General features: G+C 37.4%; 2 protein-coding genes and 3 long non-coding RNA genes across 5 annotated transcripts in view; 2 read left to right on the top strand and 3 right to left on the bottom strand.

Annotated features, from left to right (window-relative positions):
* Positions 1–43,370: 43,370 nt before the first annotated feature.
* LOC117244317 lies at positions 43,371–58,862 on the bottom strand. The gene is made up of 3 exons (XR_004497145.1): positions 58,708–58,862; positions 46,583–46,701; positions 43,371–43,647 (listed from the first exon to the last, which is right to left on the bottom strand). It is a non-coding gene; the product is annotated as an uncharacterized LOC117244317 (long non-coding RNA).
* Positions 52,549–54,526, top strand: LOC117244318. Its single transcript, XR_004497146.1, has 2 exons — positions 52,549–53,310; positions 53,643–54,526. It is a non-coding gene; the product is annotated as an uncharacterized LOC117244318 (long non-coding RNA).
* A 3,476-nt stretch (positions 58,863–62,338) lies between the features above and the next one.
* LOC107203567 lies at positions 62,339–81,644 on the bottom strand. Its single transcript, XR_004497198.1, has 3 exons — positions 81,497–81,644; positions 62,859–62,910; positions 62,339–62,627 (listed from the first exon to the last, which is right to left on the bottom strand). It is a non-coding gene; the product is annotated as an uncharacterized LOC107203567 (long non-coding RNA).
* Positions 81,645–120,862: 39,218 nt separating this feature from the next.
* PDGFC (platelet derived growth factor C) lies at positions 120,863–242,778 on the bottom strand. The gene is made up of 6 exons (XM_015625867.3): positions 242,316–242,778; positions 172,552–172,747; positions 154,173–154,353; positions 128,687–128,894; positions 123,148–123,365; positions 120,863–122,515 (listed from the first exon to the last, which is right to left on the bottom strand). The coding sequence occupies exons 1-6, from the start codon at positions 242,431–242,433 to the stop codon at positions 122,399–122,401; spliced, it is 1,038 nt and encodes a 345-aa protein (XP_015481353.1). The 5' UTR covers positions 242,434–242,778; the 3' UTR covers positions 120,863–122,398.
* Positions 242,779–287,408: 44,630 nt separating this feature from the next.
* GLRB (glycine receptor beta) overlaps positions 287,409–287,452 on the top strand; it is a 48,785-nt gene continuing 48,741 nt past the window's right edge. Inside the window, exon 1 of the mRNA XM_015624338.3 lies at positions 287,409–287,432. The gene's annotated coding sequence lies outside the window, so the exon portion shown is untranslated. The remainder of the gene's footprint in view (positions 287,433–287,452) is intronic.

A 287,452-nucleotide genomic window follows, 5' to 3' on the forward strand; every position in this document is an offset into this window, starting at 1 on the left:
TAAGTAGCTGACAAGAGTTATTCTCCTCTGGAAAGTAACTCTGGCTCATTATGGCATACCACATGAAAAAAATGACACTTGTTTTTGTTTCTATGATGTGAAGATGAAGATTTGATTTGCAGATATTTGAGTCTAATCAGCAAACATAGGCCAGCTTAACAGACTTGTGAGCATGGGAAAAATAAAAACAATATGCACTTTTTTGTATACTAATGGTGTGCTTATCTATCTGTCAAAACTTCAATAAAGGCACAAGTCATGAAACAATTTTAACAAAACAGTTAATTCTAGACTGTGGCATTTTCCAGGATACAGTTGACACATCTAATATGTGAAGGTATGTGACTTGCAATGTTGCTGTCTTTGTACTTAAAAGAACAAATTGTTAAATTTCTATCTCTATACAATTATGGAGGGGAAGACTGCTTCTACAAATCTTTTGCTTCCTGCTAGCCTTCTAAATTCTGTATACAGCTCTTCTGCTGACATCCTGAGTATGACATGCTGCTCTTGCAAACAGGTATCAGAATACTAGCTTCAATATATTTGCCTTTTTTTAGTGAGTCCCTCTAATAGCAGTTTACATTTCCTTGTCCACTTTGATGTCCTATTTTGAGTCATGAGTTTAGAGTCTTCCACAGTTTTGTCCCAAAATGTATAGGTGCTAACATGTAAAAGAAAGATTGAAAGGGTCAGACCTGCAACTTTTTTGAGACTGAAAGGAAAATAAAACTTGAATTTATTGTATTAGCTTATTGTTTCACTATAGCCATACAATTAATCCTGTGATAAAAAGGAATAAATTGAATTGAGAATTGTGACTGTAACTAGATTTTCAATATTGAGAACATCCTGTGACAAAAATCTAATCTATTCACTTCCATGCTTGATATTACTTGTGATTTTCTCCTGTTCTTCTTTCCTACATATGTAGAGCTCCTTTCTTGCTTTCTTCATTTTCAGTTATTTCTGATTTTCTCACTTTTTCAATGTTTCCTGTAAATTTTTCTGTGAAAATCTTGTTCAGACTCTTAAGTTTTGTAACAATGACAGTATTTTATTTTCTATTGCAGTTTCATCCAGAATACTTCACTTCATAGGAATAAGACACTTTTCAAGAGCAGACATATTCTCTGCAAATGAGAACAGGGGGCAGCATAATGATAAAAATGAAAGACAGTAGCAAAGAACAAACCATTATTTTTAAAAAAGTTTTCAATGGACTGTTAATATTCATGCAAAAAATTACAAAAATAGATTTTTTGTATGATGCTTTTTTTTTATGATGCTGTCATTCTGCAAGATTTAGTCACAACTGCATGCACAACATTCAATTTATTCCCCTGATGAGTACTCAGAGTGGCTGAATCAGTGAGAGCATTTGAATCTGCGGTGCCAGAGAGTCTAAGCTTGCTGTATTAGGATAACCCTTTCCTGATTTCTTTTTGCTTTTAATGGAGTGCCTCTTTTTAGATTTACTTATAAATTCCTATCTTTCCTGCCAGGATGTTTGGCAACTACTGGGATGATTTACTTAGTTGAGAATTTACTATGTTGCTTTTAATCCCAGTGGAATGATCCACCTGCCTGATATTTACTTCCCTGTTGTTTTCTCTACTAAATCTCAAAAATAGGATTTGTGTACTGATTTGTGGGTTATGGTGAATTTTTTTCCCCTTAAGTCTGCTAATGTTGTGTATGTTTTTTTAGCTTCACAATCAAATTGGTTTTTTCAAATAATATGCAAAACCAGTCATGCTCTGGCACTGTAACTGTCACAGAGTATGAGATATCCATAGAGTGACAAAAAAACTCATATTATGTAGCAGAAAGTTAAACATCTAGTGAGTTAGTATTTAATCAGATAGGCATCAGCTCACATTTTTAGGAGGAGAGGTACCATGCTTCAAATCACAGAGCATGTGCCATGCTACAGCATTCCAAAGCAGTTAGAGCTCTGCTGATGGTCAGGGCATTGATGCATATCCATGCTTAGAGAGAAGAAAGATTCCCTGTTCAGAATGTCAGAGATAAAAAGTGAGTGTATCACTGTTCAAGGGTGAAGCAGAATACTTCAGAATGGAACATCAGCTCCGTAAGAATCTTGCCAGGGTCTCGTGTGTGTAGTAGCATTCATCTCAGGGTACAAGATTTTTTATAAAAATATTCCTTTGTGTATGTTTTTTTGTTATTTTCAAAAAAAATAGCATCCCAGATTAAGCAGAGTGCCTCAGAATGGTATTTGTAGCATCCAGTAAGTTGAATGGATGTAGTCTTGTAGCTAAACTGGAAGTAAGAAGAGATTTCTGCGCCCTGGTTGCTTGGTATGTAGCTGTTGACTTTGAAGGAAATGCCAATCTATTAGAGCACTTTGGAGCTATACACTTAGGTGAACAGATTTTTTTTCACAAAAGTTCAGCAGTGGAGATATTTACTAGAATGAAAGTGATGTTGTTTCAATTACCCTCTGTTTGACTTAGAATGGCTTAGAAGGGCTTGAAGTTATTTCAGTCATGTCTTAAGAAATGTCAGGTAAAGTGGGCAGTCTGAGAGCATTATTTCCCAGTGTCTCGGATTGGAATTGCTAGATTTTGTAGAAGTAAATGCTGATTTCAGGTGTCACTTAAACCTCTCTTTTCCTTGACATGATTTAGTGTTGTGGTTATGAAACTAAGGTGTGCTTATCTATTTCTCATATTTGATGGTGTGGGTGTTTCTATCTGTACATGTCTGTCTCCTGCCACCCTTCAATGACTATTTTAGTTTGGGCAGAAGAGTGACAGAAAGTGTTAGGTGAGCACTAAATACCTGAATTTTTGTGTAAAATAAGAAGCAAAGCCTCTCCTAAATCTGGTTTCATCCCAAGCCTTTTTATGGAGGTCTCACTAGTGAGTATGCTTTCAGAGCATCCTAAGGACTCCAAGAACAGATGATTACAAAATCTGTTGGGGGGATTCACACCAGCAGCATCAGAATTTGAGAATTTCAAATACGTGATAACATAGGGAGCAAATACTATGTTATTCAAATACACCTGTTTTGGATCACAGGGAACCAAAGTATTTATTCTCCAGAGTACCTGTGCTTCAAACCTTCTAACATGAATGCAATTTTTAAGTCAGGATAGCTTTTTCACTGCCTTCTTCACAGATGCACTGCTGTTAGTTTACTGGTAACTATTTTAATCCCAGTAGGTGGCTAACCTTGGACTATTTCATGTTGTGTTATTTTCTCCAGTATAACTGCATAAAGCAATAGAATATGGTATTTGGTAAGGAAAGTGAACCTGGCACCTGTATTATAGGAATGAGCACTTAAAATGCGAGACACAGTTTTCAAAATACTTAAAAAGTAACATTTTCACACTTTTTATTAACATCAGGGAGAATTTTCAGCCTATTCATTAGTATTTTTTTTTCTTTAAGTAGGTCTTATTATTGCAATTAATTTCAGTTATTCATGCATAGATATGGTTGTTAGTTGGTGTCCAGAGCAACTTAATGTGCAAACTAATGGGAGTAAAATGTGTTCTACCATGAGCACATACACAATCTAGTCAGATGATGACAGCAACACTTCTATCTGTAATCCAGATTTTCTGTGCTTTTATCTTTGTTTCTTTTACTTTTCTGTACTCACGACAAAGTTGTGGCGAGGTTTGTGTCTTCAAAGGAACCTCTTTGGTTTTGAAGTTCAGTCCACTTAGAATGGATGACGCATTACTGATTTAAAGGCAGAGTTTCAAACTTTATATAATGAGATTTTTTTTTTTCAAAATATAAGCTCTTTTGGTGTCTTCAGAGAATCAAACATCTCCAGGGAAACTGCCACTTTTTCTTTTATCCCTTTTCTTTTAGTGGTGCTTTTAGAGACACTAAATTATTTCAGTTCTTTCTGGAGGACTTTGTGTTGAAAAGCAGCCTTTGCTGAGGACAGTGTCATGCTTGCGTAACTGCATGCCATATTTTTCCAATTTGCACCACAAAAGAAGAAATAAAGTTTATAGCATTTATCAGGCTCTGGGTAGAGCGCCAGATCCCAGACAAGGTTTTTCTGAATTCTGCACGTGCCAGGGAGGTAATGGATAATGGATTGGTAGTAAGATGTTGATGCCAGGGGAAAATACTGGCCTGCCATGAAAGTCCCAAAAGGAAAAAGAAAAGCTGTAGCATAAGAAGTCTATTGCCAAAAAGCAATGAGATCAAGTAAAAGAGTGCAGCTGCCAAGCAGCAACAGGAGTGACATTTTTATGGTTGTGAGCCTGTTTTTCTAATTCTGACCTTCCCAACTGAATAAAAATGCACTAATGTTAATTTCTCCCATCAGGCCTGCTGAGGTGCTCTCTCCCAGTGGTACTGTGATCACTGAATAGGAGCCATCAGCAGTGGCCTGAAGATGAGACTTCCCTCAGCAGAGCCACTCACAGGCTGGATAAAACAAAGGAGTCCTATGGGGAAGACAAAAATCATTTTCCCTCCTTGAATAGTTCTATTGAAGAGATCTACATTCCTCTTCATGTTCACTCTTTACATGACACAATCACATTTCAGCTTTCATGTTTCAAGTATGTTTACCATACCACAGGGACACTGCTGAGACTCTGCTGGAAGGTTGGTGGTAGGTTGTTGTTCTGTGACTTAAAACAAATAATGGGTTTATGTCTGATCTGATCCATGCCACTTCATTAAAGAAAATTGGAAAGACAGAGACTCCTAAATGCTTCATAGGGCGGTAATTCCGTATTTTATTTTTAATTCTAGTTTGGTTCACTGTGATATGATAGTGTATAAGGTGTGAAATTCAGTAGTTTTCTTAACAGAACAGAGCCAGCATATCACACAGCAGGCTTTAAGCAGTACTAGGAGCCAAATTGATAAGAAATTGAAAAGCTGTGAAAACTGGGAGAAGTATTTTTGTCAAATAATACTTTATTTCTGTCCCTAATTTTGTATGTTTCCTAAAATAGTGTAAATCACTATTATTTTAGAAATTAATTAAAATTTAGTCTTTATTGCATTCTACACATGTTTCAAGCATGGAGGTAGTATGTTATTGGTTTTTTTGTTTGTTTATGTTTATTTGGGGTTTTTTTGGGGGGGGTGGTTGGTTTTTGGGTTTTTTTTTTCCTTTTGCTAAAGAGAGAATTAAAAAGATTACCCAGCATTTCACCAGTCAGAAAAATCAGAGAAGAAAATGCAAATTCCATGGGTAGGACTACATCTAGAATTCAAGACACAAACTAGATTTGCTGTGCTACCGAATATCATTCCAAGACATCCCTGAATACATTGCTTGGTTTCTGTTGCGCTCTGGCTTGGCTCAGCAGCACTCCTGCACCTTACAGGCCATTCTGAGGCAAAGCTGCAATGGAGGCTTTGGAGAGCTCAGCTCCACAGGCACAATGTAGACACCCTCTATAGCATCTTAAATCTAATGATGTGATAAGGAGAGACCTTGCTTAGGGAACAGATTACAGAAAAAGTGTGTCATAATCAGGTAGTGTGGGCTGCAGAGCTTCTAATACTCATTAATAGCATGCAAGCAGGAGCTCAGGGTTGATAAAAATGAGTTGCATTAATAAATGATGGTCTTTGTTGGTATCTCATTAGGTATCCCAGGTGCTGTTCAAGCTGGTGCTTGCAAAGGCCCCTGGATACACAAGTGTCTCCACAACCAGAAACCAAGTAAAGGAGGTGATTGTACATTGGTTTTAACAGTGAGGAGTAACAGAGTTCATAAATTATCATAGCAAATCATATTTTCTTAACATTTAGCAGATAATACAGTTATTATTTGCTGTAAGTGAATCTTGCATGTGCTCAAGATGCTGAGTTGAACTCTCCAGGACAAGATGTGCAGGGGTTATTTTACTTGTATCCATAGCAGCTGAAGGAGCTCAGCTTCACCAGCTCTCTCTCCCTGAAAGAAAGAAAGAAAGGAAGGTTTCTCGCTTGCATGCTGACCCTCCTTTGCATGCCTATGCAGATGACAACTTGAAAACTATGATTAGTTTACCAGATTAAACTCTTTCTTAAAATTCTTCTAGGAACTCATGCTAGTGTGCCTTGTTCTGAGATTTACAAATAATGGATATTCTAACTTGGCTCTCTGGAAAGTAATTTTTCTGTTGAAGGGAGTATGTTGTAATCACTTCTGTCATCTGCCTATATTTATTCCTTGATAATCCATAGTAGTAAAGATTTGCAGTGAATAGTTTTTTTCTCTAAATATCATGATTAAATTTCTGCTGTGTCTTCCTTCTCTTATTGCTGTTGTTTTTAATTACAATCTTGTTTCCTTTTCGCTTTTGGTAAATACGGCTATTATCTTGGATTTTTTGATGTGTACTAAAATAAAGAGAAAAATGAATATATGATTATAGTGCAGGGCAATGTATTGATAAAATATTAGTAATGTAATTTACTCTTAAGTAAGCAATAGTGGATCAAATTTTCTTTTAGAATATATGATACTGAATTGATATAAAAGAGAAATCCTGAATGTTAGTGATATATTTTTAGGATAATTTGGTAATCACCACAGCCTAACCATAGCATTAGCCTTACTTAAAGCTGTTGCATTTCTTTTGCTGTTTCCTTTGCCCAGACATCTGCTGTTTTCTATTCCATGTTTATTTTTAAACAAACAAAACACTCACTACAATCTCTCATTTTCTTATGAACCATATTCCTCACGAAAGTAAAATTGAAATATTTTTTTGTGTAAAGTCTCAGTGGGTATGTGAGAATTGTTTTTATCTCCCTGAAGCTGCTTAACTTCATTTTTAGTAATGGTTAGGAACCAGAAATTGTGTAGAAAAACTACCACAGTTTAAAAAGATGTGAAGGGTTGCAATATTTTTCATTTCTCATTCTCAGTCTAAGCTCAGGTGCCAGAAGTTAATGGTGATTACTGCTGATGAAAGCTACAGGCTGGGATAGTTTTTTCCAGCCTAGATATGGGAAAGGCTTTTCTTCTCAGTCTCCTCTTCTATGTTGTTGTTTGGATTAGCAGGAGCGAAGAGTTGCACTATCAAAACATTTGCCATTGGAAAGTCGTAAGTTTGATTTATGTACTTGTATTTGGTGGTGGTAGCTTGTGTTATTCCTAGTAAGCAATGGTAAAAAGAAAGTGTTGGAGAGACATCCTGAGACTCATAGTAAACATACCATAGGCAAGAAGAAAGGTGGATCTAGGTTATGGTCAGCAGGTATGTTCTGGAGGAGGGTAACTTTCTTTTTGGTGTGTGTAGTGCTCATGTGGAGGCAATACTGTAAAGTGCTGGAATGCAGAATTGTCTGGGAGAGAGGAATCCTGGCTTTTGTGTGTATCTTCTGGCTTGGAAAAACTTTCATATATGGAGTTGATCTGGTCCAAATACTGCTTTTATTTAACATTATTTAGGAATAATAGTAAAAGATGCAAATTGTGAAGGGCTATCCCCATATTAGGTACTCCTGGTTTTAGCACAGAACCATTTCTTTGTTCCTGTATAAGTTATGTCACTGCTTAGTAATAAGTGTGCTATAATTATATAATTAGTGAAGCTCTTGTCTTGTTTGTTCCAGAGCCAAATAATTTTACATAGTATAAATATTGATCTCCTCCTTTTCTTTATTGAATATTGAACTTTCATTCACTAATGGAACCGTACATGTGATCTTAGAAGTGAATTACACCACTTTTTTAAATTTTTTTTTTTATTTTCACTTGGGGAATCTAATTTAGAAAGGATGAAGCAATAGGTAAAGTTGCAGCTAAACAAAGTCTGTTAATACTGAGAACTCTACAGTAGAAAACCATTATTATTTTACTCTCCTTCTCCTCTCTTCTCAAGGATAAATTATGCTTCTTTGGGAATTTTGCTTCTTGGTAAGCCTTTAAATAAATCCTTGCCAATATTAAAAACCAGAGATGAAAAATACCCCTCCTAATTCATGAGCCTCTGAAATCAGCAAGTAGTTTGCTCCTTAGATTAGACTTTTTTTAATCTATAAAACATATAACTTCTTGCTTGGTACATCTAGCCAAAACCACTGCAAGATATAACAGTTTTCTTGAGCCTTCTGATATAAATAGATTTTCTTTTATGTCTTTTAAGAGGCATTAAAAATGGAATTTTCATATTCATGGGAAGTAATGCAAAGTTAAAAAGCGCTGGGAATGGTGTCTTGTAGCTTCTTTGTTTCTGTGTGCCATGGTGACCTGGCAGGATCTGAGTAGCTGGTAAGTGAAGGCACCTGCTACAAATTCCCTCCACAATGTAGTTTTTTTTTTCCAAAGCTGCTTTTTGGTTCTCTGCCAGGGAGCTCTCTCAGTCTGTTTTCATTCAGTGGAGCCCAGACGTGTTTATTTCACTTATTTTCCGTGTTGAGGTGATGTGGCTTCAGACTGCTCACTGAAAAGAGTGAGGCCCCAGTTATTAATGCTGGCTGAGGGGAGAGCACACTGTAGCCCAAGAATTTGGGATGGCGTTTGGAAGTAGTTTCAGGCATCCTTCATGATTTGGTGATTTTTGGTTTTGTAAAGTTATCTGAGGTTTCTGTGGTGAGTATACACTGTTCTTGGAGATGCTGTACCATTTGTGAGTGAAAATGCCCATGGTTTGGTGGTTTTTGCTTTTGGTGCCGGCTTGTTTCAGTTGTTTGTTTGTTTGTTTTACTCTAGACTGCCTGACTACTTGATGTGGGCACATGTTAAAAGACTGGACAATTGGGATTTGTTATCACTTTATGAGGCATTAAATAGTAATTAGGGTTGTTGCTTAAGTTTACAGAAGGAAAAAATCAATATCTGGTTGTGAAGAACAATAATGAAGTTTTGGACAGTAGGGAATATGTTTCGAGATCATGTTGGACTTAATTACTGTACTTTTTAATAGTAATGGGGGAAGCACATTATACTTGAAATAGCTCACCAAGGCTGCTTTGAGTTGTTTTAATTTAGAGAATTTAAGAAAAAAAATTAATGAGAAAGTAGCCTCTCAACAGACAGAAGAAATAGAAAGCAGTTAATTCTTTTGATTTTCTTTGTCTTGATAAAGTATGTTAAACTTCTAGAGAAGTATACTTTTGTGTGTGTATATCTGCATATCTATATCTACACACATGAATATGTAAATTTCATAATGAATTTTACCACTTTGTCAAGGGTTGGTGGTACTTTCTTTGGTCCTGATAAGTGGCAGAAGTACCACCCAAAATACAAGTTCACCATAGGGCTTATTGAGAAACTTCTAAGAACTTTCTCAAATGGCAATTTTTGGTCAGATGCTGCATGATTAGGCTTTGGTATGGAGCAGTCTTAAGAATTGTCATGCTGTTTAAATAATTGCAGCAGCATGTAAGGACCAACCAGTCACACATTTTCTTTTCAAGCTTCTAAAGGAATTTCAACAGCATGAATTGGAACTGTCACAACAGTGGTAGATGTTCTTATAAAATGAACTTTGCAATAATTTTCCCTTTGTACTGTTTTGACATTGGACATTGTGAACTTCAGCAGGCTCAGTGAGTGAAAATGGAACATCACGAAAACTAAATTCCAGAGCTGTCAAATCAAGACATAGAAATAAAATTAACTCTTGTATCACTCTGCATTATAAAACCCTTCTGAGTAACACTGAACATGGCAATCACAACTTTGGTGATTGCAAGAGGAACCGTGTCTTGGCTCATGCCTTAAAAAAGCAGTTTATGGCAATTAACATGAGCAGAGAGCTGAGTTTGGAGAACTGGATTACTTAATTTCAGAATTACTGGTTATTATGGCAGTGATAGCTGAGATGGCCATCAAAATAATGCAGAGGGCTTTCAAACTGAACTTATTTTGACCGGTCAAAGTGTCACGGGCATTGTGGCCTCTGTTTTCTTAGGAGTTACATAGCCTAATCAATTAGGAAAAAAATGAGAAAAAGTTAAATATGTCTCTGAGTAGAGGCTTCATTGATCTGCATCCTAATAATTTCTATGCAGAATTGAGAGAAGGTTTAATGTTGCAGGCTTTCAAATTTAATTTTTTAGGAAGAGGTTAGACTTCCAAACAGATTGACTGGTAGCCCACTCCAAGAGCAAGAAAAATTCCTGTTGTCCCTGGAGGTGATGTAAGAGGTCTCTAGATTTTGATTAAAATGCAGAGGGCAACAGGGTAGAAGAACCGTGAGGCAAAATAATAGCTTTCAGCTGAATATTCAGAGAAGCTCAAGTATCTTGTCCAGTAAGGCTTTTGACAGCCCTGTTATTCTGTTTGTCAGCTTTGAATCTGTGTTGTCAAAAATCTTGTAAATCACTTGCAAATGGACATAGTTTTCAGGCAGGGCTCTTTAAAGTTAAGTGTCTTCGAATTTTGTGATTGCAAACCAATCAACAAACACGGTTGCAGTTGCCATAAAAATTTATCTGAAGATTTAATATGGTAGAAAAGCCTTGACATAACTTTGGATTAAAAGAACATAATGAAAATTATTTGTCATGTACAATTTTAAAAGATAGACATAAGCAAAACCGATAGAAAAATCATATAAGCATTCATTTTCCTGTGGGCCATCTACAGTCTATATAAGATGCAAAGAAGCCAATGCAGGCCTGGCAAAATTCCATTGGCTAGACATTTATAAAGAGAAACCTTTTACTTTTAGATGAGGTATGCCCACAGTCTGGGGAGGATATCAGAAGAGTAACAAAACTTTCTGAAAGAAGACCAAGAAATTTGTTGCACTGCTTTAGTCATTGGCCTGCCTTATTTGAAAAGGTTTAGTTTCCACAGAGCCTATAAATTCTTTCTTGAAAGTTCAGTAAAATTATGTAGCCCTATAAACATCTGAGCTACAAATCAGACTTTGTTCAGAAGTTTGGGTCGGTGACAGGAAGAAAATAATTAAAATGATTCCCTGAGAAGAAAGGGCAGACTGAATATTTTGGCAGAACCTAAGGCACTTTCATTACTGGTATTGAGGGATGAAGGTTCCCCTTGTGGTAAGTATACCTTGAGTTCTCCAGCAAAAGTGACTGACAATTAAATTTATAAGGGAATGAGTCTGGCAAAAAAACCCCAACAAAATAAAAACCTAAAGAAAAGAAGGCAGTAGAGAACATTTGAAGTGCAACTGGATTTCCTTGTGGATGTTAAATGATAGTAGAGGAAGTAGGGTTTTCATTGCATATGAATCTATTTGCCTGAGAAAGGATGGCAAAAAACATTCTGCACGTTCCTCAGAGAGCTCTGATTGCTGTCACCCCACTCTCCTCACAGAGTCTAATGCTGTATTTCACATAACTTGATCTGGGACCTATGAAGTCCTTTGGAGAAAAGCGGTAAAATTACTTCTGTTGCTGGTTTTGGGTTTGCTAGTTTATTCTAAGTTTTGTAGAGTAGTGCTGCTACTGGGTGTAGACAATTTTAAGTGACCTAGTAGAATAAAAGATTGGAGCTGCTATTACATTATTGTTAGCAGTTAAAAGAGAGGGAAGTGCAAAGTAGCATCATTAGCCATCAAGGTGCATTCTAGCTTAGGAGACCTAATGTGATTTAAGATAAAAATGCTTTCTTTGGGAAGTGCTCTGCTTACTGTAATACTGAAGAAACATCCCCTTCAGTTCTGAGCTCATAAACAAAGAACATAAGCTCCATCACGCAGTACACTTAGATCACCTTTTATGAAGTAAGCAGAGCCAAATTGCTCTGAAAGAAAAATGGGAAGTACTGGCAGATCCTCTTGTAGAGCTACCAGTACTGGAGCCAGTAACTCTGTATTTGCTCTGACTCACACTAAGCTGTTGCCTTTCTACTCCTCCCCACTCCCTGCAAAGCCATGATTAAGTGCTAGAAAGAGAGTCTGTTTCAGACAGCCAAGGGATGGTGGGAAAGGAGTGATCTGTGATTTAATCCAAATGGCTTCCTAGGTGTGAATGGGTAATGCAGAGACTTCAAAAGTCTGTCTAGAGTAACACCTAAAAAGAGAAAAAGAGGAGCAACTGGTGGCTTTAAAATGATTTGATGCTTTTGCACACATCACAATTTGATAACAACTTTTTCTGAGTCTGGAATGTTCCATGTAGGAGAATGTGTGTCTTGAATAACTCAAGGCATAGCCTCAAGTGTAGTGTATTTATGCTCATGATATCTGGGCTAAGTATCAGTTGGAAGACATATGTATAAAATCTAACCCTTCATCTGATGCAGAAGAAAGTCCCATTAAGATGGGTTTTTTTTTCTAGATTAGCTGCTTTGGGCAATTGTATCACATCCAGGAGCCTGGAGAAACTGAAGAGATAGAGAAATATAGATTTTCCTTATTTGACAAGTTTGTTCCTTCCATTGTTAATAAAAGTTATTCCAGGGTCAACATTTGAGAATGTGATAGAGAAGTGCCTGGTGTGGATAACAAACTAGCCTGAGAGTAATAGTAGCACATCTCAATGCTGTGCTCTGTGGCTATGGTGATAAACATTAATTCCATGCTAAGGACACAGCATGCTAAATACCTTTTTCTTCCCCCCCTCCCCCCCTTTTTAAGTTGCTGGAAAACATGATGTTTTTCCTCCTATTTTTCGGTCAGGACACAAGTGAAGATCTGTTTGAAGGATATGTGAAAAAATGATCTTTGCATGTAAAAATATTTCAATAAATACTTTGGCTTTAAGATTAAAATTGGAACATGTTCCATCTCCACTCATGTTTTCTTCCCCCTCACTTCCTCCTCCTCTCTCTATTTTCTGAATTTGCTTATCTTCAGATGACCTGAATTATGATGCTATTCCATAGAGAACTTTTGGGCAAGGGTTGGGGTCACAGGCTGAGCTCCTTCAGTAAAATAATACCTGTCATTTTTTTTTTTTTTAGCCAAAAAAAAATCAGATCAAAGAAAAAAACAGATCAGAAAGTAGAACAGAGTATTTTTATTTTTTTTTTTTTGTGATTCATAATAAATCTAATATGTTTTTTTATTTTTTCTGCAGGTTTCATTTTCTCAGAATAGGTCTAATCTAGTCTCCACAAACACACCACCACCCAGCAACTGAAATGGTTTTAAAAGAACAAATAAGGTTATATCGGCAATGTTAGAATCTCTTGATGTGACTTCAGAAAAATTTACGTGACCCATAAGTACAAAATGATGAAGTCAATTTCCAGCTGGAAAAGGCAGTCTTTCCATGTGTGAGGTGGGAGAGGAAATGGCATTGAATGGTTTTTTGAGCATCATTTTCTTGAAATCCTTCAGCTGTAACATCCCCAGAGACCGTTTTGCTGAGAGGATCGAGTATTCAGTAACTTCCTAGGGGAAAAAAAATAAGCCAATGTGTCTGCCTTTGAGAAGTTATCCTGGAGTACATATGCCTTCCTTCTTTCTCCTGTGTTTTCAAACTGCCTCCCAGTGCAGTATTATGAAAATTTTAAAACATTTAAATATTTAAAATATTTTTATTCTGTCTTCAGTAAATATGATTGCCAAAGATATTAAACTCCAAAGGATGCTATTTATCCGTAGAAATGATACATTTAAGGCCAAAGAAAATTTGCTTTTCCTTTGTGTTCACATTTTTCTCATTTAAAATATGAGTTTTGTGGATCATATGGGACAAAACTATTTCCCACTTGAGGCCATTTAAATTAATTATCACAAAGCCATATTTCTGTAAATATTTTATTTTTTTCTTCACAGAAGGATAATTAGATAACAAAGTAAAATGGCACCAGATGCCAGAAGTGATCATCATTTCTGCAGTATTGCTAAAAGTCAAGGTGGTATATCCTGATTTTACCTACAGAAATAAGCATTTGTCTTTGGGCAAATATGTCTATAAGTTTACATTCACATGTGTTATCAGTCTCACCAGATTCCTGCACATCAGCCAAGGCATTGAGAGTCCGAGGGACACAGGGTGAAAAATTGAGAGCCAGCAGCTCCAGAGACTGGAGAAAAAGGGATCATGATACTTGTTAAGAAGCATTTTTTAGAGGGACTATTCCAAAGCCTTATTTTTTGTCTTGGTTTTGTTTTTTTTTGGTAGGGGTATTTTTTTATTATTTGTTATTTGGGAGACTCATTCTGTCAGACGAGGATCACCACCCAGTGAGGTGAAGCAGACTGGGTCAGCTGGTGAGAGGTTTGGTGAAGCCCTAGACTGTCCAGAGGCATCGTTCTCATGCTGCAGCTCTGTGGGAAGTGCACTGGTCTCTGACATGTTTGCAGTTGCTCCAAACAAGGTCTGGATTTCTTGCAAGGCTGTTCCAAGGGCTGCCCAGGGGTGTGTGTCTGTGATGGGCCTGTTGCTGTGGGATCTAAATGGAGTTCTAAAGACAGCAGTAAGATTTCTGTCTGCTTTGATTCCTTGGAGAGGATGGGCAAGTTCTTTTCAAAAGCAAATCTTCAGTGTGCAGCCTTAGTAGAAGGAATAAAGGTGGGAAGGAGAATAAATCTGTATTAAGCTTCAGGCATTTTCAAATTGCTTGGGCTAGTGGTGCCCTTTTTTAACCTTTTTTAACTTCTGCAGAGCATTACCTTGTGTAAGCTCTGCTATGCTAAAATCAGTCTGATGTTTGGGAGTGATTTTTCTTTTCTGTGTGCAGGAAGTTGGTGGTTTTGGTGGGAGTCTATATTCTCTCTGTGGCGATGGGGAAGTAGAAAGCTTCCTACTCCCCCAGAATGATCTTGTGCAGTTTTTGAACTTTTTGACCCTTTCCTGTAATGCACATTATGGGGTTTTCCTGTTTGTTGATTGGTTTTTATGTAGGGTTTTGGTTTTTTCCCCACAAGTAAATAGAAGCACAGGATGTGGCATGAAGAGAGGAATTCTGCCAGCTCTCTTCTAACTGGGCTCAGGGAGTTATCACTGTCCTTGTTCCTTCTTTTCCTCTGCCTGTGACAGCCCCCACCTTATGCTTTCATCATTGCCTAATGCTGGATTGCAGAGAATTAATTTTAGATTTCCTTTTTTGACTTGCAGAAATACTTTGTTCTGCAACTTGTCATCAGTGCTAAGCTACTAATTACAGAGTACATTCTTCCAACATTCCCAAGGTATTTATTTCCTCAAAAGCCTGCAAAGTGTTCAGCACCTTTCCTGCAAGGACGTGCAGAAGCCTATAATTTGGGAACCAAACTATGTTCAGTGGATGTTTAACCAAAAGTTGAAAATAAAAGGATGATTGTTGTTACTTGCAAAAAGATGTTGTCTGCTTGATGATTTGAAAGCTGCCTTCTCCCTGAAAGGCTGACAATTTACATGCTTTAGGAAAACTCTTAAGGGCTAGGTCAAGACTGCTGCTGCAGTTGGACAGAAAGTACTTCAAGTGTTGCTTCTGTGTTCCCTTAACCTGGGACTGACTTTCCAGTGCGTTCCTTTGAAACTTTAAAGGCTTTAAATCAGCCTTTAATATCTCCTTTTCTGCCACCAGTGCCACCCTGGGTCCTTGAGCTGGAATGATGGGATAGGGCAGGGACAAGTAAATGCAAAAGAGGGCCCTGTTGCTGGGAGGTGTGATACCACTGAGTGCTAGAGAATCCAGCCTGAGGGCAGACACAGTTCTGTGTCACCTCCCTGAATCACCAGAAACCTCTCTGAATCACCCAAAAAATGGCTTGGATCAGTTAAAGGAGGAACAAATATCATCTGTCTTGCAGATGAGGCGGTTTTGATGTAGCTGTTCAAATGATCAATGAATCAAAATACAAGTTCTCCTTACTCAGTAATTATTATCAAAGCTATTCAGCAGAATTAATTTGGGGGTATGTTAGGATTTCACTGCTGTAGCTTCATTGACATCCACAGCATGACTTCTGCTTCTCAGGGGAACAGAAAAGGTAGCTGGACTCATGTTTTCAAAGTTTCTTTTAATTCTAGTTACTAAGTAGGTCATGACTTTTGCTTACCATGTGTTTCCCATAAAAGCCCTGGCTGCCTTGAGTGCTATATGATAGGTTGTCTGGAAGCTGCAGACAAAGTGCATGCACTGTGCTAGAAAGACTTTCTGAAATATCTTGTGTACAGTAGCTGAGGCTGCCACATGCTGCTTGTGCTACAGTGTCTGCATGTGGTCACAGTTAGAGTGTTCACACACAGCATTCTCCAGGAAAATATCCAGTGATGAAAGGGCTTCAGTGCATACAGGATGATGTAAAAACAAGCTAAAAATAAATCTGTGCAACATCTAAGGTGAGGAAAAAGAGACCGTGTGGGACAATCCAAGCCCCTGTGCATTTGTGGACAGTGGCAGGGAAGGGAGAACTAAAAGCACATTTCAAAACAAATACATTGAAGGATATAAGAAATATTCTCTCTTTCAACATCTATCTTTTGTAACAGAAAGCAAGACTGAGAGTTAAAAGAAAACTAATCTCTGTGTTGTGTCAATGTAGAATAGCATGGTCTTCGGCTTGTAGAAGAGAGGTTAAAGGGTGATCACCCAAAGCCAGCACTTTACTGAGCTATTTTATTAAATGTACTGTTTATTTGGCAGGTGGCAATAAAAACTACCAGGATTTTCATGCTGGGGAAGGTGTGTGGGAAGGGTTGTTTTGAGGTTTATGTTGCCACTTTGCTAATGGTTATTAACTTTCAAGTCTGGAAAACTGGACCATTTGTGTGTAAAAATCAGCCTCATGAAAGAAGAAAATAACTTTACTAGTTTTTTTACCTTTATTCCTTTCTGGAAAAAGCTGTGTTTTTTCAACCTTGCTGAATTTGATGAAGAATCTTCCATTTTCAATTATCATAGGATATTATTCAATATTCACATCACCAACACAGGTGGTCTCGCAACAACTGCTGTGGTTTCCTTGCACGGGTCAGGTTGTGCTGCATACAAAGGATATATCCCTGGGACAGCATAGCTGTCTCCAGTGGAATTCCAGAAGGGACACTGATGACTTGGCCATATTTCTGGGAAGGGAAGGAGGTTTGCAGAAACGATTGCCCGCGGTGTAGTTGAGCTGCCGAGCAGACGGATGAGCTGCTGGTGTCTGGTGAGCTCCCCACCAGCCAAGGCTCAGCGCCAAGGTTTGACATCATGGACTGATGGATCAGGCTGGTGCTACTGCATCAGGGCTACTGCTTAAGGAAGAGTTTCCTGCAAAGGCCAGAGGTTAAACTTTGGTGAAGGATAAGGTCTAGGCAGACAGATTTTGGGCAGAATCATGCCATTCACTGCTTTTGCAAAGAGGCAACTGAATATCCACAGATTCCAAGCTTGACCCTATATTGGTTAAAATTTGTAGACTTTCTGCTGAAAAAAAAATAAATTGGAATTTCCAATGCTGTTGGAATTCTAAATGTCTTTGAAATACAAGGATTTAGAAACCAACATTCTTGTTATTAAAAAAAAAAATAAATTAAAACAGCAGAGCTAATTTCCCCTCTGTGATTGATCTCTTTTTGGTTAGTTCTGTACAAAGTTTTAATAAATTCCTCTTTAATTTAGGAGAAGGGGAAGAGAATAATCCCTGGCATGGAACAGAGAAATTCTGAGTCAAGATGATGACCATAAAATCTTTGTCTGTGCTCTAGTATGGCTTTTACCATCTGACACATAGATATGAAAACTGAGGAAACTATGTGATGGTTTAAGTGGTTTTTGGAACAGGGAGCCTTTCCTGAACAGACAGAACCTTGGATGGATGGATCAGGAAAAAGGCAAATGTCTTGCTGAAAAATCTGTCTTCTCTGCATCTAAATGAAGTTGGGACTGTAAGGCTTTTATGAGGAAAAGCTGATGATTAAGTCTTTTCAGAGCACATAAGCACATAATAAATCTGGATCTGAACTCTGCAGTGTGACTGACTGTACAGCAGGGTGTATCTGAAAAGCTATAACTTTGAAATCCGTGGAAAGATTTTGCAGTCCATTCTCCAGTTCTGCACCTTGAATTAATCAGTTGCAATTTATACTTCTGTTTTGATTATGGAGCACTCGAGTAACTTACATAGCAGTACAGGAGCTAGATTTATAGTGGAAATGTATTAATCCTTGTGAGATAAATATCTAAAATCCTCTTTGTAGCCTAAATAGAAGGAAAATGTGTGGGAAGGCGATAGGGATCTGTCTGTGTATTTAGTCTTCAGTATCTTTAGCAGGGGTGTTCATAGATGGATAGGAGCAGTCTTTGTTGCAAGGAAAATTCTCACTGCATTATATGAATTTCTTTGTTGTCCAGATTTGTTCTGTAGAGTTATTCGGATTTATTGATCATCATGTTTACCCTGATGAAATGAGATCCAGCTTATGTTTTCCGTAATACTGTGAATGCTAATAAATAGTCATGTTATGGACAGGTATATTTGATCTGAATTCATTATTTTAAACTTACTTAGCATCTATTATAAACATTAAAGTTATTCAGGAGTATAAATTGCATCCTATTTTTTAGGTGGCTAAATCTGAACTTTGGTTAAGTATCATAAAAAACTTTAAAGTTGAAGGAGCTCCTCTGGACACAGCAGGGCAGAAAAACACAGGAAATTTTGGAAGGTGGTTTAGTTTCTGCTTGGGATTTTGTTGTTGTTATTGTCTTTTTTATTATTTTTTATTTGTTTGTTGTCATTCTGGTTTTGCTTTGTTCTGTACTTCTATGTTAGAAGACTTAACTCAAAGGAGAGCTTGAATTTAAGACCCAAAAAAAGGAAGGATGCAATTCGCTAGAATTCTCTGTTGTTATGTAACTAGGAGAAGATAAATGGATATTTTTTCAAAGATGAAAGGGATTGTCTTGTTTTTCTTCTTCAAAGAGTTAGTTAGGCTCCTGTCATTGTCAACAAGTGAAAATAAAATATTTGGGTCTTACTTTGCTAAAGTGGGCCCAAGTATTTTATTTTTTTTTTTCCTGGATTGTTTGAACATTAATCAGGACTCTCTTCTGGAGCAGTGTTGAGAAACCTTGATGTATCTGTGGTAATGTTTTCTGACAGATATACATCATGATGTGAGGAATGATTTGGTTGTACCTTTCCCTGTACTAAATTCCTCTTTACTCCTCTGCTTATTACTCAGACATTTTACTATTTCTGTGTGGAAATGGAGGCCTATCCACATTTGTCAAAGTTCTTAAAACTGTCCCCAAGGCATTCTTCCATGTCATTAGTAAATGTGACAGATCTGGTGTGTAGAAAAAATGAGTGGAAGGAGACAGGAAAGGGTTTGTGTGTCTCTTCCCATCTAAATTACAGAAAAATCTACCAAAACAATAACTTTGTGGGCTAACACATTTATGCAAAGCAACTATTCACCTTGTGTACCCATCTCACTGGCTCTTTTCCCAAAAGGTACAAAACATTCCCTTTCCTGCAAATTGCTGTGTGGAACTGAGGGGCCACATGAGATGGAGCAGTGTGAGCTGATGTACAGCAAAATCATTAGTGACCTATAAATACTAGTCAGAATGTTCTGTGGCTGTTGCACTTACCTGAAGGTAACTGTGCAGCAAAGCTAAAATATTGCACTTTTTAAAATTATTTTTATTATTTTTTATTTTTTTTGTGAGTGAAGCATGCTTCTCTATCAGTCTTGATTGTACTTATTGGATTCTTGTGCATACATACATATACGGTTGATTATGCAGTTAGGATATATATGCTGCATCTTATTTATCTGTTAGGATCAATTCCTTATGGTTTTATTTATATTTTAATTTATAATTTGTTTTCATAACTTGACATCTGTCCCAAATAGATCTGTTAGCATTTTTGGGTTTGAATGTCCTTTAATTTGTTTTACTATCAAAAAAGGCTATACATAAGACAGAAATATTCATGTCTCATTATCTTTTATTTTCAGTTTAGGCTGCATCAGTTTTATTCCATTCACTCTTAGGAAGTCTAAGGGCCATTGTAGAGCTGTGAATACAAGTCTTTCAGGAAAAAAAAAAAAATTAGCCTGAATTTAACTCTCTTTATTTTTTGATAGAGGATTTTTTTGTGAAGCCACTCAGGAGTAGTCTATTTTTATCTTTCATAATGAATTTTGGAAAAAGCAGGTTGGGTGCTGGGAATACACTGACCTCCTTGCCCTCGCCACACAAGTTCAAAAGGATTTTTTCTCCCCAAAGTGTCTTGCTACATAAACAGATGACCTACCTGTTTACCAGACTCATTCCTGGATATGAAATAAATTTCAGTGACTCAGTGCTTCCTATGAAGCAATATTACTGGTATTCAGAGGAAGGTGGTGGAATTTTCCATGCTCTCTGTGGCAAATAGTTTATTTCCAGCACGTCTGAAAGACTTATTGCAGATGCCTTTCTGATATCACTTCCTTTTAGAAACCGAGGAGATATTTTTGGTATCTCAGGACCAGGTAATATATAAGTGTCTATACATGAGTAATATTACACCAGTAATCATTTCCCCAACTGTAAAATGAATGGAACATTTACAGATGGTTTTCAGACATGAGATAAGAAATGTGAACAATTTTCTACAGTAAGAGTATGAAAGGCTGCTGCTAACTGTGGACCATTCCATGGTACACTGTTATTTTATGTAATCATAACATTTGATCTCCTACAACACCATTTAGAAATTTTGGGTGGGGTCCTGCACTTATCTGTAAGGGATGGCTTTGTTACTGCATAGGTCCCCCATGTGATTGTTGTCATGGCTGTGTCTGTAGGTGGCAATTTACGTGACAAAAATGGATCTGGGCATATAGGGAATCTTCAGCCCATGTGTTTCTCATGAGTGCATTTTTGTTTCAAAGACTAATAAATGAGTAAGATCCAATTCTGCCCTTTTGTGTCTGCCTGGGTACTGCAGTTTCTTTTATCAACTTGAAAAAGAGGTCAAGAGCTCAGTAGGCAAGAGAGCTGAACTTTTAAGGTTTGTTTTCCAGGATAAAGGCAAGCAGGAGCATAATATTTCTCTGATCTCTGCTGGTGAAGATTCCTCTGTGAGCCTTTCCTAAGGTGTGTGCTAAACAGTTGGCAGGGAATGGGTTTGTATGTGTTTTTTAAGTGCGTACTTAAATGAATAGCAATGGATTTTGGGAGCTATTTGTAATATATTGTTTCTGTTTTGATAGAAATTGTACAGAGATCAACACTGGTTGGCTAGTTCCCATGGATGAAGTTTTCAGAGGCTTCATACCTGGCTGAATGTACTGTTGGTGTAGAAAAAGAAATGCTAAATTAACTCTTTGGTTAAAAGATCTTATATGGTAATCAAATTCCTTCTTATCAAATCAAACTACCTTTGCTTCAGGTGTGAGTTAGAACTTAGCAAACTTAGCTGGGAGCCAGGGAAGCTGAGTGAGTTTCCCCTAGCTAAGGCATCAGAACACCCCAGTTTGTATCACGTGTACCATCTCCCAGCAGAGTCAGTACTGGGATTGGTTTTGGTGGAAGTCATAGGTGTCCTGTTGTAACTGTCCTCCTCTCCTTCAGATTGTTTTCATAGCTCCACTGAAGTGTGAAAGACAGATCTCCTACAATCTCCTATCTTACATGGTCTGTAGTGTGACTTGGAATGATTTGCATGGTGGAGTCATTGATCTGACTTACAGTGACTCGAGGCTTGATATTTAGCAGTGAATGGAGAATAATTGAACTGAGGGCAGTGGCACTGGGTACAAAAAGGGATATGGAAGACTAATGAAGTCCTGGAAAGCAGAATGAATTGTTATCTTGAAAAAAAATTACAAAGCTGAACAAATTCTTTTGAAAAAAATTGGCTGAACTTGTTCTATAAAAGTCTTGTGTGGCCATAGCCAAAGAAGTGGTGATTCCTGTCTTGGCCATGAGTTTACAGTGCACTACTTTTAATACTAAATATAGAGAGATATATTTAGTATGTATATATAACAGTAGCTTTGAATAATATATTGTGCTATTATAGCTAAATGTATATATAAATGTATATAGCCCAAAAATGAATCCACAACAGATTTGGTTTTCCTTCTCTAAAGATTTTGATTGAGCATCAACTTTATAATGAGTAACAAACCACTTATTTGATAATTTAAAATCTGGAAAGTAGATCACGATTGTCAAACACTGATTTTAGTGAAGGGTGCAGTACTCTTAACAAATTTTCCCTTGTGTTTCCTTGTGTGTACACCTGATTTACTTGACCATCACCGTATCTTTAACCTGTAGTTTTAAATGCATTGTCTGTATTTCAATTAAGGGATTGGAGGACTACAAAAGACTGTCCTCTGGAATGTTCCCTAATTTTGTTTCATAAGTACTTAAGTATAATGTTTCCATATGTGTTGCAGCATTCTGCATCCTAAATAACCTGAATGATAGGCAGCCATTATCATTATTATCATTATCATTTCTTCATGACTCATTTCCTTAAAGTGAAGCTGTGACCAGTTGGTCATTTATTTAAGGAGAAATGCTGTTAATCTGTCAATTCCGTCATGCTCTGAGAATGCATGAAATTCATTCTCCTTGCATTTACCTACATACTTAGTATAATATATTTTTAAATCATGTTTGGGATGTTAGTGGATTTTTTTTTGTAGCTTACATTAAAAATTCACCAAAGCCATAGGCTTTTTAAGCCCCTAGTCTCTTTTAATCAGTGAGCTATATATATTTCAATTTATTGAGTAGTTTATTTTCTTTTCATTTATTTGAAAGGTCACCTTACCTATTTAAAAGCAAAAATAAAGTTAATTTTATTTTCCATTGAAGGGTTGCAATTTATTGTGAGCTGCTGCAATCCTTTTGCTCTGTTTCCAGGAAGACAACTTCAATAAATGTCAGATGCAGAATGCCATGACATGTAATGACATTGCTGCAGCAAAGCTTGTAGACTTGTCACATGTGCCTTAGACCTTTGTCACCAAAACTACCTGGGGAAAAAAAAAACCATCCACTGTGTTTTTCATGTCCTTTTTCTTTCTTTCCTCCCCAGAGTGATCCCTTCTAGACACTATGCCTATTTCTTCTCTCTAATATATTAAGGTAAAGGAAGACTGAAAAGATCAGTGTCATACCTGTAATAGTGCTGTCCTTGTTGAAGGAGAGAGACTTTTGCCTGGGAATTGTGATGATTCAGCATTGGGTACCCATTCTGGAAGTGTAATTTTTTTGTTGCTATGTGGGGTTTTTTGTTTGCTTGCTTTTTCATTTTCTTTGTTTTGCTTTTGTTTTGTGTGTGGTGGTGGTTTTATTGGTTTATTTGAATTTTTGCTGTACTGATACATCTAAGGTATGAATTCCTTCAATTTCTCTGTGTTATTTCAATGTGTTATTCCCTTTTGGGAATGAGAATATTGTGTCTTCTCAAAATTACATTAAAGTCTAACATCAGTCACTTGGAACAAATCTCAGTGATTTCTGTCTGGAGAAGTAGCACAGGTATGGATAACATTTACTCCAACCTGTTGTGTGTTTTGAAGTTAAATATAAAAGCCTTAAGGGTCAATTTTATCACTCATGAGGTTGTCAAAGGAACTTGAACAATAACAGCCACCATTTAAATATCATCAGGTGCCTCCAAACAGTTGCAGAGACATCCATCTAGTGCTGCTACTCATGAATTTCTGTGCCTTCATTGTGGCCTGCTAATAGGCAAGGGACAAAGTTTAAGTGACACCTTTGCCTCCTAGATTTGGGACAGGGAACTTTCACAGTGAGCTTGTGCCTCATACCTCAGCAGAGGTGAATGTTGCAGTGGGCAGGACAACCAATCCTTTGGATGGATTAAGAGAGAAAGGGAGAGTTTGACTTCCTGCAGAGCACCTGGCTGGAATATTTGCCAGTGTTTTAGGACATCAATGTCCCACCTTGGAGGCTTTCTAAAAATAAGGGTGTTGTCTATTCTAGGGGCAGGCTATGGAAAAGCATGAATGTAAGCATGTTTTAATTTTTGTATATCTGTATTGCTACCTTGGTGCCAGGATGGTGATCAGTCTCTTCACAGTGCATCTCCTCCAGATTTTATTTTTTGGTGGTGTGTATATATACATACCTCCCATGTTCTACATTAATTTTACAGGCAGCTGTAGCACTTCTTGTACTGTTGAAAAGCAAGCATAATGTAAAGCTGGGTTTCCTGACCTTTTTAATCATTACTTTACATGGTTTTTCCCTTCAGAGTCACTATGGTAACACTTGTCCTTTTCAAAGTGATAGTTGCATTTACTAATAGTAACTATTTATACAGTCATTGACCTGCTAGTAGAAGGAAAACAAGTGCCTTCACTAAGTAAAACCTTATTTGCACAATCTAGATGTTCAGTAAAGAAAAATTTTCTATATAACTAACATTCCTTGACTTTTGTAACTTTTTATTTGATTTATCCTACTAATTGTTTCAAACCTGGGGTTTTTTTTAACTTGTGCATCTTTGTTTCCAGAACACCAGCAATATAAATGACTGCAAGAAGAGTCTGTTCTGTTTTTGTCACACAAGAGGTTGTGTCTTTCGCCTTTTATATGTGCATTTTTAAGTGTGTATAACTTTAAAGTACTTGCTCGAAGTGCAGTGAAAACCACATGCTTACTCAATAGTAAATTTCTTTAGCTATTATTTTAATTGTAATATTTATTAAAATAAATATTAAGAGTTTTTTCATCAAGCAAAAGATATGATATTAATTTCTAGTTAGGGATGGGTGATGCTGGAAGATGATGTAGAAGAAGAATGTAGAATGCAGAATTAATATTCTTGTCATCTCCACAAATGAATGTGAGGTTTCCAAATTGCATATGCTGCCATGCTGGAGGGATTTTAATTCCTGATATCTATTTACTTGAGTTTATGCATTGTACAGCTTAGATGTCTTTTGTCCTTGGACTCTTCACGTGTATGTGTATAAATAGTTTCCCACAATGTTTAAAGAAACTTTGTATGGAAGCCACATTCATGTGGAGTAAGGGTGGCGTCTCTGCTGTGGATTTAATACAACTGTTTCTCAGTCCCTGAGAGCTTTGTTATCCCTACTTAACTCATTTATCTTTTCTTCTCTCCTCTCCCTGCCATTAAAAGAGTTTGTTTAGTTTAATTAAATATTATAAATGCAATGTCATCAGCTCAGCTTAGAATAAAAAGAAAAGCATATCCTGGTGGACAAAACAGAGGCAGATCTCCATTGGACATGATAAGTGATGGAGGGGGATTATATGTGGGTGGCTTTGAATTACAAATGAATGTATACATGTCTTTAATACAGTAAAGTATTTTAAAGAACAGGAGATAATGTACAAATCAAAAAAAAAAAAAAAGGTTTCCTAGCCAATGGTGAACCTGTAAGAAAAGATGGAAGTAAATATGAGAGGAGAACAAGAGAACTAAGTAGAGAAAATGTTGGATTTTTTAAATTTATAAATCTAAAGAACTCTTGCTGCCACAGAATATTTAGGATTAGAAGGGACCTCTGGAGCTTATCTAGTCCAAACCCCCTGCCAAGACAGTGTCATCTCAAGGAGGTGACACAGGAACTCTTCCAGTTGGGTTTTAAACACCTCTAGAGAGAGAGAGATTCCACAACCTCCCAGGCAGCCTGTTAAAGTGCTCTGCCACCCTCAAAGTAAAGTTCTTCCTCATGTTGAGGTGAGACTTCTTGTGGTCATTTCTCATTGTCCAGTCTCTAGGCACTGCTGAAAGGAGTGTGGCACCACTCTCTTGACACCCACCTTTGAGATATTTAAGTGCATTGAGTCCCCTCTCAGTCTTACTTTTTCAGAATGGGCCCAGCTCCTGCAGTCTCTCCTCATAAGAGATGTTTCAGACCTCCTCATCTTCCTTGAATTGCAGGGGCTAGAACTGGACACAGCACTCCAGATGTGGCCTCACTGGGGCTAAGTAGAGCGGCAGGATCGGTTCTCTCAACCTCTTTTCACACTCTTCCCGATGTACCTGAGGATCCCAATGGCCCTCCTGGCCCCAGAGGGCACTGCTGGCTCATGTGTTGGAGTCTGGAATACAGAGTGTGTGCCCTTGTTTCTGATACTTCATTATAAGATCCAGAAAAACACTGAATTTCATATAATATGAAATTCATGAGCATGTTTTCATGGTGATACATGAAAACAAATGTTAAAGTTAGATGGAAAAAGCTAGAAGTGTAAGTGTGTAGATTAGAAAGTTTTTTTAAATCACTGGGTGTAAAAGTTAGAGAACAGGAGACAAGATGGAGGATTTAGGGTGTTGTCTCTTGTCCCTTCTTCTTTCTTCTTCATGTTCTTCTCCTGGAGGTTTTTGGGTAGTAGCAAGTGATTGGACAGAAAATGCCGCAGTGCATCACAGAGGTGATGGGTCATTGGGTCATTAAGAAAAATAATATACGTGTCTATTGTTAATTGGGTAAAAATAGGTATAAAGATAAAAGAACTGCGTAGTTCGGGGCCATTTTGTGCATCAGACACGACGTGTGCCACAAGGCCTTGTTTGTACCATCAGAAGAAAGAAATGTGCCAAATTGCAAAGATTAACCCTGTGTAGCCAGCCTGGGGAGACCTGTTAAGTTTTGTGATGACCTTTTAATAAACACGAGAAACAAGATTCTAACGAGCTCAGGAGTTTTCTTCGACTCATAAGAACTGAGATAAGCAGGGCTCCCCACGAGGGAGGATCCCAAAAGAATTCAGTCCAAAGGAGGCTGAGAATCCAAGAATAAAAAGAAAAATACAGAAGAGATGCAGCAGAAACAGAAAAAGGATTTTTTAGAGAAAAGTTACATCATGGACAGCTTGTTGCACCCCAAGACTTGCAGAGCTGCTCTCTAGTAGGTCAGCCCCCAGTACGAGCCTGTGCTGGTACTTGGGGTTATTCCTCCCCAGGTGTGGGACCCTACACTTGCCTTTGTTGAACCTCATAAGGTTTCTCTCCATCCAACTCTCAAACCTAAGGTCCTGCTGAATGGCAGCACAGCCTTTGAGTGTATCAGCTTCTCCTACTCAGTTTCTATCATCTGCAAATTATTCTGAATTATCCTGTAAGGTATATATTGATCTTGTGCCTCTGTAAAAAAATATTTTGTATTTTGTCATGGAATGATAATTAAAAGCAAAATTGTGCTGAAATGGAACAGCCAGAGGGAACTCTTTAAAACAAAGTACACGAAGTAATATTTGAGCCAGAGTTGCACACCAGTGAGTGCCAAGACTAACTATTGCTGTGTCTGTCAAATTTGGGAATGTAAATGTCATGCCAAAAATGAAAGAAACCTTCACAAAGAAGTAAGAAATTTCACTGTTGCCAGAACTACACAGGAGTTCATTTAGATGCTTTGCAAAATCTCACCAGGGTAATTCATGGTGAGAATTTAGAAAATGTGAGAGTTGTAACTGTTCAAACTATTGGAGAAAAATGATTGTCTGAAGAGAATTCTTTCACTAAAGGAAATCTAATGACCAAGCAACTGAAGATCAGTAAAGATATTAGCTTGACTATTTGACATGAAGCAACTTTTTGTGGTTGATTTCCCAGATAGCTAGGAGTTATTAATGAGCTAGGAAGACAGCAGGGATGTGACTGATAGGAGTATTGCATTTGTCTGCCTCTTGTGAGTTTGGGGATGGTGCTTGCCTCCGCTTCTCTGCTTTTATATTCACACTTCTGGAACCTGGAAACCTATCTTAGGATTCAGAGAGAAGGGCAGGATGGTTGTGCATGGCTGTGTTTGATTTTTCTCCTCTTAAAGACAGATATGACTTTTGAAATTCACAGAGGAGAAGGGCAGGGAATTTGGAAAGTTAGAACTTGAAATAACATGCAGGTAGAATTTCTGTAACGCGGAACAAATTTTACTCCACAGCAGATTTAGTGTAATACATGAAAGAAACCACCATTGCAAAATGCTGTTCTTGAGATTGTTTTTGACTCTTTATGGGATTGCTCAGCCTCAAATCAAATTGTTGGTCCACAGTTATAGCTCCTTTGACCCTAATACAGTATATATGTGAAGCTGTATAAAGATGACAACGTGTGTGTAATGGTAGTTGGTCTGGGTGTAAATACAACAGTCTGAAATAGTGTGCTGTGCCTTTTGGGACCTTATTGCTGGTTTACACACATATTGTTAATTTGTTGTTTTCCCACACCTGATTCTAGTACACTTAGACTGTAATTTGGCGTTACATAGAAATCTAGTATGAGGGAGCAGGTGGAAGAGGGAGTACATTGGCAATTTCTTTATCTGCTTCCCAGCTAATAATGAGTTTTCATTCTTCAGTGAGCAGAGACGAAGTGAACTTAAAAACTTTTCAATTGTTGAAAAACATGGCTGTATCCACTGAAGAATAAGATCAAAGGAGATGCTTGAACAGCCTCTCTCTGAAGGCTGCTTAGTCACAGCCTTGCTTGTGGAGCACAGAGCTTTGAACCCCTGCTCAGTTCTGGCAGCTGGCAGCGGTTTATAAGTCTGTGTTTTAACCCTCCATCTGCCTTCCCAATGCTATCTTTGGTCTGGTTCCATGGTATCTCAAGGATTAGCTGTGTGCATACTCCAACAGCTTTGCATGTCTCTTGGCAATATCCGGCTTTAAACTTAATACAGTAGGAGGTCATTCTTCCCATTGCTATGCTTCTTATTTGTTTAGATTTCATGCAGTCACTGGATCTGCCACAAGCTTCAAATTCTTGAATGATTGGTTGGCCAGCGAGAGCACGTGTATAACATACTGATAAGTGACACATTTTTGTCATTGTTTCCAGACTGGTGTCCTTCGTTACGCCTGTCGTTTTGTGTTCAGTGGTAATCTCTCTCAGCTGTTGTATGCTGACGTGTCTTAGCAAACTATTGCTTCTGTCAAAGTACCTGAATAATTTCATTATGCTTATATAAACAATTATCTTTGTTGTTTTAACACTTATCTTTCTAAGTAGGGAGATGTTAAGGCACAGCTGAGATGAGAAAGCACTAACCCAGTTTTTAGGGCTCAGAGCTGTAGAGTGTGGGTATGTGCCCACCACCTGCCTCACACCCATGCCAAGTGAGGATAATGGCACAAGAGTCACCTAAGGAGGCTCAGAGTTGGCATTGTCTTAAAAATTTCCTTTGTGCAAGGATGTCTGTGAAATTTTATTTACTTGACTTTGTACTTACTAGAGAAAAAGCAGGTATTTGTCCAAAGGAAAAAGGGGAAAAAATCTCCTGTGATACCCCTAGCTGTTGGAAAGGGAGGTGTAAGAGCATCACCAGGAGTTTTGACTCTGATCTAAGAAATAAAATAAAATACATAAGAATTGACTGGTAATAAATATTCTGTTTCCGTTTCACTTTCCAGAGTCCTACAAATGTAACACTGTAAAAACTGTGCTGAATATTATAAAATAATTTTGAATAGACTCTTAAGAAAAGCTCTGCTCTGACTCATATGGTACTTAATCAGAATGAAATGTGTCAAGAAGTCCTTAACTCTTGCTGATGTTGCCAATTGTTTTTCTAGAGCATGATTCCTTGCTTTAAACTTGATGACTTCTTGAAACACTATTCAGTTTTATTTTGTTCAAATTTATTTTAAGCCTGACAATGTCTCCCTCTAATTTGGATTTCTTCTCCAACAACTTAACACTAAATAAATGCATTTCAGTCCTCTAATGTTTAAGAATAGATAAGTTAATCTTCCCTACCTTGGAATAGCAATTTTTGGTTTAATCCTGAACACTCACAGTCACACTTTGGAAATGCCACTCACCCACTGCTAGCTCTTTCCAGAATGAGACAAGAAATTTAATTCTGAGCTTTCTGAAACCATTAGCCATTAGACTCATGCAACTCTATAAAAAAAAGTAGAGGAAAAAAAAAGAGGGTGCATAATTAAGCTAAACAAAAATGTGTTACTCAAGATTTGCACGCGTCCCAATTTGAAATCCCCGCAGGGTTTCCCTGCGTTTTGCAGATTCCGTGGAGAATTCCCAGCTGATGCCTGGCTGTCACAGTGAGGGCTGGTGTCCCTGGGCACAGCAGGGAGGCTGGAGGGCAGGGATCACACCGTGCTGTTCGCTCTGGTGGCCACCGGGTGTCATTCTAGGAGCAGGCTTTGGCCAGCCCAGGAGCACCACTGTGGCAGCAGCACTGGAGGCTTCAAAATGTAAATTGCTTTGCACCAAATCAGCCCCTAAAGCAATGATTGTTTACCTTCTGTATCTCTCTCTATATATATATTCTAGTAATTGTTCTAAAGTATAAACGGTGTTGTTAACTTCCATCTCTGAATTCAGAATGTGAAACACTGGGGTGTAACAAAAAACACTGAGGCAATCAAAGACATTTGTGTTAAGATGTTCTGTAAATGCTACACATGCAGCCAGGGAAAATTCTGCATCTACACATCAAATTTGCATGAGCTTTTGCATACAGAATTTTTGAAGATGTTAATGTATTTTTTAATGACTATTTTGTGGGTAGCTGTTTTGAATCTATACATAACTGACATTTTACAATTAAAGTGCAGGAAGAACGAGGAGGAGGAGGAATGACTTTTGGACACACAAAAAAATCTCTTTATAGTTTTGGGGTTTTTTTTCCCCCAAGTCATGTCAAATAAAGAGGGAAATCCTAGAAAAGGTCCACAGCACCATGTAAGTCACCAATATGAGCTTAGGTGGGTGTTGCACTGAAAAAGAAAGTTGTATTCAGTGTTTAACATATTGTTGGGCTTCTTTTTAGTCATTTTTAGGAGGGGTTCATCTGGAAGAATGAGCAAGAAGGTGCACTGGATATTTCAAGAACAGAAATGGTAGCATGAAAAGAGCATAAGAAGAAAAGGAGATGAAAGGTTTAATGAAGTGGAGTAAGATCCATCGTTCGTCAGGCAATAGGGACAGATTTTGGTAGGCTAGAGGGTTACTTTAAAAGTGAAAATGTTAAATCTGAACTTAAAGCAGAAGTACACTGGAGGAAAACTGGGTTGGAAACAGGAGTAGGAGTTAGGATGTTAGAGAGCACTTTCAATGTACTGCAATGAGGAAAAAAAAAGGGATTGTTTTGTCCTCTCTGTTCCTGTTAATCTTCAGCTTAGCGTATTTGCTTCTTTAAGTGATAAAATACAGTGAAGTTGAAAGCATTGGAGTCAATCCTAATAAATAAACCTGGAGGCCCATGTAGAAGGCTACTAAATTGCTGGGAAGTTTTTCAGGAAAACTTGGAATGGACTCATTGCATATGATCCTTAAAAAAAACCCCAAAACCCTACTCCCCTCCATGAAATGTTAGTTCACATTTATTCTATATGGCATTTATCCCTCAACAAAGATACTAGGTTTGCTTGGTATTTATATACTAAGTACATTGGTATATAAGCATTTATATACCAGGTATATTTGATAGTTGGCTTAAATTTTAAATATATTTGCATAAAATTGTATAAAAAGTCACATATTTAAATGTTTTTTATCCTAGATGGCACAAAGAGGCCCGTCAAGTCCACCTTGACCTACAGAATTAAAACTGCTGCCCCTTGTCCTGTCACTATCTCCCCATATAAATTGCCTCTTCTTTTCATAAAACCCTTTTAGGTACTGGAAGGCTGCATTGTGAAAATGGCTTCAAATTGAAAGAGGACAGGTTTAGATGAGATATTAGGAAGAAAATCTTCATTGTGAAGGTGGTGAGACACTGGAACATGTTGCCCAGGGGAATTGTGCTTGCCCCATGCCTGGAAGAGTTCCAGGCCAGGCTGGGGCCCGAAAAAACCTGATCTAGTATATGGCATCCCTGCTTGTGGCTGGAAATAGGTGATCTTTAAAGGTCTTGTCCAACCCAAGCTATACTATGATTCTATGAATGCCCAGAGGCTGTCAGGGGGCAGATATTTTTCATCTTGATAAGTTAAGAGCAAGTTTTATGATGAGTTTATATGATGCAGGGGGGTTTGGGGAGTTGGTTGGAGAAGGGCAGGCACATTTGTCTTCCCTGTGGAGGCTGATGCTCCTCCTGCCATCTTTGAGATGAAATAGTTCTCAAACTTAGAATTCCAAAATGCAGCTGGTTTGATGTAGAGATTTTTTCTGAAGCAGCTGGATGACTTGTGATTGTTCAACAACTTGTGAGTTAAGTGAAATACAAAGTTTGGGTTTTGGTTGGATCAGACAGAGGAACATTAAATTTTTTGTCATTCCACTATGGTATTTCTAGTAATGTCAGATCTTGAAAGCTTGCCTCCTTTTTAACCAATAGCTGTTTTAAAGTCTGTCACATCTGCAGCCAGTAATTTTCCCTCTGAAGGTACTTCCACAAAGAATATGGAGTAAGTTTCTCAGAGAACTTGCTTTCATTTGAGCTGTTTTTACATCAGAAATCTGTGGTTTTTAAAACCCACATTTCAAAAAAATGCATGTGCCCCAATTCTTTGTGCTTTGCACCATTATTGTCTGTACCACGCTATCTGAGCTCATATTGGGTTTATCAGGATGACTGCTCTGTCATGTGGTGCTTTTCTTCTCTTCCCTCTTGCCTCCCAAATTTCTCTTCAGGAAGCAACTGCTGTCTGTTGTATTCTGTATGTATGTTTGAAAGGTCTTACATACAATTGCTACTGTGCTGATGTTTAGAGATGGCAAAGCCAAAGTGGTGTGTGAGTTTAATTCAGAAGAGACACTCCTTGCAATAGTTGCTGTTGTGAGGGAATGCTGATTTTAATTCAGGCCAGAATCTGCTTTCTGGGGATTTTGGACATCTTATGTGTCAGGCTTTTGATGGTTTGAAGGAAAAAGTCAGGAGACTCCAAACCAGCTGTATGGCAGCTGAAACAACTGTCATCTCTCAACAGCTGAAAGCAGCAAGAGTGATAAACACAGGAGCCAGGCAGGAGTGGAATGTCAGTGGAACCTGAGGGACAAGAGGGGGAACCAGCCAGGTGTGGCTGAGCAGTTTAAAACTCAGTGGCACAGCACTGTGCTACCAGCTGCTCCAGGACCTTTCCTGGGCATGATAGCATATTCCACTGCTTCAACTTGCTCGTTTTAATTAAGGTATGAAGCCATTTAAGTATTTCTTTGGCAAAAGCAATATGATCAGCGATTGTGAATGATCTTCTGCTGCTATTTTCCAAGTTTTAGTGCTCTATTAAAAATCACTTTGTGTCATTTCTAAATGCTGCTTTAAGGATTGTCACTTCCATTGCCAGTGAAGTTGCTTACTGGAATAATGCCATCAAGAAAATACAAGCCACATCCATTCAAAGGCTACAGATAAGAGATTGGAGGTGGATTTCAGGCTTTAAAACACATGCTGGTGTTCCTGTTCCTTACAGGATTTTTCACATTTTTAGTGTGTTCTGCTGGATGCATGCCACCTGTTTGGGAGTGAAAGCATTTGCCAGCTTCGTTTTGCCGGGGGTTATAATAGTACACGGTTCAGCCAGAACTCTTGGTGTGTCTCTCAACCACCTTTCCTTTGCAACAGAGTATTTATTGACTTGTACCTGCCTGAGGGAGCTTCTTCCCAGAAGCTGTCATGGGCAGTACAATTCCCACCTGGGCTCTTTGGAGGCTGATCCTTGACAGGAAACATTCCTTCTCTCCTGGATGCTGTTAAAAACTTCAGTTTTCTTCTTATCAATCTCTCATCTTCCTCCTTCTCCCCACCATAGCTCTAGACAGGCTCAGGAATAAAACAGAAGGATCTATATATCAAATGTTTACAAACAGGATTTTAGGTTACAGATTGAAAACAATTTATGAAAATCTTTAAACTAGAATTTTGGTTTATAGCTCAGATTCATAACTGCCTAGCTTGCTAAATCTTCCTTTTGCCCCAACATCAGTGCTAAGAATTCAGTGTGCTGTGACACCTTATTTCACAATGGTTGCAGTTGCTTCTGAATTTTCTTCCAGTGCCTGCTTCTGCCTTAGTGGTAAATTTTAGGAAATGGATGAATTGCCATGAAAAGAATCACAGTTAAAAGAGAAAAGCTGGATACTTTGCAGGGAATTCAGCTACCTCAGCTGATAGGCAGTTTACTGAACCTTAAGTGAAGCACTTTTGACCGGATGGTTACTAAAGAGCTACTCATTTTTAGCAGTTCAAAGGATGGCACAACAGCTGCTCACTTTGATTTAGTATTTTCATTTATATTAAATGTCACCACACACATAACACACATTCTATGAAGACTGTGATTTTTAAACAAGTACCAAATTTGTCTTGTGAGTACATAAGGTCTCATTGACACAGATAACTGATGTCACCACATATTGTTGGCTTAGATGTATCTATGAGAGCTGGGCTTGTTTTCAAGTGTGTTCCCAGGGTGTCTTCTCAGTCCTGTATTGAGAATCAGAATTCTCAATTCTGGGGATCTGTAGTCCCCAGAAAAAGGGTTTGTTTTTATTTTTATATATTTTATAACGAGTTATGCTAAACAGTTTGGGGGGTTGCAACAGATCTAATTATACTATTGTGTTCTTAACGAGACAGAAAAATGGTATGTTGCATACAAGTAGTAATTACTGGAAGACTTAGAAGATATATTTGAAAAAAGATCCACTGGTAACAGCTTAAAATATTGTAGCTGCTGCAGAGTTTGCTTTTAATGTTAGGTTGGGTGTATATTCATGCACAATACATCTAGTTACCAAGTCTGACTTAACTAGTAGTTGTCTTGCTTATGATGTTGAGCAAACAAAACAGAGGAAAAAATACCACAATTTTGAGGTTTGCTTTCAGTTCTGGTTTTGTTTGTTTGGTTGTTTTTTTTTCCTTCTTTTTAAAGGAAGGGTATTGTTGAAAATCTAAGAGCTGCAGGGTTTGAATGTGTTATCTTGAGCTGGGTACTGCTGAAGCTGAATTTCACCGTCCCTCTATTCACCTTCTTCAATGTGGAACACCTTTAGAAGACGGGAGAGGGGAAAACATCTCAATTTTACCAGAACAGAATATTCTCCGCAAATGTCTGCCTATATAGAGGCACAGAGAGAAACATCTGCTGCTTCCACAGTGATATCATCCTTTTCTTGAATAGTTGTAGACCACAAGGACCACAGAACAAGGGAGGGAGTTTAGGCAGGCCCTGTTAAGGCTTAATTGCCATGTTTAGGCACTGTTTTTCACTCAGGAGCTCTGGAAAGTGAGTCTCCTAACTCAAAAAAACCTTTCTTGTTTCTTTCTGGTAATATGATTCTAAATTGAGACCCCACATCTGTGCATGCATGGCCTGATCTCATCTTAAAAGACAGAAGTTTGTGGGGTTTCCTCAACAGGAGAAAGCTCTATTTGTAGTTGTTAATTGTTGCATGGATGGGATGTTCCTGATAATCCAGTGTGGTGCAGTGTTTTGAGATGCATTGTCCATCTTTAACTCTACTGAAATACATCTGAAAAAAAGAGTGTAAAATCACATGTAACTTGAAGTGTGAAAATGCTTGAATGCAATGATGACTGCCTGCCTCTATGGGAAAAATAATATTAAACACCAGAAAATTAGCTCTGTCCTTCTGCCTTGTTTTTTTAGTGTCAGGCAGGTTTTTTAGTGTCAAATGAGAACTGATAACTCTTACAGTAAGAGTTGGTGCTTGAAAGAAGCTAGAACAGAATTATTTCTCCTTCCTCTAATTCATAAGACAATACTCAGGTCATGTAACTGAAGACTTAAGCATGGAGGTTTGTGCTTGTTGGGAAAACAGTGTTTGGTGAAGTGTTTGTTTTCTCTCCCTTCATGTATAAATTAGCTAAAACTTAGCTAATGAACCTATGCAATAAAGTTCCATTCAGATCATATATAAAATTGCTGCATTTAGTAATAATTAATACTGTGTAAATATTCCCAACAATTAACTAAGATATGAAAATCTCTTTAGTTTAAATATTACTTTGTATGGTCTTAGTTTGCTTCAGCTCTCTCCAAGGCTTTCATTTCTATCTCTAGCAAACAGCCAGAATCAATATGCACTCTAATGTCATTGGATCTTCCAATGCAGAAATTTACTGCTGCTCTGATATGATTATAGCAATAATAAGAGATCCGTGTGCTTCATGGTTTTGCAATTCATGCCTTTCATGGCTGATTTTGCCCTAATCCCACTAAGTGCTGTGCAATATTTGTAGAGAGTTACTGAGTGACTGGAAGGCAACAAGTTAAGTTACATGTAGCTCCATTTTGGAATTGATTTAGTTCTCTGGAGATATTAAGTGAAGGTTTATTGAGGGTAGTACAGATTCCTTTGAGGGTTAATTGTCTAGCAACATAGAAATTCTGAGTGGCACTCATTTTATTTTTTCTTTTAGAAGATTACAGATTCCTAATAATTTTGTACCACCACATTTTTCTGTTTCTATTGGAACAATTTCTCTAGTTCATCATACTTACAAACATGGAGTTTCATATTAGTTTCACGGACTTTTCTCAAATATCTGTAAAAAAATCTTACAAATTCTCTCAGCTTTGACAGGTTTTGCAACAATCATGGCACATCCATAAGGTCAGCTATAATACTTTGGAAATGAGGCCTGGAACATTTCTTTAAATTGTGTTCTAGAAGTCTACAAAGAAATATCATGTGTTCTTACCAAATGTTTTAAGTAGATAAGACTTGATTTTAGAGGCTGTAGTGGCAAATCATCACAAATTGTGTGTCTGAGGTATGGAGGACCTAAATCTGATTCCAGAACCAGATGTTTTCTCCACACTGTTTTAGCAGACCACTGATTTTTAAATTTCAGGTACAACGCAGTAAGGCAATATGTATCAGACTGAGGGTGAGAAGGAGAACTTGACCAAAACCTTATGTAAAGAGCTAGCTGCAGTTTGTGACATTGAAAATAACAAACCAAATGCACAATTAAATAGGGTTTGTTTATTTATTAAATAAATAGATTTAGTTATTGAACCTGTTTGGTTTTTTTTAAAGTCACCACTGGAATAGTAGGGAAGAATTTGGGCCCAAAGATTTTAGTATGCACTGCCATTTTGGAAAGTTCTCTGAGACTTGAGCTGGAAAACACACATCTGACTTGTTTAGCTTTTGTTTGGGTTTTTTGTGTTTGTTTGTTTGTTTTCCTTGCTGTGATCACTTGTGGCTGAGACAACCATTCTTTAACATCACTGATTGTTTTATGAAAACAGTAATAAGCTAGGTATTGCTTTCTTCCATGGAATTGGCATCTGTGTATAACATGTTTTTCTGGGTAGATCATAGGGCTACTAAAATACTAAATCTTGCTAAGGAAATCCAGGAATCAATATTTTGGAAAAATAAGGATCAAGAAGTGGGCACACATAAAGATTCTTGTTGGGAGAGAGGGTAGGAGCAGTGAGGGAACAGAATTATTGCCCTATCTCTCTAGAAAGCTATTACATTTTCATGTAATAAATTAAATGCATGCATGCATTTGACTTCCTAGGTAGGTATTTTAGTAATATAGAATAGAAATTCACTTAGTTGTCTTTTGCCATTAATTTTTGTAACTTCATAATGAGGTCAAAATCTTATTTTGTTTCTTTGCCAGGAACTAAACTAAATAAATAATTCTGCAGATTAAACTTCTGTGAGTGTACTGGAATAAAAGCTGGTTTGATTTAGATGGACACTGAACCATGCATTCCCCCTAGTCAGTGGGGACTTGAACTTTTTCTATAGGCAACACAATTTGTATGACTGGTTGAAGAAATTTCTGATATGAAAATTTCAGATATAGGGAATTTGGAGTTCAGTGACTTCTGTCTCTCAAAATAAAATACAGCTTTATACAGGATTCCTCATTTCAAGGCACTAAACCAGATGTGGAACACTGAATTTGTCTATAGATATTGCAAACCTTTAATTGATGGGATGGGTAGCTTGTTCCTGCAGACCACGGCACCAGCTGGCACCTGCAGAGAATGGCATTGGCACTTGTGTAGGGACAGGTAATAACACTGATTACATTTTGCACACATGCTCAAATAACGTACTATGCATAAAAAATTAGAAAAGCTAAAACTCTCCCCAGGTCAAGTACCATTTTCTGTTAGTTCAGCTGTGTCCTTTTACAAGCTGTCTTTAGTACTTTCATTGGTTGTGTTCTTAAAAGGCAAACACTGCTCCCTTTGGAGGCAGTTTCATAATCAATAGACTTCATTACAGGCAATGTTTTCCCTCACTTTGTTCGTTTTATTAACCCTAGATGACTCTTGCAATCTCTCAGGAATCTAATCCCTAACTCTCTTTGGATCACTTCCATTCCTCAGCCCCCACCCTTATCCCACATAGTTTGGAGATACCACACAATGCCTCCTAGCAAAAACTTTCAGGAATTAACTTCTCTTTGCACTCTTGAACAAAGAGTGCACTTAATTATTCATCTGATATACTTGCCAAAACTATTGCTTTTTTTTTTTCCTTAATGACTTTGTTTCCCATTCTCTTTTACTACCTTGTCCCATTAGGAACAAAAAATAGCCTTTTTTTTTTATTTTTCCTCCCCCCCCAAATGTTTGGGAGAACAGAATTGTTTGCAGGACTAGGTTTGGAGGATACAATAAGCACACAGCTGTGAAGGATGTTAGATTTCCAGTTGCTTTCCTAACCAGCACTTAAAATCTCTTGTGATGAGAGAGATACAAAGGCTAAACTGTTGCAGTGTACTGGAACACTAATTAACCTTTTTCTTTTGTATTCTTTATTTGCATAATTTGATGAAATGTGTCCTTTTACAAGGACAAGATTAACAGGAAATGATACAATATTGATATGAAGTGAGAGATTTTGATTTTTTTTCCTCAGTAGTGTAGGAAATAGGGCATGTATGTGAGGATTAGCTCAACCCAGTATGCTTCAGTTTATGAAAGATCTTTAAAAGTTGAATCCTGAGGTAGTTGACCCAAAAGTGCTGTGAGGAAAGTGAACATTAAGAAATTAACTTTACAATTAGAATATATTTATTACTTACATGGGCCAAAATATTTGCAGGAACACGTTGAAACTCGTTCTTTCTCTAACTTGCTTTAAAAGCATATCTCAGTATAATCTTCTTCATGACTTCTGTTCTTTAATAGTACTTTTAAACCAGAAGCCAATATATGTTTTCAGATGGTAGGAAAGATGCTGTTTTCTATGGTGGAAAACAGCTAAAATTGGAAACTGAAATCCTTGAATGTTCACCAAGATGGAACAAATTATTGGCCTCTCTGTATTTTGTAATTAGAATGTAAACATTGAACCTTGTCAGAGATACAGTGTGGGAGAAAATGAAAAAGCAGATTTATTTCATTCCATTTGCTTCTGATCAGAAAATGGTGTAAGGTATTTGTGGCCTGGCAGAACCAGGGGAAAAAAAAACAGTAAATGAACATGAAAAATTATTGATGATGTCTGAAATATTGCATAGTTGCCACAGACCTATAATGACATATTTCAGAAGAGGGCGAGCAGCTGCCTTATTCACCACTGCCAGACAGGGCCACATCCCATAAACTCTGCTGCTTAAAATCAGATTCTACAGTTTTTGACATAAAGGCAGTAGTAATTTTTGATTCTTGTAACTCTTCATATCGTTTCAAAAGAAAAACTCAGTACTGCAGAGGAATTAAAATAAACTCTCCCTGCTCACTCAGTATTCTGAAGTACTCATGTCCTAGGACCTGAAGGGATGATCTGCACAGGATTCTGCCTGTACTGTTCAGTGCCTTGGGGTTATGAATATTTATTAAGAACCAAGCCTATTTCATAATTTACTGCTTTCTCAATGAACAGGTAAAAGTCTAGGAGCATAACTATAGTTAGTGTGATAAGGAGAATTATGGCTGCCAAGTTTCTACTATATTCCCAATTAACTCCCAATACTTCCTGCTAATTTCACTTTCCCTCTTGCTTAGAAATATGTGTAAGCCTTATCTTGCTCAGCTATTTTCTGATTTTTTTTTCAATGGGCAGCAAAGGGAAAAGGTTAAGATATGCCTTTATTGTGGGATTTAATGCTTAGACCATTATTCCACAAGTCACTTGTGACTTTTCCTTCAAAGACCAATCTGCCCCTCAGTGATTGAATTCAAAAGGTCACTCAAGATGCTGTAGTAACTAAGCTATGTGCACTGATCCAGTTCATAAACTTGTACAAAATATGATTCAGTGTGCATGCTCCTATGGAATACATGATTAATTGTGTGGAAATTCTTCACCCTGAAATTTGAACACTGCTGTGTGATGCAGGAAAGAACATTTTATCTCTCTGTGGACTAATAATTTATTTAGAACTTAGAGAAACATCTGTTTGAGGACAGCAGATGACCATGGCTCATCCAACCAGGGGACATTGGCATTTCTAAAAAAGTGAAAGCAGTTTATATTCCAAAAGAGAATATAAACTTACAAGCTGTTCGGTGAATAAAAACTGGTACCAGTTTTAGGTAGGTATCCCTCTTTCCTAATATAGTCTTGGGAAGAATTTGAACTTTTTAAATGGAGGGAAAAAAAAATAGAAATGGTGAGGTTGAGAGGAAGAAGTGTTTGTGCACAAACTTTGCTTCTCCTTGCTGATAGCAAAATTGAAGAAAAAGCTCTTGCAATACATGGAATTGAGTTACATGACTAAAAAACATCACAGCAGATTTACAGTTCAGTACACAAAGTGAGAGATCATGGGATGTGATCCAAAAAACAGCTTGATTTTTTTTATTTAATATCCTTGGTTTACCTGCCTTTGTAACATTTTGTGTATGTTTAGGATTGCTAATGAATATTTTATTATTTTCCTGGTCCCTTTATGTAAGGTTTCTTCAGAGTAAGAGTTGTACACACAATCCTATTTTACTCCATGAGATGATAAAAAAACCCCAAACCAACCAACCAACACCAAAGAAAACAAAACAAAAGAAAGGGGAAATAATGGGTAGTTGGATAATTTTTATAGAGATCTAAGAAGATTCTTGTTGATATGCAGAAGAGGTTCCTTTGTGAACCTGGAAATACAGGTATGGGTATTCATAGATAAATCTATGTCTGAGACATTGGTGGTGATCAGAAATATATTTGGCATAAAACCATAAATAGGAAGAACAATAAAATATTCTTTTCACATCTGAATTGAGGGAACAAATAAAGATTTTTTGAGAGTTTTTTTGTTTGTTTGTTTTCAACTCTCACCTTTAGCCTGACATTTTTCTAGACTATTGCATTACAGATAAGCCTGAGTTCCAGAAGGGACAATTATGATTTATTTCTTCTTGGCCCAGGCATTGGACAGTCACACAAGCCTTGTAGAGACTGCAGCTGATCACTTAACTAAAGTATATATCACTGCTCAGGCTGCATTTTTTCTAGTCCAGGGGGAGTAAGGCACTCATCTGCAAGCTACTTTTTTTAAAAAAACCTTCTCTAGACCATTTTGACAACTGTAGTATCAACTCTGTCCTTCTAGCCCACCATTATAATTGAATGCTTCACCCTTCACAGCCAGATGATAAATATGCTAGTTGTAATGTTACAGCACTTCTGATTGCCCTGCTTATTGGTAGCTTGTTCTATTCCACCTGATAGAAGAAGAGGGAAAAAAAAAATTTAAACAGGCATGTTTTCAATCAAGTCATATCAGATTAAATAAATCCTATTTTGAAGTTCATTTAATAGTCATCATCTCTGGTGGCACAAGAAATGCAAACAAGTACTCTGGCAAAGCTGATGAATGAGTCATGACTAGAAAGGTTTATTGGTTTGATGGGGTTTTTTGGTAAGTATCAAGTAATTGTACTACTAGGATTTTGTTTTGATATTTCTATGCAGTCTGAGTCTCTGGTAAACAGTCAGACTGAGTTTTCAAAATATGTATTAAAGAACAAAGTGGGCTACATGTAGGTATCTTACAGACCTAGATCTCATCTCTCTGCTCTTTCCATGTAACTCTCACTGTCTACACCTTGCTGCATCATGTGGTCAGTACATGTTGTCTATTTTCTTGGGGAAATAGCTGAAAATAATTCTATACTTGCAAGCTTAGAATGAGCCATCCACCCTCTGTCTTTGCTGTATGTGTGCATTATATTCCAATTTTCCCTTGACTGCCAGAGTAATTTCTGTTGTCACTATGAGCAATGCATTAATTTCCCCCTTTAGATGAATTACTAGAGCACTCCCACAGCAATGAGGGAAGGATATGAGTCTGTGCACCCACTAGGATTTGGGACCCCAGGATTTATATCACTAAAAGAGGGAAAAAGGTATGTGAGAGGGCAGAGGAGCAGGAGCTGCTCTAATAGTTAAAAAGAGGTATTCATAACAGTGCTAGGTATAAGAGTCAAGCCAATAAAAAGTTGAGCCCTGGCTCTGGATGCAGAGAACCTGCACCTGACACAGGAATTTCTGCCAGCAGCGCAATTTGGTTTTCCTCTGTAGTCAGGAAGTTCAAGCAGCTGCATAATGATTACCTTAAATGCACACACTCTAAGGTGGGGGCTACTGTTGGTTCTTTCTTTCAGGTGCATCCAAGCAGGAAAAGTCAGTATTTGGGTTTCTTTGTAGCCAAACTGTAGATCTTCCACAATTTACCGTACATTTTTCTGCTTTTAAGGTAAATGCTGAACCAAGAGTAGTGTACATACTTTGGAAAGTACTTGTTCAATAAGGTCAGTACTCCATAGTGAATATTTTGTAGGCCTATGCAGTACAGTGATTTTTCCTTTTTTCTGGTTTGTGGTGGATTTTTTAGTTTTGTTTAGTTTTCACACTCAAGAAATTATCCAGGCTAGTGGCTACTGCAGCTGCCAAACCCACTCTGCCCTGACAGAGAAGAATGCAGAGCTCTTGAACTTTACAGATCCAGCTGTATCAAAGGATCTCTCACTGTACACATTTGTGTAATATATGATTTTATATATGATGCATTAAAAGAAAGCAAAATTTCTCTCCTTCTTTTTTCTTACCATTACTAATTTTATCTGGTTTTATCAAGGATTAGCAAAACTTGAACCTGGAAAGGATTTTCTACTGCTTAGTTTTCAAAAGATTCCTCTTTAATAACTTAGAATTTTTTCACAGTCTGTAAAACCTACAGAAAATCATAAATTTTCTTTGGTAATCTTTTATTTGATCTGAAGGAAAGTAAAATAAAGATAATTTAAATGGAAATAAAAAAAGGAAGAAAATGGTGGTCTGATGGGGTTTAATGGGGAAAGCAGGTTTCTTTGGTTTAACTAAAATAGATTTCCTGAGTGTTCCTAAATAGTTGTCTACTTGTTTTTTTGAGAAATTTTTGCCTTCCAGATTGGATGTTGCATATTTAAATGACTGTTTTAAAAAATGGAGCTGATTCAGAAATTCTTACCTTGAACAAACAGTTGTAATTGGTTCCATTCTCTCTCGTGTACTTACCAGGTTCTTTTTCTCTTTTTTTAGCTCTTAGATGACTAAGCTGCCAAAACCATGCACATAACATGTCCTGATTCTGTTTTTTTGACAGTTGAATTACACTTAACTAATATTTAGGCAAATATTGGGTTTTAAAAGTTCTGCATGCATCACCCCAGCCTAATATCTAAGTTAATTCTACAATTGAAGAGAAATGGGGCACAGGGAGTAAAATCCTTCCTTTATTTTGTAAGGTTATTTCACGTATAAAAGCAATAAGCAAGTATTTGGACTTCTGGTCTAGAAATGAAGGCACATCTTTTATTTCAGCTTTTGCTAGATTTTTAGTACATAAGTACATTAGCATTTATATTAGATTTTGACTTGTATTTCTTCCTATCTTGCAGTTCTCTTCTTCATGGCATGCTTTGGGCATCAGATACAGCTCAGGATAAGAAACTGGTTTATTGTGAACATTCCTTATACAAATATATTCTGCAATGAAACTGTTAAATAAGACAACAGTTATGGAAAACAGATTGGGATAAAGATGGGTGTTAAAAACATTGCACAGCCATTTTTTGGGGGGTGATCATAAACCTTTTGTCAGATTAGGAAGATGACTTTAGAACTGTGTCTTTTTTGAAAGAGTGTGAGATCGCTGGGAAGAGAAATGTTTATAAATGCTTGAAATAAAACTAAATACACAAACAGCTAGGCTTTGCATCTTCCCTTGTTATTACACCACCATGGAAAGTAGACCTCACATCATCAAAATGAGCAGAAAAACCCCTCTGTCTAGGGGGACAGTGGGTTGTTAGTTTCTTGGTTTGTTTAAATTTTATTTTATTAAATGGAAGAGATAGAGCAAAAAGAAACTGAGTTTCTGGTAGATGATGAGGTAAGCTCTGTTGACCTGTTGCTGGCAAAGAACCAAGGAGTGCAAGAGGTGGTGGTGGTGTTTTTGCTTTTTAAATTGCCTTAAAACTAGGGCTGTCTGGGGAATTACTGCACCAGAATGGTTTGTCTTCACTCATCCTTAGTAAAGTTAGACCTTTTATGCAGAGGAGATCTGACCATCTGCATGGTTAAGTTTCTAGGAAACCTGAAAAAAGCTTTATAGACAAGTTGTTCCAAGCAGCCCAAATAAAAGACAGCCCTCGTGTCTTAGAGAGAAGCATGATCATTTCTGTGGTGAAAAATTTTTAATCTTGTAAGTTTGGAAAACAAATTTTGTAGAGATGTAGAACACTATGAACACTTATGTTCATGCAAAATCATTCTGATTTTGCTTCAATTATGTTCTCTCTGTATAAACGGTTTAATATAAAATGACAATGTGAGGGTCCACAGCTCAATTTCATGTGGAAAGAGTTGTGTCAACAGGATTTGGCAAACACTTTGATACATCCAAATATATGGTCTGTACTTGCTTTAGTCTGATAACTGATAAAAGAGGGTCAGCTCTGCTGTGGTATAGGTAAGTACAGCACTGAAATCCACACAGCCAGACTTCTGCAGCATTAAAAATGGACCACATGCCATAGGAACACTGTTGATAGCTCATCCTTCATATTGAGGGTACTGGCATATTTTGTAGGCAGTCTAAAGAATTGTTCTGTAAGGTTTGATGAGGATCCAGGATTTTTCTGCTTCAAGGACCCCACAGGGCCATGCACATACACAGAAAAAGGGATATTAATATCAGGTATTTTTGGATGTCAGGCACTCAGTTTTAAGCAATGAAAAAATTGAGACAGAGTGGGAAGAGAGAGGAACGAGTATTTACAACTGTATTTTTATATAAAAGGATATTGTTTACTGTTACATAAGAACATAGTCCTAAAGGGTCTTAAGGCCATGCTGCCATGTTCCATGTTCTCCATTGCTAACTTGGAGTAGAATCAGCAGCATGAGTGAAAATAACTGCTTCAAGGATCTTTAGTAAAGATATTGCTATATATCAGGACACTAGAGTTCAATTAGTGTTTATGATGTGGGATTTTGTAAGTTAGGTTTTGAACTACTGTGACTAGAGTGTCTTTCACCAGTAAACTGTATTTGAGATTTCACAAGAGTTTTGAGGTTGTTAAAATGTTTTTCAAAATGGAAAACCAGTTAGATTTTGTTTCAAAAAAGAAGTATAATAAAAAAGAACCTGTTTAAACAGGTATCTGAAATCTGTTAATTGGAGAGAATAAATGGATAAAATTAAGAATATGTGAAGGTAAGTGATTGCTGAAGCTTATAAATGTATAGGAAATGTCAAATGCTGTAAGAATTTCTCATGACTGTGAAGAGCTGTATAGACCCTGGAACTAAGAGAGGAAAAGAGTAAGCTTGAAAGGTGAAAGATTACAAGTCTCAAGTGGCTGGACCATATTTCAGGGTTCTGGGAATCACTGTAGTAGGAAGCCTGTTTGTGAAAAGGAGGATGAGGTATGGAAGAACACTGCAGGAAAATCAGTATCTTGTAAAAAAAATCTCTGCAATAAAGGGAGAACAACTGACATCAATATTGCACTTGGAAAAAGTCAACAAGCTTGGAGTCTATCATGTAAAGACTTTTAGAATTATGGTAAAAATGTGTTGCTCTTCACCTGATGGTCTTACTAAAGACAAAAAAAACCCTTTTAATGTGAATAATGTTTTTCAATACAAGGTAATTTTCTTTCCTCTGTTTTTAGTCCTGGGAAGGGTACTCCAGAATCCTGTTTATTGATCTGAAACTGAAAGGAGTAGAAAAGGAAGGGATCATCTTTTTGGTTTTTATGTCTCTAAAGGCAACTTTCAATCAATGAAGCTGATTATTTTTTAAATATCTTCTCTTATTATAAAAGTCTCATCCTTATTTATCAGAAAAAAATAATGAATTTGTGCCTAGTACAGGGAAAATTCTTTGTGGGGGGTAGGATTTAAATATTTTGAGTCCCATAAAATAATGTAAAGCACAAAATGTTAGTAATAATGAGAACTAGCAAAATCCTTACTTTGGGTTTCAGACTGTGTTCTGTGTTACCAAATGCAGTGGGCTACCTAAATCCTCACCCCGCCTTGCCAAGCCCCATGTTATTAAACTAGAAACGAAAGAGTCATTAAGGTTCTGCAAGGGTGAGAAATGCAGGCTGCATGCAGCAGCAGCTGCCAGCTGTTGCAGTTTTGTAGGACAGTGGTTGTAGAGGTGGTTTTGCAGATCAGATTTCTGATCAGGCTATCATTAGGAGAGGCTGTTATGGATGGATTTGAGTGTGCTATGTCATATCTTCAGATCTGCAGCATGACGATTTCTAAATGAAATATGGGTGCTATAGGAGACCTAATATTTTTTTGCATATCTTTCAAATGTACTGCAAGATTCCATTATTTTATCAGCAAAGATAACCCTAGTAGACCTAAAGATTGGGAACATGAGCAAAGAAAGTTAATGGGAACTTAATTTACCAGACGTTTGGAAAGCAGAAAAAAATGATGGTGAGTGATGTAGATTTCTTCAGGATGCTACAGCATAAGTCAAGCATTTTCCAAAAACCCAAATGCAGAAGCTTTCTTTGGTGTCCCTCCTGTTAAGAGATTTAAAGGAAGATTAAAACTGATGAGCTGCAGTACTTCTGCATAGTTAGCTCCAGCCATATGCTACAATTTCCTCAAGCCAATACACAAACCCACAGTTTTTAATCTTATACCTTTAGGCTTTGTATCAGAACAGGAGCTGGAAAATTCAGTTTTTCCAGGTCTGATTCAGCATCTTCATTTGTAAAGTCTGCCTTGCTCATAATCTGCATACATTATGGTTGCATCATATACTGTCCCAGTGTCTGTTTTTGTCAGCTCAGTAATATAAAGTACCAGCACTGATGTGTGTAGTTGAGGATGAGGATCCTCAGGCACGGCAGAGGCCTGAGAGGCAGGCTTTTTTTCCTGCATATTATTGCATATGGCACTCCATCTCCCACAGCATTCACAATTATATTTTTCTGTAAAGAAGGTGGTAGAAATCTGCATTTAAATTTACCATTGCATAGGAGAAGCATATATCAGAGATGTTTATTAGCAGTAACCAGTTCTTGCTCAGCTTGTTAAATCTAAGCTCTACAATCTCTGAAGTCAGTTTGTTCATGCCCCTGCTCCTCTCCCCGGAGCCTAGCTACCTGTCCCAGCCTTGCTTTGGGACAGGTTTCTCTGCTGGAGAACTTTAACCACTTCCACTAAATTTGCACATAGCAGGGAGTTGTTTTTTCTCAAATTCTACTGATTTCCATTCTGTAGAGTGTACTTGTCATCTGGAGTGAAACAGAAAAGCCATAGCAGTTGGCTGCTGGATGTGTCGCCAAAAGAAAAGAAATTTGTAAGTAACTATGTCTGAAATCTGTTAATTGGAGAGAATAAATGGATGAAATGAAGAATACGTGAAGGTGAGTTATTGCTGAAGCTTGTAAAGGTATAGGAAATGCCAAGTGATATAACATAGCACTGAAGGAGAAGCTGTATGAGCAAAGCTCATTTGAGAAGCTTTGTACCTTTAGCCACTCACAGAAATAAGAATAATTCTGTGTAGAGTACAAAGGTCTCCACTTATGCTGCACAGTTCAATCACACCTGAGTTCTGCTTGATGTGGCTCAACCTGGGAGACCTAATACTAGGTGTTTCTAAGTTCTGAAGCACATTGCAGAACAGCTATTTAGCAAAATGAAAAAGTCCAGAAAAGTATTTTATTCTATTCTTAATATTTGGGAGATCATCAGAAATAAAGGCTTTTTTGTCTGAGATGTTAGAGATTGTACTACTTTTATCTACTTAAAAATGGAGAGAAAATATAACAGAATAACCTATTGTTATGTAACATCATGCAAGTAAGTTAGAATTTGGCAAAACTAATTACTACTAAAGATGTGAATAAGCATGGTCTGTATGAGTCCTGTCCTGAGCTCTCTTAGCTGACTCATAAAACGCAAATTTAACTGTGGAATTAATTTTTTGCTGTACATTTAGGTAACATTTACATAATAATTTGTCATGAAAATTTCTTTTCCTAATGATTTTTATATCACTTGGTGTAGCTGTGTCTGTATATTACTATGTCTTGTGCTTTAGGACATCCTGGATGTACCAAAGAAATGCTGACAAATCAGATCACTCAACTGTAAAGTTCTCCTTGTGATCCCTGCTTCTCCATTATGGCTTACGTTACCACAGTACCTCTAATTCAAGCTCTCACATTTTTATAGAGGAGAGTGAGAAATATTGCTTAAATTATATAGCCCAAGGAAAGCAGGCAAGGAAAATTAGCATGGGATAAAACAGGATCTAAGACACACAAGCACAACTGCTAATTATTTCTATATAAATAACGGGTAGGCATGGGTTAAGATAGACCTCACAAGGCAACTGTAAGGACAGCTACTTAATTGTTGTTAAATGTGCCAAAAACTTTTAAAGTAAAAAATATTTGAAAAAGTCCAACACCTTTTTTTTTCCTCCTTCCCCTGCTCCAACCCCTTTCAGGTAAGAGGGGAAAGGAGAACACCATCCAAGTAAAATACTCCCATCATATCTGTAATGCAAGAGAGAAAAGAGGATTTTTATAATTTTCCATTTTAAAGTATTTTTATGGATTTGAGTTCCAGCGGATCTCTTTCTAGGTGTGTTTTGTGCCAAAAGCTTATACAGTCAGTACCAAATAACTAACAGAATATAATTTCTGTGTGTGCTATTAAATGTTAAGAAGTGTGCACTGAGGACAGCTCAAACTAAAATTTCACTTATTTTAGAAAGAGCTTATAAAAATAGAAACAACATTAGAAAAAGGAACATTTTTCTAGGAAAAGAAGGTTTGTAAGTAGACAATGCTGGAGATGCAGTATTTTCCTCTTCTCCTTTCATTGATCTGACAAAAGCATTGGATGTGGTAAGTGGCTGTGCTCTTTGCAGCCTCACAGAAAATCCTTATCTGTTAAAGTAATTTGCAGTGGACTTCAGAACTGCTTCATATGAGTACCAAATGAAGCTCAACAGATTGATACTTTTCATAGGATAACTCAGAGTCCATCTTGTAAGTAGTCTTGTTCATGCTGTTCAGTACAGTGAGGTACATGATTGCTGTGACCTTCAAATCAGCATTTGGATTTTTGAAATTCACGGGTGTCACTTATTCTCTTCAAATAGTCTAAAAAATAGTCTAAATGGACAATTTGAGAATTCTTGGTTATAGCCACACATGGGTTATCCACTCCAATTTCTGATTTACAAGTGCTGGAGCAGAAATTTATTCTTCTCCAGACAGCTTTTAATTTGGCTGCCAGATGGAAAATTAGGGCTGCTAGAAGTAACAGTAAAAAAGAGTGTCTGCTGGCCCTCTAAACTGAACTCCTTGTCTGCAAGATGCTTGTTTTTTGGTATTTGCTGAGTAATAATGAATGCCTACTGAGAAATGGACCCAGGAAAAAAAAAGTTATTACTGACAGGTACTTTCAAGAAAACAGCAGTCTGCCATTAGACTCTCCACCAGGTGTATTAAGGCTTTGAGCTCCATTTGTCATGTAGGAGAACTCTTTGGGAGCTGGACAGAAGATAAATCTGTGGACTGGAGTTCTGCTATGGAAACAAGAGCTTTCCCTTCTCTGGAGGACACTGTACAATGAATTGACCAGTGGCAATGTTCAGATTTCATGTTCACCAAGGTGTTACTGACTAAAGTCCAGCTGTGAGAGACCAGAGAAACTGTCCATTTGAACTAAATGTGAATTGCTCAGCTCCTGTGCAGGGAGGTTGAATGAGTCAACAGGAAGCACAGCTCCTGCCAGAGGGGCTTCTGGAGCTGGAAGTGTGCTCCTGACTGCTTGAGACACAGCACGAGACTCTTCAACATCCCAACCATGTGTAATGCTGCAAGCAGCCTGGCTTCTGGAGGGAACACACGAGTCTAGCCAAACTCTTTGACTGGAAAAATCACTCAAGTCAAAGGATGCACCCAGCAGCAGGAGTGCTTTGGCCAGCAGACTGAATAGCAGCATAGGTTATTTAACACCTGTGTACTCACCAACCCTTGATTCACCTATGCCTCAAAATGCTCTCAATCCTCAGCTTTGAGGATTTTCCTCTAGTGACATCAAGAATTATGTTAACTATTATATTGTCCCTAATTTTAAACTTGCATCAAATTGTAAATTATAAGCTTCAGGCTGCCTGAGTCAGAGGTGAACCTATCAAAACCACATTATTTTTTACAATCTAACTAGGATCAAAATTTTATTGTCCCTCATGGAATCTCCACAGAAATTTCAGGCTTGGGAGGGAAATGTGAAAATTGGATGTGAAATTATGCAAGGTTCTCTGGTAGATGTGTATGCAGATTTTTGTGAGAATTTAGTGACTTGAGTTATCTTATTTTTTTCCCTTCAGGACAACACTGCCCATGCTTATTTTAATATGGTAATTGGCAATGTAAATAACAGACTTAAACTGACAGTGAATTTAAATGTGTGCTAAGATTAAACTGTGCAAGACAGAAGTTTGTTTTTATGTGGGTGGTTGTCTGCAGCAAAGGGGCGGTATGAGGGGATTTAATAGCATCAGTGTTTTGAAGTGTTATAGCCAAATCTGCCAAAACAACTTCTGTCTAGGTCCCATAAATATTACTTTCTGTAACTCCTGAGATAGTACTTTTATACCTTAGACTTTTTTTTCCCCAGAGTTTACAGCTAAAAACAACTTAAGTTTTGCAGAGCTCTCTCTGTCTAAGCATGAGACTAAAATTCTCCAATTATGTGTTCATTAATATATTGTATTATGAAAGTGAAAGGTGCCACCATTGTTCAGGAAAAAGTTAGACACTCTCTTCAAGTGCTTACAATTTTTGGACCTTTCCCCTCCTGAAGCAGAGTTCTGCAGTTGCCTCTAAAAGGTGCAGGACTCAATTCTAAATCATCCTAAGAAACATTAAGGCTCTATTAAATAAATGTACTTTTGCTAAGAAGCTGAAGAAAAAGTCACCAGTCTAACTTATTCCATATAACCAAGAGGGTGATTAAATGTTCCAAATATGCAGAAGTCAAATGTCCCATTTCTGCTTTAAATCTTTTCCTTTTATAGGCTGTGGGTTATACTCCCTGCTTTGAAAACCTGTGCTGTTTAGGAACAAGAATTTATTTACAGTTTTAAAAACTTGCAACTAATCTTGGATGAATAGTCTGAATTAACCTTTGGCAGAGAAGTTGTAATTTCTAAGCCAACACATAACTGTATTTTGCATTAGTTTAGGAATATTGGGTACTTTGAGGGGTTAAGAATGAAATATTTTCCATGATTCATATCTCTTTTAACTTGAAAAGTCAACAACTCAATTCCAGTGTAGCCAAAAGGGGTTTTCAGTCCAAAATGTCTCATTGCTTGCAATTAATTTGGACTGTTGCAATTAGGGTTTTGTATCCCAATGCATTAATGCATGAAAACAGCTGCACAATGAGTATTGCCACATGTTTGAACTAAAAATAATCTGTGTATATTGTTGCTGTGCAAACAGTTGTACATTTTGGTCGCTGAAGATAATCTCTGTGTTAGAACAGCAGAGATGCAAATTGTACAACTGTGAGGGGGTACTTGTGTGTGCCTGCTTGTGCCACTTACCCACACCCTGTCCCTTTTTGTCTTAGCAAATATGCTGAATCCTGTTACTTAATCCATTAAAAGTACATCAGAACTTTTAGTGATAAACATACTTAGGCAAATGAAAATAACTTTATTTTCTGTGAAATAAGGGTTTTAGAGCTTAGACAACTGACATGATGCTTTAGGGAGGGGGGGAAAAGGCTGTGCTAGTTTCGAATGAATTTTGTCTTGCAGATGTATCTATGGGCCAGGGTAAAAAACCCTCTCAGCTGAAAATGGCATGCTTTCCAACTTTCTGAGCTCAGCCCTTCTTCCACTGTGCCGGTTTTGGCTGGGGTAGAGTTAAATTTCTTCACAGTGTCTAGTACAGGGCTGTGTTTTGGATTTGTGCTGAACACAGGGTTGATAATATAAAGATGGTTTTTGTTATGGCATTATTTTGTTATTTGTTATTCCTGTTTGTTGAGCAGGGCTTACACAGAGCCAAGGCCATTTCTGATTTTTGTACTGCCATGATGGTGAAGACGTTGGGGATGCATCAGAGATTCAGAGGGGACACAGCCAGGACAGGTGACCCCAACACACCAAAGATATTCTAGACCACATTACATCATGCTCAGTTATGTAAAGTGAAGGGAAGAAGGAGGAAGAGGAGGATATTTGGAGTGAAGGTGTTTGTCTGCCCAAGTAACCACTACATGTGGTTGGGCCCTGCTCTCCTGGAGATGGCTGAACATCTGCCTGCCCATGGGAAGCAGTGGATTAATTACTTTTTTTTTTTCTTTGCTTGTGTGTGCTGCTTTTGCTTTCCCTATGAAACTATCTTAACCCACTAGTTCTCTGGTTTTTACCCTTTAAATTCCCTCCCCAGTCCTGCTGGTTGGGGGGATGAGTGAGTGGCTGGGTGGAGCCAGATTGCTGTCTAGGGCTAAACCACAACATCCACTTACAGGTCGGTGTTTTGTGGCACTATTGAAGAGTCTCTGCCTTTCAAGAAACTCCAGAAAATTTATTCTGATCCCCATTCTGTTAACATTCATGAATGGCTTATCTATGGGTGACTCCTTTATCCAAACTTAGAGTAACTTTTGGGTCTCAAAAGCACTTGCTTCTACTTCCAGCCTTGCACCTTAAACTCTGCTCCCCTTTCCAAAGTCAATTATACAGAGGAAAAGATTATGTCTAAGTTTTTTTTCTTTTGTTTCAGTTTTGCAGCCTGTCTTATGCTATGTAGATGGTGGGTGTCCAGTGCAATACTGCCCTAAACCATAGCCTGGGTCTTCACATGTGCTGGGAACTGCTGGCAAAGTGTACCATAACAAATGAGACCATTCCATGTTCCATTAGAAGATAACAGGACTGCCAGCTATCACTGCTTTGTTGGTAATAACATCTTAGACATGTTGTCTTTGTTTTCCAAGCTTCAGTAGAGTGCAATGTGCTTGACTGCCAACAGCCATACTGACAGACTTTGGCTGCGGCCTCTCAGCATGGACCTCTGTCTCCAGTCAAACAGCTTGGATTATAAATGTCCAGTGGAAATTGTGAAACTCCATTCCTGCGAGTAAGTCATGATCTTATTTGATGGGATGCAATTGCAGGTGGCTTTGATCACCAAGCAAAACCTGAACAATCTGTGTGTGCCCTGTCTGAGCATAAAAGAATGGCAATATTGGTGAAAAAACATGCCCAGTTATAGTGTTAGCACATAATTTATACCAGACGATAAAACATAATTATGGTGTAAAAACTAGGTGCTTTTAACCATTTACCTGTCATTAGATAAATAGCTAACTGTTTTCAATAGTTCTCTTATGTCTGTTAAATTAGGTTAATGACAATATATTATCAAGCTGATATGTACACTTTCTGGTTGTCTTTTTTCCAAAAATGCAGCATCAATTGAACACTGACAGTGGAGACAGAGGGGCTGGGATCCTGCAGCTGAGCATGCAAGAAGTGCAGCATAGAGAAGTGTTCCATTTCCCATTAAGAAGGAGTCAAGAGAGGAAATTTTTAATACCAGAGTGTCAACTATAAAGAGACTTTGATTTGTGATTAAAGAAACTGATTGCTATTGCATCTGTTCCTGAGAGAATGGGAAACAAAAAGGGATATATTCTCTCTAATTAGGATTACAGCTAAACCTGGCTATTTCCTACTTGTAGAGGTGAAAAACTTGACTATTTGGGCCAGAAAGAATGATGGTATTTGAGTATGTCTTTCTCTTATTTCAGACATGGTCTCTACTTTTAACTCTATGTTCATTTGTTCGTTTAATTTTTATTTTTTTTTAATTTTCCCTTTTGAGAGTGAGACAACAGTAATGTATAACCATGGAAGAACTTGCATTGTACAAGGGTTCCCACTCCATGTTGGCAGACAAGCAGATGTGGTTCTGGCACCTCATTTGTGCTCATTTGGGTTTGTTTACTGACAGTAAACAAACAAAAATAAACAAAAAACTGTGAGATAAAATTTTTTTCTTTGTACTTTTGCCAAGATATTCTTGTGTACTCTCTCTGTGCCAGGATTTTCAGTAACGATGGCATTAAACTATACGCTCTTCTCCCTTTGGTTATAACATCTAGCTCATTTATTTTTATTTAAATTGGCAATTTTAGAAATGCTCTTATCAGTTAAACCAGCTTCTCATTTTTAGAATAACATGGTTGTGTGATTAAATCAAAAGTTCATACTGCAAAAAAGATCTTGTAATGCAGAGCTAGAGAAAATGAGGTATTAATTTCATAATGTATTAAAGATTTTTTGTGTTTCTCCCTCTCTTTACCATAGTAGTTTGTTTGGACAAATTTTAAGGTAGGTTTGGCTGTAGAAATTTCAAGGTTCTGAACTCTAGATTTATATTTTATTTTTGAGAGGCCTAGAGACCCTATACAACCAACATTCCTTTGCCTGAGTTTTGCTCTCAAATTTTAATTAATAGACCATTAAAAAAAGGAACTAAAATATTTGTAAATATAGAAGGGGAAAAAAAAATGGATTCTTCAACAATATCTAGAATTGCAGCTTTTGTGCCTTCTAAAAAAGTAAGTAGTAGCTTATTAAGCCATGAGAATTTCTCTGTTGATTTAGATAGAAATTTTGAGAACCATCCCTGGGCTTTAGAGCCTACCTTCAAGACCATGCACACTGCAGGGAGTACTTGGGAGATTTCGTGATGAAAATGGAATCCAAACATTTACAAATTCTTTGTTTCAAAACAGACACCTAAATGTGTCCAGTTGATAAAGTCAGCATTTTTTTTTTCTTCATCTAATTCTTCTCTTCACCTAGGTCTTGGTGTATTTTTTTCATCAGAATGCACATCCTTGAACCCTCTCTTTGTAGATTGGGGTAAGAATTGAAATTTCTTTGGAATATAAAAGCCTCGTTAACTAGGCTGCCCATCCAGCATGTCCAGCACATGGGGGAATTTCCTTCTCTGCTTGAAGAGATATAGATAGAGATGTAGAATCAGAAGGATGCAGGCTATCTTGGAAACTGGGCTCTCTGCCTCACTCCCCCCCTTTTTTTTTTCTTTTTTTCTCAGAAGATGTATTGAAGTGTGGGAATAAAACTCATCCAGTACATCAGAGGGTGATCATCAGAAGGTATGTGTCAATTTATTAGTTTATTGTTCATCACCTGCCTGGGATGGTGAATAGCCCAAGTATGTCAGTATTTAATATTAAGTATCTGCTAAAGAAATAATGTGTTTAGTTTTGGGAGCTGGAACTTAAAAGCAGTGCTCCTGTCACTGCCTTTCCTGGACCTCAGTTCATCTCTGTTTCCTTTGCTGACTGCTCCTCAGGCTGCGTGCATCTAACATTCACTGCTGCAGACACACTCTGTCTCAACAGCAGAAACAGAATGTCCTCCTTCCTCCTCATTTTTGTACAGCAATATCCATGGTCTGACCAAAGTCAAACTTTCAGGATTTTAAATCTGGTGAAAACTTGTTTGTGAATCCCAAGGCCCCTCACATGTGTTATAATCAAGAGAGTTTTCAGCCCAGTCCATGTATCAATGCTTTTGGCTATGCTGGGTTATGGAATATTTTTAGTCTTCATTTTAGCTTTGCTAGTAAATAAATAAAGGTAGAAGTTTAATCATACTTCCTTAAACATATGAGTTCCCGTTCTTACATCTCCACTGTTTGTACTGCCTTGTACTTCAGTGCCTATATGCTACCATCTGATTTGCTTATTTTTTATTTTCCTTCCCATATCCTCAGAAAATTCAGCCTTGAGGAAAATTAGATGCATCTGGAAACATTAAAAAGTCAAAATTCAGTCACAAAATTTGAAGAAGAGGCCTAAGTACTAAGGCATTTCAGGTTCCAGGATAAAACAAATAATACAGGGGTTTTGAAAATTTTAGTTTTGGATTCAAACACCTAAATTTCATTTAATGCCTACATTAGGAACCTAAGTCTTGCTTTTTCTAAACAAATAATAAGGAGTTTTTAACAAGTGTTCTTTATAGGTATAATCAAGTTCCTAGTATTGCAATTCGCTGCAAAACTGAACACAAAAATAAAGAAATGTTTTAGGTAAAATCCCTTTTTAGGAATACATCAGAAGGCCAAAACAAAATCTAGACTGCAAAAAAAAATCTTAATATCTGTAAATTTTGGTGCATGAAGAACTGGACCCACTTAACTACTGGTTCATTTAGACTTTCAGAAAGCTGTAGTGTTCTAATAAAAATACACATACTGCTCATAGTGGCTTGCACTGAAATGGTGTTCATGTAGCCCGACTGCTTTATGAGAGACATTGCTCTTCCCTACAAAAATGTGGATACCTAAATCCAGAACAAAGGATGAAGCTTGGCTGCTAAAGACTAGCACTTATTGCCCTCAGGGAAAGTATTAGCTAACTCCTAGCTTTCTGAAAATGAGCTGTGGCAAGAAGCAGAGGTGTGAGAAATCACAGGGCGACAGTGGAAGTCTTTGGCATAAACCCACAACAGAGGAGACTGAATGATCAAAGAGCAGTTCTCAGAAATCTGTGAGTACACTCCTGCATTCTGTGCTGAACAGGAACACTGAGGTGTTAGTGTGCTGCAACCTCCTGGTCAATTAGAAAAAGTGGTATTGGAACAAGGGACACAAACAATGAAGCAATTCTGCTGTGTACTGCACTATTAAAATACAATTCTAGTAATGGAAGACTGTTCAGGCCAGTGTATCAGGATCAGAAATTCCTGTACCTATCCCACTTCAAGAACATTGGAGAGAAAAGAATGGAAAACAGCAGATGTAAGGAAAGATTTAAAACGGAAGGTTAAAAATGCATACAGATATTAAAGTTGTTTTCTGTGTTGAAGAAGTTAAATAAACGAGACACTATCTGAACAACATGTAGTTGAAATGAAGCTCTTGTATTTTAGATAAGTCATGCTATCAAAAAAGGAAGTTAAAATACTTTGTGTGAACTACCTAACAATACTACTTAGAAGTATCAATTTGACTAAGAAGTAAGAAAATTAGTCTTCTAAAACATGAAGTCTCCCTAGGGGAAATAGGGCACTAAAGATCAGCCTTAATTTCCAATGGCAGATATCTGTTTGATGAATAGAATAGAAGGCTATTGATAGCCAATAGAAAAGAAAGAAATCTATTTTCTTGTATTTGTTCAAGGGAAGTTAATTAAATTAGAGGCAATAGAAATTAATTTATTTACAGGCAATAGTTCTGCAATAAAAAAATTTTTTTCTATGTAAATGTAAAAAGCAGTCATTGCAGCAACTCTGCAAAGATCATAGTTTGGTGGGGGTTGTTTTGCTTGTGGGTTGCTTTTTGGGGTTTTTTTTTGAGTAGGAATCCCAAAAGAATCTAAATATAGTGTGGATCTGAATAAAGAATTGTTTCCTTTCTGTTTGCTGAATTGACAAACTGCAAACAATTTATGAAAGAAAAAAGGCAGTTTAGCTGTAAAATGTGAACTAATTGATCCACCTGATTGAAGGAAGGCTGAAAAGAAGCACGGAGGTCCTTTAGTAACAGTAACACACATGATGGGGGAATCACCCTCCCTGGAAGAATTCAAGAAATGACTGCCTGTTGCACTTAGTGCTCTGGTTTAGTTGACACAGTGATTTTCTGTCAAAGGTCAGACTTGATCACCTTGTAGGTCTTTTCCAGCTTAATCATTCTTTGATGCAAAAATCAAAAAATAGAACCCTCTGTTCAGCTGGTAGCTGTCTTAGAGCTAATTCTTGGGCTTGAATATGTTTGGCAAGTCCCTGATGGTGCAATGGTTACCAGGGCTTATCGACAGAGCAGCGTTACACAGCTGCCCTTCCTCAAGATCACACTGGCATCAGTGATGTGTTTGGAATGACAACTGGGCACAAAAGAGATGTGGCACAGATGTAAAGATAACAAGTAGGAATGGAACAGAGCTTGCCCAGAGGACATCCTAAGCCTTCATCATAGGAAAAAAAGTTGTCCTGTGCTTTTTTATGGCCATATGTATAGTAGACAAGATGATGCCATTTCTGATACATCCAACAAATCATTTCTTAACAATGACATCTTTTTTTAATAACTTTGGAAATTACCTTAAACTTATTACAATGATTTAAATTAACATAATTACAATCCATTTGAGAGAATCTGTAGTTGATTTGGTTGGGTTTTTTTTTTCCCAAACAGAATTATTCCTCTTCCTCTTTTCTATTTCAATAATATGTAATAAAAACAGAAATCAAGAAAGTCAAATTTAACAACACTTCTACAATTACTAATGACCCAGTTTCATTGCAAGATGAAAAAGTATCTGGAAAATCTATTTTATGTTCAATATGGCTTTTGTCATTCTTAGAAGATGCAGCCATATCTGATAGAAGTATTGTACTTAAAATGTAAGTAGGCTTGTTCCAGTTCCATTAGTGGAGTCTGCAAAATATAGCAAAAAGTAAAAAGACCAGGTTAACATGAAAAATTACTTACCTGACAGAAATTAAGACTTTTTGTATTGTGTCAGGTTACCATTGCTTTGAGCCATTGGCAGTAACTGGTGTTTTCAAATATAACATAAATGAATCCGTCTCCAAATTTAGAAATTAATATAATGCTGGTCAGGTGCAGATTTCTTCTGTTTCCTCACTAACCTACAAAGAGAAGGGCAGGGGCTTGTAAAGTCTGTAAAGGCGATGTTTTAGTGGCCAGAACACTTCATTTGCTACCACGCATTGCTCCAGGTAACTGTACCTGAGAATTCAGTCACCTTTTTGGAAAAGGCATCTATTATGGAACTGCTACTGCCCATTTTTAAATTAATTTCTATTTTGTTTAGGAAAAAGTAGGTGGCTGAGAAATGCAGTTTTATTGTCAAAAACTAGGTGAGTACAGAATAATTCTTCATTGTAGGCACAGCCTTTCTGTGTATTACATTTTTAGTAAAATAAATGGTATCTAAACATTAAAATTCCAAATACTGTCTTGCTTACAAATTTAGGTCTGGTATATGGGTTTGGAAGTGACAAGGCAGCATATATCCACAGAACCAGTACAGACTGTTCCATCTGAGGCTTCACTGCCATCCCCTGTGGCATGGTAGGCTTGGCTGTGTAGATATTAATATTCTGTTTATCTGTCCATAAAGAGTACAAAGGAGCAGAATTCTTACACATTATTTTAAAGTCTCTTTTAGAAATACAGCCAATCAATTCCTAGTATTAATTATAGATATATGACTATACAATGAATATATGTATTATTTCATATCAACTCCATTCTCAATATCACACTTAACAATGTGAAAATGAAGGTAGGTCATAGCTCATTGAAAAGATAAAATAGGAGCAGTTTCAAGAGGGTAATTATTGTAACTAACAACAATTGCCTTTTTTTTTTTCTTTTTTAATATCCATGCTGATATGGAAATATAAAGCTCAGGTTATTCAAATGAGAGTAATGGGACTAAACATAGAGGACATTGACCCTTCAGGGATGGTAGTTAAAATGAAATACCAAAAGAAATTATCACATAAAGATTTGGTTTATAAGTCTTGCTACAGACTGATAGTTCAGTCCTTTGTGTGCTCCATCCTTTCGAACAGTATTTGTGTTGGCACTTCATTGTCCTTTCCCACACGGCCTCACTAGGCTTTTTGGGAACTGATGCTATTTGGGAAGATTTTTCTCTTTAAATATCTTCCTCTCTAACAAAGTTTTTAACATAAGGGAAGGCCAAGCCAAGAAAACTAATATAGTTAGGAAAGAAAGTAGGGTAGCCACAATCAGTAGACACTGACTTTGGTACGTGATCCACTTTTCCATTTGAGACATTTTGTGGATTTGAGCAGGTCAAGTGGAGCAAGTCTCTATTATGGGGCTGTGAAAAAATGTAGAAATCCATTCTCTTGCACCTTTCTCAACACTAGGTGCTTAACTATCAGAGGGAAAGTATAAACAAGAATTACAAAAGACTTTGGCTATACATGTTACACAGACAGGAGAATGTTATACTAAAGCAAACTCTGACCCCGCGGAAATCACTAAATAAATGTTTCCTTCACAGAGAAACATCTTATTGCTTTGAGCATTCCATCTCTTTTCAAATCAATTTATTCTGGTTGCAAAGGAAAAGATAATTAATATGGGAAGGTTTAAAAAACTGCCAGTGCTATCACTATTATTCTGTCATCCTCAACAGAATTATTTTCGTGATGTTCTTTGCAAGCATGGAAAACAAATTGTAAGAAGACCATCTGTTGGTGTGTAGTACTACACCTGCTTAGTTGTCTTCTGGTACACAATCTAAAAAATTAAATGTCTTCATTGGTATTGCAACTGCCATAACAAAAATCTGAAATGAAGGTTGTGATGAAGCTTTAATCTACAAGTAAAACACAAAGCTTCCTTCTGGAAACTTTGGATTGGGAATGTTTGGGAATGTTTCTCAGCTAGAGACCTCAGACCTTGCTTTAAAACCTCTAGCCATTCAACTAACTCCTGCTCTGGTGACCTGTGAGCTCTTTTGCTGTAATGCTACAGAGTAAATAATAATGGCTTCATTTTTGGGGTATTGTATAGTTTAAAACAGCATTTATAGGGAATTAAAAATGGAGTAGTAATGAACATCTGCTCTATCGAAGCACATCATATGAGTATCTCAGCATTGCTAACTTGCAGTGAGGTGCTCTCATAAACTGTAGCTTCCCCCACCCCAAACTTCATTAAAAATGTCTGAAAAGAGTCACTGTTCCTTCCAAATTCAGTCAGAAAGCCACACAATGAGAAAGGGCTGCTCCTTGTCACACTGAGAACCTCCTACATTGCATTAGTATGCCCCATGGCAAGGGAAGATCAGGGGACCATGCACATAGGAAAATGCTCTATGGGAAAAGAATGACCTTTCTGAGAAAGTACATGAAAACAGTAGAAATATCTATAATCTAGCAGAAATAAAAGAACATAATAATTTACACATATAATTTTCAGTCAGTTTTAATATGCCTTTTAGAAATGCAACACAAAATAATGCTTAGATGTGAGGTGTAAGAGCAAGATTTCATAACACATTTTGTCTAATATTGCCATTTATATGGATAATGCTTCTGTCATTAGAATACACATACACAGAGCTGTTTCACATGCTAGCAGATAGATTGAAAAAAATGTACCTACTCACTTCTAACAAGTGTTAATCATCTCTGTCTTTCATCTTAACAGACAGAAAAATACCTTTCCACTGTATGAACATGTGCCAGATAGGATTATAAATGTTCCATTCTTATTCTCATAGTAAAAGATTGCATTTAAAAAAAATAGCTTTTAACAATATTCCCTTTTCCCTGATCTTTCTTTGGCCATTTCCTACCTCATTTGTTGGTTTTGGCTAAGAAATGCAAACCCTGAACTTTTATTTCACCGCATACAACAGGACAAATTTTAGTGACAGAAGCCTCCTGAACACCCAAAACGAAATTAAAACTGCATTTGGCATGAAACTGTTAAGCCTTTGTTTTAGAGCTGGGTAATGCCACAACACCCAGGGAAGGATGTCAATTTAGTGTCCTCCTTCCCAGTCCACCTTGTTGGCAGAAAAGATTTGTTAGCAGCAGCTTTAGGGGTTTCCTCTTACAGAGCAACCTCTGGTCAGGCAGATGTGAGCAGGTAAGGAACGGTGACTGTCGGGGCTGGGAAGTGATTGAAGTGTGGCACAGTGAGTGCACTCAGTGCCAGGCACATCAAACAGAGCTTTGTACCTCACCCAAACAACCAGCTTTTGCTCAGATCCTTATGGCTTTGAATTACTGGATTCTTATTGAGCCTTTGAATTCACATATGATTTTCTGAGGGACAGAATAAGTTCCATGGAAGTCGTTCTTCTGGGAGGTGTAGGCATAGGCTGGAACAGACCAGTTCACTGCTCCTGAGGCACTAAGAATGCTCTGCATGCACATACAAATCCCAAGATCCATCTTCCTCATCACTGAAAAAGTACTGAAGTGGGGAAAGAAAGGTAAATAGTGCAGGGGAAGAAAAAAAAAAAAAAAGGGAAGAAGAAAAAAGGTAATGCAAAGGGTTTAATCTCTCACATCACAAATATGACAATGCCATTGTTTCCCTGATGTGAAAGGTTTTGAGAGGAGAGAAGCTGCATCTACCACATCTTACCTTTAGCATTGTGCCCCTTGGTGTAAGCAGAGGAGGCACAACAAGATTCACATTCAATACAGGTAAGATTTATTGCCAGATGCTTTTTCTAAAACCTAGAATGGCAAGTTAGAAGGTATATTTGGATTTTATGCTGATGCTGCCGAAATGCTTTGCTCTGAGTTGAGCTTCTTCACTCCCTTGTGGTTCCAGCCAAAAAGAACCTCTGGTTTTGCAGAAGTCTCGATTGTTGTATAATTTCTTTCCTATTAATAATCAGTCAAACAACAGAAAATTAGGTAAATCTACTGCATGATGATGAGACCCTCTGATCTACTGCTACAGTATGGGAGTGCTACAGCTCCATAGCCACAAACAGCCTTTACACCAAAAATGAAAAACAAATTATAGAACCCTTTGATATCCTTCCAATAAAGCCTCACCACATTCAAAGTCTCATAAATTCTGTTACTTGAAAAGCAACAGAACATACTCACACTGCTTTCAGTAGAGGAGCTGCTGGAAAGGGCTGTCTTGTTGCAAGAACCTCTGTAGAAAAAGTTATAAAAACAATGGTAAATCTCCCTTCACATCCCTTAAACACCAGAGCACAAACCACTCCTGATTTCTGTCCATGAAATGGTATTGAGTTTCCAGTGATTACAGTGAGAACAGCAAGGTAGTAGGGGAAAAAAAATAAAAATTACTCTCCTGAACAACCCTGAATGCAAAAACATGCAAGAACTGAGGTTTTACAGAATCACAGAATCATTAAGGTTGGATAAGACAACTGGACAGAAGACAGTCTTCCAGGGCTGGTGACTCCATCACTTCACTGACAGGGTGATCTCCTGGGAGGAGAGACTGCCCCACCTGGCTACAAGTTCCTTTCAGGCAGATGTTTAGTGTGATGAGGTCTCCTCTGAGCCTCCTTTTTACCAGGCTGATTCCAAACCAAGCATAATATGGGAAGCTATTCAGAATGCTGCTCTCATCGTGCTCCCCACTTTAGAAAGGGATTCTCATTCACTGTGCCCAAGCCCTTTTTTCATGTACACAAGTGAGAGCTTGGTATCCCTCTGCTACTACCTGGCAGCCTGTTGTTTCCTGTGGATAACCAGAAGTGGATCATAACATTATTTTCTAGTGTCTTTTATATTTAATGAGAAAACTGTTACAGCTTTTGGGGTATAGAAAACATTAAAGATAAGTGAACACCCCTACTTAAAGTAAGGTTTGAAAAACAACAATCCAAGCAACCAAAAAGCTTCACAAACACAGAAGCATATATTTCCTTATATAATTTTAATGTTATGTCTTTTGATACAGCTAATGCACAAAGCTGACTATTAAAATTCCTATAATAAACTTTTTTTTCTAACCATTGCTATTAGAGGCTTTTATAATTAGATACATGAGGTGAAAAGCAATTCAGAAAATGTCTTTTTCAGCTTTAAATATCAAACAAACTCCTAGGAAGGTAGATTTACCTTCTGAACAAAGACACAAGAGAAATAGATATAATAGAGAACTGAAAGCAGAAGGATCTGCAAGAAGTCATAAATAGAAATTTTTCTTTTCTCTGACTCTTTCACTGCTTTCTTTTGTGGACAGACCTGGGGGCTTGCTAGTGTATCACCCCTACACTTCAGGCAAATTGAAAGCTTTCATTCACAAAAAAAATTAATGCCTGACAATATGCATCAGCTCTTGCTAATGAACTTCATAAATCAAAGTTCACTACAAAAATAAATATCTTTCTAACATTACAGACATTACCTATACTTGATACATGTGTGCTCATCCACAGGTGCACATGACAAAAAGAAGTATAGTACTTCTACCAATTTTTAGTGTTGGAATAAAAATGAAGTGTTTCCATAATTTAGTTTGTAGAACATTATTAAATAGTAGCCAGTTAATTCTTTTCATTAGAGAACAGAAAGTTTTCTGAGATCTAATTTTGCATTCAATCTGCATAAGTTGGAGAGATATTTAATGATTTCTCATGTGATGACAAAAATATATATCAACAGGAATAAATATATATCATATATGAATGTACATATTATAATATACTAATTAAATATATATAATATATAAATGTACATATTAACATACCACACCTACAGCCGAGCACATCACCTACAGCTCAACAACAGCACCTATGATGTGTTTACAACCTATTCCTCATATAGTTTATAGCACTGGAGATCTAAGACAAGTCTTGAAAAAAGCATTTTTTAAATGCTTTATTAATAAATAATAAATGCAAGATGTATTAAAAAAAAACAGAAGGGAAGGGAACTTAAGGGAACTTAAGCCAGCTTCTCTTGCTGCCTGGGGTTACTTTACTCGATTGCAATATTCATGAGTGACATGGTAAAAGGGCAGTGGTTCTTAACATGGCAAAGACAAAAATAAAACCATTTGAATTTTTATCAGCTCAACCACCACTTGGGACTGCAGTGTACCAGAAACACAGACAGAATCCCAAGTTCCACTTCTGACACACAATTTCACCTGATTGATGGCACCCTGCCTGATAACTTGATGCTTGTCTGAAGTAAAAATCACTTTTCAGGCTTGCCTACTCTTTTGGTTCATATACCTCAAATGTCCCTGTAGACCATATTTTATACAGTGGGCATTTATGTGGTTTTGAGTAAAGTTCCAATGACATAGTTATAAGATTTTTTCTTCTTAAGTTTATTTTGGTCAGATTAATCTTTGAAGTTTACTTTGTTCCAAAGTGTCTGTAAGGATGAATGTTTGATAGCAATGTCTGAAAGCTCTTAACCATTTCTTTATTTGAACAGTAGAAGGAAAAAAAAAGGAAGAAAATTTATTTTAATGAGACCATTCCCCACAATGAGAATATTTTGAAGGGTTGCAGACATTACTGTTACAGTGGCCTAAGTCAAACCATACACCAAATGCTTCACAAATTGTAGTTTCCTTTGCTAAGCATAATACCTTATTCTGTCTGGGTTTCAAAACACTTTTCTAAGATGTTAAGCCACTTCCCACAAACTTCACTCTCAGGAAGTTTGAATTGGCTGCCTTTCCAAAGAGGTTTCAAGGATGCTAGTGTTCTCAGCTTTGTAAACTCAAAATGAACTTGTGTTCATGTTTCAGATCAAATGAATGGCTTGAGTTTTATGTTTTATTTTTTAATCACTGTGGTGGCACTTTGGAATCCAAATATGCAGTTCTCCTTTTCTTTTTTTTTTACTTTGTAAGCTGTCATATTTTGCCCAGTCTGACAGAACCATTAGCATCAGACTTTTCACAGCAAAAATACACAAAAAAAGATATTGTATTTCTAAGTTAGAAGCTGAGGGAGAACTCAAAAAGGCTCCATGACAATAAATAAAACCAATAATAATCTAATGAAATAGATAATACACAGTGGTCTCAACACACCTGAAAAGATCCACTGAAATGTGTCTCAAATTTATTTTCTTTTTTTAGATTATGCTTATTAAATTTATAAACCTTAGACATTTTGATTTAAATAACATATTAAGTAGCAGTGATAAAAGCACTAGCAGCAATATACTTTTCTAAGGTCTGGAGGAAAACAAACTGAACCAGCCAAAAAGAAAAAAATAAAACAACTCAGTAGTTATCCCTAGGACTTCAAGTGCAATATCAGGTCAGAAGCAAATTTTGAGGTACCCATGGATATAACACAAGAGAATTTTTACAATTATCCCACACACACAGTGAGCAAAAATTAAATTAATAATGAAAAAGAAAACACAGTTGAAAGTTCTAGGCATAAAAGTCTTGAGTCCAGATTCTAGCACAGCCTTAAGGACTAAGACTGTACATTTGAGGGAGGGCTGTTGCAAGGCCCAGCCAAGGACAATCTGTTCTGAAGGTATGTAGGCTTGACAGACAAGGGGGCATTGTCTGCACAGAAATAATGTGAAGCAGTCACAGTTCCTATTTTCAGCCATGAACTAGCTGAAGATGAGGGTGTTTAATGTCTCTAAACAGTCCCTGAATTGCATTGCACCAGTTTACTCTTCCACAAGAGCAGAGTCTTGAATTTCACCACCCTTTCAGACCCTCCTTTCATATCTTCTCTCCTACTTTATGAGTGTTCTGACATTTTGGAGCAAAAGCCAGAATGACTCAACTGTCATGTGTGGATTTAGGAGACTACAGCATTCCCATTCAGTCACTAGATAGGATTATTTAAAATTGGAGGTGGAAAATAGAATGAAAAAAGCACAGAGAAGCAATGCTGCTGCCTATTGATTGTCAATTAGTGCACACAGCCCATATTACACATTTGGAGACAGCCTAACAAACTCCCCTTAGTGACTGGATGTGCAGCTAAATTGAATATATTGCTTTTACCTTCATTCCTCATGTGCACCAGACACCACCTTGACACAGAGACTGGGTCTGTCTGAAACATACTTGGATTCAGCAAATTTATTACAGTTGATAGCAACACCTGTCAATATCTAGAAATTAAACAAAAAGCCTTCCAGAAGCTCAAAGTGTCTCCCCAAATTACTGGAAGATCTGTAGGGGTTAATGTTTTACACATTTTCCATGTTTATTCATTTGAAGGGCTGGCTGTTTGGGTGCTTAAAAAAAACAACTTTAGAAGAAATTAAAAGGAAACCTTAGAAGTCTTCAAAGAAACACAGCTACTACCAAACATAAACCAGCACTATAAAACAGTCACAGTCACATAATTTAAAAATTATTTTTCATGTAACTGAGCTGCACTACAATAAATATTCTGGACAGTAGATGTCCTAATTGTAACTTGGCAACACCTTTTGGCTGGACCAACATATTTAAATAAAGTGTCAGACAGTTATTGAGTAAAATCCACCTTATAAGGCAAAGAAAATACTTCAATTTGAGATGTGCAATAAGCAGCAAACACATACTCCTAGGTTTTTTATTTTGTTTTTTTAATCTCTTTATAAAATAAACAAACAAAATGTGAGTCTGATAGAAGTTCCACAGCTGTTGGGTTAAGGCTTTTTAAAAAATATTTGTGATGTTTTCCTTGTCTTAATGATATGGATATGTAGAAGAATCCCTGAACTGTGTTAAATGTGATGTTTCTAGACAGGGAATTTCTCAGTAAAACCAGTGAACTAATTCACAAGATAAAAATAACGAGATCAAAGATAACCTCCATCGCCAATCAGTGTTGGAAAGGCAGGTCCATCATACTATGTTAACACAAAGGTCAGATAAGCCTTGTTTTTATATAAACAACAGGCAAAAGTGCTCTGAGGCTGTGAGAGCCCATAAATCTGAGACAATGTATAAAAATGGATTCAGACTGTCTCCAGGTACCATCCAGCCAATCAATCCTACTCTCCAGACTCAAGATCTCTTGGCCAAATAAAGGTGAATAACTTTAGTTACTCTTCCTCTAAGGAAGGAAAAGGTAAAGCATGAAGAAATTCTACAAGTCACAGTATGAAGTATAAATAGCTTAAAGTTTTAGAAAATATAAGCCAGGGAACTGAGTATTTCTGGATAACAAATGCAAGGGCTCGTTTTAGACAAATGCATGCAGAAAGCCTTAAAATAACTGACAGTTTTACTTTGTTGTTCTACTTCACTGTTTTTCCAAGCTATTTTGTAATCTGTCTTTTCTGTGGAGAATAAATTCCAGTTGCAAGAAAAAGCTTTCTCTACCATTGCATAGGTTTTTTAATAGCAAGAGACAAGCTGCAGTGTTTTCAGAATACTAGCTTATCTTGTCTGCAATTATCCAATATATCCAAGAGAATTTAAGTGGTTTAAAAATATCACAGAACAATTGCTTAAAGTTTGAGGACTCCTTGCTTCTCAGAAATGCCTGAGATGCCAACACAACTTACACAGGTCAGAAGCAAAAATTCAACAAATATTTTCTTGATACAGACACTGTAACAAAGAAAGAGATAGATTTCTTGACTGATAGATTCCAGAAGTACAGGGAAATGAAAGGTATTTGAACACAGACCATCAAATTATATTAAAGAAATAAATTAAAATATATGACAGAGTTGGTACTAGAGTTCAGACAAAGATTTGAGGGTCAGGAAAACAGTGAGGGTAAGACATTTAACATGTTTATCTGCACCGACCATGCAAAGCAGATTCATGTCTGAGTAGATATTTCCAGCTACTAATATAACTGCAGTCTAAAGCTTACAGCAAATGCACTGTGGTCAGCACATCTTAAGTGAAAAAGTTTCTGCTCTGCACATTGAACTGACTACATCCCTTCACCCAAATATCTGCAAGTGTTGTTAACTAAAGCAAAGCCTGCCCTGAAAAAGGAAGTATTCCTAGATCTGAGCAAGGCCACTGGGATCTCTTGTTTTGAATCCAACCTGAATTAAATCATACAAGTGGACGACTATGATGTCCATTTCAAATACCTGCAGATTCTAGATATTAATACAGAATACAATCCATTATATAAGAAGATAGTAAAACATGCAGCTCTTGGCTGTACATGTTTTTATTGCCAGGTCATACTCAGTATTTCAAGCTATTAAGCCTTATCAGCTGAGATAAACAGGATCAGGGAGACTGGAGGTGGTGGGAAAAGGAAACTACCATGAGCTTTTCCCTTCCTATCCTTTCTGGTCATGTCTGCAGCTAAACAGTTCTCTCTTTCAGTAAGTCACATGGCAGATGTTAGCTGTTAACCCAATTTAAACTATTTTTCTTTCCTTTCCAGTACATTCCAATCAGCAGCATGAACCGCAAAGAGTGCCCAGCAATTTGTGAGTGGTTGATGCCCGAATACCATGTTTTTCCTCTCCTTTCAATATCCTTGACTCATGCATCCTGCCTGAGCTAATGTTAGTTTCCTGATTACAATGTGTCTGTACCCTTGGACTCTAAACAAGGGCCTGAACCATCCCAGAAAGCTCACTCTTTCTTGCTAGACTTCAGCTTCACTGTGCTTTGACTGTCTCTCAAAACTACCTTGTTTTGCTAATTCACATCTGGAATTTCTAGATTTACATTAATTTAGCACTCCATTTCTTTTCCTCTAATTTAAAGCAATTCTGGACCATCATATAAAAAAATAATTTTCAGTTCTGATTTTATTTGACATCTAAGAAGAAAATGACCTGCCACCACCAGGAGTTATACTCACCATACTCCTATTATCAAATTATCATATTCCTCCACCTGAATGAAATACCCCCAATACAGAGACAAACCAGAAAAAAAATATTCCTTGTTTGTAATGTACATTTCTTTGCACAAGACTCTGAAACAGAGTCTGAAACTCTCCAAGTTATTGTCATATTCTAGATACTGTAGCAGTGACTTCACACAATTTAATATTTTTTAGAATTGTGAGTAAAATCTATGAGTATGAAGTGCAGCGATGCCTAGTCCAAGAACCTGAGCTTGGATGCCTGTTAAAACAGAAGGCAAAAGTGGGGGAAAAAAAAAAAAGTAGCTTTTTTTTTTTAGCTCTGTTTCAGGAATATCATCCAGGAACAGAAAGAAAAGAACAGAGTTGCCAAATTTTCTTAAGTACCCTAGCTGTGATTAAAGTGCAAAGAGTTATAGCTCTGTAGCAAACTCATTAATAGCATTAACTAAAGACAAAAAACAGTTGTTTTTTTTTCATCCATTTATCCACAGTTAATACAAAACTCAAATTAGGGTCATTGCCTTTATTTTTACATGCTATAGCAGTGGGCCATATAAACTATGACAGAGTTGGACAAATGCTTTATTAAGTTACTAATCTTAAACTTCAGCTGCATGTATTTCCAAGTTGAGTTATTTACCATGGAGCCTTTTTTCTTTACCATCAGAACTTCTCACTATTTCCTTAATATTAAAAATATTTCCCCCAAACCTTGTGACAGGGAAATACTCTTACCTCTATTTTACAGAAGGAACCAAAATACAAGGTCCATACAGAAAGTGTATGGCCTAGCCAAGACTCCAGATTTCCTGTGACTCACTTCAACACTTTCTCCTCTGTAGCCTTTTGATCTGTTCTTTCTTTCATGAATGACTCATCTATAAAATATCTCTGTCTAAAGAATAGGCTTTAAGAACAAATACTCACTTTAGATTATTTACAAAAACTAATCAAACAAGCATTTTAAACAAGACTTGAGTCTTACCCAATTCCAACTAGGTATTCAACGTTAGGAAGCTTATATGAAACTATAGGCACCTAATGTTGTAAATCTGCTCACAAGTTTCAGTAAATCTCAACTCATAGTGAATGAATTGTGCTCAAAGAGCTCACATAAAAGCCCATAGACATCTTTAGTTTTCAGAAGATCAATGCATGTATGTTATTTGGGCAATGAGACAACATACAAGGTCAGAAGCCTAGAGAGTTCCAATTCAAATGTATTTACTCAAGTAACAACAGACTGTACATCTAAGCAATAATTGCCTCAATAATTAGCAGGTGGAGGACAGGGTCTCACCTTAAACTATGACAATGAAGCAAGAAATAGTAACAACAGCAGCACCTGCATAGTCTAGCACTTGGATCAGAAACTTTAGGCAACATATACAGCTTTGTTTCATCAGCTGTGTTTTTAAAATCAAGAATAATGCTATTACCTTGAGGTGCTGTCCACCCAAAAGAAACAAACTCAAAAGATGAGGAAAGTGAGGGCAGGAAGTGGCAAAGCATGTTTTGCAAGGTATAAAACCATACCTTACTTCCTCATAGACTTATGGTTGGGAAGGAAATTATCATATTTTCCTTTGTCCTTGGGCTATTTTCTGCTGATTACTCACAGTGCTTATTCTCCCTACCAAAGGGCTGTGAAGGCATTAGCTACTCTACCAGAGTAGTTTTACAGGCAGAGTGGTTGTACACAGAGCAGAATCACACTGTGGAGTTCTGGTTGAACAAGACTTCTTCAAAATAACCCAGTAGCAATGCTAATTTTGAGACATTTAAAATAATCTCCTATTGATGCTATGATGACCATGATAGGTAGCTTTTCCTCATTTCTGTTTTAAAGCACTGGGCAATCCTCTTTTACTTGTGGAAACAAACAAGCACACAACCAACCCAAGTGTCAAATAATGTCATTTTTTTCTGATTTAATTACCTTTATAAAATAATATAAAATTACTGATGACACAGTTCAATTTACAATAATGCAGTTCAACACTGATGAAAGGTTGAGCAGACTAAGATGCTAAGTATCACAATCCTGTTCATCCCAAGAAACTGTATAAATTGTGCAATGCACAGCAGTTTTCTATTGTGATTTTTCTTAAAAAGACAGTGAAAAAGCCCAAATGAGTGGGCATTCTGTATTCATTCTGATTTAAAATTGTTTAGAAAAGTCTATACTGGAATCCATCCTGTGAATCTGCATTTTTCAGACGGCACTTAATTGCTCGGTTTGTGGAAGGAAATGATAGCTTATAGCCCTCTTGATAGCTGCAAGGAAGCTACCAAAGATGTAAGAGAATGAACTCATTATATTCCTCACAGTATTTTTAAACTTTCCTATTCTTGAACCAAAGCATAGACTGCTCTTGATTATCTGTTCAGCCCATTTATAATGCATATTGTGCAGATTAAGACAAGAAATCTCTTCTTCCCGGCTGTGCAAGCATTGATTTCAATAGCAGTCCCTAAGACCCATAATTTTCAGCCTCATTCACAATTTTTTTCCAAGCTCTATTTACAGATCTCATAGTTATACAATTCAAAAGTTGATTCTCTCCCCTCTGAAAAGAGAACAGCATGGAAGTGGTGTGCACACAGGGAGGGAGTCTTCCTAAAATAAACATTAAAAAAAAAAAAAAAATGTATCTTTTATCAGCTGAGAAGTAACTATAAAGTTAACTTTATACAAAAAGTGCTTTGACATCGATATGTCTACCTAAATATCTTTATAGGTTCACCATGATAGGTGTGATACTGAAATGGATACAAACCTACAGAAGTGAAATATCTTCATGAAGTTTCAGAAGGTTTTTTGTTGGTTTTGGGTTTTTTTGGTATCAGTGTGTAGAGTTGGTTTGGTTGGTTCATTTTTGCCTCTGCTGATTGTAGTCATTGAAAACTATTGCTACACTACCTTGACAAATGTTTGCTGAAGATGTCCTTTGTGTATAGAAGTGTTTTGAAAGCTTCTGTAAGTAAGAACATCACAGTTTTAGTTCTTGGTCATATTTGGCAATCATATTTCTTCAAATCAAAGGTCAATAATTTCTTCTTGGAAGCTGTTTATAGTTCAGTGTAGAGTTTTCCAGCAACTGAGTCACTCAGATATTATAGATATTTCTCCATATACAATGCCTCCTACTAAGAACTTTATTGAAGTGTTCTCCTGTTGCAAGTGCAACAGAATGTGACAGAAGAGTGACATTTCACATAAGCTGAAATCACAACTGAAAATAGAGCACATCTGAAATTATGCTGAGATAGCCTGAATGCTAGAACTGACCACAGTTATTTGTATTACCACTAGCTTTTAAAGGTATATTTTATCAGAGAATGCAAATGTACAAAGATACATGTCGTGGTTTTAATGTTTAATGACAATACAGAATGCCCACATTCATGATATTAAAAGATCTTACAGTATATATTTCTGTGGGTGGTTATGAAATATTTGTACATTGCCACACACAGCTGATCTGATTGCTGTTAACACATTGTATTGATAAGATCGTGGGAGACTGGTGGCAGCAGCACATGTCAGACTGACAAAAGCTTACTGGAGATGTACTTACATCATACTGTATGCAGCACTAATTTAATCAGGAATAGCCCAAGCAGGCCTGAATATAAACTACAGTTTTCAACTTAGTCACAAGAATGTAAAGAATTTAATTTTTAAGATTTATACCTCACTCTTGTCCACAGGGAGCAGGAGCCTTAGCTGTCTATTGCTCTGGATTCCAAGACTCCTCTCATATCATCTTATTAATAAAACTGTCAGTCACAAGACTGATCTTACATTTTTGGTAGATTTCTTTATTTTACTATGGCAAGAAGCTCACAAAGACTATTAATTGCTTTTAATTGAATACCTACTTTATTCAAATTAAATTATATATGTCTAAGGGAAAAGTGCATTTAAATCAAGTTATATTTTAAAATGCTACTTGGAAAAAAAAATATGAAGTGGTTTGAGACAGTGAAAGTTTCTACCTCATAAAAGACTAATCTATGGGTGGTATCAGATATACATTCTTCACATGTGTGTATGCAGAGTTTCACAGCTCAAGACTCAACTGCTCTTTGTACACAACCCAGCTGAGGTTCATGACTTCAAGGATGTCATGAATAGTCCAAAATCCAGAAGTACATGCAATTGTCATTCAGCTACTGTGAGGAAGAGACAGAAGATTCAATTCACCATGATTTATGAGTTTTTCAAGACAGCATGATGAAGTTACATAGATATCTTGGACTGATTTTCATTGGGATGAATGGTGAACTTCCTTAGAAAGGGGTAGGCAAATGCTTAGGGATTGGGTATTGGCCCTATGCTTCTTTCAAGGAGAAAACTCTTTTATTTTATTTTTTTTCTTTTTTTTTTTTTTTTTTTTACTTTTTTTTTATGGGTGGATGAGCACAGAGATCTAAGCACATTTAGAAGCTTACGCCCAACAATTCAAGATTTGTTCTGAGTTACTGGTTATCTACTCTTTTAATTTCAATAAGAAATAGCATCATTACATATGATGAGGAGAGGAAATCTGCCCACCTTAAAAATAATTTTTAACCCAATAAGTATATGAAAATATTTTGTAAATGTAATTAGGAAACATATATCCTGACTTGTTATTTATATCTGCTGAGCTTGTCATACTTTTTCCTCTCAAGCCTTAAAGACAGTGTCAATGCCAATTTTTTTTTGTTGCTTAGGAAAGAATTAAACCATTTACTCCCTTGATAATACATTGCTACTATCCTGAAAAAACTGAATTTTAATTTTAAACCAACTGTGGATGCTAATTTTTTTTTTTCATTGCTGACACAAGCAACTAATCCATTCCTGTTATTTTTATTTTCATTCTCATAAAAACTCCCAATATCTTGACTATAGACTTGGAGTCATTTGTTATTGAAAGACTGCTTCTTATGTTGTTCCTGTGACTTCTGTGAGAAAGCCACATTAGGAGTTCCAGGGAAAGAACTGACCCTAAAAGCAGTGTCTATGCTAACTCTAAGTGGGCTGCACCAGCATTATCAGAATCTGTCCAACAACAAAGTCTAAACACACCTTCAAGGAAACAATATAATTATACCAAAAACATCTACAACATTTTCTGTGGAGCAGCCAAATTACTCTCTAGTGAGAGATGTCTATAACACTTGCTAAATCTTCTAATTATCATCATGTTGTGTATTTTTTTGTCTTGTGTACTTTTGCAACCATATGGGTTTTTTAATTTCCAGGGGAAACTGTAAAGACATATACATATAAAGTACAGATTATCAGCAAATAATAGAAACCATGAATTCCAATGAAGCAATATCCATTAGAAAGGATTTTGTCCTCTTACCTCAGCCTATGAACCGTAACTGAGATCAGAGTACAACACAATTTGAAGCAATGGAGGTTTTATATACTATCTTCTCTTAATATGTTACCAGCCTGAAAGATTCCTTATGAAAAATATGATGACTCCTATGCTATTCTTTTTTATATGCTTTAATTTTGAGCTCTAAACATCAATGTTTCCAGCCAGTCTGCAGTTCCTTGCAATTCTTTTTGCTGCACATAACTTTCATCTTTAAAATCTCAAGCCTTCAGCCACAACACATCATCAAAACTCGCAAGACTACTGTTGATCCCACACATCTGGAAGTCATAGCTTCAGGATAAAAACCAAAACACAACAAAACCCAAACTAAATGAAACAAACAAAAAACCACACAAAATATCACCCCACCAAAACCAACCAAAAATTCCCACTGCTAATTTTATTTAGTCATACATAACATATTTTTAAGTAGTTTTATGTGTCAGGATTGCACTGCTAACTTTGCAGTCCATTTCCATTTTTTATGTAGTATGCCTAATCCTAATTTAAACTGGCCCACTATTAAGCAAACAAAAAAACCTCAACTTTCTGTCAGAAAAACGTTGTTTTCTGCATCTAAAACAGACTTTAACTTATGGTAAGGATTATGATTTTTAATGGATTCTTTATAAACTAACTTTTTGTAAAACTAGGAATTTTCACCAAATTTATAAACAACAGATGAGAAATGAAATCAGACAGTTCCCATATTCTTTTTTTGTATTGTTTTGGAGTATGTTATAGTCCTAGACTCTAAGATCAGGATGGGAAGAACATTTTAATTTCCATTGGCAAATGCTATCGCTGAGGAGGAAGGACACTGACTGTCAGATGAAAGCCTTGCTCATACTCCTGCAGCATTCTGCATTTCATGTCCACACATCACTGGCCAAATGTCTGTAGCAGTTCAGATTCGATTAAGTATATTTCTGTGGAGTATTGTGATGTACCATGGAGAGAGGGATGCTTGAGAATGGTCTTGCATGTGCTGGCCCATAAATAACCCTACAACAGAGTTCCAATGGATGCTGTAATCTGATCTGTCTAGAAAATGTACACAAGCTGATATTTCTGTATCTTGTACTAAATAAAAAAGCAGTTGATTAGCTCCTGACACCCCAAAGTTTGCTGAAAATACAAGCAGAGGTAGTCTCTGCCACCAAAATAAATAAATATATATATATATATATATATGTAGGTTATTATGTGGGGCAGAAGCCAACCTTCAAGACTAGTCAACTTCCTCTGACTGTATTTATTCAGTAACATCAGCCCAGCATTTGAGCTGGGAGCCTCTGCTGTGGCAGCAACCATGAATCCTTAAATAAGTCAGGCAAGGTTAATTACCAGTGTGTTTATGTATAAAGACGATCTGTGAGAAGAAAGATTAAATACAGGTAAAACACCAGGTGTTTGTTTAAGGTTTTCATACTGTAGAAGTAATCTTCTATCTCATGATCACATCTATCACAGCACAGCTCTTTATTTTAAGAAGCCAATTCACTTCAGGTTACTTTATTTGATCAAAAATCAGCCTCCACACAGCACATATTTCCCCCTCATAGGCTATCTATGTTGCTAGGTTGGGCAGTAACTGAGCAGCTCTCACATGCATTGCAGACCTATAAAACATTACCACAATTTACTGAGCCTGGTGAGGATGCTTTTGTTACAGCTTTTTGTTTTAAATCCAGTACTCTGTCTGCCTCCTAGGGCCATGAAGTAAGTCTCTTTTAAAAGAGCTACAGATTTATTCTTCCACTTTGAATAAGTGAAAATGTGTTTTGTTGAAACCTCCTGAGAATAAATGGATTTCCTATAGAATCCCCTTTTGTTTATGGCTTTGATGAAAGCATTTGGCACTTGATGGTTCCCAGGCTATCCCCAGTTTAAAAAAGAAGAAATCAAGTGTGCTGAGTGTTAAAATGTTTTCAACTAACCTCAAAGCAAGTGTAATATAAAGACTTGCATCAGGTGTCAAATTAGTATGGGAGGGTAATGCTTCCTGACTTGCCTCTTCAACATTTACATTCAGTATACTGTCCCATTTTGTTCTTAAAGCAGAGCTAAGGGCTGAATTTATTCAGGCAGCCACCTGAAATCCAAACTTTTTCCTTTCTGTTTTATCATCCTACTACTTCATCCATTTCAACTTCTTCTCAAAACTATGCAGAAATTGTTGAGATTACAGGCAGGTGTTAACTCCCCACAACCAGCCCTTTAACAGAAAGAACTGCAGATTGAAAGTTATTTGCACACAATGAACTATCATTAGATTATTAAACTCCTCATAAGAGATTGTTTTATGTTCCACTAGCAAAGTGGTTCAGAATAAAATTTCTAACAGGGGGCTATTTACACTATAAATACACATAGGACACAATAAATTGACACTTCTAAAAGGATTTGTGTAGGATTGGTTAACAGCTGTCCCAGATATTGGTGAGCAAACTCTATTTACACAGAAGCATAAAAATATTAAACAAATCTATATCAACTTTTGGGACAATAATAATTTTTCATAATAAATTATCATGAATCAAACTGTTTAACACATAATACACCACGTGCAAATCTCAGAACTATCTATTCCCACAGGACTTTTCCTATTAACTATTTTGAGAAAACAAATACTTATAATTCTAATCTAATGCATTGTAATAATAACATTGAATTTAGCTTGCCACTTCATTGAAATTTTTATTACCATTCTTATAAATAGATATGATGCAGTCCGGGCAAATCCATCCTAGCTAGCAAACATCCACCTGATTGAATCAACTGGTCAAAACCTCATAGTTCAAAGTCATTGGTTTTACAGTCATTTGCAAAAGTGCCACAGGTTTATGACCTCTTGTTTGAGGCAAGTTTTTATACTTCAATTATCCCCTGCTCTATGTCTAAAATAACTTCACTTTTCATGTGCTTTGTGACACAGCAACACAGCTGAGCTCAAAATAACTTGTAAAATTCAATAAATAAGCAAATAAAGCATAATTTCTAGTTCATGTGATCTCATTTCACTCTCATATCTCCTATGATACAGTTTAAACCTGCTGCCCAGAGACCACTAGCAGCCCCCAACTTACATGTAAGAGATGTGAAAAAAAAATCATGGCTGCAGTTTTATGGGCCCAGTTGATAATCAAAGGATCCTTCCCTTCAGAGAGCTTGGGTTCCCATTGCTCCCTTCTGTGAATCACTTAGTCAGATATTGTGTAGAATAACTATTTCCTCAGCTTAATTTCCTGTGCTACCAAGTAAAATCAGCTCACAGGAAGGGTCTATATCCCAGTCCCAACACAAGCAAGATGAGTAATACTTCTTATTTACAGTGCACTGAAAATGGTCCCTAGTATAATTCTGTAAGATGCTGAAAGAGAAGAAAAACAAGCCAGCATCCTGAAGGTACAGTGAATAACCCTATAAAGACATCAGGTCAGTGTAAACATGCCTACATTTTCATTCTGAGGCACAACTCCAAGGGAAGCACAAGAGTCTGAAGAGAACAGTAGAATTGGTAAGTGATATGTGAATGAAAGTGATATATGAATGTAACAGGGATTTTCAGCCTTTGTTTCCACACAAGAAATGACTGAGTCAATTGTTTTTATCCTGGCAAGGACAACTTTGAAGGGTAATGTGGCAGAGGCTCATAAAACCCCTTGTACTGTGAAAAAATGAGGGGGGAAAAGATATTCACTGTCTGTTTTAAAATAAGGGTTAAGAAAGATGAGACTAGGGTCAGAGTAGTCAAAACAAACCAAAATGAAGCTTCTTCTTACAGTATAATGTATAGTTAAGCTTGATGCCACCAAACTGTAACTACTCACATGTACATTTATTGTTGTGCTTTATTGTTTGGTTTTTATTTGATCTTTTTTTCTGAGTTTCTGTGTGGGCACCACTTTGGGTTGGGTTTTTTCCTACAATGATCTGTGTAAAAAAATGAATTAAATCCTAAACCACTCCCTCTGTTTTGGTTGATTCCTGAACCATGTATTTACCTAATCTGTAAAAGTATTCAGAGAAATACCACCTCCACCACCACTATGCTCTTCTCTAATACTTTTCCATAGTAACATTATTAGGGAGAGCAGAAAAATCTTAGCACAGGTCTGGCTGGTCTGAAACATTGCTCATTGTTAGCAGACCTATGCAAAAAATAGTGCATCTTCACTGGAGGACATCCCCAAATCTGAAAATCAACAAGCTAAAAATAACTTCCTGAAACAAAGCTCTTATGGAACATTAATTATTTGCATCATCTTAACAAAAATTTATTAATAATGGCTCCTTTTTTCTTCTTTGCTTTCTATTACCATTTGCTCTTAATCATCAAAAAAAGATGGCTCTACCTACTGGAACTTGAAATAAGGGGCATACTAGATGCCCCTTATTGAAAAAGGAGCATACTGGATGCCTAGGTGACATTTCTCACTTTAATGTGTTTAGACTCTATTTTATATGCTTGCAGACCATTCCCTCTCCCAACCTTCCCCCCACCACTCCTCTGACCTTCCTTCCCCTATAATTTAATCCAAACTGGGGACAATCCAGAGATTTGCTTCAAAAGCACATCCCTGATTTGAAATGCTAGTGCAGTCCAATGTGCAAGCAATGCCAGGACCAGTATAAGATCAGACTGTTAAATAATAAGGAAAGAATTTAGAGAGTAAAAACCTGGATTTTTAAAATAATAATTGAACTTTAAATAAATATTGGACGTTTAAATAACAACTTAGATACTCAAGAAAACACTCTCACTTCTGTTCTGTTGCCTCGTTTTTACATTTTATGTTCAAACAGTGGTGACACAGAACTAGGAGCAGGTGTATTCTGGGGATGCACGAAAATATCTCAGCAAACAACATTAGGAATACAAGCACTGCCCTTTTAGGAATCCTCTTACCTGTGGTAGCAAAGGAATGCAAGTAGGCAGCTGCCTCTCTGTCACTCACTTGTCCCAAAGTAACAGAGAACACAGACAAGTGTAAATATATGGGGAATTTTTCAGTTTGTATATTCTTTTATGTTCTGCATTAAGGTTAATGTTTTAAAAAAAATTGAATAGGAATGCTTTTTTCTGTACTTTAAACCAATACTGGGTAATAGTTCAATCTGTGTACCAGCATAACCATGGTCTGAAAGTTTCTGTCAGTATAGCTTTAAACAATGTTTAACAAATATTGCCTTCATGAGTCAGGCTTGTAGCCAGAATATTTTATCTCCTGCTGACTAAAACTGGATATTTCTGAGGAAAGTACAGACTGGATACTTATAGAATAGTATATTCACAGACAACTTTCCCTAGGCCCCATTAACATTTCAGCACTTAAAATCTAATCCATTTCTGTTCTATGCCCCTTTGCCAAGTACCTCTGGCATTTTCATACTTGAGTGTGGGCTAAAGCAAAGCTACTGGCTACTTTCCGGATTGTGTTTCCAGTCTCTAAGGAAAAGGCTAGGGGAAAAAAAAATGCAAGAAATGCTTGCAAACAACTCTTAGCTTGTTGCACTAGCAACACATCTGCTTAGGGACCAGCAGCCGTCAGACCAAATTAGTCTTTTTTGGCTTCCCATTTCTGCTGCTTCCTTTTTGCTGCTGCTTTTTCCCACCTAAGGAGAGTGCCATATCAGCCTAACTTAAAAAATTAAATCCCATTATATTTTCTTGCCCTTCATACTGTTCCTATCTCCTCTTTCTCCATTTGGTTCTGGATACCAACATGACAAAGCACCAGCTGTATACATAAGCTGAAAACATTTCAGTTGTAATTGATCTAAGACATAATAACTATACTAATGTGCTCATTTGCAGTGCTCTCATCATAGCTTCAGACAGAAAAAAGTTTTTACAATTTTACAGATGAATTCCCTTCAATCTTGGTGTAACTTTCCAAGTGGCTTCTGAGAAGTCAGTCTTACATTCGCTGAGGTGAGTCCTAGTACATAGCAGCAGTCATATGGGAAGGAGAATTATCAGAACAAAGACAGGAGCAAAATAAACATGGATATCCCATATGGCAGGAATTCTCCTTTCCAATACAAAGACACAAAAAAAGCATGATAACCACAAGTTTTAACAGGCCCAGAATGCAAACTGCTGTTTGTAATTAACTTCCTGCCCACTGATATAAGGCTTTCCAGGCAGTTCTTAGGTTTTGATTGTCATCCTGGGCCTACTGCATGTATGAGACATAAAGCAATTTTCTTCTAAAATCACTCCAGTGACTTTAATACATTCTTTATTTTGTTACATTTGCCATTAAACACTGGTAATTCTCATCCTGTGTGGGCACTTGCCCTCTTAAAATATTATAGCTACAGGCTAATTACCAGACTACTTGTGTATCACTCAAGTCATTACACACAGCTGCCATGGCAGAACAAGTTCGAGACATTAAGTGTCTTGGTATTATGTTCACCTCAACCAGGATACAAAGTCCAGCCAACAGAAATGCCTGCAGCTTTGGGAAATTATAGAGAGTCAGTAGGAAAATCTTCCCTCATGCTCAAGAGTGGCAGCAAAGCCCCTATTTTTTCTATTTTGGAGGACTCCCACCTCTCCCTCTGTGCACATTCACAATCCTACCTGAAGGCACTGACAGGATGGCCAGGGACAGCCCCACTGATGAAGACATTCACTTCAGCAACACTGAATCAGTTCCACTGTCAAAGAAAATGGACTGGGTTCACTCTCAGAAAACCTACACCAGTGCCGAGGCCTCCTTGTCCAGACATGAAAGAGAAGTGCCACAGCTGGTTAAATAATTCTGCTCAGAAGATTAAGTACGTAAGGCAGGCTGTCATGCTTCCCGTAGTCCTGATAGCCATGCACTTTACAAAAGATGCCAAGTGCTATTGCAAACACAGTTTGTGCTTCCATGACAGTAAGTGCTTCTCTGTGTCTTTTCATTGCCACAGACCAGTGCTTTTGATCCATCAGCAGTTCTCAGGGCACATTCCCAAGGGAAATTCTTTGAAATGTACCTTCATTTTGATCACTGACCTCAAGCTGGTCTGCACCATAAGCACTAGTGCAAAGAGCTGCAGTTGCTTTGTGCAGAACTTTATCTGATTACCAGATTTCAAAGAAGCTAAACTCAGGCTAATCCACCACATAAAAGAGTCAAACTATTTTTAATGCACGTTTTCTCTTCTAAACCTAACAAGCGACCTAAAATTCAGACCACAGTTTAGCACAGCTTTTTTTTTGTCCCAGAGCCAGTCTGCTACAGTTTATCACAGAAGATTATGCTGTATTAAGAATATTATTCTAGAGATAATAGAGCATTAGAAATACTTAGGAAAATCAAACTTATATACAGATTCAAGAAATAAACTCCCAAAAAACATGTGTAGAAAATGAAAATGTAACAGTTTTATCTACTCATAAACAATTAGCTATTATTACTTTATTCTGATACTACTAATATATCTTGCAAAGACATCATGGTTCTATATTTTATTCAAATTAATGACTAAAAAAGACTTTATGTAAAGACTAATTCATTTGTCTACTACTTTTGACACAAGAGTAAGTTGTGTGAAATTTTTTACACATAACATCTGCAACACTTTAAAAAAATGCTTATAATATATTGAGAGCCCCAGCTGTTGTGGGAATGAAGAAATTCTAATGATATCAGAAAGCAGGAATTATATTTCATTCACCCTTTTTGCCATGGTTAAAAGTCAGTCAACATGGTCCAGATGTTTGTTCTGGGTGTTAGAGAATGTCTATGTGGTAATTATTGTGTGAGACATGAGCTTTTTCTTTATAGTGCTGAAATAATTGATTTAACCCAGAAGTAAAGAATTCAGAAATACAGCAGCCCTCTTCCATTATTTTTCAGAGTGGAGGAAATGTTTTAACATTTTTTTCATATTTTCATACTTAATGTGAAAGTCTCACGAAATTTTCCAGTGGCCAAAAAAATCAAAAGGATAATGATATAAGTAAATAATGAAGTATTAGAATGGCAAGTTAGGTTTCCTAACAAGTGGAATGAAATTGTCTTTTTTTGGTAATGTATGTCATTTGTAACTAAAGTTACAACAATCTTTTGCAATTGTTTTCAGTTCTATGTGAAAATCTTTCTACTTTTTTTAAAAGGGAGAAAAATTGAAGTTTAGAGTGCAAAGCATATTGCAACTACCCAAAATATTTTCTTTTTCTTTTAAACCTTTTCACTTACTTGCATCAAACCCACTATATCTGAGCTCATAAATTTCCCAATTCCAACTCCACAAGTGTTTATGAATATGGAGGAATAGAGCACCAAGAGAAGAGAGCTCTCTCACCACAGACCCAACACAGGACCTCAGAGGTGATGAGCTATGAAAGCTCCTCTAGACCAGCTGAGGCTTTTTTAAATACATCAGACAAAGTCAGAAATTTAAATCAGCCATCAGTATTGACATTTGGGCTGACAGAGCTTTAACACCACTACTCTCAGAAGCATCAGGTAGTGACAATTATTCCTGTGTACGAGAAAAGAGAGGAGCAATAAATAGCTATATTTGCACTTGCATACAAGTTTCCATCATTACATTTTAGTGGACTGACAGAGTGTATGCTTGCACTACATCCCCTTTCTTAATGTTTTACAGTATCAGCTGTGAGGAAAAAAAAATTTAAAAAAATCACATAACATTTTCCATTGATTTCACCAGTTGATTATCAATGTCTCTGTGACACAGACAACCATCACATTGCACAGCCCATGCAAAGTCCACAGCAGCATAAAAACAATTATACTTGCAAAATTATTTGAGCTCTTGGGGCAGGAGAAAATGCAGTATGACAGTAGGCCTGCTGCCTCTTGAACAGGCTTAGGATAAAGTGGAACTTATTCAACTGCAGGAGCCAGACAAATCTACTGAGAGAAGCACCCAGGCAATGCTCTGGCCTTGACTCTTTTTGCTTTAATCTCCTTGCTGTTGCCTTAACATCATGGGCACAAATTAAAAGCCTTTTTGTTATTATTTATTTAAATGAAAGTGGCAATGATGACTACAAAACTATCCCCCTTCTCCCCCCGTAGTGGACAATTGACTGTGATGTCTATAAAGTCTTCTCAACTCTATCATTGTGACAATACACTGCAAATAATTGACACAACCCACCAGGCTGCTGCCAATCTTATGTGCAACACCTGAATTCAAAGATTACACCAATGGGAGAAAAACAAAGTCTGCCATAAAATGAAGAAATTTATGACTGCAGTTAACTGAGTATTTATTGACAAATATTATTTTCTCCTTGTGCACCTGTATTATGCACCAGATAGCAAATAGTCAGAAATGCTGGTCTTTGGATGCTGCTTAAGTGAACGTTTGCATTGACTGTTCATTTTGTAATGCATAGTTTATTGCCAAATCTTCAGATCCAAAAAAGCTGCAATGGTGTTTGCTTATATCCAACTTACAGTATTGGAATTAATCACATTTCTGCAAAGCCAGACACTTACCTGGATTCCTCTGGAAAGAGGTAGCATACATAGCACAAAACTTAAAAGCCTCTCAAAGAGGGCCTGCTGCAACTTCCCTGAGGTGATCAGGAAAGTACAAACTACAGTGAAGCTTTAATCTCTATCACCCAGCACATTCATGTATTAGCAGTGAAAAGAGCTCTCCTAGGAAGACAGTCAATGTCTGACCTCTTTTTTGGTACCAAAAATCTGTAACACCACACTGAAGTTTGACTGGGGGCAGGGTAGGAAGGAACCCAAAACACTGACACCTCATTCAGGAAGGTGGCTGTAGGTTCACAACTCAGCTAAGATGCAGAACATTTCAGGAAAATAGCTAAAACATAGATGAAAGTCAAGCAACAAATTTCATTAAGAAGTTGGAACAACAATTTGATTTGCAAAGAACATTCTTGAATAAACTTCCAAAAGGGGAAGACAGGAAACAAAACACATCAGAGTTAAATACGATTTATTTTTGAGGTGTTCCCTGACTAATGATTTCTTCAGAGCTTCTTAGATGAGGAAAATTTTGGGTTAAATCTTTTGTTATTTATATATTAAAAAAAAAAATAATTAAAATCCAGTCTGTAACAGCCTGTGCATATATAGGTATAGGGTATAAGATAAAGAATGAAGGGAAAAAAAATTTAAAATATTGCAAACAAAACCCAATACCTAAAATTGCTTAAACTACTAAATTGCCCAGATTATTCTAAACATTTTTAATATTTTTATGGAGAAAAATATTAAAACAACATGAATATGGAAACAACAAGAATATGCCAGTTGTCTAGAAGAGTGAAATCTCTAAATAAATTATTTATGTAAACACTCTACTTCCAGTTGCAGCAGCTAACATATCAAGACAAATTTTTCTGCCATCAAAAAATACCAATTTTATATTTATTTATTTGTCTAAGTGTTAAAGTAGTAGTGAAGGACCCTGGGTGACTACAACTGTGTCAATAAATGTACCTAATTTTGAAATAATCTCTCTTTACAGACAATGGAAAGAAATATTTCTGGATAATTTTTTTTTTTGTTGCAATGAAGAAGGCATCTGAAACAGGTCAGAAGAATCACACCCTGAACTTTTCTTTTTCCTTTTAAAGATTTCTGCAAGAACTTGATGAGAAGCTAAGGGGCTAGCACCTATATCAGGAAACTCCTATGCCCAGTCTCTGACACAGCCTCTAGGGTCACAGTCACCCCATCTCTTAGGTGCAAGGTTCACACCATTATCATTTTGGGGTTTGTTTTCCTCAATATGTATACAAGCCATTTTAGTACCACTACAAATGTCTTGTATCCTGTTTCTCTCAACAGAAGTGGAAAAATAAAAAGCTCAAAAAGTAGAGCATGACAAGTTTGTTCAGAGTACTTTACAACAGAATGAAAGCTTCCCAGAAAAATAGGACTCATATTGTTTTCTCCCTGTTAAAAGATCCATAGTAACCTCCAACTATTTTGTCACAATAATTGTCTAGAAGTTTATAGAACTGTAAGTGTTGCAAAATGGAGATTCTCTTTCAGCACATAAAACCATCTCTGGAATGAAAGAGGTTAGCACCTACTTATGTTAATGAAATTCCCCAAACGAATATTTACACGAGTGAAGATAAGTCTTCATACATGTTTAGCTTTGCAAGAGCCTGGGGAAAAAGAGAAGCATGTTTTGTGCCAAACTAAAGACATCAGAAAGTGTTTTTGTGGAAATCTTCCCCCAGATTCCCCATTCTCACTGCCAATATAGGGACTACATATCTTGGCAGTCATAGAAGTCAAGAAAAGAAAATAAGTGACATTTGGGCTCAAAGTGCATCAAGTTCCTTTTTCATTTCATTGGAACTGAAATTCAACAGGATCATTATTCTTATGTCTCTCATTCTTGAGGCTACCAACAGACAAACCACATTTTCCTTGTTCAGTTTAATTATTCAGCATCTCCTATAGACCAGCAGGCACACAAGAAAGTCAGGGAAGCTACATGCTCACAGTGAGCTGAGTTTATGTGAATTCAGAGCTGTTATTATATTCAGCATAGTTGTGAAGGCCACTTACCACAGCCTGACAGTTTGGAGCATGGAAACCATCATCCTAGCCCCTAATTATAAATACCACAGTTATCAAATATAGCCAGAGCTGAAATTCACAACAAACCACAAAATGATAGCTTCTGCAAAAGCCATAGTGGTCCTCCACTTCCACTCACACCTGGTTTTGATCAAAATATTTGCATGGATTTTTGGCTACTTGAAGCCATGTACTGGACATGACACTATACACAGCTCACAATCCTGGAACAGGGGACCACAGAAGCAGCAGCCCTGCCAGCACTGCACTTCCCAACTTCTTTCCTGCACTCCTAGCTTTGTGCTGATACACAGGATATTTTCCTCCCATTATTCATATAGACAAAGACAAGGAATTCTGAATTTAAAAGTCCAAGGAATATATAGTCCAAGGTCATGATAATAGTCCAAGGTCATGATAACAGGTCAATTATCAAGGACAGTACCATGCAGGTTACTATTAAAAATCAAGCATCTGATTAACAGAGGAAGGGAAAGAAATAAATAAGTGAAAGAAATAAGAAATAATAAGAAAGAAATAAGAAAGTGAAATAAGCTGGGCTCAATTAAGTCAACTCACTAAAATCTAGAACATATTTGCTGCAAGTATGTTTTAACATCACTTTTGTGTCTCTATGTTTTTGCCATGCACAGACAGATCCTTCAGGGGGATTCATTCAAAAAAGGTGCATCTTAGTTCTTACAAAATGTGGTTGTAACACAGATGGTACCAGGGGTGGTGCAAGAGAAAGAGCAGAAGGAGAAAGGAGGGAGGCAATACTCTGAATTGTTACTAAAGTCAGGAGAAGTCTCCACTGACAGCATAACTTGGGTCAAACAGCAAAGGGTTCTTCAGTTGCTGATCCAGGAGAAACCTGAGGCCAAGGTGATATAAATGTCAAGGTTACCCCAGGCTTTTAAGCACTTTCTCAGGGCTGTTGACTAATTTCAGGACCTTGGCTACCTCTGTCCTGCCAAGGCACTGGTTCTTTTCCCACCTAATATCCTGGTTGGTCTAGAGGTTCATGGGTGACCTTAGGTCTTATTGAGACTTAGTCACACAGAAAAATAATCTGCAGTTTTACCTCTGTCCATCCACTGTTTGCATGTTGAGTGGGCAGTGCCAAATGCTTGCATTCAGGAGAGGACAGCATTAGACACATTAGTTGACCTCAACACTATTTTAAATGTTACAAGTTTAGTAGTGTTTTCTCTCATATGCATTTTGACACTTCCTAATTAAAGGAAGGTAAAAAATAAGTAAAAAGGAATTGAAACCACCTCTGGTGGTTTTCCAGCTGTGTGCTATTTTACTGTTGCAAAAGCTTCTGAAGTTTGATTGCCAATAACATACATCACTGCCTCCTGCAAGACTTTGTAAAACAAGACAATAAATTTCTATTTTCCAAGACTAATAAAAATTTTAAGTGTCACATAGGATTGCAGATGACTTTTCATACAAATTATTGGAAAGCTGATTTTGGTTCCACAGAACATATAGCCATATCATTATAGCTTACTAGAGCATGGAGGTGGAGGGCAAATCATATCCCACTTCATCACTCTGCTGCTTCAAAGGGTTAAACATTTTTTTTAAACCCCTTTGGTAGGAAAAGCAATAGAAGGCAAAAATATAAAAACATCTCTATGCAAGAGGGAAGATGCTTGCTTAGGAAGCAGATTAAACAAGTTTAGCTCATCTATTCTTCTAAGTTAAATACCCATATATGCACCTATTCTGCAGCTTATGTTAAAAACAGGAAAAAAAAAATAAATCCATAGGTCTGAACCTAACTAAACCATGTTAAAGGGGAATAACAATCCAGGCAATTACAATCTTACTAATATACAGGTTGGTTGAAGTGATAGTGAGAAGGACTAACTCAGCAAAATTCAGTGGTCTCTCAATTTACTTAGAAACAGATATTACCTTTATTGCCTGCCATTAAAAATGCCCCCAAAATGTCTTATTAATTGAGTCTTTGTAATTTGATTAAGTTTGAAGTGTTTTCTTCAAATATTTAAAATAAAATATTTTCCCAATTTTGATATTAAACAATCAGAACATTTTTTCAATAAAAAACATTTTTTGCCAAATTATTTGTGTCATTTAAATAGTATTGAAGTAATGCTTGTAAATAGTTTTTCTTGGTATCCTTGTCACATGGCTACAGTGTTCAAAACATAATGACATTTTTCAGCTTTAAAAGAGAGGAATTTCTTTTGCCTAGTATGTGAGTCAGTAGATAAATCTGAAGACAATGACTGAAATGACTGAACTTAATCAAGAAACCATTTGAAGTTTCAACTGTGATTTATTGCTTTCTTCTGAAATACTGTCGCACAAATCATTCCAAGTATCCAATGCTGTACATAGCATGGCACGTCAGATGTGTGGAGGTAGAAATCCTTTCTTTGTAGAACAGGAGTAGCTTAGAAATATCCATGCATTTAAGAGGCTCCAAACCATTATGCTTGTTCCTGTGTTTAACCAGTAACTCACACAAAAAAAATCCCTATTGAGCAGTAAAAGGCTCCTGGCAATAGTAAAGGAGAGAAGGTTTGCAGAAACAGTTTCACTCACCCACTTATTTGCATTTACCCCATTTTAAAAAAAGCCACAGTCAGTGGTACCAGTTTAGAAGTAGCATAAAGATATCCAGGCAGCTTGAGCCCACCAGTCTGAAGTTTCACACTCATAGATCTCATTTGGCTTCCACCTTAATCTGTGATACCTATATTTCTTGAACGGGTTAAAGAGGTGGCTGAAATTCTTTCTGCACAAAGGGAGAAATCTTCTGGGCTTGCCTGTAACTGCCCAAACTTTGGCAAGGCTAAACAAAGAGCACAGACCCAAGCCCTGCCAAGATCTCTGAAGGTGAGCCCTTTCCTTGCCAGGTTTTCTCAGCCTATGATTGCTCTTTTTTTCCTTATCATTCCCATTTGTTTTCTTCAAGTCCCCCCTCTCCCCCCCTCTCCTCAATTCTCTAAATCCCTCTAATCTGGAGAGAAGGGAGGGGCATTCTATACTCCAGAAGCACCCTCACTGGAACACCTGGCCAAGGAACAAAACATGGCTTTAAATTCCCACCTCTGCTGAAGGTGATGGAACAGGAAAAGTAAACTCTATGGGTTTACAGGGCTCTCTGGCATCTTTCTCCACTGAAGTAGCTCTTGTGTGGAAAAAGTACTTCATTGAAAGTGAAAAAGAAAGACATTGTAAGTCATTTTATACTCAATGACTCAATGTCAGAAAATTGGGTCCACAGAGAGCAAATGTACTGGCACTACCTAAGAATTAGAACATTTATTCGGGAGAGGGATTGCTGGCCAACCACACTTTGTATTTTATATTACATATGCCATTATTTAAATGGCTAATTGAACAATTCCACAAGCAAAACTGAGAGTGCTTTATCACAGAATACTTTTCCACTCCATGGCTTAAAGCATTCCCACTGGAGACAGTTAAGTAGGGGTCAAAGCTTGCCATTAAAGAAGGAATTTCAGCCTCAGCTTTCCAGAACCTGATAAAATATTTTAGCTTCTACCCAGAGTTTTAGTTTCTTTTTAAAGGAGTATTGTTCTAACAATGTTTTTTTTCTGCAAAGCTTATTAAGGGTACAAACTGCTGATGGATTGGATAGGCTGCTGTCACATTTTGTTGGAACAATTAGTTTGTTCTTTTCAAACAACCATCTGTGGTTCTTTTCTTGGGAACAGAACTGAATTTAAACACAGTGTAGTACCCCACTAAGTATCTGATTGGCTGTACTTGCCAAATTATCACATTCACTGACACTGGATTTATTAAATTTGATGAAATGAAATAAAGGAGATTGGAAGAGGAGTGCCAGAAAACAGTACCTATCTGTCTCTTAAAGTGCTTCTTCCTTAAGGGCAACCGGAGGTTGCTGTAGTTTCAAAACTGCCATTTAGAAACCCTCTGGATCTTGGCCACTGAGCATTCTTTCCAAAATTGCCACAGACACACATCACTCACATGTGGGACACACAGAGACAAAGCAAAAAGCCAGAGCCACACATGAGCAGCTGCTGACTTTTGATGCAGGGGACAGGTGGACTACTTATACACCTATTATCCTTGCCCCTCATCCCCCATTAGACATAGAAGCTATAAAAAAACATTAAATAATCTCTTAACTTTCTCAAATACTACTTTTAAATACTTTAAAACATTTGTATTCTACTGGGTTTTTTTTCCCTAGCTTTCTCAAACTCCAGATTTTCTTAAAGTGGACTCTTACCCTTTGTGACAATAAATATCTCAAGTCAGCAATTTGACTTCTTTGACTTCTTCAAAACAAGAATCCCTCAGTGCCACAGGAAAATAAAGGAGAGGAGGAATGTAAACTTCTCAGTGCTGCAACTGCTGGAAGATCTTTGGGCTGGTGCAAGGACAACAAAATGCAATGCCCAGGACTTTGCAGAAGCAGAAAGCGCAAACAGGCGTTTGCAATTTCTATCAGCTGAAGAGCAGCAGTAAAAATCACACCCAGCAGCTAATTAACAGCTCTAGCATCCATTTTGTTTAAAAACCAACAAAAGTAAGGGCATATATGTCCTCCTAAGGTGAGATTTTGTCAGTATTTGCAGGCACTCCCTGTGTGATGTGCAGCAAGTAAGCATGGTTGCTGGGTGCTGTGTAGTCAATGCCCAGATTTCAGAGAAGATGCCTTGCCAGAATCCTTCAGACAAGGTCACCTCAGCATAGAAATGAACTTCAGAGCCCTAAGAAACACCTGGGAGGAGCACACAGGTGTTGCAAATTCAAGTTTAAATGCCAAGAAAACGTGGATATTTTTAACATTTTGATAAATTTTTTTAACTTCTTAAGTCCTTCTAAGATCTTCTCTGGAGTGGACCACAATTAAAAAACTTGATGTCACTTTATTTGTTTTCCAGTTGATATAAGTAGGGGAAAATGTGGGCTGCAAAAAATAAATATACAAACATTCTTACCTTTCACAGATGTGACAGAAAACATCCTTGATGCTTTTTTACCACATGGACACAGAAAACTAAATACTTACAGTTTTTTTTTATCTTGCAAATCCTGATAATGTAACAAGCAATTCTTAAAATTAGATTTGAGAAAGGGGGAATTCTGCTTCACAAGCAAATTATTGACAGAAATACACAAATTTTGCATAATGCTGTTACATTCCATTTTGTAAACTTTTAGCAAAAAACATTACTATATCTGTCCTCCAATTTCAGACCATTTGCATGATCTTTATGTCTTTATGTGTGGTCACTAGGCATGCCTGTTCTAAGAATCTAATGAAATCTTGAGCCATCCACATATTGGAAAATGCCAGGCTGCCAGCTTTTAGGAAATTAACATATCTATGGCTTAGTATTACAGTACCTCAAACAATGAGGAGTTTCATATCCATCAAGTCTTAGATCATATATTAACCAGTAATTGTAAAGCAAATAGGTGGGTTTTCATCATAGAAGCCATGGAATTCATAACTATTAGTTTCACAAGTGCTTAGAAGTGCAGAAGATGCATATTTTTGCAATAAATTTTTGACATTGATTGATGGCTCTATGTTCCATTTGAAAAATATAGTTGCTGAAGTAAATATATACTATTCTGCACCTTCAAACTTTGGTAAATTAACTTACTTTGTTACCCTTATGAAATCTATAAACTTACACAATTTTGCTAACTTAAACATCTGATACAGGAAAATTTTACTTTGTCAAGATGAAACAGTAAAAGAAAACAATAAAGCTGATTTTCAATAATAATTAAAAAATAATTAGTTTGTATAAGCATCAGTTGTACTAACTTTTTAAAGTATTGATGAAAGAAGCAAAATCAAAACCCAGCCCTTTTATTGTACAGTATATGTCACATTGTTACTGCAGGTTGACAAAAAGAACAAGAGATTTATTTGGTTGATTTTTTTTCCCTTACAATCATTTCTGTGATTTTAAGAACATAGGAAGTTTTTAACTTTTACTTTAGATTTTCAATATTTTTTTTATTTTTTTTTTTTTATCTTACTCTAGTGATGAATTTCTCTTTAGCACAAATAAGCAGCATGACTTAGTTCTATTCACATGGTCTTGACCTTTTCTCAGCTCTTAATAAGCCAAAGTGGACACATAGGAAACTATGTGCTGAACACAATTATGCATTTCTGAAATCCTTCTTGTATAAACAAGTGGAGCAAACTCAGCCAGTAGTGTAATTATTTTCAAAGATGATAGGAAAAAATCTGGGGTCATTGGGTCAGTGGAAATACTTTTGCCTTTTTAGTAGGCCAGTAACCAAATTCAAAAAGACTTTTCAGAATCTGCAGGACCAAACAGAAGATCTGAGCATGGCTGTAAAGCATGACAACGGCAGTGTCAAGATTTATCAAGCAAAACTCAGAATACTTGATCCACAGCTCAGGGAGTGCTATTTTTGAGGAAAATGTTATTTTAAACATCTCTGTTGTCATCATAGCTCTCTGTAAGCCATAGAATTCGAAATTATTTTTACTAGTTGGGGTTGTAATATGTGTCCCTCTCTGCACAGGAGTGTGTCAACATAAACAAGTGGCTTTTTCATTCTCTGCTGCAAGAATGAGATATATTAATATTACTTTGAGACTGTGTATCTTTGCTGTCCAGTATCCAGAAAAATGAAGGCAAATTTATTTTTAGAGCAATCATAAGCTCACACCACTACATTTTAGAGAAATAATCAGTTTTCTGAAAAACAGCACAAAAAAATCAAGTCTATTTTTAGTTTTGTAATTTTTCATTTTTAAATTTGATGCTCTGTTTCAATCATCAAAACATTAGTAATGAGTAATTAGTAAGTGGAAAGCTTCTTTTCAGTCGTCCTTGCATTTGTCTGGGTTTTTTTGAATGGCATGCTGAAAGAGAAAACTTGTACCTCTGAAACACACAGAGCAAGATATGCACCATCCTTGCCTCTGAAAATTCTTGACTGGTTTCCTGGCAGATCAAAAATTCTACTCATTGAAATAATAGTTCACAAGATGTCCTGTAGGAGCCAGGGAAAAAAGCATGAAGCAGCAGAAAAAATATAAACTACAGTTTATGTGTTGATTCAAGAGAAAAATGGAGACGGATAAAAATAGAATGCCCATTTACATGTAAAAGAGTGGGAATATCTTACTCCAGAGACAGTGACTGGCAGTAGATGGAACAGTTCCAGAGAGTAAAACTGCTGGTGAAGTAAATTCAGACTATTTTGAGTGACAGACAAACCAATCCTGCAGGTTAGGGTAGCATAGGTGGAAGTGTGGTCTGACAGGATGACATGAGGGATGCAGTGTGTGACACATGGGCTCCTCCACCTTCGCTGTCGTCTCCTTCAGCTCTCTGCTGTGGTCAGCAGGGGCTGAGGAAGGAGCATGAGGACCACCCTTGCTGGCTCCTGTCTCAACACACACAGAGCGCTGCTTGTGCAAAGGCACAGGCAGTGGAGAGGAGAGACCTCTGCCTCTGCCTGGGATCATGTTACAGCCTAAAGCACCAAGTTCAGCTCCCCTTACCCAGACACGCATTTTATTTGCAGGACACTTTGTATGAAAGAATACAAAGGAGTAAACAGTGAAATACCCCCTCTGTGCCAAGAAGGTTTGGAATGAGTTCTCCTAACAGGAAATCTGTTACCTGACATGTCTTGCACAGCACTTGATTAAACTCAACACACTTGGGTGCAGATTCTTAGTTACAATGGGGCTGGGTTTTGCCACCCTGCACTGCTGCACTTCTCACCAATAACTGCAATCAAGGAGAATTTTAAACAAGCCTAAATCAGGGCAGTCCTCAGGTTGTTTTATGGCTTGTGGAAAGCAGCCCAGTCAGCAGGGGACCACACAGCTGGAGAAATACAGGAAGTGAAAAAATAGGCCAGTGTTAAAAAAATCGGCAATTCTGAGCATGTACGAGAGTAACTGCAAACTGCCTTAACCTGGAACCATCTATCTTCACTTATTCATTTGAAGAAATAAGGAATTTAAAGAGTATTTCAAAGTAAGGAAGAACTTGACTCTTTTCTCCCCAAGCCTTCACAGTGAGTAGCTCTGATGATGGGGAGTTCCATTCCTTCACACTTACGGTGGTACAAGTAAGGAAGCAATGGAGGCTGGCTTCCTGCCCCTTTTTATTTGTATTCCAGAAACCATTTTTGCACCATCTGTGATCCTGTTGCAATACCTACATGGGAATAAAGATTACCTTCAGACTTCATTGTAGATAAGACCACACATGGCAGAAGGCATGAAGAACGAGCTCCCTGAGGCCTTATTTACAGATGTGACTGAGTCTCCTCCTCTTACAGGTAACTAGCTGATCAGCTGCTGTAAGGGCAGCTCCCCCAATTCCTGCTCCCTATGTAAATGGGGACCACAGGGATGTGCTTGTTTTCCCTACTGAGAGAAGAGCTTTTTATGGTCAGCCCTCTGTAATACCTGAATAGCCTTCCACTCTCCCAGAAGGGAGATTAATTGGCTATGCAGCCATTTTGCTCCAGACCAGAACAACACAATATATCATAATGTTTTGTCAGGGATGGGGATGTGAACTATGGTGCCTGGTTCAGGTGTTTCTCAGCAGCTTTCAATATAATCTGCAAAGAAAATGCCTGACCGGAGCTGCCTCTACAAAACCATTCAGTTCATTGCCTATGGGAAGCACGTACTTCTCACATCACCCTTCTTCCCCTCACAGTGCTTTGATTTCAGTAGTATGGCAAAACACCAGACCTATCTATATTCAGGCACAGCCTTTGCATGGAAATCTCTGCATAGCGGGCAGCTTTCCGGCTTGCTTTCCATCACAAGACTTACAGGAGAGGAGCAGCAGTTTCAAAGACTTTTACAAGGAAGCCTCAGGGCTTCTTTGCCAGACTTCAATGGATATGTTTAGAGCATGGTATATGGAGGTTGAACTGCCTGACTCTCATTAACATTAACAGAGTCAGAAGGCTAAATGTCTGCACACCATTCTGGTGACGTACCCGCAGCATCTGGCAGGTAGCCTGCTGCCATTTCTAAGTCCTTTTGGATAAGATGTTTCCTTCTTCAGTATCAGGACAGCAAAGTTAAACAGAGGGATAGCCTACTTTCCTTCAGCTAAGACATTCTAAAAAGTAAAATAACTGTGAGGGCTCTGCCTGAATTTTAACACAGGACCTTCCACTTGCACATGAACTTACATAAACCAGAAGCCTTACAAAAACTAAATTCAAAACCCCAAATCAAACTGCTGTCAACCTATTTGTTTAAGATGAAAGAGTAGGGTAGAAGTTGCACAGGATTCATGGTCTCACGAAAATTCTAAGATGTCTGGATTATATGTGCTGTTTGAAAACTATAGATAAAGGAGGTACTTTTCAAACACAAAGCTGTTGCAACTGAAGCAAGTAGCTAATTTAAAATTTAACCTGTATTATTATAAAAAATCCTTCATTCCCTGTTTATGAACACCTGCAGTTTTTATCACACACATTTTCACTGGAAACAATCTGTTAAAACTGTAAAATTATTATAGTGTGGTCCCATAGTATGTCACACTGGCAGTACCTTTGATCTCAGCCCCTGGGAAACATTTTTTCATGTGGGCAGCAGCAGCAGCTGTAAATACAATGTTAATACTGTTGAAGTATTAAATTTCTCTTTCATTTTGCTGGCTGAAGTCTGAGTGCTTATGCAGTACTATACTTCCCATATAACTCACTTTCAAGTTTCTGAAGTTTCAAGATAATCGAGTGTCCGAGATAATGGACTGTCTTAGGTACTTTTATAATGGTGTTACAAGTTAAAAAAAAATGGACCTCTCAGTTTCTTTAAAACCTGTGAAAACATACTTTGGTGATAAATTGTAATCTCTCAACGTCTTGATCCCCTCCTTAGCTGCTGGACAATTCCCAGCTTTTCTGCTTTAACCTGATTAGAAACAACCTGTTGCGTAAATTACTTTGTTACAACCTACAGATTACTGTTTTTTCTCGCATATTTAGTCCTACTTTAACAAAAATTATCTCTTTTTAAAATGCTCTCCGCATCCCTGGTGATTGTCTGGTTGTCTTAACACTAGAATTCTAGATTGTGTACCGACTTTGCCATACACAAAGAGCACAAAGATCTGCCCTTAGCTTGGCATCACGCTGTGTAGCTACAGCCACCTCACACCCATCCCAACCATTCCTGAAGCCCATGGTGTAACACCTAGAAAATGCCCTGAGCAGTGTAAAAAAATAGCTTGAGATAGCTGAATGCTGCTCAAAACCCTACTATTTTGTCCTGATGGAGCTGCTTTGCAGTAATATCTTACTCATTCAAGTTTTATACGGGCAAAATTATTAAGATTGGGCAATTTTATTGTTCATGTACAGAGTACACATCTTCACTAAGAATATGTCTTTAACAATATTTTAATTAAAAAAAAAAAACAAAACAGGACACACATTCTGTTTAGTGGAAATTTACCTTTATGCACATATCAGTGTTTTAAGTGCTTTATGCCTTTGAAGGGCACTTGCACTAAAATGTCTTAGGAAAAGAGATTCTACCAAAAAAAGCACAATCTTAAGTGTCATAATTATCTTGATTTAGCTTCTTACATTCATTGCTTTTGATTATGAATGAAAACACAAGACACAAGGCCTTTTCTACTTTGTATGCTCTGTACACACTGCCATCAGAAGTGCATAATAATATGCATTTTTGTTCATTTTCAAATACCACTGTAATAGTCAGTTGTGTGCACACAAAGCTTTTTAAATGCATACGCTGTGGTTTTGTGCCTTAAGGCAAATCTCATTTCATGCTTCTTGGTATCAATATAGCTTGGGAATGCAAGGACTGAAGCCTATATTCAGGGTCTAAATCCAGAAAAGATATAAAAGACCTGTTAGAAGGAGGTGGGGATGGAGGGAGTGTGGGAGAAAGAGTGGCAAGCAGGAGAGTACACTTCCTACCAAAGCAAGTACATATCTTTTGTCTTCAACCTGGGAGTAGAATTAGACATCCATTTGAGACTTAGAAGAGCCAGGAGGCTAATGTTAATGGGTTTTTTTGTTAATCAGGCATCAGGTAAAGCTTTTAAATAACCACTTGCAAGGACTGGAAGTCAGCCTTCCACTTTTCCCAAGCAAGAGCAGTAACTGCCCCAGGACACCTAAATAACATGACTATTTTGGCACAAATTCTGTGCACACTCTCCTCCACGTCCTCCCACTAATGAAAATAAGTATTCCTTTCATTCCTGGATGTTTATTTTAAATGTAGAGGTTTTTGCAGAGGAAAGCCATATTAGAATAGCTTTTACATGGAAAATTGGGGTAAAAGATGGTCCTAAACCCCTTCTGCCAGGCAAAGATTGAACCCACACTGCATACTCCTGAATGAATGGAGACTCACATCACCTGCTGCTGCTGCTGTGCTTCATGCACAGCCTGTACCATTAGTCATGCTCAAAGGATGCCAGCTGGATATAGACCCTCAGGTGAAACAGACTGAGGAATGCCTTGCTTATGAATTCAAATTAGGCTTAAATGTAAATTATGGCTGGGTCACTCCACACTAAGCTGGTTTGAGGATGCCCAGGAAAAAAGAATTTAAAGCCTTCAGGAAATACAGGGATTTTGACATGAACGGGTGGCTAAAGACAGGTTCAGTCTGCACTCCCTGCAACCCAGCTCTAACTAAGCCTGCTCCATTGGAGAAGCTGAGCAGTCGGGTCAGTGCAAAGGCTCAGAAAAATGCATGGCAACTAAAGAATTCAGGTGGCTCCAAATTTATGCGACCCCTTTATGACATCAAGGAGTCACAAAGGCTGCAGTTTGGAACACAGAGCCTTAAAGCAAGTATTAGGCAGCTTTGCTCTTTCATATTCATCCTGTCTTGATTTTCTTCAGATTATTTATATAGTGAAAAATCCTAGTAAAAGAAATTCAAAATTTTAGGGAGGAAAATTTCACATGACTTTAGAGGGGTTGATGGAAAGATTTACACAACCACAGTGCAAAAGATGGTGGTTTGTTAAAGAACAACCTATCAGATGTGAGCTAAGAAAGGAAAAGAAGGACAACTTGACTTAGATATGCAGGTACCAGCCCTTGTTTGAGGGAGAGGGTTCCAATCACCTATTCTATAAAAAGCAAATGACATAAGGGACTTGGTATGACTGTATCACAGCCTCCAGTGGCCCAAATCTGTTTGTCTGCACTGACAAAGCTGCTTCTTGGGCCACTCTTGGCAGCCTCGTCCTGGGTCACAACTCCAAGTGCTTTTAACCATGGTGGCAAAGAAAATTGTGCAAGGATGGAGATGCTTCCTGAAATATAACAGGAACACACATCTGTGCATCCTTGACACCAAATCAGTTAGAGATCATCAAGGAGTTAGGGAGGAGAGATATCTCTTTATAGCTTGGAAAACCCATCTTGCCTCATATCAAATACTCTGAAACTCCTCAAAAACTTACTTACCTCAAAAACTGCTAAGGTATCTCCCAAGCAAAAACTCCCGTTCCCTGACCACTTTTGTTTTGCACATGCCTATACAGTTTCACAGACTGCTAGAGGAATGAAATAAATATATTTTAATAGAAATCATTCTCAAAAAACAGCTGTGATCAGTAACAGGTGCCTATACAGTTTCACAGACTGCTAGAGGAATGAAATAAATATATTTTAATAGAAATCATTCTCAAAAAACAGCTGTGATCAGTAACAGGATGATGCATTTGTTATGGTAGATTTAAACTATGATAAGAACCTGTTCTTTGAGTAGCTCTGACACTTCTCATTCCTGTCGCTATACTTTATAGAAAAAGAAGAAACTATTCTATTTACTGTATAGAAATCAGCACACTGTATTATGTACAATCTGCAAAAACATAAACTGCTTTTGTCAGAGTAAATATTTATAGAACTGTGACTTTAAGATATTGCAGTGTTTAATAAAGAACTTTTCTTGCAGTTTAGAAATATGAATTCTGGTCAAAAAAATATCAGGATGTACTTTTTCCTTTTCCACAGAATCCTGATATCTGAATTAGAGCATTCTGGGTGGTGGGTCTGGATGGGTGGCCTACTAGATGGGTGAAAACCTGCCTGGGCCCTGAGGCCAATAGTGTGGGTGGTTTAATGGCACACACTCTACCTGGAGGCCAGTTGTGATGTTTTCAAGATCTCTCTTGTCTAACACCTTTTACAGTGATCTGGAGTAGAGGTCAGAGCTCTTTTTCACTTCTGGGGGACACCTAGTTGGTGCAAGCAGCCAACCTGCTTGAAGCCATGGCCGCTTCCAGGAGCACCAGGCAGGCTGGAGGGATGGGCTGGCAGGAGCCCTAAGGAACAAAACAATGACAATTGCAAAGTTGTACCCCTTGAATGTCTGAAACCCAGGCAGTGGTAGAAGCTGTGGAGCAGCTCTGTAGAGAAGACAGTGGTGGACCATCATCTATGGATGAACATGCTCTGGCAGTGAGAGTGAGTTTGGGGCTGTATAATCAGGAACATGCCCAGTGGCAAGGGAGAAGCCTGTGCCCCTTAATTTCACCTGCTGACCCTATCTAGGAGACTGTGTCTGGTTTCAGGTCTCTTGAGCAGTAAAGGAAGGCATTGTTAATGCAGCAGGTTCCATAGAGGATTGACAAGATGGCTGGGACTGGAGCACAAGTGCAGACATCCTGTAAGGAGAGGTTGAGGCTCATCCATCTGTGAGAAGGAATGGTGATTCAGGGCACCCAATGGAGCCCCCAGTGCTTTTGGTAAATTTAGCATGAAGACAGGGTCACAAGAGTCCCTGGAGGGACCCTCAGGAGGGTGAGAGACAACAGACACAAACTGAAATGGGGGGCACCACTGAAAACAGGAGAATGCTCTTTTACTCTGATGGAAGTCCAGAAGTGAACAGGCTTCCGAAGAAGGCTGTGCAGCCTTCAGCCTTGGTGGCTTTCAAGACCTAACTGGATAAAACCCTGAGTAGCCTGAGCTGACCTCAGGACTGATTCTGCTTTGAGTGGCAAGTTGGACTAGAGATCTTCTGGGGCCTTTTCCAACCTGGATTAGTCTGTGATTCATTACATGTTTTAAGACCTTTCCTGGAGCTTTCTAATCACTGTCTTCTTTAACTTTCTTTGGATTTGGCATGAAAATCTCCTAAACTATTTCTAAAAGTACATCTAAAAGAACATCCCTCAAAATATCTGTTCTGTTTTAGGTGGGTACTGTCATTATATATATATATATATATATATATATATATATATATATATATATGTATATATATATATATTTAAGTTCTGAATACTGCAGCTTATTTTGAAAGGCTCTTCATGAAATAATAAAAGCAAGGGCAAGCTTTTAAAAATTTAATCTAGATGAGCTATGTAGGAATGAATTATGCCTAAGGATATGCTGCCATATTTAAATGTAGAAAGGTATAATTACAAGTGCTACAAGTACGAAACAGAGCTTCTTAGAGAAATTAAGGCTTCTTTAAGAAAAATAAAAGGAATTGCAAATGTCTGTGTGGCTTAAGTTTTCTTTTGTTACTATGGCTACAATAAAGAATTACCAAAAGAGAGAATTGGATTGGTACAGTATTAAAGATTTGAAGTGCTAATTAGTATTCTCCTTCTATTACTCTGATAGCCACATAATCCACAGCCATTTATTCTAAATCACTTAACTCTGAATGCTTCTTTAGCTTTGTTTTGAAAGTAAATGCTGACTTTATTTATTACATATTTGTCTGTATTTAAAAAAAGACTCAGTTCAATTAACATATTTTTGAAGTCTAGACTTCTTAATTTTTTAAATACTCCAGACAGCCATTTATTTTCAACTTTTTAGTGATACTATTTTCTTTTGCACAACTGTATTACACAGTGTATTTCCTTTGATGTATAATCATTCATGTGGTGCCTCTCTATTTCTGGCCACTCATAACTGTATGTGTATTTGAACCTAAGATTTCTCTGTCCCAAAAATAGCCCTTTTAAACTGAAATACCTTTAGGTTTTATACCATTTTAATTGCACATTCTTACATTTTTCTAAAATTATAGAAATATCTTTAAAGCCAAGCTGTCTATTGTGTACTGGAAAACTTCCACGCTGCTTTCTTAATCTGAGTACTTACATATCTGTCTCATTTTGTAATCTAAGTTTGCATGATGTACATATACAGATTGACCAAAAGCATATAAAACTGTTGCATATAAAAATAGAGAAAGAAATACGGTACTTTATGTGGACACAGTCAAAATATTAAACCACTTAGTGAAAAATACCACTAAATGGAAAAATTTCAAGAGTTTTTTCCTATATGTTAGGTACTGATTTTGATTCAGATTTTGATTCATTCTTGTCTCTGTCTCAGTCTTGGTAAGGGGCAAGCTATCTAACTTCCTGCCTGCCTGAGGTGGTGGATGCTGGAGCTGATCTGACTGCTGGCTGCTGCAGTCCTGCCATCCTCCCTGTCTCAGCTCTGACCCTGGCTAAGGCATTTCAGTATGAAAAGCAGTATGAAAGGGTTTTGTTCTCCCCTCCCTGCTTTCCCCTGCTTTTTATAGCTTTAAGGCACAGAAACAGAAAAAATCACGGCTGGACAAACATTAGAGTTAGTGTGAAGGGAGGATTGCTGGTTTGCCAGGAAAGACAAACTGCTCTAAGTGAGACTTAGCTGCACTGCATGGGATGCCAGCTTCAGTTTCTCTGGCTCTAACATTGGTTTAGTGTTGATTCCCTCTTTCTTTATTTATCCTAATTTGTTACCTGTAGCCTGTCCTATTTTAGCAGTAAGACATTTGGGAACACTTTACTAGCTATACATAAAGAACAAGAACATATGCATAAAAGTTCTGAAGGAAATATGCTGAAAGCAGCAAAAGGAAGCAACAAATGGATTTCTGCCAATAACATGTATAATAAATGGCTTCTTGGAAGGTGTTTCAGCAGATGTGTAAGAGAATGATAAGTATTTGAAAGCACTGGAAGACAGTAATACTCTTGCTCTTCATCATTACCAATAATAGGTATTTTAATAGATGCATTAGTAGCACAATTTGCAATAATAAGATCAAGCAAATCACGTGGCCTTCCTTGAAAATTTTACTGACCCAAAGACAGAACTACAGGTCACCAAAGTTTGGCTGCGTTTTCATCACAAAGTAATTTGTTCTGTCTGGTCTGGATAAAATATTCTGCTCCAGGCATGGTAAATTTGACAAGATTACCATTGCTATTTGAGCAGACAATGATTTTTGTCTGTCTAGGTGACAGTAATTTTTTTTCCAAGGCAAAATGAACAATTGCAGATTTGGCTGGAAGTAGGGCAAGACTGTCTTAGAATAAGTTAAGGGTTAGAAAAGTTATGGAGGGGAAAGAATTGGACAATATTTACATTTGAACAAAATCTCACCGATTCCTGAGAAATAATGAGAGAGAAGATACTCTTATTTTTCCTTTTTTCAAATAGTCTGGGAACTCCAGGTATGAGGGAGGACAGCGCTACCAATCATGTCTGTTAGTACAATGTTAGCTTTTTAATAAGGGTGGATAGGTGCAATTGCCTCAAAATCCCAAACCTATGGACATGGAAGTCCACAGCATGTGTGACCTGAGCACAGTTCTTAACAAAGCCTACCAGCCTTGCAGAGCTCACAGAGATATCTCAACAGCAAGGAGATATCACATCACTCATCTGCACGAGTGGACAAAACAAAGATCTGTGAGAAGGAGCACACAGATAACACAGGGCTCTGTGTACCTTCCAGGAAACAACATGAGCCAGATAATCTCCCCCACAGCAGCAGTCCAGGGAAAGTTCAATGTTGTGTATAAAAACACGTATATTTAAAGAATTTTTAAGTAACCTTCTTCAAAAGCTTATACAGGCACTTCATGAGCATTAAAGAGGTCTCATTGACTTTAGCAGGACTACTCTTGTGTTGAGCTGAGCCTATCTCTAAGCCTTTGTAGAAGAAAGCCCTTGGCAAGTGTGTGAAATGTGCCAGTGACAATGAGCTGCTGAGAGTGAAGTTCTCTAAGAAACTCAAATCAAAACCGAGCTTTAGTAGAAATTCCCTGGGGAAAGGACTGGATCAAATGCCACACCACCCAGCTGCTACCAACAGATGGGCAGCAGTCCTGGCACACTGAGCAGCTCTCACAACGGCATAGTGAGAACTGGGCAGGAAAGAGGGTACAAGAAGCAAAAACATGGAAACAGTGTGGCTGGGGAGGTTGCTATGATTTTTTTGCATGTACAGCAATGACCTCATATGAGAGATGTTTTTTCATTCCTTCACAATTTGCTAGAAACTAGCAGGCACAGAAAAAGTCAACACTTGGTACAAAAGACAGGTCTTTGGAAGCTGCTTCTGTAGGGTCAATTGCTTGGCATGCAGCCTGAAGTATCAAAAGAGAATGACACAGAGTAAATAACCCTATAAATATATTATTCCATTAATAAAGGCTTTGTACAGTTAACATAGCCGCAGGAAGTCTGCAATATAAAAAGGTTCACTTTTTATCAATACATAGTCCTTATAACGAACTTAAAACAGACTTGGGAAGTTTGATCTCAGGCAACTTTGAATCTCCTCCACCTCAGGATAAGCAGATACAGAATCTTTGAAGAAAACCAATAAATATATTAGTAAAACATTAGAAATAGAATCTTTGAAGAAAACCAATAAACATATTAGTGAAATATTAGAAATAGAATTTTTGAAGAAAGCCAATAAATATATTAGTTAAGTGCTAGAACTGAGATCCTTTGAGAGACTATTCAACAAAGCTAGGTGGATTCATTGTCATTAGCACCATTATCAATACTCTTGTGTGCAGGGGATGAGGCACAGCCTCCGTCAGAGGACAGCAAGCAGATCTAAACTTGACCTCTTTTGAAAACATTCCACAGCCTTCTTTGAACAAACCTTGTCAATATCAGTGATGCACACAACCATAGTACTGCATTTAATACCACCATATGGTGGCAACCCTGCCTCCCTGCCCTATGAAAAAAAAGAAAATGTAAAAAGTAACATTCTGGAACTGTCAAAATATTTGAATTATTTTAAGGTCCACATTAGACTTCCTTATTAATTTTGCATGCAGGATACTCGGGTGTTAGAGAGATTATCTACAATGAAAAACACAACTGTCACATATAAACTTGATTTTGGTGATTTACAAAAAACACAATACTGTCACCATCATAACACAAATAATACTGATAAATATCAAAGTAGAAAATAGATGTAAAAACACAAAGATGTTCTGACTCACTCAATGACGCATCACATCTTAAGGGACATGAATAATCATTATTTCAACAATCAAACATTCAATCTTAATTTAATGCTATTGTTGGGAATGAAATTAAACACAGGAAGAAACATAGTAATTGTTATGTGGCATTAATTATTTATACCATATATTGATGTTCTCTACAACAGAATTACAAGAATCTGCAGTGCAGGTCCCGTGCTTTCCATTCAATTTCCTCAAATCCATGTAAATCTGAAAATTCTTTGCTGCTGGTAAAATATTCACATCTAAGGTGAGCTGTTCATGGTTGTCAATGAGTCAGGAATTCTCCTAAGCCTTTGGTGTAGGTGGGATTATCAGTGCCTGGGTTGCATATTGAAACAATCTAGTGGGAAGAAATCTGTTGTCTCTGGTATAACCACTTGGATAGAAAAAAGGCATTGGCATGGCACTGATGTATCATGTAGGTGCAGCAGAATCTAATTATAACTCAGAATGATTAAAGCATTTTTTCACTCCTGAAGCTAGAAGCTTTTATAATTAGGATTTTCTGTTCTCTAAATGTGTTTTCTCCTAAGAAATGACAGAAAACAAGTGTCAGAAGAAAAGAAAAAGTTTCATCATAGATTCTTATCAAATTGGTGTTTGCAGATAGTTTTCATAATTCTAATCTCTTTACAACATAATTAAATGAATATTGACTAAACCCCCCCCCCAAAAAAAAACCCCACCATTTCCTCCATTTTCCTTAAGGCTTATTTCTGACTAACTTTTCCATTTTAAATAGAGACAAATGTTTTACATATATTAATAAGCAAATAAAAATTAAATGTAAATAAATATAAATATTAAAAGCTTTATTTCATGATCACAGTTACTACATTAATATGCATGATTTTCAGGACTGATCTATTCTGATATCTTACTATAGGAATTTCACTTTTTTTGACATATAATTTTATGAGTGACAGAAACTTCTACAGACCACATTCATATGCTATTAACTTCCACTCAGCTATTAACTTCCCGAATATCTCTTAAAAATTCCTCAGTATTCACTGATTACGTAAGTTATTAATATATAATATACATGCATAAAATTTGTCTTATATATTTTACTGTCATTTAACATTTCTCTCAGTTTCCCCGAGGTATCAATCTCCCCTGTCCCCCCAACTCATTATTTGCTGTTCCAAATAAGGCAAACATAAATAGAAAGAGAACCTGACATAAGCATTATTCAGTCAGCTTCCTGTGTTATTTTTCCCTTGAAGTGGTTCACTGAAATATGCTCCACAGGGCATATGAAAGTTATAGCACCTAGTCAAAGGAAATACATTTCAAAATAACTATTTCTTTCCTGAACTTCCCACTGAGACCTTTGTTCACCTGAAATAGTTTGTATTTCTAGATTCTATCTTTTTAGTCTGATTGCCTATAAATTTCCTGAAATACAGACAGATGAACAATCAGTTTTAAGACATGTGACAGTATAGCACCTGGACAGAGCACAGACACAAGACACCAGTGACAGCCTCTGAAGAAGCTGATCATCAGTACCTTGAAGGGTACAGTTACAACATCCCTGTATTTATTAACAAACTGCATACAACAATTGGAAACACTGTATGACCTTCAAGCTTTAGCACACGTTAAGCCAAGACTTAACATATTTTACTACTGCTCCCTGAAATGTCAGGACTACAATGTTAGCAACTGAAATAGCGAATGTGCACAAATGCCCACGGGAATATACTTTATATTCTGATGGTTATAATTTCTTCACAGTGCAATTATGTCATTCATGTTACTTATGGTGTACTTTCATTGTTCAGTTAATGTGCCTGTGCACATAAATGGGAAAGGGATGTGTACTATGGGATGGTGAAAAGGATACTCTACTTGCCAAGCTGAACGAATAAAAGAGCTACTCAGTGAGCTAAAGATGGCCTGCATGTACACTCATAAATTGTCAGCTGTCGCTTCCTAATTAAATACAGCCAGCTCTCACAGCTTGGAGTTGAAGGCTTGACCTGCTTCAGTATCAGACCAGACATTTAAACATCTACACCTTCTTCCCTCTTCTTCTATGCTAAATGTCAAAGAACATTATTTATAGCTCAGTACTTCCTAAGTCATTTCCTAGAATAACTGCTAAAAAGGAGATGCTAGAAAGCAAATGGAGCAAGCAGATTTCTCACTGAAGAGAGAAACTTATTATGGTCTTACTCAGGGTAGTAACTTGTTCCACTGTCACCTGGATTTAGCTGCATTTAGCATCACACCTTCCCTTGTCTCCTGATAGCGTTGTCACCACAGCCATAACATACTTTTAGGTCCATTAAACAACATCCAAACAGGTCCTTGGATTTAGTATCTTGTCTTGTCCTCCTGATATATCTGATGCCATGTAGATGTTTGAATAACTTCAAGGACACCCAATACTTCCAGAAGAAGAGTTGGAGATTTTGTGATCTATACATCTTAAATTCACAGCTTAACAGAAATTTCATATATAACTAAATACCCATACAAGAACATTAAAACCCATCTGCCTGAATCTTTCTGCTGGTATTTGTGAGATGCCTGAGGATTTTTCACATTTTTTGGTGAAGATTTAAGCTATTTTATAGAAATATATATATATATATATATATATATATATATATATATATATACACAATATGGCACAATGCAATACAACCTCTCCTCTAGCCTGCTCCAGTCTGACAACTAAAATGAAAAATTAATATACAGAAAAATTAAGGGTAATCAAAATATTTTGCTCAGTCTCTACTGTAGTGCAAAGTGTAGCATATTTTTTATATGTTAAATCGTTTCTCTGCAACTCTGGACAAGGTAAGAATTGGAAATAGTTACTTCTAGCAATGACTGATACAAAACACAAAGATTTAAAGCTGTACCTGGTGCTAACCTTTGGGAGTTGTTTTTGCACACAGTAAAATTCTCTGTGGGTGAAAATGCATGTGAACTCCACAACAAGGTGGTGCACCATGATGTATAGAAGAAAGACAGCTCACACATCTCACATATTGGATTCAGAAAATAATAAAATATTAGGAAAATCACACATTTGTGGGATGGATCAAAAGGTGCTATTCAGAGAAGGCTTTTGTACCTATTTTCCCGATAGCTAACAATAAGATTATATCAATTTTTATTTTTTTTCCGAAGACAACTCAAACAAATCAGGTTATACTGAAGTTCCCACTTCAGCCACTCTGGAGAAAAGGAAAATACTCCTGTAAAGAAAAAATAACACTCCAAATCATTTGCTACTTTTAAGTAATAACTGTGAGGCGTTTCTGTGATAGTCTATTAATTTTTGACTTCATTTGATTTCCAGAGACTCCATGGCCTATAAAAGAACTGGAAATTCTTATAATGAATTCTTATAATGACCACTATAATAGAATCTATTATGCCAGCAGAATGAAGCCTGTGTCAACACTTCCATTATAAAATTTTGATTTTAAGAGTTTTTAACTTATCTCTATGAATACCATAAGCCCTACTGTGTAAGTCAAACCATTGTTTTCCCACAGCATAAAATTATTGCGAGGATATTACTGATTTTAACTGAACAAAAGTCTTAATTAGAAAAGATGAAAAAGAGAAAATAATCTTATTGCTTTATCAATAAAGTGTTTATTGTTGCAACAGTGTGTCTGAATTTTAAAACACTGAACACTGCTTCATAATTGGGGTCATTAGACTGTGGATAGGAAGCAACTTTCCTGTCTTCACTGAGGGTGACAACAGCAGCACTGAAGACATTCCTTTCTCAGTGATTTTCATCTTTACCACTCATTCTTTTGTCAATATTATGGGGTTTTGTTTGCATGAAACTGCCAACATGACAGGAATGTCAGCACAGAAAAATAATAAATTAATACAAAAAATTATTAATTGTATTAATAAATTAATAAAAATACTTATATAACACAAGAATGCATGGTGGAATACAAAACTGCTTTCATATAAAAGGTAAGAGCTGAAACAGACAAACTTACAACGAGGGATGTTTTCACTCTGAATGTAGTCTAGCCTATGAATGCACAAATAAGGAAATACATATATATATATACACATATACATATATACATATACATATATATATATATATATATATATATATATATATACACACATATATATGAAGAAATAGCACTTTTAATTTTGAAACATTAATACCATACCACAGAGATTTTCAACAATCCAGTGCCAATCTGGAGCCACATGTTATATTTAAGCTCCATAGATTTGGGCCTTTTTTAAAAGCACATTAATTTAGATACTCAGCCTTAAATTTTATATTCTTCCTGATAAGTTTTTAACATTTGCAGCTGCCAAAAGAAGTATAAATTTGCATTTTTTTCAATCTCAATGAGTGAGAAAGAAGGAAAAGTTCTTCAGAAAATCATTTGAATACTGTATGGTGTTTTAGGTTAGAGAGAAGTATTTTCCATGTCTCTATAAAGAAGACTAAGAAGTGTAAAATTCTCTCAGCTACATCAAAAATGGTCCCTAAAAACTGGAATAAATACCATTAGCAAATTCATCCAGAAATTGACTGTTAGTGACATATTGAACATGGATTTCTGTTCAATCACGTACATGGTAAAGACATACGACCTGTGAAAACAAATTTATTTCAATTCCATTTCTGTTCACATGTCCAAATAACCCATAGAAAGTAAAATGGTTTCCATATTATCCTTCAAGCTTAAGGTGGTAAGAAAAAGGAGAAGGAAGACAGAACCAATGAAAAAACAACTATTCCTGAATTCCTGGCTTTTCAGGTAATTCACACTTATTAAATTTAATTTTCCAGGCTAGAGTGTATCTGAAGCAGTGCAGACACACACCAACCCACAAATTGTGGAATCCATTGCAACCTTTAATGGTGTACCACTAGTTCTAATGATTTGGGAAGAAAGTTGCACTAACAAAGATGTGCTAAAAAAATTCAATCAAAACAAAAAGGTACCACACTTCTGTTTTAATGCATGTCTGGGTTACTGTGAGAAAGTGGAAGTGTCCAAATTATGAATGCTGCATGCAGCATCTCAGCACCTCGTGAAAAAATTGCCTGGGGAAATCATTGCCATCCCCTCACACGGCAATTCAATTACATGACAAAAAACTTCTGCAGTTCCATTTCTTTTCATTCTGTAAATTCTGCCTGGATTAACCTACGTGGTGTTATTCCAAACCAATTTATAACAAATAAAGTTGGATTTAGCGTGGCAATTCTATATTCAGAATTAAAAGTGCCTTGTAAAAAGAAGGTACCATCACCTACATCCAACAAGGTAAATTAAGGAAGGGACAGGGACTTGCTGAGCAATTCACCAGGCATCAGTGGCAGCACCAAGAGCATAATGCTGATTTCCAGCCTGAAAGTTTACCAGCTTGAAGGTAGAGGAAAAGAAGATGATGTTATTACATTAAACCTGGAAGCACAATCTTTGCTTATAAAAGCACAGAATCTGTAGTTCATGATCACAGTCTCAATTTCTCTGTTTTCTTGTAGTTCAAGAAATGTTTTGTGTTCTGGTCTGGAAAAAAGAGACACTTTCCCTTGCAAACTGAAAGGGCAATTCATTACTATGCAATCTGCCAGTTCATTAAATGTGTTTATGGAATATTGCAAGAGAGATAATGGGCATACAGTTTAGAATGTGTCTTTGTCATTGAAGAAAATTTGATTTTAAAATCACTTGGAGCTGATAACAATCTAACTCCAACCTTGGCAGAGAGTACATTAAACAAAAATCAGCATTCATTTGGACATTTTTTCCTTTTTCATGCTAGTAAAAAAAAAAAGATTAAGAGGATCTCTCTGTAGCAAATGTTCAAACTGGTAGCCTTCCAGCATTTGTGCACATTCATTTGTGAAGGAGCTACAAAGGAGTACAGTGATCTGCTGTACACAACCTGTGTGTTTAGGTATTTACATGCATTCCTGCCTCAAAAGAGCCCTCCTGCTCTATACACTGTGCAGACAGAAGACCATGCAGAAAGCAGGGCAGTCTGTTTGATGGGCCCCTGTTCACTTCTTAAAAAAAACACCAAAATAAGATGGTTTCAGTATCTGCACATTAGGGAAAATGTCAATATAAAGAGACAGCAAAAGCATTAAAAAAAAAATGGAGAAAGGTCTCCAGCCCAGCTCTCCCCAGCTGAAGGAGTGCATGGTAATAGGACTAAAATTTCACTTTGTTTCAGAGGTGTCATGCACCAGAGGTGAGGAGGCTCTTAGGTCAGGCAGCTCTGTAAAACACACAGCCCTTCCCTCAGAGGCTCCCAAAAGTGTATTTGTGTCTGCCCAGAAGGAAAAAGGGTCTGTTTGTGCTTGTTATTGGGCAAATGAACCCATGGCCAGATGTCTGATACAACTAACTTGACAGCCACTAAACTGACAGGCAACAAATTTAGGAAATAGTTTTAAGCTCTCAGTTTCTTCCAAATGGACAAATGTATTAGGAAAAAAAAAGTTGTACATCAAAAAGTTTTCTAACTTTAGGTAGAAAGCTGAATATCCCACTACAAATAAAAAAAAACAAAACAAACTTTTGAAGATCTCTTGTAGAGTGAATGCATCATATTATTTTCCCATGCTTCCCACATGAACCAATTTATTTCACCCATGGGAAACTCAGGAAAACATATTTCACAGTATGTACCTCTGGTAAACAATTTTGCTGGAGCTCCAGTAAAAAGAAAAGTTTGAAACAGCAGAAAATTAAACATAATACCTCTGATTACTGAAAATACTGTACCTACAGTAAAAATGAAATCAAGCACAATAGGCTGAGGGAACATCAAGGAACTTCACACAGCAAACAGAAGACTAAACTTTCAAAGTAAAAAAAAAAATCTTGATTGCACAGTGGGAGGAAATTTCTAAGAGATGTATCCAAGCTAGTTTTTTAAAATGAATTTCCTACTTTCTAGACTTGAGTCTCAAAGTACTCATGTCACTTAAATAGAAATTGTAGCAACTCATTCCAGCTGCAAAGGTTTAGGATTTACTGAATTAAATGGTAATAGGCTGAATCCAAAGATTACATGCCCCAATAATTAGGAAAGAGCTAATACATTTAAACATTTATTTTTCTGTTTAGAACTAAATATTAGCCAGTTGCTCAGTCACAGTAGACTTAAATCATAGGCCTGATCCTAAGTTTTTATGAATATTGAATGTTTTAATCAAATTTCAGCCTCTTGAAATCTTCCTCAGCCATGTGCAACCACAATCTAGCTCTTGCCATTAGAGTCTTCAATGGCTTTTCAGTGAACAGCAGAAAACCTCTCCAAATCCCTGCTCCTTCCTCCTTGCAATGTTTCCACTGTCCTTTGCAGAAAATGGGCAGAGCACAACATGAAATAGGAACAGCTGAGCATTTGGCTCACCACTGGAAACTGCAGCTCAAAACAATGACGTACTCTTATGGCAGAATAGCAAAGAGAGCAAAGCATTCAATGAAAAGAAGAAAAGGACAGGAAAAGTTTCTGACAAAGCCTTTGTCATTTATGACTTGACAAAGTAATGACAACCAGACAGAACCTTGGGAGAGGTTTCCTTCTATGAGTTTCCTTCTACGGCCCGAAAGATGCCACACCTCACAACACATCCAAAGAAACATCACCCAGAACTGCACACTTGGTAGCATGGCAGATCTCTCCCAGACTAGCATTCCCTCTGCCTAGATGCTTTCTGTCCCTGAGGGCACACCCTTGCAAAACCAGTCAGGAGTGCTCCTGCCTTTGTGGCCTTGGAGAAGACTTTTACGTAGGCAGCAGTGACATCCCTTCAGCCTGCCAGTCAAGGTGCCCATTGACGGCTCTCTGATACTTGTTTTTGGCATCCTATGCTTCCAGGCAGGCTCAGAGCTGTGTAAAGTACAACTCATCTTTCTGTGATGGAGATACCCTATCCCTTCAGAGCTCCTCAAACAATGACCACCACCAGTTCCCAAACACCACCAGCTTCTTTTGCAAACACCACTGTTTGCCTTGTGCTTAGTTTCTTCAGTCTTCCTACATCCCAGTCCCTTTTCAAAGATTAGTTTCTGATGCCATTTTTCTTTTGCTTGAAGGGGAGATTTTCAAAGGCAGTAATACAATCAAACCCTACAGCCTGCTGGCTCTCAAGAGATGTTTATCTTCTATTTGTGTAAAGAGCTCCTCTGACTCTTCCGAGATACTGAGCTATAATTTTTTATTTATTTTTGGCATGTTCCAGCTGCTCTTCTCCACTTACAAATTCTATTGCTTAACTACACTGACACTGATCTCAAACATCCAAAAAAGACTGTTTCTACTTTCTGAGACCCATTAGCACAGCTTGTAGGCAGGAAGAATATGCACAGGCTCAGGCAGTCCTGATGCATTGCTTGCAATGCAGAAGGATGTACAAAAAGAATATATGAAAGCAAATAAAGTTAAATATTAGATCACAAGATTTCTATTTTAGTCTTGTTAACATTTTCCTATGAGAGGGAAGAAAATTTAATTTTTAAGAGACAAACCAATCCTAGCTCAGGAATTGGAGTTCCCTTTCTGCCAACAAGGAATGGTGTTTCAAGACATCTTCTTGAAACTTAATAATAAATCTGTACCTGACCTCTTCTCTTACATTTAAATAAGATTGCTGTCATGACCTCACTGTGTAAAACTGTCCCAAAGATCACAAAGAAGTTTTCACTGCAGCCATCACTCAGAGTGACCTCCGAGGATTCTGCAAGAGCAGCCAAAATTTTAAAATCCATTAAGGTTGCTTAAAAAATTGTGGTACCATATTTAGGGCAACAATTTTAACCCACCACACAAAGTGCTTTGACACGGTTGGTTGTGGTTAGTATAGCAGTGATATGTTAATTCAGGTACTTTTATAGGGTAAATTAGTTACATAGAGAACCTTGTTCACTGTTTTCACACTGGAAGAACACTGTCTTTACTAACCTAAATGCCACCTTGAGCATGGGCATGGGGAACTGCAGCATTGCTTCAAAGCTCTATTGTTTTTTCACATTCCCATGGGGCAAAAAGAATTTTTAAGTATTAGGAGAGTTTAACTAGCTCTTCATTTCTTTTTCCCTTCCAGGAAGGCTAGGATGATGTCATTTGCCCTTACATATTCTTAAGGAAAATCAAGGACAATTCAACCTTGAAGAAGTGCATCCTTTCCATGGTTGACTCCCAGGGGTACTGGTCCCCAGCCATGCATCCTGTGGGTATTTACATAGCGGCCTATCTGTGAGCTGATGGTTATCAGCATCCTGTGTGGCACCATTCCTGGCATTGCTGTTCCTGGACAACACACCATCAAATTGCTCTGATGTCATTTCCCAAATGACCAGAAACTCACAGTCTATTTGGTCCTGTGAGGTACCTTTTGCAAGTCCAAAGTACTGCTAGCAAGTATGAGGGAAAAATGTCTATGTTCTTATATGCTACCTTAAGCAAAACCAAAACACAGAGAAACTGTTAAGAAATTTGGTAAGAGTTCAAAGACTATTGCTTATACAAGAAACTTGATCTTACTTGAAAAATAAAGGTGTGATTTCACACAGGATATTGGCCTAGATATGGGCCATTTCCTATCACACAACGTACTATTATTTCACATCCTTATCTTCAGTTTTTATCTTGAAAGCAATGATTAACAAAGCAGATATAAACCCTTAGAAGCTTTTTCTGGGAGAAACTGAAGAATTTATCAGATCATAAACATTATGAAGCAATTTGATGCCTATGTATATCCTTTATAGCATAAGAAAATACTTGACTGCTTATTATTTTTTTTTTCTATGATGAGTTGAATTTCTCAGTGTTAAGATGAAGATTTAATGTTTGTGGAAATTATATGTGTGCTACTCACAGAAAGGCTGAGGCTGGAAGGGACCCCTGGAAATCATGTGGTTTTAGTCCTTTGCTCAAACTGGGCCCCCTGCAGCCAGCAGGCCACATACATGTCCAGGCGGCTTTTGAATATCTACAAGCAGGGAGATCCCAAAATCTCTTTGAAAACTCTGCCAGTGTTTTGTCACCCTCACAGTGAGCCTTTCCTGATGTTCAGAGGGCAACTCCTGCTTTTCAGTTTGTGTCCATTGCCTCTGGTCCTGTCAATCACTTGGCAACACTGAAGAGAACCTGGCTCCATTCTCTTTGCACTTTCCTTTCAGGTATTTGTACAAATCGATGAGATTCCCTTGGGCATTTTCCTCTTCAGGCTGCACATTCACACCTCTCTTAGCCTTTTTTCATACAAGAAGTTCTCCAGTCCCTTATTATCTTGGTGGACTTTTGCTGCACTCTCCCCAGCACATGCACGTCTCTCCCATACTGGGGAGCCCAGAACTGGACACAGCACTCCAGGTGTGCCCTCAGCAGTGCTCAGTAGAGGGAAAGGCTTGGCTCCCTCACCCTGCTGACAACACCCTTCCTAATGCAGCCCAGGACACCATCAGCCATTTTTTTTTCCACAGGTGCACATTGCTGGCTCATGTTCAGCTGGGTGTCCACCAGGAAGGACTTTCAGATCCTTTACTTCAAAGCAGTGTTCCAGCTGGGTGGCCCCGGCCTATATTGGTGCCTAGGGTTGTTCCTCTCCAGATGCAACACTTTGCTGAACTTCATGAGGTTCCTGTAATCCCTTTCTCCAGCCTGCAAAAGACACAGCAGCACAACTCTCTGGTGCATCAGTCACTCTTCCCAGTTAGGAGTCATCTACAAATTTGCTGAGGGTGCACTCAAGCTGCCCTGACATCCAGATCATTGATGAACACAGCTGGACCCACTGCTGACCCTGGGGGCACACATACTGCTCTCCTGCTAGAGTTTCTTCTGGCTTGACCAGTTGTTCAGTTTTCAATCCACCTCATTGCCAGCTCATCCAGGCCACACTTTATTAGCTTCTCTAATGCAGCTGTCTAATTTAGTTTCATTGATTGCATAAAATAAATCCTTATTTTTACAGGTAGGAGAAAAGCTACATTACTTCAGCATTAACATGCCACACTGCACAAAAACACAGGAAATGTACAATTGCCAAGGTGACTGAAAGGAATTCCTCACAGTCACTGATTGTGGTTTAGGCCACAATTTTGTCTCTTTTGTTTAAATTGTTAACACATATCTAGCAATGTTTAGGAATGGATATGCTTTTAAGTTTGCATCCAATACTTCTTGAATTATTGTTATTGTTATAATTAAATTGTTATATTGTTATATACATTGTTATATAGCAATAGTCAAAATTTCAGCACCATAAAAATGCTAATATTTTAATTTATCTGAAAGTTATGGGGGAAAAGAATGAATATACCAAATGTATGAGAAAAGACTGTTCAAGTCTGAGTGATGAAGTTCATGAAGTTCAAGTCAAGACTGAGTGATGTCTTGGGTACAATGAAATGTACAGTTGGAAATACATATATTAACAGTGCTTTGTAAAAGAACATTTAGTAACTTTTTTTATCCCTCCTGAAACTAATTATTCTGTATGACACTTTTATTGCTTTTATTGAAAACTTAACAATGCATGCAAGAAGTGTGCTGCATCTCCTGTGTAAAAGAGTTACTTCAAGATCCCGCTGCTTTTTTGGTAGTGAAACAGCTGATCTGTTCCTTTTGAACCTGTTCAGCTCAGGTGTGGCAAAGGAGATAAAGTTTAAGACACTTATGATAACCATTGTTCTGTGAGGCAGACCCTGTGCTGAATTTCAGCACTCTGTGATCACATAATGCAGAAGACACATCCATTTATTTAAATGGGCTGTGTTTTACAGCTGCTCCTGAGGATGTTATGGGCTGTAATTCAAACTCTGGCTAAAAGAATACTAAACTGCTGATTTATGGAATTTGGAAAGCATGGCATACATATGCTTTCATCAATGATCACCATGAGTAGAGAGACAAGAATGCTGAACTAGATGAGCACTTGGTCTAAAGCAACACATGCCTTTTGCCTATTTTCTTATTCATAGACTCCTAATTCTTCATAATCAGTGACCAGTTTTCTAAGTGGGAGCCAGCCTGTCACCAAGGACCACATGCAAACCATATCTCACATATATGTACAGACTGCTTCCTGAAGAGCCAGATGCCATAAAATTATCTGGAAAGGATGCCCTCTCACCCTGCTCCCCAGCCAAGAGGAGATTGTTTCCAACTGTATCAGAAATTTGTGCTTAAACTCCAAGATTTACCTACGCAGCATAAAACAGAGTAAGAATATTGTTATACTTTGTTGTTTAAGGCTCTGGATGGAAAAGCTTTTTATAGTTCAGATATACTTTGTCTTTCAACACTTCCCTTCAACATGAGACATGAAAAGTAATTAAAGTGAGTCACAGGTAAACAGATTTATTTTTGAGGCTTTGCATGTGGGGCATATCCTTCCTGGCACCTCCTCTCTGTAAGTATATCAAAAGTCTGCTTAGCCTTCAAGCACTGAGATGCTACATGGTACACAGGTCACTGATTTCTCCTCACTGAAAAGTATATTAGTCACAATAAAAGCGATGTCATCCTGAAGGCTGAAAGAATCAGGGGGTCCAGCCTGTTAAAACCTCAGGAAAGAGAGACTTTACTGTTTTTGAGGGTAATCACTCAACTTATGACAAAAGAATACAGATTAAAAAAAACTATTAATGAGGGTGAAAAGCAGCCTCTCTTCTGAAATTTTGGAAAACACTCTAACAGAGTGAAATCAAAGTTTAAACATTTTCTTCTCAGTCTCTAAATGAAGCCTTTTGAACAAAGTAGTGAAGTTAATTTTACTATATTTTGAGTCTCAAAGTTGCTAATTGTTCTGATCACTGTGTGATGCTCTTTTTCAAAAAATAACCCTAAACATTATGGCCTTCACTCTTAAATAAGTTTCAGGTACTGTCTGAGACAAGGCCCACCCAACAGGTATGTGTGAAGCAAAGACAGATACACAAATTTTCTTCCCCACCTTGCTAATTTACTGGGACTCTGCACAGTGAAAGGAAAGCCAGCCTACTGAAATGTGGTTTATCACTCATACTACACAGGAAAAACACTGGATCCAAGTTGGCTTGGGTCTGTCTTCAATGGAGAATCTGAAGGAAGCAATATGGGCTTGAGTCAAACTGGCACTTCTGTCTTTAGTTCATTAGGCAAAAAAAAGCTGGCCAAATCAGCTATATGGAAAGCCATTCCAGACTCAAAACTCCTTAAGACTCTTGGAGAAAGCAATGTTTTGTTCAGAAAACAGGCCTGTGTATGAAGTATTCCCACTGATGAACCTTATGCATCTAACAGAGCTGCCTCATCTGGGAGGGCCAGACTTTGCCTCTATACTTGATGAAGACAGACCAGCTCAATGAAGGCTGACACAAGATTCGGAGCAGGAATACAGATTATGTACTATCACTGCAAAAAAAGCTGGCATCTTTCTCCCATGACTGAGCTGTAAACGTATCCTTCTTTCAACAGTCTTGAAGAATGCCAGTGAGGCAACAGGCAAACTGTCTTCTCCAAAAACTTTGCCCAATTTATGCTGAAATAAGCAGCCATACTTTCACACTGTGGTATTGTCAGACAAACAAAGCCACTGTTCTTGGGTACAAAAGGTGCTGCTCTCATAAAAGGACTTCAAAGGCAAACTGATAAAGCATCCCATGCAAAAAGTGATATAAAGAGCAATCCTGCTGAATGCAATTTAAATAGCATATCACACAGAGTAGTCAGAAAAGCTGTTTTGCTCAGCTTCAGCACCTGTTTGAACAAGAATCTTGCAACTATGATTCTTTAGTATTTCTGCATGAGGCTTCGTGAGAGAGATCTGAATAGCAGCACTATTATTGTATTGTAAGAAGTCAAACAGAAAGTAAATGTTTAGAATTTTTATTTTCATAGTTTGAGTAGTCAAAATGAGACTATTTAAGCAGCTAGCACCTGAATTGCAAATTTTTAAGAGTTTCAACACAGTTCTCTGTTAGAAAGGAAATCAGGTAACAGCTTGCATTAGCTGATGCACTAGCTAAAAAAGCCAAATCTTTTGTGCTTCTATCTTTTTTCTCCACATACTTTGTTGCATCATCTGCATTTTTTTTTCTCCTCTTTTGCTGAAAAGAAGCTGTAAGCCTGTTCAACCAGGCACATATAGAGCAAAAACACTTAAGCTCTTTTAAGAGCCAAGAGATCTGCAGTTAATGCCCTTGGTGAGTAAAAATTTGGTGCTTCTCCACATGACTCCCATGCTGGCCACAACTGACAGGAGGGTCCCAGGAATGTGAATATCTACAAAATCCATAAAAACAAGGCTCAACATCAGTCGTCAGCTCCCCCACCTATTCCTCTGGGGGTAACAATTGTTTTTGACTGAAGACATTTATTTGGCATAGGATAAAACCTACAAAATCCAGACTATGCTATTTGGATTTTGTCTGTTTACAGGAGCAACTTTATTCCACTTGATTGTTTCCACTGTTAAGACCCGTTAGAAAAAGCCATTATTGCCAAACACTGGTGCTTGCATTAATGTAATTCAGGAATTCATGGCTTAAAATACACAACAACATTTAAAAAAAAAGATCTCCACAAAGATGTAAGATCAAAATTTGCAACTTTTATTCCACATTAGAAAATCACAGGCTTACTAGCCACTTTTGTCAGTCTTTTTCCACACATCCTTGGCCTTCAGCTGCCATTACCTGTAGCTGTGAAAGGCACCATTAGTTACTTTTTGGTAATTCATTATTAATATCTTCAATCAGATTTTACCACACCTTTTGCTTGGATGTCCCCAATGGCCAGGGGCAGCTGCTCTGCCTGGCAGGACCCGAGATGCAGCACCCAGCAGGAGAACCACACCCTTCACTGCTCCTCTCAGCTGGTGCCTTTCCCCCTCCTGTAGGAGAAATGAGCCTGTCCAGAATCTTTCAGCCAGGGAGGAGGTGGTGTGCCAAAACTCCTGAAGAATGTCTGAAGAAAGGTGGAAAAATGAAGTCCTGGCAGAGGTAGAGAAAAGACAAAGCCTGAGCATGGAGCTGAGGGGGAGGCACAGAGCTCAATGATGCTTGGCAAGAGGGTGGCAAACAGAAGCGGTGCTGATTTTGGGACAGAGGAGAGACAGCCCTGTGAAGGGGACACAAGGAGCAAAGGGGTAAGGAGCTCAGACACAGGTCCATAGCAAGCAGTTGGGAAGGAAACTGGTTCAAGAAATTGGCAAGGAAGAAAGTGAGCCAGAGGGGAGCAATAGAAAAAATCTACTTGTGATATTTGGAAAACATTACTCTCCCTATCACACATGGTTCCAGAAACTCCCCATTCCTCTGCTGCCACCAAATACCTACTCCAAAATTCATGACCAGCCTTCTTCTCCTAGCAAGTCTACAGAGAGGTTGAGACCTCCTGCTTTTCCTACAGCAGAATATTCTGTAATGTAATTATAGTTTTTTTTTCATTCTTCTGCTGAACTATGATGCCAGAGGCATGATTTCTCTGTTTAGCTTGACTTGCTGTTCAAAACCTCTTAAAATTAAAAAAAAAAGGGATAACGTTAATGCAAAACATCCCCGACATCCCTTCAAAACACTTCTGGTCAAAACTCAAGTAAGCCAGGTCTCTTGTGTGATCATAATCATTCTGTATACTGATACATGGTTAATAAATATTCAGACTGGACAATTATATATAATTACCAGATTTTTTTTCTTACTAAGTTGGAGTTTGAGGGTGGGGACAAAATAAGAAGCCACCTGAGTGTTTTCCAGAACTGGCATCAGAAAGTCATACCAACTTGCAAAAACCCCAAATTTTCATCAGAATCTGTTTTCACTATGGAAACAATAACATATGATGTTATTTCAGTCTGATGGCTTCATATCCACACAATTTTTAACATTTTGAATACTTATACAAATAGCATCACATTAATTCCTTTCCTTTTTCTTCTTACAGATTTACAGTAATGCAGAATTAATAAAGCAAGTGGAAGTCTTGGCAACAGAAGACTTTTGTTTTCAGAGCTGACTTTCAAAATGGTAAGGAGAAAATCACCATCCTAACTTTTCCCATTAAATTGTATATTGACAAGTACAAATATGCAACCACACTGAAACATTTATTCTCCAAAAATTAGCATTATTACTTTATTTTGTGATTCATTACAATCTGAAAAACCAATAGTCAAAAAAAAAAATAAACTAGGCATAATGTTAAAGCATTTTACAAGCAAAATACTTTACTGTTTCAGTTTCAATTTGCATAGGGTGGGATAAGTGTATTGGTTAAAGAATATAACATACAAAAGAAGGATACCATAGAGTTCATCAAACTGCACTGCAGGGTGTTACGTTCCTGTGAGTGAACAGTACTTAAACAGCTATTTCTGTCCGTGGAAAACCATACACTTCACCATTGACAAGGCTGCCTTCCCATGACCATGATGCATCATGATGGCTGCAAGCCACTGGTTTCTTTTCTTACACTGTAGGTCATTCTCCTTTAAAGAAATTAAAGAGTTTAACAAGCCAGAATGCATCTATCTATGCTCATTTCTTTTCTACCTGAACAAAGGCCAGTATGGAGAGAGGGAATTTTTAAAGTCAGCTTCTGAAACTGATTATAGTTACCTCTGTCTCTCATAGTTTTAGTCTCATGGAGCTAGCAAGCTTAGAGTTTCATCCACACATCTCTGTCTACTATTACTGTGCATCCAGGTAAAAAACTGTACTTTTCACTTTGTAGAAACAAACTGCAAAGAAATCACGCTTCTTTCCCACTGTAACCTCTGTTCCTCCAACTGTACCTGGCTTTAAACTCTCACAAAACTAAAAAATAGTTGATCTAGGTTGTAATAAAAAAAAAAAAAAAAAAAGAATATTAAATACCTTTGGTAAAAATAGATATATTTAACAAGTTTAGAAAAGCAAATAGTTATATTGTCAAAAGGAGAGTATAAAAATGTACACAATAAAAATAACAAACACACAAAAAAAATCATCAGCCATAGTAGTAAGAATAAAGGCGCTGTTCTTTTCAATGTTTGCTTCTTTAGCTCACTTTATTGTCCAGTCTTCCTTCTAAAAGGCAGGAGCTTTACTAGAGCATATGGAAAAATCCAGTCCTTCCTACCAGCATTAGACAAATTAAATTTAATTCAGAAAAAGACAGTCTGTTTTAACCCAAGTTTATACAACAGAGAACACTTTGATTTAGAGTACGTAGGAGTAGTTGAACACAGAAAGATTTCAGGTGTTTTCAACCAGAGGCCAGATGTACTTGAGCTGTAGAAATGAGACAGCCAGCAGGATCAAGTCTCCATGATGTCAGCCTTCTAAATCTATTATTTACTCCTAAATTATAAATCCATGTATTGCCAAGAAAATTGTGGGGAACAACAACAATACATATATTTTAAATCCCTCATTGATGCCTTTCTCCCATCCTTTCACTGGGCCTCCAAACAGAGCTGTCACACAACATATAATCCCAGTTTGGCTTCTCCTCTTTTTAGAGCTCACTGTAAATCTTCAAGATGGAAGATCCCCAAAGCAAACAACTGAGATTACAGAAGGAGATAATGCACAAGCCCCATAATAGAATCAGCCATTGATTGAATGTGCTTTGAAAGAAAACAGCACAAATAAATCATGTTTATCCTTCAGTATTCCCTTTGCACACACAGTCACACTCCTCGTGGTGTTCCAAGGGTACATCTGTCAATGATTTATGCAATCCTCGGACACCAATCCTTGGCTTCAGCTGAAGAACCTGAAGGAGAAAGACCCAAGCATCAAGAAACCAGTGTTTCATCACGTACCTATACTACGAGGTAAATTGCACTGGAAACCCGCTGCATTACAGGAAGCATATTAAAACTGAATTTCTTCATTAATTCCACCCACTCGTTACTATTTTTGCTTTTACCTCAAGCCATTTACAGAATTGATTAAATTATGTTGAACATGATTAAATCATGTTGTTTTACCAAAGAAGAATCTTGCAGTTTCAGATTTCCACCTAATTTTATTTAAGAGCAAACAGTAGAGTTAACCCAATTAGATAATTCTATAACAAATAATTTTAGCTATCAATTTATAGCAATGGAAATGAACAAACATTTCTTTCTTCATAAAGTTGATATCTACCACAAGAGAAAGAAGAACAAAAGATATGGTTGTGATGTGTCTGAACCGCACCAGTCAATATCTCAGAAACTAATTAATAGTTGCACAGGAAAGTATATTAACAAGGAACTTTTTTAAATGCAATACCTAATTAAAATGCTAAATAAAGGTGCAATACATAAAATATTAATATTGGTGCATTCATTTTATTATAAAATAAACACCTTAATTGGCTTCCAGTATTTCCAAACATGCAAATGTAAAGCCAGTGCATACCTCGTGGTATTTTTTGGTGACTTTTGTTGGCACACATTGGCACTCATTGCAGCTCTGCTGACAACAGGCACAGTTTCCACCACAACGTTTCACCAGCAGACACAGGGGCCAGAAGATGGTGTCTGTCCTCTTCAGCTCCTCCCTCAGCGACACCGAGAAGTTGCGCGGGGTGCAACTGTAGAGCCGCGCCTCCTCCTTCAGGAGGTTCAGATCCACCACTGCAAAGAGATGGAGAGAACGGCGCCTTCCTGATTTGCAATCCGAGTTCATTTGTGGCAAATCAACTTCAGCCGTGCAGAACCCATGGGGGAAGGTTCACTTTTGTGCAGGAGCAGCACAAAAGTATAATACTGCTGTTCCATGAATACCATGAAACTTAAATGGAGCGATCCCTGCATAGTGATATTCACCGACTATTTTGTAACTCTGGCAAAGTTGATTCCAATTAAAGCAAGATTTGGTTACTCTCTTCAAGTACATGCTTTATCAAATCAACCCTGATGCAAGTCACTTTGTTCACAGTAATACTCTGACCTCCAGTGTTGCTACTCTACAGTCATTTTGGATTGGAGAAACACGCACAGAGCAATTAAGACTCCTACAAAATTTCAAAGACATTTTTAATTCACTTGCAATAAAGCATTCAAACTTCTTCCTTGTTAAAATTTCAACTATTGCTTCTTTGCTAGGGCATTGTAATTATAAGAAAGATTGCAACTATTCATATCTAAGCAGAGGTCATTTTTAAGGAGTAAGAACTTCAAGAAGTTGTAATCATCAGGGAATTCTGCACAGAATAAATAAGTGCACAAGACTGTGTATCTATATAACTATTTTCTCCTCCTTCTTCATAGCAGCATATATATGAATTTCTGTTGTTTCTCTAGGTTTCCTTTTCTCCTGATGTGTCTTAAATAAAAGTTCCTCAAGTGCAAGTTGAAGATATTAATATTTGGCGCCAGTTTCCCTATAAACTGGTTCCACTGTATTGTACTATAATTTCACTATGCTAATAGTTGAACAGCAAGTTCATGAAGATATCTGAAAGAGGAAAAACTCCTTTATGTTCATCTTAGCTGCATAGTCAAGAGCTAATAAGCTTTGAAAGAAGCAGTTAAAACTGGGAAAAAAAAATTATTAAGACTGGGAAAAAAGAGTGAGAAGCAACGTAAATTACATTTACGTAAATTACATTACAGAAAAGTCAGACTATAATGATCATGATCTAGGATCTTTTGTCTGAACTGTTTTTCTCCACACCTACCATTAAGGAACAGACGTGATGTCTAATTCACAGGGATACTACTCTCTCTAGTAAGAAACAAAAAGATAAAGAGGGAAAAAAAACCCCTGTGATAATGTGGCTGTTGGAATGAGTGAAATAGAGGCCCTGAATAAAGTGGAAAAAAACTTTTAACCAATTGGTTTTAAGCTAAATCAAGAAAAAAATATGGGGGAAAAAAATCCCAGTGCACTTATATTGCTTAAAGAAATACTTTATTGTTATCCATTCATAAATAAAAAGATATACAATATAGCTAAAATAAGTTTATGATCTGAATCATCCTCTAGAGAAATACCTTTTTTTCCCTCTCTAATATGTAAAAAGCCTGGAAAGGTCATCCAGGAGAACTTCAGCCTATTAAGGCAAGATAATGCCCCTTAATTCTATCTAAACACATAAGACATAAAAAAATTTAGAAGCTCATTTCATTAGCGGAAATGCTCACTTGTACTCTCCCAGGAGCAGATCTTTGGGAAGGAATTTCAATCCATGTTCCTTCAAACATTTCTTTTGCAGGCCATATCTGTGTACTGGCATCCATAAGTAAGGATTTATTGTTGTGAAAGGTCAGTTAAACACACTGAAGCCTTTTCTTTGCTTGCACTCACAGCGAATGCCAAGCTGGGGCACTTCATTCCATCACTATCGGCTTAACACAGGCTCCTAAATAAACAAACTGAATTTTAAGAGGGAGGAGTGTGTAATAACTCCAATAAAGTTACTGATAGGACACCAGCCTGCCTCCCACATTGCAAGAGCATTCCTTGGAGAAAGCTGAGAAGGGAGCAGAGGAAAAGAGAGACAAAACTTCCAGGGGAGAGATTCACTGTGAGAAATCAGAAATTATTTAAGCTGTTCTGATCAGCTAATAGCTCTAGGCTGAGTCACTTAAAAGGTGGATGTGTCCACCTCCATTAATCAAGGACTGTGGACAGGAATGGAGTACTTCTTCCTTCTGTTACGTTTTCAAACATATCATAAGTGAGCTGTCTGAATGAGGATAAAATGCCTGAAGCACACAGTGAGAAGTGCTAGTTCTGCTAATACTTTCTGCTGGAAGATTGTTTCTGCAGAGACTGATATACTTGTTCCAGCAAATTTGAAGGAGCTAAGCTTATGTGCTGTTCAGCCCTTCAGCATGAGATATTGAAGGTGGAAACTGGGCACTGACACCTCTTCCAGCAGGCCCACGGAACAGTGGGAGAGATTCTTGTGTGGTGATGTCCTTCTCCATTGCCTCCTGCCTTCAGGCAGCAGCAGAAGAATGCATCAATTTCCATACCTACAGCTAGGTGTAGTTATAGAGAAAAGGGCAGTGCACTAAAATAAGCAGCATGTTACACATTTTGTCACAAAAAAGGAATTAATTTGATCTCAACCCCCCAGACCTGCAGACATTAATTTTAAAAGGGTTCTGTTGGAGAACACACAGTCAGCTCTTAGGAGATACCTTTCAGTGTGCTATACTTTTACAGCAGGCTTCAGGAGAGATGAACAAATGTCATGTTTGATTTCCATGCTTTAAAATGTACTTAGGTATATTGCTATGATACCTCACAATGAACCCTTGCCCTACCTTATGTAATTCAATTTCATTAAAAGGTCTGTGGCAAATTTATCTAGTGCTTATATAATCACTTCTTTGAAGTGTGTGAATGAAGCTGTTATTTTTTCAAAGAGTAGCTGTCTGTTCAAAATTTATTTTAACACACTGTGGGCATGAAGCTAGATGAGAGAATGTATATATTCCCTTAAAAGTGTTTACTTAACCACAATAAAAGGTTATGTGGATTTCCCAAGTGCACTGAGTTACAGTACCTGTTATAATGTGAACATTTAAACACTCCTTCAACTTGGCTTCCACTCATGTATCATGTTTGACACAACAGTCAAGGTTCTTTTGTCTAGCACTAGCTCCAGAGAACTGAAAGGCTCTGCAGTAGCACAGAAATGGGAAACACTAAAATAAAAATAAGTGAAGGAGAAAAAATGTAGACGCAGGTAGGCCTACAGTAAAGTGTATTTCAAGACACTGGCACACACAACTGAACTAATCCATGTTCACAGCAGCCTGAAATTAATTGCGTTATGCAACGGGCAATGCAATTTTCTGGCATCTTCTGGATGTGTATAGAGTACCACAGGGAAACTTCCTCCCCAGAACATTTTTCCAGCTGGATACCGCTCTCAAAGTCAATGAAACAAATTAAATTCTGGTTGGGGCACTTGTGTGTGAGCACAGATAGCAGCAGAACAGTTTTCATTCCTAAGCACTTTGGAGATGTTCCTGGGAATGTAAGTTTCTTACTGGCTTCTGCAATAGGAGCTGTAACAAAGTCTCAGGCAAGAAGTGGGGTATAAAAAAAAAAAGTCACATAACTGTACAAAAACCACAACTGCTAAGGACTATGCTTTGATTTTTTTTTTCTATCATTTAGAATATATTTTTTCCTCCTTAAGGAGATTTCAGAATATGATCTAATGATTATAACATATATTTCAGTGGGAAGGGATGGGATAATTTTCTTTGCACAGCAAAATATATTTTATTTTTAAGCATGTTTAATAGTATAAAGGAATTTAGGACTATATTTAGACATCAAAGCTTCTGAACTTGGTGTTTCTCCTTTCCTGACTAGAAGTTTTTGGAAACATTTCATCCAGAGAAAACATCAGAGAAAGAAGTTCTCTGGAATTTAGGTTGTCTAAATATAGTCTTTTTATACAAATTATGACGTAGGAGTACAGGACATTTATCTACATAAAGTGAGATACAGTTTTAGTAACTTGTTTATGAAAACAGGACAGTAATTTAGCTTTTACACTGAAACACTGCAAAAATGAAACTGATCAAAAAGTTTGAACAAAACCAAAAATTTTAGGATAGGCACTTCTGACAAACGTTTCTTAAAAAGGTTTCAAAAGACAGCAAACATGCTGCTTGAGAGAGTAACATGGGAAAAAAAAAAAAAAAAAAAGGATGAAAACAGTTTTGCTTTTCCTTCCTATTGAATAGTTGTATGTCATTTCAACTGGACATATTTTCCACCTCAGGCTATTATATTACAGACTCAGTAATACAGTCTGAGGGTGGTCTCTAAGTTAAATGTAGCAATACCATGATATGTTTATTCAGTGAAAAAAATCTATTTCAGCATCTAATTAGAAGTCTTTAAAAGATTTACTCTGATAGTTTCTTTCTAAGATGAGTCTTGCAGGGAATTTCTTTTGTCTATGTTGGTGTTATCCAGCACCTGCATTTTGTTTTTCTACCACTTACAGTGTGCTTATGGCATGCATTTGGCAAATACTAAATCTCTTTAATTAAGGAAGTGTTAAATGACTATTTGAGAGCTTTTAAAGATATTTCCTCCTCTTTGGCTTATAATTTAGCTTCTCTATGCACAGCCACAGCAACGTGATAGGGTACAAAGGTTGATTTCTGGGCTCTGATCTAAGAATTAACTGTCAAACCTTTAAATTTGAGCAATGAAAGGCTCTACTTCCTCCCTTTTCTTGCTGATCAGACGATAACCTTTTAGTTTACATTCACCAACGGAGAAGTCTGTTCAGTTATGCTCATATGTTTTCCTTTCCATGCTGTATGGTGGGCAAGGAAGGCGGTATTGCCTTCACACTATCCATCCACGTGTTATCCATAAACATGAAATAAGTGGGTAGCATCTGGATGGGATGTGGCAGGAAATTCATGAGTGTCAGATGGAGAAGGAAGAAAATGAGTTGCTGTTCAATAGATCTACAAATTTTGAAAACACAATCTACTTAACTTCTGATGAAGTTGACAACTGCATGATAACCCAGCCATGTATACATGGTATTTCCTAAGCTGTCATCAAACAGAAACGTTTGGGTAATTGCTCTCAATTCATTTCATGTAGAGACTGGAAAAATTCTAGGGAAATAAACAATCATTCACATGATACAGTAAGACATTACCTACCTACCTCAAATAAAAATAAAGTTTTTGCCCTCCAAAATAAAATAAACCCACAAATTTAAAATATTACCCCATCAAGATTTGCTGACCTATCCTGCTAAATTCCTTTACATTTGGAGTTTAGCTATTGTCCTTTTTCAAATACTGCAATGGTGAGACAGCTAACAACCACGGTATCTGCTCTCTCTTCGTATTCCTTTCTTGAAACCAAAAATCATGGTGAAGAACATTCTAAACCCTTTGTCAAGAAATCATACCCATAGAAAGCTGCAAGGCCAGAGAGAAGAGTAAATTACCTCTTGACTTCCTTCCATGAATGTATGCTTTCCCAAGAAGCTGCCACGTTGGCCTGTACAAATCTTCCAAATCCAGTTGCCACCGATCTGGTTCAAGATAGCGGATAAGGTCTTCCACAGTGCTAAATCCAGCAACGGCGTTGTTTAATACATCCAAGGGCAAGGCTGATGGGGGTAGCAGTGATGGGCTGGGGGCTTCTGTGTGGTGCTGCAATCAAACCCAAGAGAAGAGCACCAGTCAGAGGCTTAATGGATCTGCTTTGACAAAGTGCTGTGCTTTACCAAGTTACATAGCTGGGAAAGTTTATAAGTGGATAGCTTGTTTCCAAAGTACAGTTTATCTAATAAGACAAATGACAAGAGTCAAAAAGTACCTAATTATTCTTTAGCAGTGATTGTAAACAAACTCCCACTGCAGTTTGCCTACTTCTCACACTTACAGCCAGCATGCCACTACACCTGTCCTTTGAAGATGTTCACTGAGTGACAGATGGGACTTTAGAAATAGAACAAAGGGTGATTTTAAAATAAAGCCCCATTTAATGGCATTTCCCAAAGCCCTCTAGAAATATGAAACATTTCACTTTCTGTCTTTCCTCGGAAACTTAGCCATAATCTTTGTCTTCTTCTCCTTCAATGCAAAATATTAACACACCCCAGTACAAAGACAGCAAATATTCTTGCTCTCATCTATAGCTGAAAAACCCGATCAGTTGTGTTTAATACAGTAGTAAGAATTAGGTTTCTGGTTAAACAATAATGAACAGAGTAATAACAACATCTGGCATAACTAAAATTATTTCTCCCTTATGAAAAGAAAAAAATGTTCCAAATGAAACAAAAAGTATTTAAACGTTGAAATTGAGTCCTGAAAAAGTAATTTTCCACAATGCAAACTCAGTGGACAGAATTACTTAGTCAGACAACTCAAGCAAAGTGAGGCATCTGTTTTTGTTCACTCTACAATCTGTTTAAAAATTATGTATTTATTTATATTTTCAAAAAATAAAGGCAGGAAGGTAAGCCTAAGTAGGAAGCTGCTTCTGAAGTTTAGGATTTAGGCTTTTCTGTATGCAGACATTATCTCCACAGTACTGCACCAGAGCAATTCATCTGTATCATGAAAGGAAGATGAAGAAAAATTTGAACCTACTGCCGATTTAGGGGATGGAAAGGATAAGAATACGTGTTTATATAGATATTTATATTTAAAAATCTTCATACCACTTAGTGTCAAAATGGCGCTCTCTGTACTGTAATGTGAAGTGTGAATATACTGTAATTTTTTCCATCAATGGTAGGTAGTCATTTACCTTTTCAAAATGATCAGGGAAATTGATAAGAAATGCAACATTTATGCTGGAAAAGAAGATTTAATAAAACAATTCTTGCAACACTACTCACTCAGAAGAAGTTTTCAAAAATATATATTCCCGTGGTAGCTATATCCCATACCAATAATAATATTTTATTTTCTGTCCTCTAAACGCTGTTAAATATGCAGTTTTGGTTTCAGCTAAATATGTGGTTGAAAGAGCAGAAAATGGGAGTAACCACCATGGCCTTCCTATTTTTTGCTTCACGGCTTTCTCTCTCTACATCTTCAAGAAATGCAGCCACTAGAAGGATTTGTACTGCTTTTTAACTGGAAGTCTTGCAAAAATGTTACAAAACATAGATTAAGTGTTCTGCTACTGTTAATTTTATAATATTTTCATCTTGCTACTCATTTCCAATAGAGTTGGTGAAACAGTTGTTTCCCGTTCAGGATGAATGTGGTTTTCACAATATTAAAATATTTCTTTGCTCCATTGCCTGCATTAAAAATAGTAACATGTTGATCCATCTATTACATTTTGATAATAAATCAACAGATTCTGGTCTATAATTTAAATAGTTGCTCTTAGCAAAATACGCTTCTTAGCAAGGCTTGGACCAGTGCTGTGACTCTGTAATTCAGATGGTCAAAAAAATAAACATTCCAAAACTTTTCTTCCTGTTTTTCTCTACAGTGCTGTAACAGCCACATTTCTTGGTTTGCAGGTGCAGAGTTTTACTAATGTGAAAAACAAAATCAGTGGTAGAACTAATAAGTGAATTAAAAAAAAACCCAAAAGAAACTCCAACTATTTTGTTTCCAGCTCAAGAATTTACTTCAGTGTCTTACTTCTGCTGGGATTTTTGTTGCCAGAGAAACAGGTGTATTCATTCAGAAGAAAATGTATTGATCTAGAATCTATTCCCATAATTACAACTTATAACATGCACACTAAACAATACGTATGTAGCAAGTAATCCATCAGTTTATGGTATTCTGGATTCAATAAGCATTTCCTTAAGTCAAAATGTTGTGAGGATATGGTGAATGATTGCACTTAATGGTAACACAGAGTTGCCATCACTTCCTAGTCATTCTCACAGTGACCCAAAACAGAAAGGAAAAGTAATTGAAACAGCAACATTATACAACTTTGAATGTTTTAAAATGAAGTCATTAGGATCTCAGGATTAAGAATGATTTTTCCAATAATCTTTAATGTTAGTCAATTTATGTGACAGTTAAAATGTACCAAAGATTAAAGACAATTGATATCATAAAGCTATAAATGCTGTATATTGAATTTGTGACATAATAGCCTTTATGAAATCTCAATTCAATAAACTGTCCAAGATAAATGGTACTTCTAATTATACTTTACACTGTTTTTACTTGCTAGTGGATACTAATTATTTTATAATTTAAATCTTTTGGAAAGAACATCCAGGGCAGCATAAGTGGTACTCCTTCCAGTGACTAAAACTATATGTTGGAATTCTTTATATAAGATCTTTATATACAATTTACAATTTCACTTGACTTTCTCAAAGTTTGACATCTATAGGCAGAGTTTATACATGCAATAAGGTTTTACTCTCAGACCAGAAAGCAGAAATTACTTGAAATTAAAGCAAGAAATTGAAACTTGACTTCATTGATGGTACACACCTTTTAGAGCAAGCAAACGTGGAACTTCAGCATAACTCTGAAAAGTAACACCATAGCAGCAACTCAGAAATGCTGAAATGCTTCTTACCTGAAGCTTTCAGTCACTTTATAGTAAAGTCTATCACTCCTGCTGCAATTCAATGTGTATTTCTCTAGGCAGTCCTACTTGGGTGCCTCACCCCACCTGCACACCTGACGGTGTTCTCAAGGCACTCTCTGTGCAGAGCTATGATATCGGCATTCACTGGGTGTCAGGGAGAGATGCCATTGCACAGCAGAAGGGGGGTGGGAAAGCCTCCCAGGAGGACCACTGATAATCTCTAGCTGTTTTATCGCTCAACATTGATGGAGATAATGATCTGATAATGAAGCAGCCATCTGTAAACTGGACATTTATCCTATAGATGGCATCACTTAATTTACTCAACAGAAATCTCTCATGTCTTCTCTAACAGGTCAGCTAAAAACTAATCAACCTTTGATTAACATAGATTTATTTATCTGACAGGGGAGATACAAGCCAAGACCACTTTTGCTGTCCAAATACTGCAGCTATCCAAAATATCTTCCTTGATGGAAACCATTTTCTGGGAAGTGATGTTCTCCAAGCTCTGCTATAATAAATACTAATTGACAGTAAACACTTTTTCTGTCATAGCAACACATTCTCAACTCATACCAATGTTTTAGGTTTGAGATCACCTTTTTTATTTTTCTCCTGAACATGAATAATTTCTGTCAAGATAGAGTTGACAAATACATCAAGTTCTCTATGTGATTCCTCTAGTTTAAAAACAACAACTGTGGTTTGCTTCTGGAAACAATTTCTAATTACTTTAATAAGCATAAATATGCTTAGAACCAAGACAGAGACAAACAGTTGCATATTTACTGCTAGTTAAAATGATTCAGCATGAAAATCAGAGCAGAAAATATTGAACTTCTGCTGGCCTGCACAACAGCCAAGAATGACAATTAGTGTTGGATCAAACAGAAATTTCTTCAGGTTTGTTTACAATGTATTTCTGTACATGCACTTAGCTCTATCAAAACAAATAGCACACAGAAATCCCCTAAATTGTTTACAAACATACAGGACAGGACAATAGGCAAAATTTAGGCAACAGTTAAAGATATGGGCTTGGAAAAAAGGATGGAAATTATACAGACTAATGTCAAAAGACTATCTAGTCCAGAACATCCCACGTAACAGTGCCCCAGAAAAGATTTAGGGACTAAAATGTGTCTTATGGTGTTTACAATGTTAGTAATGCCCTATTAAGGAATCAAAACTACTCCATCTAGCCTCTTTTTCAAAGGGAAAAGAGTAGGACACTGTTGTAAGTGGAATAAGAAGCCAACCCTCACAGAAGCAGCAGATCTGAACAAAAATTTCAATAAACAAATTTAAAATCATCAAGTTGAAGTTCAAGCCTAAAGTATGATTTAGTATGTAGCCTAACTTGAAGATTTATGATTAATTTCTTGTTCTGACACACATTTCTTTTGTTATCCTGAGCACAGTATTTAGGCCAAACCTTCATAATGTAAGGCATCTGAAAGTAGTATCTCCTTGCTATGCCAGCATGACTGTGTATGTGGCTAAATAATAAACAAGAGGCAAACTTCTGAAAAAGAAGCATAGACCTGCAATAGCAAAGTCATCACAACTGAAAGCACAGCAGCTGCTAACACAAATACAGTTTTCGATTGACTCTGGCACCAGGAATTTCACAGCATACGGGTTTGTATCACAGCCTTATCAAATCTGTAAAATAAGCACAAAGGCAATTCCTTGATCTCACAAGTTCTGTGAGAGAATGAATACAACCAATTTTTTTAGATACTCATTACGGGTTTACCTGAAGAGCCCAGAAATGTGTTAGACAGATACCAGGTATAAAATTGGGTATGAGACTGGATGTTGTAACCTTTCCTGTTTGCCAGTATCTGTCTGTTCTTCCCTTGCACTGTACCTGCTCCAAGGCTAAATAATTCAGCACATAACAGCACTGATCTACAATCTACACAAGATCAGCTCTTAAGCACTATTATGATCTAAGAAAACCCTTTATTTTGTTCTTGTTTCTCAGGATAAGAGTCTCAAGGTACTAACACTACCCTCTTCCAGTTAAAGGAGAGGCAAAAAATAGTAACATAATGCCGCCAGGAGTAAGGAATTTAATGTTTAATAATGCAAGCACTAAGACTGGAAAAACAAAAACAAGTGAGTCAAGTACTTGGCATGACAGGACACTTACAAGTACTGAATACTATGTCTAAAATAATTACCTCCCCACAAAAGAAATCCCCACTTTTTTTCCCTTTCTTGTCTTGAAGAAAATATTGTCAAGCAGTTTCTGAGTTATGACCCATTCATCAGTTGGCACAGTTCAGAGAAGCTAATAAACATCAGTGTAGTTTAATCAAACTAGAAGGGACTCTATAAAAACCTCAAAGGAACCTAGTCTCCCCTGAAACCCAAGTAGGATCAGTCATTTGAAAGAAATAACATATTTCTTTTAATGAAATATCCTCAGAGTTTGTTGGAGTTTTTTTTAATTATTATATAGGAACACTCCAAGTCCTGCTTAGATTTAAAGATATGCTTTTGAAACTTATAGTACATGCACATTCTTGTAGCATGCACAATAAAGAGCCTGTTTTCTTCATTTACAATCACAGGTAACCCTCCTAGAAGCATCATTAGAAGCTATGAGAGAAAGCAGATATCCAACTCCTTCCAGTTTGCCCTGAGGACACAAATTTCTCTCCATAACAATGGCTCTTTGTTTTCTCCCACAAGTACACGCCAGCAATAGGTGTGAAAAGCCTCCAGGAATGCTGACCTAGCTGAAAAGGCACACACTTTTACTTGCTTGCATCTATGCAGTACAAAAGAAAAAGCACTTGTCAAAGTCTTCAAAGTCTCTCATTTTATGAAGACACTTTCTCTGTGCAACATTAATGAGCACTGCTAAGAAAGTGTTAATCCTTCCTGTTCAAGTTGCAAGGCAGAAGGAAGTGAGATGATCTGTAGCTGGGCCTGTGTGCAAACACTGGAGAAGTCAAGTTCCAGGATCTTCTTCTTACGCCTCAAGTAAAAAAACAGGGAAAAAAAAACAAAAAAAAACCAAAAAAAAAAAAGGAAAAAAAGAAAGAAGCCACAGAGGCAGATAATCAATTTAGGCTGCCAAAACCAGGAATAAGGCAAGAATGTTTATTGCACATGGCAGAGAAGGAAGTCAGGAAGGCTGCCACAGCTCCCATCCATTGCAGCACTTTTTACTGCTTTAGATGAAGTTACTATCACAGCAGCAAGGATGGCTACATGGGAGGCACATCACCCTGGGGCTCTGAGCCATAGGTTTGGTGAAATAAGCTCCAGCAGCACTGAATTAAACAGCCCACTCTTTCAGCTGGCCTCGCTTCAGGGATGCAGCCTCTGCCAGTCAAATGACACACAGATAGAGGGGTACCAGCCCTCCTCAATTTAATGCTTCTGCAAATGAGAACCAAACTGCAGGAGGACAGCACCCTCTTTCTTGGGCCTTCAGCTCTCTGCCTTCCACAGGCTCCCTAAATTCTCTGTTCCTAGAGTGTGCTGCAGCCTCTTATCAAAAGCTTGTTTAGGCTCTCCTTGTGTGTGTGCAGGGTTTTCCTTTCATTTCACTGAGAACCTCACTTGCTGATGAGTATCCATGCATGCCCTTGCACCAATTTACATCTTAAAGCCAGAGATGTCTTTCCAAGCTCTACATCCATATTTTGGTAACTGCATTTTGAGGATTGCCTTCTGAATAATAGGTAAACTCTACTCTCCATTATCACCAACAGGAGAAAGATCCCAGCGATCACAAGGGAAAATGAAAACATTTGCGCCTTTCTGGTTTTGCTGTCACAGGTGAAAATAAAAGAATAAAGACATGCAAAAGTCTTTAGCATTGGATGCTAGCATTGGATAACATAGCTTAACTAACATCATAACATTTCCTCAGGCTAAACGTGAGATAAAATGCTTTTTGAAAATGTTTAAATATTCCCCTAAAGAGAGTTTCTGTGCAGTTCACAGAGAAGGCCTGGAATTCTAATTGGGCTGGAAACAACTGCAAGATGCTCCCAAGGAAGCATGGAAATAGCACAGGATGTCACTAATCATCAGCATTCCTCTGGCAAATTGCAGCTTTTTGCTTGAAGTCTATGCACACTGACACCTTTTGAAATAGACAGTATAGGTGTGAGAGACACTCTGTGAAGACAGAGCTGACACAGTTAGAGCTAAGCTCATTAATTCTCAGATGATGCCATCAATAGGAATAATCTCTGGAAGCTATTTTCAAAAAACTTTAGTGATTGGTCACTCATCATAAATATCTATAATCATGTATGTGTACATAAATAGTTGTGTTTATATATGCATAAAATACACTGTGGTTTTTTTTTTCTGTGATTGCATGTATCAGTAATAAATCACAGTAATTCATTTTAAAGGCAAAAAGAAGAAAACTGATGCTCAGAACTGTATTGTATGTGAGATCTTATTATCAATACACTCCATCATGATAGTTTAGAGGTTTCCATTCCTAAGAAATATATACACAGACACAACTATCTTGGATGCAGATGCAGGTTATTCATTTTTTCAGTGCATCTGGTAAGTCTCACTGAAGCAGCATGTGCTACTTTATGAGTATTTCATTAAGCACTACCAAATTACCTTCCTCTCCTTTACTGGAAGTATTTGTTTTTTTTACAAAATGACCCAGTGATTCATGTATTCTTTTTGGTAAGAACTTTCATTCACTGATTTATTCTTCCAGCTGATTAAGGAAAGAAGAATTGTATAAACAACTCTTCTTGATCAAGCAAAGCTGTGTTGCCAGCATCTTTGGCAACTGCAGAGATCTCAAGCCATGAATCATGTAACCCCTGCAAACATCAGAATCCAGAAAGCTTGCAGATTTAATCAGATAATTGCAAGGGAAGTCAAATTCTGATGCCATTTTTCTACCTTTCTAATAGGTTTTTAATTGTATTTGCTTGCACTCGGAATTTGTGGACATGGTAGTGAATAGGATTCCAGATAGAAGACTCAAACAAATGTAAGACATCTCATGACTTGGTCACATTTTGACTCAGTAGGCAAAGACCCAGCCTGACTATTCTGAAACCAGGACCTGATGAAGTCGAAATTCACTGAGTTGAACAAAAAACATTTAAAAGCAAACACTTAGCCTGTGATAACAGTATAGAACAAGTTATGGCATAGATTATGTCCAAGACAAGAAACTTCAAAGTCAAGTCAGTATGTCAGTAATGTCATTAACTCAGTAATCTTGAGTTACTTCCTGAAATAATTTGTCTTTTTTAATAATTTTCAAATTACTGTAGATACACAATCTATATGTTTATTATCCCAGAGTCTGGGTTCCTATTAAATGTGGCAGAGTATCATTTAAACCATAACTACTTCCAAAATCTTAATTTTAGTGAGCACTCTCTTTTGATACATTTCTCTCTTCTAAATGAGACTTTAAAACAAAATTTAGAGTGAGCTCTCCCCACACCATATAACTATATATATATATATATATATATGCCATAAGAAAAAGTCTACCCTTTGTATCCTAGTAACGACTGCTAAATATTTTGATTTCTGAACTTCAGAGTAACTTTCATTATAACATTTTCAAACCAAATTTATGATATGCATTTAAAATTGGCTGTTCTTGTCTCATGCATGGGCACATGGGAGGGCTATACCTGCAACTTCAAAAAGCTATAGCCCATAGATAATGCTATGTCTTGGACAATTTAAATTCTTAATAAAAATATTTAGTCTAATTCAGACCATGGGCAATATTAACTTCTATATACAGATTTTAAAGGGTATAAAGTGTGTTTGTGTGTATATACAGATAAAATACCTGCTGAAAATGACTGAAAGTAGACTGTGTATAGGCAAAATGAAGTACCAAAATAATTTACTGAAGTCCAGTTTTTCTCATCACAATCTCACAAAATCTTTCTTTGGAGCAAGATCTTGTCATGTGCTTGCAGCAAGGTGCTAAAACAGGCAAATCCTCCAGTGTCTAAAAATCATAACCTTCATGTCTGATAGCATTTCCATTTTAATATTCACAGAACTGTCCTAAACAAATTAGCAGCTGCAGTGAATCCTTACAAGGTGTGGAACGTGTGAGGGTACATGCAGGACAGGTGGTCAGCTATTCACATCTCATGGGACTGCTGCTGATTGCTGCAGATTAAGCTTTGGAAACGGAAAATATTTTCCCAGGTAATAACTCCGTCCTCCCTGTCTTAGTGCCTTCCTTTCAACTCTCCCTTATTAAATACTCATCACAGTATTTAAGGACATTTAAAGTTTATTCCCTGCTTAATCTAGCTCATTGTTAAGAGGTCATTGCAGTCTTGTACCCATTTGCAGGGCAAAACTCTATTGGCTATTTGCTGACTTTCCCAAAAAATGTAGCATTTTCTCCTCATATAGCTCCCACTGAGGAGTAGGAACTCTACAGAGTTAAAGTCAAACTCTACAGAGACCCTTCTAAAACCACACCAATATTTCATTGCTTGATGACTTTCTGAATATACCCACAATTACATTTTTATGTTTCAACCCTAAGCTCTTAAGGGAGCTTCCTTTTTGTTTTGTGCTTGAACTGTCCTTGTGATTAAAGCGATAGGGTATTTAGTGACTGTTTTAAATAGTAGTGACATCATTTGCACTAAAATATTCCTTCATGGACATTCAAATGCATGAGTTGACAGCTAAATAAGAAGTGTTTTTTTCAAATGCTGCTATAAATAAACCCTTTACCTTCATTCTGTAAATATAAAGTTAAATGTAATTTTCTAGGTTGTCCTATCTTGATGAATGTTGTATTATACCTACAATTCCCTTCTAGAAGGGAAACTTTATAAAGATTTATATATCAAATACCGGGAGCAAGAAAGAGAATATCTCTTCTCAATATTTCTAATGATATATTTTTAGTCTTTTTAGAGTTTATATTTATTGTACAGAGACCCTGGATCCAAGGTTTAGCTGAATTTTAGCAGAATAGGATTCTACCACAGCTTAGGATCTTCCCCTGAAACTTTGATACTATGCAAGTCCAGTATACATACCTGAAGGCTGAATTGTAGAACACCTTTTCCTTCAGTCAGGAGAACAGGACAACCTGAGTTTTGCTTACAATATGAAATTATCATCAAAAAGGAGGAATAACATTGTAGCTGAGCTGACAGCAAATAAAGTGGCCAAATGAATCAATGCAAAAAGAGATTCCTGCAATCAGATGGCAGGGGACATGTAGATGTAATCTACATCTGATCTGTTTGCACACATCTTACTGCAAATAGGGTTACTGTGACTGTTAATCACTGCATGTATAGACACACCTAAAATTCAAGCAGGGAAAAGCTGTGTCTGCTATATTTATGACTTACAGAAGTCTTTCTTTTATATTCTGTACACAATGCTCTAGTTCTTAATTGACTGACAGCAGCTGACAAGGAATAAACAGTCAACATAAGTGCAGCTGTTCCGAACAGAAGTTTTTGTACACTCTTCCATATGATATGGCCGGCCATATATTAAAGGACACCATGTCTGCAAACTTTTTTTTAAATTACTCATTTTACTCAAAACACATACAACAGCTTAATCAAATTAAACAACAGTGTTTGGAGTCGGTGAATGAACCAGTCTTTAAGTTCCCTCTAGGAACTTCCCCACTGGAAATGGGTAGGTGATCTAAAGAAAATGTTTACTTATCCCAGTATGCTCCCAGGAGGTTCATCAAACATTAGATGGAATTGAAGGAATCAAACATTAAAGGAATGACCGTTTGTTACAACTGGAAAGTGTATTTGTGAATGTACAATGAAAATTACTTCTACAGTGAACGCTAATTTGACCCTTCAGTACACATGTTAAATTGCATTCCACAACAGCTTTCTTTTCATTTCATATCACAATAAAATGAACACACCCAACATTCCTGTACAGCAGACATTGCAAATCAGAGCTTGTCCTGCCTTAAGGTAAAAAAAGTCCTTGAACAAAGCATTACTTTGCAGAGAAAGAACCTCATCTCTATCTCAGTATACCCATTCTTAGTGACATCAGGCATTTCATGTTACTTCATTATACTTTGATATTTAATAAAAAGTATTTTGAAGTTCCTTGCATTTAGGAGTAAAATATTAAAAGAATAAATGCAAATTCATAAGTAGAGTCTGAAGCAGAATAAACGGTGTTACAGAGAAGACCAAAACCTGCATAAGAGAGGATGGGATCCATTCAGATATTTTCAGAACAACATAAAAACATATATCAAGCTGCTAGAGAGGTCTCAGTTGAAATACAGTGTTCAGATTTATCTCCAGCACTTGTGAGACACAGGCAGAGAGAAACAGGATATTCACATGAAAGAGCAAGATGAAAACAAAACCAATAAAAGATTAAGTGATACAACTTTCTTTCATCTTGACAAGACCAGGCTGACAGGAGACAACAAACATGCAAAAGAGCATCAGATGATCAGCTGTTCCCTAGTCCATCAATGGCAAGAATTATTTATGTTAAGTGCTTGAAAAAAAATTTTACACAATGTAAAAGTGTGCAACAGATGATATGGGGAATCTCTGAAATCTTCATCCCTGCTTGGAGCAGGACAATTGCTCAGAAAAGGTCCAGTCCCACTGAGTTCCCTTCCAGCCTTGCATCTCTGTGACTGTCTTGCAAAACATCTACCTGGTAACCTTCATCTTTCTAGAAGATCTGTAAAGTTATGCTGAGGGACATGCTGAATTTTAGAAAAAAATTAATGCTAAATAATTTTAAAATCTTTTTTCATTAACTATGCCAGAAGCTCTCCTGAATACATAACCAAATACTTTTTTTCCTCAGTAACTCTTCATCCATTTGAACATTTTAACCCTTTGGATTTAGTAAACTAATGGTACCTATAAAAATAAATAACTGCATACCAGTATAACTAAATATAGAATAACTGGTAGAAAAATACTTTTTTTTTTTTTTAGCTGAATGTCAAACCACAAGCCCTCAATTAAAATGAAAATGAAACTACTCCAATTTTGGACTTTAATTTAGCTACTTTCTCTTGAAGAAAATTAGGGAGTCACAGGCTTTTTAATAAAAGTTGTTTCCTTGGGAATAGCAGAAGCTCCTTTGGCAGTATCATTTACAATTCCTTTGAAACCTCAAAATAGTATGTAATATAACACACTTGAGAAGATAGTTTTAGTATCAGCTATAAAACAAAAGTAGATGCATTTCTGCCATGCTCTACTTTTTCAAAGCTATTTAAAATTGATCCTTCAAAGATGGTTTGAAAGCAGAATGCTTCATTCTATTTCTATTAGTCTCCCATGAAATTTGGTGCTGCTTACAGCATGAACAAATCCATTAAAATAGAACAGGGAATTTTAAGGCACCACTATAATCAACTGCCTCAACCTGATTTTTGGTGTTATTAAAAATGAAATAAATCTTTGAAACAGTCTAATTGCTTTCACTATAATGAATAAATATACGTTTTCCTTTGTATATGCAATTCCTTTTCAGCCCTTTCCTTGACAAAAAAAGAAGGAAAGAAGGCATCTGCCGAGTAATAAACCCACAGTATCAATAAATCCAGTATTTTTTAGAGAAAATATCATTCTCCTGATGATTGCTAGTTAATCAGTTGTCTTCCATTAAGCCTGAAATTATCTTCAGCTATAACAATGTCACTGTCCACAGATGTGACCAAATTCCCTAATAATATCTAATTAATTTCATGGTCAACTAGATGAAGTATCCTGACATAGATAGAGAGATAATTATATCCATTTGGGCTTGCTAACATAGTATGGGTGTGGTTACTCTTTCTAACAGAAATTATAAAAAATTATGCTGCTTCATGTTCTCAACCAGGCCCTTAATCCTGCTTGTAACATTATAAACGAGTCTATTCAGGCATCGATTGTGGCCCCAGTCCTGCCACCAGACTGTTTACAGCAGCCACACTGACTTAAAGGGATGTCCCCATGTGCACAGACCTTCATCTGGTTTCCTCCTTTCACACTATTCTGGTTTTGCACACTAACTCTGCTGGAAAGCTACAAAGTCAAAACACCTGCACAAGAAAGGAAGTGCTACACACTAACACTGCACTAATCAGAACCCATTTACAAATCACTGCTATCTGCTATACCTTACTGTCACTTTTGAAAGAGGTGAAGGTTTTCTTCAATTTAGTATTTCAATTGCAGAATTTTAAAAGAGTTGCAAAGCCTTTTAAAGAGGCACCTCTCATGGTATTCCCCTCATGTACCCATTTTAACATCCATTTGAAAAATTAATATTGATGCTTTGAATTGCATATATACTTAAAATATCCCCGTGTCTCTTATTTTCCCTTTCACTGATTCAGCAATACTGTCAGTTTCTGATGATTTAATGTAGAATATATGGAGCTAATTACAGAACACAAGACATCAAAAACTGTGGTTTTCTAAACATTATTTAATTGTCATTTCACAAGCTGCTATTCACTGTGATCTAGGAAGTGGTTAGATGTAGGGCTTATTATCAGTTTAAATAAAAAGCCAAAGTGTGAGGCACTGGTTGTACCTGAATTTTCCAGCTCGTAAGAAATATGACTTTGTGTAAACTGCAGACACTGGGTAAAGTGGGGTTCAACAGAAAGAAAACAAAGTGATTTGCTGCCTTACCCTACTGGACTGAAAGATACTGGCTAACCACAAGTTTATATTTTGACCAAGTCAGAAAATGCTCTTCTGCATCCCCAACAAAGCACTACCTCAGAAATAAACCAGATAAGAAGACAATTTAAGATGATATTAAAAAGGCATTATTTACAACCGATGATCACTGAATATATATTGTGGTATGGTTTTTCCAGGGCATGATGGACAGACACTGCAAGAAGAGGGCAAGAACAGGGGAGGCAGGGGAGAGGGAAGTGACTTTGCAAGGACACTCAGCCAAAGAGGTCTCTGCATGGCTAATTCTGGTGAGATTTCTCCCACCTGCTCCCACAGGGAAGCCCCATGAGATTTTATTTTGTCTAAATAAAAACACATTCTGAAGGTTATCAATAATAAAAATGAAACATAATTGAGATTTTCTGCATGAATTACACTTTGTTAAACAAGTTAAGTGACTGTGGTCACTTGCCATGCTTTGCAGAAGGAAGACTCAGTCTTGTATTTGGAGAAAATATTTTCTGTTTTTGTAAATGTTTATACATTTGAGATACCTAAATCCCAAGAAGATAGTATTATCATGTTCTTAGCCTTTATTTACTATTTACTTTATTTAGCATTATTTACTATTTAATTTGAAGCTACTTTGCATCTTTCAGATTATCTGTGCAGTCCCAGTGGACCAACAAGGATCTGAATGAACAAATTAGGATGCGTGAGCACTAATCACTTGGGGAATGGGAGGGAAGACAAATTGTCATTTCCAGTACATCACCATAAACTTAATGTAAATTGCCTGAATTTAGATGAGTATAAATTCCCTTTGTAAGGCTATATTTCAGTTAGGAAATTAGAAGAGGATATTTTGCTATTTAACAATTCAGGTTATATTCTCTTCTCAAACAATATACTAGTATTAGATACAGGTTACCTTAGCAACTATTATGTTCTTAAAGAGAATTCTGAGAAACCAGGATACTTTAGCAAGTAACTAAAACATTGACAACTCTTTTATTTTCTTATCTCCTACAATTCAACTTCTCCCACAGAAAATGAAACCAATTTTTTGGTATAACCACTGACTGTAATCTCAGAATGAGAGCATCAATACTGTTTTTAACCTCATTAGCATCAAAGCTTAATTCCTCCAAGCAATCTCTACTTCATTACTGAATCTGGTCCATGGTATATAGTTCACTTAATTAGGAGATTGGAGGCATACATAGATGCTGGGCAGAACAATAATTTCAGTGTAATAAATACGTATAGGGAAACAATTATTTGTCAATTAATTAGCTAAAATATTTTTTAAAAAACCCCAAAAAACTGAAAAAACCCCACCAAAATCTATTTAGGATTGAATAATGTGACCATTATTGTGATGGTATGGTGTTGTTTTTCAGACTCACAATACCTAATAGCTCCTGTTGAAGGCAATGGGAACAGCATGTTTAAAAATGTGTCACCAGTCACACTGTAAATGACAAAAATACTAGAATCAAAACTTTCGAAGATTTCAAGCCTATAAATTGGAAAGTATATGATTATTATTGAAATTTCTCTAACGTTGTAGATGACTAGAAATAGCATTAAAATGGCATGCAATAATAAGTTCAAGTTGGTGCATTGTTAAAATAAGTTTAAAATACAATTATTCATCCAGTAAAGCCCACAGGAACACCATTTGTAACCAAATGACCTAGCCATGACAGCTGGGTACTATAGCAACTGCCAGTTATCACCCCTTGGGTAACTTGACTATTATTTCTCTTTCTCCTCTGAACATCAATACTTGGCAGAAACAAACTGCCATCCTTTTCCTGCAGAAAGAAAAACAGTGGAAATTGCCACTCTGCAAGAAGCCATGGCTATGGCAGACTGTAACTGGGGACAGAACACTGTGCATGACAAAGCCAGAGCAGGGTATAAAAGATCTAAACCAAAAAATTCACATGCTGTACCCCATGCAAGATGTGTTCTTCCTTGCTCTCTTGGGGGATTCTCTAACTATCTCTAATTGATTAGTGACTCTCTAATTGCTCAATTAGGAGATTACCTTTTGTAAGTATTTAACTAAGGACAATGGAGAAGTCTTTCGAAAGTAATTGTACTCTCATAATTTATTAGGCAATCAAATTTAGAAAAAATAAGAAAATAATGATGTTATTAAAATCACTTTTTTCAGATTTTCATCATGACTACACCTTAATTTTTTGTTATTATTTCAAATATGAACCACAAAATTTAGGCCAGTTCTATCTATAAAGTATTCAATAGCACTTTTGTATAGCACTGATTTAGTAAATTGTGGCTTTGTATGACTTCTTTAATGATGCTCCTTAGAATGACCTAAGTGTATGAAAAATATCAACAACTTTTTCAAAAGGGTCTGCACAGAAAAGTTGGTCCTGTTCATACTTTGATACCTTTTAATTGATTGATTTTGCAAATTCCTTTGTAATTTGTAAGTTTCAGGTGATTAAATATCAAGAAATTTTAAGGGTTTCTTTTTTTTCTTCTTTAAAAGTAAGTCTCTTCTCCAATTTAAAGAATTGAAAAACTTCCTGAAAATTTTTAGTTGTCTTTATATTGTTAACTTGACTATGTATCTTTGATTTTTTGGTGAAGAAATGAGCTGTACTCTGAAATCCTTATACCAACAAACAATTCCAAAACACGGAATTTAACATTTCTAATGCACCTTAATTCCACATTAATTTTGCATTAAAGATATACTGCTATTTTAGGCACCTAACTGCAAAGGGTTTTTTTCCTCCATGAAAGGTGCCTGTGACTTTCTTAAGCAAAAAGGGAAATAAATAAAGTAAATATAATATTTAAAGTTATAGACATTGACAGAGTACAAACAATGACAGAACTTAAAACTAAAAGATAAGAATTCTAAACCAAAAAGGCATTACACAGTGGACTTAAGAACAGGAAGTATTTTATTACTAACTTTTGATTTCCCAGAACACCTAACATTGAAAAGCCCTACGACAAATATGCACACACAAATCTGAAGAGTTCAGCAGATCAGAGCAATTTTAGAAGATAAGCAAAGGCAACCCTATAAACAGATTACATCTTAAAAGCTTACATGTATGTGGCTAACTGTCCTTCCAGTTAGAAAGTTGGAATTTATTTGTAATTTGATCCTTTCCCCTCAAGAAATATAGATGATGACTGAGAGGGTTTGATAATTTGGCCCAGCTAAGTTATCTTACTCTCCTTGGCTACCTAGTCATTTTGGTTCTGTCAGTCAGCAGGGAAGTTCAGGGTTAGTAGCAAAAATTTGTTTTCAAATATATTTTAAATCTTAGGGGTTTTCAAGCTTCAAAGACAGTGGCCTTTTAAACACTCACATGCAGGCCCAGTAAGAAAAATAGTGAAAATAAAACACTTGAACATTCAAATTCAGGAATTGCATTTACTATGCCAACCATTCACCAAACTACGAAGATACTGATTTCTAACAAAATTTCCTTAGCACAGGATCTGTCTTTCTAAAGATAGGCATGATTTTTAGAGCGTGCTTGACATACCATTAGAAGAATATTTAGAATAAGAGATGTCCACCGACAAACTCAGAAGCTAAGTGCTATCAAAAGACACCAGAGCTAGATACTGAACAACAAATCACCATATTGATTTAATTATCTACACCACTACACTGAAAATCCCCAATCCTCCTAACACACTCAGATGAGACCAAGAACTGCTGTAAGGGATGTCACAGTAGAGTTATTACGGAGTTCCCCCAAGAAACCCTTTTGCAGCTGAAAGGGAAAGGCTATTAGAATCTACCAACCTCCACAGTGCCTGTAGGATTATACACAGAATTTCTTGGAAAGGCTGTGACATCTGCTTTTACACCTCCACCTTTCAAGTGCCTTTAAACTGTGTCTTTCATGCATTAAAACACACCCTTCAATATGAAGCCCAGCATTCTATTTCTCCTTGTAAATGATCATTGCTATTTTTCTCCTGTGATTTATTGCTCAGCTCAAAAGCAGAGTGAAATTAATAGCCAAGTCTCTGGAAATGTCTTTGGTCAAACAAACTGCCTTCCATTTCCACATGTAAGGTTTTTTAAATTTAGTTTTGTTTTTAAACAATTACAGTTCTTCAGCAACATCAGCCAGCTAGGAGCAAGCATGGAAGCAGCCTTCCTGAATTCCTTGTCTACCACCCCAGCCTGAGATAATTGCAGGAACAGATGTGACAGCTTTTGATTTTCTAGACATTCCCATGAAAACAAAACTGAATGCTTTTCAACAACAATCCTGGCTTCTTCAGAAGAACCTTTCATCATCATCATTAAAATGGTTTTGAGCACTTATAGAAGCTAACAAATGACAGCTCATAATCCCCATCTGTAACACCAGAGGCCAGGTACTGCAAAGACAAGACAGGTGCAAATTTTGGTATTCCCATAGCACTTATTATCTCTCCCTTTTTAGAAACAAAAGGATTTGTCTTAACACCACTACCAGTATCCCACATTAATCTTCCCACAAGCAAACTCTTACCCTGAAGCTACTATACAGTGTTATTACTCTGTCAAGAATTTTTCTCCTGAATTTAAAGAGGTGCTTCTATCAACCTGTGGAGCTAGATTCTGCAGTAAACCATCCACAGAAGCTGCTCCACAGCTGGGTTCATCTCAAATGTTTACAGCTGCCCCCATCAGAGCTCTACCATGTGAAAAATAAATTGAGAAGTTGCACTCTTCTATCTCAACTTCTTTCATTTCATTTCTGCCTTTTGCCTACCAGAATCATAGTAAGAAAATTCAGCACGGTACAAACCACTCTAATTAGTTACTGCTTGTTTTGTTGGGGTGAGGCAATGGATGGGATTGTGGCACGACTAAGACACTAATAATGCGTAGGGACAGAGCAGGAAAGCACCTAAATGGCATAACTGAAAACTGTGGGGGTGCCTGAAACCTAGTATCAAATGTACATTTACTTACCTTTTTTTTTTTTTAGTTAGCAACCTTGTCAGAGAAAACATCTCAGTATTCAAAAGAAAAAAAAAAAAAATCAGGACTATGCCAGTTACATGGGGATTACTTTGAGAATGGGATAGAATCACTTCACTTTGGAATTTGTAGAGAAGACATCATCATGCTTTCTCAAAAATGTCAATCCTGAAAATTGGAGAAGGGATAGTCAACTAGATTATTCTGTAGTATTTAGGTTATAAAAAATAAGGGGTTCCATAAAAAAAAATTGGGGAAGAGGAAAGTGGTGTTGGGAATTCTTTGGGTTTTTTGTTTGGATTTTTATGTGGGATTTTTGTGTGTGGACTTTTTATTGCCATTTTTTTGTTTAGTTGGGTTTTTTGGGGAGAGGATGGTTTGGGCTTTTTAAACCAAACATATTAAGTGAAAAGTAGCTCATAAGATATTTAGTGATTAAATAGAATTTACAAATAATTGGGACACTGCATTCTTTAGGATAGATATGATCAATTAGATTGAACAAATAAACTTGAAGCATGACTACAGAATAATCTTGAAATACTAAAGGAACATTTGAACATCACTGAATATTTCTGTTGAAGTAGCATCCAAAGCTCCATGACATCACTGAGTTTACATTTTTATATACATACAGATTTCTCTTAAGTCATAGCCTTGCTTGAAGTGTTTTTTTGTTTGAGGACCCTCATAGAAAACCTTTGAATTTTTGAAAACAGCAGAGCACACAACATTAAAATTTACACTAGAACACTACAAAAAAAGTAAATGACAGACCATGTAAAACTCATTCCAAGTTAACTATGCATACACAAACTTCTCTGCTGAAATGCTATGAGACACTAATAAAGTTTTCAAATACTAAAAAAGAGTCCCTGACAATATAAATATTCATTACTAAATGGAAAGGTTATTAAATCCTTTGGGTAATTTACAGAAAATGAAGAAAAGAGTATGTATGTATGAAAAGAAATGAGTATGTCTCATGTATTTGAACTACTTTTCCAACATGTTTTCTAAACTTTTTCACTTTTTAGGGCATTTAATTATTTCCATGGAATCATTCTATGGTCTGCTTTCATGTGGGAGGAGAGGGCTAATATGAGATCAAAGACCTTATTTGGTACAATGAGCAATAAATGTCGCCAGGTTATCCTGGACAGTTGCATTATCCCATCTCTTGTTTATGGTAATAATTTCTGCTTGAAACAAGTTGACAGAGAGTAATCTAGCTTGGACATAATGCTCTGGACAACTAAAAGGAGAGTAATTTTCACGTCCATGTCATTTGTTGTGATTGCCCCTCAATACCTTCTTTCAAAAAAAAAAAAACAAAACAACTCCCCAACTCAAAAATTGGAATTTTAAGATTTATCTCAATGTTCCATAAAAAAATCCCACTTTGATACTTGAACACTCCTGAATTTTTCAGAAAGAAAAATGTATAGAACTTGTAAATAAAAAACCACCAAATCATGACATTTGCATTTAATTTTGAAATTGCCGCTATTTATTTAGCAATAAGAAAATTAGCTGGTTTTTTTTATCTCTTGCCTCAGTGATACAGGACATAATACTCAATGAAGTTCCCAAATAAATGAGTTTAAATCTTAGTCAAATATATGATAAATCTGTAAAAATGTTTAATCCAAGGAAACTAAATTACTTTTTCCCACAAACAATGAAACAATTTGTGATTCTTTTCAGCCTGAGCCATTGCAAAACTAACATCACAGAAAAACACAAGGAACACAAAGGAAATGGCTTACACTACATGAGAAACTCCATTCAGATTTTGGCCAAAGGGAAAGGAACATTGTCCTTCAAAGTACAAAACTTGCTATCAGACAAGTATACTTACTCCTTTTAAGAACTAAATGACAGCACCAAAATGGTTCAAAATGTCATTCTTCCTTTCGGAGTCTCATAAAATCCTCACTGACACCTCAGCTTGTGAGAGGTTAAGGATACACCTCCATGGACTTCTGTGCAGGTCCAAAAGCTTACTAGATTCCTGTCTAACCTTGTCCCTCTGCAAGTCTGCTTCACACACAGAGATCTTTAAACTCTTCATGATGTCCCTGGGACAGCATGAGATACGGTCACAGGAAAAAAAGGCATTATGAATTAATTAGAAAGCATACTTCAGAGGTTCTTTTGCCTCAACGACTTTTACCCCCCCACCACTCATTTTAGTCCCACTCTCAGTTTGAACTTTCTGCATTTTTTTGCTTAACTGAAGCATTTCACTCCTATCTATGTATTTTGGGGTAATATTTAGTGTCTCATCTAAGAAATTATCTTATCTAAGACGTTAAGCAAATATTTAATGCAAAATGGAGTCTCTAAGGAAAGAATTAGTTCCAAAACATATTTGATTTACAGTGAATTTTTGCCACATAGAATAACACATGGAATTTGCACTGAAGCATCTTTAGTAGCCTCTTCAATTATCTAGACTAAGGTTTCACTGTACCTAATCAGTGGAAACCCTGAACACAGAGGTTTTGTTTTAAGAGTCCTTCCCAGGACATGAAGGGTTTTCACAGTTCTTTTTCACTTCATGTAGCATTGCAAAGTGCTACATAACACTCATCTGCTCTGCTGATTCTTTGTACCACCTGGGCTTAAACAACCCTGAAATAATTTTATTTCTGAAACCTTTTGACCACGTCTAAAGAGAGTGTAGAAAAATACTTGTTTAGGAAATCAATAATGTCCTTTATGATGTTTCCAGATGGATTTCCAGGTATTGCAGACGGAGTTAAGCATCTCTTGGGCTTCAGCACAAACATGTGAGAAACACACCTGATTGCTGTAAAATTGGTAGACTTGTGAGAGTTGTGAGAGGAAGTGCAAGCAGGGATGAGCTTTCCTCTCTGTTCTATTTTATGCACTTTTTCTATTAGTATTTTAATTTTATTTGCCTGTTTCAATCAAGAAGCTCAATTTAAAAGATTGCACTCAAAAAAAGTAACATGCTCAATCTTTAAAGAGCAAAGCTTAGCCAATTTGGATGAAATAAAGGAAGAATTATTAGATAGTTCTAAATGAATATTTATTTAATTTCCATTACTGTTAAAAAGCAAGAGCAATACTAACAAAACCTCTGCATCAAAAGAGGAAAAAGTAAAAGCAATTCAAACCAGACTACACTCTTGGATTGACACCCATGTAGCCAAACAGGTACTGCACCAAAATCCCAAACCACCTGCTAAGTCACTCTTAAACCAGGTCAGTCTTTAGACAGCTTCTTGAAGTTTCATCTTGCATAAAAGAGGGTTAAGTCTGTTCTTTTCAAAGATCTTTGGCATGATCTTTGATGACAAATGACATGCTCCCATATGCCAAAAAAGAAGGGGAATACAGTCACCCCCAGCTTCAACTTTAACTGGAGCTGCTTTGTTCTGAGTGCCCTGAATAATTAATAACTACTTTGGCAATCAGTCATGCATTCCTTAATGGCACCTCAGGCATCAAGTATCCCATTCACCCGCTCCCCAACTAACAATGGACTTTATTACATCAAGTTTTCTCTGCCAAACTTGTAACTGACATAGTTTAAACTAAACAAGTCACTAGGAAGACTGAGGCCCAAATGTGTAAGAGTTTGTAAGATTTCCCTCAATTTCATGTGGCTACTACAGGGGGCATGTGAAAAGAAGGGGGAAAGGAATGAAACATGGCTTGTTTTGCAATAGAGTTCTAGGAGGGTTTAGGTGGCACAGTGCTGCTGCCAAAATCATGAGTTTTAATAAATGGATAGCTGGTCAAAATTGAGAATCATCACCAGGCAGCCCTTACTGAATAAAGCAGCTCACCAGCAAGCACAGAGTAAGTGACGGGGCAGAGCATAAAAGAGTGACAGAATAACAGCTGTGCTGAAGGGAGCATAATAATTTTGGAATAACATAAACAATGTCTGCTTAATAGGAGTAAGATTTTTCAACACTTGCTTCCACTTCATGGTATTCCAGACAAAATTAAATTGTAAGTATTAAATGGAGGAATGAAACTGGGAGTAAGACCAGAATTACAGAAAGTTCCAGATGCAGTCACAGTACTCAATTTAAAATGGAAGAAATTAAAATTATTAAGCTCTGATAAGTTAGGATCTGAAGAAAAGTGTCATTTTTTTTCTCAGAGAACATTCTGCTTGTATACAGTATGTGCACTGCTTTTATGCAGCGCCTTCCAACCCCACATCAAACCTTTCTAGAGAATGATGTTGCATCCACTGACACTGGAATGGCTGTGGATCCTTTCTTTGGAGAAACTAAATCCTAGAAATAAAGTAGTCAGATCAACAGCCATTCTCCTACTACTTATCATGTGAAAAGTTGGTTTGAAATATAATATACAAAGTAAAAAAACAAACTAAAAAAAATTATATATATATACATATACACACACAATAAATTACAGCAGATCTAAACAAAGCCATTTCTCTTGCTCTTTAAAAGACCTGAAAATGTGTCCAGTGCCCCTCTCTGTGTGTGGCCTTCAAATACAGAAACAAGCTTGCACTGTTTTATTTCAGTTTTGCTTCATTTCTCCCCAAACAATCTCTCATTGCTAGTCTACCGGGCATCTCCCCCTCCCCACTACTTGTCAAAAAAAAAAAAAAGAGGAAAAAAAATTAACTGTTTAGGACCAATTCATTGAACTGAATCTCTTAGTGAGTCAGTTATGGTTTTGCAAGAATTATTTAAAATTTAAACTCATTCCCCTAGCTGACATATTTTTAGTGGGGGTGTGGGAGTGGGCCTGTAAATTTTATTTTCTCTTGAAAAGCTGGATGAGATAACTTTATAGTTGTAAAGAAATCTACTGTTTTTTGGCATTGGTTTTCAACTGCTTTGGGTACAAGAAGCAGATTTAATCTTGTAACTAAGCAATATCTATTTAATTTACAATCTGCTGTCTGAAATATGTAATTGTATTCTGCATGACTATTAGGACATATTTTTTGTTGAAAAAGATCACGGCTCTTTTTAGAGGGAGATTTAGAAATTAACTGATAAGCAGTTTTGGGGCTCATTCCAAATTCTTATGACAGCAAGTGGGCTGCTCTTGTCCCTTGCATGTGTTAGGTGTAACTATTTTGAACATTAAACCATTGCTTTGTGAGTGCTGGTAATTTAAATTTTCTAAGTTCTTTTCCTCATCAAATATTAAGGAATAAATTCAGTCCATTTGTACAGCATGACACAGAAATAATTATACATATAATACTATTTTCAGGTGCCTTTGTTTAAGCAGTTCCACAGAAGTGGGATCATACATAAGTGAGACACATCGCAGGTAGGGTGTGATACTAGAGCTATGACAACGGAATTTGGCACCAGCCCCACAAATACATGTATTTAGTGATTTTCTTTCACTGTTTTCTAAAAGTAAATATACTAATTACATCCTGCCCTCAGGTGTACTGAAGTTTAAGCCTGGCCTTATTTCAAGTTTGGAGACTGACATTTTATTTAATTTTAAAGTTTACCATTTTCAGGTCATAGTATTCTACTAGCAAAACTTATTCCAACTCATAAAAGAGTCAAATATGCAGATCAAACCTTTAGTACCTTTAGAAGTAGTTCTTCCTTAGGCATAAGTAGTTAAAAATATTTATAGGAAAACAACCCACATAAATATATATATATATACATATATATATACACAAACATCCCACTCCCAGTGCACTGACACCATCATCAGCATGCTAAATATATTCTTCTCAATAACTGAAATTTTGCCAATGGAGAGAAGGAACAAAAATAGCAGAACAATAAAGCCAGCCAAGTGCATTCTGAGTGAAGCACATGTCAGTGGAGTTACAACATGGATTCTTTTGATCAATTTTTCACCGACCTTCAAGATATTTTCCACCAACCAAATACCACAGACCACAAGACTACTTAAGAGATTCAAAGTGAATTATGAAGCATTTAACAAAAAAATACTCCTTACTCTCTTTAAATATGGAATATCTATTTTAAAACAAGTCAACTCCTATTTTCCTCCATTTTAATGTTTCAGGACATTATCTCATCCTTAAAATTTTGTAAACATTTTTTTGCTGTCACAGATCTTTCATTTCATGAAAATAGTAACAGAAAACTGTTGACAGTGAAATTAGTCACATTTTAGACAATGACTAGTTTAATATCTGTGATTTAAAGCTTTAAGCAACATCCAAGAGAAGCCTGAAGTACAGTTTACAAGGAAAATGTAGTGAAAAATGAACATTACGGATTGTTTTCTTTGTCTCTATAATAAAACTATCTAGAATCAGAAGAACTCTTCTGTTTGGGAACTAGGTATAATCATCTGGTTAGGTTTATCTAATAGCAGCTGACTAATGAAAACATTAATCTCTTCAGCTTATTTTCTGTAACTTCTCAAGTCCTCTTTCAACATCACACTGCTGATTCATAAACTTATCTGTCTTTTTCTCAAAGCTGGAATTCTTTCTTTTTTTCCACAGTATAGTATTAGGAATGCAAACATTTTACTGAATTTTCCACACAAACCACCAAGCCCACAACTTCCTAGTCTAAAGCCATCCAAAAAGAACCACAGGAACACTCAGTTAAAAAACAGAAACAAAATGTACAATTCAGGAAGACAGATTGCACACTGTTATTATTATTAAGGAATAAACAATAATTAATCTTACCCTATTAAAAGATTCTTTTGAGCCACCACTTCAAAGATTTTGTATCCTGAAATGTTTTGATCTGAAACATGTTACTTACTGGCATAAGAAGTGTATAATGGATGCAGAATCCAGGTTCAGAAGGAAAATATTCATCAGACACAAATCTTATTCTGATCTGGTTTCCTTTGGAGATTTGTCTGCTTGGCACACTACTGGAACCACACCAGCGCCCTAAAACAGTGCCATCACTGGGCTCTTCAACTTCTACAAAGTCATACCTGAACAGAAAATACAATAAAATGTTTATTTACTTACAGAAATTCCATAAAATTCCTAATTTAACCAATAAACTGACTCTGCAATTTTTTATTTTTTAAACGCTAAAAGTATGCAGCTAGAGGCAGCTATTTTAAACTTAGCTCCCAAGTTGCTACTGACTTACATACATAATAAAACCATGCAGTGAGGTTAAAAAAATAAAAGCAGAGTAAGCATTTTGAAGAGACCCAAGTGTATGGTTTTGCTTCTTGTACAGAAAGCAATTACCACATGTGTGACAGGGCAGAATAAAGTCAGAGGAAAAAAAAGACTGTAATTGCCTGAGTGGCACAGTACCTCGTACTGCAATTTCACCAGCAGTACACTGCATGCCCCCAGTGAAAGTCTGGGGGCTTTTTGGGATGGAAAATTCCCTCTCCTATAATGTCCAGGGTGAATAACCTCCTAAAGGTTAAGTTAAGGCTTATTATATCCCAACAAAACGTTTGTTGAGCAAAAACCTAGACCTCACCACATGTCAGAAAGAACCTGGTATTGTAGAAATATTGACAAGAGACATATGGGTAGGGAACTTTGAGAGAATGAAACATATGAAGTTTGATTTAGTTTCATTGCTTTTAACAAGTTGTCTGGAAATCCCTGGGGATCGGTGAACAACCAGATCCATGAAAGGTAACTAAGACATGCCAGTCAATCATCAATAAGCTTCAGCATGGCATACAAATGTCTTCATTTCCACTGGAAATATTTAGGGGGTTCCCAAGTCATAAAAACACGGAAAGCCACTGCTCTAGAAGGGACATCTGGTTTCAGTGCTTTAACCTGCTTCATGTCAGTTGCCCACTGACAGAATAAACACTAAGCCTTGCAGCTGCATTTTCCCTGCCCCAGCGTGAATCCCCCAGAGCCCCAGTGGCAGCAGAGCCCGGTGGTTTGGGAAGGTGAATGTGTGCAGGGCAAACCCTCGGCTGTTTTCAGCTGCAGCCTCCCGAGACAAGCTTTTACTTTTAAGCCGCAATTTGTATCCGAAGCATGAGCATAACAAACCCCTGAGAAAGTTTTGAGGTTTCTGATATTTTTATGTTCTCTTGAATGCGAAGTCATATATTAAATACATCTCACATAAATCTAAATTTGTAAATAGCAGAGTCCTTTTCAACGGTACAAACAGTCCTAACTCTGATGATAGCAAAGGCTCATATTTTAAAAAACATGCACACACACACACACTCTACCAAATATGCCAAACTATATTTAATGTGAAAATTATTACCTCATAAACATTTTCTACTAAAGCTTTCTCTGGATTTTTTTTTTCAGTAAATCTAATCTTTATAATGATTCCCAGTTCCCTAGTTAGACAGCAGGCAATAAATTCTTGTGTTGCGTGTTTGTGCAAGACTGACTTGCACATTTATTATCTCCATTTAAAGGACCACTATTTTTTCCACTTAATTAAAAATGAATGCAATGAATATGCTCATTAACTGTGCTCAAAATCCATTACTGCCATGTACCATAGTTTTAAATCTTTGTTGAACTTATGATACTAATTACTTTATCATTATCTTTTTTCCCCCAAACACAAACTAATTCCTTTAACAGATCCACCAGTGTTTTTACTTTATGATCGGGTATACAACTTATTACAAAGGCAATGTATACATTAATTGTACTAAGGCCTCAGGGCTCAACACATTTATCAAATTTATTTGGAGTGCTGAGCTTTTTTTTGCTTTTTAAGATCAGCTTATGAAATTTCTAAAGATAACTTTTTTTTTATTTTTCAGTTTAGGAGATGAAATCATTACCTACCTTTCTGATTTTTAAAGAGTGAGATAAACTAATATTTACATTTATTGACTTAGGTTTAAGATGTTGAGGGGACTCAGGGGACTTAGTTCCTCTACCTAACTTGCAGTACTTTTTATTGCACCCTTTGGTCTTCTGGTACACCTGAAGTAAAAGAGAAACTCAAATTCCACAGTTTAAATCCTAGACCTTTCAAATAAAAGCTGATTAATTCCATTAGTAGAGAGGTAAACTCGAGGGAAACAAGTATGCTGGAAAACCAAACAAAATTCAGCTTGAATAATGACGTTTTTAGCCAACAGCTTTATTTCAGTAAGTTATCTAGGCTAAATGTGCTACAAGAGCCTGCCAGAAAGCCTTCTGTGTGACTAAAATTCCTCTCATCACATATCTGGACTGATGTCTGAACTTTCTGTAAAAGTAACAAACCAAAGTTGTTCAAATGCTCTAGTATTTACATTATTGTGCTACGTAATTTTGCAGCTGATGTCACGGGGCTAAGGAGCAGCAGGGACAATAGCATGGCCATGGAAAACTATTTTCCAATGAAGAGAAGCTTGTACATGAAACACAAGAGAACTATGATGAATAACCAAGAACTGAGAATCCATTTTACAACTTCAATGGAGAAAAAACCCGTTGAAATGCATGTTGAACTTACCAACGCAGAAGCCTTATTTTCTTTGCAGTGTGCAAAGGAGCAAACAGAAGCCTCTTTGAAAATGACTAAAGAAATGCTCTGGTGCTGTATCTGTAATATTTTTTTAAATATTACTAAGTATAATTTATGCCAAAAAGGCAGTCCAATACCCTTTCCAGGGACTAAAGATGCTCTGGCCTTTAGGCACGATGCCCACAATACCTTCTGATATACCTGTTGCAGAAGATCTTCTCCCCCCAAAACCTGGGTGCCTGGGAACATGGATTGAATCAACAATCTGAACAAAGACAATTTACTGGAAAGGAGCAAGGAAGCAACATAAGCAGCTCAAAGCCTCAACATCATTCCAACCAGGAAATGTATTTTCCAAGGGTATATGTTTTCTTCTCCTTTCTATATGTTTTTCTGTGGTTTATACTGTCATTTCCTAAACATATTCTGACAGGCTGTTTACCTTGGCTTGAAGTTTTGTGACCTTTCTATGGCTTCCCTCTGCCTCCAGAATTCCACAAATATATCAAAAAATGTAAGAAGCAAAAATCCACAAGGCCTTTGTCATATTAGTGGTGTTGGACCTTTACATCTGTATACAGATGCATGCTAGACAAAAATCTAGAAAGCTCATTAAAACAGTTTGTGAGAGGTGAAATTTTTTCCTTCCCCTTTTGATAAAAACATGTTTCTTTTTTTTTTTAGTTAAGAAATAAGAAATTGTTAATGATCCCTACTGAATTTTTTTTACAGCATTTTGTGGGGCAATGTAATATTTCTATTCCAACTTGTTTTAAAGCACATACAGTTCAGAGGTTTTCCTGGTGTTGACATAGCACACCCACCTGCAGACCCAAAGCATCCAAGGTCCTCTGGCAGTTCACCAAACTTGTAAAATAGCACTGAAATGGTTTGGACAGCTTCAATTTTGGAAACACTGCAAATTACTAGAAACTGTCATCATGAAAATATAACTTTAATATTTTACTAACCAGAATTTTAACCATCATTCTAAAGGAAACTTTACTTCCCTCTTCTACCTCTATCTGAAATAATTTTAACTTCTGCCATTGAAATATTAATATTTCTTATGGAACAAAAGTCGTGGTTTCCATAATTTGACGTAACTGTGCTTTTGTAAAGACTAAAGTGTGAGGTACTGGTGATACCTTAGATAGTATTCACTTCTTAGATCACTGTCAAATCACATCTGTAAGTAATAATATTGCTCTTTGTAAAATAAACATATTTGCCTATAGATGAAGTTAAGGCCAAACATTTAGCTTGATGACATTTTTTTCCAAAGCTTGGCAGATTCAGATTTGTCTGAGTGGAAAAGGGAACACTGGAGCATGACAGAGCCACTCAAATCCATGGTACCTAATAGCAGCTCTGTTATTCCCTGCAGGCCAATATGCAGCAAAGATGTGTGCTAGGACAAGAGGATTGCAGTTTATGACAATGGGCAGAGGGAAAATGGGAGGACCCCAAGAAGGAAGAAAAGGACAGAGTGGCATGTTGGATTAGAGAAAAAAAAATGTATTTCAGGCAAGCAACAAGCCTACAGACATCCCAATACAGTTGTAAAAAGAAAAGCACACACCATCATTCATTCAACAGGTGGAAAACTTTCTTTTTTACTACCAATATCGCCCCTCTCTCTGAGACAAAATTAAGTTTTCCTCGAAGACAAAGGCACAGACACAAAAGATACATCATGTGTGATGAAAATCAAAATGACACAATATTCAAGTAATTGGTCATAATGAAACTGCAGTTCTTGGGCACTATTTTTTAGTTTATGTAAGACAAAATTTTAACTCGGGTATTACTTTTTACTTTATAATGTGACCAGGTCAGGCAGCACAACAACAACCTATTCCCCAAGTTTGCAAGCTTCAGGTGAGCTGTTTAATTAATTCCATTGCCTTTCAAATGTATTAATTTACACCATACTCTTCTGCATTAGTTGCCAGACAGAAATATTTTTATGTATGTCAGACTGGTCCCCCATTCAGTACAGTAGATACAATATTCCTGGAATTGAAACCCACTAGCAGTGCACATCAGTACAAGTTACCTATTAATAATGTCAATTATCAAATAGGCTGTAGAGAAAATAACACAGAAAGCAGATTTCCTGGAGGTACAGAAGGGAAATTGCACCTTGACTGAAATAGTGGCTCTGTGACAGCACCAGCAAATACTCCATACAGAATAAAAGTTCAGTAAAGATTATTCTGCTCAACATAGTCAGAAATATTTAACTGGGGCTACACTGAGTGACAGTAAACTCAGGATACTAGAAGAAAACATTTTTCAAAAACTAGCCAATATAAAATTTTAATTATTTAAAATATTCCCTCTGGATTTTGTCTTTTCAATATGAATTTCCAAACAAAGTTACCCAGAGTCATTTGACTGCAGTTCCTGAGGCTCACAACATGGGTAATTTACCTCTAAGACTCACTCTTTAGGAGGATTTGGCAGTGTCTTCTGCAAGAGGAAACTCCATTGGATATCATTACAGATCATGAAAAAGTTGAGAAAAGACTTATGTTCTGTGATTTCTGTCATGATATCATCATGCTTGATGTTTTAACATATAAACAGAGAAAAGATGATGGAACACCAGTGATTTGATGTGAAATAAATTTCCATAGTAGTTTCTGTATTTTCTGATCTTAAACACACTGTGTCATAACAGTCACTGGAAAGAAACAACAAACCTAGATATAATCCAAATAAATAACTCATGAGGTCAGTTTTTGTACTCAGAAAATTATGTTCAATTATATGCAAACATCACCTCTAGCAGTAGACATCACTTCCAGCCAACGAATGAGCATAAAACCCCCAAGTATCCTGCCATGTCTACATTTTCCATGAAATAAAGATACTCAAGGTATAAACAGAGAACATTTCTAACTGCCATTCCCCAAATATGGACTGTAGTTTCTGCGCCAACCTACTTTGAATACATGTATTTTAGAATATGCAGTTCTGCGCATTAGGAACTGCCTTATGGAAACACAGATTCATTCACAAATGTTACATGGTTGCCATGGTTCTGGTGTTTAATCTTTTCTCACACTGATTAATAACAGCCTGAGGCTTCTAATGCAACCACACAGCTCTCTGTATTTCTACCTTGTTATTTAGGATACATGGGGAAAGAAAGTTTAATCCTCAGATTTCATTATCTTCCCTTTCATTCACCGTAAGCCACTTTGATCATAACATAGCACTTACCACACTACAAGTGGAAAGGAAAAACAAGACAGAGATCAAACCCCCAAATTCTACTCTTCAAACATTGAAACCCTTTTCATGAAAATGATGCACTAGTTGTTTGATTTGGAAAAATTAACTGCTGCATTACCACACTACGGTCTACCAGAAAATATATTTCTATCTTCTGTGGATCAGTATCATGTGAAGGTGAGACATACACATTTTGAAAAGCATCTTTTGTCCCTTGGTGATTGCATTTTTGGTACTGCATGCAAAAATAAGAAGCCCAAAGAAATGTGTCTCTATTCCCCAAAACTCCCATTTGTATCAAAAGTTTACTTCAGTGCCAGTTAATAAACTGCGTACTGCTGAAAACATTTCCCTGATGACTAGGAAGTTGGCACACAACTTCGTCTAGTAAATAAATCCTCATGACTGGTATCTAGGTGCACTGATGAACACTTATATGTCTCAACCACAAGCAGATGGAAATCCCATAGCCTCTGAAATTGACATCTGCCTTGTGGGGATGAAGGGACAAGAATGAGAAATTGCAAACTAGATACATTGGTAAGTGTACTTCAGGCTCTGAAACAAAAACAATTCTATGTTCAGACAGCAAGCTTTCAACATTTAAGTGTACATTAAACTACAGATATAGACTAAGCACATAAGCAAGTAATTTCAGGAATACATAAGCACAGAATTCAGCCTCTGCTACCAACTAATTTATACCCATAGAACTCCTATTGATACAGCATTTCAAGCACTTGAATAAGAATCTTATAGGAAGAGACAGTATAATCCTGCAAGATTGGAACCGGAGGTTCTGAAGATGGTCTCCCAACTTTCTTAGAAGTTACCTATGCTTATCTTCACTGTATTACAGAATGACAGTATTCCCAATGATGGACAGAATAAGACATATGTTTAGCTTTTTTAAAATACAGATTAAATTTGGTCCAAAAATGGCATATTACGTGTAGAACAGACATATAAACCAAAAAGGCGCATGATATTTCATGCCATCACTACTATTACTATATATCAAAGAAGAATTTGGGAAAAAGGGTGAGCTTGGAAAAAATGTACACATACAAATAAGCCTGCAAATGATGCCCCAGTCCATGTACTAACTTTGGCCTTTATCTTTAAACACAAAGAATGAAGTACTGTGTAGACAAAGGTTCCAAAGATTTCCAACACTCACAGTTAATAAACTACACTTACTTTTTTCCTGTCTGACTACAGAATCTCCTGTATTCATATAAATAGAGTAAATAAACATTTTCCACAAAATAAGAAGTCACTTGGAAAGGTTATTTTTCAGGGGATTAAAAAATGAGTAACATCTAAAGGAAATTTTTTCCTGTTCTGTTTCACATCCAATTCTCTACTTCGTGCTATTCACTGTATATGTGGACCACAGATCTCTTTAGTATTCTGCACGAGTTATGAATTAAATAATAACATACACAACAAAAAATGGTAATAGGACAAAGCATTCTTACTGTTTTGTACAGTACTTCTATTACTTGTCCTTGTCTTCTGCCGTGCAAGGCATTACCTGAATTGTAATTCTTACTGTTGTTCTCTTACAATAGAACATCATGTGCAAATGACCACCAAAGTTCAGGGTGTTGCTGCAGTGGACATTACATTCTCCAAAGCACTTTTGCCTTCATAAAGATGCAGCTGCTGTCTCTCCTCACAGAATGAATCAGATTAATAAGTATCCCGCACTGTACAGGACTACACATTCCAGATTTTGGAGCACTAAATGCCTTACCAATTTTTTCCCAGGACTCCTCTCTACAGTCACCAGACTTTTATCTTGGGAATTACAGCCATCATAATAAATCTCATGTTCCTACTGTAAAGTTCAACATTTTGTAGAAAACCAAAAACTCTAATGGACCTTAGAGTTCACATTTACAGCTAAGGCTGTAAAGCACTATTCCTAATCCACTATAAAATATCTTCCTCTACTCACACTGTTCACAATGGTCAATGTATCTGTTCCAGCTTCTGTGAATCCACAAACACATTTTTTTGCCATTGTTTTTCAAGAAGCATTAGAAATATTTATCCTAGTATCCCAAAGAGTAATTTCTTCCTTGTGCACTCTCCAAGATATTCAAGGATATAAATCCTGGAATGCAGCAATGACTCCAGCCAATGATGTGCAAACTGCTGGTTAAGAAATTTCCTAACAATATTCAAAAGTATCGTTTTGGGCAAAAAAAAAAACGGAGCAAAAGGGGCATTTTTTAGCAATGTGAAGATTCTGCCAGGGCAGTGCAGGCTGCTGCCCTTCCCTTCAAGCAGCCTCTGATATTTGAACACCATTACATGCCTGGATAAGTTTCTCTTTTTCCCTCCACACCTCCTGCCTACTTCAGGGGAGGCTGAGACTCTATCTATGTTTATTTAAATGAAAACACCTTTATTTTCTTTAGCTCAGCAATACAGTAACATGTGGCCTTTTGGCAGCTACAGCTGCACGCAGGATTTACCAATCCAGGACAGACCAGTTGTCACAAACTGTATGATATTCTGCTTCAGGACAGGCTAGTAATCGCTACTCAAACAGAAGATGAAAAAGCCTGTAATGGAACAGAGCAGTCTGCATGAGCCAGAAAAAAAATGTATTCCCAATCCTAGCAGGAGATCACTTCTCACCTAAGGAGTGTAAGAACTTCAGTTTTACTAATTATAAATTGATGTCCATAAAATTATGCAAATCCATTTTTAGTCCAGCCACAGTGTATGAATCAAAGGCTAGTCTGAACAGATATGTCTTAATGATTGGTGCTACAGTGCTGGGCTCCCTCTTCACATGTTACTTTCAGAAAATGAGATGACCTAATAATTTTATCTTATTCTAATTATTTTACCTTAACCCCTATGACGCTCCCACATGACCTCCTAATATTTTTTTTATAATAATGCAGCTTTCTTTCTGCAGTTTCTGATGCATGTGCATCTTCTCAGATGTCTTGATGATCAGATTGATGTAAATTGCATTATATTTAACTTCCACTTTATCCTAATGAAGCAGCATTGAGTGCAAGACTGGATTGTTACTGACTTGTGTGACTGAAAATATTTGCTGGTAGTGCTGTCCGACTACAATTGCCCATGAGAAGCATACTTTGTTAAAATGCTGATGATACACTTAAAGATGCAAGGACAGGGTTTAGTGAGAGGGAGAGAAGAAAGGAAAGGACAAGTGGAGGAAGGTAAAAAGGAAAAGCTGCGCACCAGGTGAAGAAACACCTTCCATCTAGGAACAGGACACTGGAATGTCTGCTATTCCTGTTGAATCCTACTTATATATGCGATGGTGAGCCTAATATCGTAACTGCACTTAGACCTTCAGTACGCAGAAAACATCAGGAAGGGAGAGTATGCTACGCTTAAACTGGCATATTTAAACACTACACAGGGTAACTTTAGATTATGTTGCTGGGCCTGACTCTGCAGCTTGCATTTGTCTTTTGCCTAAACTGAGCCACAGCAGAAACTACAGGTGGCTACAGGGTCTGTCTGTGTCCCTGAGCTCAGGTGGTGATGGTTCACAGTATGTTTTTCTGCCCCTGAAAGTAGATATTTAATGCTGTATTTTACTGAGTGGTAGGGTGAGAGCAGAAGTCCATCAATAATAACTGTTTCCAGAGCACCCTAGAAAGAAGCAAGACCCAGCAGTTCCACATTCACATTCAAAGAAAATAACTTCAGTCTCCACCATTAGAAACACTGCCAACAACGGCAACATAAAACAATTTTAGAAGCAATAAATTAGGATTAGGACCATTTAAAAAAATATTTTGATAGAGGGGATACAGTTTACTTTATTCAAACAGTTTGCTTGAGATTGAGAGGACCAGGAAGAAATTTTAAGGAGTCTAAATTTTTTTTAAAGTCAGTAACTGTAGTCTCTGGTGTGAAAAAGGAGTAAGGGATTAAGTCAACTTCCCACTTATCAGCAATCACTCTCCTACACACTCATCTGGGCTGTGAAAACAGGTGTCAAATTACTTCCAAAATAATTCCTATTACAGTGTCCTCTAGCAAGAGTGGATGCTAAAAATGAATGCTGCATTTACTGAAATTGAGGGAAAAGTGAGTGGGCAGGAATGCAGTCGCTAGGTTTGTGCAGCGTGCCCTTCTGATCACATCACCTGTGCTCTGTTGTCCTCCCTGTCCGCTCAGAGAAGCATCTCCTTCACTTTTCCTTTCTTATGTTTCATTCTGATTTGCTCAGAGAATACAATCTTGCAGCTTTAAGACCTGTCTGTGCAATATTTACTCTTGAAGCCTAGGAAATGTGTGTTACAGAGTAGCTAGCCTAAGTTAGAATCATACTGAGCTTTGCTTTTCTGATTTGTTTTTATCGCCTTTTATTGCCTGTGATATCTGCTTTGTCACACTTATAAATCTCTTATTGTGAGAATGGTATTAAGCAACTTTTATAAGCAGTAGAGAACCCAAAAGAAAGGATATACTTCTGGACACACCTCTGCCATGTTGTGAACAGCAGACAGTAGCTAAACCAAAAGGATGCGACCACCTGAAAGATGACTTTATGTTTGAATTAGATGGAAATTTTTTTCTGGAATCATGCAATATCCAAAAGAAAGAGAATGCTAAAAAAAAATTCCAAAAAACCAAACCACCAAAACCCAACAACAAAACAAAACAAAAAATCCCACTATAGTTTTGTTCAATGGAATCAGAATAGAGAAGAAACAGATCCAAATATTTCTTGTTATGCAAAAAATTCACTCATTTTTTTCTTCAAAACACTAGGAAAGCAGGAAGCATAAGTCTGTTGGATTCTTCATTAGAATTCTATTCATTAAATTGAAATAATATGGTTACATTTCAACTCAGATAACAGAAATAACCTTTGTAATATAAAATTATTTTCTTATATATAAAAGGACAATTTTTAGATAATCAGAGGACTCTGCTCCTAAATCAATATAACTTCCTATAAATTTTCATCCCCATCCGCCACTCTCATCCTCCATTTAGCTATTTAGCATCCAAACCTCTCTTGTACTGGCACTACTTTTCAGTTGTCATGAAAATGGATTGAACAGTTAAAAATCAAAACCATAAAAAAAACACTCCACAAACATCAGAAGAAATTACTCCATCAGCCTGTATAAACACAAGTTTTATGTAATTTTCTACACACTGTTCCTAAAATGCCACCTTTCTGCCACTGATAAAACATCAATGCTGCTACAAAGGACTTTAGATTAAATTAGCTACTTCATACTAATTCTCTGCCATCAGTATTTCAATTAAACCAAGGCACTTGAATGCTAGAACTCATCCCAACCATTTAAATTATATGTCTCCCTTTCAGACTTTGAATAAAAATGATTAACAAGTTATTTAGTGTTGGGAAAAAATTAAATATTTTGTATTGAGGAATGAGAGTTATTATGCTTTTTATAATCCTGTGTATTAATGAATCATTCCTTTCTAAATAGATCTGAGTCACAGAACAGAGCTATAATAAATTTTAATTCAGTTATGGTTTCATTTTTTCATAAGTTACAGCCAATTATGAGACACTTCAATATCACTGATAAGTAGAGTCACCTAAGCAGAGCCCAGCCCACTCATGTGTCAAATCTCACAGAATTACCAAATATCCTGAGTTGGAAGGGTCCCACAAAGACCATTGAGTCTATCACCTAACCCTGCCTAAGACTGTTGCCCAAACGCTTCTTGAGCTCTGTCAGGCTTGGTGCTGTGACCACTGCCCTGGGCAGCCATTCCAGTGCCCAAACATCCTCTAGGTGAAGAGCCTTTTCCTGATATTCAACCTGAACCTGCCCTGACACAGCCTCAGCCATTCCCTCGGGTCCCATGGTTGGTCACCACAGAGAGATCAATACCCACACCTCCTCTGCCCATGAGGAAGTTGTGACTGCAGTGAGGTCTCCTCCAGGCTGAGGCAGACCAAGTGACCTCAGCTGCTCCTCACACAGCTTCCCCTCCAGAGCCTTTACCATCCTTGTAGCCCTCTTCTGACACTCACTAACAGCTTAGTTGTTTGGGTTTTTTTATATATATTGAGTCACCCAAAACTGCACACAATGTTCTAGGTGAGGTTGCCCCAGCTCATAGCAGAGCAGAGTGGAACAATCCCCTCCCTTGCCCAGCTGGCCATGCTGTGCCTGATGCCCCCAGGACAGGGTTGGCCCTCCTGGCTGCCAGGGCACAATGATTCATGTTCAACTTGCCACTGACCAGGACCCCCAGGTCCCTTTCCACAGCACTGCTCTCCAGCCTCTCATTCCTCAATCTGTCTGTACATCCAGAGTTGCCCCATCTCAGGTGCAGAATCCAGAACCTGCCCTTGTTGAACATCCTATCACTGGTGATTATCTCATAAAACACAGGTGGTTAAAATGGAACATGCTGAAATTCTAAGGCAACAGCTGTAAGAGTTTAAAGGATTAATCTTAACTATAACTTTCATCTCTGCTTTCAAGATTCTGTAGGATTTGGTACTCAGTGTTTTGGGGTTTTTCCCAGTTTGAAGGGAAAATTTCTGGGGACTCTTCTGAATTCTCAAATGAAGGTGGCAGCAGCAACCTCTTCATCTTCAGAAGTACGTGGGGAAGCAGTCAAAATCTCAGCAGCCCAGCTACTTAGCAACATGAGTCACCGTGAACATTGTCTGCACCAATTCCACTTTAAATACAGAGTTCACTTAAAGGTCCTTATCCAGCTATTCAAAGCCAACTTGAACTTTGTACTTGCTCAGGAGATAACTTCACCCTCCGTAACCACAGTCAAGGAGAAGAATTTTACACTGATAGTAAAGCCAGCCCATCAATTGTGTCCAGAAAACAATTTTCTTGGGAACTAGACCTTGATAAGGAACTTGTTGCCCTCAAAAGTCCCAGAAGTAATATTTATGTGAAGAGTTGTATTTCTTTCACAGATCTGTGCTTGATATTAGTGTGGTCTTCACATATATACCAACATTGACTTTGTAATGCACCCAAGGTAAAACAAGAAAAACAAACTTTTTTCTTCCCTAGGGAGCAGGGTGTGGGATGGAATTTCTTCTGAATAGCAGAAAATGATGCTGACATTATCCTTTCATGGATGCACTCTCTTGATGTTGAAGGTGCTTCCATAAAAAGGAGCAAAACAGAAGCAAAATTTATGTTGTCTTTTTTTACTGAGGCATTAGAGAGTCACAGTTATGCATCAGTATTTTACTCCACATAGCTCTACATGGTACAAATAACTCATTGTGTCTTGTACTACACAGAAAGGTCTCTGGAAAATTATGTAACAAAATGGTTAGTTTTTTTATCATGTTTACTATAAATTATCACTGTCTAGCATCCATTTGAAACAAATTATGCAAAAAAATAGAAAAAAAGACTGCTAAGTAAACAAGTCTGTATGTTTCCTCTTTAATACAGTTTTTTCAGTATTATCAGCCTAAGCCAAATCTTCTAATTCTTTAATTCTTATCAACAATTTCTTAACAATACATTCATTAGGAACACATATGACTGTAGAAGCAGTCTGGATTTCAGCTTATACCACAGAATCTTGGTGTTCCATGCATGGAAAGCAACAGTTTAGTCACAACAGATCTGCAGGGAAGGAAAGTAGCCTAAGGAAACACGGAAAGGGGAGGTAGTGAAGTTAATACATGTGACACTGAATAACAAAGCATCATCCTAAGAATCCTCAGAGGAAAAATATTCCCAGGATTAAAAATTAGGTATTTAAGAATTAAATATATAGAATAAATATAAAATTAATATAATAAATTTTAATAAATAATTATATTTATAATAAATATAAAAGTATAAAATTAAATATATAGATTAAATAATTAAGAATTTGACAGGAAGAGGATCCACAAGTTGCATAGATTTTACCCGATGTTAGCACTGATGGCTGCCTTCAGATGAATTTTTTGCAGGAAAAAGTTCTACATATTGCATGTATCAAGTAGAAACGCTTTTAAATTTCTTTCAAAACATAGATTAATGCTTTACTTATACATGTAAATGAACAGATTCACATCTGCAGCTGCTAAGAGCCTCCCTCCCCCCCAAAACAAACAAACTAACTAGAGCTGATAATTTAAATTATTAGGGGGCTAAAGAGAGTTGGAAATTAGTGTAACCATCCTAATATGAAGACGCTGGTAAAATGGTATTTATTATTCTACCATCAGTTTGTTCCACAGCCTTTTACTCATGTATTTTATCCTTATCACCTTATCTACAGTAATTGCACTTTGGATTTGTGACATATTTCTGTGTTTTATTATATACAATAAAAGTCAGACTGTAATCATCAGATGATTAGAAAGAACAGCTGCAACCACTACTCAGATGAGCAACTAGAACCACTCCAAGCACAGGGAGAGAGCAAGTTTAATACATGTTCTTGATGGGAATAAGATTCTTTGCTTTCCCTTTCCTATTTCAGCCTTGCACTGTAATGCTCCAATGTACAACCAACTCACATCATCAGAATTCCCTTCTAGGGCAATTGTAACATTTATGTTCTTGCTGGAAGAAAGCTAAATCTGTCTTCCTGTCACAGAGGAGTTCATCATAAAGCTGTTATCACTTTCTGTTCTTATTGACAGAAAGCAACAAACCTGAACAAGAAGCAAGAGCTGAGCAAAAGTCAGTTTCTGGTCAAGAAGAGTTACAGCAGCTCCCTGGCAACAGGAGCTGTCTGGCACACAAGTCTAAAGGCTCTATGATTAAAACAGGATTGAGGGGCTAGCATCATGAAAATAATTTGTCATATCAGCTACCATATCAACAGCAGAAAAACTGCATTTTTATTTTGGCAGAAAGGGCAGACATACAGTCCAAATTTGCAATGCCTCCGCTAGAAATTCACTGCCACTTCTATCATGTAAACAGCACTGCACAGAACACCCAAAAGTTGCATACTTCTCCTTTTTGTTTGGTTGGTTTGAAGGGGGATTTTTTTGCTTGTAACATTTTTCTTTTACAAGTCACAACTGAAATCAAACAAAGTGTACAAAACTGAAACTACCGTAATATTGCAGAGATTTATATATCCTGACTGTCAACCAAATAAGCTAAATCTTTTCTAGACTGGTGCTTGGATCTAGTTTTCAAATAAAGTGGACTTTGTGCTCACTTTAGAAAGGACACAGTGGGATTCTTAATATTTTGTTCAGAGGAAGGATGCAGTGCCATGAAGTAGAAGAATAAAAAAAAGGCAAAAAAACCCCAATTGACTGCTTTTAAAATAATGCAAACATGATGTGCATGAATTTCAAGTATGTCACAATTTTAAAACCAGGATAAAAATCACCTGGTTAAAAACAGGCAAAAACCCCAGAATTTTATTCTAAAAAGCCTGTAATTTAAACTTACATAGCACTCAATACTTAAGACTGTTGAGAATTAGCAGAACACGCACGTTAATACCATTACAGGTGAGGCTGAGTCAGAAGGTCTGGCCTTAAACATAGAATTTGTTGTAATGCAAATTTGCTACATTAGTAAATACTGTAAGTTGAATGGCAAGTAAAAAACAGAGAGGGAAAAAAAAAAGCCATGAAGGATCACTTTGATTTGCATTTGGGAAAATATTTGAAGGAGAGGGTAGGCCGGTACCTGCAAAATATCTGTAAAATGTGATATTTGCTCTAGATGAAAAGACTTCACTGAATAGCTTGAAATGTCAGAACTGACTCTGAAGAAATCTGAATGTGGAGGTCAGATACAGGAAAAAACTTGCCATAGCTTCAGGATACACCTGCGACATTTTTTAGGTACCACTACTATGTATTCCTGTTATAGAGCTATGTTAAACAAAAACACTTGTACAACTGGATATGTTTGAGTTTTATTTTTCTCCAAAGTATGAGCCATAGTTTGAATTACTATGAGATTTAAAAACTAAATCTAATTATATTATATTATTATAACTAAATCTAAAGCTAATTATCTTAAGCTGATATACTCCAGAATATTCTCTCATTAGCCCTAGGAGCTGCCATTGCAGGGCACCACAGTCTACAGAGATGATGGAGAAAGTTCTGGCATCACCCAGAATGAGCAGCTTAAGAAACAGGTAGAGAGGCTAAAAACTCTGACAGTGACCACAGCAGGTAACTCATGAGGTTCCCTCATACACTAGAGAAAGGAGAAAATGATATCCTGATACACACTGTACGCTGCAAAGAAAGTCTAATGCTTCCTGGCTGCAGTTTTTACTTAGTTTCGGTCATATTTCAGAGTTAAAGATAAAGAATTATAATAGATTAAACTTCATGTGATGTTTCATTCTGTCCTTTGTCATATAAACTTGGTTTTGGAGAAATCGTTGAGCCCCCTACATCAACAATACTGATTTGTGTGATTGAAGATGGCAGAAACACAGTATAGTAATAAATAGTGTGGGATGTAGTCAACAAAAAACCCCTTAATTTTTCTACAGAAAGTATTGGAAGAAGTATAAATAATTTTATTGGGAACTTTAAGAGGTAAGAAATGTGAGACATAACTCATAAACAGATATTATTCAGGTAACTGGTAACTTACTTGACCTGTGTAGAATTATTTTACATATTTAATCTGTGTTTTAGTTATTTCTTCAATTTATTAGTTGAACTTATTATTATACTTCCTTTACATCAAACAAGGTGCAATTTCTCTTCCTTTACTGAACTTACTACTGCAATTAAAGTTCAGAGAAAACCTAGAGGAATCCTGCTTAAAATCAAAAATATAAATCTTTTTCACAAAGACATATAACTCTCTTTTTAATCTCCCAAGACAAAAAGCCCAGTATTTTTTCAGTATGACATGTATAAGGAATTGCAGTCATACAACTTCCTGGTATCCCTGCACAAATATGAGCACGATAAGATTATAACTGAGTGAAGATTATGAGTGACTTATTACTGTTTCTTAATTTGTCAGTCCTCTTGTATTTAGCACACTGTTTACTTAAAATAAATGTACTCCAATTAAAATACTATTCTAGTTATAATATTATAAAATATTTTAACTTATCTTACTTCTCTTTTTGCAAGTGGTCGAATGAGTCACCCTACCTGGGTTTTCTTTCACTTGCCACTTCACTCTGCCATATGCAAAGAAAAGAAAAAGCAAGCTAAGTTTTTACTTAAAAAAAGACTTACTGTGCAAAGGGAGTGCACTCATTCAAGCAAACATACAGTTTTAGTGGTTAATACAGTACTGATATGGCCTTGGTAATTACTTCCTTTAGAATTATGAAAGAAAGGTATTTATCTGTCTGTTATGAACGCCTTCTCCCTAATCAAGGATAAGTGCAAAAATAACCCCTAAAAAATTCAAATTTGTTATCAAAAGTTGATACAAGATGTAAACCCAATGGAGTAATAGTTGATTAGAAAAACTGAAAACAAGAATCAAGTCAAGTGTGTATATGATGTACACAAAAATAAAAATCATACCGGAAAAGCAAAAAAAAAAACCCCAAAAAATTACTTTGAAACAATAATCTTTGTGAAGTACGTGTCCAGGAATGCATCAAAGGGAAAATATGCCATTTAAATGACATATTTTATCTGCTACCTAATTTACTGAAGAGTCCAGACAATGTAGCACTATTCACACATCAGGACTTTTTATGATGTGTTGCAGTGACGACAGACAGATACAGGATACAGGAGTTTAGGATCCCTCCTCTTTCACCCTCCCACAGGAAATGTACATGTCAGTCCCACTGCCTCACTAAACATCCAAAACTATCAACCACATGGCTTGGTTCAGAACTACATCTGTGCTGCTGCCTGTTATGTCACCACTGTTTCTCTCCCAGATTACAAAGCCTTCAGCTGACGAGCACGGAAGGAAACAGATTCCACAAATCCTACGGAAACCTTTGCCAGTGACTGTGCACACAGATACTTACTGGAGTGAGGGGGAAAACAGTACCATTGAAGAATGTCAATTAGCACAGTACTTTAAGTGCTGTTTCTCACAGATAACTTGACAATTTAAGGCCATTAAAATACTGTAGAGTGTGTGGGTGTCCTAAACAGCAGTGTAGTACTTTGTGTCATGACCTGAATTCTGCTTCAGGTAACTTGCTCACCAAAATTTACCCTGTAAAAATTAAACATTCATAATCCTAACATTCTGTCAAGAATATTTTCCCAGATGTCAAAAATTTTACTTGAAAGGGAAATTAAATATATCACATTTTTGTGTTGCAATGTATCTATGGCCTAGATACTGAAAGCAGAAGTAAAAATCAGAGCACCCCAGAGCTTTCAAGCATGAAAACCTCCTCTAGCACTATAAAAGAAAATCATAAACCAATACTTAAAAAGATGCATTTTATAAATAAATTAACATGCAAATGTTGATTTTTGCAAAACTCAAGCAATATTTTCCTTCATCTCAAATCACCTCCTTTCAGGATTTCCTAAGTGAAAGGGAAAGTAACTTACTTGCAAATATCATCTTCTGGGTCCTCAAGCCCAAATCTTTCATCGAAAGTAAGTTGTATCCACACGTTTTCATCAAGTGCCACTAATCTCCACACTAGCACAGTGTTGCGTGGGTACGTGTGTGGAAACTTGGGGCTGTGAATACTCCCATTAGTAGTCACAGTAATTATCTTCTCATGGTGAGGGTCCTGCACACCTACAGGAAAGACAGAAAAGAGAGGCATCAATACTCACTCCTCCTTTTCCCAGTGTTGGTATAGTATACACAGATAAAGAAGCTTTTGTTTTGTTTGCTTTTCTTCATCTGGCAAGAATTTCTGCTTGAAAAGTCCATATAATAACAGTAACACTAAAGTTTTTCTAAAACCTGTATACGGTCAGATTGATATTTTACTCAGTAAATTACAGGAATTCTCAGAGGTAGCTATTAATAAATTTTGTAACAAGGTGGTAGCTTTATAATGGAGGTTTTATGCTACTTTCTTTTCAGCTATTAATTGTTTTTTTCAGGTAGATATTTTACCTTCTTTTTATGACTTTATAAGCAGCATTCTCATGAACATTCATTTGAATTTATAAAAGACATGCATACTTCAGTCTACTATGAAAATACACACTACAACTGCACCTTAATATAGCCAGATATAAAGGTCAACAGCTAAATGAATGTAGTGCAAGAAAAGAAGGCCACAGACACTGCCCTGGTATTTTAAAAGAATCAATCTATATTTAAATATAATTTAAAGTCTGACAAACTTTTGCCTTCTCTTCTTCTGGACTTGTGCCTTCAACTTGCAGTATGAAAATGGTAAATGTTCTTTTAATTAGAATGGCTGCTTATATCAAACTAATGGAGTGTGGTCTTGCCAACATCCACACACACTTGCAAAGGACTGACTGCAGTAAGAGAGGACAGCATGCAGTAATAAGAAAAACAGGCACAAAACCAGAATTCCTAATTTAGATACTTCATTGGGTTTTTGTTAGCTGAGTCACAAACATTTTTCTATAATGTACAGTCTGTCAGCTGAGAGCTGCATGCTAAACATGGGAGCCAAAAATAATACAAATTACTTTCCCAGAGATTAGTGCACCAGAGTGTTATTTCCAAAGCATTCAAAGGACCACCATTTCAGATAAATATGTCAAAGTGTGGTATCTGATCACACTATACTTAGTGGTATGTTTTGTCTTTAAAAACACTAAAAGGATTACGAACCATGACATATTTCACAACATATTAAAAAGTGCTTTCTTTTGCATCATCAGGGCACTGATAATAGTAGCACTGCAAGTGCTATGCAAATAGTCCAGGCATATCAAATGAGAAGTCAATAAAAAGGGGAAAGGAATGAACTCACTACTTATTTACTGAACTGCATCTCCCGTACCTTCAAGTTCCCCCATTTTTAATGGAAAAATATCTATTTGCTTTACATACAACAGTGTTACATGAACATATCAAATTCCCACACAGACCACTCGCTCCATTTCAAATATTTGCTTTCACACAGTAGAATTTCATCTCTAACAAAAGAATTATTTTGTATGACTACAAAGGCAAGTTATGGCTGTCATTGGAGAATGAAGATTGTTATTTCTCTTCAGAAAAGCTGCAATATTCCTTTTTATCTGTTCTACAGAATTTGTACCAGTGTACCTCAAAATTCTAGCCTTTTTCTACTGAGCTCATGCATGATCTGAAAATTGCTTTTTTTTGAGTGACTGTATGAAAACCACAGCTACCTGTGAATGGCTAAGATGAGACCGTGGTTTTTGTTCTTTGTGAAATGACTTTACAATTCCTGGCTTTATTTTAGGTATAAATGAGTCCAAGTTACACTAAAAAGGCAGTAACAAGCTCACTCAGATTTAGAGCAGTCATCTGTAGAACTCCAAATCTATATCTATATCTATATATATATATAGCTGCTGTGGGCTGTCTGTCTTTCTATGAACAACCATCCACCCTACCCTCATCCTGATGTCCCTCCACTGTCCAAAAAAAAAAAAAAAAAAAGAGAAAAAATAGAAAAAAAATATTACTGTGCAAACAGCTTTGAAAAACTCTGAAGCATCAGTTTAGGCAAAAACTGAGGTAGACAAGGTACCACCTCAGCCAGGACACAACTAGGAAAATGGGGACAGACAAGGACCAAAAACATGTATTTGTATCTTCAGTAAAAAGCTTCAACAGCTGAAGAGCAACTGAGATCACCTCAGGAGAAAGTCCTGGAAATAAGTCAAACTAGACAGGAAAAATCCCTGAGTTGACCTAGAGATATGACACGGTTACACTTATTAGGAAAGGACGGCACACGCTTAACATAGCCTGAAGTTGAAGAATGAGTGGCCGCGGTCGTCTTTGATGTGGTACAAGATGCTATCACCAGATTTATATATCCTTCAGTGCAGAAAGTCTGCCCCTGAAAATTACAAGATTCCAGGCATTCTGAAAGCACAGCAGTGCCTAACCCTTCCACTGATGTAGTAAAGCAGATGAAAAACCACAGTATCACCAAACAGATCAGTAGATGCCACTGTAAACTGAAATTAAACCCACCGACTAGACAAGCTCATTCCTGCCTACTTCAAAGTCAGTCTCTTCCCCCATGGGCACAACACATTTCACAAAGATCAGCGCTGACACTTTTTAAATATAGCAAATACCTCTTTCTTAGCACATTGTAATCCCTACATTTTAGCAAGGGTCATGGCTAAAACTCGGACAAATTGCATGCAGTTCAGGAGACAGAAGAGGAACTGCAGAAGAAGAGAGGAGCACCACGGGTGGAATAATGACCTTGGCACTGATTCACTTAAAAGGTCACACAGTACTGGAAAAATTAGTTTTTAAATCCTTTTGCTAAAACTACACTTTTTCCACAACAGGACAACAGTACTGCTAATCATGCAGTCTTAATATATATTATTTGGTTAATTTCATCTGATAGCCCTAAATTATGAAAAACAACTTTTAGGCCTTCAGAAAGAATATTAGCTAATGTGTGGCTATCACTGCTTCAAAAAAAATAAAGCCAAATCCAAAGATAAAAAAGTCTGAACTCCAAATATTTACCAATAAACATTAGAAACTTTTCAGACATACAGCAGTGTTGCAGTTTGTGAATTTTCTGTTTTAAAACTGAGAAACAAAAGATGCCAGTAACTACTTGGTCATTACCATAGAACTTGAGAGGCAAACAGGGTTTTTTGATTAATTGAAAGGATTTCCGGACACCATTCCCATATAATTTTTACAATGAACCCATCTGTACAGACACCGAGACTTTGTAAAATAAATTATTTGAAATGTAACATAACATGCTATTTCTTCCTCTTTCACCAGACTTTCAAGAAGCAGTAAGCCTGCATTCAAAAGCAGTTACTCAAGCCATACAGGAGTACCTCTTTCTGTCCTGTCTCTTTTTCAGTTGCCTCCAGGCACTCTTAGCTATTATCTGAATACAACAGTCCAAAGAAGTTTAACCCTTTTTGGCAGGCACAGAAGAAAAACTGGAAAATCATCTGTTATTGGCAGAAAATTGAAGACAAATAACTCTGTTCTACATTGTTTGCACATAAAATGAAGAAATATCATGGCAAAGTCACTCGAAGTCACACAAACACTGCAATGCAGAGACCTCTGGAGACCTCCAGACCCAGCTCCTGCTTAGGTTACAGTTCTGCTCACACCAGAGCAGCACAGTCACTGGAGGGCTGGCATTGTCTAGACAATGCTCAAAGCCCCTCACAGATGGAAACTCCACAGTGCCTTGGGACAGCTTGCTCTGTTGCTGCACCACCTCTCTAGGTAAGGTGTTTATTCCCAGTATTAAATTTGATCCCCACAAGCTGCAATTTTTAGCCATAATTATTTTGTTGCCTTTGTGAGGCTTATTTATTTATTTTGGGTTTTTTTTGGGGGGAAGGGGGGTTTGTTTTTGAGTTTTGGGGATTTCGTTGTTGTTGTTTTGGGGGCTGTTTTGGTTTTTTGTTTGTTTGAGTTTGCTTGTGGTTTGTGTTTGTTTGTGGTTTTTGTTTTCAGGATTTGTTCTGGTGTTACACTCTGTACCTTCTAACAGGAAGAGTTTAACCATTGTCCATCCCTTGTAACTGCTCTTCAGGCAATTGGGGGCCTTTTTTGACTGCTTCACATGATTCTCTTCCTCAGACAAAACAAGCCCAGACTCCTCACTGTCCATCACAACCTGCTACCAGCTAGCTGAGCCTTCAAGCCTGGCCATCCAGCCCATTTTCAGCCTAACTAAGCAAGCAGTCTGTTCTTCCCAAACTTTTGCCTCAAATCACGCAAGAAATGTTTTTGAAGCTCATAGAGTTTGATTTCACCATCTACTTTTCCAGTACTAAGAAAAGGAAAACTTAATACTGACTTTCTCTATTTCCTAAGAGAGCATCCCTAAGCAGTACAGTTTGCAGCTTTTCTGGGACACATTTCTTGAGACAGATCTTCTGTGGATTTTCCATTTTCAGTTGCTTCTATGATACAGCTACCTATTTTAAGTCTTGACATGATTCTTCAAGTATCAGCAAGAAATTAGAGAGATGAGCACTACCCATAGTGCACACACAATATACACATGTGAGCTGTCAACATAACACAAAAATTCAACCTCTAACTAGAAATCTGCTAATTTGCATAGTTACATATTACCCAAATTAGAAAATGTAAGAAATACAATTTATAAAGTATCATATGGATATAAAGTAACAAAGTGGGAACACGTAAGATAAATATTACATTTTGTTTACATTACTCCTCCCTCTGACACATACTTAACTCACACACTTGGAAAGACATGTGAAAAAATTCTAGTTCACAAAAGCTCAAGATGAATGTATAGAAGAACTGTATTTGTTGGGGTTTTTTTCATTCCTACAATTTAACCTATTCCTTTTTACTTCAGTTAATGTTTTGGGTTCAAGCTTGTACTGTTACCTTAGGCATGAATATTATACACTATTTGACTGCAGCCTAAAGGTCTTTCTGCCTTTCACATTATGTTTAAGACTGAACACAGAGGAAGTGAGCAGAGAAGAAAAGGTTTTCTAATAGATCTTCAGGAACCCTGAGTTTTGGCAGCTGGCCCAACGGGGAAGGACAAAAAGAAGGAAAAGAAAGGGAGGACAGAGGGGTGGAAGGGGCAAGACATCAATGGGCGACAGCATGGAACTGCAGTAACAAATTCAATAAAGTTTCCACACATCTATGTGACAATGTCCTGCAGAAGATGATAATGACTAATCAGAAAGTAACAAACTTTTTATTCGGTTCCAAATTGCATCAAGAAACAAAAATGAATTTGTACTTTTACTTTACAAGCTCATACTTTATAACCTTCAAGTATTCTGCCAGCACTTTTCCTAGTACTCTGGCTTCTGCTCAAAGACGAGAATGGCAATTAAACAGGGGTTTTTTTTTGGTGGAGTTTCTTTGGTAGTTTTTTTGGGTTGGTTGGTTGGTTGTTGTTGGGTTGTTTTTTTCCTGCAGTAAATCTTCTTGCATTAAAAGTAACCTCTATTGAGATCTGTTTTCAGACCAAATTCTTTTGGAAGGCAGTCTTGGTCCTGAACTTCTCAATATCTTTTAGAATTAGATAAATACTACATTTTAGCCAAGATAAAGAATTCCTTTTGCTAAATGTTAGATGAGGTAACTTTTTGCTGTTATCACATACTCAAAGATCTAATTATTCTAGAGTGTTTCAATAAGCATTTATTCCAATGTCCACAGGTAAAGCCTTGGCAACACAGGAATTGATATTAAAGCCCCCGATGACTTGAACATGAAAGGAATCTATTCTAATACATAAACCTGTTAGAATTATAACAGACTGATAATAATATATGCTTTCTTAATCCTGAAAAAAAAAATTATTATTAGTACATTGCACATTCATTAGACAAATACATATTTCAGTCATTCAAAAATTAACAAAGTAGTCTGTAATTTAAAAAGTAGCAGTGAAAGTTATTATACTAACATTCTTCTTTTCCCTTATGGATAAAAAAAACATCAAGCTCATCCTTTTGTTTTTTGTTGGGGTGTTTTTATATTTTTTGTCTCAGTGGGTTTTTCCCTAGTAAAATTATTATACCGTAAGTAACCATCACATAAAGTACAGTCTCTAGTCAAGGATTTCTCCCTGTCTCTGTCCTCTAGCTTGAGTGACAGGAGTCATCTCAAACAGAAGAGGTATCACTTCAAGAAAGAAAATTTGGCCTCTTCCTACAACCAATGCTATTAATACACTTATCAAATTAATCCAGAACTATGATTTCTTTCTGGAGGAGCAAAGCCATAAAGAGAAATGGATATCAAATGTCCAGCAGATAGTGTTTTAGAAGTTTTTAAAGCACTATATTACAGTTAATTCCATTCCCCAGTATACATTTAATATCCACTGGCAGACAGTAAATAGCTGCATGATCAACAGCATGCAGGGCAGACAACAATCAGCCTAAATACCTGGCCTTCACTCATCAACACATGAGCTCTTCAGGACTTCCTCATCTTCCTGCAACAAGACCAATCTTAATATTTTTCTTTTCTGCTATATTCTGGAGCATCAATCTGCTACATAGTATTTATTATGTTTTCTGTTTCCTATTGTCTCTTCCCCTGCTGAAAGGGGAAGCATTTTATGTAATGTCCACTCAGAAGTCCCTCTGTGCAAAACTATTTCAATTGAAAATTGTTGAAGCTGAAGCAAAGCTTAGCAGTATACAATGATGGATCCATTTTCCAAGTTCATCTCATGGAAGGCTAGAACATCAGGCTCAGTCTTCTTTAATAATGAACAGGTAAAATGGGTGGTCCTGAATGATAAGAAAACTCATGAAGGGAAAGGTTTTGAAAGTTATTCACCCAGGTTTTAACAAACACATGATTAAATGGTGTTGGACAGAAGGAATTGCCAAGTCTCCTTGAAAAGTACAACTTGCTCTACATTAAAAATGTCAGTAGAAAAGACACACAGGAACATTTAATGTTGAGAGGGCCAGGAAGCAAACACAAACACAACAGTTAACCAGTAAACCAGGAAAAGGTTTGCCCAGCTGGAGATATAAATATCTACCAAGAGATAGCAAAGTTATTTATTTACTTTATAAAAGAAAAAAAAAAAAAAAAGTATTTTTAAAGTCTTATGTGTTTGGGAAGGTTGGGTGAAGAAATATTAGTACTTTCAAACCTGTAATCTTTCCATTACTAAAAATAATTGTTTCTTTTTCCCTATGGGAACTGATTTAAAAAAGTTTTGAAAGACGTAATTCTGAAATGTACACAAACATCAACAGGAAGTACAACTATAAATAGTATCTACAGCAACAACAGAAAAACTCAAGTGAATGTAAAAACCATCACATAAAAATGTTCAAGCCTAGCACTTCCAATTTGTTTTCAATTTTATTACAACAACACTTGGAAGCTACATCCAAAATTATCTTTGTTAGTACTGGAGACCACACTCATGCCCCACGGTCAGTCTTGAAAAGCTGTACATATCAACCAAGACAGGAAGGGACAGGAAAACAGAGCAGTATTACCCTGATTTTCCAGACTGTGGATGGCACAGAGTGGTTACAAGTGCGAGGAGATAACTTCAACAAAACAGTGAAATGAACCTGGATTTCCTTTCATCTCCATTAAAAGCATTAGTTTCAATGCCATATATTAAAACCTACTTGTATCCCATTTCCTAAAGCTAGCTATTGCTCTTCATATGCTTTTAAATTCATGTGATTCATTTCCTTTATAGAAAAAATTATTTAAAATCCAAACCACTTGAAATTTGCACTTCTTGATCTTAAGTCAGGCTTTGCTGAAAAGCCAGGCTTAATTTTATTATGTGCCTTTTCTTTATGGTGCCTTCAGTTTATATTGTGCAGCACTTGTTAAGAGCAGATACTAGTAAACATTTGGGAAAAAGATTATCCATGGTCCATGTGGAATTCAGTCTGAATAAATAGACTCTATGGATACGGAATGTGTTAAACAGCTCTCTCTCTTTTTAGGTATTATTCAGAATGAAAAAAATAACCCCAGACTGATCAAGTTTCAAGAGGTAGAAAGAAGAAAAAAAAAAAAGTTAAAACTACCACCATAATCTTTAGAAACACCAGCCCTGAAATGCTCTGGTTTGCTGTTTGCATTGTTTTGCTGTTTGTATGGATTTTATTTTTGTAATTCTTTATATAGTAGAGTATGTTATAAATATAGCAACTCATTTATGAAGATCATCAGTCATATTCTAAGCTCTGAAAAAACTGTGCTGCCCAAGACTGTTTTGAAAAGTATTATTGCAAACACTTTTACTCAGAAAGTTAGTGATGAAGTCCTGTAAGAGGGGACATAAAAGGAAACCAGAGACTGAAGGGTTTGTGTGCTACAATTGAAGGCAGGAATGCAGCACATGTAGGGCTAGTTTCACCTACACACACAGCAAGTGTAATTATAAGAATGAAGCACATGTGGCATTCAGTTCACTGTCAAAAGTGCAGAGGGTCCTAGGCAAAACTCTTAGTGCAGAAGTGACATTGCTACTGGAAACTCCAAAAACCAGCTGCAAGTTGTCTCAGGCTTACCTCACGTACACACAACATGTATCTCCAGTATATTCTGGTGTAAAAAAGGCAAGATAAACAAAGAAGATATTATAAAGAAATCATTTGGTATCTTTATATATTTTATGTACTGGGCTACACTACTTCCAAACTCAGAGACATAAAAATGCTACATCTTTAATATTCATTTAAACAAAAAATATTTTAGCTGGTGTTAGCCTGTTAAAACAAAGCTTTTGGAAAAAAACTATGTATTCACCTTATTAAAATTTTATTTCTAGAAGATGATTTTGCAGGAAGTAGTCATGTACTATGAATACAGATCTGCAAAGATGAATGCAATGCAACAGTTATTGATCTGGAAGACCTTCAGGCAGACAGAACTCAGCACAAAATCAAATTTGAAACATTCATTTCTAATATCTTCGAAAGGAAGGTTAAATCATGCAACACTTAATAGTATCTGTGTGTGTAGAAGAAATTTAGAAAGGAAGCACAAGTCCAGCTACAGCAGACAGTCTTTTGTGCTGCAAGGACAAAATGAGAAAGTTTTGTACAGTATAGAAACACCACATGGAGAAATAATGCTTTTAAAAACTCAGTAATCATGCATCTCTGATCCTGCTGGCTATTAAATTTGTGTGTACATGGAAACAAGGAGCTGTTTTCACAGACAGACCACAATAACAAGAATCTGATGTTTAGACAAACTGATGAGAATTTTCTTAGGACAGAGATTTTTCTAGCTTCAGGGAGACACCTCTTGCCATTCTCTCTAAATAAGTAAAACACTTTCCATTTTCAGTGGTATGAGTCTAACTGATCATTTTGTCCTTACTCTTCCGGGAAGTCAGATGAACAACAATGTCACATGTGCAAACAATTTACCCTTATTTTCCTGTGACCTTTGTTTTTTTACAAAGACCATAAAGGTATAATGGAGCATCCATAAGAGACCTGTATCCCATAGGCTAATATACTGTACATGCTATTTTATGTAAAAACACTTCCAAAGGACCCTTTTGCTAATCTAGTATAGCAGGTGGCTTTGAGGAGGACTGATAGCAGGGTCCAAGCACCATCAGTCACAATTTATGCCACCAAAAAAGTTACATGCAGTGCTGTAGTCATCAGAAACCTATTGATACACTGATTTACGCTTCGTTCTCCAGAGCTGCCAACGTTCACCTTATATCCCATGTTAACTTATGATTTTATTTTTTCACAAATAATTTAGGTGTTTTTTTCACACAATAAGCTCAAGCTTTTATCACTAGATGAATTAATGTTTTTTTCTGCTGTCTTTGACAGGAAAAATCCTCTTAGAGAGTTATGTTTAATCCAATATTAAAAAAACCTCTATGTAGGTGCATCTGAAAAAAGCTTCACAGTTACGATATGAAAAGCGACATTTGAAACTCTTAAGTCACTCCAATATCTCTAGTTTCAGATAAGTTTTCCATTTGTCAACCTTTCCAAAACTATAAAAGTTTTAAAGCTTTAAAACTTTTAAATCTGTCTGTGATCTCCCCAAGGATCTTGGCAGTGCTGTACAGAGCTATATTCTTTTAACATCATTCGCTCAATCAGCACTGCTCATTTTGAAATCCGGCATGAGAAATATGCTGCCTTCCACAACAGTCTTGTCCTCAGTGTCACTCAGGATCAGAATGAAGAGAGATCTGTCACTTTACCTTTCTAGAAACTTTAACCCTTGCCAAACCATCCATATCACCCTTCAGTATTCTTCAAATTCTTTGGAAAGCACAGACTTCTGCCTGTGTGGGGGAAATTATTACTTAAAATTCATGTTGGTTGCAGTGCCCCTGCAGTTCTGGAGAACATGAAAACAGTATAAAAGGGAAGTAGACCTTAGCAGGGAAGCTCAAAGACTGCCTGAATGGATCAGCTTCAGTCTGGACAAAAAGGCTTTGCCTTAAGAGTCAATGGTAGAACAAACACTGATGTGTGATGAAAACCCATCTGTACACCAATAGAGGAGACCTGCTTTCCTGGTAACATATCCTAGGTGAACAGTGAACTAGGTGAGGATACTTGGTGAAAACCACTTTCCAGTCTCTTCACCCACATTTTGGAAGGGGTTTTGGATGCCAGATTTGGCTTGGTTTGTATTATTTGAACTCCTTGGGGAGAAAGGTAGAACTATTAATTTCACAGGCACAGAACTGGATTTTTTAAGAGCAGTTTGGACAAGTGGAATTCAAAGTTCACATCACATCCCATGAGTCTCAAGACAACAAGGAAATTGAATGCCAGAACTCTATTTACCAGAGATGTTAAATAGAATTTTCCCCTAGTTACACTTGGAGTCACTAGAGAATAACTCAAGTGTTAATCCCGTGCTGTAATTATAAGAGTTTTTTGCATTTTAAAATAGAAGAAAACAATAGTAATTTCAATTAAATGCAATTGTGCCTTATATTAAGGCACAGCTTTTTTCCAAGGCATAGCAGCAAGTTCCTATGAAAGAGAATAGCTTTTATAAAGATTCTCATCTTGATGCACACTTCATTTATAATTTTATGCCTAAGAATTCCAATGCATCCCCAACAGAAGGCATTTATCAACAGCTTTGACACTAGTGAAACTAGTAACTCATTGCAAAACAAACAAGATAGGAATATCAAGCCCTCAAGCTTATGCCTTCACATAAATTAGAAGGAACAGAACAATTAATACATGCATAATCTATAATCTAGCACTGCAATTAACAGGTTGTCTGAAGCACTTGGTGATAAATGCTCTGCAATAACTAAACATATAATATATATATTACACATGATGGCTGAAGAAGAAAGTAAATATTTCTCATATCTAATCAGTTTTCCTCTGCAGAAATTTAGCAATATCAGTACCTACAAACTTTGATGGTCCATAGTGTTGTTTACTCAGTCCACTATAGCACTGCATGAAAAAGAATTCCATACACATACAGTGCTTAAGATGAATCTAAAGTTTGTTAATTAATGTCTTATTCAAATTTTTAGCCATTTTATTATTTTCTTCTTATTTCTAGGCACCTTAGCAGAAGTCTGTTTTATTAAAATCTTGCACAATTAAAAAAAAATAAGTAAAAAGGTCCAATGTGCTATGGCAGATATTTTGTTTGAAATTGAAAGCTTGAAGTTAAGATTATAATATGCCACAGGTAAAGTATTATCTGCACATCAAAGCATCACTGCTATAAAGAAAAATGAAGCACCAGATGCCAAATGTTGACTACCTCCACCATGAAGCTGAATAAGAACCAAAGACAGCTGAATGAAAATCAACTGAGAATGTTTAGGGGTTGAAAGGGGGGGGTGGGGGGGTGGGTGGTCTTGTTGTTCCTGGTTTTACAGGTTTTTGAAACATCAGACAAATTACATTGTCACACTGGCAAACTGTTGATTTCACTCTTTTAGGACTCCTTCCTCACTGACTGGATTTGAGGGAAGTAATTAAATTACCTCTTTCTGCTTGCACTTTAACACAATTTGGATTTGTAGTCACCAAATGAAGCAGTTTGCTTCTGAGAACATTATTCCCTCAGATTCTTTTAAAACATGAGCATCATATACATTTTTTTTTAGGATGCTCAAAAAAAAAGGGTCAGGATTTTTTTATTTTTTTTTTTAAATCCAGAGAAGTTCATCTCACTTAGCTTTAGGTCTTCAGAAGAAGCAGAAAGAGGAGGACTGGCATTTCATGGTATCACCTATTTTCATAGAACTGAATGTAACTGAAAGAGATGATTTCACTGCAAGTTTAACAGATTCTCTGCAGTGAGGAAAGTTTTCAAAATAACCTTGAAGTTGAGGTGTCAGTGTTCAAAGAACAGTGTTGGACTGTGAGCACTAAAAATCCCACTTCAAAACACGTCTTCTCTTTTAAATGCAACAAATACAGACTTGCTAACAGATATCCATTCCTTCATAGGGCACTAACTTTATTCTGGTTTCAAATACATTATTTTGTATAGTACAAAAAGAATTAAAGCTCACTCTATTAAAAATAATTAGACTAATTTTTTTTAGATTATCAGCAGGATACACACAATACAAAGAACTGGTGGTTTTAATTATTATTTTTAAAAAATACCTATGTACAGAACTTTCAGTCAAACTATTTAAACATTTTTTATGAGTTACGATTATGAATTGCATTGCTGGAAAGAAAAAACACATGCATCCATATACAGGCATTTACTGAAGAAGTGGTGAAAAAATAGAAATTTTTCCATCATTTAATACTATTTGTTATTTCACAGCTCAGCAGAAGTAGCTCTGTGATGTCTTTTCAGATTTCATGCTGTTGTTTACAATAAAAAAGTTTTCTTGGATGGGGATTTCATCCTAATCTTTTAATTTCTTATGGCATGCCTAATTACTTCTAAGTGCACTTCTGGAAGTAACATCAAATCTACTTGTAAGACCCAGGGAGTTCATAGCACAAGGGAAAGCGAGAAAATAATTAAAAGGAGTAACAACAAAATAAGTCATCATCTCATTTAGAAATCGGCCAAATCTGATGAAGGCTAAAGTGATCACATACTCTCAGCTCATGGGAATGCACATTTGCCTCTGGAAGATTCGTGTTGTACCAAATTGGAAGAGGAGAAACTGTTTCTGCTATCTTTGAAGCTGCAGGCCTAAAACTAATAAAGATGAAAGTCTTTGTGCCCACTTCAGAAGGGATGAATGTGAAATATATCAAATATCAGAGGCATACATGAAGTCAACAGCGCTAACAGATGTACTAAAACAAGTCCATGCCATTAGAATCATTGCTAGCAGAAAAACTAATTAAGGGTAGAAATTAAAAATGAGCCAGATTCAGACTAGCACAGTTCCAGGGATTTTTCAAATTACAACCCAAGGATGTCCTCGCATCAGAACTAACCAGTCTTGGTATGGAAGGCTCCAGTTCAGCAGAGACTTGGAGAGATGTTAAACACACTAAGAGTAACAAAGAGAATGGGTAAAAGTCTCACCACCAGCAGCCTGAGTGATTCCATACATCAGGAGAAGAGAATGTGCCCCCTTCTCCTCCTGCAAGCTGGATTTCTCATTTGCTCCATTATTCTAGCACAGCTTTCTGCAGCTGTGAGGATCCCACAGCGGGGCCTTTCCGTGGGGCACAGGAGGCGAGGCCAGCACTGCTCCTGCTGCTTCCTCTGCCATCCTAACTGGAGCCTGGCACCAGCTGCACTCCAGCAGAATTTGGGCTTTAAGGCAGCTCCCATCTCTTAGCAACAACACCTATGCACATCATCAGAGAGCCACTAATATTCTGGTCAATAGATTCCTTTTCACACACTTTGAAGAAACACACGTAGAAAGCAATGCCTTTGAGTTTGCTGGCTGGAGTTAGCAGAACCCCTCCTTGTTACAGGTACTCGTTCTCAGGAGCTCAGAGTGTTTCAGCTGTTCTGGGTGCAATTTTCCACATCATAATCATCTCATGCACTAAAAGAATGGTACTTAACTGTGAGAGAACAGATAGAAGATTGAAGATGTCTTAAGGCATTTCAATTTGCTGTACTGATATGGTTACCTTTAGGAGACTTCCCACAAGGACCAGAAGTTTTCACAAGGGTCTGCATTTGCACTTTGTCCAGTGCTGCTTCTTACCCTCACTACTTCTAGAGATTGGTCTAGGAAAATGTTAGGCAAAAGCCCAACTGAAACAAAGTAACTTTTGTAAAGTAAAAATAGTATAGATTAATAAAGGGGCTGGAAGTACAGTTTATTTCTTTATTTTGGCAATTCCTCATATACAACTCCCTCCAACCTCCAACAGCTGGAAGACTGGGTTTTCATTCTGTTTTCTGGTACATCCTGCAGACGACAGTAAACCCACTTCATCCATTTGCAAAATCACTTGCTTTCCTTGTGACTGCTGTTAAAATTCAAGCTGATAACAAAACCACCCTTCTTCTCAAGGAGACACACTATATTCCCCAGAACATACCCCTCAAGCGCTAATGCCTGGTGCAGAATGGGATTACCAGGGATCAGAAGTTGGCAAATCTGGGTATCTACTCACAGCTTAGCCCAAAGTCATTCATAAAGACAATATTCTAGGTCTCACTGAAGGCACTGAGTTATAACTGTTCTTGTTTCCAATTCTAATAATTCCCTTCATAAGACAATTTGTTTTGTTAGTGCTACTAAAAAAGTGCCACATAAGTTTTAAGCAACATCAACACTTATCAGCAATTCCAAATTAAATATCCCAAGGACTTGTTTAATTCATCCCCTAAAGATTTTACAGTTACTGTATGAAGAGGAAAGCAAAAGCCACTTCCTTTTGTGTTATAAATTTCTCTTTAATAATATTTATTCAAATTCTGGTTACAAGCCAAAGTAATTGTGTATCATTCTGAAAAGTTAGGAGTTAAAATAATAATTATAAATGAAAAAAGGCAACTAATGATAAATACTTACTGTGCCTTTCTACTCATGGAGATAAATCCTGAAAGATGATGAGAACCCCATCCTATTTTCCAGCAGAGCATGTAATTATCTTTCCACTCAGCTCATATTACCAACCAGTCTGGGCTAGAAGACCAGTCTTATATTGCTAACATAATAAATTCTTACACTTTTAGTACAATGGAATTTATCTTAAGCAAAAAAAACCCAAAAAAACCAACCAACCAATCAAAAAAAAAAAATACACCACAAAAAAAAAAACAAACCCTGAAAGTATTTCATGACCTCCAAAGCTAAAGAAAACAACTTTTTTATTTCCTTTAAGTGCACTAAAAAGTTCACAATTCATGTCTAGATTTTAGTACTACCTTAACATGAGAACACCAGAAGTTAATTTCATCCTCCTTGATCACTGTCGTTTATTACTATCATTATTGGGGAGTGCAAGCAGGTACCTGTTTCCTTTTTTTTTTTTTTTTCCTTTTAAATTGAGAGTACTGAACCCCTATTAATACCTAGATGTTTAAATTAGTCATAGTCATTTGATGACACAATCTACTGGAATCCTCTTCTTTTTCCCTCTTTTATTCCATGTACATTACAGCTGGTAATGTGGATGAAATCCAGATGTTATGTAAAACAGCTGCAAATATGTGCTTCTATATAAGCCTGCAGTACTTTTACTCATATACAGAAAATGCTTATGCACACAATGTCTGTGAGATCAGATCACCGGAAAAAAAAAATTAAGTCAGCTGCTATGCCTTGTTAACCTAAGTCAAAAAAGAACCCTCAGTCAGACTCAGTTCTCAAAGCTGAATGCCACTTGGATTATGAACTTTTTCATTCAGTGACAAAATACACTATTTTTCATATCATTTTTGTGCTTTTATTCCCCCTATGAACTCACTAGTCACCCTATTTTATTTTTTTATTATCATCCACATGAACATAACAGTATACCTGTTCTCTTCCAAGGTTTGGCAAAGTTTTATCTAAATCTGCAGTCCTAGTTCATTAAGGCAAGTGAAAACTAATTTTTCTCCCATTCAGTTTCTTTAACACAGAATCATATTGTTTCTATGCATAACATACTTTTTAGGTAAATTAAGTGAGGAAGTAATAATCACAGTATAAAAATAAAAAAATTCCAATAAAAGTCTTGCACTAATACATGCAGAGAATAACACTGCATTAAGAACAGTTTAGAGGGGAAAAAATAAAAGAAAGAAGAGCACATTGATGAATTTTATTTTAGTCTCAGATTTGTGAAGTTCAATGTTAAGTTATCAAGTATCAGTGTTGTATACTTGCAAATACATCAGCAACAAAAGAAGGGCTATGGAGAATCTCCATTTTTATGGATGCATGGGGAAACATAATGAAAAAGGATAAAGAAACTTTAAATGTTAGTCATCATGCCAGACTGTTTCCCAAGACTGGCTTCTTTAACAAGGAACCAGGAAATAACCAGGAAATATTTGCTACCATTTACTATGCAGAACCCAATAAAATACTTTGACCAAAATAAGATACATTACTTTTTTTTTTATCCATGCATACACACACACAAAAACACCCTATGCACAATTCTAAATAATCATGTTTGTGAGGATGCCTGTGGATATGTACTCTGTGGCATGAGAAAAGCACACAGTTCTGTCCAAATAGCTCAGGAGGGATCACCTACCTGCCTGCAGCACACTTAGTCCCCAGAGGAGTGAGGTATCATGCAGGGACTCTGAATAACAAAGCAGCTAGCTACAGAGAAGTTCTGAATCCCCAGATCTGGTCTAATGTTACAGGAACAAACAAAACTACAAAAACTTTTCTACAAGTTCAGTCCTGCGGTATCCTTCTCCTGTATGAGTGACCTAGATCAGAGAGTGCATTAAACAAAACTTTGATAGGTCACTATCTCCTGATTAGTGAGGATCTAACAAAAAAGAAACTCATCCAATGACTAAAGAGGAACAATGTGTGTCACAGCAGAGAAAGCAGTGTAACAGCATTACCCTGACAGTGAAACAACCAGAGCAGCAAACACCTACAGCCACCTTTCCCATTTCCACATTGCCACGCAGTAGGTCTGTGCAAAAAAACCCAGATATAATCTGCCACAAGTTATTTATTTTTTTACTTTGTCAAATCGTAATTTTACTTTGTTGGGGTTTGCAAAAACAGTAGATTGCAAAGGTTTTCCAATGAGAAAACTATTTCATGGGTAATGAGGGTTCTCAGTTTCGTCACTGCAGCAGCAAAACCGGGCACTGATACATAAGTACTGACTGACAACACCGTTAGTTATAGACAGGATTATTATTATTATTAATTATGTTTTACATTGAAATGTAGGTGAGAATATCAAAATGGCCTCCTGCTTAGTTTGTGCAGTAATGTCTTACTGACTGCTGTGTTCAGAAAAAACATGTAAAAGTGTGAAAATGTAATGCAACATTCCTAACATTCTGAATTCATGATTGTTCACCGGTCTGAACTGTGAAAAACAACTTGCAATTCAATTCCATATTATCCTATGCTTTTTGGTTCTTACTTTTTTTAGAACAAAATACCATTTTTACAAGACATAATTCATTATCAACTGCAGCCAGTCACTGACAGTAATGGTGAAACTTTTCAATACATGAATTTTTAATAAAAGGCCTCTTTTCTCCCTGAATTATACTTTTTCATATCACATTACTCATTCTTTCCACTTCCATTTCCAAAAGCAGGAATTTAAATTTCTTACTTAACAAAGATGAAGCTTTACTCTTTCTCCTTTTTTTATTGATTTACCTCTCCTTTCAGTTTTGAAAAATGTTGAAGTGAATGGAATGGGAAAAAAAAAATAAGTCGGTTTGAAAAGAAAAAGTCCCTCCTTTCTCTTATGGGGAAAAAAATAAATAGTTTAGAAAATGTTTTCACCAAACACTTCTAATTCTTCCTTTCCTGTAAAATGAATAAGACAATAAGTACAAATATTTTAATGAGTAATTTAAAATATTTACAAGATGAAACATTTCTGGTTTGTAAGGCCATAGCTTTAAAATATAGACTTAAAACTAATTTTCTGCTTTCCGCTTACATGTGCAAATAAGTTTCAAGTTTCATACATGGGAAGAAACCATGGAAATCATGGATGTTCTCATTTAAGAACAGAAGTTAAAGGTTTTGGTTTTTTTTTAGTTTAACCAAATTACACAGACAAAAGGAGAGCTCTACTACCCTACTTTTTGCAAACTAACTCTGTTTTTCAAAATAAGACCTCCCTCAAGTAGCTTTCCATTGTTTTAGCAGGTTCATTTAAGCTACTTTCATCTCTTTTGAAAGATAAAAATCTAGTCAACAGCAGAATACAGATCAAAAAGCCTTTGCCTTCAAAGGCAAACAACTTCAACTTATGGCTCATATAACAATAACACTCCAAGTTTATTCACTGCGTCTTTGTTTCAGAAAGGTGTTTTTAGGTATTCTTCATACATGTTCACCTTCTTTTCTCCTTCTACACAACTACCCTTGTCACTGATAAGCCTAAAAATGCAGTGAAACCAAATTATTTCTGGGACTTAGAAATATCTGGATGGAGGATTACTATACACATGCAAGTGCCTAGGTGTTCAATATTTCTTAATTTAAGTTAGCACTCTCTGGGTGCTTCTGCAAACACCAAGAAGGTGCTGGGAGTGCTTTTTGAAGAGATACAAGGATGAAACATTTCCATACCAGGTGCCTCCCTCCAGAAGGACATGTGTGTAGTTAGGAAGCAGGCAAGCTAAACAAACTATTTTTGCAGTTTATTCTTGCAGCTGTCTTCATTCTCCTAATACAGCTGTGAAAGCTGTGAAAAGTCTACATCATAATTAACTACCACGTTTTTACTTTTCATCTCCTCTATAAAAGGCACATAATCAGTCACTTTTATGCTAAAGCTTATAATACACATCAGTATAATTACTGCTATGGTATTTAAACAAAACTTAACAAGTGCTATTTTAGTCAGAATCACAGTGGCGCTTACAGTGTTAACTAATGGCTGCAGCAAGTGACAAATTACTCTCAGCAGATACTTTATACAGCAAATGTCATTTCTCTTTTGGCTGCATTACTATCAGATAATGAGATTGCTTGTGCTTTTTAGGTTTTGTTTTTTGTTTGTTATTTAAATAACTCCCAGAAGAAAAACTCCTAAAATTTTAAGATTAATTATAGGATACTTATGTCCTCCTGTATTGCTTTGGTGCTGTTCCTATGCTCTAACAAGGGTAATTTGGCAGGATTGTAACATCCTGCTGTTACCTAATTTTCTCTGTCAGACTATAGGTAAAAATTCATAATTTTTGATAGCTGTATTATATAAATACACTTTTTTTAAAAAGCCTGTTTAAAATATCTGAGAGCTTTTCCAGTCTAAATATTTATTCTCTCTACTACTTTTGAGGTCTCCAGTTTCTGTAGTCATTCTCACAACTTTCACCAAGGTCCCACTGATGCACAGCCAACTTCTGCCATCTCCTTGGGGATTACTCTCAGACTAACACATTCTTCATAATGATTAAATCCAGTGGGATGCGCTCCTCAGGAATATCAGGCAGTCTGAGTTAGCAGCATCTTCAAAGAAAAAAGGTCTTCAGGGTAAAACTATTTTTTCAGACTACATCTACCCAAAGCCCAGCAGACGTCTAACAAAATTAAATAGTTCTGTGTTTGTGAGGCTCACAAATGGCAAGAGCCAACCTTTGTCTCACAGAATCCAAATTGCAGTCAGGAACATTATTACGAGCACACTTGCCATCTGTACTCAAATGCTAATGGCGCAACTGGATTGACTGTATATGGACAGAAATGGTCTCAGAAAGATTTGGATTACAAAACAGATAAAATATAACAGATGTGCCCATCAGCAGGCAGGCTGGCATTCGCTCTGCAGCAGCTGAAGCTTCCAAGAGTAAGCATACTGGAGTAATTCATCTCTTTCAAGCTTTCAAGTCACAAAAAAGCCCAAGTTCAAAAGTACCCTAAATATATAAGAGAAGAAAAAAACAAAAAAAGGGAAAAAAAGACGGCTTGTTCCTTGAACCATGGATTGATGATAAACAAACTCTAGCTCCAAGCCCTGTAGTACTATTCTGCTCTGGATCCAGCCTCAGCCAGCCCATTCTGCAATTGCTGAGTGTGTCTCAGCTCCGTGGCGAGCTGGGCAGAGCGGCTCCCTGCCCACAGGGACTCTGGGCACATCAGAAATGGGGTAAAACGTGCAAACACGGTGGTGCCAGCCTGCAACAGGCACTCTGGCACTGCCCACTCGACTCGGGTAGGTTTGGGCACTGCAATGGCCACAGTCTGCAGTACACCAGTGCTGAGCAGCAGGCTGGAGAGCACAGCAGCTTGGAAGAGTTCTTCCCCACAGGCAGGGTACTGCCTGCAGCTTGCTAAGGGGGCACAGATTGCACCACCATGCAGCCAACTTTGGCCTTCTGCTTCAACTGAAGGTCAGCACTGTACATTTCTAGCAGCATCAAAGGGCCACCTTCCTCAGGGGAAACTGGAGATGTTTGAAAATCCTGGGAAAACCTCTTCTGGCTAGGACCTGATCAGTTTCCTAAATCCCACGCAAGTTTGTTAAGGGAACAGCCACCATCTCTTCTTGTAATCATCTTGCTAAATTACTAAAGCCAGGGACAGATTTACACTAAAATTTTTTTGACAGTATGTTCAGATGGTGTTCCACTTTCAAAGACTGTAATTTATTGTGTATGTTCAAGAGGGGGGAAAAATTTAAAAACCCATCTTTCAATATTTGCCAAGCTCCTACCAGAGTGGCAGGCACATCTGACAGTTTTATCCTACTTCACTACTTTAGGGGAAAAAAAAAAAAAAAAAAGGCAACACATAGAAATACCATTTCCAAATTGAAAGACAGAATTTTGGAAGAATCCCAACTTTCTTCCACTCTACTACTGATCTGAAAATGACATAATGACCTGATGAAGTCAACTGCCAAATACTTCTGAGGCAGACTTCAGGAGCTCCAGATGGCATTATTCTGAAGTTCTTATAGCCCTCACCCTACCGGCTGGCTCAACAGCATTAAAAAAATGTCATTTTCCATATGAGATCCTCCTTCTGACCACAGTAATATTTCCACAACAAAAAGGATACACGCTTAGAGATGACAAAAGGCAGATTGGATTTTGTCTAATATGTCTCCAGCCTTAAAAAAAATTAACATGTCATTAGATGGCATAATTAGTATTAAAATTAATATTGTATCCATATTAAAATTCTAAACAAGTACACAATTGAAAATCAGATGTTGCAGATTTTATGCATTCCAGTCTCGTCTTGCCAGCTCCAGCTCTGGAAAATTCAAGTTCTCAGATTATTCAGGCTAATGCCAGCATCGCTTCTAGTTTTATATAAGAACACTTTATTATGCCTCTAACAAAGGATTTTCCAAAGGTTATCAGAAGATCTGAATGTCAGGGTCTAAAGTCAGAATTCAAGTACTGTAGAAATTGGCATTAAAAGCAGTGCAGGTCTCAGTTTTCAAAAGATCAGCACATAACCAAACTGGTGTTAATATTTTATGTAAAGGAGGCACTTTCAAAGTTTTTCTTCTCTCTTCTCAATACCAAATTAAATAGCAGCATAATTCACTTTGCTGGAAGTGAAACTAGGCTAGCAGAATGAATGTGAGGTAAAAGAGCTTCAGCGCTTGATTTTATGTGGTTTTCTTGTGAGGTCTGGTCATTTACTTAGGGAAAAAAGTTAAAGGCTAAGAGCTAATAATGCTGTTGGCTACTACTATTCCACCTCAAGGACTGATGTTCTGCTGGACATTATCTTTGAGAAACAATGCATAAATACACAGAATAAAAATGCAAGCAATTAACAAAAATAATGAATTAGCTGTTAATTTTAAATCAACTGTTTTGCAAAAAGAAAGGCTAATGACAATACTTTTGCTGTGAAATTCTTCTCCTCCTGTTCCTCTTTATCTTCCCCCTTCAACTTGAGGGAAAATTTTAGTTTGACCTTCCAGCAATTCTAGTCTCATTGCTACAAAATCTGCTGATCTTATTTCAACACTCCTAACTTTTCTTTGCTCAGATCTCGAGTGGCCATTTGTGAAGCAGAGCAGATCAACAGTGCAGATGAGAATTAGCAAGCTGGCTGAACAACATGAAAATACCTTCTAGCATATGGTCTCCAGGAGGCTGCATGTGAGCACAATTGCCATTTCCCAGAGGGGCCAGTGGGACACAAGGCAGATTGCACTTCCATCAGCAGCCCAACATCAGACCCTCCAGAGGAAAATCAGAGGTGTAACTACTCCACTGCAAGGTAACAATGACAAGGAGACCAAAACACCAACAGAGAGCAGTTTGACCCACAATGTTCCTGGAAATATTTCAACCTATTTATATGAGATATCCAACAATGCTTTTGAAAGGTACTGAAATAAATTAATATTGAAGGCATGAAGCAGCTGGGGAAGTCTGGTATTTAGTAAGGGATCCTCATTTGCAGGTCTTATTTCTCTGAAGTCTGCATAAGCAAAAGTAGTGCAAGTTTTTGTTCTTTGAAGATTATTCTGTGCTCTTAATTTTGATCATTCTGAAACAAGAAAACACTGTTGCAATGCCTTGGCATGTTAATGGTGACCTTAATAAGGTATTTATGTGAACTGTAAATTTACAAAATCCTTCAAAACAAACAAACAAAAACCCACATCAATGAGACATATTTCTCCCTGTGAAACAGCTTATTATTTACAACCTCAACTTTGAAAACACTTACTCATGTGCTCAATGTTAAAGACTGCAGTTAGCACCACAAAGGTCAGTGAAATCATGCAAGTAAATTTAAATCTTCACAAAGAGCAGGCACATAAATGAATAAAGTGGTTTTAATGGATTTTTTTGTTTTGATAGAATTTATGTAGAAATCTTTATTTTTTATTATTTTTTAGATGACATTTATAAGGCTGCCTTAGGTCAGAAGTTGTTTCCCCAAAGACTAATCACTGGCAAAACACAGAAAATGAAGGGTGGGTATTTGGGAGGTTTGGGGGGGATATTTTGTTATTTGTTTGGGGTTTCTTTCTTGTTTGTTTTTTAATTTAGAGGCAACCATGAGATCCCTCAAGAAACAGTGCTGAAACTACCATTGTTGGTCTATTAGTGTATTTTTTTAATAGACCAGGGCAGGCAGGGGCAGCCACTGAATAAGGTTGTGGCTCTGCAGTCCTGGGCATCGTGGTCGGCAGCAAAAATGAACAAGCAAAAATGAAAAAGGAACAATGAACACCCCTGCAGCAATGAGGGCTGAACACCCATCTGGCTGCCCCTGAGGGTGGGACTGCTCAAAGCACTCCTGTGTCCACAGCAAATGGTGCAGGAGGAAACACTGAAGGACCTGGGTTTGTTAAGCTTGGAGAAAAGAAGGCAAAGGATGTACCTCACAGCAGTCTTCCACAACCTACACAAGGGTCACAGAGGTGTGACTTGGGACTCAAATAACAGGACAGAAGACAGGGGTGGTCAGCTGCAGAAAGACAAGGTCTGGCTGAACATGAGAACAATGAGGGTTTCACAGAAACCATCAAGCATTGGGATAGGTACCCACAAAGGCTGTGAATCTTCATCCTTAAAGACTTCGAAAATTCAGCTGCATAAGGCCCTGAGCTACCTCATCTAACTTTCCCTTGGTGCAAGAAGGAGGCTGGACAAGGTGACCAGAGTTCCCCAGCTAAAACTTCAGAGTAACTGGCACGGAACAGATTGATTATGCTCCAGTGAAGCTGGAACACAGTCAAATTGCAAGACCAAAGACTACAAATGAACTTATTAAATCTATTACAGAGTGATTTCTTTAAACTCCAAATACTCCAAACAAAGAACCACAAGCATGATCGCACTTGAAGTCTGTTCTTGGTCTACATTCTGCACATCTTACCTGCACGCAGGCTGGCTCCTGACAGACTCAGGGGTCCAGGCACAGGGACAAAGACTGCAACAGTTGACTGTCAAGTAAACCTTAAGTCACACCACATATTTCTCATGTACTCCTTTAACTACCTGGAACACTGATCAGAACATAAAAAGAACCTTCAGAAATATTATTTTTGCATGTGTGCAGAACTACCAAGAAAGACAAGTTTAACACAGAGCTTACAGAACTGGATGTTATGCCTGAGAACTTTAAAATGATTTCAACTTCAAATTATGTAATTGCTTTACACAACAATAAGACAAGAAAGCAGAACTTTTTATGCTAACCTTAAACATCAAGATAACTTCACTACAAAAAGAACACATTTTTTATTGGGTGATTCTAAACCCCACGGGAAATTCAAGTAGTGAATCCCAAAAGCCAAGATACCAAGAAGAACATGCTCCATGGGTACCAATTACTCTATCCTTACCAGCAATATTAAGTTGTAATTGCTGCACATAAACAGAAAACATATGCCTATGTATTAATGTACACACTAGCAACTAACAAATGCAATTTCTTTCCAGGAACATAGGTTCCAGCTTCTCACTCCACAGGCAGACTAAGCAGAAGAGAAAGCAAAACATCTTCTGAAGTATGCAACAACATTACTTACATGAAAAACAAAGTTATAAAAATCTCACAACCTGTGACTGTACTAAAGGAAATGTGAAGGAATTATTATGTGTTCATGAGTCTTCAACAATATTTTGTGTTCATTTAAGTCTTTAACAGAGCTGTAGATATCATAAAACCTTATGACCAGTTCTGTGGGAAAAAAAAAAAATCCACAACTTTATTTGGGGAAAGCAATATTAAAAAAAAGAGTAAACAAAAAACCTAGGGCCACTTTCTTTCCAAAATTCAAACCAAGTTCTCTCTCCATCTCTATTTTTGAACTCTATGCACCAATACTTTTTTTTCATGTTTTGAAACTAAATTAAAGATAGGAAGGCTCTTTTGCTACATACATATATATTTATATAACTATACCTGTCCCCCTAATAAGAAAAGCAGGCACTGCATATGCTATGTGAAAGATAGTGGAATGAGTTCTTCTGCATTAATAGCCTTTTGCTTAATTGTTGTTGCCTTTAATTTTGCACAAACAGGATTTACAAAAGGACCAAATATTGAAAAAGGAAGAAGGAGATGTAATAGAAAGAAAACTTTTAAAGCTGCAAGTACAAGACAGCTCTCCCCATTTAAGATACTTCACGCAGCAACATGCAGGACTGTACTGCAAGATAATCAGTAAAGTTCTCTGGAATAGCAAAGAAACAGACAAAACATTATTGAAAAAGCAACAGCTTTTACATCTGCTTCAGAAACTGAAGAAGGCAGAAAAAAACTTAAACACAGAAGTAAAAGAAGAGTAAGAAAATGTTTCCCATGGAATTTCTCCTTTTAAAGCTCTAGAATACATTTCTGGAATTTCGCACACAGGCTTTGCTATGCACATTAAATAGTGAACAGAAGACTCATGATTAAACCTCACAGAATTTTTAATTAACCAACATTCTGTGATTCAGAATTATAACCAGTTCTGCCAACCAACACACTCATCAAGGTTACCTCAAAAACAAGCCAAAAAAACATCCTTTAAGAACACAACTCTTTCTCTGAAAATTATAGATTTACTATAATCTGTAATCTCACAAGTTGAGAGAAATAACTGTGTTCCTTGCACCAGCAATGTCCTAGAGCAAGCTGATTAAAAATTAAAAAGGCACATTCATGAAACATTTACAGCCAGGACAAAGAGGAAATGTTCCACATCATATGGAATTCATAAATGCATGTCCTTTAGAAATATTCCAGTGAAACAAAGGAGCAAATAAAAAAAGTTGGTTCCACCAGTCAAAAGACTTGTACCTACACAACAACACTAAAACATTCCCTAAATATTGGTTTCTAAATGGGGATACAGTAAGACTTCAGAGAAGAGATAAATATCCCTCACTTAACCTTACCTGCCACTGGTCCAACTTCACTCAAAAGAAGAAACGTGTGACTGATTTTATTTTTAACGTGTAATGTGATCTAATTATCTTTTTTCTTTACTTTTAAGCTATTATATCTTTGTATTCACTCAATACATGGCTTTTGCATTTAACTGGGCCTGAGTACAAAGATGGATCACTTCTCTGCATCCAAAACCATATGAGAGGAGACAGAATAGCTCTGTTTCTCTCTGTCTCCTCATTAAGCATGCCACTTCTTGAGCTGAAATGATGCAGGGGGAATCTTAATTTGCATAAGCTGTTCATCATTCTATGCTCAAATTTTTGTTGAGAATTTGGAAAGTCACATTACAGCGCAGATAATAACCTATTTCATATGGCCTCTAGCAATATGAAGTGTATTGTGCATGTGTGTATGTGTGTATTGTGTATGTGTGCAATTTAGTAGATTCTAAGTGAAACATCTACAAAACTCAACTGCTCAATCAGTTTCTTGAACTTACCTTCTCTGTCTCATTCCATTTATCTTATATCCTCCAGTCACTGATACAGTATCTAATTTTACACCTACCACCACAAACATTTACTGCCAGCAATTGTCACAACATGATAAATCGTAAAGTAATTGTACACTGCCACAAACTTTATGACTCTCTAGGCAATGAATGTTAGGAAAGACCAATAAATAAATGAGTGATCACAAGACTTATCAAAGGCACTGAAAATACATAAAACTGGGTTGGAGAAAGATAAAAATGGCTATGATAATATTGAATATAAAAGGTTCTCTTTGCTAATTCGGAGGACTTTATGTTGATGGTGGCTGGGGAAGTCCTTGATATTGGCCATATTAAATTAAATCCTGTGCAATCCCAACCAGAAATTCTATCACTCTTCGGATTCATCTCTTTTCCTAAACAATGCCCAGCTAGTTGGCAGTAAAGCAGATTTATAGAATAAAAATAAACTGCTATAATTTCTTCCTGACTCTTGTTTTCTTCTGATTATCTTCTGAAAGCTTTGTAATAGAGTAAAGGTAATTTATAGCCAAATTTAAATGAAGTGAATAACAAGCAACTGCAAAGTATTAGATTTCTTTACAGAGTAGCACTCCAAAGAGGAGACAAAACAAGCTGGCCTAGGGAGGCAGCAATAGTAAATTACGCTTCATTAAACACATGAAGGCTTTATTTCTATTCAATAAGCTTTTGTTAAATTTCTGCTTCCTTGAAATCAAAATGGTCATAAAAAAGGCAAGGTGAGGTAACATTAAAGGATTATACCAGGAAGGCATCTATTGTCCCACAGACATTGAGTGCATTCTTACTCGATTAGTGAAAGGGCTGAGAGGATGATGGAAATGCCAATTTTGCAGCACTGCAAGCTGCTCTTCAAACTGGCCTTCAGTGGGATGGTCAAAGGAGGTTTATGATTCTTTGAACATGCTTCCCCAAAACCCACACTGTGATCATTGCTCCTAGCATCAGGACAGCAAAAAAAACCTAAAAGCATTTCCACCAAATTTTATGCTATGAATGACTGAAGAAATGAACCTGCCAACACGTCCACACAGTAGTCCAAAAAAACCCTCACATTCCCCACTTTTTAATGCATTGTATTGCAAACAGAAATTTGCAAAATCACTGCTACAGTGCTTCAGCCATTCTCACTCAAGGTAAACATGAAGTTTCAAGGACATTTACTCCTGCACTTACCCTTTACAGCATTGCCATTTGTTATTCCACAAGCCAGATTTGTTACATTAATATATATTTTCACTAGCCTCACATTCCTTCCCAATGAGCCACAAAAAACATTCACTTACATCTTCACGTGCAATCAGACTGACAAGTAATAGTAGAGGGAAAAAAAAGCACGTACACAGAAAAAATAAATAAATAAAAAAAGCTAAAAACAACACAAATGCAAAGGATGGGGTTTTTTTCCTCTTGAGAGCCACAATATTCACTTGTAAGCTAGAAGTGACGCAGATTTTGCAGAGCAGGGCCAGGCACAGGAACACCCACAGGAACACCAACTTGGCAGCTAAGAGCATGGCAAGGTTTGTGTCCGTCAAATATTTCCATTTCTTTAGGATAAGACTGGCATGTAAAATGGGCAGGCTTCTGTCATAGCACAAGGTTCACAGAAAAAGGTGAGGAGAGGTTCCAGTCACTGAGAAACTGCAGATAGTGGGCTCAAAAAAACCAAAGAACACAATTCTTTACAAAAATCCATGGTTAACCTGTAAACATCTTTACAGCAGAGTACTGTGGGTCCTAAAAAGATATCCAGAGTGAAGGAGACTGAAGGATGGACATATTACCAGGATGGAAGTTTACTGTGAACAGGAACTGCCTCTGATTCATGAGCTACAGCCTGGGAAAGAATTCATACATAGGTTATGCTTATTCTCCTTCATATTTACTGATCTGTTTACCTTTAGCCACTTCTCAGACAGGGCACATACAGGCCTCTGAACATGCCTATGCTCATGTTTTAAAGAAAAGGAAGTTACACATGTATTTGCAGATTTTTCTTTTGATTTCCTCCAATATTTCATATTTCTGTAATCAAAAAAATTATCCTGTGTGGCAGACTAATGTAACGGATAACTGATTTTTACACTGTTAACTACTTTAGATCAAATTGAATTTAAAGAGTATCTTGTCCTTATTCAGTAAAATTTGGCACAATAACATGGAAAGATTCATAAAAATAAAAATTACTGGGTTAACAAACAATGACTTCTAAACTGCATCACTGTTAGACAAAGTGATCTAACCATGTTGCAGTTCCTCCACAGCACAAAAAAAAATCTAGAATTAGCATTATGAAAATACCTCATTTACCCAACCTGTGCATTTTTAAAAAAAAAAAAAAAAACAACTACAGAATCACAGATAAGATTGAGTTAGAAGGGACCTCTAAAATCATCTAGTTCCAGCCCCTCTGCCATGGGTAGAGACACCTTCAAGTAGACCAGAGACTCAGAGCCCCATCCAGCCTGGCCTTGAACACTCACACAAAGGGGCAGTCACAGCTACTCTGAGGAGCCTGTTTCAGTGCCTCAACGCTCACTGCAGAGAATTCCTTCATTATATCTCATCTGCACCTACTCTCAGTTTAAAGCCATTCCCCTTTGCCCCATCTCAACACACCCTTGTGAAAAGTCCCTCTCCATCTTTTTTGTAGGCTCCCTTCAGGCACCAAAAGGCTGCAACAAGGTCCTGCTGGAGCCCCCTCTTCTCCAGCCCCTGCTCTCAGTCTGTCTCCACAGACCAGAGGTGCTCCAGTCCCCTGGTCATCTCAGTGATCCTTCAGACTGACAGATCCATGTCCCTCCTGTGTTGAGGACCCCAGAGCTGGATGCACTACTCCAGGTGGGAAGTGAATGATACAGTGAAGTAACTTAAAGATTTAAAACACAACAAAACACTACGTTGCTATCAATAATAAACCAAGAATTTGTGGTACTCTGCAGCTTAGCCTACTTAACCTGTATAACCAGACGCCCTTCAACAATCCAAAAGAGTATTTTGAAAGAAATATCTTTCAAGAAAGCTTTCTAACATGAATATTGCATATATAATAGCTGAGGAGGCTCATCCCTCATACTAGGATGAATTCTCCTAATAGTAAGAAACCATGGTAAAATCTGAGAGTCAGGACCACTTCCTCTTCCAGACTTCTCCCTTTTTAGGTAGGAGTAAGGTACTTTGCACATAAGGCTGCCTCACATGCCAAAGCAGGCATCCAACTATTGCTAAATTTTATATAGGATACGATTCTTAGAAGTTCAAGGAACTAGGTTTTTACTTGGGTGAGAGAGGAGATCAGGAACAGTAAAGAAATAATTGTTTGGTCCTATTTTTACCCAGGCAGGCCAGACATTGTGCTTTCTCCTTTTCAGCTTGATGAAGATAACTAACTATGTATTTTTTGCTGCCTGTGATGAAAAAAACACATTACTTAACCACGAAAACACATTCAGTGTTGACAAGATATTGAGATACAATTCACAAATAAAATGCAATACACATGGCTGGCTTTCTTCACTGACATTTAGCTGCCATATATGAAAAGGGCCTAAAAACTAACTAGAGAAATTGTAGGCTAAGAAACATCTGTTTAAAGAACCACTTTATTTATAGTCTATTAATTTTAGGCAGATGTCCGCAAATCAATATTTATAGTATTTTTAACCAAGAGTTGTTAAAAATAAATTATTTTATTCAAAACCTATTAAAAATAAATCCCACAGGCTTGCAATCTCTGCAATTTTATTACTGCAGCACTAAGCATTGATAGCAGTGTGAGGAATTCAGGTGTTGAAGAAGAGTGCAGATGGAAATAGAGCCCTTCAGAGAGTTTGCCTCAAATCTGTTTCAAGCTTTGAAGATAAGAGTATTTCATTTCTCCTCCAAATGGGGGAAGGGGGACAACAAACAATCTTAACTCTTCTCTTTCAACAGGTGTTTGACTAATAGGGGTAGTGGTCTCCTGTGCAAACAATATTTGAGCCTGGGTTCAAAGTATTCTCAGGAATACACGGGCTCCTTTTATAGACGACAGACTAGGTCTGCTCTGTAGTTAAGCACACAGAGCCCTGTATTAACTTCTCAGAAGGGCAAACTAGACCATGCAGAAAAATCCTGATCCTGAGATTCCTGGATAATGCTGTACAGGGCAGAAAAAAAGCCCTTGTAACTCTACTGAAGCACACCATGGATTCACATCACTTTAAAACAAAACAAAGACCCCCCAAAACTTTTCTTCTATCCAACTACACTTAACTCTGCCAACACACATGGGGAGTTGTGCTTTCTCAATTTTAATCTTCTCCTTAAAAGGAGATTTTGCCTGAAAGAACATTATCTCCATGTCCCCAAGAAGTCACAGAAACCATAGCAAAATTCTATTTTGGATGTTAATCTATTATTTTACTTTCTAATTGAAACAGTTATAAAAGAAGCACCAAGTTCAGATTTGGTTTACATGCATCAGATGCTATTTAACATAAACATCTTCCTTACATCCAATAAGGATTGCCATGTCATTTCCAAATGTATCAGGCCTGTGCACACTGACCACAGACAGCCATTCTTAGCCTAAACTACTGAAGTCCTTCTTTCCAATGTAGCAATGACTAAATTACCACACTCTCTTCGAACAGCAAGCTCGCCCATCTCAGATACTTCTAATTAGAGGACAAAACTAAGCTGGCTGTCTAAATTTAACAAGGAAGGTCAGAGCTAGGGATCATAATTCTGGTCTCAAGGGCATTCCAGTCATGTCCACTGCCTCTAGCCAGAACCCACAACTCTCATATCCTCCAGCTAAGTCAGTAACGCAATTTTAGAAAGCTCCATCTCCTCTGTCTGCAAGGCACAATTCTGCAGAAAAACGGTTCTCATCAACTCTAAGACAATAGAAAGTCAAGTCACTAACTAGACCTCTTACCTGCAATTTTACTCATCATCCCAAATAATCTGTAAATTCCTGAGAGAATCCCTGCAGAAGGAATTCTCAAAGAGGGTGATTTGTTCTATCCACCACATACACACATATAATTCAGAAAAGACTGAATGCAAAGCATTGTGCTCCATCCCTACCCCCTTTATCCTCAGATACAAAATATGGGTGGAACTTATTTAAAAGAAAAAAAAAAAAAAAAAAGTCACCAAGAAAAGTAATTAGGTGCAATCCCTGCAGCATTACTTTAGATGATCTGCCATCTACCTGAAAAACAGAATTTCTCAGAAATGTTTGTTAGTGGGTATATGCTAAAACACTGAGCTTATGCCCCATCAGCACAATTTGTGATGCAGTTGTAAAGAACTGTGGCCTAACTGCCACTGTATCACTCACCACATATCAGAAAGTATTACATAAAAAAGAAATAGAATTTATATAACAGAGCTTTCCAAAGTGAGAAATAAAGAGCATATCTGCAAAAGACTTAGGTCTGAGCAAAATACAAATATGCTTGAAAAAGACTGACTGCTTGAGTCAGGCAGGGCAGCTGAAACATGGTTGTTACAGACAAATCAAAGAACAGAAGCACAGTCTCACCAGAAGATTTAGAGCTGGATTATCCATTTTGAACTGTGTACCATAACAAAGTCCTCAATTCACTTTGCCTTTCAAACTGCTTGTTTCTACACTGTCTTCTTGATCTGCTAATAGTCCAGAATCATTTTGTTACCATTCACGCCATTTATCAATATTATTTCATCTACATTTGAAGAAGTGCTCCTCAAAATATGCAATTTTGCAAGAGAAAGGTGTACTATCCATTTGAATTAAAAGAAAAAAAAAAGTCAAAAATTAGAATCACAAATATGTTGAAAGGGCAAAAATTTTCCTTACACTTCTTTATTTTAAAGTCTTACATTTATTTTTCCAAATATTTTTTTTAAAAAATTTGACATATTCTAATATAGAAGGAGCCATTCAGAATAACCCAGGGTTTTCCCAAACTGCACACAACCATCACACCCTTCTAAATGGAGAAGGTAAGAAGAAGCAAGGTAAATTTCTTAAACTGAACTGCATTGTAATTAAACATGGTGAGCAGTTGTGAGAAAAATATTGGAAAGAAAGACTGATTTATAGCTATTAACACCTGAGAGGAGGACAAAGGCTGTTCTTTGAAGTTTGAGGCAGGCAGGTATCATTGCAATGTTGACTTCAGTAACCCCTGCTTTGCAATTAGAAGTCATATTTCTTATATGTCAGTCTTAGCATATCTAAGCATTTTGCTGATAAAAGGTAGGATAACCTGAAATCATTCAAATGAAATTTGAACGGTCCACTGAACCTTAATGACGTCTAATCCCTTCCTTTTTGAGATTGTGGATGTACTTCCAAAAGGCTGTTGAAAAGACTATCTTCAAATAAGCCTGAGAAGCTTCTTAAGTCTCAAAAGAGATTCAGAACAAGACAGTAGGCAGAGCCAACGTACAACCAGGAAAAACTGGAGTGAATAAACCTACTTGAAGCTGGTATAAAACACAATAAATTGTATCATGAACAGTAAACAGTATGGCTTGCATACATGACTTAAATAATTTCTTCACAACATTTTCCCCTGCAACAGCTTAATAATAATTAATTAGTTTTACCAGAACCTGAACATCTGGTATAAGTATTAAAAATTGTTTCGGATTGCAAACTTTTGGAATACTTTTGTTGATTTTGGTGACTACTATGTCAAATAGTGACCAAACCCTCCTAGTTCTAGTCACAATTATCTTAGCATTATTTATTAACCAGCTTGTTTAGAAAACTTCAAACAAGAGAACTGTTAATTTGTAGAAATATTTGAATCCACATTTGTGCTTGTATATGTAGCATAAGCAATAAACAAAACACAGCTTTAAAGGCAAACATTTTCTCCACCAGTTAACAGCTCATGAGAGTGAAAAGCACACAACTAAATTAATCCAACATATGTGTTTTACTACTTAGTAATGGTACATGATAGCATCCAAGAAACTCCTGTTTTAGTGTTCTTGGAGAGACATTTAAAGGCAGAATTTCTCAAAAGAGGAAAACACTGTTATTCCCTGTGCATATTTGGGTGCTAGAATAATAAACACAAGAAAATATATTCCAAATGACCAGAGGCTCAACAATTCCTGAAAAGCAAAAAAAAAAAAACAAAAAAGAAAAAGAAAAAATCTAAATATTGATGGTTGCTATTATAGGCATAGACCCCTCAATGAAGTTCCCTACAAAGGAATCTTCACTAGGATACTGACACAAATCCCTTTACTGAAAGCTTCAGTTTACCTAGCAGACACTAAAAGAATCATCTTTGTACTTCAGGTAATTAAATTCTAATTCATACCTACCTACCTTACCTTCTATGCTAACTATATTACTTAATACCCTCTTTTTCAAATGACTGTGCTTTTCATAGTTATATGTAATGTTCTACATGCAAAAATGCATATATTTATAATCTTATTTTTTGCTATAGGAAAATGGCTAGTCAGATTTTAAACATGAAGTAATTTATCCTATGACTTTTGGAAAGGTGTTTGTGTAAAACAGCTCAGTTACTGCCGAACTTTCACAAGATAAATTTGTTGATAAAGTATTGAGATTTCAAACATTGCTGAAATCATCTTACAGGCTAGAGAATGGGATTGTCAGTAGCCACATTCTCTAGTGGAACACATTAGCCCAATTTTAGCCTAATTACATTCATAAGCAGTTCAAATACACCTTGCATTTGGTTCAGTGCCACATGGAGAAAGGTTGGATGTACATCTATATATTCTCCTTGCTGCCAGTTACCCTAGAAAAGACAATATCAGGCTTGCTCAGATCATGCCTAATCCCAGCACTATCACTTGGTGACTACTGAAATTGCAGCTACCACTACAATAGGTAAATCTTACATTACTTTTGTGAAAATTTGATGACTTATCATGGAACAGGAATGATTACCAAAAGCAGCAGCTCAGTATTATGCATTTTCTAACTAACAGTATTTTAACATTCAGAGTGGCAGGGCCTAAAATAAAAATAATTGCGATTCTTTATAAAAATTGAATTAAAATATAATTGCAATTCTCGTAGTGCCCTAGGGACCAAGGCCTCAACAGACATGATTTTTACTCCTGAAATCTGTGTTGGTTCTTCAATTTTTGCTCAATTTTTATTTTTATTTTTTTAAATATTTGGCCATCTTGTATTCTACAGCATCTTTTATTAGACTCCTGAAAGCATGCTTAAACAGATACTCAGCTTCCAGTACTGCTTACTGTACACACAAATACCATTCTGAACCATGTTTAATAAATGTGATATACTTCAGATTTTCCTCACTTTAGAAAGCAAATGCTTAAAACATCCACCTCAAAAGAGATTCTGCAATATTGCTGTTCAAAGAACTCAGAGTGATTGTGTATGGGTTTGCACTCACAAAGACCATCTCACACTCTGCATTTCAAGAAGTTACACCAAAGTAGAAAGCTAGGTAATTTCAACTGTTAATGGGAATCTCAAGGGAATCACATAAATCACTAATCTCTCAAATGACATACCCCCATCCAGCTATTAGATCCTCAATTATCAGCAGCTTCACGGAAAGCACAGTTGATAAAAAGGGAAAGTTGATATTAAGTCATAAAATTTACAACAGGAATAAATTCTCTCTGTTAAGTCACATTATAATCTTCATTTTAAATCACTCCTGAAAAAAATGGCATTCACAATTTTCATCATCAGCTTAATATTCTTTAAAATTATTTTAAAAGAATTTTTAATAGAGCAGGACTTCCTAAACTTCCAAAGAATAAGAGGCAGCCCTGAGAAAATTGATAGTTTTCCCCTTTAAAATATATGTTTGTGTAAGCTTTCCTTATTGTTTACAAATCCCTTAATTCTCCTTCTCCTACTGCAGCTCCCTAGGAACTTTCAACAGTCAAACCCTGCAATGCTGACCAAATGGGTCAAACCAAAGCTGACATTGGAAAACTGAAGTAAGAATTGTCTGTTGTACCTCTCGCTGCCTCAGGACCAATTCTGAACAGCAGGAACAGAATGTGGCAGGAGAAAACAGCGTTATAGGAATGAACATGCACGTAGGGATGCTTAAAGCTTTCACAGAGCTACTGCTCTGCAGCTTGAAAAAAATACATGCAATTATTTGGCAGTCTTCTGAGTGAAGTGGAACGAGCATCTCCAACCCATCGCTCGACAACCTCAGCTCTTCCCAGGTGCATTCAGCAAACTAGCAGGACAATTTGTCACTTTTCAAGCTGCTGTACACTAACAGCATGAACTACATTTGTTTAAGAGCTCTCAAGTTCTCTAGGCCTTTTTAAATAGCTGTGGGTTATTCTGCAGACTTAGAAGCGCCGAGTATTAATAGATCATTACATTTTGAGATAAAGACAACTGAACTTTTTCCTCTGCAAGTTCAGTGGGCAGAACAACAGTTGTCCTCCTATTTCTTCTCAGGCAAAATGGAAACGAGGAGAAAAAGCAGGAAAAAAAAAACATGTGCTGCTGCAAATTTCTCCAGTAAATAGATTTTCCACTTCACTCAGAAAACCAACACATAATTTCATGTATTTTTTCAAACTGCATTTTATTCCTCATAATAAAGTCTCATTTTTTTTTCTTTCTTCCTGTCTGTCTAGCTACCATTTCTTCTCACACCCACCTAAATAAATTTCCTTTTTCCCTAGAACTGAAGCAATTTCAATTGTTTTTTAAGGTTTATTACATTTGCCTTAGGTATTTCTTAGCTAAAATACACATATTCAGCTCATAATTCACTATAAATAACTCTGAAACTTTCCTTTGAGCTTTATCCAAGTCATAACAGTATCTAGCTTCAAAACCAAGCTCATAGGAGTCCCATACTTTAGAGGAGGGAAATTAAAACTGCCCAGCATCTCTGGAAGTTGAAAAAGTCTGTCTTTGCTACCACATGGCTTCACAGTCCTCTCTGACACCACTGTTTTCACTAGGTCTTCCTCAGGTTGAATTTCTATGTTCCAGTGCTACCAAAGCAATGTCTTCATCATCTGTATTTGGTTCTTGGCTGTCAGGTACTCGTTTTTCTTTATCTGTCTATGAAAAACTCTTCAGAGAAATTCTCCACTTTTCATTCTACTGTAAGTATTGCTTTTGTGGTCTTCACAGTTTGCAGCACACATTTTCCACCTCTTTTTTCTGAAAACAATGCCAGGAAACCATAATGCAATCTTACCACTGTGCTTCAGTCTTACCCTTCTCAGACCTAAGTGAACTGAAGTCAGCACTTTCTGAGTTTGAATTGCCTGCTAATTTGATATTGCATAAAGTAAACCCAGCAGCAAGCATCTACTCTGTTTCACTATGTGCCTATTCACCTTCGCTACACTTTTCATCTCCCTCTGGTCTTCTAAAGGAATTTCAGAGACCAAAAAAACCCAGAATAAACCAAAAAACATTCTGGTGGCTTTAAAGATAGAGTTTGATTGACTTATCAAAAAGATTGTGCAATGTGAAAAAGAACAAGCTGAGGCATCAAATTCCTTACTTCTATAAAAATAAGCTACTTTTTAACTACTAAAACTTACAATGGTAAGTATGTATCTCAACATAGAGACACAGAACATCCAGTCACAGTGATGGTGAGGAGCTGTCTGACTAAAAATACTTTTTCTACTGCTCTATACCACAATGAGAGTTAAGGATCAACCACTCCACATTTAAAACTCAAGAACCCACAGCACACACAAGAAAAAAAAACATATTTTTTCTCTTTTGCCCTATTTCTATTCTCTCCTCCAGTCCACTATCTAAAATAGTCTAAACTTTTAAGGAGTAGGGATTTGTGGGGCTATTTGACTTATCCTTCCATTATAGACCCACTGCAAAGTAACGTGAAGATGCACACAGCATGGCATTAGGGCTGAGCAATACTTCAATGCCCACAGTTTTAAAACTGTGTATTTAAAACAACTGGATGTGACACTTAGTGCTCTGGTCTAGTTGACAAGAAGGTGATCAGGCAAGGGTGGGACTTAATCTTAGGGGTCTTTTCCAACCTATATGATTCTGTGATTGCGTCTTACACATAAGAAGCATACACAGAATTTCTTGTTATAAATATTGTATGACCATATAGCAACAACATGACAACATTAACAGGAATTACTGCTTTGAAAGAAAAGTCATCCTGTGGAAAAACAACATTTCTTAAGGAAGATTTTAGATATAAATACACATCTAAATATATATACACACACACACATATATATGCAAAGTCTTCCAAATCCTTCTTTTGCATATAAATGCTTTAGCAAAATGCTTTTCCCTAGAACAGATGATTAGTTTACATTAGATGAACCTTGGAGCCTTTCAAGACTGAAAACATACATGACTATAACTCTGAGGTACCATTTTGCCACAATCCAAGACTGAGACTTGGAAGATTCAATCTTTAATACCTCAGAAATTTGCTCCACAGTTTCTCCACATTTTTACTTCAACTCCAGTAAAGTACTACTTCATTATCAATTGTCCTACTGTTGTTACTTATGTAATCTCTAAACTGTGGGCCTAACCCGCAGAAAGAAAAATAATAATTAACACAGTAGAAAAAAGCTAAATCACACAACCCCCTCACAGTGTAATCATATTTACAGGGTTTCCAAAAAGAGAAAAAAACCCTGTTGTTAAAATAATGTGAGCACTGGAAAAGAGCAGCTAACCTCACAAGAAATATCACTGCTACTTCAGTTTCTCTGTATCCCCATGTTTCTGGAGATGTCAAAAAAAATGCAGATTAATGCAAATGTTTTCAAAAAACAGCTGTGCCTCAAACAGCAGCCATGAAAGGAAGGAAACTTAAGTTTACAAGGTCACACAATACAAACTGCACAAACACATTTCCCCCACACACCAGGTATATCTAGCAAAAATACAGATACATCAGAATAGCAGGTGGTCTGCAGCAGGGAAACTCTAACAGACACGTTCCAGTGCCAAAAAGCCACATTTTCTTACTACTGAGAATAACTGGTCTGTACTTTACATTCTGAGGAAATTATAAACTGTGTTCTATTTCAGAAATCTGTGTTATAAAGAAAATCTCTATGTATGTACCACAACTCTGAATAAATAATATTGATTAAAAGTATTTACAACAATAATAATAATAATAATGTAACTGAAGTATAATGTCAAATCAGTTATAGTTCTTGACTGACATTTCATTTATGAAAAAGGGTCTAAGTAAAAGATAAACTATTTTTAATTGTATTTGTAATATGAAGACACTGAAATATTAAACAATGTCTAAAATGCCTTTTTTAGTACAGCAGTCTATTTCATCTTTTCAAAATGAGCCCTTTTAAAAATGGGCTGCTTTGCAGTACAGCAGCATATCTGCTTTTTCCAGATTAAATGTTTTGACCTACAGTAACCATAGGTTAAGTTGAATGACACCAAATTATTTCAATCAATTGCAATTTTATCCTAGTCATCCCAGTTTATCCAGTATTTTGCCTTTCCCAAGAAGGTGTATTTATCATCTTCTGCATCTGTGCTTCTTTATCTCCCATTTCTTTCATTTTGCCATTCCTCCACAGAAAAGGAACTGACATACATTTTCTCATGCTCCCTGATTAGTTCTTACATTCCTTTCCATATCTGTTTCTCACATATTCCCTATCTGTCTATATCCTTCCATACAGGAAGTCATAGGGACCAAACTTAACCACCAGACAGCACCACTTGCTAACACATTTTTATCTAGAAATTTTTCCTGCTGTGAATTCAGCCTAATTCATTTAAAACACTGTGGGATTCAGAACCAAACCTCAAGTAAGCAGCCTCATAAAATTCTTCAAGCAACTATGCCACTATATGCCAAAACTGCCTAGTACATTAGTTGAGAAAAGTAATTGAAGGGGTGAATTTCTTTTTTTTGTTTGTTTTTTTTTTTTTAAACCTTCCTCTAGTAAAGCAAAAAGACAAGTGCTATTGGCTGCTGAAAAAAAGTAATGAGCAGCAGGAACAAGGGTGGATGAAAATACAGTGTTATGAAGAAACAGAAGATATTATTTTAGAGCTCAACACTGGACTTGTGACCAGGCTAACGAGGAACACCATGAAGACACACCTCGCTGAGGCAGAGTGAGAGAATCCTCTGTTTGCAGGAGGAGAGCACAGAGCTGGAGCTTAGCTGAAATGTTTATCTGCAGAACTTGAGATTTATTCAGAGATTAAATCCATTACTTCAGAGCACTCAACCACTGCTTCTCCACGGGGGGCCTGGTACCAAGATGTGCGTGGTGGGTCTCTGCTGAGGAAACAGCTGATTACAATACTCAGGTCAAAGAAGTCACCTCCAACACACTCAGCAAGGCAGCTGAGCACCACTACCTATCCAAGGCTACCCCATACATGCACAGATTAAATGCCAGCTTTATCCTTTCAGCTCTGTTTAATAAAAAAGGACCCCTTAGGATTTTTAAGAGGAAAATGTTTGCAAGAAACATATTCTTTGTCGCTGTTTCCTGAGGCGTACACAAGAAGGGACTCCTTGGTCAGAGCCATGTTCTGAGGTCTAAAGAAGTATAATGAGGATCACTGGTTCACTGGGGTCAAGGAGAAGATTCCCAATGACTTCAGCAGGCACCAAAACCCATTTAATTGGTTTTTAAACTACTAGTCTGAGGTTACTTGCAGGTTAAAAAAAAACCCAAACAAAAAATGCACAACTAACCAAAAAAATGGGTCTTCCATAGGTGTGAGGTAAGAAAGAAAAGACACACCCAGTGAAGCAGAATGCAGTTTTTCAGGCCAACACATTCAAAAGCTACTATATTTTCCAGTAAAAGAATTAACTTGAATTTCACACGAGAATGTGAACTAAAACAGGAAAGGCAGGCCAAAATAAAGAAGCCAGAAGTTTGTCATTAATACAATAGTCAAGTACACAGAATCTTATGATTAGAATTTTATCATTAGCAGGAGATACAGTACAGGCACATTTACCGTGAGTGACACCAAAATTGTTACTTTCAGGAGAAAGCAAAATTACAACAAAAAAAAAAGAAAAACAAAGCACAGCAACTATGTCCTTATAACAAGCCTGAAACTCTCACCAGGTTTAACTCTAATATGACCAAAGAAGAAAGAGAATCTTTAACGCAGGATACTCATGCCATGTTTTATTCTGCAAAGGTGACAAAGGATGCTGTTTGTTCACTGCAAGTTCCTGAGACAGCAAGGCTAAGCCAGGTGTCCTAGACACTGCTTCTGGCCTTTGTCATGAAAGTCTTCAGAAAGGGCTGCTGAGGAGCTAGAGCAGGCTACAAAAGTACCAGCTCAAAAAAGATAAATACCCATTATTATACCTGTAGTACTTTGCAGATTTAATGTTGCAGACACTAATTAGGAGACTGATACTTTTCAAGACATCTAATTAAGCCTGAAAATTAACAAGTCCACCATGATGATTATCTGACAATGAAGCAGGTATCCTGAAGCCATTAGGATAATTTTCATGCAGTTAAGACATCCTCACAGAACCCACGTGTAATGCAACCGCAGCGACTACTTGGCGTGGAAGAACTGACCACTGCAGCTGTTGGCAAGAAAATTAGCTTTATGTATAATAGCTGGCACAGACCTGTAACTCTTTTCTTGCTTCCCACAGCTCGTGAGACTACTTGTGTCAGGTCAGGCAGAACCACAGAGCTACAGGATTCATCCAGGTAAATGTTGAAAATGCTGCTTTGTGACTGCAACAATCTTACACAAGCATAGTAGACAACAAGTTAAAAAAAAAACAACCTACATTTTGTTTCCTGGGAAAGAGTCATCTCTGTGTTTTCCACATCAGATCAGTATGGGATCTAAATCCTAAGTAATGGAGTACAAAATGCGACAACGGCACTTTAGTGAAAGCTGAGATTAATACTGACATATAAAAATTTAAAACCAGTTCAAAATATTCTTAACAAACCTTTCACTATTCTGCTGGATTTTGTGGGTTTGGTGGGTTTTGTTTCCTTTTTTACCCTTAAAAAAAGGCCTCAGTAAGCCTTCTCATATATTAGCTTTTGGGAAAAATGTTTATGGGATTCAGTGTTTGCTGTCCAGTGTGAAGTTTTGAATAGCGCAATGTTAAGCTGATAAATGTGTGACTAATTCATGGATTATTTAAATAGCATGCACAATATTATACTGACACTGCTCAGATTTCTAGTACTAAAGATTTGCCCATGTTCCTTCAGTAAATTCCTGCTTTTACAGGGCTAGAGATTAGTATTTTGTAACCAATCTGGAATGGAATGGTTTACAACGTTTAATTTCAAAAGGATTGCTAATTTTGTGCGTTTACATATATATAGGACCAAAGATTCAACCATATGTATAAATATATGTATGCATCCTAAAATTTGTAGCACATTGTACATAACCTGTCACTTCACCATGTTTATTTCTAAAAACTTTGCTTGATTCTAGACAAGTTCAAAAGCAACATCTAAACCCCAACATCTAATAATTTTTCTGTTACAGCATTTCACATAAAAATATTTGATATACATACATATATATGCTTTTAAAAAAATAAATAAATATATACAAACATGTATATACATACATTTTCCCTCTCAAGGGAACAAAAAAAAGTCCAGGCATTCTCTTATTACATTTTTTTCCAAAACCCAAGTCTTATTTATAGTAACAAACTAAAAATAGATTAATTTATATTTTTTTCAGGCCAGTTGTACTTTCAGAGTGTTTGATTTTATTTTTCATTGGGTTTTAGCTTAAAAACTAATCTGTATTTCTCAAGGCCTGCCAGAATCACGCAACTGTAACAGTGCCTCTCCATGGGCCAACAATCAAAACAAGAAGCTGTGCATAAAACAAAGTAGAAAGGTTTTGCAAAACCTTTTTTTTGGAAAAAGCAAACTTACTGTTGCCAGTGTCATGGACTTTCAGAGTCTGCAGACTACTATTTTTTGATTTTTCATTCATCCAAACTACTCTACATTGCAAGACAGTTACATCAGAACAGTTTCTTAATTTCCCATTATTTTCAGCACTTATGAAGAACAATTTTTTCAGAACATGTCCATTTTAAAAAATACAAACTTCTCTCACGGTAAAAAGTAGAAACAAAAAAAACAGATTTTAACACAAACTCATGGGCTACAGAATATACATATTACAAATTTGTCCCACACATTCACTTTAAACAGTTGATTTAATTAATAACATGCTTAACATATCTCAAGTTACTTTTTTTTTACTTTCAAGCCAGAAAAGCCATGGGCTGAAAACAGAACTCCATTAGCCACTGGTCACACGATCCTGAGGACTGTTCAACAAACTTTACCCCCAAAAATAATATGTAAAGTAAACTATCACTGTTATTAAGTGGTAAACAGGAAAGATTGATGAACCAATTTGCCAGATACCTTAGAAACATACAACTCATGGGAAAATTTTTGCTGCTGACTGATCTTGTATCCCATGTGTATCCCAGAATGTTTTACAAGCTACATATAATTTATTGCTCTCTTGCATAAATCCTGTGTAAGGGTTTCTGAGCAAAATCAGTCTTAAATGTAAAAACCAGCATGATTCAGGCAGTCTCTTCATATTGGTCAAGCAACTACTTTTACAGCCTGACAGGACCACCTGTGTGAGCTTAAGTAATAAAAGCAGCATTAAAAAAGAGAGAAAGAAAAACAGGGAACGTGAAGAGGTGACAGGACAGACACAAGAGGGAGGATAAGAGTCCTAAGATTTATTTTGTAGATGCAAAAACTTTGTGCAATTTGTAATCAGCTCTACTTATTTAATGGTTTCTCACCAAAGCAAGGGACAGTTTCAGGACTCCAGTCACACTGCGAAGCCTATTAGCTTAGAAAAGGTAATAATCAAGTCAACAAGAAGCACCAAACATAACAATTCAGTTGTCTTCACCTTCCTGTGGAGAAAAAGAAACTCATCTCATAGTTAACATCACACCTTTTAAGTTATGCAGGTGTTCTGAACTGTCTCCTAACCTGACCTCATGGAGCACAGCAGACAAGGTATCTTCTAGATTCACAGATCTAGAGCATGATCACAATTTACCAGCTCAGCAATTACATGTGAAGACCAATCCTATAAGTTCTCTGCCAGACATTTCACTGGGACTGGCTCCACAGGCCTTGAATGATCCCACTACTTGTGTAAAACAGTCTTCAAAAGATCAGAGGCTGGTGCTGCCATTCCCAACAGGGTCTCATTCCTCTTTTATTACAGAGGAAAGCAAAGACTGAAGGAAACAGTGCTCCACTGCTTCCCATGCAGAGGGCCAACATTCACTTTTCCTTCATGCCAACGCAACATTTTAATGCTGACAGCACGTCTTTGATGATAAATTAAAAAGCTTTTAAATTTTACACCTATCTCTCTGGTTTACCATCTCGATTTAAAGCAAAAGAACTCTCCTTTTATGGTTTATACAATGGGTTCCTGTAGTGGATGGGTTCCGTGAGAATTCAGATATAATGGCCTTCATCAAATTGATTACGTGAAAATCCAATTTTTTCATATACTTGTCAAGCAATTAGAATTTTGTGGACACTGAAAATCTACATATTTATCCATGCTCCAGTTCTTAATAGGACCACCACAGTAACAATCTACTTTTCTATTTACAAAACAGACCAAACAAAACAAGAGTGTTGGTACAAACTTGTATGTTGAAAAATAAGGCCTATGTAAAATGTCTCAGAAGTCAGTGGTATTTACATCAAAGGAACCTCAACAACATGAAAGCAACAACTGGAAATTGGAGCTACCCATCACCTTTATGAGAAGTTGCAAAACTCTCTTATTTACATATACACTCAGATTTCAAAATCTGTAGCAACTAAATTCAGATTTAGATTGGTATAACACTATGACAGTCGACCCCAACCCTGAATTCAGTTGAACTGGGTGCACTTCTCACATCATATTAACTACAAAATTAGAATCTCAAAAGGCACAATTCAGAACTGCCTCAGTTGACTTCCCTCCCACTTAGGCCAGAAATGGGTTTTTTTTCAGAATAAAAGCAGGGCACCAAAAAAACCACCAAGTCACAACTTTCAAAGTATCCATTTTATAGGCCTGTTCACCAGCTGCTATGAATACTGAAGTAAATAAGGTATAATACTGTTTATTCACATTTAAATTTGTGAGTTTGGAAGACTCACACTTAATATTACAGAAAAATAAGACTACATTTGTTGCTTTATTTGTTTAGATCTCTAAACAAGAGGGTTTCATTATTTTACATTCAAATCTATAATACATTCTAAAAAAAGTATCAATACATCCTAATAAGTACAGAATTATTATTTCACACTCACAGTATCATCCAAATTGTGACACACACTTGATTTCATAAATTTGTTTTGCTTGTTTGTTTCTAGAAACCAAAGCTGTACCAAGTTCTCTTGCAAATTTCTTGAGTTCTTGAAACAAACACCAGAGTCTCTGAAGATAGTAAAATACTTCAGGCATTAAGCTGTAATTATATTTATTACCTGTTGCACAGGCAAAATTCTCTAAGTTTTGTATTTTAGCTTTACTCTTAATAAAGCACAAAGGGTCAGCTGCAAAACAGATTTCTGGAAATCTCACAGTCAATGGGCCTCAAGTTACACTTCACTGTAGGCTTTATGCAAACAAGAGGGGGAAAAAAAAAGGCTGGAGGGGAATAGAATAATGTAGAAATGAAGTCTAGAAGCTAAAGTGACTGACGATCTCTGAAGAGAGTCCAGCTATTTTCTTAAGTTTGTATTTAGCAAATGGAATAAAATGACAACCAGTGCATCTCACCTACAGCAATACTATCTAACAATATTGAAATGTGAATTACCAAAGACTAATATTTTAAATATTATAAACCTATCAACATGACTGCATTTTTATAAGCTCCTTGAAAACTGAGATCTTAAAAGCATGTTTTGCAGATTCATGCTTTTTTTCCCCTCACGACAGACTATTCTTCCAACAGATTACATTCATTTATGTAACAATCTAAATCAAAAGTGTAAATTTTACTTTTACCAAACCTAATGCCAGACAAATTCATGTGCTTTGTTTTCTGGGGTGACAGGGTATGTCCACTGGGTTGGTTTGTTGATTGGCTTGGTTTTTTTTAAAAAAAGGAAACTACTATCAATTTTTAGAAGAACAATATAAAAATTGTACAATCAAAGTATGAAAACATGAAAGTTACAAGAAAAAAAAATCTCATGTGCATTGTCATTGTTTAGCACATGGTCTGGTTTCCAAACAAATCTGAAAACCTGTATTAGTCTGCTGGAAAGAAAAACTTTATTTAAAGAAGAACAAACCACACACTCATCCCAGCTCAAATCAGTATGTGTACCATGAAAAGACTTAAAACAAACTCAAGGAACGTAAACACTGTGGTGGAGGAAGATGTGCTTTTTGGGAGTTTTGCTTTGAAAGAAACCCCTCTTCTTTCAAAGACATCAGTGCCCCAGTCAGAGCTGATCTACTCAGATCTGGAAGTCAAAAATCTCCTCCTGAACTTCCTAGGGTATTTAAACATCAGGACTATTTAAGTCATACTTTAATTTTACTCAGAGATGTGTTCAAATTTATGGAATTAAATACTCCTGGAGGGATCCTGAAATGCCATGCTACAGCTTTTCTCCATGGAAATCAGACACAAGGTTTGAAATCCCTCTGATAAAGGAAAAGTCTTGTATCTGTCTCATCACGTGTTAAGCCTGAGGAAAGAACAGCAGATTTCTTTACTGCAAGAAAGAGGCACTGGCACTGCAGTTTTCTAAGAGCATACATAACATGAATAAAGTACTCAATTAAAAGCCATCTGGGAAGTTCAGCAAAAAATGTCATCTGAATTTGGAGACAGCTCAGATGATAAAAAAAGCATCACCTCAGCTTGCCAGGAGCAGAGCATTTCTGGATATACACAGGAGTCAAGCTTTTTAGGTAGTCAGAAACTACTAATAAGAAGAGTATCAAGACACATTAGCTTTTTTTCTGCTCTCCTGTCTCACAGCAAAGATAGGTCAGTCATTTTGTAATGACATAGACGATATGCACAAATGACAATAATTACCTAGGCCAGAACTGCAGGATAAAAGCCCTGGAAAACCTTGAGATTGAAGTAAACTTTCCAGCCAAGGTCAAATGTCTTAAAATACAACAAAAACTTACCTTTCCTCCTGCCTATTCTATGAACTGCATGTACTTTAACAACAGAAGACAAAGAAAATGCCTCCATCAATTACTTCAACTTTGAATTATGTCATCTCCAAAATATTCTTCTGTTTCGATACAATTTTAATAAATGAATAACCTTAGCCCTGAACTTGAGCAGTAACTGAGGATACTATTACAAATATAAAATTGGCAATAAAATCAACTTTAGCTGAGTCTAACTTCATAATAGCACACTCAGTGTCACATTCCCTGCCTCATCAGTATAAAAACAGGACTTCAATTTTCCTGTCCAAAACCTTTAAAATCCTATTTCCATACAATTTTTCTGCATTCCATTAAAAACCCCACACATAGTAAGAAAAAGCCCACCCACACCACAAAAACCCAAACCAATCACTATCTGGTGGGAATGCAAAAAAGGTTGACTCTAAACAGACAAAACTGAAATGAATTGTGAAAGCAAAGGATGCAACAGCGCCACAGTTTTGACCTTTAGAAGGACCCAGCTTTTCAGCAAACATGAATTCCTTTGTATTGGAGGTGAAATGGCAAATATTTCCTGTTATTAAGGAAGGTTTTGGATTACCTTCTCACTCAAATACAAGACTTCTGATAACTAGCCACAATGACAATGAAAAGACTTTAAAGACTATCCTGAAGCTGTACTTAAAAGCAGATCATGTTGCTATTGGGAAGAACAATAACACTGCATACATGGCCATCACAAAAATTGCATTAAGCTTTTTTGATGGTGCAAACAATTTCAGGGCTCTGACAGCTAGGAATTTTGCCTCTCCTAATTTCAGATATAAAACCAACAACCATAGAACATAAAAACTAATGACCTGCTGCTTTAAAGGTCAGAAGATCTGAAAATAAAGACTGAACTTTAACCCTTTGATGCCATCACAACCACAGCCCCCACAAATATCCCAGGCTCACAAAAGCAGCCTTCCTATCAAGCTTAGTTTGGAAAGAGCCACCAGAATTTTTAACAAGGCTTTGAATCACAGAAAGGTTTTGTCTTTGGAACTTTTCACTGATGATTCTACAACTGCAGAGTTTTGTTCCTTTATTCCCTCCATACCATGTTTTCAGCTTCAGTGGTAACAGAGATACCACTGCTTCAGTGTCATTCAAAGCAAGAGGTAGCCTTTAAGTAACCAAACAAATTTTTGTGTAGTTCAGAGCAAAAACTGATGTTATGTGTAAAAATCCCATTAAAAAAGCACAGATAAGATGCAAAACAACAGAGCTCTTCAGTTGAATATGAAATCTGATACTTTACATGGGTAGTCAGGTTCAAATTACTATTTTGCAGCCGTATTTGAGTATGCAGCTACAATGCACAGGCTGCAATCTCAAAACACCTTATTTTATCATACCTTTACAGTTTAACTATCTCTAGTCACCAGAGCAGAAGAAATAGATGTGAATCTACAAGATACTCCACACTTTGACCCCAATCTAGCATTGCACAGAAGCAGCAGCTGATCTTTCAGCACAGAGTCCCTCTGAATAGTTTCCTGATCAGATTAAAGTATTCACATCATACCTAAGGGAAGAGAATCAGCTCCTGTCTAACTGATGCATGTGACTCACACCTAAAACATGAATTAGCTCCATGACACTGAGCATGGCTAACTGAGGAACAAGTTTGATGGGCAATCACAGGAAAGAGAGGTCAAGAAGACCTCTGAGAAATCACCTAGGTCATGCCTTCAGCAATGACATCACTAACCAACACCAACTACAAAATCACTCAGAGGAGACAATAACCCATACCATATAATGACACCAGTAACAATTATCACCAGCTAGAAATGGAAAAAGAGTAAAAAAGGTAATTAAATTTACATTAGTAAGCAGGAGCAACAAAAACTAGAGAAAAAGGGAAAATAAAAATATGGTGTCCTGGTTTCTAGAGTAATACCCCATAGAAGACATAGTTTAGTCCAATATCAAAAGGCAGCTTTAACTCAAAAATTTGTGGATTAGTTATTTGTAACTAACTCCAGCTAATTGCACATGGCATGCCCTGTGAATTGAGAGATAATTAAACACATTTAGTGACAACAATTGAATTCTAAGAATACACTTGATCCCCTTGAGGCCCAATTTTCTCTGTTTTAATCCTGCTCACTTATTTCCACTTAAATAATAGCTCTGCTTGCCTCTGGCTGAGCAAAGTTCAGGATTACACCACTAATTAACTAGTGGCACTGGGATTTCTAGGCCTACACAAAGTAGCAAAGACTTTAGTTGAGCAAGTGCCCTAGAAACTCTGCTATGCCACTGACTTTTACTTCCTTGGAACAGGAATTACTTTCTTGGTTCATCTGTGGTAGGGTTACATATTTTCAAAGATTACATAGCATCGGCAAATGCAAGAACATGACCTTGGAGAGAAAGCTTTCTGTATTATGAACATCTGCAAGGTAATCTTAATTGTTTGAATTCCTACTTGTATGGACTGATTCTGAAAACTTACACACAGCCCACTTGCAAATTTTTAAGCCTAATTCTTTGTGTCTCCACTGACTGCAAACTGAACTTAACTGGACTCAACTAACTGTGGACTCAACTGCACCAATTCTGCCTTTGCAGAATGGTATAACTAAAGGCAGCCTAAGTGAAAGGGAACTGGCTATTACATACAATTTATCTTTTCTGACTAGAAAAAAACCTCGAGCTTCCCAAAGACTGTCTTGATTTGAAACTGAATATTTTAAAACACCTAAAGGCTGAAAATACATTATATAACTGAAAACACATTCTTAGCAGGTATGACACATACTGTTATTACAATGTTTTGCCTGTTGTCATTTTATTTAGACCAAATTAAACAGTCCTGAAATAAAAAAACACTTCTTTGGCAACTCTCCCATCACACTGCACAAAGATACATGTGGTACAATGCATCTTTGGGAAACTAAGTGGAAATTTTGAAACCTACCCCTTTTAGTATTCAACAAATGATTATTCCTGTAGGCATTCTTCTTTTCCAGAAAGTATTAAAGGGTCTTTTTCTGATTAATCTGAAGACAGCAAGTAACCACTTTTAAGAAAATCTATTTAAAACCTTTTATTATAAAAGCTAGAGTGGAGTACCATGTGCATCATGGCATAAGAACTAAAAACTGCTTCAATACCTAAAAAAAATCTCTAGCTCTTGTAGCACAGTTCAAGTGTTTCCAACTGTCCAGTTTCAGACTATTTGCAGTTTCCAAAACAGCTGATGAAAAATTAAATCCCACCTGGACACATTTTGTAGGGCACATTACAGGTTCCCTAAAACACTTTACCATTTCACATAAAAGAAAGAACATACTTCTTATGCTTTCTGCAGCTAAATTGCTACACAAGTGAATTATTTCATTTCTGCCTTCTCGAGACAATGATACTTTTTGACAGTGACATTTAAGTGTTCTACATTCATCTTACAGGGCTGGAGATAGCTCAAATTGAATCAAGATTTCTTTGATAAGTGCAATAGGCCTGCAAGAAACTATTTTTGAAATACTTCCATTTCATCTAGGTGAATTTTTGTTGGTTTGTGAGGTTTTTCTCCCTAAGAATATTATTTCTCAATACTATTGATCCATTATGATTAACTGAGTACCTAGAAAGAGTTTCAGATATTTTAAAAAAACATTATCAACTGAATCTCTTGATAAATAGACATTCTGGAAAGAAGACACACAGTCATGAGAGCTTGATCCAAGTGCTATTTTTACAAGTAAACCTGAACGAGGCAATTTAGGCTAGCAAAAAACATCAACTTCAAAAGCTATTTGTTTATCTTAAAGTATTTTACTACTGGAAAAAGAAAAAAAATACTTTTTTTTTGCCTTTAATCCCCCAAACTTCTTTATTTAAACTGAAGTTTACAAAGTATTAGCTCTAAGTTTCTGAACTGCATACTTGGAAATGTGTAGTTCTCTGGGCAGCTCACAGACAGAGGGAAACACCCCTTCCTGACCATAAAAGGTCCGAGTGCATGTTCTCAAGCGGAAAATGTGTGGGATCTTATTTACAAACGTATAAATACATGCCATTCCTTTGCGCTCACAGGCACAGTTGAAAGCGAGCCAGAAAAGGAAGTACTAGCAACTTGATCTGAGATTTCTACTACATTTTGTCTGGCAAGGTACCACTTCAGCCTGTATTTTCATAAATGTCTAATTATTGCAGTGAATAAGGTCAGAAAATACTGCCCAAATCTGAACAGTACTTTTCAATTTGTGCTCCAAGCATCTATTTCCCTTCATTCCTCCCCCAACACCTTTACAGCCTCTAAGGCAGAGACAGGAGACCTGGGGACAAGGCTCAGGAGATCCAGCAGCAATCAAGAAATGAATCTCACAGCAAGCAGTTGTTCTTTTGGAAAGGGTTTCCAAAGAGCCACTGGCAATCAGCATGGCACTGTCCTCAGGGACACCAGTCCCTGCTCTCAGCACTGCCTACCAACAACCAGGCTTGGGTCACCGCAGGCTTGACTTAACAGGGTCATCCAGATTTCAGCAGAGCATGCATTAGGCTGTTCATGATTGCAGAATTCACTCATTCTCCCAAAACCCATTAGAGAGAAAAAACCAAAACAAATAATAGTTCAATTGCTAGGCTCTCCCTAAATAAGAAAGGCAATCTTGGAAATTATCCTTTAAATTATCTCAAATTAAATTACAAATAATTTTCCGGGGTAAATTTAAAGGTGACTTTCAATTCAACAATTTAAACAAAATAGTGCTGTGTCATCTTCTAGAACTGCAGAATTTAAACATACTACTAGAAAATAAGTATCTAGTTCTTATCTTACCATCTCTACCTGACAAAGTTAATGAGGATTATCATTTCAGTAGGTGTTACTTATTCCATGCATAAGAATTGGAACTTCAGAGCATAGAAAAAACGAGAGGTAGACATGTTCTCTATTAATTTACTTTTCTAAGAATATTTTTTATTTCGGTTGCAGTCAAAAACCCCACTTCTAAATGCAGAATGGCATCCAAATGCTGGCTCCAGAGACAATTGAAAGATAGTTAGATGAAGCATCTGGTATTCTAAAATGTTTTTCTTCATGTAAAAAACCCTAGAAAACATTGTGTTTAAAGAGGAGGGTGGAGTGGAAATCAATCACAGTGCACACACAAGGTAGGCAAAGGTGGGGTTACCTCATGAGAGAAACTCAATAGTAAACAAATAAAATTCAACTCTAAAATAGGGCAAGGAACAGGATGAGAAAAGAGCAACTACTTTGCAATATCTTAATATCACTGGCCACACTGAAGAACCTGCTTACCCCCAGGGGCAGGTTCTCCTGCAAACTAGGATTTAAAATAATCAGCAAGGAGTAAAAAAAACCCAAACCATCAAATCTCTGCTCTTGTTAGGAAGAGGCATAATGGAAGAATAGATTCTGGCCATGAAGGTTTACAAATGAAAAAAATGTCCAAGGGAAGAAAACCAAGGCCAAAACAAACAAAACACCACTTGACACCACAACCTCATGCTAGGAAAGAACACTTGAGAAAGTTTGCTTTCCATTTTTACAGTCACCACCTGATGTACAGCATCTTTTACCCCTATTAACAACGATATACTTGAAGTGGAACATTGAAATGTCTTGATGCTGTGAAATTTATAGCTTTGACTCGCTGCAGTCTCTATCACCTCCAGATCTGAGCACAACACAAAGCAATTTCAGAGCATCTTTCCCATGTGAGGAGCTGCTGTCTGTCCTACTGGGACAGGACTACACAGCTGAGAGGAAAACCTGAGTATTAAGAAGCTGAGGCAAAAGCATGGAAAACCAGAGAAAACACTATTACTGTGTAAATCCAGGGTCCACTTGTATCTTGAATACTACTTCTCAGTAATTTTGATACTCAAAATATCAGAAGATATATACTTCATGTGCATTTTTGCACATACACATGTGCATATTTGCTACAGGCAAACACACAAACACTCTGCAGAAGAACAGTGTGGCAGACCCAAGGCTTGGAGCAGCTACTAGCTGAGGCTCCATGATAGCTGGTCAAATCTAAAAATCATAGGCAAAACCAAAGAGCAAGATGATGCTAAATAAAATGATCCAACACTGTGCATGAAACAACCAAAATAAGATATTTACCACTTATGTGGTTAAACTTTCTCACTAGAAATTGCATATAGCAAAAGTTTACAAGATGTCAAAAGTCTCTTGGTCTACCAAACACTCAAATTCTGCCTGCAACTTCTAAAAATTTCTGACTCCTACAACACTGTAAGGCAGGAGAATAGTCCAGGGAATGATTGTTACATTCCATACTGGGTACTGTCAAACAAAACACACTGAGCCAATGGTACCTTTAATTTGGCTGGAAATAGCTGCTATTACCTTCTAGAACTTTCTCAAGGAATTGCTTTGGCACACAGGTTTCATTACTAGCGCTTTCTTTTAATCTACAGTCTTGAGATCACAGCATTATATTTAACCTTATCTCTTCCTTTTGGCCTCATTACCATTTGATGATATTCAAAATTCACATATTATTCCATATCTTTAATTACATTGCCTGCCTTTAATAAAATTGTTTCATCTCAAATACAAAGCACTCCTTTCTGAGTACAGTCAACCACATTTTTTTCTTGAATTCTCCTCTGCCTAATATCAATTATATAAACTACCTACCACTAAGTTTTGCTTATTTAAAAATACCCATATTTACAAGGTAAATTGATAATTCTTATTTTTTTCATGGTAAATAGGAGTCCTGTCTGAGTAAACTTCTCAATTTTTCTGCCCATAACTCTGTTCCATTTCCCTTCTCTTTCACAAAGATTTTAGTTCTGTTTTCAAGCCCTGGTTCCTATGGCTTCTCCAAGTTTAAAATGAAATTTAACAAATGGACATTCAGTCAGATCTTCTATGTAAATATCTCAAAAAATACTATAAATGATCCAAAGTTGTGTAAAGTTGGGCAACAGAACAGCAACTACATTCTTAACAGATGTAAATGGTCGATAAGAACCTCAAAGCAGTATATAAAAGGTTGCTCTAACAGCAGACATTATTGTAGAGCAAGAAAATGAAGTGTTTAGAAAGGAATTTATGGGGACCACAAGCAATTCTCCAATTTGATTTTGGTCAAAGCTGTGCTAACCTGCAGCAAGTGATAGGGGATGTCAGCCTCCATCTAAACCCCCCAGCATGAATGGGGGGAAAAGAAAGGTAAAAACATAACAAAACAAGCAACAAAACCCTCACAAACAATTAAAGAAGAGCCTTCATGTCTCCACCAGTACAAGTCAAACAGATGTAAGTCAAGCAGAGTCTTCAAACCTTCTTCATCTAACATTCTGTATTTATCTGGAAGCTTACTCAAGTAGTAGCTAAACCTAATTTCAGCCAAGATAAAAGAATAGAACCCCAACCTTGTGCTTTCAACTGCAGGCTCCTTGTTCTTTGTTACTACCTAAATGATGCTGTGATACCAAGAAATATAACTGAAGTTTTACACTGAGAGACTGTCATTAAATTAAGTCCCTGGCAGCATTTTTGCCTCAAGGCAGTAATAAAAAGGTCTTCATGATCCTGGAAGATTTCTGTAGGTGCTTCAAGAAAGTTGTTGACAGTACCTAATACAGAGCTACAGCTTGCAAAGTGTACATTTAAATTGCATATGAATACAATTGTTGGAGGTGGCATCGTCATCATTAGATAACCCTCTGCAGAAAGAACAAGATGGTAAAATTCTGAAGCAAATTATAAGAAAGCTATGAAAAGAAAACAGAAATATATCTAACCTCAGAAATTAACAACATAAAAATATTTTATTTTACCTTAAAAAAGACAAGTATCTGAACCTATTTAGAGCTATTTTCTGGACACAATCTCTTTGAATGTAATATTGCTTAGTTGAACTGGTATTTGTAAATAGAGGTTTGAAGAAGTAGGGAAAATATTGCACCTAGAAACAATGTACCAGATACTCTATTTATAAAGGAATAAAATTCAGAAAAGCTGAATTACATGCAGAAGGCTTCAGTTCTTGAGGAAATTTCTGAAGGAAATTTCAGAGCAGGATGATTTTTTTTTAGAAAAAGGGTACCCACCTTAAAAATAAAACACAAGTGTAATTTTCAGAGAATAAAAGCCATTTCTGTGAATTAGATCTTGTTTGCTTACATACATTCTTATAATCTGCAAAGTATTACTACTTTTGTCTTGCTACTGTCGCTACTTTTTAAACACAGAGTTTATGGAACTGCAAAAGACAGCATCTTTGCAGTATCTCTTTCTCTAGTGAAAAGAAAGCATTTATTCACATTACCTGGCTAAAAACCATCAATATCTTTCAAGGAAAAGATCTAGAGAAAAATTTTTTACCAGATACAGCATTTTATTGGACGTATTTTTTTTTAACCGTCTTGCTCATGCTCTACTGTTTGCTGCCCAAAGTAACAGTAACAAACATCTTGATCCTTTGAGCAAATAATCCCACTGTGTTTATGGGGTGCTCTTTGTCATCAAGTCCTCTTGGACAGAGGGAGTGATGATTTTTTGTTTTGTTCAGTCCTCAGGAACTGCACCCCAGACAACTCCAGTAAGATGCCAGATCCATCCCTCTTGCCGTTCTCTGTGACAGAAAGCAGATGCTAGCTGAGCTCTCAAACCCTGATGCCAACCATTATAACTTATTTCTGCAAAAGGTGATTCCAGAGGCTCCAGGGCTGTTCACAGGCAGAGAAATTACCAAAGCTCCTCTTCCTCCTGTTTTCCCCTATCCACATATAAATACATATTTAACCATTTCTGATCAATATCTTTTTGGCAGGTGCAAGCTGCTGACCTTTCTAATCAAAAAAACCAACCCTTTAACCACTGTCTGGTTTGCACACTATTTTGTTAGGGCTCAATTTATTTTAAAAAACTTCCAAATCACACACATCCACACCAAAAAAAAAAAAAAAAATCAGGAAGAAGAGAAGAAGGGAAGCCTTGGATGCAATTTTATTTATCCTCAGAAACATTTCAGGAATTAAGAAATAATCCACTTAAAAAGTGCCAGGAATAACAACAAAATAAAAGCTTGCAGTGAATCCATCTTGGCACCAAGGTGCCACTGAGCAGTTTGTCACATTCTCTCTGGCTTCAAGGACCAAGTTCCTAGTGGAAGCATAAGCACGTGCCAGAAAAGTAAATACATTGATAACTTTCAGACAGAGATATGGTTTTCCAACTGCCATCAGGTTTCATTTTTTAAATGCCTTGGTCTTGATTTTTAGAAGTATTACAATTTCCTCTTGTTTAAACTAATGACTATTATTGGTACAAAGCCATCCCTGAAAGCCACATTTATTCGCCACACAAAAGACAAGCAATTTCAAAGGCCATGTCTGATATTTTAATTTTGGTGCACCACAAGAAAACCACAAGAAAATAGAGATTGCTTATGTTATGAATCCAATATTGATAAAAACCCCAAGCACCTGCTACTTTATCTGTAGTTCATCAGACACATAAATGCTTACATGACATTGAAAAATGTTTTACCATGAAAAAACTGTAATAGCTGAAAGAATGTTTGTCTCTTCACTCCCTGGAATATGAGCCCTGATTAACTACCTGTTTATACTACCAACATCACCATACAAACATAACATACACTGTTTGGAGTGTACAGCCCATCAAAAAGATGTCACTAATGCTGAGGACAAACCAAGCCAGTATATTGCAGTGTTATGAACTAATCACCATCTTTTCTGTTACAGCTTCGTGTCCTGTACCAGTGAAAAATCTTCCAAACTCCCCTTTTAAATACTTCTACATGATGGAAGAATAAGGTAATGTCAATCTAGCAGTATAAAATAGGTTCTTCATGCACAACAGGATGAAAAAAATAATTAACCCCATTCAGTAATCATCAAAGAAGAGCTACTGTGCTGGAGCCCTTTTGTTCATTCTTCTACTACAGAAAGGAAAAAGATACAGAGAAAAATAATTTCTATGCAGTGTTGTCACAGCATCTTGGTTTCTTCTATTCTTAACTTTCAATGCACACTTTTCACATTTCTGTCTTTACCTCTCAACATATACCACTTCCTTATGCTTTAATGCATTTGATGTTCAACTATTCCGAAAACTGCAAAAAAGAGCGTTTCTCCCTTGCCATTAAGGCAGAAGCATGGGGAGTTTTGTTACAGTTTTTATAAAATTTTTATCAAGAGCACAGATATTTATGTCTGTCCATTAGTATTTTACTGAAAATGGAGAAGAGATCCAGTTGTTCAGCATACAGCTTGGATTCCTCAGCTAACTGAGTATAAGAGAACTATAAAAGAAAATAAAACTCAAAATATGAAAGCATGATTAGCTTTTATCCTTCAAATACTATTTTACATAAATAAGCTTTAATATATTTTAACCATTATTAGTTTGTTGTTTTTTTCCAGATAAGAAGAAATTCAGATGCAGTAAATGATTTTTATAGCTAGACAGGCACAGCCACCATAGCAAACATGATCACAACTGCTGAACTTTATTTCACACTTAATGGGCATAATCAAAAATCTGGAAAAGAAGTCCTCAAGATATTTCCCTTTTCCAGGCTTTGAATTAATGGCAAGGTCTTGATCTTGCAAATGTGAATCATGTAATTTTTTCATTCTAACTAGATCAAATCACTTCCCAACTTCAGTGGAATTTCTCATACAAGGTCAAGCCTTTTTATGTATCTTAGGGAACAACTCTGCAATGCATCTTTGCATCTTTTAATTCTATCCAATGCAAAGTACTGTCAGTGGGGAAGTTCAGCTGGTAACACACTATTTATAAAAAAAGTATACATGCTCAGTAGGCATAATAAATTGTTAGTAAATATAATAGCATGTTTTATAGTAATTAGCAAGTTTAGAACTGCTTTTATGTTAAGGATTTGACCAAAGCAGGGACAGAAATTAATATTTTTGATAGTTTAGAACTGCTTTTATGTTAAGGATTTGACCAAAGCAGGGACAGAAATTAATATTTTTGATAACAGCTTGCTTTTATTTAAGTATCTTACAAGATATCTTTTAAAGCAGACTTTGAGCTTCAAAGTAATGAATGTTCAGCAAATCAATGGAAAAAAAATAAAAGAAAAACAGCTACCTTTGAAAAATATTATATTTTAGCTGACTCTGAAGTCTTAAGTCAGCCAAGGGAATGCAGTAGAGGCAAAAATAAAAACTTTTTTTTAATAAATTAGTTATTAATGAAGGATCATGCACTTTAAAAAAATCACAAAAACTAAAAAAGCCAAACAAAAACTACGTATTTCAGAGCTGTTTTTGAAGATCCTAAAGTAGGGCTGGGGAATCATGACTCAGAAACCAATAGCTCCTATATTCTGTATTCAGTAGCAACATTTGTGTACACACAGATTCCAAAACCAGATGGTGTGAACCCTCTGCAGCCACACATTACCCCTCTGTGGAGTAGATAGCTCAATATGCAGCTTGGAGGTGGCCAATGATGTACATGTTCAACAGCCACTATTGCCTGGAATTAAATGACTTTAAGAACAGTTGACATGCAGAAGAGCAGAGAAGACTCTGTTCTTCCCAAACCCAAGAAAATGAAAATAAAATGTAAATATTGTCACATCACCTAGCATTAGTTGATCTCCATGTACATGTAAAATTTACATCATTTAAATCTACACAATTTATTGAATGTTTGAGACCTGTTAACACACTGATAGCCCTTGAACTTGAATTCAGTCAAAATACTTTTTAGCTCCAATGTTCACCATTGCTTGCCCAAGCCAACTTAAGAGATTCTCGGATTCTCACTTTCTGAAAAACTACAGAGAACATATTCTCAGCTGAAATGCAAATACAGAATGTAAAGTTACCAAGGACTTCCTAAAACTGAAAAAATCTGAACAGGTCATCCTAGCCCAAGAACAAACCTCAAGAAAAAGAATGAGAACAAACATATATTAAGTATCTACGTACATAAAAATGTCAGAATACACCACACAAGTGAACCATAAATTTGAATAATTAAAGACCATCTACTGAGCAGCTGCTGCTAGAAAGTAATGTTGGGCTGTTAAAACTGCCCCTGAGAAAATGAAGACTCCCTTCTATAGCGAAACCTTTTTAAGTCTTCCAGATGAATCAGAGCCATTAAAAAATTTGGGTGTTTTTTCCCATACTGAGCAAGAGAAATCAACTTTATTCAAGGGCATTGATCCAACCTGCAAACAGCATTTTTAATATTAGATAGATCCCCAAACTTAAACTCAAGAAGCTAAAAATCTTATAAACTCAATGGTCAGTGTTACATATACTACTAGCACATTGTAATTTCTTTCCCCAGTGAGAAAGTCTAACTAGGTCCAAATTTTGGTAATGTAACTACGATAAAAGCAGTAACAATTTGGAAACATTTCTCTGCTACTTCCTTGAGTATTACCACTACACCATCCTCCAGATGCATCTTGACAAATGAGGCCAACCAGAGTTTTGTAAGATTCTTGCTGATAAGGCCTGTGCATGCTTTAGAAACATATTTATCTTTCTACCTGACAACTATACAAAACCATCTTTTTCCCCACAAGCAATATGAACATTTTGAAAGGCATTTAAGCAACAGAGCTCTCTTTACTGTCATACTCTGCTGAGGTGTGGCATTCTTGAGGTGTTAGGTAATATCAGAAACAATCTCAGTGGTCTCTGTTCAAATGAAAATTATTGAACTAAAACTCTATGTCCATACTGTTTGGGCTCAGCCTGGGACACCCACTTCCCTACGCACATACCAGTTCTTGCAGGTACTGGGAACAGGTACAGAATAAAGATTCCCAAGGAAGAAACAAAAGAAATGGCTGTTCTCAGCATCTTACTCCAATCTTTCTAAAGGCTCTTAGGCAGATAGGTAAGGATTGGTGAAAGACTCAACGGTCACAAATTCAATCTGCATTTCAAAAGGAGTAACTACAAGGCTGCATTAGCACTACAGGCAAGTACTTTGTGACTTCTCATAACAAAAAGTACTGTGAGAAATATAGTGAGTGCTCAGTAGAAATTTTTGAGAATTTAAAGTTTCAGGCTCCAATCTGCCTAAAAAATATACAGCACACCTTGGGCCTGGGAGTTTTGAATGACACAAAGAAAGCAAGGCCATCAAGAATCTTTAGCCATATTTTAAAATAGTAGGCAAGGTCATATCCAACAGTTTAATCTCCTTTTATAGAGAATGTTTGTTTTGGAACCATTACTTGTTAGCTGACAATTAAGAGGTTTTACCTCACTTTCAGATCCTCTAAAATTTCACATGCAAAAGAAATTTTGGCAGGTATGAACCTCCCTGTGTAACAACAGGCCAACTAAATAGTAAGACATGGAAGCCTCGAAATATTAAGACATAACACTTCCCCAAAAATTATTTTTGAAACGCAAATTGGCACCAATATACATACAAACCTTTTACACTTGACACTGTCTGATGCAACATTCATTCAAATCCCTTTCTGAAGAACTTCTTCAAATGCTGCCCAGATATACACTTTCTAGGTAACAACTGCTAGCTTCACAGGCACATTAGCAAGCCTCTAAGAGATACATCAACAGTTCTTTACTTAGCACTGTACATACAAATACAGAGCTTCACCCATGTACAGTTAATCACTACTAACTCCAAACTTGTGCTTAGCAAAATTATTTTCTCTCTGAAACAATATGCAGATTTTAGTGCATGAAGAGTTATGAAAGGCATCTGAAGTTGCTTTGGTAGTAAGAAAGCAAGCATATCTCATGAGAAAGGAAGGACCCCATAGTAGCTAACACCAATATCCCTCCCCCAAACATGAGAAAATCGTCTATCCTTAGGCTTATATTTACATCAAAGCAAATAAACGACCCACAGAATGCATCTTAACATTCAGAAATCTTCGGTATCATATTTTTCACTCCACTTTTTCACTCCTCTCCAACAAGTGATGAAGTGAGTCGGGAGGGCCTTGTGAGGTGACACACCATAGATACGATGTTCAGTGCTTCAATGAGATACAACACACATTTCTGTGACTAACACAGCATAGCTCGGATCACAGTCACTGCTGTTCTGTGCAAACCTATTTATACTGACAGAGCAGAGGGCCAAAATGTTTGTTTTGTAATTGGTTTAGGCATGTTTGAATCCAGAAGAGAAACTCTTTTAGTTGATTTTCCCTGGGAATACTGCAAAGTTCCACTATGGCGTCACAGCGTAACCATGAAGATCAAGAAAGGCTCCTCATTCACACAGAAAAATAACAAATCATAGTACTGAATTGCTCTCCTGCATCTTGGTTTTACTTTGAATGCACTGAAATGTTCGAAAACACTTTTTCTGAAAATTTGTCATCTGTAGTGTCAAAGGCATTCCTGGCAGAGGAAGAAAATCTTGTTGAGGGCAAAATTCAGTCAAGATGACTGTAAAAACCTAATCCACACCTTTGAATTTGGACTGAATATCCATCAGTTAAACATCTTGTAAATGACCCAATTTGTTTACATGGCCCTGTAGCTTTTTATGACTTTTCCATAAAGAAGTTATTACATCCATTCCTTTTATTTTGTTTTAGAGCATTTGAATGAGCCCCAGAACCACAAGCAAGTGAAACAGATTCTCTGCAGATGGAAGTGGCCTCATATAACTCCCCACTACCGGTGAAATAGTCAGAACACTTTCAGATTGGAAATGCCATACCTTCACACACAGCAAAAGAATTTCCTGGGCCATATGTCTTTTTTAATATTTAACTATTGCATAAAATGAGCGCTGGTTTCCTTGTCAATCCAAGGAGGAACTTGGAGCCTCTAGGACTAATGCCTTGGATTTTTAGGTGAGCACAGTTGGATGGTTGCAGAGAGAATAACACTGGCAGAGAAAAAGTAATAAAATAGAAAATAATAATAATCCAACTTAGATATTCTAGCTGCTTTCATACAATAGCTCATCCAACGAAGCTGCCTAGATAACAGTTTAGTAAGAGACTGGACAACTAAGCCATGTGAAAACGACTATAATTAAAGATCACAATTGAAACAAAAGCGATACTGTGCATTAGTTCAGAAATAAGTACTTCTTCCAGCAAAGTCACTCTCTCACTTCATGTGCTTTTAAACAAATAATGCTGAAAAAAAGGCATAGAGAAATTACGAGCTACAGATTAACAGGGAAGGTGTGCTAAGAGCATTTCCAAAATCATTTTTCCAGTATAAACTACTCCTCAAACATGACACTCCCTGGTATTTTACACACGAAAATTTATAACTTTGCTGATATGTGCCAAACTGAATAATGGTTTAAAGGCGTAGAATATTGAAACTACAAAAAGGGCACCACTCCTTTATCTTTTACTGCCTGAACCTAGTTTGAAGCCCATTTATCAGATTACAGGACCAATTCCCTAATTAACTGCACCATCTAATTCCTTGCCCCCTCACCTTCTTACATGATTTATTGCCAATTCATAATAAGAATACTACAGCAGCAGCAATGTAAAAAGGAATTAAATGTACAGAAAACACAAGCAGCATTGTTTCCTCTTCCCAAGACATTCTTTGCTCTTCAGAGACAGAGAGATTAAGGTTTCAAGAAATTCACATAAGGGTGATAAGTGATCCAGCACTCAAAATTATCACTGGCTATGCCAGACATTTACTGAAGTTAGGAAGTACTACCTGCTTTCCTTTAGTAGTACTGTAGTATCATAGGGAACATATTAGGATAGGTACCCAACAAAAAGCACTGTTCATCTAGAAAACCAAGCTCTAAAAAATTAAAACCAAAGATTTTTAATTCCAGCCACAATGCTGTCAAAGTGCATGACCAAAGGAAAGCCTACCTCCCTTTACCAAGCTTTATTCAGGATTGGTGGTACCGTCCCCTTCATGTGGGGAAATCAGCACAACAGTGATCAAACTGAGCCATGCCTGCATGCTGTTTTAATGCAGCTAATAACCAGTCTTAACTAATTCAAGGAGAAATTTCAGTGTTTTGGGCTTTCAGGGAGGTAGGAACCAAGGTGACCTTTAGCCTAGAAGAATCTCCTTAAAATGTCCATGTTGAAAAAATGATACCTAGAATTTACCACAAAATGTCAAGTTTAATGAATAATTAATGAGGATTAATTCACTAATAGGCACATTGCTGCAGGGAAAAAAAGTGTTATTGATTATTTCCTTGTAATTCTTATTTTCGCCAGTATAAAAGGAAGCCACTTCATGGAAAATTTTCTTATTTAATTTCTCCTTCTGCTTGTATTGTATTAGATTAATTCATATCCTGTTTCACCAGCTCCAAACACCTGCATATAAAAAGGGCAGAAAGAAAATAAAATTCCGAAAACAAAAGCAGCAACCATCACTGTGAAGATCCTCACTGCAGAGTTAACATGCATAGTCTTAAATTAGCTCACAAGAACAAGAATAACCACACAGTGAAATAATGATCCAGCGGCTCAAACAGACTAAGCTAAACAGCTGAGGACTTCTTTTAACTTCAGCTGCAGCCAGCTCACAGGAGGGTCTGGTCAGCAAAGGTGAAAGCACATTGCAATGGCTTGGGGTGGACTCAGGACTTGTGAGTTCCACAGTGGCAAGAAGCCAAGCAGGCTCCAAGCCCAGGGCAAACATAAGGTCATGCCTACACAAGGTGAACACCTAAGTCCAAAACTGAGGGCACACTCAACAAAGATGGAATAGTTGGAAGAGAACTAATTAAGCTCAGAATAATAACCAGTACTTGCAAACCCTAACACAGATGGCTTGCTGGAGATCAAGGAATTAGCTAGGCTCTCTCTTTTGTTTATACTAGTTTTTAGTAGCTCTTATACTCACTGTGTGTAAGACTTTCTCCCAGAGCATCCAGAGCCCTGCCTTTTGTCACCCAGCCAGCCAACTGCTGTGGAAACTGATTAAGTTACAGAAATGTAGTGAAATGTGTTAATGTACACACACTTTGTAAAGATGAGGTGCCTTCACACATAAGACTGCTTAGCATGCTGTAGGATCATGAAATTAAACACAAATAGACCAATGTAACACTGAAGATTTGTTTGAAAAAATCTCAGTGGAATGATGTCAAGAAGAGGTGATCAGAAGACAGATGAACCTTAAGACTAGGATGTCTATGGATGGAGCCAGGAACAAATTTTCCAGGCATTGTCACCTCAAAATAGCACCCTACAGTCTAAGAAAGTCCCTTCAAAACACGAATTTATATTTCAGCTTCACAATAACACATTATGAATTTTCACTTACATACTGGAACAAAAGCATTTCACATTCAAACACAAGCTGAAAAAGTTCTCCCCAAAAGGGAGTGGCAGGGCTGGGTCGGTTTTAACATGCAATTAATTTCTCAGAAACCCTAAAACAACAAAGCACACATACAGACACTTAAGTGCTACTAAAATAACTATGTTTCTATGTTTAAGCCCTACTTCCTTTCTGTTCCAGTAACTTTTTCTAAGTCACACTGGTTTCTGCTAAAGGGCTACATCTGTACAGGCCAATTCTTAAGATGCTTACACACCAAGAAGTGTATTTCCCATGGCATGCACTTTGTGACTAAAAAGCAAAGGCACAGCTCTCTGGCAAAGCCAAGAGCTATCTATAAAGCAACTGAGGAGGCTCATTTCCCGATAAGGGAAGTGGGCTTGCTCAGCACATCCTCTTTCTAGCAATCAGGAACTGCCAGACATGGCAAAAAGCAAAAGCAGCAACCATCCAACAGAGACAGAAACCCCCCCAAACCACTGCTATAATGCACAACCACTGCCATATGATGTAAACCAGTACGCTGCTATTACATGTTGCCTATGTAATAATTAAGACTCAAAGGGTTTGGATAAAATTAAAAGACATAAAAGACATTATGTTTACTTGAAGACAAAGTTCAGCATAAGTTCTTTGGCAATATAGCTGTCCCTGATTCAAGGTATGCCTCATGCTTCTTCTCCATTATAAAACTCTGACTGACAAACTAAAAACCCCCCCAAACAACACGACATAAAGCTTTGAAGTCCAATCTGCAAACTTAATAAGAACTAGTTAATGCAAAAATAAGATTTTACACTAAATTCCATTCAAGATCCCATTTTAAACTAAATTCCATTTTACACTAAATTCCATTCCAACCCTAAGAAATGCATGGACAGGTTGGAATGACTACATATTTGGGAGAGGAAGTAGAAGTTCTGTGCTTTTAAAACCCTTATTTCACTAACAGAAGAAATTGAGAGAAGCAACAGGACTAAGGAGAAGTCCCATGCATCACTATGGTGAATGACAAACAATATGCCAGAAGTCAACTACTGTAAAAAAAAAAAAAACAGTTTTAGCAACTTTCTTCCTCTGAAATTTACTGTAGTGTTGAACAGCTTCTCTAATTTGTTACAATCTTCTGCTTAAAGTCAAAAGAGGATGTGCTGTAACTCATTACTTTCCAGGAAAACAGCTTTAAAACATTTCAAAGCAAGCCTTGGACTAGGCAGAAATAGATTTAACTTGAAAAAAATTGCATCACTGTCAAGTTTCCCTTTAGGTGACATAACTTATCTATTATACTTCCTTATCCTCTCAAAACTAAGACAATTTCTGCTACCCAGCAGTAGTCATTGGGCTGTGTTGGCACTCTGCAATTCAACATGAGCCAGTGGAAATGGCAACACACCACGATAAAGTATCTTCAGTTATAAGAGATAATTTTGCAGTCAAATGATTGCCTTCAGGCAAAAGCACTGACATGCCTGTCTGTAAGGATTCCATGTGCTGCATCACTTGGACATCCACACGGTTTTCTGAGGTTCAGCCCAAATTAAAGGAACTTAATCAGAAACTCTTTGTTGTGATGCTGTTCCTCTCCCTGAATTAACTGGGAGCTCTCTTTGGAGAAACACAAATCAGGGAATCCTCTGTGTGGTTCAGAGTAGGTGTGGCAGGCCACACACACTTTGAGGTGATGAGACAATCTTCCTCTGGCACTTCAGCTACTCACTCAGTTCCAGCTGCATCCACCAACTTTTCCCAAGGATGGCCTGAAATATGCAAGTTTCAAGCTCTCTCTCAAGGACACACTTTGGTTGTTTTAAGCTACATAAATCTTTCCCATTTCAGAAGATTTAAGAAAGAGATTATGAAGTGTTCAGTTAGTGCAACTTATTATTAGGAGTTTCTATGCATGTGGAGGATGAAGAAAACCAAGCTAATTCCTTTTCAGATCTGTGAAAAGACAGATCATGACTGACACATTACCTGTGCTGCAGAATTGACAGAAATCAAGCAAGAGCTTCAGTTTTCTAAGATTTACTTCAGCAACTCTATTTACTGCAGTTCATTAATTCACCTGAAACTGACTACTGGAAAATGAGTCTTTTTAGTTGGTCCTGGTCATTTTCTAACTGACCTAAGGATCTCAGCCTTCTGAAGTCATTCAGTACTACACTTGAAATGTGCACACCACATAAGCTGTACACAGCATTGCTCATGGCTTCCAAGAGTAGTTTTTGCATTATGTTCTATAGATACACTCGTATTTCTTCCAGAAAATGTAACAGCTGATGGCTTAGCAAAAATTACTTTAAACATTTACTGCATCCTGTTCTAAGGCAGCCAAGAAAATAGATCTTAGATTCTCCTGCCATCCCATGTTGTAACCAAATCCAGATTAAGCTCATAACACCACATAAGCAGGTGCACTCAAGACTACCAGAGTTGAGTCACTAGAATTAAGTCATTCACAGTACTCAACCTACCAATAGCTCCCTCAGACATTTCTGAAGCTACATGAAACAGCATGAAGACTCTATGCCAAAAAATGCCGTCAAAATAGATAGAAATGAGGCAAGAAAGTAGAAGTGAACCATCCAATTAATCAAATTCAATATAAATTCATTCAGTTTCGTGATTTAATAGAAATTGAGCATTCAATTTTTTTTTCACTTCTTGCTTCACTATGGAAAAATGGTAGTAAATATGTCAAAGAACCATAAGAGAGATGATAAAGCCACCTAAGTATGAAAAACCCTTCAAAGTATAACCTGACAAAGAATTGTATAAATGAAATCCACCTAGATAAATGGGAGCCTCACTACATGCACTATTTACTACTACTTTATTTTCCAGAAAACTGCTGCATAAACTTCTTTGATCCTCCAGAGGATTATTTACTAAGTGGAATAAAATAAAAGCATTAAATATAAATAGGATTTTTTTCATAGAAATCACATAAAACCCCTTACTGTCAAGCAGAATTACAAATAAAACCTGTTCATAAAGAAAACCTCACTATAACAGAGGGCAGGCAAATAAAAACATGGTGATAGTTTTAAGTGGTTTCAAATGGAGCTACATTGGCCCCACAACAACCAGCACACTGAATTTCCAGGAGGTACCAGCAAAACACTGTGTTCTAACATATTTAATTTACAATTGCAAAAATACATTTTCACTAGGAAATTAGCACCTAAAATAATATTCACTGTGCAGCCAAAACAAGAGAGCTTGTTATGCAAACAATTAGCAAATAAATTGAGTCAAATTGTAATTCTGAAGTTAATATAATTCAGTTATTAAATAAGTGAATGTTAGTTAATCCTTAAGCATATGCTTACCCTTTGAAACACAAGTAGTCCCACTGAATTAATAACTGGTCACAGGCATCTTCAGCATCACCTTGAAGCAATAGCTACAGCACCCATGCGTGCAGCTGAGTAACACTGGAATCCATTCTACTGCAAAACTTCTTGGCCACTTAGCAGTTTTACAAGTTGAGGACAGAATTTTTATTTGTAGACTGCGTGAGTAAAAAAATCTCCCTCTCTCTCCTGACCAGAGATTATTTGGCACATGAACAGCAATATCTCATTCTCATACTCCAGGGAGTTTTAACCTGCCTCTAGCTAAAAGCTATACAATCTTTAGATTGCAGCAGAGTGTAAAAATCACTCTAATTAAATCAAGTAAGAACTGGTTTGACTAGTGTTACTGATCCCCCAAATAATTAAAATCAGTTAAGAAAAGTCAGAGGTTGGTACTTAGCTATACTTAAACTTGTGCTAATTTTTATAAGTAAGTTTTGCAATTGAACAACTATAAAGCAAATGTAAAGTAAGCTACAAGAGGAACCTGCACTGTGTTCAGTAAAAACTACCACACAATAGTTTCAGAGCTATTTTTTAAACAAAATTTCTCCTGGCTTTGCATTTGTTCTAAGATGTAGTGACTGTATCTTAGATCATGCCAAATTTCATTACAAACCATTTGAAGCCTGACCTAAGGCAGCTGCATTTCTGATATATGTGAACAGAATCTAGTTTGCACTGTCACCTATACTTACACCTATTTACACTAGTTTTGCTTCAGTGCTGTATGATCTACCTTTTACACCGTTGTGCTCCCATTGTTGCACCCTGGAGGCCTTTCAGGGCCCAGCTGCATTATCCTGGAACAAACCTTTTAGAGGAGACTGACAGCATAGCAGCTTACTTTCCAGTCCTGACAAAGTTAAAGCAAAGCAATGACAATAATCTGTGTGTTGATAAGCTCCATATGCACACCATGCATTGAGAGAAGGCAGCATAACAGCATAAGACATCTCAATATATAATTGCCAAGCCCATTTTGTCACAAACTGGTGCCCTAAAGCCTCTAAACACCAGGTAGGATGGGAAGGGGTAGAAAGTGAGTGATTTCTCACACAGAGCAGATAATTTCCTGTACTGTGCACAAAGTCTGATTGGTTTCCTGTCAGAATAGCCTGGTCTCCAAGTCTTTTGATCACTTTCCTCTGGCCCTTCACAGTTGCTCTGATTAGAGACTGATCCCCATGCTGCTCTTTGATCAGCAGCTCCAGCAGTCTGCAGGTGCCATATATCATCACATTAACAGGCCACAGCAGTATTAATCTCCCCCTTTTAAATTTATTAGTCCACTGCATATTCTACCCACTCACAGAGCACTGGCAGAGGTCTCTGAAACTTTGCTTTCTATTAGAAGATATGACGTAGAATACTTTTATCTGGGGAGTCCCAAGTTCAAAGTTGAGAGAATTGAATTAGCCTCGAATCTGAGTTTCTGCTTTATTTCATTACAGTTCAGAGAGTTTTGAGAGCTCCCAGCTTGGCCTTTTGTGCTGGTTTATGCCCAGGGAGAAAGCTTGTTCTGGCTGACATGCTAAGTACTAAGTTTTTCAAACACACCCCCCTGCCCCATACATTAAACACCAGGGCTTCCACGAATGCATGCTAACAGCATTAATTTTAGATATTCTACAGTAAGTGTGGTTTCATGCAGTATATAACATTACAGTTTGTAAAGTATTCTTTAAAATGACTTCATAATAGCAGATCAAGAGGAAAGGCGCTTAAAAATCTGAATAATGTAAATCATATGGAGTTCAGAGGCTAAGCAAATTACACACCCCGAAGCTGCCCTTGCTGTATGAAAGGAGTCTTTCTCCAGCTCTGCGCAGCCCCAGCCCAGGGGAACTTGCATTTGAGAGTTTTCTAAACATTTCAGGTACACTTGAAAGTTGAAAGTAATTCTCATTTCCTATGCAGGATTAGCTCGTTTCCAGCCCGTACAAAATACCACTCATTCACGCACAGACACAAAAACCCACCCCCCGAGAGCGAAACATTTTAGGGTACAAAGGTGCGGGATCCCTGCCGGGTTTAGGTTGTTCTCTAGTTTGTTTGTTTGTTTGTTTTAGCAGGGCGAGGCGGCGGACGGCAAGGGGACACATTTTGCACCTCAAGTACCGCAGAAGTGGAGCCGCCGGGCTCCCCCCGCGGCCGCTGAGCCGCTGCTGCCCTTTTACCCGGAGCCGGCGGGCAGAGCCGCGCTGCCCCCGCGCCCACCACCCGCGGCGGGAGGAGAGTAGCGAGAGGAGCCGAGAGAAGAGGAGAGGAGCCGAGAGAAGAGGAGAGGAGCCGGGAGCTCCGCTCCGCGCCGGCCGGGCGCCCGCCCCCGCCCTGCCCCGGGCTGCGCAGCGGCGGGCGCTGCGGCTCCTTACCGTTCTGCTCCTTGGCGCCGGAGAAGGCGAACTTGCTGCTGAGATCGGACTCGGCGACGGCCCCCTGCCTCCGGCCGGCCAGGGCAGCTGTCAGCAGGAGCAGCCCGAGGAGGAGCATTGGGCCGGCGGGGCGAGGGGCTCCGGCACAGCAGGCACTGGCGGCGCGGCACCGAGGCCCGGGCGTCTCTCAGCAGCGCCCGGCGCGGGCTGCGCCGCTGGGGAGAAGGCAGCACTGAGCCTGCTCTGGCAGCGGAGAATTGCAGGGTAGTTTCCACATAATCCCATCCAAAACTTTTTCCTAGAGCCCTTTTCTGTGTCTCCAAGTTTTGTTTTCCTTTAGCTTCTTTTTTCTTTTTTTTTTTTTTTTCCCCTCTCTCTCTCTCTTAAAAAGAAAAAAAAAAAAAAAAGGATCAAAGGAAAATCTGGACCTAGACCAGCTTCCCAAGGACTAAACAATCCGTGGCCGTGGCGGGCGGGGGTCGGAGGAGCCGGGGCTGGCGCGGGGCCGCTGTGCCGGCGCGGAGCAGCGCGCACCTGTCAGGCGGAGCGGGGCGGGCGGGGGGCGGGCAGCCCGCGCTCACACTCCAGCGCTTCCCTCGCCCGCAGCTCGGCGGCCGCGCTGCCAGCCCGGGCCCTGCCTGCCGGCTCCCCCCTCCCTCCCACGCCCGCCGTCCCATCACGGCGAGGGCGGCACCTGGCGCGGCCGTTTACGCCCCGGGAAGTCGTCGGGGGGAAGAAGGAGGCTGGCGGGCGGCCCCCGCTGCTGCCCCTCTCCTGCGGCCAAGTGGCGGCGCAACAGGTGCTGGGAAGGGAACCGGGGCGGGCTCCCCCAGCACCGTCTGGCCGCACGGCTCCCTCCGCCGTCCCCCGAGGAGGACCCGAGGTCACCGCGGTCCGCAGTCGGTTTGTGTATTTGGTAATTAGGGCGAGGTGCTGAATTACCACTATTTGTTTACTGGGTTGTTATGATGGTAATTGGGTTTGTGCTTGAAAACTTGATGCTTGGGTAAACGTTTCATCTAAAGGATGCCCTTAAAAATTGTATTTTTTAAAACACTGAGAGGTTTTAAAAAGTCTCTGAATATTTTTTGTTTTTACTTTGCTTGATTGGGTTTGTTTGGTTTGGGTTTTTTTGTACTAGAAGTTGTTTTGGTTACCCTGAACTGGGATGTCTAATAGTTACATAAGCAGATGAAAACGTAGGTTCAACTCTTTGTAAATGTCCAATTTGTTCCAATACGAGGTGAGGTAAAGCAGACAGGATTGGGCTCCTTTTTGCTGTTTCACCAGAAACCAGAACTGAGATTATGCCAAGGATTATTCCCCCATTGATGCTGGTGAGGACTAAAAGGACTGATGATATTCCGCACCCATGTAGATCTTTGCCAGAGATGTCATTTTTAGCTTGCTAGTGGACTTGAACTGTGGCTGTGTGGTGGATCTGCGTAACGAGGCCAAACACTAACTGGGTACCAGGAAGGCAGAGGAAACAATAAGGACAAAGCTCTTTGTCTTGATGGAGAAGTTTTGGGAGGGTTTCTTAAATTTTTAACTTCAGCCCCCAAAGTTCTAAAGTTGTTTCAGGGCTGGATGGGGGACCCATACAGCCTTCAATATTTTTGGGGGGCCTATATAGTCATGATACGTGCAAGACGTACAAGAGAGAAACTGAGTCTGCGTTGCCAGAGTCTCAAGCACGTACTAAATAAATTTTTTATCCTTTGACCTAGCTCTTTCCATTATATAACTGAGCTGTTTCTTTGCCTCAGCCAGAGTAACCCTTGAGACAGTGATAAACAACCCCTCTGTTCCTAATAAGTGACATATTTCCAGTAGCAACTGAAAGCTGTCCAGCCAAGCTGGGCTGTCTTCTGAAAAGCAGACTTGGAGCATACCGTAAATAGCAACCCTTCACTTAGAGAGCACGAAGACAGAAATGTACTGTGCGAAGCAGACTATGTAGTTACTTTTGTTATTGTTATCCTTATAATTTTTTTGGCTTAACTGTTGTTATTTTTAAATGGAAATAAAAATAACATGTACAACTTTCCAGGTCCCCTACCCTGATGATTACAAGCAGTGTTTTGGGGTAAGTATTACACTGTAGCTTAACCTTCATTGCCTGCAGATTTTGTGGGATTCTTTGTATTTTGGAGTACTGATGGCAAGGTCACTCTGAAAATCATGGACCTAATGTCTTACGCTGAGTACATGAAAAATAAACTATCCATTGAAAAATCTAGGCTGCATCAGACCAGGGTTTCATCTGGAGGTGCTGGGGCATGCCTGGAGAAGGGCAATGGAGCTGGTGAAGGGTCTGGAACACAAGCCTTATGAGGAGTGGCTGCGAGATCTAGGGTTGTTTAGCCTGGAGAAAAGGAGCCTCAGGGGAGAGACTATTCTTCTCCCAACTAATAAGCAACAGAACAAGATGAAACAGCCTCAAGTTAGGTCAGGGGAGGTTTAGATTGGATATTAAGGAAAACCTCTTCACAGAAAGGGTTGTGACACATTAGAACAAGCTGCCTGGGGAAATGGTGATCATGATTCCTAGAGGTGTTTAAAAGATATGTAGATATGTCACATAGGAACATAGTTTAGTGGTGGACTTGGCAGTGCTGGGTGTGTGGTTGTACCTCGTCATCTTGGTCTTTTCCAACATCAATGATTCTACAATTCTGTGGTCCTGGCTCAGGCTTTTCAAAGGAAAATGCAAGAACCCACATAGTGGATGGATATGGAATAACAGTGCCTAGGGAGGAAGCTTCCATTCTAAACCTCTTGTAATTAAAGGTCAGGGTATATTTTTGATCATTAAAGCTTTACTTCTCTAGAAAAATACTTTTGTTGCAAATTCCACCCAAAGTATCACATGTGGTAATCTGTATCCTTAAATATGTCCAATCTTCTCTGAAATTCATGCTAAGCATTTATCACCAGCTATGTTTATTTTTAATGTATATATGATGTATACATCAGGTATATATATGTGCTTGAGTTATGAAAATAGATAATTTATGTTTTCTTTCTTTAACCTCTTCATCTTCTGTGTCACTGCTGTATCGCATCCTTTCCCAGCTTGGAATTTTTACTATGGTTTTCACATGAACACCTCTATATTTCTAAGGCTTCTCAAGTGCCATCTGTTTTTGTTGCGTTTTATTTGGGGTGGGACAAACAAAACATGACATTCCAAGGGAAGGCTTAATCTAGCATTACATAGTGAATGAAAATAGAGTGTTTCATTGTATATATTATCCATGTTCATGCCTTCAACTTTTTATATTATCCGCTTATGTAATAACCCACAGAAGTATTGGCATTAAAAAAGTAAATGTCTAGGTAATTATGACAAACTAATGTATATGTAGTTCAGATAATTCCTGCCAGTGCATATTGCATTGCCCATACTTAATTTCACTGGCGATCACAGTGCCAATACAGCTAAAAGTTCTGGTGACTCAATGCCCAGTACAAATTTCTTTGGATATAATTTTTTTCTACATACATTATAAATATTTTTAACTAAAGCTTTAAATACAGATTTATGTTCCTAGGCTTTCTCCATTATTAGATTTGCACTTCAGTTTGTTTTTTTTTTATCAGTTACCTCATCATAACTCAACTCTCAATTATTTAGTTGGCACTCTGTAGTCTTCCAAAGACCTTTTTTCCCCAAAAGTTTTGTACTGTAGTCTATAAAGTGTGCCTGAAGTATTTTTTAACTTAAATATTGCAACAGATGTTTCTCTGTTTTTGAATATTGCAATATTCAAATTGTCTGAGATGCCAGCTTTGCTCTGTAGAATAGCCTCACTGATTTGACATATTTTCAGATTGTTTTATGACTGTTTTTTATCATCCTTGTTTAGAACTATCTTTGAAGGAGTATTTCTTTTACTTGAATAAAATTTGAACTATCTGGATTATCCCATGGGAATTTATTGTGTTGAGACTTAGCACCATAGAAGGGAACAGAAATTTGGCGTGTTAGGATATCAGAGACTTAGAATGATGCTGTATACCCTTCCTGAACTATAAATATCCTTGAAATGAAAAGGCATTCTCTCTATTATTAACTGAAAGGGTTACCATCAAAAACCACATTCATTCATCACGCAATCTTCAAAACCTTCACTTACATCAGAAAAGAGATTTCCTCACACCAAAGTCAAAATAATATGGTCATAGTGCCAACAGAGGTGGACAGTCACACGTGCTCCACACCTTATCCCTTCACCACTTTGGAAAAAGAAAGGTTCCCCATTACATTTGGAAGTGGGCTGGAACTGGCAAGGTGCATAAATGCACTTAAAGACTACCCTTTATGGTTTGAGCTGATGCCAAGAGATATGGACTGATTTCAGGGAGCTCTAAATACCCAAGTTCTGTGAGGAAGTGTACTATTTCCTTTTCCTAATATGCTGTTTCAGAAATACCCTTTTCCCCTCCAAAAGCTTTGCAATGACATAAGTATTTCTCTCATGAGAAGGAATAGGATGAGAAATATAGTGTTTGGAGGCAAAATAGAAAAAGGCTGAGATATAAACCTATGTCTCACAAGAGTTAGAGCTAGACATTTATGTACCTTTGCAAGACTACAACCCACTGTTGGGAAAAGAAGATGGATTGATTTACTTTTCTCTCTAAAGCTTGTTTCACTTCTTAGTAAGGATAGAGAAAAAAAATGAATGAATACATATGTACTTCTATATTCCCATATATTCCAAATCTACCTGTATAATCCTTGTCTGTTCATACTAAAGGAAAAACAGTATTTTGTAAAACTTAGACTATAAGTTAGTGTTGCACTGTATTAGGAATGGCAATAGTGATGACACAGGTTAGTTGCAAAAGAGAGCTAGTTTTTTTCTTCAGGATCATTTTTTTATAGGCAGTTCCAAAAAGGGGTCTGAAGAGGTAAAACTTTCATTGGGCATCAAACCAACACATCACCATCATTGGACAGTTAGGAACAACACCCCTTGCCCGTTTCTTGCAATTAAACAGGGAGACAAACAACACCTGCAAAGGTTGTTTTCCTTCTCCAAGGACTGTTTGAGTTCCTCCTCACAATTTCTCAAGCCACTCTTTCTCAGGCCAGTGTGAGAAAGTTATGTGACTCAGTTTCACACAGATACTGTGCTATTTGTCTGATCTCTCGCATTCAGCATCCACAAATTTAGAGCTAGTAAATATCTGCTTATCCAGACACACAGGCAAGTGTCCACTTTTGTGCAAAGTGCTCCTGATTTCAGTGTAGTTACACGTAAATTATTTGCTGGTGTAAAAGGGCTGAGCCTTAAATGCTTATATTCATGTTATGGAATTTTTTAATTATTAAAGTAGTTATTAAATATTACGTTTTGTTAAAATATTTTTATGGATGAATGATAAATACGAAAACAGAAATTGTGTCACATTGATTACCTTTCAGAAAAGCAATAATAAAATGTTCTGCTCTCATGATCACCAAGCAATTGGAAAAGAGGCATTTGTACAAATAAACATGACTCTTCTAATCTTCCTCATGTGTAGTGTGAAAGCTGTGTATGGAATTGAACATCATTCCTGTGTTAGAAAGTACTCCTGTAAATAAGGTAATGATAAATTTTAGTGGTTTAGTCTTATTGTCTGTTTCTACTGAAATTGTAAATGAGCTGATTTGTTGTCCCGTTTCCATGCTGCATTTGAAAATTTAATAAAGAAAAATGTGAAGTCCAAAGAGGCTTCAAAGTTTTTGATGCTTGTGTGATGTGAACTGCTCAGACACGAAGAGTGGAGAAGGAGCTCCAAACGTAGTTTGGTCACTTGAATCACACCTCTAAATAAAAGGTGCCATTTCTATTTTGCAAGTCCTAAAATGCAAAGGTCTTAAAAATACACCTACGAATAAGCTTTTGAAAAGAGATTTCTAAGCATATCAGTGTTGTTCTGCTCGATGGTGCATAGCTTAGCCATTTTTCAAAATGTCTCAAACATTTGAGATCAAAGTCCTTATTCTACTTTTGTGTGGTTTCCACTTATAAGCATTGTTTTAGAGCAGTCACATATAAGAATTCCAATGATTCTGTCAATTCCATACACATGTATAGTCCAATGCAACTTTTCTTTATGTAGGCTGTGGGAGCTACACCAGGAGACAAGGAAGGAGGCCCACTAGAGGTCTCCCAAACTGTGTGAAAGAACCCTACCCCTTTCTGGCACCTGCCAGCTCATTTGGGTCTTGATGGGCTTCCAAAGTCAGCATGTGAAATGTGGGATGTGGAGGTCACTTATGCCTCGTAACGTGTTTGCTGAACCTCAGCATGGACTACATCCAGCCTGAAAGGGTGGCAGTTGCCAGTCTGAAGGTCAGTGTTTCCTCATGGGGATATGTAGGAGTGTTCTGGGTGTGAAGGGGTCTCACTCAAAGTATTCACTTTGTTCATTTTATTCATCTGTATGCTTTCAGAGTAGAAACTCCTGTCATTTTACACCCCCATTCAGTTGCACCTCAGTGTTCAAATGCTGTGCATTTATGCAAGTTTGTAAGGACTTGAGTAAGTGCCCAGACAACAGGCTTGCTCAGGTACTCATGGATGTTTATCTATTTATGACTATGTGTGTGATGACTTTGGTTATTTATGTAACCAGAAGTAAGCTTTCTGGCTCCTTTTTGATCAGATGACTTCACTTATTGATCACTAACATCTTTGGTTCTGTCAACATGCGTGAGATCCTGACATGAGCAATACTGAAGAATACAACTCTTTAGAGATGTGTCAGCTCTAAAGAACTATTGAATTGTGGATAACTATTGGTCTTCCTGCCTGTCTGCCTGTAACTGAGCTTTGCAAGATACGGATATGCAATCAGAATACGAATTCTGGTTAGTATTTCTAAGCATTTCTAGTCACTGGTATTTGAAAAAATAGTATGTGTCATGTAGTTGTAGTCACATCACTATATCCAGATTCAGTAAAATTAAGGGTAGACTGTATTATTCAAAACACATATAGATATAAGCAGATTATTTCAAACACTGATAAAACCCACTTATAGCATTACAAGATTTTTTTTTACACTGAAATAATTCTAAGCTATTTATATATAAATATTCAATGGCTTTGATACTGCTCTTCAGAGAAATGAAACTCAGCTGAAAGTATTTGTGGCACAGCAGCCTAATTTTGCTACCAATATTTGCATTTGTCAAGAACTTAGCAGCCTGAATGAAGATTGTCTATCAAATAGTTATACTAAGATCTGTCATATTTATTTGAATGGAATATTTATATCTATTGAGTTTAAAGCAGAAAAATAACATGTCTTGATTTACTTTATGTTGCAGGAATTTTATGTTTATAATATTTAGAATAGTATTGATATTAAGAATTTTGGTTGTTGAACATGTTTAATTGAACCAGATTTTTTTGTGTAGCTGTTGCACTTCAGCTTTAGTCTTCTGGTACTTCAGTCCACACAGAGCAGGAGTAATGATGAGACAATTACATAGCTGTGAGCCTTCATTTAAGTACTAATTCAGCTGAAGAGAACAGGAACTGTATTGATGACATCAGCTTCCAAACAGCATTATTTAAAGGCTGAAGTTAATTACAGTTTAATTGGTTAATGAGATACGTCTAAGAAGATATGGCAAACAAGGCCATGGGTTGGAGAAAATCAGGAATCTAAGAGGAGTAGGAGAGTAAAGGTGAACTGAAGAGCAGAGACAACCACCCAGGAATGATGAGAATCTGAAGCAAAACTTCTACCACATTTAGAGTGTCTGTCTTCCCTAACCCTTGCCACTTCACATTTCCTCTCATTTGTCGTTTCCCTGTCTCTTCCCTAATCCTCTTCTTTTTCACCTCCTCCTTTTCCTCTTTCTCAATTAATTAGTTACTACTTTTACTGCACTCATTATTTAATTAAAGTCTTGTCTTCCTAATTTTATCTCTCCGCACTTGATTTAAGTCCTATCTTTCCTAATCCACCTCCTTTCCTTCATAACCGGTCCACTGATACTCCCTAGCACTCAGATTTATTTCCTCTTTGTAGTTTGCCCTGTTTTATTTCCTGTCCATCTCCAGGCCAGATTTGCTTACCACAGCAAACCTTTTTATCCCCATTTTCATCTCCCACAATGACTTTTTCACACTTTTATTCAGGCCTTCGTTGCGTTGATCCTTCAAGACAGGCTAGTGGAGTGAATCAATTGGTGCTGCAGACCCAGCACCCACACCACTGATGTTGGAGGTCTCCCAGTACACCTCCATAGGAAAGTTATAATTCTGCAAGAGGGCTATGAGGTGATAATCAGTGGTAAGATTTCTTTCAGAAGGTGTCTTTCTTCTCAAAACTAAACTCCTGTGTAAATATACCCACTATTCTGTCTGCCCTAACTCTTATGACACCTTTCCGAAATCTCTCTTATTTAAACTTACAGTACATACATCTCCTTATGGATGGAGTATCTCTGCCTCTGAACAGCTTCCCTGTTCCACACTGCACAGAGTCAAATGGAGAGGATGTGTTCTAGCCATTCACCTGGATCTAGGCTTGGAATCATCTACAGAAGCACACCAGAGTTTTATTTAGGCCATCTGGAGCTTTTCCAGAGAAGAGATGAAAAGCTTCCAAGGAACTGATCTGTAATATTTAAGAATGTACAGATCAGAGTCAAATTTTCCACGTTTCTTAAAATTGATTAATTTATGTTTAAAAAAAAGGCATCAGGCTCATATTCAAAGTAGTTGCTATCACTTCCTAAAACTTTAACTCATCAGAATTTTTTAAAAATGATGTTAAAGCTAATGAGTTAGCTTTAACATGGGGAACATAAAAAATCATAAACTGTGAGTTTCTCATCAGTTGCTTCATTCACAAAACTATCTAAGTTATTTTGGCAGAAATAAATTTCAAAATGGAATATGAAGGCTTCCATCCCATGTATTTTTCCAAAGTCAGAAATAGTAAAAGACTTTTAAAATATCAGGTCACTTTAGTAAAAAACAACAGTCTTTATATTTTCAGAATTTTAAAAATTATATCATTTAACCCCTTCACTCAATAATATATTTTAAAAGCAGACATAGATTATACAATTTATTTTTTTTCCATAAGATAAAATGTTATTGGTAAGGGCTGAGCAGCTTAATTCTAACAATTTTTTTCTAACTCTTCCTACATAAATATAGGTAGAATTTCTGCATATTAGAAATATATTAGAATAATCTGAGATTCTGAAGAGCAGTTAAATTATTACTTAGCTATACCACAAAAGAATGTAGAGTAAAGCCTACTTCAGTATTATTATTTCAAATCATACATTGGTTTTTGTATCTGGAAATCCAGGTAATGCTGCAGCAACTGGACTGCCAGCTGGACAAGAATATGAAGATGATGTATGATGAAGTATGATATAAATGATGCATTATTCATACCAATATATTCTCATTGTTATTTCCTTGCCAATTCACTGACTGGAAATACACTACAAAGGAAAATAATTTTAAAGCTTTTTCCAGTAATATTTCAAAGCTATCCCATGATGAACCACTGGAGTTCATGTCATCCAGTTAAGAATGCACAATATTCCAGAGTATTGCCAACATTTTTCTTTATTGATCACACACTAGTCTCTCATTCCCACAGCACCATAAAAAATGAGAACTTCAGCTTCACAGCCATGTGGATCACGATCATTCTATAAAATATGTTTAGGTTGACTGTAGGTCTTTGAACTATGTATTTCATGTTTCTAATACTGTTGTATGTTGTGCCCTGTCACAATATATTTTGAAAAGAATACCACTCCATTAATGTTCAAATTTATAGAAAATACTCTTTTCTCCTTAGACTCCTTAGTCTAGTTAGGTATTTAGAGTGGATTTGTAGATGTAAACAGTGATATTGTTATTCCCTAGTGCTCCCCCAGCCTGCCAGTTACTGCCAATAGCCCAGAATTTAACATGGACTAAAGGAGATAGAGGAGCTGAAGATGCTGAGATTGTCAGCATCTTTTTGGGTGGAACTGAGTACCTCACAATATCATTCCTTCCTTCAGAAAGCAAATCAACAATGCCCAGTATGAATAGTGTGAATAGGGGTGGACCTGAAGCAGCTCTTAATCAATGCAAATTATGAATATTATTACAAGGACATATTCTGAAAGAGTAAACCAGTTTTGAGATGATAGTTCTTAATTTACATAAGGGCTTCTGATCTAAATAGATTTGTAGGACCAGATTCTTAGTCCTTGCCCCTACACTGTTGGACAAGAGCCTAAAAACTCTTCTGCACGAGGAGTCCTATCACACACATAGAAAGAGTAAGCCTGTTCATGCCTGAATAAAGCAAATATGACTTGATCCTTTGTAGCTCAACACATTTCTGCTCAATACTGTGAACCACTGAACTGAGTAATGTTAATTCCATTCATTAAAAAATCAAAAACAAAGTTAAGAAAGAGTGCTCAGTCCCTCATGTAATTGGAAATTAATGAGAAAGATACTTCAGTAGTGGGTTCCCTGCATTCAATTCAGCTGTCCTGTTTACAGCCTGATTAATGGATTTTGATCTTTTTTTCATGCAGGAAATAATGAAAGCTCTTGTTTTCAGTGCCATACCTGGTCATGACCAGCTAAGTCATACTAAAGCAAAATGATCACTGAGAGCAGGTAAAACTACAGAAGCTGAGTTATTACCTTTTTGATTGTCCAGCTGGTATTCCCCTCCTCAGTTTTCAGGCTTCTGGCATTTCTATTTTTTTCCACTCATTTTATTATTAATTGCTTGTGTACTTACTGCGACCTACAAAAATATTTTGTCACATAAAATTAGCTGTTATTGTTGTATATTTCAAGCAGAAAATTTCTGTGTCCAGTAAGTTTAAGCAAGTGATTATAGTAATAGCTTTCTTGTGACTGTTTTATATCTTATGAAGGCAGAAGGAATTTTACTTTGGCAGAGACAGCAGATGATGGCAAATAGACTGTCCTTTTTTCTTCTGTTGTAATACAGTAGAATTCTGCGTATGGGAAGATAAATCAGTGCTGGTTTTGTAGTGGAGGCTAGTTATTATTTTAAGGGCATTATAAATCTCTTCTATCAAATTTATAGTCATGGACCATATTTATTCTTCCAATAATTTCCAGGAAAGCTGTTTGTGAGGATCTTTCAATCAAACTAGACTACTCTAGCCACTGAAAGATCACTCAGTCACCCTGCAAACTATGGGCAGACAAAGACCTTTGTACTCAGAAATATCACACTATTGTAAATGTACCTTTAACATCTGCAGTTTTTGTTAAAACTAATATATAGCTTTAGGTAACTTAGAGAAATTAATGCTAATTGAATAGATGAGAAGAATGTTACTCATTGCACAGACTAATTTAGAACTGCTAATGCAGTTATCAGATGGAAGTCAGATTTCTTGTATCAGTTAATTCTTATATGAATATTGTGGCACTAAGAATAGCTGCTACATGTTGAGACAGTGGAAAACTCTAAATGCTTTTTGCATTCCTGTTCCATTTCTTTTTCCAAGGTTGTTAGCTTTGATTTGTAGTTCTTTATCTTATACTGAGTGAATTTTTTTTCATGCAGGACCAAGTGCATTAATAGCTTCGGGCAATATAATGAGTTATTTTAGGTAAATCTGCCCATAGAACAATGTTTACAGCTGCTAAATAATACCATTTTGGTTTTCAAGGTTATTAAATCAGGTTCTAACTTGTAATGACACTATAAAAGGAAAATAAACTATAATAAAATATATAATATTTTGGAAATTAAAGAGTTTAAGAATCTGTCAAGTATTCAGTGTATAAAATAAACATTTATGCGTCACTTTGCAGATGTGAACTTGTTCATTTTAATGTATAGCAGATTACAACATCCAGAAGGAAAAAAGAAAAAAAAAGACCCAAAGCCTTCCAGCAACACATTCCCTTTTCTGTAGTCACTCATCACTCATCTCTGGTGTATCAGGGACAGAAAGCAAAGGGAGTAAAGTATAAGAATCACCAAGTGACATCTGACATTTATTCACTTGGAACTGCTGAAACAGCTACAAAAAAAATGAAAGCAGAATGGAAAATTTCACTACAGAGAAATCACTATGGGGATTAAGCAAGGTTTAACTCATTTGCATGCAAAGTTGTGCTAGCATGATCGTGCTACTTTTCGAATGTCAGCTTGCGTATTTTTGCAGTGCTGCATTCTGCCTTCAGGAGGTATCAGCCCTCTAAAATAGCTAGAGTTTTTTCATCTTGCCCAGATCTACTTAAATCCAGCTTAATCTTGTTCCTCCCCATGACAGGTTTGTCTGGATCCTCAGTTTGACAGCACCATTGTGGGGCAGTCTGCAGGCACCCCTGGTACCTGGCAGCACTGTGTGGGCAGCTAATACCTTATCTGTTACAGCTACTAAACTGCAATTGGGAAAAGTATGTAGCCAGGTAGAACCTTCCAAAAAGGATCTGTCTGTCCAGACCCAGACCTGTGCAATGTGTTTGAGCTTATCAGAAGCACCAGGGACATTGCAGAAGAAGCCTGCCTGCAGTGTGAACCACCTTTTGCTGGTGGCTGAGCTTAGGGAGGAGGTTGAAAGACTAAGGAGTATTAGGGAAAGCAAAAGGGAAATAGATTGGTGGAGTTCCACCCTTCCATCCTTGAGGGAGGCCCACCAGGAGCCAGAGGACTCCCATGCCTCCCACTGTCAGGCAACAGGAGGACACCTGGTTGATGAAGGGGAGTGGAAATGGATCCTTACTCAGGGAGGGAATAAAAATTCCTCCTGACCCCCATCACCTACCCAGGTGCCACTTCAGAACAGGTATGAGGCCTTGGATTTAGAGGATGAGCCAGATGACATAAAAGAAAATGATCTGCCCAGTCGGCCTCCCAATTACGCTTCATCTGTAGGATGGATCACCACCTCTGACATTAAAAAAGCAAAGAAGGGTAGTTGTAGTGGGTGACTCCCTCCTGAGGGGAACAGAGGGCCCCGTATGTTGACAGGACCCATCCCACAGAGAGGTCTGTGCCTCCCTGGGACCTGGGTATGGGATATTACCGAGAGACTGCCTGGGCTGATTCAGCCTTCTGATTATCATCCACTGCTCCAGGCTGGCAGTGATGAGATTGAAAAGAGGAGTGTCAGGACAATTAGAAGGGATTTCAGGGCACTGGGTCAAGAGTTTCATAGATCAGGAGCACAGGTAGTGTTCTGCTCATTCCCTTTGGACTTGATGATCTTGGAGGTCTTTTCCAACCTAGTGATTGTGTGATTCTGTGATCTGAAACAAACTTAATCAACACAGGATTTTGAAGCATTATGCTAAGATATTACCTAAAATTCTGGTGAAAATAGACTTGGGCCAACTCAGCACTTTGCTTGCTTCCTGCACTGAGACCATTGTGCTCATAGGATATAGCTGGTAATTTGTGTAGCTGATTTCCTTGGCTCTAGTTTAGGCTTTCCTACATGATGCTCTGTTAACGGGATTTTAGAATCATACATTTTGCCTGTTCAATTTTAAGTTTACTTTACCATCACCTAAGTTATGCTTTAGAATACTTATATTCCAGCCTAGTAAATTCTCCTGATAATTCACACCAGATGAAAAATAAATGCTTCTGCAGGTATGGAAAAGTCTGTGTTAGTACAGCATCTCCAGTGAACACACTACACACTTTCTATTCCCAAAGTAACTGAGGAGACTGGTAAGCAGCAGCTACTAAAAATAACCATCTAAATCTTACTGACTGGTGCCCAACCCAAGAAACTTGTCTCAAAGGAATTTCCATACTTGTGTTACTTTTGCTTAAGCCTGGACTAAGAGAGGAGATTTCTATAACTAGAAAAAGCAAGTGGTTATAGTTCCACCTTGATGGGAGTGGGATATAACATAATCATTGCCACATAATGGCCTATGACAAATTAAAGTCTGAAGTTATCCGTAAATCTCAAGTTCCTTAAAAAGGGGATGAGTGAAAAGAATGATCCAACTGAGAAGAGATGCATTAGCTTGACTATGATAAATTAATAGAGAACTAAGGTTGATTATATTTTTATCCATTGAAATCATTCAACACTGTTTATGGCAGAAAGAATTTGATGCCTTTTTATTTTTTAGTAAGAAATATGCACTTTGTTGCTAAAAGTAATAGTGTTGTTAGTGTTGATGTAAAATGCCTCATAGAAATTTAAGCGTATGATGTGGTACAACACAACATCTTGATTAAAAGATTGGAATGTAAAATCAACAAGGAGTGGAAGAGCTGTTTGGAGCCCTAGGGGCTGAAGGCAAGAACAGTATCTTAGAATAAGTTCTCAGCTTCATAATTCAGCTCAGGAAAGCAATGCTTCATGATGATGTTGAAATTCTCAGCCAGGACACGTGACCTAAACTGACCAAAGGGATATTCCAGACCAAATGGCATCATGCTTGGTGTATGAGGCTGGGGAAGATGAAGGAGGAAAGATCTGGAGTGATGACATTCATCTTCCCTACTCACCGTCACGTGATGGGGCCCTGCTCTCCTGGAGACAACTGAGCATGTGCCCATAGGAAGCAGTGAATTGATTCCTAGTTTTGCTCTGTTTGTGCCCATGACTTTTGCTTTCCTTATTAAACTGTCTCTATACCTTAACCTATGAGCTCTCTCGCTTTTGCCCTTACAGTTCTCTCCCCAGTCCCAGTGGTGGGAGAGTAAGCAAGGGGCTGTGTGGGACTTGGTGGCTGGCTGGGATTAAACCATGACAACTGAGCTGTGAGGACCACCAGAGGACAGAATGTTTAAATAAGATGCTGCAATTCTCAATTCTGTTATGAATCTTCTAAAAATAGTCCTTTCTTTGATTACCAGGTCATTTTAAGTTACATCACAATGTGACCATGGAGATCAGACATCATGTGCTTATTAAACCTGACATCTGAAGGCTTTTCCAAAAATAAATTCTCCCTTTGCAGAGAGGATTTCTCAATCACCTTAATCTTTTGTGGTATTTGAGGATAAAAAGACTCTCCAATGACTGGAAAATTTCCAAAAGGATGTCTGGAAATTTTCAAAATAAAGACCTATATATGATTCATGAATTGACCATTCATTCATGAGATTATCCTATCATACTTCCTAGCTGAGGACTGAGGGAAAAAGGCACTGCATTATTCAACTTTAAGGTTCTATGTCCCCATGTATTAGATCCTTCCCTGATACATCAAGGGATATTCTTGATCTTGATGAGTCTACCATGTGAATCGCCCATAAAGGATGTGCCTGCCCTGCCTGCCCCATAGGGAACCCCCTCCACTGCTGGCTTAGTGGTTTGAGTACTTAGGAAACAGAAAATCCAGGTTTATTTACCTTTTCAACCTGATGGTGGCCTAATCACACCTATTCCTCTGAGAGGCTTTGAGGAAAGAAAGAGATGTTCTCTAAGTGACCTGGTAAAATGATGTTTGTGTTCAGTAGCAGATCCCAGTTTCACCGGATGACAGGAAGAAAACATTGGCTGCCTAAGTCCAGCTAATACTGCTTAGTGTGAGCAAGAGAATGCTGAACCCTTACTTGCATATTTCTTTTTAGAGTTTAGTGGAAACTACAAACACCAAACTAGGATTTTCCAACTCTGTTTTCTCTTTTCAGTGCTGTAACAAGTAGATAATAGAATCATGTTCCTGGTTGTTGTTTGGGTTTTTTTCTCTCTCTTCTAATCTTGTATCCTTTGCACAGTAATATTTATTCAACAGGAAAGGCTTTAGATATTTCTGTTGTTTTGTACTGGAAAGAACTCATATTTTGTGTATAGAATGGGAATTCCAGGAAACTCTGCTATGTCCTCTGCTCTTTCTAGTTTTGCTTAAGAAACACTTAATCTCCTGACTGTTCTGGAAGCCCAGGAATCTTCCCAGTCCACATTGGTTCTGAACAGAAACAGTGCACTGAGCATCTGAAGAAATTCAAGAGCTCATAAAAGGAGACAACTGTAAGTTTAGGTGCTGCTAGTGTCTACATTAAAGCTACATGGTTTTGTTTTCTTTAGCTGTAGTAGCAGGTAGCAGGGTCACAAGCTGTGGTATTGGATAGAGACAGAGCAAAGTGTTTCATTAACCATTCAGGCTGATGAGTATTTAATTAGCTAAATTATGTTTATAAAACTGGGTAAGCAACTTCATTGTTTCTCAAATGGGGAAGTTGATGCATAAGGAAAATAAGGACCTTTTTTATAATAAATGTTCCCTGCTCTGAGCTCAAATCAAAGACCAAATGTATTTTTCACAGCTTTTTCTTGTCAGGCTTTTAGTGAATATTACATAATGAAATTATACAGTGAAGTTTGCAAAGAGGCAGAGAAATTAATACCTAGAAGAGACTTCCAGCACCACTGACACCTCCCTTACCTGATAGCTTTATTTTAGAAGTGTTTTCCTAGAACATTGCATACAGTACTCCAAATGACATTTCCTCATGCTTTAATACTTCTCCATCACTACTTGAAATACCACATCTAGCTGGAAACCACTCAATGCCACTTATGTATTCCAATCTTCTCTATATTGCAAATCCTAATAGGCCTAATTCTTAAAATTTCTGCTATAGCAGAAATTCTTATTAGTATCTTTTTCTCTGAGTTTAAATTAATATTATTTTCTATTTCACTATTATTTTGCTAAACCTCATGATAATTCCTCATGTATAATAAACTATTCTCCCCTTTCTTCATAATTCCCCTCATCTTCAGAGTCAGAAATTTTTGCTAACACAAAGCCATTAAGGAGATAAACATCACTTAAGGGAAACATAAATTAAAAATCTAAATAAAACACACCTCCAAAGTTAGTTTAAGACAGTGTAGAGCAAATAATTATTTCTTTAACCTTTTGTCTCTCAGAGAAATATATTCCAATTGTGGGATGGATTTAATCAGGATGTTTACAACCATATCTTGGAATCTTGAAATAAACTACATATAATTAATATTCCAGAAGCTCCATGCTGCTGTATACTTCTTGTTTGGGGCAACAAAACAACAGCATATAACAGATTATTGTCATGTAAAAATCTCACTTTTAACTCAAAATACAGAAGAAGAAAATGTTGTTGGCCCTAAAGTGCCATCATTTTAATAGGAAGCAAAATTGGGTTTGAAAAAGTCTGGAAAAGTAGCATCATAACTACTGCATGATACAGTCATTCTTAAAAAACCAAGCCAATAATGAGCTCATCTGCCAAAATAACTGCTCACTGCTTATGCTACTGAAAAGATGTTTCAGGAAAAACTGAAAGAAGCTGAGGGAAAGGTTCTAAAATCACTTTTTTTTTTTTTTTTTTTTTTTTAATCCAGTATTTTGAAGAAAGGCGCAAACATGATTTAGGTACTTAACTTTCATTTAAGATGGGTTGATATTTTCTCACCCAAACAAATGAATTTTTCTAACTTCTTTATGATGAAAATATACACCATTTATTGAAATTTAATCAAGTAGTAGAGTTAATTGAGCTCCAACAGGGCTTGCCAGGCAGTCAGCTTGGCAGCAGCAATAGCTATCCCTGAGGTTTTCACAAAGGGTTTGGATTTTCATTGCCCAGAGATCCGAAGCAGATCTGTCCAGGCTGTGTTTATGTGCTGCAGAGCCATAAAACCTGACCACATCTATTAACTTCTTTGCTTCAAAGGGGGAACTAGAAAGCTGTGTCTCACCAATGAAGGCAGGTTACATTGCAAACCAGTGCCAGCTTGGGTTTGCCTTCAGTTTTCATCTGCAGCAGGCCAGAAGCAACTCAGCATTAAGGTTCAGCCTTTCTGCCTGCTGTGGAACTGAGGGGTAGTTGGACACGTTAGGAGAAAGAGACACTTATCTCTTTAATCCCTGTATGCAGCCATTGTGGAAGTTCAATTCTACATGTGGACTTAGGGAATAAAAATGGAGGGAGTGCAGCTGGCTCGCCACACAGTGTTTACTCAAAAGCTGCAAATGCAGTTTCTAGTGGGGAACTTTCCTGGAATTTTTGGTTGCAGGTCCCTGGAATGACATTAAAGTTACAAAATATTGGAATTTCCCACTTTTACTCGCAGTATGAGTCAGAAGCAGATCCCAGAATTAATTGCAGTTTGAAAGAAACCCCTCTTGCAGGAATTGTTAGTAGGAGATAACTTTCCACCCCACAGCCCCAAGAATGTCAGTAAATAAAAATGCTGTACAGAGACCTGGAGCTTAAAGTTTAGTGAGAGTTAGGGCCTCACATTGGCATCTACATGGTGTAATTTCACCAAGGTCAGCCGTGAAATGGCATTGCCTCATGTAAGATCAATCTCCATTTCTTCTTTCCTCAACACAACCCTTGATGTTTTCAATGTTTCTTATTTCTCTAAACAGAGGTTTGGTTTGATTTGGTTTGATTTGGTTTGGTTTGGTTTGGTTTGGTTTGGTTTGGTTTGGTCCAGATAATGTGAAATACAATTCATAACCCCACAGAATACATAATTTAAGTTTATTTGATGACTTTGTGAGGTAATGTGTTTGAGGATGTTACCTGCATTTCTACATCTGTTCTCATCAAACACCTTCATGGTTATTTCAGAATGACTAAAAGCAAAAGGTAAATGTAGATAAATAGACAGACAGACAGACAGATAGATAGATAGATAGATAGATACATACATACTTACATACATACATACATACATAGCTAGATAGATAATGTATGTCCAAAACTAAATTTGCTTAATAATGCTTATCTCTCCCTGCTCTTAGAAGCATTTTTTTCTGCCTTTTTTTCCTCTTATTAAACATATCTGTGTTTCCATTTCCTTTTGAACTGAGATCCAAGTTAGAGATCCAAGTTACCAGAGCTGCAAACAGAATACAGAAATCCTATATGTTGTTTCGGTGGTGCTGTAGCCAGAAAAAAAAAATAAAAAAATCAGTAATTGATTAAACAGACATATGTTGGTAATCACATCTTAAACTCTGGACTCTAAACAGTAAGGCTAGAAGGATATACTTTAAATAAAATACTTCTAAAATATTTTCTGTGTTTCTCTCTCATTGAGGCCTTTCCTAAGTTTTTTTAAAGATTGCAGACAAGAGAAAATTGGATTTCCAGACCTGTCTTTATTACTTGAACTATAAAGAGAGGTCCAGAATGAATGGTCTAACTTTTTGCCAGAATGGATTCATAACTTGTATGAACTGACTCTGGTTTTGCTCATCTAGGAAAAGCACCCTATCACACGTATGTATTTAAAGGATGTCTGCTGCTCAGAGAGCTCAGAGAGTTGTCTTTAGAGATGTAACAAGCAAAATACTAGTTTTAATAGCTTACTGATCTGCAACATTTATGTAGATGCTGGTTCAAAATTCAAAAAAACAAACCAACAAATCAAAAATAGAAAAGGAGAAAGACTGAGAATAAAACAAGAATTAATGGCTTTTAAAAATGCGTAATTTTTTTTGTTGTTTTTAAAATTATGTCTTTCTAAGCTAGAAATGTTTTCTCTAAAAGCATACTCAGTCTGACACTCTGGTACATTATTTCTTAGCAAACTTGCTGCTGTCTCAAAGTAGCAGAAATCTGTCTTGTTCATTTTCCATCAGAGGTTTCTTGAGTTATTCCTAAGAACGAGGAATTCATTTTGGACAGAAAACACCAGCTCCTTTACAAAAAACATTTAAAAATTAAAAGGATGAAGAAGCACTCTTTTCTATGTATACAAAATTAATTACTTCCTTAGATTTCCAGTAGACTTGACTGATATATATAAGTGATCTTTAACAATGCACTGCTGAATGTTATAGGTTCCTTTCTGTACTGAGAACAAAGCATCTTTTCAGATTGAGCTTGTATTCCTAGCTCAGAGAATTTCCACTATGTCCACTATAGTCCACGTACCCTCAGGGGGAATGGCTCTGACATTACTCTGATTCTGTAGAGCTGGACACCTGAATGGACTCCAAAATATGTCAGTGAAGTATTATGTCAGTGGCTTCACATTCAAACTCTTGGCTAATATCAGAATTTCCCAATTCAGCCTCTCATCAGATCCATCAAGAACTGAAGTTGAGTGGTATTTTTGGTTCAAACATCATCATTAGAGCATGACACAGAAACATCTTTTTGTTTAAAATGTTAGTAAATATGATTATACTGTTAATCTAATTCTATACATGTAATAGGTGTTTAAGGAAAAACTAATTTACTCACTCTGCTCTACTCTACTCTACTCTACTCTACTCTACTCTACTCTACTCTACTCTACTCTAATTGACTGGTTATACTAACCAGATTAACATGCAGATAGAAAAGTAAACATATGTTTTAATTCTGATTGCACTGGGGTTATATCTTCATACTACATAGTGCCAACTTTATATGACTGGAAATACCCTCTGAAATTACGGGTGGGCATAATATTGGTTTCAAATATTTTTTCTTTTACACATTCTTTATGCCTTTTTTCATATCCACCCTTGGATTAGAAATGTAATTTTTAACCCTGGAAAGCATTAGGAAAGACATACTCTTAACTGTGGCCACAAAATGGGGCATACATGCTGGACAGATAATGAAAAGTTTTCACAGGTTTCTAGCCCACATCAGTTTGATGGTCTTTGACTAATTCAAGTAAGCTTCAAACAAACCCCCTTCTTCAAATTAAATGTAAACTTCAAGCCTCCTTAAAATTGCCTAGAAAAAAGATATCCTGGAAATTAATATTACATGAACTTCTATGTGAGAATATTATTTGCATTGACCAATGTCCAGGGCAATTACTTTTAATCTGCTTTGCTCCAAATCAAACATAACTGCATTGAGAGAATTGCACTCATAGCAACTTGAAGTTATCATGGTAGATTAAAAATATCTTAAGACTTCCTTCCTTTTTCCACCTGCAGCTAGGAACTTGATTATAGTGTCCTTAAATTCCATCTGAATCTCTGATAATTTTGCCAGAAGTACTGATTATAAAGCAGCTGTAACATAGAGGCACAATTGTGCCTATATTTTGGTGAAAGAACATGGTCATATACAAAATATAAAATGGTATCAAAACTTAAAAAATAATGCACTAAAATAAAAAGAGGTGGCAATAATGTTTTCTTTCCTGGATCACAATGTTCAAATTACTAGAAAATACATTTTCTTTTCTTTGGAGTGTGTCTAAATGGTACTTGCAAATCAATTGTACTGGGAAAGAGAAACTTGGCTGGGATATGACAATCTTCAGATAGTTTACGTAATTTAAGTATAAATTTATAAACTATCTTGATGATGCCTTTAATCTCTTTCATCTCTTAAACTAGTTTCATTTTTAATCTCTTTCTTATTTTCCAGCTTCACTAGGTGAAGAGTCACTTTGCATTATAGAATAATTTAGTCTACCCAGAATGAACGCTTCTGGGGACAGGTGCAGCCAGGTCCATCTACAGAAACCAACTCCCTGCTGACCATAAGTGGTTTGGTATCAGATCTCAGCTCAAGTGCCCTGTTTTCAGTTGTCCAAAAAGGAGAATCTATGCCAAAAAAAAAAAAAAAAATTAAATGAAAAAGAACGATGTTTTTGACTCAGCAGATATTAACACACCTTGTAGGAATTCCTGATTAAGGAACCAAACCTGTTCATACTTTGTCATGTCCTTGAACCGAAAGAAAAAAGAAGAGGGATGTGTATAATGTGTATATTTCTAATACCAGGCCTGAACTGAAATTCTCTAAGCAGGAACAGGGCTCTTTCATATGAGAGAATGATTATGACTCCTCAGCTTACATACTGGCATTTGTTCTTCTACATTTGAAGATCATTTTATTCTTTCTGCAGTGTTTTATTGTACTCTGTCAGTTTTTTAAATTCAAATCCTCAAAGGGTCTTGAGTCTGCAATGGAAAAATGTAAAACTACAGAAAATTATTTTCCTGACTAATTAGAACTTCGGCAGGGAATGTTTTACCTCATTATAGAACAACACTTGCCATTCAGTCCATCACTGTTAAAAGAAAGTCCTGGCCTTTCTCTAATTCATTGCTTGCAATGCACACCAGGGCCGTTCTTTTTGGAATTGACTGGATTTTTTTGTCCCCTTTTGCTTCTTGTGTATTCAGAAATCACCTTGAACAAATCTCCCCAAGGAAGAGACCTGTGTGACAGCAACCTGAAATTGACCCCTGGAATGAAATGACATTTAAAATTAAATTATGTATTTGTTTACAAAAATGTTGACTGACTAAATGCATTAGGACTGCCAAGGTTCTCCTGTATTACTAAAATGATTTTAGAAAAATTATGGTCGTGTAACATCTGCATTCTCCTGCTCATTCATGTCCAATCTGGTCTACCTGGAAATCCCTCCATGACCTCCTGCAGCCAGTGCTGCCCCTCTGACTTTGTCAGGTCCTTTATCTGTTGAGGATGCCCTGGTTCAGAATAAACACACAGGGCAGTTAGCATGGCAGGAGCATGGCTGCTGGCCACAGACATGGCACTAGAGGAATCTGTGTGGTTCTTGGCTACAGTCAATTCCAGCCAGGAAAAAATATTTTTTCTTCCTTCATCTTACAACTCCCAGTTTTCAGGGCAGGAATTTCATTATACTTTTGATGGGTGGAAAAGCTACAAACAAATGCCTGTTTTAGGCTGCAGGTAGACAGGGAGGGTGCTATAGGCTGTCAAAGCAGAAGAAACAAATAAACAACCTAAATGTTTCAAGAGAAACAAAAATTTTTCTAAGTGTGTTTTATGGAGCAGCACCTATTCTAGCTCACTCAGCACTGTCAGGGTTGATGACTCTGCAGCCATCCCTGCTGTCAGGAGAGAAATGAGAAGTCAGAAAGAACCACTAGCTATGTCTATTGTGAAACACTAGGAATAAATTGCTTTGTATTTTGAAGCCACAATGCCAAATATTTGTTTAAGTGAAAATTTAGAAAAAGTGAGTGGAGGACTTGCCTCTCTTAAATAATCTACTAATCTAATTAAGAACTTCCAATCAAAACAGGACTTGCACTTTAATAGAAATGCACACATTAGACTTCAGTTTGGTCTGAAAGCTGTTGGTAGGGTCTAACCTTATGTTTATTTTAATTAATATTTCCTATCCTTACAAACATCCTAACTTTTCCCTCATCAAAATAACAAACTTGAGTTGTGAAAGAAAAAGGGAAAAAAAAAATAAGCCAAACACAGCAGCAATTTGGAACGTGTGGTTGAAAGTGAGTATTTCTGCACTTGCTCATATGTGGCTTTGAGCAGGGAGCCAAGAGCAGGACTGATGCTTTTTCACATCAACATTCTCACAGATAAGAAATTCTGCATCATGCTCTGTCAGCTTTCCATGAATCCCACTAGGGAGTTACTGGCTCTTCTGAAATCCCTCCAAAATCCTCCTAAAATAGAAAAAGACCAAACAAAAGATACTTGGTCTTCATTAGACCTTCAGTACAGTATGATAGGGCATTTTCTATCCCATTCCTATGCAGCATTGTGGAGGACTCCTCCATGATTGGAAGTCTGTAAGCCTCTCCTGAAAGAAAATAATACTCTTGTAGATATTTTGGGTAACAAGCACTTCTAATGTCAAGTTTTATTTTGTGTATCTATATATATATATATTTAAATTCAGATTTCAGTTGGTTGAGCTTATAGTTTTGAAATCTTAAAACTAGAACATGTAAGTTGTCAGCTTTCATTAAAAAATGGGAAAACTTCTAAATGTAACTTGCATATTCTAACCTAAAGGTAACTTCTCTGTCTTGTTCCATATAGACACTGTGTCTCATAAGACCTAGGTCTGAAATTATAGATATAATTTTTATCACTTGCTTTAAAGCACATAAGATAGACTGTAGCCAGACCAGTTGTCCAAATTTCTATGTAAACAAAAATATAACAGCAACCTTATTAAGATGAGAGCCAAACTTTCTCATTTAATCCTTAACAATCCTCTGGAAAATTCTTTGTTAATTTCTGTCTCTCCTTGAAATCTGAATCACTACCTATAAGTAGTGATAAGGAGTGAGATGGGGTTGTGTTTCTTACAGACTCATAGAACAGCCTCGTGGTGATGTGTCTGTGATCTGGTTCATATAAGGAGTCCCACCAAGGACACTACTGAGGACAGAAATATGCACAGCAGTAAATGCAGAGCAAAAGTATTCTCACAAAATACCTTCCTTCTCTGATTTGAATACACTTGCTAAAAACGCACTTCATGCTTTTACACAGAGAATCACTTTTACAAGTTTAACCAGTCACAATTGTAAATATGTTATTCAGTTAGAGAAAAATAGCCATGACCCAAATTTCATGAAGAAATAACATTTTAGTCTGAAATCTTACTCCTACTTTATACCCTTGAGTTTCTCTAAAGCTTGTACTTAAAAAAAATAAGACAATGGATTGCAATACTTTTTCTTCCAATACAGAAAAACAAATATTCAAAGAATATCTGAATATTCTTTCAAGGTGGTAGTCTAAAAAGGTAGTTTGCAACAAGCCTTGTTGTCTGTTTATTTGCCTTTATTGCTCTAAGGTGATAAACTGGTTTACTTTTAGTAACTTTTACAATTGTTTAGTCTGACTTATTATGAAGTAATTTAGTCTTCAGGAAATTAATTTAAACCAATGGAGTTTTTTGTTTTGGTTGCTTTGTTTTTTTCTATAAAGCTTCCGAAAAATCTTGTTGACCAGGAAATTTCTAAAGGGTTGGGTAAGGTTATGAAGTCAATAGCCTAAAGAGGAAACTGCAGCTGGCAGTTTTGGGTATATTGAGCAATTGCATTTTCAAGAAATCCTTGTTTGTTTTTAGCCTTTATGGTAACCATTCATGAGCCTTCATGTGGCTGGTGTTTCTTGTGTAAGGGAAAAACCTGCCTGAGAGATTTATTTTAGATGTTTTCTTCTTTTGCGACTGGAAAGTAAATACAAATTACTTTCATAAACACAATAGTGCAGAGTTTCAATACTAAGAGTAGGGAAGTGTAGAATACTTGCGTGCATGGATATTAGAAATATATTCAATTAAATAAAGTAGTTATGGGAATTTGGCAAATACTTTTCATTTTTCTCACATCCTTCTCTTTTCATGATATTCCTTTGGGACATGCTCATAAAGAACCCCAGGCAAAATTTCCCTGAAGCCCCTCTGGGACTTTCTCAGAATTTTGGTTCAGAATAAAACTTGTGCTAGACACCAAGGAAGCAAGAGGCTGGAGAGCAGCTCTGCAGAAAGGGAGCTGGGGCCATGCTGATGGCAAGTTGAATATAAACCCTTGTGCCCTGGCAGCCAGGAGGGCAAAGTGTGTCCTGGTGGGCATCAGGCACAGCATCAGGCACAGCTGGGCAAGGGAGGGGATTGTTCCACTCTGCTCTGAGCTGGGGTGGTCTCACCTCGAGTCCTGGGAGCAGTTTTGGATGCACAACGTTATTAAAATATAAAGTTATTAGAGTGTCCAAAGGAGGGCAAAGATGGTGAAGGGCCCTGAGGAGCTGCTGAGGTCACTTGGTCTGTTCAGCCTGGAGAAGAGGAGACTGAGGGCAGACCTCATTGCAGTCTGCAACTTCCTCAGCAGAGGCAGGCACTGATCTCTTCTCTTTAGTGACCTGTGACACGAGCTGAGGCAATGGTTGAAGCTGTGTCAGGGCAGGTTTAGGTTGGATACCATGAAAAATTTCTTCACCCACAGGCTCCCCAGGAAAGTGGTCACAGCACCTGGGTGACCACAGAGTTCAAGAAGCGTTTGGACAATGCTCTCAGGCTCATGGTGTGATTCTTGAGGCTGTCCTGTGCAGAGGCAGGAGCTGAACTTCAGTGATCCATGTGGGTCCTTTCCAACTCAGCATATTCTGTGATATTGTGGTCAAGACCAATAATGAACACTAGGATGGACTGCTCTACAGACACTGCTATTTATCAAAGTCAGCTAGGCTCTAATAGAAGAAAAATCTGAGCTTGTACTTTCATCTACCAGTTTTAATTAATATAAATTCATAGATCATGGCAAGGATGATCTCTAAAATGTATGTGTGAGAGAAGCGACCTTGTTTTTTTTATTTAAAAAATAACTAATTCTAATAGAATGTAAGCATCTAATAGCCATTCTAATTTTATTCTTTTTTTTGTGGGTGTGATCTAAACAGAAGATAATCTAGAAAATATATATAAAAAGACACTTTGAGCTCCTATATCAATAGAATCCATTGTTCAGAATTCTTAAGCTTTTGAATAAAGAAAATAATCAAGGCATGTTAAAGAAAAATACCACATCGTAAGGTATACATCAAAATGCAGTCTTTAAAAAAATCAAAAATATCTAGCCAAATTAATTGTGTGCCTTTTAAAATGTTACCTCATATCTTAGAAAGCACTGGAACAAGTTAGTATTTCCATATGGAAAAGTTCTGTCGCTGGTGGGGCCTTGCATCATTCATCACTTTCTTTTTTCTTCCATTGAAAGCAAGAGGTAAGGAGGGTTAATTATGAGGAAAGGATAAGTGTAATGCTCCAAATAAGAAAGAGGTGTAGCATATGTTGATAAAATCTGTACTGTGTATTAAACATGTGCAGCCAAACTCAGGTCTAGAAGCAAGCAAAATGTTTTTAGCTTTGAGCGAAAGTAATAGGTTAAAAATCCAGTTAGTGAGTAAAAAAAAACACCTCAACTCAAAAACAAACAAAGAAACCTACTAAAAAATGTATTAAGTTAAATGTGTTAAGTTATCACTGGGAGAATCAAGCTAGCTGATTAAACATAACTCCTGTATGTGAGAAAACCCATCAGCCAGCATGACAGCCCAAACAATAGCTCTTTCTATTGAAGTAGGACTTATCTCTAATTAGGGTCTAGTTTCTCCCAAATTCTATTCAAGATAGAAGTTAGAATATTTGGTAACTTGAACTGGTAAACTCTCATTTTGGAGGTCAATGACATATCACCATCATGACAACTGCCTGAGAATGTCTCCTTCAGCCTGCAGTCCTGTAAATAGGTTTTCTGGAAAATATTTCTAAACTGTGCTTCTGTCAAAGCATTTTCTCATTTTCTTCCTGGGAAAGATGTATTCTGTACTTCTTAAGGTTTATCTAACTAGAGATTAATAATAATATTAAATTGGGGAAAATAATCCTGTAATTGATTTCATACTGATCATATACTGATGTTTGATTTGTGTTGCTTATTAGATTATTATAGGCTTTGAAACAGAATTAAAAAAAAATATTTCCAGGAACTTCGTCAAACATACTCTGACCCTAAAAGTCTCTACCAAGCTTTCCAGCAGAGCATCTTGCACAGTCACATTTTTCAAACTATTAACATGTGTCTGTGTTTGTCTTTGAAATTATTCACTTGTGTCCACTGGAGCCTGGAAGTTTTGAACTGAACCTATGCAGAAAACAGGGACTGCACACTGGCCATAGGCAGTGCCAGGTGTCACCAGTGAATGGCATTGTGAGCAGGCATGGATTTCTTTAACAATGTCTGTTCTTCTAAAAGGGTGGCTGAAGTTGTAAAAAGCTTTACTGAACAGGTCTCTGTGTATACTCTTTCTCATTGCTCTACTAATACAACTCCTATGGACATCAACAGGAGTTATGTCTTGGCTCAAAAGCAGGGAATGGAAGAATTAGGGGCTTATTTTCATAGTATTTAATTAGTTCCTGCTTGAAAATTGGAATTTACCTTTTTCTTTTTTTTCTCTGAGCACACATTAACAGATAAATGCAGAACAATACAGGTAGAATCTGTTGGTGGTCATATGTCCTTAAAGATGGAAGGAAGTATTTGCTTGTGCTCTTTGTCAAGTGAAAGGATTGCAAGATTAATCAGTGTCTTCTGCCTTGGAGGCCTGCTCTTCTCTGTCTGCTCATCTGCCACACCAGTTTGCATTTAACTGTGATTTCTACCATATTCTTCTTCCTGTAGATGGTGGTTTCTTTAAACTCTTAACCATTCCTCTTTGTATACATTATGCATTATTCAAGACACAGGCAAGAAGGCTCTGTCTTACTTCAGATATGGTAGAGACTTAACAAAACAGAGTACATAAGTGCCATTATTTTACTGTGAGGCATTACATTTTTTTTTATGGCAACAACCCTCCTTTTCAAAGAGAAAACAGAGAATGAAGGAGAGATATTGAAATGACATCTTATCTGTCTGCTGTGAATGAGTTAATCCTGTAAAGTTTATAAAGCAGGGAAAGTTATTATTAAGCTTTCCAGATCTAAAACATGAGAGCTAAACATTTCATAAGTATGAGAAGCAATTTTGGCAGAGGAGAAAGGAAATGTTACCAGGTGCTGCACTGTCTTCTCCTATTTTTTGAGGTAGCTGTAGTGAGGTCATTGGCAACCATGTTCTCAAACACACAGGGTTTTCTGCCATTTTTATACATGAGGAATTGTTTAGAAAACTGCCATTATTTGAAAACTAACCAGACTGTCGTTCTTTCTTTTAAATTTCTCTGCTGCTTAAGCCATTGTCATAATCCACCTGTGTGTCAAATTCAGGGATTGTGTTATAATATCATTACATACATGGAGATGCCAGAGACTCTGGAAAAATCTCTTTACTTTGCCAAAGCAAATAAATGAAGAAAGTCTCCAAGGACAAGAGGTAAGTGGAACAGATGGGATAGCTTTACTTTAGATTTGCCTGCCTCATACATAGGTGCCACTTCAGAAATGTTGTTTGAGTGTTGTTATACTCAGCCAATAGTCAGCAATAGAAAAGGCTCTTTTAGTATGTGGACAGCCACATTTAAGTCATGTCAGCCCTAACACTGTTGCAAATAATTCAAGATGCTGAAATTCGGATAATTTGCAAATCTCCTTCTGAGCTGAGGCATACAGATCAAGTGTTACATCACTTGAAAGGGGAATTGAATTTTTATCCTTGTAATCTTGTGCTTCTACCTTTTTCACCCTAATAAAGTGGGATATTTTTTTTTTCCTGCTGCAAAGCACAAAAGAGAAGGAAAGAAAAAAGAAGTTGCCAACTGGCTGATTTCCAGTTTGCATGGGTATAACTGAATACAGAATCAGCCCAGTATTTGGCTTTACTTAGAAACATGGGCCTTTTTCCAGATCCCATTAAGACTGATGAAAAATGCACTTCATTGATTTTGCTGACAGTGGATTGAGTCCATTAAGAAAAATGAGTTTGGTGTCAGGATAGTGAGAGTTTCTGTATAAAACAGAAAGAATGTAATCATTTGTAGACCAAAAGAACATATTTTCACAACTTTAATATGAATTCCAAACAAATTTTTTTAAAGTTAATTCAAAATTAAGCTAGTGCCATTGCACAGCTTGGTTTTTCTTACTGAGAAACACTGCTGGAGGAGTGTAATATGTCTCTTGGTTATCTATCAAGAAGACAAATATTCATAAAGATTATCTTCCCAACATAACCTTCATTCTTTCTGCAGTAACATTAAAGAGAAAACCATTGGCCGTGCTACACTTCATAGAACATTTAGGATGGGAAGGACCTCTGAGATTATTGAGTCCAACCATAAACTTAGCACTCCCAAGTTCACCAGTGAACATCCATGTGTCTTTTCAATGCCTCCAGGGATGGTGACTCACCCATTACTTGGGCAACTTCACAACCTTTCCTGTGAAGAAAATTTCCTAATTTCCAATCTAAACCTCCCCTGGCACAACCTGAGGCTGTTTCTTCTTGTCCTGTTGTTATTTGGAGAAGAGTCTAACCCTCACCTGGCTACAACCTCCTTTCAGGTGGTTATAGAGGGTGATAAGGTCACCCCTGAGCCTCCTTTTCTCTGGGCTAAACATCTCTGGCTCCCTCAGTTGCTCCTCACAGGACTTGTACTCCAGACCCTTCACTAGCTCCATTGCCCTTCACTAGACACACTCCAGCACCTCCAAGTCCTTTCTGTAGTGAGCAGCCCAAAACTGGGCACAGGACTTGAAGTGTGGCCTCACCAATGCTGAGGGGAACAGTCACTGCCCTATTGCTGATCGAAGTCAGGATGCCATTGGAAATTCTTGGCAGCCTGGGCACATCCTGGTTCATGTTCAGCTGCTGTTGACCAGCAGCCCCAGAGTCCTTTTCCACTGGCCATCTTTCCAGCCACTCTGCTCCCAGTCTGTAGCCCTGCACAGAGTTGTTGTGACTCAGGTGCAGGACCTAGAACTTGGCCTTGTTGAATCTCATAAAATTTGCCTTGGCCCATGATCCATCTTCACACAGAATCACACAGAATGTGTGGTTGGAAGAGACCTCCAAGATCATCGAATCCAACCCAGCCCTAACACCACAACTAAACCATGGCACCAAGTGCCACATCCAGTCTTTTTTTAAAGACATCCAGGGATGGTGACTCCACCACCTCCCCAGGTAAACCATTCCAGTACTTTATCACCCGTTCTGTGAAAAACATTTTCCTAATATCCAACTTATATTTCCCTTGGTGCAGCTTGAGACTGTGTCCTCTCATTCTGTGAGTTGCTGCCTGCTGAAAGAGACCAAGCCCCCACCTGCCTGCACCCACCTTTGATAAGGTCACCTCTGAGTCTCCTTTTCTCCAGGCTAAACAACCCCAGCTCCCTCAGCTGCTCTTCACAGGGCTCGTGTTCCAAGCCCCTCACCAGCCTGGTTGCCTCCTCTGGATGTGCTCAAGTGTCTCAACATCCTTCCCAAACTGAGGGCCCAGAACTGGACACAGCACTCCAGGTGTGGCCTCACCAGTGCTGAGCACATGGGGGAGAATGACCTCCCTGCTCCTGCTGGCCACACCATTCCTGATCCAGGCCAGGATGCTGTTGGCCTTTTTGCACACTGCTGGCTCATGTTCAGCTGGCTGTCATGAGCACCCCCAGGTCCCTTTCTGCCTGGGCACTGTCCAGCCACACTGTTCCCAGACTATAATGCTGCAGGGGCTTGTCCATATTCCTCTGCATCTCTCTGCAGGCCTTCTCACCTTCCAGCAGATGAACACTCTGACCCAGCTTGGTGTCATCTGTGCACTGACTGAGGGTGCACTCAGTCCCCTTGTCTGGGTCATCAATGAAGACCTTACACAGGGCTGGCCTCAGTACTGAGCCCTGGGGAACACCAGTGGTGATCACCTGCCAGCTGCATGGAACTCTGTTCACCACCACTCTCTGGGGCTGCCCACCCAGCCAGTTTTTTTCCTAGAGAACAGTGCACCCATCCAAGCTGTAAGCAGGCAGATTCTCCAGGAGAATGCTGCAGGAAATAGCATCAAAGGCTTTACTGAATTCCAGGTAAACAACATTTAGAGCCTTTCTCTCATCCACCAAGTGGATCACTTTGCCAGAGAAGGAGATCAGGGTGGTCAAGCAAGACCTGCCTTTCATAAATCCACGCTGTTTGGATGCTAATAGGTTACTTGTATCCCACAGTCTTGGGAGAAACAGATAAAGAACTGGTATTTTCTTTTCCTGACACTAAATGGCTAATGTGAAGTTAACTCAAAATGACTGTTTTGCTCTGGGGGAAGAATAGCTGCACATTTGTTATTTAGAGTACCAGAGGGGTTGAATATGCCTTGCACTTATGATTGGAGTCTTGCAGGATGTGCCGGAGTGTGTGACTGCCGTGTTGGGAAATGGTTTCTCCCCTGGTGGAACCAAGGTCAAAGCCACTTATCAGAGTGCCCTCGGCTCACCTCACTTGCAACATTACCTCTTCACGCATGTGCAGTGTGTGCCTACAGCCAGATGTTTGCACAAATATAATTCTTCTTAAAAGCACATATCCAGTCCTAGGACCATACAGAAATACAGCAAATCTGCACCACTTAGTAATGTCAGTTCAACACCTTAGTGTCCCTTAAAATAGGATTTTCACTTCAGCCACCAGATATGTACAAAGAATGTCTCCAATTTGCAGCAGCCTAATGGTGAAATTAAAAATCACAAATCACAGCCTATGATCTATACTTTGTCAGAATCAAAGAAATGCCTGAGTTTCTTAAGGAGAACAAGAACATATTGACAGATGTATTAAAGGAAAGGTAATATTTTAACTTTTTTTCTCCAGCAACACAATGTTCTTATGGCACAAGGATAATAATAATTTTGAAGACGTAATGCTCACCAAGACACTGAAAACAAGGTGAGTCTCATGGAAATCCTGAAGAGATTTTAGTAAAGAAAATGCTAATAGGAACTTCACTGCTAACTCATCTCAGAAAACAAACAAACAAACAGGTTTGGGGAGCTTCTCTCCCCACTGATGTGGATAGCCCCAGCTATCAAGTCAAGGGGAAAAGGTCATGTATAGGGGGTCCATTTATATTTCAGGGTCTTATCTGGGAAGACTGTTTTTGTTTTCCTTTTCCCTTTTCCCTTTCATTTCCATTTTTCCTTTTTTTCTCCTTTTTTTTTTCTCCTTTTATGTACTCTCCTCTTCCTCCCCCAACACCCTGTAATTGCTTTTTTTTTGGGTTTGGTCTTTTTCCTTTTTCTTTACTGTCTAAATCAGATCCCAGGCAGAGTTTGAGTTCGTTCAGGAAATGACAAAACCTGACCCCACTTCTGAGCTGAAATCACTGGGAGCTGAAATGAACTGGGATATATGAGGATTGCAACTCTGTCCCAAGGCAAAGTCAAACAGCTCTGTGTGGGTTTCCCCTTCGACAGAGGAAGAAAGCAGTGCTTTCAGAGCTGGGAATCATCCCTTGCTAAACATCAGTGGCCAGCAGAACTGTCTCCCAGCAGATCTGGATGGGACATCCCTGGGTGGTCAGAGTTGGGTCTGCTTTGGATGGTTGGCTCTCCTTCCACACAACTGCCCTGAGTCAGAGCAGGCCAAGTTGTGGGCCATGCTCGGGTGCTCTGTCAATCAAATTGCGCATGCAACTCATATTTGGACTGAATCATCAGTAAAGATCAGTGTCTAGTTTTACAGAAAAGGTAATTTTTTTAAATTAAGATTTTTTATGTGGCCTTTTTTTCTGGCTAAGTTAATAAAAGCTTTTAGTTGTATTCCCTTACACTTTAATGGTTACATTTGTTTATTTTCCACCACTTTAATAAGAAAACTGTTGCTCTGAACTTGTGCTGTAAATATTTTACTGGCAACAAAGCTGTTTTGAAAGACAAGAAAAACAATAAAAAAATCCTTTCATCTACACTCACTAAGATATTCCATAACTAGAGCACAAAATCCTGGTTTGCATGTACCAAAAGGGATTTTTTTTTTTTTTTTACTAACTGTGTCTGAGCAAGGGCTGTCCATACTTTTGAACAAGTTGTCAGGTCTCTTTTTTTTGTTTGGTTTGTTCAAAAAGTTTACTGGAGCATTTCAGAGATAATGATAATGTGTGATATGAGTTATATATGTTTTTTTAATTCTTAGTAAATTGTTAATCATGTGAGCATCTCAAGATTTTGATGTTTTGCTGTGATCTGTATCTCTGCAAAGCTCCAAGCCAAGGTACTTATTAAAGGGAACTGTTCAGTTAATTTTGATTTATTTAATGAAATAAACAATGGAGTTATGCATTAAGTGTCCTTATGTCCCCTTTATGCAAAGGGTTCAGTACCCAAAGTAGATTTAATAAGACAATAAAAAAAGTAATTTTCATTTTTGGAGTGACTCACCTAGCTACTGTTCTGAAAATTCAGAGAATTGGTATTAATCTGACTGTTAGTATTTGTGAAGTTAGATGCATATTTAAAGACAGGAAATTAACGTTGCTAGAACTGTGAACCTGGTGCTGGCTCAATTCTATTCAGCTATCATGAGAAGAGAGCAAAAGAGGAATGTGAAATTCTAGAAAGGAAAGGGCATACCATATTTGCTTCATCAAATTGTATATACCTAAAAGATGAGGTGCTAAGAAGCATACAATATGGGCTTGTCAAAACACACCTCAGCAGCCATCCTCTGGCAGCACACTAGCCTGCACTGTAAGTGAATAAAGGAGTGAAATCATTTGACATTAGTAAGGCTGGGCTGTGTTGTGTATCTCAGCATAAGCAAACAAGGAAATGTGGTCTAGTACAAACCTTATTTGTGCTAATTCAATCTCCTCTCCATCAGGTCCTGCCTCAGCATAAGGCCACAATTTGTTCCCTCTCCCCATTCTAATGCCCAGTGCTGTTCACTCACCATTCAACTGGAGACCTTCCTAGCTTGTGATTGCCAGCCTAAACATCTAATTTAGGCAGTGCAACTCATCTCCTTTATGCCAGTCATCTAAAACTGTTTTTATCTAGAGGTCTTTAATTCCAACCAAGGCTTCACTGATGAGCCCACCCAGGCAGTTTGGAACTGAGTCCTCCATGCTGACAATGGGTGACAGAGCCCTGATATCTCCCACATGCTCTGTGTTAGTGTTCAGGCCCTCAAGCAAGACTCAGAGAGTGGGATTGGATAGGTTGACAGTAGTCATTAAGATTAGATTAGATTAGAGTGGGTGCTGAGAGGCTGGACTGGGAAACCCCATAATAGGAATTGAGGGAGGAATATAGCGACTGATAAAGTGTAAAGCAAGGACATCTTGTGTGGTAGACAAGGTCCAAGCAATCTGAGGTCAGACAGCTTGGGATGTATGCCTCAGATCTGCAGATGGAAAGGCTGGAAACTGCTCTGGACAGCAAGCTGCTGTGTTTGCATCACACCATATTGCAGCATGCCACTGCAGCATGGCAAAACATTCAAAAGTAGGCTGAATGGCAGCAAAATGTCTCTTGTAATCTATTTTTCCTGAGTCTCAGCTGAGCAGTGCAACTGCAACACTGATCATATTTATTCCTTGTGTGATTTTGAAACCATCAGCCTTGGATGCATTTTATTTATGTTATCACTTTTCCAGCAGAAAACATCACCCTCAGCATCTAGGCCATTAAGTAACTAGTAAATAATGTCAGTAATTAAGAGCTTCCAGATGGTCACTGACTGTAAGGAGCTCGATGAGATGAGCCATCAGAAAAGAGGCCTCCCTGGATATTAGAGAATGTAGATGGGACTCATAAATGTTGCAAAACCCATTAGAGATACACTTCTGCTATCCTTGCTGCTGCCAGCTATATATAGCTACTATAGCGGCTGTCCCTAAAGTCACTGTCCAGTTTTCTGACTTCTTTACAGGTTCATTATGTTGGTAGACAGTACCATGACTCAGTCTCAGTTTTTGGTTCACATGCCAGTCATAAAGAAGTTAGTTGACCAGGTCCTTTGTTAATGTGGTCTCAGCAGACTCTGTGGCCTTTTGCTGGCCAGCTGCACATCCAGAAGCAAGGGACTCTAATAAAATGGAGAGCAGCTTCTGGAGGCTTCTCTCTGGGATGTGCTCAGGGCAGGTTCAGAGACATATTCTCCCAGTCACTGGGCTGGAAATCAGAATAGTTATTGCTTGGTCTGTCTTCACTCGAAATCTGTATGTTTGGATCCAGATGCTGGCATGCTAACCTAAAATCTTTCTTCACAAACTTATTGGTCAGACCACAGAAGAAGCAGGCAAGGATCAGAATGAAACCACTTTTGTTTGCGAATCTGAGTTGGGTCTGGGTTATTAAATAAGAAAAATAGGGAAGAAATAGAAAAACTGGGGCAAATAGTTATGCACATGTACTGTGAATTAAACAAAAACAATATCATAAAGACCCTGGGGTTTCTGGCTCTTAATTACACAGTTTTTCTGCCCTATGGGGATTTATTTCTTGGAGCAGAGCCATAATGCTGGACTGGACAGTTGCAACAGCCAGTCTCAGACTATTTCTCTGCAATCTGACAGTTCCTCTGTGCACCCAAGCTTCCCCATATTCTTCTTTTCCTAATCTTGGAGTGGCAGGGAAGCAGTGCCCCTTGTTCTAATATGCTAAGGTCTATTTACTTGCACAATGGTATTAAGAAATCCCCTGAGTAGAAAATGGTTGGAGTTTGGAAAGATATTTGGGTAAAAAGTAACATCTGCTGGTCCTGTTCATACCCTTCTCTAGGCACCTGGCTGCGGCCACTGGTGCAGACAAAATGTTGTTTCATGGGGTCCAGTGGTCTAAAGTAGCATGGCTGCTTCTGTGAAGTCATTTGATAATCTTCATCAAATATTTAATGACTTTGTATAAACAAAAGCATGGTCTTTGTATGAACACTATTGAATTCATACTGCATACAGAGTAACTTAATGCTACTTTGACAAAATTGATCAGTCTGGGCAGAGAAACCCCAGTATTAATCTTGTAAGTGTTCCAAACTTAATCTTTCCATTAATTTTGGGATTTAAGATCACTGCAGGATCTATGTTTTTAACTACTATGTTCAAGAAAATTGCTAATATAAAACCCAGATTTTTAATCCAAAAAAGCATTTCAGCACACACTTAAGGATTTGAGTAACTACACTAAAGGTAATGGCTCTGCTGGCTGGCCTAGGCTGATATTAAAGTAACTTATGTAAAGGCAGAAATATAACAATAATCAGATGTAATCTGAAAATGAGAATGTATTTTTTCTAGCATAAAAATCATTCTCCCCAGCAACACTGATGTCAGATCCATTAGCATGTATGAGCCTCTCCTAGTTCAAGACAAGAAGGATAATGTCTTAGACAAGAGAAAATTATGTTAAGAATGCATTAAGAGGTCAGTATGTCCTTTAATACTGAATGACCACCCATCCTCTAGCACCTATGTTTACAGTTAGATATTTAAAAATAAATAAATTAGCAGCACAAGAACTTCTGCCACATTTCCTTGAAGTTTCAGTGCTAGATTTATTTTTAATGTTGATGTAAGGTATGTAATTTACCCTGTACATTTCAGGCATAATGTGTAAAATACTTGTTCCCATAACAAGCTGTCATTTTAGAATGAATAGGATTTCTACAGGGATTTCTGGGTAGCATATTTTTGGAGGTTTCTATTTTGGAAATTATTAGTTGCTATTATAATTTCTGAGAAATCATGTAGTGTAATAACTAGGCACCAAGCATATAATTATTATTACTCTAAAGTGTGTTTTTCAAACTAGAAGGACATGGACTTTCTTGCATACTTAATTGTATTCAAGCCTCTGAGAAGTATGCTCAGTCAAGAGGGTTTCATATAACAGTTTTTGTTCCAACCCCTAATTTTGTCCAACATTCTTATCCTTGAAAAATATCTCCCTAAATAGTGTCCCACATACCTGCATTGGTGCTTCAGGCAACTCTTCTTCTTTTTGAGTTCATTCATTCTCCAGGACTTCCATTGTTGCATAGGTAATGATTCCACTGCATTTCACAGTCCTCACTTCACTCCTTACCCAAACAATCAGCATCCAGGCATTGCTAGTTCTCCTGGTGTTCTGAAAAATAAAATAAAAAAAATAGCAGAGCTTTAATTTCAGGATAAATTTAATAGTGTCTTTTAGGATCTCCTAAGGCAGATCCTTTAACATGCACGGGTCCTTCACACTGGTGTGAAAACCCAGATGTTCTCTCAATTATTATGGTGGTGTCCCTTTTCTGAATTGCTAAATCTGGATGACAGGAGAGATTCTAAATTTCAGACATATATATTAGCAAATATATAGAGAATATCAATTTTTTTATACTAAGAACCAAACTAAGACCTTAGAGTGAGATTCTGCTGAAATAACTCTGCTAAAGGCAGAAAGGATCTGTTTTCTTTAGGTAAATATTTGGGGCCCAGGTCCAGTTTGGGATTGGAGCCTGGGATAGGCACAATTCATTATAACACTGTGCCAGTGCACTAAAAGTGTTCCAAAGACTGCAACTGAGCATCTTGTGGGTTGTAAGAAATTTGCCCTATGGGCCTTTGGCACCATATGTCTAGCAGGTAGCTGACAGCTGTTCAGACTGAGTGCAAATCAAGAAGAATTTAAGTAAAGAGCAACTACTACAGTAAAGCACATCAGCAGTGTGATTTAGGTACAAATACATATGCTATGGTGGGCAAAAAGGAAATTTGTATGCGATATTTCATGCTCTCCTCACTTTTGTCCTCAGGAACATCTAGATACCTTTCCAAAATAGTCAGCCAGGAGGAATATTGAATCATGTTTAAAATTTTTATTAGATAGCATTGCCTTGACTTGTCCAACAAGGCATCTGTCTCTTCTTTTTTATTATGTTAAGTACAGGAAATAAAGACAGGTACTTATTATAGCACTTTGCACACAATAAGTGCCTTTAGAAAGTGTTTATGTGGCAGAAAGTATAGAAGGTGTTATTAAATGACATCTCAACAATAACTGTCCTCCTGATTCTTTTCAAGGTTAAGCTTATCAATTTATAAAGATATAGTTGTGGCACAGTTATGCATGAGACATGAAGTTCATGCCTGTAGCTTGCTGATAACAATTACTAATCATGCATTAACTCTTCACAAGTCATTTACATCTACCATTTATGCATGAACAAACACTGCCTTTAAGAACTTTGAAGCTGACAGGCTAATCCTTTTCACCACTAACTTGTATCTCAATTCCTCAATGTCGGTATAATCCACAAAAGAATCCAAAATAGCACTAAATGTATTCAGCTAATTAATTACCCCATTTTGTTGAGACATAGGGGTTAAACGAGAGCATATGAGTTAAATTTGGATGCAGACAAATAGGTATCTTTTTATTTAATTATAATTTTTTTCTCACAAAACTGGTGTGACAATATTTCATATTTCCTAAAATACGATCTTACAGGAAGAAAATGAACCTCTGTGATTTTCAACAGACATTTAGTTTTGGCATTTTTTAAATTATTACGGGTATATGATTGTGTTCAAAACTTTTTTTTGAAGGTATTAACACTGTGAATGTTATAATGTGCAACACTGTGAGTGTTGTAACGTGCAACAAGAGTTTAAAGCCTTTAAATGTTAAAGTCTAGGGAAGGTGGTCAGGCAGGAAAAGGACAGAAAAATGCAAGGGTAAAGAAGAATACAGAAGACCCTACTGTTGAGTCACAAGGTTCAGAGTAGACCCTTGTGCTAAACTGAGCCTGACCTCTACCAAGAGTTTATGCCTGAAAGCTCAACAGCTATTAACCTTTACAACACTTAATAGCACTTAATCCATAATTTAGGACCAACAGCTTAGCAAAGGATTCATATAGAATTTGCTGTAGCACAACAGTTACTCATGTACAGGCCTAACTTACTTTCAAATCTAAAGTACTTAAGAATCTAGGAGAGAGACATTCCTAGAAATTTGCTGTAGCTTATTCACACTTGCTCGCAGAGACCTAAACAGTTTATACAAGGTACCTGTGAAAAATTTCCCTTGAGTTCAGTGAACTGCTCACTTCAGATGCCTTTGCATCTTCTCATCAGGCACAGGGCTGAGCCTCAAGGAGTTGGGGTATCAGCCCTGGATCCATCATTATCATTCAGCAATCCTCCTGGCAGAGCAAACTCGAGAGTTCCCTGGCTGAGTGAACTGGCTGAGGGATGCCCCAGGCAGAGGAAGGTTGCTGGTCACAGCTGCAGTGGTCTGGGAGAGCTCAGAGGGTCTCTGGGCTGCTGTTTTTGGAATCACAAGAGAGGTGGCCTTAGTCATAGTAATCTTCCATCCTGCCCACAATTCAGGTCAGAAACTTTCTTTGAAAATTTGATAATGAAAATATTATTTCTCTTGGGTTTTTCAGACAAGAAAAATTAGTTTCTAAGGCTGTTAAAGTCCAGGTGGTCATTAGGCAGTACTAGCTCCTGGGAACAGACAGTGGTCCTGATAAGCTCCAGGTACACCTTCTGAAGGCTGAGGCCTAGGGAGTGTTTCTGGGATTGTAGGGTGGCCAGGGCTGGGGAGGTGGTGTGTGCACCACTGCATGGGGCAAAAAACCATGAGGTCATACAAACAACTTGACCATGGCTTGCACATGGAGATCTGTCAGCAAAGGCATGGCTATATAGTAAATGTAAACAATAAAATGCATAAGGCTGCAAGGAACATATGTTTCCAGCATCTTGTATGATCTCAATTTTCTATAAATACATGACAGCAATTAAACATGCGTCTGCTTCCTGTGAAGCATAAGGGCATTATGAATGTAGTCATGTCTATTATGGTATGCCATTGCTGTTTGGACAAGCTCTTTATCTATCAGATACATAAAGCTTAATATATATAAATATATACATATATATACATATATATACATATATATACATATATATACATATATACATACTTACTAGCATTAACATGTTTGAGGAGGTACAGGTTTCTAATAATTTTCTCATTTAATTTTAATAAATGAGACACTTCATTGTGTGTGCAGCTCTCTCAAAAGTCTTAATTTTAGAGCCTCCACCAAGGCATAATAGTCTGAATTTTCCAGTCAGATTTGCCAGATCGACCCTGTAAGGATCATCTGTCATACTCAGTATCTGTAAAGGAGAGAGAGATGAGGGAACTGGAACATTAAGGAGGACAGGCTATAATTTTCTTCATCTGATGGTTCATCTGTTTGCTATTTTGTTTGCTGCTGGGTTTGCTACTTCAAATTTCTGTATTTCAGAAAGAAAGGAAAACCATTAGTCTTCATTTTGAAGAAACAAAATGAGGCTACTTCCAAAGTTCTGGTCATTTGTACCAGACAGGAGAAACCTTGTATACCAAGTACCTATTTTGTCCCTATTTCCTACGATGAGCTGAGGATGTACCCCTTTACAATAGTAGAGAAGGAAAGAATAAAGAGCTTCCATCATCCTTCAGAAATCAGTCTTAGGTGCTCTGTAAATCTCTAAATCTTCTGGATTATCGCAATAGCCATCAAGATATGACAGGTGATTGAAAAAAACCCATTTATAATTACAAAGGAAAACATGAAATCCTTTCTAAAACTGTTTTTTTCAATTTTGTGAATTAAATAAACTCCATTTATAAGAAAAAAAAAAACTTTGGTGAGCATTGAAACTAATGAAATATGATTTTCATTTGATTTGAGTCTTCTGTCTGCCTGGCTTTTTAACTGAATTAGTCTGAAAGCCAAGGCATGGGTCCTTGTGTTAATAAAAATGAAAAAATATGTATTTGCTTTCCTGAAAAAGGCTTGTTAAAGGCTTTAATAACATTTGGTCAGCTATTTGACATTAAAAGTTTTGGTTTTCAGTCATAATTCATCCTCTAGTAAAGTAGATGCTTCATGAATTATATAAGTTTGTGACTAAAGAACTTTTAATCTCTTTTTCCTAGGTGGTTTTTCTGATTTCTAGTGACCACTCAGGCCATTCTGCTTGCTGTCTTACTTTTCTTCCTTCTGCAGGAACATTAGCTTAATCTGTATTTTAATCCAGGTGTCTTTACAGAACACACAGGACTACTCTCTGAGTTGGGACTACTCTCTGAGTCCTCCCTTTTTTCTTTTTTTTTTTTTAAGTTATTGTTATTATTTTAAATGTGGTATAAATCACTTGGAAAAATCAAAAGCTTGAAGCAAGCTGTTTGAAATACACACACACAGAGTTATTACACAAAATTCTATTGAAGGAAGAAGTTGGACTTTCCTAAGAGAAAATAATTCTGAATTTAATCATCAGCCTTCTCCACTTCCAACTGCTTCCTGCTGCCATGTTCAGGAGTGTGGGTGAGGGATGGATATGGAGCTGGGAGCCAGTGTGGGGGCTTTTGGTGTCTCAGTTCTGCCCCAGAGCCAGTCCAGGCACGTGGCTTAACTGCAGCCTGGCTGAGGAGATGGGGGTTGTGAAGGGTGGAAGATTGGAAATGGTCATCCCAGCTGAAAGCAGAGCCAGGAAGGAGCTGCCATTCTCCTTCATGTGCCTAATATTGTGGCAGGCACATGAAGCTGCCAAAGAGATTGCTCCTGTCTTCCAGGCACTCCCCAGCTTGCAGGTGAATTCTCATCTGGAAGTGGTGCTGAGCCCAGCACGTGTGGGCTCGTGGGACAGCAAAACTGAGACAGAGGGAGGGGAGGAGGTTTCCTTGGGGTGTGAGCTGGTGGGTGCTGCGAGCTGGCAGAGGCTGGGGGGCTAGCAGGGACCCCAGGGGCTGCTGCCCACAGCTGGTCCCTGCCTTGCCCCAGCATCAGGTGTTATGACATGTACTGCTTCAAAGAAGCTGCAATAGAAAAATGCTTTTGCTAATCTCTTCCCAGGTAAAAGAAACTGTTTTTAAATTAATTCATGGAAGAAATGTTACTGGCAAGTGCAGGATAGAGCCCTGTCTGTCCCTTGAGGAAGTTTTTGTTTTGGAGAGGCAACACTTCCAGAGGAGAGGATGAACTGTGGCAATTGCTAAGACTTTCAGGTTGCTGCTATTTTACTTGATGGGTTTGTACCTAGAAAACAAAGACTTTGCCTGTTAGTTCAGATGTGTTGGGACTTGTAGGCACTCTAATGTGGACACAGCAGCACATACTTTGTCTTAGGACATACACAGTCTTAGGAGTCCAGGACAGAGGCTAAGCTTCCTATACTCGGCAGCCAAAAAAAATTAGGTGGGGTGCCCGTTCTGGTCCTCCTGGTACTGCTGATTTTTGTCCCCAGAGAGCTGGAGCCAAACCTGTGTGCTCAGCTTAACATTTGTGGGTAGGGAGCTCATTGGAATCAGCTCAAAACCAGCTGCTTCTTCACATCTCACTGACAGCTCAGGAATGTGAGGAGAGGGAATGAGCAGAGAAGCATGAAAGGGACTGAGCAGAGAAGCCATAAACTGCAAAAGGGGAATGAAGCCAAGGTGTTGGAGGGAGGCCCAGGCTGTTGCTGGGGTCTGTTAGGTGCTTCATTACCTGGCTTCCTGAGCTTGAGCTGCAGTTCCCACCATCCCTCAGGTTTCACCTTCTCTCTTTTTGCCATGAGCTCCTGGCCTTAGCTGCCCAATGGACGTTCCCCACACTGAGAAAATCCCACTGTCTCTTTTTACTGCCACAGAGACCACAAATGTAGCAAGTGTTAGTGATGGAGCTCTGTCATACAGGATGCTCTTTTCTGCCCAAATCATGCCTTCCTTCCCCATCCACTTTAAAGCTACACTGGCTTTCACATAAGCCAGCCCCATGCAGAGCTGTGCCATGGTCCTACTGTGCAGCACCATCCTGGGGGTGGGGGGGGAGAATCAACCCTCAAATGGAGGATGCAACCTCCCTGCTTTTCTCCAGGGGTCTCTGAAGGCAGGAATCCCCATCCCCATTGGATGGGAGCTCCACATGCCTTACCCTGGGCTTTTGGGAGAGGGTGATGGTGAAGGTGTGCCATGGGGTTCACAGACTGTTAAACATGGCTGGTGACAATGCTTTCCCCAGCTTGGCAAAGTGCTGCTCACCGTCATCTTGGGACAACAAGCAGGAGATGGCAGCAGGGAAGCGCACCAAGACAGGGACAAGGGACAGGCTGCCAGACCAGAGGAAGTATGGTTGGCTGCAAACACCCAGCCTTAGGTTGAAGGCTAATGAGAGATGCCCAGCATGGTGCTGAGGACAAGACAGAGCTGTCTTCTCCACAGCCTGCTAGCCCTGCAGCAAGGCCAGCTTGGTTTTCTTCCTCTGCAAGAGCAGCAGGAAGTTGCTGACTTTAGGAGAACCCTTTGCCTTTCCAGGGAACCCTGGCTGTGAGATCAGGACATTGGCTTCCAAAGCTTGTTCTGTGGGGATGCAGCTGCCATCACTCCCCTCATCTGCCTCTGTGGCATATGCACTTCCTGGAATTTCTTCCCACCACCCCAAAAACCAGCAGTCACTGGCCTGAGTCACCATGGCCACATCCCAGGGTAAAAGGTGTCTGGGGAAGCCTGGGAAAGTTGGAAGGGAGGGCGAGCTCCTAGTAGGAAAATGCTGGCAGTGATGGAGAAGTGCTGCTGCATGCACAAACTGTGCATACAAATGTCTGTGTTCAACCATCCTGAGATTTTAAAAATTTAAACTAGGTAGTCCTCCCTACATGCTGAAGGCAGCACATCTTGTCCTTTCCTTGCTGTCTTTCCATGTTTGCTGTGTGAAGGTTCTTACATGGGCTCATACTGTGACATGCACATGGCAACTCAGCCATGTCCTACCATCACCTGCATCCAGATGCCAGACAGGAATCAATTCCACCCTTACAGCTATATCTGAGCTGGACAGCATCAGCAATGCTCATCTCTCATGCCTGCTTGTGGGGCAATAGAAGAGCAAAGGAGGTGTCCTCACCCCAGGAGCTGGGCCAATGCCCTGGCCTTACCTCAGTTTGAACCTGGTTGTTGCATCTGTGCTGTTGCCAAGATAAATCTGTGTGGAGGGGAAGTGGGCTGGCAAGTTCTCCCTGCCCACCCCAGGGTTTTTCCTGGGCTGCCTCCTGCCCCTTCCCCAGCCAGGCCTGGCAAGGGACTGCTGGAAGGAGAACCGATCCCCACCTTTATACAACCTCTTTTCAGTTGTAGAGAGCAGTAAAGTCTTGTCTGAGCCTTCTTTTCTCCAGGATAAACATACCCATCTCTCAGCTGCTCCTCATAGGTCTTCTATCCAGACCCTCCACCAGCTTTATTGCCCTTCTCTGGACTCTCTAGCACCTCAATGTCCTTCCTGTAGTGAGGGACCCAAAACTGAACACAGGATTTGAGGTGCAGCCTCAGCAGTGCTGAGTACAGGGGGATGATCACTGCCCTGCTCCTGCTTGGCCACACCATTGCTGACACAGGCCAGGATGCCACTGGCTGTCTTGATCACCTGGGCACTGCTGGCTCATGTTCAGCTGCTGTGGATCAGCAGCCCCAGAGTCCTCTGAGCAGCTTTGCAGTCACTCTCCCCCAGCCTGTAGCTCTGCATGGGGTTGTGACCCAAGGGCAGGATGCTGCACTTTGCCTTGTTGAACCTCACGCAATCGGCCTCGGCCCACTGATCCACCATTCAACTAATCTGTGCAACACTGCACTCCCTCTTTCATCCTACTCAGTCCCTCTCCGCTAATATTCTCTTGCTCCTGCCAACTCCGTTAGGTATCTCTCAACAGCACCGTCAAACGCGCTCTCCTCGCACAAGAGACCAGAGGATGCTTCGCTCCGCCAGCCCTTCTCCCCCTCCCACCGCCTCTCCGGTGCCCGTGTCCAGCGGCGGGAGGGCCGGGGTGCCCGGGGTCGGCCCCGCTGTCCCCTCCCGGCGCGCAGTGCCCGTGTGTGGGCGGGCTCCGGGACGTGCTCGCTGGGGAGCGCCGCGCCGCCGCACATGCTCACTGGCCGCGGAGGCACCGCCGGAGGTAGGGGCTCGCTCCGCCGC

This window comes from Parus major, chromosome 4 (assembly GCF_001522545.3).
Source record: "Parus major isolate Abel chromosome 4, Parus_major1.1, whole genome shotgun sequence".
NCBI classification, from domain to species: Eukaryota; Metazoa; Chordata; class Aves; order Passeriformes; family Paridae; genus Parus; species Parus major.

Bases quoted from the DNA above. Each gene is read 5' to 3' on its own strand.
- PDGFC (XM_015625867.3), bottom strand. From the start codon at position 242,433: ATGCTCCTCCTCGGGCTGCTCCTGCTGACAGCTGCCCTGGCCGGCCGG. The intron at 154,354-172,551 runs GTAAGTTACTTT...TTTTCTGTTCAG, and splicing joins CCAGAAGATGATATTTGCAA to GTATGACTTTGTAGAAGTTG. The intron at 128,895-154,172 runs GTAAGTAACATG...GTTTGATTGCAG, and splicing joins ATTATACACTTCTTATGCCA to CACCACACAGAAGCCCCCAG.